We start from the raw sequence: 288,358 nt of genomic DNA on the forward strand, positions 1-288,358 counted from the left end.
CCTGGGCTCATTCTGAAAATTTTAGGCATCTCCACGGAAGTTTGTTCTCCCAGAAACAAGGGAGAAAGGCAACAGAGGGAGATGGGTGTCTGTCTCTGAGCAGTGACTCAGGCGCCCCACTATTTTTCACTCTCTGAAGCTGCTTGTTACCTCTCACGGACCATAGAGGGCACTAAGGACTGAGAATAGTGCTCCCAGCTCCAGCACCTCAGTTAAATGGCAAGTGAAGAGCAAGAAACCCAAACCAAACAGCATATCCTTCGGAGAATCAGCGCCATGTGTTTATGTATATGTAGGTGGTAATATTTATACACCTTCTTAAAATATTTTGAGGTATTGAATAAAAGAAACAGTGCCATTATGACCATCAAATGAACTTTTAGGATCCAGATGTTCCTTTTTTTTTTTTTTTTTTTAGAAGCTTTAATTTAACAAGCAATTTATGTCTATTATAAAACATATAAAGTAAAATCTAAACACAACCTTTTCAAATCGGGGGAGTATATGGGTGCAGTTGGAATACTACTTCTGTTTTGTGTCTTAACCAATTTTGTATTACAAAAACCTACTAGAACTTGGTGTTTCTAGTGGGTAACCAGCTATCTCCCCAAAACTGTGTGCAAGCAGGTTCATTTGTGGCTTCTTCAGCAGAGCAGCCAAAGTTAAGGAGACTGATTGACATTTAAGTCTTAAATGATGTTCTTTTTGGGACTTGACTGATGTACACTGTAAGGTAAGAAACTCAACCTAATGTGTGTGTGATATGTATGTTTTGAGAACTAGAGAACCAGAACCATACTTCTGTCTAATCTGTCACATTTCACAGGAGAGCTGAGCATAATTATTGCTTTTATGGTTTCTTTCCAAGAGAAGTAGAAAGTGATACTGCTTCACTAAGTGTCACAGCTGCTTCCTTCACCAGGTCACACTGTCCCTAATCGCAATTGAACAAAGGTCCCAGGATTATGCCTGCAAGAACCTTCTGAATCACTGTGCTCTGCATATGGTGTAAGAATGAGGTCCTGGTACTTGCAGTAATAATAATTGTACTGTATAGTGTTTCGGGGCTCTGAAGTGTTCATCACATAGCCAGGGAATATCTCTCACAACTGGTCCAGTGTCCTTGCTGAATTCTAGTTCAAGTAGCATATTTCACTAAACAAAAATTCTCTTCACAGCTCCAATGATTTTGGTTTTCATTTTACATGGTACCACAGCGATTCCTGGTAGTCCAGAGTAAAAGTGAAGCTTGAGACCCTCATTATAGGATATACTTTAATGAGTCATAACAAGGACTCTAATTCTGATTCCTTATTCCTTTTTTGGGCAACTAGACCTATATGCTACAGTATGTTTTTCCTACATGTTATATGTCTGCCATTTTCCAATATGAACATGGTGGTATCTTTTTTTGCTTATTTGTGTTTAGAAACACTTTGTAAAGTATTGTGAGCTCTCTGGTGATCAAAGATGCTGTATAAATCTTCAGTACGACAATGAGTGCCCATTTTAGTATTAAATTAACTTACAAAAGTAGTATATGTATGAGTCACTGAGATCTGAAAGACAGCCAGCCTTGTTGGCTGCTTCCTGCTCTTACATGGAGCAAAACTGTTGTCAGTGGAAGTGGAAGTCTGTACCTTATTTGAATTCTTAGTCCTATGGAATGGAATGCTATATCAGTGTGTAGCATTACGTGTACATCCTTTCTGCCTTCTGCTTGTCAGTGAAGTATTCTTTAGTAAACCAGGAAATTCTAGTATGTTCCCTTACCTAATATTCATGCTAGAGTTTAAACACCTAAAGTGAAAAGCTTTTCAGTTCATTCTCAGCAAAACAGATCCACCAAACATACAGGAACATTTAGTTCTAGACTAGATCTTCTAGTCAAGACTAGAAGATCTAAGTATCAGCCAGTCTTGATGCTAATTTTGTGGACTGAAACCCCTCAACTTAGGATCACATTCTGAAATTATACTGCACGTTCAAAAGGCAATAAGAAAAGATACATGATTTACATGATTCACTATTATGGAACTTGTACTTACTCCCTTTTTCATCAAATTATGGGAAATAATGTTCTTAGAAATGCCCTCGTAACTGTCATGTCTCACTGACATAAATTTGCCTTTGTTGTAACAGTAGGGGTCAGTTTTGCAAAATGTATAAACGTACATTCTTGAAATGGAATTGTTAATCACTTGCTTATCAGCCTGCCTGTCCTTGCCAATGCAGGTCCACTCCTAAGTTTCAAGTATGCACGTAGGGAAAACAATCAACTAAAACTGTGTAACTTAGATTGTCATTGAATACAGTAGCATAGATCTGATTTGTTTAGAAGCATCTTGGTAGGTTAATTTGTAAAGCTCAGACAGTTGAGCTTAGGCAACTGAAAATTGCCTTCAGGATGTTCCATCCCTGCAAGAAAATCAGGTGCTTTTTCCTAAACTATTTCTCCATTCTAAGCATACATAAGCAGTATTCAAATGCTCAGCTGACTTTGCTTTCTCTTGTGTTGGAAAGCCTTTATAGAAGAGATCAGATACAGTTCTGAAGATGGAAATATTCATTCCCGCAAGGATGCTTTTTAAGAGCTCTGCCCACAGAATTAGCACAAGAATATATTCTCTACCCTCCAAGAGTTCACAGTCATACTTAGCAGGAAGCAGCATGGGCAGGCCTCTCTGTAAGGGAAGGCATCCAGGGGACAAGGCAGGCAGGTCAGTGCCTCACTGACAAAGGGCACAATCACTGGTACTGATCAGAGCAGGCTTGGTGATGGTAGCAAGTTTCAGCCAACAGTTCAGATTACCAGGCAAGCCTGTGGTCATGAGACAAGTATTGCCCTTGAGAATTTTCACCATCGTGGTCACCCTTCTTTGTACACACTAATAGTTGGATGTCTTTCTATATAAGAAGAGGGACACACAACTGCACACAGTACTTAAGGTTGGGCCACGATCTCTTGAGAAGAGATGCATTTGGGGATCTAACAAAGCTTGGTGCACCAACTGCATAATTATTTTGTCTGAGTTGACTCACTTGTCTAGAAAAGAATTAAGATCCACATATGTAATTTCGGGCATGATGAGGTGAACTGTTCTGCCTATAGCTGATACAAGTTAAGAAGCTGCCCCAGTGTTAACTTGTCAAAGCTTTTATTGTGAGCAGCCATCACCCAGCTGGACCTGTGCTTGTAATTGCTTTGTAACACTTCTGTCAGAATTATCTGGTTTAAAAACATCCACTAAAAACATGTTTAATGCAAGCTGTGTTTAAGGTGTGTTTAAGATAAACAGAGAAATTTAACAGAACTGGGTTAGAGAGCAATTACATATGCACTAATGCTGGTAAGCCTTTAGGGGAAGCAACCTCTTAATTCAAATTGACTGTGTTTAGATCAGGATGTCTAAAATGTCCTTACATACTTCATGCTCTAAAAACCCTAGTTTTGGAAATTATTACTGGAAGGTATCTTCTAAGTGGGTTAGTCTTAGTACAAGATATTGTAGGAGACTGTCTTCTAATCCTTTTCATAAACTGATCTAATTCAGCCTCAAAACTGTTTTTTCCTGTTGGAGGGTTTTTCCAGAATTTCTTCATTCTGAAGGTTTGTAACGTTTAATTTTGTCATCTAATTTTGTTTATAGCCAGTTTATAAACATCTTTAATTTGTTGGTTGTTTTTTGTGTTGTGTTTGGTTTGGTTTGGTTTTGCTTTTTAGTGCCATCATTGTCCTCTATTTTCATAGTCTTATGGAATAGTTGAGGTTGAAAGGGACCAACTTGAGCAAGGGTCACCTGGAGCAAGGTGCTGAAGACCATGTCCAGTCGTGTTTTCAGTATCTCCAAGGGTGGAGACTCCACAACTTCTCTGGGCAAACCATTCAAGTGTTGGGCTGCCCTCAAAGTAAGAAAGTGTGGCATTTCCTGTTTCATGCTCATTGCCTTTGGTCCTTTGGACACCAATGGGAAGAGTCTGGGTGCATCTTCTTTGTGCCACTTCTCCTGCCCTGAGTCAGGCATTTGTACAGATTGATAAGATCCCTCTAAGCCTTCTCCTCTCCAGGATGAACAGTCCCTGCTCTTTTACTTTTTCTTCATACTAAAGGTGCTCCAAGCCTTTAGTCATCTTTGACATCTTCTGGACTTGCTCTGATGTCCTTGTCTGTCTTGTATGGGGGAGCCTTTAACTGGAAACAGTTCTCCAAATATCTACTTGGTCATTGACACATTACTTCTAATGCCAGGCTTATTGATAAAGAATATCAATATTCTTTATGTCAAAATAGATGCTTAATATCAAAACAGATTCTCAAGTCTAATCAGTTCTACCACGAAACGTTTCATTTCAACAGTAACTGTTCACAGAATTATAGAAGCCAGGTTGGAAGGGACCTCAAGGATCATCTAGTCCAACCTTTCTTGGCAAAGCACAGTCTAGACAAGATACCCTAGGATACTATCCAGCTCAGTATTAAAAGTGTTCAACACTGGAGAATTTGCCACTTCCTGAGGGAGGTTATTGCAGTGGCTGATTGCTCTCATTATGAAGAATTTTCCCCTTGTGTCCAACTGAAATCTCCTTGGGATCATCTTGTACCCATTATCCCTCATCTTTTTCATGTGACTCCTTGTAAAAAGGGAGCCTCCATCTTCTTTGTAGCCACCTTTTAAATACTGGAACATGATGATAAGGTCTCCCCAAGCCTTCTTTTCTCAAGGCTGAACAAACCCACTTCTCTCAGCCTGTCCTCATAGGGCAGGCTTCCCAGTCCTTGGATCATCCCCTTGGATCATCTCTGTAGCCCTTTTCTGGACCCTCTCCAGCCTGTCCACATCTATTTTGTATAGCAGAGACCAAAACTGAACACAGATATTCCAAGTGTGACGTGACAAGTGCAGAGTAGTGCAGGATAATGACATTTTTATCTCTGCTGGTGATGCCCTTGTTGATGTAAGCCAGCATCCTGTTGGCCTTCCTTGCCACAGCAGGACACTGTTCATTTATATTGAGCTTGTTGTCATCTACCAGTTCTTTACCTGTAATAAACCCTATTTTGTAAGCAATTTGTTTTGCTTACAGTATTTGCTTTTTTATAAAAAACTGTGTTTGGTATGTTGTGGTTTAATTACAGTCACAACCAAGCACCACGCAGCTGCTTGTTCACTGTGGGATGGGGGGGAGAACTGGAAAAACTTAAAACCTGTGGGTTGAGATAACAACAATTTAATAAGTGAAATAAAGTAAAATGTAACAACAACAACAATAATAAAGAGAGGAATGGAACTTAAGAAGCACAAGATGTTCATAGTACTACTGCTCACTACTTGCTGATCAATGCCCAGCCAATCTTTGAGCAGTGATCAGTGGCTCCTGGCTATCTCCCCCCCGATTAGATACTGAGCATGACATTCTATGACCAAAGCCAGGTTGGAAGGGGCTTTGAGCAACCTGGTCTAGTAGAAGGTACCCCTGCCCAAAGCAGGGGATTGGAACTGGGTGATCTTTAAAGTTCCTTCCAACTCAAACCATTCTATGATTCTGTGAATACCCCTTTGGCTACTTTGGGTCAGGTGTCCTGTCTCTGCTCCTTCTCAGCTTCTTGTACCCCTCCACACTGGAAGAGCATGAGAGGCTGAGAAGCCCTTGACTTAGAGTAAGCGCTATTGATCAATAACTAAAACATCAGCGTCTTGCAGCATTGTCCTCAGACTAAAGCCAAAACACAGTACTCCACCAGCTGCTAAGAAGAAAATTAACTTTACCCCAGCCAGAACAAGGGCAGATAACACGTGCATTTCCTAAATTTGTGCTTCATATTTTCCTCTTTCATTAAATAATGCTGTAAATAATTAAAAGCTAAATAATTAAAAGGAACAGAAAAAGTGGAATGATTATTGCAAACTTTTAAAGATTTTTCTAGATGTCCAAGAATAAAAAAGTAGATTATACAATCTAAAACAAAAACATTTAGAGAGAATATTAAAGCCATTATTTCAGAAATAATAGTTAACAAGAAAGGGAAAACTGAACATGAATTCATATTCTGGAACAGAAGGTAGGAATCGCAGAAAGGTGGTAAGAGAAGTTAGGGCACGAGAACAAGCTTATAGACAGCAGTTAAGGCTAACTGGAGTTTTGATTATATTCTCTTATAGTAGAATTGGTCCAGGAACTCTTGAAAATATCCAGTAAATATTGTGACCTACATCTTGGGAAGAGTTTTGTTTATGGCCTAATACGTGTGTGCATTTGCTTATAAAGGGTAGGCCAGGTCTGCATATCTCAAAAGCACCCTTTTCCAGGGAAACAATGATTCTATAGAGAAGCTGTTTCAACGAAATACCATAGCATTAAATAAATGAAATAGGTCGTCACAGGGGATTTCTTATATCACATATTTAGAGAATAGTCTATCTTTGAATTGAAACCAGTGCTTCTAGTGACTGTGGTGCCAGGTGATGATAGCATCTGAAGGAAACTTTTGCCTCCTATTCCTAGTTTTTATTTCCAATTAGAAAATGTAATTTTATTACTATTGCTTTTATAGCAGTTTAAGTCAATAATATTTTACATTGCACAACAATCCTCCAAATTAAGGAACAGCATGGTTTTGCCTTTCTGTTTCCTTTTACTTCCCAACAACACCTTTCATTTAGCTTGGATGATGAGGCACATACTCTCTGTCACACCTCCCCAAGTTGTTTACTCTGTTATTTTACATGTTATATAATGATTGCTGGAGAAAGCTAATGGCTTTGGTGTTCTTTTTTGAATAGAAGTGTTTCATAATGTGGTTGAAGGCTATGATTCAGCTTAAACTTTATATCACGTGGATACTGAATTACCTGCTCTAACATTTCAAGACCGCTTCAGCCTAATATGACACAATGTTCTTGATTTTGAGACTCACCAGCAAACTCTGATTAACAAAGAGACACCTGCATAACTAGGACTATTTCTTTCATTCAAAGTTTTGCTTCATTTCTCTCCTTGAGTTTTATGCTTTTCCTCTCCAATTTGCTTCTCAAAAGGAAAGCCTTTCCTTCCCTGCTCCCATCAGGCATACATTACAGAAGGCAATGTGTTTTCTCCAAGGAAAGCTTTCACTTCATCAAAAATGCCAAGGAAGTATTCCAAAAAACAGAGAGCACACTTTTTCCTGCTCTGATGCTAAAACATTTTTCATATTAGTCACAGTCGTTTTCTAGGCAGGGAGAGGTGGGGCCCCTCTTTTTCATCTTAAAACATTCTGAACCAAACAAGCATGTTTATACTCAGCCTGAAGTTTAACTACTCCGTGCTTGTTGTGTTTATTTAATTGCTCAGACTTTCCCACTGGGGATTTTGCTCTCTCCATTTTGGAATAGAGAACAGAAAGACATGTGAGTTCTGCCCCAGTATTTCTGTTGCCCACTCCACCAGTGAAAAGAACAGCCATCAGACTTCTTTGTTAGATGAAGGATATTCATGAGTCCTGGACCAGTGCCTTTCTGATGTTGGTACTGAATTTTCTGTTGACTGGAAGGAGAATCAAACTCACAGAAAGGACAGTGAGAAGCATAATGCAAATATTATACCTACAGAACCATTTCTTATATCAGTCTAGGAGAGACAGGTACTCAATTCTTTGGCATTTTAGAAGATGCTGCTTAATATTACACACTGGAGAATTTGCAGGAGAAAAAAAAAAGTAAAAAAAGAAACATTGAAGATGAGGAGAGGGCTGTTGGAATTGTTTAGAGATGAATGCCTATGCTGAATTTGGACGTTGGGCAAGTGCTTTACAAAACGCCTTGGCCTTGGAGAGCTAATAAATTAAAACAGATGCACATAACCGAGACAGGTTGAACACACAGGAGGTCTTCTTCCTTGTGCTGTCCTTTCCTCAAAAAGCACAGAATAGTTTTGTCCCAGTCCTCTGTATCAGGGATTCAAATTAGATCCCTTAATGCTAGCAGTGACTGATGGAAGTTGAGATATTCTTAGATATTCTTTTCTCTAACACCCTGGTAGCACAAGAGCAGTATAAACCAGCTTTAGCGTAGCTGAGGACTGGTATGTTACAATGGCAGGTTTGTTGCTTCTTTCATGGGAAATGCCTTTACATTGAATTGATTTACAAACACTCCCATAAATCACATCTGGATAAAGCTATGTAAATTAAATAACTTCACTTTGCAGCCGTGTGGTAGAAGTTGGGGCCTTACTGGCTGTTTGCTTTCTGGAGAGAAATCAGTAATGTGATGTTTCGATACCCTCCAAGTACAACTTCTGCATTTACACTGTTACATGTTCTTCCTGAGAGGTACTGATAAGCCACACCCAAAAATTTTATTTTCTCAGGAATTGTAAAATCACAGAATGTTTAGTGTTGGAAAGGATCTTCGGATCATCCCGTTCCAATGCCCTGCCATGTGCAAGAACACCTCGCACTAAACCATGTTGCCCAAGGCTCATCCAACCTGGCCAGGGGTGGAGCATTCACAACTTCTCTGGGCAGCCTGTTTTAAGCGCCTCATCACCCTCACCCTCCTTACATCTCCTGTTTAATCCATTACCCCTTCTCCTATCACTAGAGTCCCTAATGAAGAGTCCCTCCCCAGCATCCCTATAGGCCCCCTTCAGATACTGGAAGGCTGCTATGAGGTCTCCATGCAGCCTTCTCTTCTCTAGGCTGAACAGCCCCAACTTTCTCAGCCTGTCTTCATACAGGAGGTGCTCCAGTCCCCTGATCATTCTCGTGGCCCTCCTCTGCACTTGTTCCAACAGATCCATGTCCTTTTTAAGCTGAGGACACCAGAACTGCACACAATACTCCAGGTGAGGTCTCACAAGAGCAGAGTAAAGGGGCAGGATCACCTCCTTCGACCTGCTGGTCCTTTTGATGCAGCCCAGTACAGGGTTGGAATCTTCAGTCCTGATTCCAGTCAGTTTCCTGGAAGCAGCTTTTAAGAAGGATGTGACTTTCTACCAATACAAGGATGTGCACAAATAATTTGCATCATAAATAAACCTATGTGATCACTTACACTACATGTTTGTCTCATGCTGTTTTCATCATCTTTCATCCTAAATTGAGAACATACTAAAAAAATTTATTGAATGCAGTATGGTAAATGCAAATGTAATAAAGTAGTTTTTTAATGAAATGGTATGTTTGGTGATCACTTAAAAATAATTTTGTATCATCTGTCCTTCAGTTCCTTTAAATGTTGGTCAGTAAATATGAAAAACATGAGATTCAACATTTACTTTCTGCATTAGAGTGCGTCACTTTGTTCTCCGCCTCTGAAATGTTTTCTTGCAGACAGGTTGCACTTTGATATTGGCTGCACTTCTCATGTGCTTGGTGTTAAATACAGAAGCTTCTTCGACTGTAACTTAGCCAGGAGTTTTCCCATGGCCTCACTTCATGGCCAGCTAACTGGGGAAGTCTATGGTGAGAATGTTATGTATGATGTGTGCTGTATTGTTTAAAGTGTTAATGTGTGTGATGTGTTGTTAAAACTCTAATTTTAATTAGAGGTAGGAAATTTCAAACTTGTTTTCAGAGGTGTTTCTTTTGCCATTTTTCACTTTTATACCCTGATAGGGTCTTGAATTGCATAATCCCAAAACATGAGATACAAAGATGTAATCAAAGTGTAGTCAAAGATGCAGTCAAAACTGAACTGCACTATTATTTACAATGAGCCATGCAGACATATATATATGCATACAAATATATGTACATGTACACATATATAATTGTACAAATATATACATAAATAAACACACATAGGATGGTGTTCTGTCAGACTGTGTTTGGGGATATCTATTGTACGGTCACCTGCTGCACACTGGTGAGCACCCACCTGCAGTACTGTGTCCAGCTCTGGGGCTCCCAGCACAAGAGGGATGTGGACCTGCTTGAGCAAGTTCAGGTGGGGCCATGAAGATGCTCAGGGGGCTGGAGCACCTCTGCTATGGAGACAGGCTGAGAGAGGTGGGGTTGTTCAGCGTGGAGAAGAGGAGGCTCAGGGGAGGCCTTAGAGCAGCTTCCAGTGCCTAAAGGGGCTTAAAGAAACCTGGAGAGAGGCTTTTTACAAAGACATGTGCGGCTAGAATAAAAGGGAATAGCTTTCAACTGACCAAAGGGAGACTGAGATTAGACATTAGGAAGAAATTCTTCAGTATTATTTTATCATTATTCTGTGAATCTTTATCGATTGTCATTTGTGGTGTTTAAGAATGTTATTCTTCTTGACCAAAATGCCTTCAACCATTGCATTTTACTTTTTCTCATTAAAAAAAAAACCAACAAAAAACAAACAAAAAAGGACAACATAATGGAATGCTTTCTTTTTACAGTCTGAATTCCTTTTTATTTATTGATTTGATTTTTGCAGCTCCAATTTCATTTCTTAGTGTATAAATTTGTTAGTGTCTCTTTAAATCATTTGTAACCTTTTAATAGCACCCTCTGTTTATAGAAACTGCCAGAAACCAGTCAGAGCAGCACCATGCCCCTAGCTATATCTTGAATGTTTGTGTATTATTTAGTAAGTGCAGTTATTTGGACTCAATTATACCACATGGTTTCTTCATACTGTTTTTGTTGTGGAACAAGCACAAGGTATGTATAGTGACCCACAGCTCTAAGTACCTTTCACCATTTAGCATGCTGAAAGCCTACAAGGTTTCAATACATACTTCAGTTCATCAGACTTTCCTGCTGTGAATGCTCCTATTTACATACTCTCCCACGAAAATTAAACACACTCTAGGGACCAGTGTTACAAACACCTACCTACATTGTGCTTCGTATTTCCAACCCATCCATCTCCCAAGCCTCATCCTCTTTGAGTGGTCTGCAAGATAAGAAGGACTATGTAACATGCCTGGAATGTTTCTAAATCCAGGAACCAGTAGACCAAAGAGGAAAACAGATTCCAGAGCCTAGGGCCTCACATAGGGAGTACTCTGTTATTTCTGAGCTCCCAAATAGTTTTGAAAGCATGAGATCTGGGGGTATGGCTTTGGGCCACATCAATCTAAGACTATGTACTGATAACCGTGCAAGAAATGTAAAGAAAATAAGGAATATTTCCGTTGTCTAAGGATTCATTAGCAGCTGTAATCTGAAGTCTTGAAGATTTTTTCTCTTCTAACGTAACTGCATCCTCACAGAGAACATGTATCTAATACAACAATATTTTCTGCTTATTAAACACAGCTAATTAAGTTTGGTGTTTAGCTATTTGAAGATAAGAATTCTCAAAGAAATAGAATAGGATTCAGTGTAAAAATATAAAGTGCCCATCTCAGGGAGACTGTGACATTTTCTATTATTTGCCTGAGATTTACTCTTTCCAGAGCACATAACACAGCGGTAAGAGCCTGGTGTTGGCCTTGTAATTTGGTCCAGTACTGCAGATGCATGTGTAGACTGTGGAAAATACAGGCTTTTTTGTGTATTTGGTTGCAGTATCACATTTTTTTTCACCTGTTCCCCTTTTCTCAAGAGATGAAGTTAGAACCTAGAATTCCCTTTTTTTTTCATTAAAGTTTTGTAAAAGAAACAGTTACATGGATTCAGGTCAAATACAGTTTGCATGAATCAGGAATGGAGAGGAGCATGGTTTGGAACAATTTTGATTTAGGTCAATTTAAAGAAACTATACTGGATTTTCTGTTACAGCTGCTGTGCATTTTTACATATGTATTACCATGCACTACTATTATCAGTGAGTCAGAGTATTTTTACTTGTAAAACCCTAGTTCAAGCTGAAAGATCTCCTTTCCCAAATCAGATTGCCACCAGGGTACTACCAACAAAAGAGACGGACATTTGGAACTTCTGTCTATTTGTGACTGTTAGTGTAAAATAGAGTGGGATAAGCATTACAGAGTGAGTCCGTTTATGGACACTGTGTCAACTGGTTCTCCTATTTACATTATCTACTTCCAAAGTGAATTTAAGGTAACAAAGCTCAGTTTTGCCATGGATGCTAAGAAATTTTGAGGTATCATGGCTACACATTGAGACCTCCAACACGTTGAGAAACGGTTGTCAAATGAACTGCTAACTTTTACGCCAGGTTAGCTCTCTAGTCCATTTTGCTGTGATGTGTTTAAATGCCAGCCTAGGTGAAGGAAAAGGACCCATGTGCTACCATTCCCCCATGCACACGCCACTGCTTCTCTTTCCTTGAGTCAGAGGAGATCCTCCAACACACACTGTTCCACCTCCCAGGGCATGAACAAGGAGCAGTGGGGAGAAAGAATCGACAGTGTTGGTAAAAGCAGGCTCTTAGATTTGTTTGGCTGCAATGCCAAGCATCATCAGTAACCCAGTCATGGAATTTGTCTGCCATAAACCAGAATCACATCAAGTCTTCTGTATCTGGGTCCTTTGGGGGATGAGATAGGAAATGATTCTCTTAGATAGCAAGAATAATACAGAGCAGTTGTCTTGTAAAGCAAGATTTTCTCATGGTGGCCTATGGGCCATTTCTAGGGTTTGGGGCGCATCAGCTATCTACTCCAGATCTGACTCCAGCAGTTGTTAATCCTTAGGACAGACCTAGGTTATAGTGTCACGCACCAAAGTCTTCCACGTAACCCAGAGTTAAAAGCTTATAGAAGGTCCCATTTTAATTGGCTATGCTAAGCATCATAAAATCTACCTTCTACATTTTCAGTTCTTCCAAGAAAATAGATGGTGCTTTCAGCAATGTTGTGGAGGTCAGAGAAGTCTGCTCAAGTGAGAGTCCACATCTTTTTCTTCTTGTGTGCGTCATATAGACTGAGGAGTAATCACTTTTGTTTTGGTGCTGTGCCAGGAAACAGCTGTGCCCTGAGACATTGTCTCCATTCACTCATTTACACTGTGCACAGTGTTAAGTATTTTGCTTGCATGGACTTCTTTCTGAAGCTGCTGGCACTGTATCCCTCCAGCTAAGAATGGGCCCCCTTCCAGAAACAGAGAACTGTTCTGTCCCTGCTGCTCCCCCATCCCATCCTATCCCATCCCAAATCAGATCCTGTTCCTGGATGGTGGATGGATTTATACGTGCTTCTTCCCCTTCTTTGTGCGCTGGGTTTTTTCTTTCCTGCTTCTAACTCATCTGTATCTCTAATAAGCATTGTTGGAAGGATTCTTCTTGCCTTACTGCTGCAGCTGAGCCTTGATACCTCATCACAGCTGCTAGAAAGAAGTGCCAGTTTAAGGGTGAAATTTACCTGACCCAAGTCAGACATTCAGTTTGGCGTAAGATGAACTGTAACCCTGGAAATGCCTGGCTGTTTCTGCAGTAATCTTAAAGGGACGTTGTATGAGTAGGTCACACAGAAACATCTACTTACAGTTCAGTTAATCCTGAATGAATGTCCTGCATCTCTCCACCTTCTTCTCAGATTGTACCATAACAGCCCAACCACCCAAAATGACTTGACTCCCCCTCTTTATACCAGAAGCACATGTGGGTCCTTCAGGCACAGACATGCTTCAAACTGGACACCTTAAAAATGTGGCCTAGCAGCCCTTAGCAGCAAAGAGAATGGCATTCAGAAGACATTTTTCCTCCCTGGTAAAATGAATGTGCTCTGTATAGTTTTCATTAGACTAGGCTTGCTTTTCACACTATGTAAACATTTAGTAACAAAGATTCTCTTTTTGCCTTCAGAAATAAACACAATTTTATGTTTCTGTGTTTCGTGTTTTAGTATAGATTTTTATATTTTCTTTGCCTGCCACTTTCCAGAATGACTCTGTGCTTATTGGATTGTATCATGAATTACGTGGTATTGCCTAAACAGCTTGGAAAGCAATTTATAAACTGGAAAGTAACATCCAGGAGAGCCTTTATAAATACACAAGAGGATCTTTTCATTACATCTGGAAATTAAAAGTGTTTGTATTGAGATCATATGGCAGAAACTAAGGAAGCAGTTTTTAACATGCATACTTGGTTAACCTGTTTGTCTATACAAAAGAATACCAATAAGGAAAGAAAAAATTATGATCAAAAAATAAACATTTTAGTCATCTTCTAGTAAAACCAGTTTATTAATGGCAACATTGTGTGTATAAATATCTATATGAATTTGAGTTAGTGCACATCACATAAAAGAGAATAATCTGGTCTCTCAAGTCGGTGCTGTCCCACATAACAACAAAATTAGGTAGAGAATATGCTGCAGCATCCTGGCAACAACATCTCCTTGGAGTCATATGATGAGGAGGTGGGATTTTGTGCTTTCATGCATATCTATGAAGCAAAGAACATGGTAAGACCTTTTAGCAGCTAAAGGAACATCAGGGTGTCTGTCAGATTGCTTTTCTTATTATTCCTTTTCTAGCAGTATAACTCCTTCCTCAGCCCCACTCCCATTATTTAGGCCTCTCACAGGCTTCCCTGCACAGTGTGGGGTATGTGTGCTGTTGTGACCTATGGAAGCAAATTGCAAAACTGGGATGCTCAGGGCAATCTTGCTTTGGCTTGCTCTCACTCTTCCCATATTTATTTCACAGAAAGTGTGTGTGTTACTTGTGAAATTCTCTGTTAGCTGTGAGCACGGAGGAAGTCAAAAGACGCAAATTAATATATAAGCTGTCAATGTTTTTGAGAATCTCTCTTGACAGTCTTCTATCTTGTACTTTTTCACTCAGTCTCTTGTTCAGATCCAACAAAACGTGGGTCCAGAGCCTGTGCATAGGAGCTACTATGGCCCACATGAAGGAAGTACTTCTGTACACAATGTAATGCTTTTTAAGTATTTCTGAAGCTGCTTAAGTGTTCTTCTTTCCGCAAGTCAGCATTCTTACTTCAGAATATCCTTGAAGTAGCTCAGGAAGATGTTGCTGTAAGCAATTCTTGTTCAGGTGCATGTACTTCTTATATAACAAAATCACTTATTTCCCTTCGGCTTTGAAAATAACTGTGTTCATTTTTACTTTGTTCGATACTTTCATAGGTAAATATCTAAAATGCTGTGGACATCCTCTGGGGATGGATGTACTTGGATTGCATGAGAGAGCTCTCAGCTTTGGCAGTAAACGGTGACCAGTTTTTGTTCTGTTGAGCCATGTATTTACCCATTCATAAGGAAAAAGAAGAAACTGACTTCTTCTCTGTTGTCCTACACTGGACTAAAATTAGCTTTTTGTTTAGCTTTGTTTTATTAGGGTTCTCTTACATAACATGGAAGCAAAAAGTTTAGAGATAAGTATATGAGAACATGCGAAAACTCATCTATTTCTTTGTGCATGAAAATCTTTTCTATTTTATCTATTTTTGGACATGCAAAAATTTAATTTAAAAGACTTAATCCCTATTTTCTGTTGAACATGAGTAAAAATTTGTAAAGTTTATTCCACTTTAGTGATTAAAATGTAAGCATATATCTTTATAAAAAGAAAGTACCCATCCATATGTGCTTTTAAAATAATGCATTGATGACTAACTGCATGATTCAATGCACTTGGAAGTCAGTGGAAGGACTTGTATTAATTTCAGTAGGTACTGGATGAATTGATGCTGTGGACCTCCAGTCTGGGACCTGGTCTGGCGTAAGCTCAGGTATATAATTAGATATAGACATCTTCCGTGTTCTCAGGTGCAATACTTCAGCATTTTAAAGAAAACAGAACAATGCAAATGGACATTCTCTTCTGCATTGAACAAAGTTCTGTCAGTACTTACTTTGAATGGCTGCTTCTTTAGTGCAGCTGATGCAGAGCATAGCCTATCTTGTCCACAGAAAGACATTTCCAAATACTGAGTAAATAGTTAAGGGATTATAAAATTAATAGCTCAAAATTTAGCCAGAGGGATTATGCCAGTGTCTACAGACTGTGTGTGTGCTCCAGTTTCTATTTCATTGCTGAAGTTTAACAAACCAGTTGCAAGCAGAAGTGTCAGAAGGCTTTTCCCACTATTTTTGTGGAATTTGAGCTATTATGCCTTTTTTCTACAGCTTTTTTTTTTTTTTTTTTTTTTTTTTAAGTCATATGGAACAGAAGGCACTAAGAAATACCTGAATACCTTGCTGAAATTGCTTATACTGTTTATACAGAACTTTCCATGCCCAAAAATACAACTGTGAATCCAACAGTGAGCACACAAAGAGAGCAAGTTGTTAGTTTTTTTTTTCTCTTTTTCCTCCATGTTTATTTTATAACATACTGCACTTCTATTTATTTGCTACTGTTTCACAGCAAAAGCTGCCTGTTTCTGTGCATCTTCCCTACCTATAGAAAGCTAGTTCTCTGATGCCAACAGCCTTATTTCTTTGTTTAATTTCTCAGCTTGCTTTTGGATGAGGAATAGTTCTAGATATACCTGACTGATGCAGGCCACTTTCAGGTGAGGGAGGTCATTCTTATTCAATGCACTATACTTAGTACATAAATAATTGGTGTGATTTCAGCTAGATGGTCATAATGATACCTTATGTGGTTGCACATTACATTATCAATCTTCAGAATAATAATTGGATATTAATCTTTAATAATAACCATGTATCATCAGTTACACATAAACCATGAATTTGTGGGTATTGGTGTATGTTTGGGAGGAGGCCATATTTTGTTCATAACCTCATATTAGCAGGTTATAGGAAGGTTATTGGAGTATAAGTACATAGCACAGGCTTTTAATTATTGGTCACAGTTTGTAGTTCAGTCAGTAAATCTTATAAAATAGTTGTATTAAGAAGGAAAATTAATATAGCTGAATTGGTTATTGCAGTTATCACAGAGTTGCATAATGAGACTGCTTGTGTGCAAGGTAAAAGCTAAGTTCATGTGGATTTTTTATAATCTGTTGCTGGCAAATGTAGTTTGGTGCTTTTTGTGCTCTTCTTTGGGTAAAACCATGCCTTTCAGCATCTATTAGCTTTAAATACTATTTGATGTTTAACATCTACCCTCCTTTTCTCACAGCCATGCTGACAGATCTATCTGTGTGGGGGCTGTCATGGTGAAATATTGGGTGGTCTGTAGCTGCAACAACTCCTGAATTAATTCAGCAGCAGGGAATAGCCTTTTATGGGTGAGCCTGAAAATCCTGAGTCCTGGTGTGCAGCAACCCCATACAGACAGTGGGTGAAATCTTGGCTTCTGTACACGCAAGTGGCAAAGATCCCACTGCCTTCTTCACTACTGCCAACATTTCACTAATTGGGTATTTAAAGTAGGAATACCTCTCAAAGGCTGACTATTGTGGAGTGGCACTGGCAGACCTGTGGCTATCCTACTGTAAGCCTTTTCCTCCGAGCTGATGAACTGGAAGCAGCACCTCCTGTTAGGCTTTGATAAGAGACCCTGATTGAGAAGTGCTTTTTCAGGGTACAAGAAGCAGCATCACAGCTGGAGTGAAACTAAAAGTGGTAGGCCTGGTTTCAACATACAAGCCTGACTAAAAATACTAAATGGTGGGTGTATTTCAATTACATTTGAATTGAAACAAATACATGTGTTCAACAGCATTAATAAGGAGAGAGCTGAGAACGACTTGATGTCCTTAAAGGTCTTTTCCAACCTAAATGATTCTATGACAAGCAACAAACACAGTGGGCAGGGTTGTAGAAGTAAGAGGATAAGAACATTTTAGTTAAGATTGCTGTTTGTATGGAGTTGCTCTTAGTCTTTGTACTTCCTCATTCTTAGTGTAGTGTTACAATAACCTGTCCCCATCTCTATTTTACAAATGCTGGGACTGAAACAAATAGTGAAGATAAGACATGTGAGTTCAGAATTATCCTTGAAATGTGATTGCCTCAGAGGGAATCTTTACTCCTCCTTACAGCCTCCATGCTTCCCTGCACTCCATTGGTGCTTGAGGCCATAAAGGAAGATGACTCAAGGAGCTAATCCAGAAGATATGTAGGCCCCCAGAAGTGAGTATGTCTGCCAGTTTAGCCCCTGGCTCTGCGAGGTCAGACCTATCCCAAGAAAAGCTAAAGCAGCTTGTGGGAGAATCAGGTGGGAGCAGGGCAGCTCTTACCAGCATCTAGCTGGCTGATTAGATTTGCCATAACATGAAACCTCACTCTTAGTTATTCAGAACTTGGCTTCAGATATTTATGACTTCATCCAGAGAATATCCTGTCTGATTGCAAAGAGAGCTGCAGGTGTCCAACACTTCTGAAAAGACAGACTCAGTGTCTAAAGCAAAGCATCTGGAATTAGAAGCTGATTTTGAATATTTGAACCGGTGTGATTCACTCAGTTAAGAAACAAGCCAGTGACACAGTCTGAAATAGATCTGTTGCCTCCTGCCTCTCAGCCACTGCTCCCTGTGCAGTAATGCTCACGCTAGACCCTGCCGTCTCCCACATACTTTGTGACTCATTCTGTCCCTAAAATTATTTGCACCTGGTGTTTTATTAACACCAGTGTAATAATTAAAAATATGGCCTTCAGAAGCACTTAATTAAACCAGAGTAATTGTGTTATCATAAATCTCCAGGCTTTTACCCTTTGTATGTTCCCAAGTACCTGTACTCTTCCATGACATTTTGCCCATAACTGTTTTACAGCAGTTAGGCTCAGATGCACACATCTCCCTTACCTCTCGTTCTTGCTTGGTATACTCTGTATACTCTTCCTTATTGCCATTAATTCCTCTTTAGAACTCCTTCTTCCCATGATGCCCTCACCCTGTGATCCTCAGCAAAGACACATCTCTGTTTTTTTCATTTCTATACTGTTCTGTGTTGCTAAGTCAGAGCATATCTTTAGAGCTGGCACTTTGTGTGCTTTACTAGAACAACAAAAGCATCTGCAGCCCTCATTAATACTCCTACTGCCATTGCTCCCCTGCAATCCTTAAACTCTTTTCTCTTTTACAGCATAATCAACTCCTTGTGTATGGGTTTTGTGTATCTTCTGACGTGAAATGAGGCAGAGCTGAGTTTGTGAACGTGACATGCATATCCCAGAAGCTAATAGATGGAAGTAAGCTGGCTAGCTAGGCAGCTAGAGATTTCTCTCATAGAGTAGCCATTTAGGATTGCTTTGGTGTTAAAGGTATTTGTAAAGAAGCATGCCTGCATAGTGAAAATATTGTGAGTACTGTGGGCCTTAAAATTAACACTTCTCTTATGTTTGTTTCATGCCTTCCCTTCCAAATGTGGTTGGGGATTGTAGTTGGAGGAGAAGGATGAGGATGATTCTTTTTCCCCACGAGAAGGCCTGAAAGCCACTAAGCACTGTAGAATCATGCCCTTTGCTTACTATTCTGCTGTGTTGGCTTACATTGGCTTCGTAGCCTATATCTTGGGCATCTGGATTTTCTTGTGGACTTGAACTCGCTGTGGCTGAAGAACCATCTGAACTTGTATTTTCCACTTCAGACAGGTAAGTGCTCTTGGCATTAGGTTGGTTAGATGTTACCTGTGCCATCAGGAATGGGGTCTGAAAAGGATGGAAAATACAATTGCAAAGATCTCATTCTGTCAGCTTCAGTTAGGTGTGCTTGGAGAATATCTGCTGAGCAGGGCTTACATGTTTCTCTTTCAGTGTCTAGGTCCTGTGGTGAGTTGCTTGCCTGGTCTGATGGGAGCAGTCACAAATGAGGCAGTGCTGATGGGAGTCTAAAGCCCAAAGACTGTGAGCCTGATTTATAAAGTGGCCACTGCATGGATGAAGGATGTCATCATGGATAGGGACCTAAACACCTCCAGTATGCCTAAATCTGATTCTGATGACTCAAATCCATTGCTAGATATGGCTGTGGCTGTATGAGATAGCAAGCAGAAGATATGGGAGAAGAATCCAGGATATTCTCTGGACCAAACTCTTGTGCTCAAAGCCCTGCTTCAGCAAAACTCATACATGTAGGTCTTACTGCCGAAGTTCTCCCAGTGACTTCAACAGCCTATTTGGCTAATATAGGTGTTTTCTGCATTGTATTAGTCTCTTATTCGATTCTCTTTTTTAAGACATTTACTATTTCTGACTCTGGTTCCCAAGGGCATCACATTAAAATAAAAACATCAGTTTGTCAAGGCTCTCTGCTGAGCTGATCCAATGAGGGGTAAACTCTGGGTACCACACAAATGGGACACAGTTTATTGCTAGCATTTCAAGCTCTAGTGCTTCAAAGAGAAGAATGGAAAAAAAATAATCCTGCAAATTCTTAGTTACAAAGTATGATATTATGTGATTTCATTAAAAATAACTGATTCATTATCAGCTGGAGTACAGGAATTACCAGCCCCAGGTGTGAAGTTTTTGGAGTGGCATTTCATATACTGGAGTGCCATACTTTCACTAATATGCTAATAAGCCTTTGTTAGGCAATGTAGAAATTACTTTGGGGGTAAAGACTGGGTTTTAAATGAATTTTCAGAGAAATGTATGTGTATCTGTGATTAAATTATACATTATACAACAATATACTTTTTAAACTGAAATACAGTGTGTTGTTCTTGTATCTTCTGAAGCTGTGGCCAGTGGATTCAGATCCTTTCTGTCAGTCATAAGTGATAGGGGTTTCATTCTGTTCATGATTTTGTGGACTAAAACTAGTGTGTTCATGTCTCTGGGGGCCTTGACGCCTTCCGACCACTAAGAAATAGATCCTTTCTGTGAAAAAAACCTGATCTAAACCCTGCAGAAGCAGCTGCAAACAGATGAAATCAGCTTGGCCAACGACAGATGCTCTGGCAGGCTATCTGTTCTAAGAGTTGTAGTTCCCTCACAGTTTCATTGCAGTTTTGTGTTTTATTTGTTAATTTTGTGGAAAATACACAATGCACTGCAGTTGTGAGCAAAGAATGGCAAATGTTGTTCTGTATTCCTAGGCAATTACACCAGTCCTGGTAATGTCAAACATTAGAACTACCAAGGAATGCCAAAACAGGAGGGCCAGCATATGTTCTTTCCCTGGTATTTCTTGGGTTACTAGCTGTGTGTTCATTTAACTAGGACAAAGGCGGTCTTTGTTTTATAGGTTTAAAATAATGATTGTACCATGTACTGCATGATTTTACTGGTCTTGGGGCAATGATTAACATGTGATAAGCTCCTCTGAGAGCAGAAACATTAAGTTGTTAACAAGTTGCAAAGTGTGTGCATGCAGAGTTTACAGTGAGATATTGGACATCTGCCATAAAGTGTTTAAGAGTGGCTGAGTAAAATCCAGCCAATTAAAGTCAAGTTCAGCTTTGCCACTACCTGCAGTAATTGGGTTTTCATGCACTGGGGAGGGCTACTGGAAATAACGTTAAATTAAATATTAGCAACGTGGTTTTCTCTCGTTCAGGAACTCAAAAATCAACTTATTAATGTCCTCATGGTAAGAGTTTACAGACCTTGTGGCAAAAACTGGGGGGGCGGGATGATGGAGCATTTAAACTTGATGAGAAATCTTGATAAAAAAGGTAGCAAGGTGAGGAAGGTTCATTGCTCATCTCCTCGCGGGACAGGGCTGGCCACCACTCATGGTCCAGTTAACCTACTTGGTTTGGGGAATGTAATTCCTCTGGCTTCCTTCCCTGCACAGGAAGTGTGTGACAAAAACCAAACCAACAAAAAAACACACAACACAACTTCAGCAGGAAGTTCCTAAGTTTTCAGTGACCAACCAGGTGTATCCAACCAGTATGCTGTGGAGCCCACGCAACGTGGGTGCCAAGCAGCAGAACTATTAATCTTTGGCTTCCTTAGCTTTTTAGCCTTCAGAATTATATTTTCTCATTGTAGTCTTAGTGATTTTATATTTCTAAATGCCTTTAGGCATTTAAGTCTACTTGGGTTAGAATTTTCTTCATAATATCAGTTTTCTGTATCACTAGAAAAAGAATTATCTACAGCAGGAGCTGACAAATGCTCTCCTTTACATAGCAATCACAGCCTGTGAAATGAAAGAGTGCTTGTTTAGTCCAGACCCTAATACCTGTATCTCTGTAGCAGAAGCTACTGTCACTTGTTGATCAGCTATACAGAACGGATCCTGAAAATGACTGGATGTTGAGAGAGGCCAATTGGCCCCTTCAGTAGCTCTTGGTAGACCTGAGCTCTGAAAATGCTCTGGAAATAGCTAAATAAACTGCACTCTGACAGCTGCAGCAGTAAGCTTTGCACTGAGGTTAGGTGGGCCCTCAAAAATTCCCAAATGATCTTGTCATATGGAAGTGTGCTGCTGGAAGGATGGAAATCTTATCTGTGGAAACATGTCTGACCTCATGGCATGAACAGCTCTAAGCTAAATTGTCAAGACTTTCCCCTCTGAATCAGAAAGCCTGGGAACTGGTGGTAGAACTGTGAAGCTGTAAAGAAAGTTGTACTTCTGCCATTTCAATGAACTGTTGGAGAGAAATTCACTTTGGCAGTCAAATAGTTGTGCAAGTGGCAGTCAGAGATCACACAGTACTTTTCTATAGGGGCAGATCCTTGATGTTTTCTACAGCTTCTTCTGTCCAAGTGAACAGATGGGCTCAGGGAGAATCTTACCAATGTGTCTAAATACCTGACGGGAGGGAATGAAGAAGAGGGAGCTGGACTCTTCTCAGTGGTGCCCACTGAAAGGACAAGCGGCAGTGGGCACAAATTGAAACACATAAAATTCCATGTGAACACTTTCCACTGTCAGACACTGAAACAGGTTGCCCAGAAAGGCTGTGGACTTTCCATCTGTGAAAATACTCAAAATCCAGCTGGGTATGGACCTGGGCAACCTGCTGTAGCAGACCCTGCATAAGCAGGGGCATGGATTAGTTGATCTCAGGAGGTCCCTTCCTGCTTTTATGATTCTAACAGTGGCATAGACCCAGTGTAGACTCTTTTCAAGTGCATAATTTAAAAAAAAGAAAAAAAAAAGACAAATATATAGCAGAATATATTTAATTTCACCAGCACTGACAAATACTGGCTGCTGTAAAATTTAGGATGCTTAATTTATCCAGTTAAGTTCCATGTTACTGAGAATTCTGTACCTTGCTATCAATTTTACCCTGGATTCACTGTAACATGGCTTGAGAATTTTTTTGGTTTGCTGGGCTTATTAAGCAAGATCTTAAATTATTTCTCATGAAAACAAAACTAGGAAAATACATTACTTTTTATCATATGAGTTGAGTGAATGCCACCAAAACAGTGCCACTAAAAAGAATTTATAAGAAATAGGACAGATTTCTAGAAGGGAATCACATCCTGAAATTAAAATGAAGGAATATTCTGTTTTGAAGAACTAAATTCCATGCAAATGCAAAACCACATTGAAAAAACTACACTCTGAAAACACATTGTCAAGGTAAGTAACGTGACTACTTGATGTTTACTTGGGAGTGCAGCAGGAAAGAGGGACCTGCTTTCACACTGCAAATGGGTGTTAGCAAAGAAAAAATTGTCTAGTGTTTAATACTTAAGAGAAACAGATACATAATACTGAAGTTTTCATGTAAACAGAAGTATGAAACATCCAGAATAAGCTGACACCACGTAATTCAGAGAAAGACTTAAAGGCACCCTTTAAGCTTATATTTTTTCCTGTACCCCTAGTGTTTTTAAATATTCACGGAGGCTAGATATGTTATTATTGTTTAACATCTCATGCTAATATTTACTCCATGTACCATTTGTCTAATAAACAAAAATTATTCTAGCGGAGAATCCAGTATATTATTTCAATAAAAAATCCCACATCTGAATGGCCAATTTGACAGTTCAGAAAATTACTTCTCTGATGAATGCATTGCAGTGTTTTCACAAACATGTTTTATTTCTCTCTCACTCACATTTATTCAGTATATTAGATTGTAGTGGTGTAAATTCTAATAAGACTTTAATGGCAAGAATTCGGAGCAAGCATGATTTGGCATAGATTTCTCATGCAGATCATCTCAAACTTTCAGTAGCTAAACCTTCACGGTACTTGTGACCATTACTGTTTTATATAACATGAATTATTTTATGTCTTAGATAGCGCTTTATACAGCATAACTTAGCTTTTATATAACATAACTTATTTCATATTTAACTTTTTCCTTCTCCACTTTTCCTTGTGCTTTTCTCTTGCAGGTACTCTATTTTCCAGAGAAACAATGTTGTTATTGTCCTAGAGATTGGTCTATGGATTGTAAATCAGTTTTAATGACATTTAAAATGTTCACAGTGGTTTTTGGTAATATATCAAAGTTTCTGATAATTCTTTTGATGACACGTGGTCAAAGTATGCTTATTGTTACTGATCACAGACTAGTTCCTCCCAGTTACATTGATATATATTTCTGGTATCTGTCTTGCATATCCATCAGCCTCAGATGAATTAGAAAATACAGTTGTGTCTGTGCAATTTAGTATTAAGGAGATGTTGGCAAATGGTATGGTGAATGTTTCTGAGACTGTTTTGCTACGTGAGATGACCTTTTATTTCTAGTTTACTTTTAATCCATTGGTGGTTTGTAAAAACAGTATTCCATGCTAATGTAGCTCTATTCAGCACACTTGATCTGCTGTTACAAAGCCAGCCGATCAGTAAATGGAGCCCAGACTAATAAATAATTATAAATCCCCAAATTATGTTGGAATCATGCATGTCTAAGAAACCAAAGAGATTAAAGCAGGATCTCTTTATATTATCCCCCTCAAAAAGGGTTGCTGCAATACTTGCAATATTTTCCAAATAAAAGCTGGTAAAAAATGCAAGTTAATTTCGATTTTTCTGGTATTATAGTCAACAAGGAATGAAAACTAAATATTCTAATAATAACATGCATGCTGTAATAATAATAAAAAAGGACCTGGGGCTAACAAATGCCAAATGCATCTTTAGCATTCATGTCAAAGGTGATCCCCTTGCCATCTCTGACATTTTAAATTCAAGTTTATGTAGCTAATTGGATAACATATGGCCCAGATTTTGGCTCCATTTCAGCCTTGGCCATTTACAACACTACAGCCAGTATAATAGGAATTCAGAAATACTGCCAGGACAGAGCTACTGTGGGCTGACTCTTGAATGTTTTCTCCTTCAGGGAGTAGTAGAAGCTGAAATGGAGAAGGCAGAGCATCCTCCAGACTGTAGGCTGTGAACAGCCTGTGGGCAGCTGTGCAAGGTGATCATGAAGAAGCTGTCCCTTGGTGTAAGCTACAGAGCTGGGGGGAGCATCCTATCAGGGTCGTCCGTATGTCTGTCACAACTCACATGGTGCAACAATGTGCATTTTGGCCTTTTGCAGCATGAGCTGAGCTTCTGTTGTACCTCCTTACTGTAATACCTAATTGTTCAGGTATTACAGTTCTCTCCTTGAAGGCAATGGTAAGATTCTCACTGACTTTGGTGGGTTTGGGGACAGTCTGTGATGAGATGATCATCATCTTTAAAAGATCACCATGGACATATGTATATAATTTCCTGTTTTAGTCTTGTGATCTTTGAGGTATGATGCAATTACGAAGACCAATCAATTAAAAAAAGTATAAAACCATTTCTTTATACAGTAAACAGCAGCTGACACAAACTACCAAGGAGGGTTAACCATCACCACATAAATAGAAGTTCTTAGAATAGCTAACACATGCAAACTTCATCAAAGTCATTGGGACTTTGGGACAGAAGGAATGCTGTCGTGTGACAACGCTCTGATGTCCTTCAGATGCGACACTCCCCCAACGCCCCCCTCCCAGCCACTGTTGCAATCACATGTCTGTAAGGAAAAACAAAAGGTCAGTCACTCGTCTTTCTGGATTACTTTTGTAAATTGGCCCTGAAAGATGTTTCAGAAATTAGAGCTGGAAGACAACTGCATGACTAAAGCCTGCGTAGTTTGGACCCTTAAGGGCATCACATAAGAGTAGTCACAGTTATACTGTTAACGCATGCTCCCACCACATGCACACATGCTGCATTGTTTAGCATTAAGGCCATGGCAACTTTTGATCTTTGCTGTACTAGTGAGTATGTTCAGGGCAATGGCACAGAACAATCTGAGCTATTAAAAATTCTGCTGCACATTTCCTTCTGTGTGTATGCGTGTGACTAACCATAAAATGGGACAGAACCAGACATAGGCTCACAGCTTAGTGCTGTAAGACAGAAAAAAGAGTATTTTGATTACTTGGCTCCTGGGAGTTCTTTTTTAATTAAGTTTGAGTTTTGTGAGGTTTTTTGGTATGTTTTTGTTTTTTGTTTTTTTTGGATTTTTTTTTTTTCCCCAAGAGTCTAAGTATTAGGCCTGATTCTGCTCCTTAAACATCTTTGGAGTTAAGCTCTGTTCATCCTATGTTTGCGGGTATCACACATTCCACCAATTTCAGTAGCATTGCACTTACCTAAATCTGCAGTAAGGAAGATCAGAATTAGAATGTAGAGGATAGGATAGGATAGGATAGGATAGGATAGGATAGGATAGGATAGGACAGGACAGGACAGGACAGGACAGGGTAGGGTAGGACAAGATAACATAAGATAGGACAGGATAGCATAAGATAGAACAGGACATGACAAGACAAGACAGGATGGATAGGATAGGATAGGATAGGATAGGATAGGATAGGATAGGATAGGATAGGATAGGACAGGACAGGGTAGGGTAGGATAGGATAGGATAGGATAGGATAGGATAGGATAGGATATAACAAGGACAGGATAAGTCAGGACAGGACAGGACAGGACAGGACAGGATAGGATAGAGTAGGATAGGATAGGATAGGGCAGAATAGGATAGGGCAGGATAGGATAGGACAGGACAGAACATTTCAGCAGGAAAATTTTGAACTTAACCATTTCATGATCACTGCGCCACCTACCATCACACTTTCCACAAGCCCTTCTCTATTCACAAATACCAGAATATAATACCAGAATAATTGAAATAGATCCACATTGAAAAACATAGGAACAACGTGTTGCCCTCATAGACCAACGAAAGGTCCTGAGTCAGTTGCAATAGTTCTAAGCAGTTGTTCTGATCTCCAAGTGATAATGAAATCTGATGCTATTGGACTGTATGGACATCTGTGGGTAGGAACAGTGTCAGCAAATATTGATAGGAAAAGTGCATGTCCTGCAAGGAACAGCAGGAAAAAATATACTTCTAAAAATATTTTCCTTCTTTTTATGGAAGAAGAACTATGAAATGCATACAAAGTTTAAGAGTGTCATAACCACAGAGAGGATGGAGGTGAGCACAGAAGAACATGGTGGAAGTAGGAACAAGGGCTGTGAAACAGCTCTTGCTTTGCCGCACCTTCTCTTTGTTTTGGAGGCTTCTTATCGGCTGAATCTTTGGAAGGTCACAGCTAACCTCCTGTGCTCTCTGCTTTCTGCAGTAATGCTCATATTGAGTGTTTTGCAGCAAGGCAGGGAGTGTTTTTTCCCCAGTGGAGAGAGGGCATAAACAAGAACCCTAACGTGGGCTCAGTTTAGCGACTGGACCCTCTCAGGCACATGGTAAGTCATGGTGTAGAAATTTACTCCACACTGTAATGATGGTTCTGCTTTTGGCTCTGTCACTGGGGTCTTGGGTAAGTTGGGACTGATTATTTAATCTTTTTGTGCCTTCCTTTCCCGGTTCATTGGAGCAGGGTGAAGGGAAACAGAGTTGAGCCCCAGTGATAAAAAATGCCAAGTTAAGTGTGAAGTCCTGAAATTATTGTTATTTGAGGCTTTATTAGTAATGTTACTCTTATTCAGAAAAATCTTGGGATTCTGTCACTACTGACCATGGGTGGTGTGTGCACACACACACTTCATGCATCCATTTGTTCATAAACAACTAAAAATTGCTTTGTGCAATCACATTTAATTGCAAATTTGAGACCTTTTTTCAATAATGCTTCTTATGAACACTCACGGAAAGCACTTTCAGAATATCTAAACGTATCTACAGAGAATTTGTTTATAAAAACAGAGCGTACGTGTACATTTCAATATACACACCCAAGCGTGACTGCTACTTCTAGTCTCTACAGTTTGAAAAGGTTATTTCCTGGTTCAGTGCAATGTGCTATTTTTCTTTAAATGAAACTTCAATCCACATTTTAGTTTCCTATTTAGAGGCTTCTAATGTATATAAACAGAGATCTGATGTGTAGCATGTATGACAACAGAAACAATACCTAATCAGCCAACCTTTTCTTTGTTTGTCAAAAAAACCCATGGCGATGCCTTTCTTTGTTTTGCATCTTTACAGACTTGTCATTGATATTTTTTCCTGTGTGCCTCTGTGGTGCTTGTATATGCATATATACATATATAAAAACGATGGGTTAAAACCGACTCCCTGACTCCCAAACATGACTCCCAACATGACTTCCCAAGAAATTACTTTTGCCTTAAAATAGCATGGATAGTGAGGAATTCCCCTGGAGTACTCCAAGAGAAAATCTGATTTTTCAGGTTAGGAGAAATGGCTGCTAATTCTAAACTACCATTTTCATTTTTCTACAGCAGAAATGCACATTTTCCCCAACCATAAAATTTTCTCATAATAGAAATGAGCCAATCCCCAAGGGTGTGGTTATCAAAAGATAATCTCACCCCAATCTGATTAGAGGCATAAGGCTCATGCCTCAAAATGCTCCAGGGTGTGATTATTTTATGATAACCATACCCTGTATCATGTCGTATTGATTAACTAATAAAGCTTCGGCATTATTATTCAGAGGAGGAACTAAGATATCAGCAAGAGAGCTTATTCTGGAATGGGAAAGGTCCTTTGAAGCTTTCCAAATAACCTCTTCTGTTCTGATTATAGCATTTGTGAAATTATGGGGTCACCAGATACCAGTTTTTGTTTCTTATTGGTGATTATATCAATGGTGTATTAAAACTGAACCATACCCAGATATATACTTATGTGAAGACACATTTACACTGAACTATTTGCTTTGCATTTATATTGCAGATTTAAGTTACACAGCAGAATAGAATTACCTTCTCTGGAGAGGATTTGTAGTCCAGAGACTAACAGTGCTCTTCACTCAGGGCAGCTCTAAATTCTGTGCATGGTTATGGTGTGGAAGGATCTTTGTTCTGCCAGGGGATTGCTCCCTCTGTGCCCACATGCTGTACACAGAAAGGGGTGATAAAACCAGCCCTTGTTCTCCTGAGTCTCCCAGTCTGAGTCATCCAGGGCTCCAGGCTTATAGTACAGCTGTTTATCCCTTAAATCTACTAAACAGTAGCACGAAGTGGCCTTAAACCAGTGCTGGAGCTTTAACTGCAAAGCCACCTCCCCCTTCTCTGTAGTGTAGCTTGTTCTGGGCACAAAAAATTACCTAACGATATGGGATTTGCTTGAACAGGCAATCTGAAGGCTAATGTCACAGCCAGCACATTCTGATCTCCCCTGTATCAGTTATTTCACTGACTTCAGTGAAGCAAACCCAGGTTAACAGATACATCTAAGAAGAAAATCTGGCTGGTGTATGCAAAAAGAGCCTCACTAGGAATGACCTTGCAGTGCAGCTACTATGGCAAAGAAGGCAATATACCCCCACTGTTCAGAGTTAGATGCTTCTTTTGAAACAAAAGGCAATATTTACATCTGTATTGCAATCCAGTCTTTAGACAAAAATGTAAAATTATAACATATTTGATAAAACCTCTCATGTAGGGATGTGCAGCTTACACGTAACAAAGAGATCATTATATGACAGAGCAGCCCACACCACAGTAATCCACTATAATGAATTCTTTGGCAGATTTGCTGTGTGTGTTGTCTTGCCATCCACTCTGTTAATGGAGAATGTCAATTTCTATAACTAGCTGGAGCTAGCTGTAGAGTTGTCGTCCTGCCCTTTTATGCTGCAAGGCAGAAATAGCTTGCTGCTCCTACTGCCAGCACAGCTCCCTTTCGGCTAGTCACAGAGGGAATGTGAGTATAGATCAGGTCCTGGAAACCACTGGCATTTGCATTATCATGTTACCTACAACATCCTGAAGCAGGTTCACATGACTAGTAGCCAAAAATGTTGTTTTCCTTCAGCTTCTTGCAGATGCTTCCACCACTATGGCAGTGCTGCCATTTTGAATCAGGAATTGCTAAAACCTGTGAAAGAGGGAAGGTGTTAAGAATGCAACCTTCCTCTACCCAAAATTTACTTCAGAATGTGAGTGATGTTATCCTAGGGCATGCACTCGTTAAAGGAAAGGTAAATCACTCTGTGAAGAGTCTGTCTCTCACCACTGGCAACAAGGAAGGAGGGAAGATCACTAGTTTGGATGGGATGTCTAGTTTTTATGCATCCAGGTGATATAAGGGGATTTCTGCCTTTAATATAACCAAGGCTTAACAGGAGCTTGGGTTACTGATGTGCAGTCTTTGCTGTTGCATCTCCTTTCCTGATTCACATAGTAAAGCTGCTTTGCCAGGCAGCATGCCGTGGAGCTCTGCACACTTCAGATTTAATGCCAAATGCCAGGCTTGCTCTCAAGTCTTGTCTATCTCTGCACAATGGTTCTGAAGAGAAACAGCTCCTAACAAAGACACACCCTACCGAGGAACTCTCCCCCTTCAATGCCACCTATGTGTTTCATTGTTAGTTACTATGATTAGAGTTCATCCTGAGTCATAACACATATTCTTCTCGTCTTGAATAGTTTACGATCAGGTGACAGAAAGGGGAAAGGCAGGGCAGACTTAGAGGTCTAGAAAACAAAATGCAGCCATAATGTGATCTTTTTGTATATGTCAAGATGTTTTACCGTTCTTTCTCAATTCCCTAGGACAATTACAACTTTGTTTTTCTGCAGTGTTCGTAAAGAACTTTTGAAAAATTGTTTCTGGGCTTTTCCATACTTTTGTAATGGAAAATGTCACGTTCTTGAGGTGTAATCCTATGTACCATGAGCTTAATCTGTAGTAGTCCCAAAGCTCTTTTGAAATTTAAGAACTGGTCATCTGTTTCCAACAGAATTAGTTCACATGCAAAAGCTTTTGGTCAAATATATAATCTGTACTACTTCAAAATCTGAGGCATATTGTTATGATAGAACTAAAAAAAAATGTCTTGGGGCACTCACTATCAAATTCAGGCTTACATTCAATATCTGGGCCTTTTTTTTCCATGCCGCCTGTATATAGACACACAGGCCAACAGCAGATGCTGTGAGGATGTCCATTTGTCTTCCTTTCTCTGAGCATGATCTCTTTCCGCTTCCTGCCACAGCGAGGCCCTCCATGTGTGAGCAGCGAAGAGTCCAGAGTTAAGATTCTTATGTAGCTACTAGAAGAGGGCTTATTCCAGCCCCCTTCATTACCAGCATAGATCATCAGCAACAAAAACTGTAATTTCAGTGAGACAAGGATATTACATCTGAACCATGGTGATGCCCTTGGACAAGACATTCTATGTTATCCTGCTCTTGTGGAAGACAAACCTGCCCATGTCAGGGGGTTGGAACTAGGTGACCTTTAAGGTCCTTTCCAGCCCTAACTGTTCTATGATTCCGTGATTGCGAACCTGAATGTGTGTGTGATGTGTATGTACAATCTTCAAAAGCTTGTCATACCACATTTTAAACTTTGAATTTCCATGAGTTCTTGATCCACTTTCCTCAAATCTCAGCAATATTTTAAGCATCTTGGGAGAGCAAAACATACAAGCAGACTTCAATTTTCTGCATACTAATTTTTAAAAGGTAAGTATTTAATTAAATCTTTGTATAAAATAAAGATGTAGAAGATGTAGTATCTGGAAAATACTACTCCAAGAATTCACAGAAGACAGCTTGAAGCCCATTTAAATGTAACAGCATGCAGTTAATCATGAGAGAGGATTAAATGTTTGTTTGCTAATTTGTTCAGTGGTTTTGTTGGTGTTACCCTAAGCAACGCACTGGATTTGGTATACGGCTACAGTGAAAGAGGTACTGCTGTAATGAGGGGTTAAATACCAGTGTCTTCACTATTCCCAAATGGTGCCTTATTCCACAGATAGTTTTGCCAATTCAGTAGGAAAACTTGCACAGCAAAATATTCTTCAGTACCAGAAAAGGAGCAAGAGCCTGGTCCTGTGCCATTTGGGACAGTTTTGTCCACTGGAAGTTGGAGAGTAATTTTAAAAAGTACATGTGTTATTTTCATCCCTGCACAGGAAATACAGCTACCACACTCAGAATATAAAAAGGCAACCCATGGAGTTAAGCGTGATGCCTGAAAGTAATGAAAGTAATGAAAGAGAAATGATACTTTACATGCTGTACAGTGCTATTTTAAGCAGAAGTTTTGGCAGATATTAATTTTTTGTAAAGACTACCAAAGTGTTGTTATTGTTGGATAAAAATAACAGCTGCAAGGGAGGCTGAAATTCTTTCTGAGATAACAAAGAACAAAGGAAAGACTTTACATCAGGATTTGTGTCAGCTTTAACAGCTAAATTGTGCTCTCAGCTCAGTGGGCAGGACTGCTACTGAAGGCATTGTGTGACCATGTTAGGCCATGCCCAAGGGGAGAATTTGGCCAAAACGGATGACCAAATGTAGGGCTGAGGGCCAACAGCCAGTGAATGAATTGTCCTTTCATTGAAGCCCTCCAGAAAGTGAAGAGGTTCATCTCTAAGTCTGTGTGCTCTGGCAGAAAGAGGAGCAAGAGGGATTTAAGCCATGTCAGTCCTCTACCCTGGCTGATAGCGCAGCCCATCAAACTCCTGTGCTAGCACAAACGAGGAGGGAGTACACTGCAGCACAAAACTAATACCTACACTTGTGAAGAAGTGGAATACACCTAAATGCCATTTTTAAAGTGCAGATTGGTTGTGCTACTGCTCAGAAAATGAGTAATATTCCTAACCGAAGCGTTTTGTTTTCAAGCCTAGCACCAAATAAAAGACTACACTAGTCCCCTAAGCCAGAAATGGGCTTTTGTGTAAGATGTATATCAGTCTGGAAGGTTTATTCTGTGAAAATCAAAGAACAGGATAAAACAGTTTACTTATTATTCCTGAATAAGTTAGTCCATGTGCCCTGAAGAGTTTACCATCTTGCAGACTTTGGTTTACTGGCTCTTTGGTCTATGGCTTGGAAAGATCATATACTTTTCTAAGTCTTTAACACCCTTTTTTAACATGTAGGACTGGCTCTTCGCATTTTGGCAGTGCAACAGTAGTAGTAAAAGTGTAGGTGTGAAGGCTCTAAGAATGTATTTTTTTTAATTACTGGAATACACATTTCATTTCAGTGCAAAAACAAAAGGCAGAAGGGACTTGTAAGTACAATATCTCATATTCTGCCCTTGAATGGTGGCTCTGGGTCACAGAGGCAGTGGCCAATTAAGTACCGGCTTTATAGTGTGATAAGCTGAAGCAGAAGGCTACAACTTCCATCAGACACAGTCAGTGCCAGGCAGCTGCTAGAGAGGTCACCAAAGTCCTCAATATCAAACTTCTTTTGGGACCCAGACTGATGCGTGGGTCTGTAGGGTATGGTTCTCTTGAAAACATGTTTTCTCATTTTGGAAACTGATATCATTTAAATTTGCTTCCAGTTATTGTGAATGTACAATGACTTTACTTGATTTAAAAGCTTTTCTCCATTTGGGAGCGAAGGACAGAACAGAGTAACTTCATGTCAGATCCGTTCCAACTCTGTGGGTGATTTACAAGTTGTATTTTAAGCACAGCTTCATGTTTTTTGTGGCTTTTGACCTGAGCTGGGCAATATGGACCCCTGCAAGATATAAATCCAAGCATGTAAGTAAGTAAGTAAGTAAAACAAATAAATCACAGATAAATGTTACTGCTGAGCAAGTACCAAAACACATCAAAAGACAGGGTAAAAGGAATGAGATGCAAAGTTTAAATATGAAAGGGCCAGGCTAGCCCTAGCACCTTGTCTCTTCGCACCTAAACCACTCTGATTAGCAATGACTCCTTAAGGGAGTCCTGCCCTATGGATCTTGTTGTAAAACTGGAGTCTTTTTCCTCTTCTTTAGAAAGGTGTGGACTGCATACCCAGTGTGCTGCAGACGGGAAACTAGCAGGGCATAATCTGAGGCAGCCTAGAAAGAGATGTCCTGTTACAAGCTAAATGTATGTGAACATCCTCTCTGTTTCTCTTTTTATGAGGCTCTTCAGTGCCTTTGGTCTATAGTCAAGAAGGAGATTTGGGCACTATAATGCTGAAGGTCATAGTTCCTGAGTTGTAAGCACCCAATGGCATTTCTAACATCCAAATCTGATCCATGGGTATGCTGGAAATTTGGCACCTTGGAATGGGATTTGTGGAAGGCAGCTGAGCAGGGAGCTGCCAAAGCTGGGTAATAGCGCTGCCAGGGAGGGAAGGATGTGTTTTAAACTGTATCCTTCACTGGGAATTGACAGGCTACTGTGGGGTGACACAAGATGCCATTTCCAAATCCCTATGCTGAACCTTCTTTCTCAGAGGGAGCAGAGAACTTCATGTTGGGTTGTGAGAAAGCCCATGTTGCCCTGGTGCTCCAAAGCCCTTTGTAAGTCTCACAGAATGCCAGCTTGTCTCCATCAAGCTGTTTTCTTCCATGACGTTTGCAGAGGCCTGAATAAACCAGGCTGCAGATGTGCAATGTGTGTTGCCTGACAAGTGGTCCATTACTGCCTTTTTTCTTGTACTCTCTTCTGTGCCTGTTTATTACCTCTTTAATATAAGAAGGACATAGAGCTGTTGGAGCAAGTCCAGAAGAGCAGAAACTAGGACTATTAGTGGTGAGCTTTTTACACTCAGTTTGTTGTTAAGGGATTACTTGCTGACTACCACCACAGATAAGTAATTTGGAAATGTGGATTGGTGGACAATTTCAAAGAGTTTATATGCGGCACACTGATTATTTATAAGTAGCCAGCCACCTTTACATCGAGCAATACCTTATTGTCTGCTTCAACACCAGGGAGTGGAAGAGAGAAACCTTTGAGAGTGTTCCTCTGGGTTGTCATGGGCTTTATGATATCTGGGATAGACTTTGATTAAGAAGTTACCATGATACAGGATGGGAATAGTGCATTAGTTATCTTCTGTGGTAACAAAACTGCTGCTAATCAACAGGCAGATCTATAATAGCTGGTTTGACCTGTTTTGCTGCTAAATAAATATTTGCCTTCAGATGGTAGCTAACATTAAAAAAAGAAAAAAATCAACATTAACGTTGTAGAACAGCTGGGGGATGGTATCCAAAGGAAACCCTCATGCCCAGGTATACTTTTATCTATGTTGTACTGAACTCATCTCACCTCATTTTTGCCATCTGAAGGTTAGACACCCAGGTGTCTAGACTCTCTCTCTAGTCTGTGGAGAAAGTGCTGGATGAGATGAATCACCTGCCAGAGTTACTGTCTTTAGATACCTGTCTCAGATGGCATGAATGAGCCTCTGGAAGTGCCTGTTTCTCTCCTTTGTCTACAGGTGGAGGCTTGTGACTACCCCAGCTAAAAGCCTAACTTTTAAATACACAATAGCTGAATAAGTGCAATCCCACCTTCCATCTGCTCTCTTTCACTGGAAATGGAAAAGCTTTGTAAGTCAGGAGTTGTCTTCTATGCTATGGGTAGCACTATATTAGCCCGCACTTGCCAGCTTATTGCAATTACAGAGCTTCAGCAGGGACAGGAGGTCCTGGGCTGATGAGGCACCTCACGTCCAGTGAGAATCAGTGGGAAGTGCCAGGGCTCCTACCTTTGGTGCTGAGCCAGCACCTCCTGGCCTCACAGGGCTCAGGGGTTCTGCAGGTAACTTGTGGCTGTTGTGCCAAGTATATATCTGCATGTACCACAAGAGCTGAATGAGCTAGAAGGACACTTGTCAGATTAGCCTAGGGAGTAGGACATACATTTCCATGTGCAAACAGTGAGACAGACATGGACATGTTTTTGTCATAGGAAGGTGTAGTGGTTTAATCCCAGCCAGTAACTCAGAACCACGCAGCCTCTAGCTCACGCAGCCTCTTGCTCACACAGCTTGCTGAGTTCACCCGATCCCTGATGTCGGGGTTCCATATCTTGTTACAGACATTCAGAACAGGAGAGACAATGTGCTGTGTTGGATTATTGCCTGCTGATGACACTGCGGAACTCATCTGGTCACTGCTGAGCTCGTCTGGTTTTGTCAAAGTTCATTCTTTGCTGCGATGATGGGCGAGGGGAAGCCAGGGCCAGTCGCTGGTGACCTGAAGACATCTGGCTGGTGGGCTATAAGAGTGCTACATAGCAGGCAACAGCACACAGTCGAGTTCATTGGCTGTTTTCCCCTAAAAACAAATCCCCTTGAGGTACACATTGAATTTCCCCACCTTCCCACATTACCCACCAAGTATATCTGGGTCCCTGAGCAAAAGCAATCCCATGAGTGGGTTTGCCTTTACCCAAAGCAGGATTAACCCAGACTGTCTTCCCCAGCACATTCTTTACGTGCACCACAGGAACTTTATCTCCTTCTACAGTATGTGAAAGTTCTGACTTGGCTGGGCCAGCCCTGTTGGCAGATCCTCTGCTGTTGACCAACCAGGTGGCCTTTGGTAAATGTGTATCCCAATGTTTGAAAGTCCCACCACCCATTGCTCTCAGTGTAGTTTTTAACAGCCCATTGTAGCATTCGATTTTCCCAGAGGCTGGTGCATGGTAGGGGATGTGATATACCCACTCAATGCCATGCTCTTTGGCCCAAGTGTCTATAAGGCTGTTCTGGAAATGAGTCCCATTGTCTGACTCAGTTCTCTCTGGGGTGCCGTGTCACCACAAAAATCTGTTTCTCAAGGCCCAGGATAGTGTTCTGGGCAGTGGCGTGTGGCACAGTGTATGTTTCCAGCCATTCGGTGGTTGCTTCCACAATGGGAAGCACATGGTGAGCGGTTGTATTCTCTTCCCTTGTTATTTCCTCTATCATTATTATTATTGGTGGCAGCAGTAGTGATTTGTGTTATACCTTAGTTACTAAACTGTTCTTATCTCTGCCCGTGGGAGTTACATTCTTTCAATATTCCTGCCCACCCCTCTGGGAGCAGGGAGAGGAAGAAAGAGGGGAGCCAGCAAGTGGCTGCATGGTTCTGAGTTACCGGCTGGGCTTAAACCACGACACTTCTTTGTGGCACCCAACATGGGGCACAAAGGGTTGAGATAACGAGAAATCTGACCAGAGTGTGTCTAATCGTATTTAAGATAAGCATTCACTGTTTTGGATTAGGAGTCACTCATTACAATGCTGATTTATTGGCTCTCAAAGTTGTTGCTCTTGATCTCACAGTTTCAGCATGTCATACCTTACAGCCGGTATTCGCTGTTTTAGTATTTATTAGCTGAGGGGCTTGGGCTAAGGTTCTTGTTTCATTGTACTTTATGGTAATGACTTGTAATACAATAGCCTCATTGATCATGAAACTGATCTGGCTTGTTTTCCAAGTGTGGTCATTAACTCTATACTTTAGGAGGTATATAATGGGAGTGTTTAGCAATTACACATCTTTTTTCCCCTCCTCAGGTGGTCAACGTATGAAAGAGACATTCCCTTACACCCTCACCTCCCCCACCAGACTATTTACAGCACCATTTAATAGAACTGAAGATTTTGAATAGCCTTTAGGTACCCTTGAGACCTGCCTGCTGATTGTGATGGGGGTCACCATGTTGGCATGCATGCAGAGTGTGTTTTATCCACAACCATTTCATCTGATCTCGAACATTCAGCAGAGTTGGGTTTGGGTCTTGTCTAAGGTTAGACAACGATACAGGAGGACCAAGAGATTTTCCCTGAGGCTGGGCAGTCATGAGTGGCAGTGTGTGTGAGACAGTATAGACAAGTACCTAGGGCACTGAGCCCCTCCAGTGCTTTGGAACTTCACCACTGAACAAGTGCAAAATCCAGACAAATTAGTAAAACACTTAAACGAGGTGTGTTGTCCTGGTCATACCAGAGAGGGACAGGTCATGGCAACATGCTGGGGATTGTTCTGTGCTTACAGCGCCCTGTTCAAAACTACCCAGCACCTTCAAAGCGAAAAAGATGTCTCTGGATCTGATGGCAAAGCAACAAACAGCAAGGATGCTGGTGCTACTCAACCCCCAAGCACAGCGGCTGCACCAACCCGACAAGATATACTGCAGCCATTCCAACCACAGTGACAATCACTGCAGCTAAACCAAGAGGACCAATCTGTGCTGATACAGGTTGCCCCTGTGCTCAAGGGGACAAGCAAACAAGAGGCTTGGCCTATGCTTACAGAGCCCTGTCCAACACTATCCATCACCTTCAAAGGGAAAAAAAATGTCTCTGGATCTGATGGTAAAGCAACAGACAATGCAGCTACTCCAGTTCCAAGCACAGCAACTACACCAATCCCAGTGACAAGTACAGCAGCTGCTCAAACTGACAGCAACAGACAGTGCAGCTACTCCAGCTCCAAGTACAGCAACTACACCAACCCCAGTGACAAGTACAGCAGCTACTCAAACCCTGACAGCAACAGACAGCACAGCAGCTGGTGCTACTCAAACCCCAATCACAGCGGCTGCACCAACCCTTACAACAGGTGCTGCAGCCATTCCAACCACAGTGACAATCACTGCAGTAAATCAGAGGACCAGTTCGTGCCAGTATCGGTGGCCCCTGTACGCAAGGGGAAAAGCAAACAAGAGGCACAACAAGCAACCCGTGCAGTGAAGAAAGATGAAGAACCAATGCACTTACTAAACGGGACAGCATCTGAACAAGAGTTATTATTATGTGCATCAGAGGAAGAGGAAAAAAAAAGAGGTGACCTCTCAACCCTGTACCTCAACCGAGCTATGGAATATGCAAAAAGATTTCACCTGTCAACCAGGGGAGCACGTCAACACCTGGTTTGTCCAATGCTGGGACAATGGGGGCGATGATCACGATCTAGAAGGCAGGGAAGCCAAGTAGCTGGGATCACTTGTTAGGGAAGGGGGAATTGACAAAGCCATTGCAAAAGAGAAACAGTCCCTCAGCCTTTGGCGGTGGCTCTTGGCAGCTGTGAAGGTTTCAATACAAGGATGATGTTACAAGTCTTTTGTCCAACTGGACAACAACACAGAAAGCCTTCAGCAGCCCTCAGCAACCCCACAACAGAAGGATCCTTCAAGAGAGCTGGCAGGTAAACAGCTGCCTAGAAGCTGTCATGGTTTAAGCCCAGCCAGTAACTCAGAACCACGCAGCTGCTCGCTCACTCTTGCCTTTCTTCCTCCCCCTACTCCCAGAGGGGTGGGCAGGAGAATTGAAAGAATGTAGTACCCATGGGCTGAGATCAGAACAGTCCAGTAACTAAGGTATAACATAAACCACTGCTGCTACCACCGATAGTAATAACGATAAGGGAAATAACAAGGGAAGAGAACACAACCACTCACCAACTGCAGACTGATACTCAGCCTGACCCAAGCAGTGATCTAGCCCTTCCGGGTAACTGCTCCCAGTTTAGATACTGGGCATGACGTGCTGTGGTATGGAATACCCCTTCGGCTAGTTTGGGTCAGGTGTCCTGTCTCTTTTTTCTCCCGGCTTCCCCTCCTCCCTGGCAGAGCATGAGACTCACAAAGTTCTTGATCAGGGTAATCATTACTGAGCAACAACTTAAAACATTGGTGTTATCAGCGCTGTTCCCAGGCTGAAAGTCAAAACCACAGCACTGCACCAGCTACTAAGACTGAGAAAAATGACTGCTACTGCTGAACCCAGGACAGAAGTAAAGACTGGATGTAACTGCAGCTACAGCCCCCCTCGAGATCTCCTCCTTTATCCTGAGTAATTCCAGCTGCAGCGGACTTCTAACTTGGGTCCTCTGCAGGAAGTGTGGCTGCCTCTTGCTTCTGTCAATAAATCAAAAGTCATTCAAGTTGCTCACGTCATGTGCTCCATGCAGTAACAGTCAGTTGTAGGTAAGCTAAGACGATTGACTGCCAAATTTCAATTTTCTTAGTAATAAATTTAATAAACAGCATTGTGAAGCTCACCACCTGCCAAACCCTGCTCGGGAAAGCAGATAAAAAACAAATACATTATCACGCCACCTTACCTAGCCCGTACCACAAACTTCTTTCTCTCTACTTGTCTGCCACTCAGACATTTAGACAGGCTGTCATTATCAGCCACCCGCTGCCCCAGCTTTGCCCCAATTTTTTTAAGCCCTACAGCACTGTCATTTGATGTGTCTGGTGAGAAAATTAAAGGAGATGAAGACTGAGGATACCACTCCCTTAGGTAATGATATATTCTGATTCCCTCCAGCTATCTTCTTGACAACTCAGTCCTCCTATTCCAGGCCTTACTCCCCTCTTCTACAGACTGAAGAATAATTAAAACTCCTCTACATAAGGCATGGATCCATTCAACATTTAGCTTAGACTCTCTTAAAAAATGCTTGTGACACGTTGGGTGTATTCTGTGCCATAGCAATAAGTTAGTTGGCATGCAATAGCCAACAGGAACAACAGACAAAAATACTTGGCATGTGAAGGCCAGGAAGGAAAGCAGACAAACACTGAATTTTTATGTACTTTTGAAACACAGCCTTAAATAAGGCCTCATCAATTTAAACAACACATGCTAGACTTTGAAATTATTATGCAGGTACCATCCTGAATGCATTCAGCAGGGCTAAAACCACTGAAAAATATCTCATGATCCATCGGGTATGCAAGAAGCCTTAGGATGAGATAAGACATACAGTTATTTTGGAAATCCACCAGTACTGTAAGTCAGGAGAGCTGCACCTTGGAGGCCAGCATGAGTAGGACAAATTTCCTTGATCCCAATTGTTTTGGAGGAGACCTTTAATTAAATGAAACACAGTCACTTCAGGTCACATAATAATGAGACTTTGTGGAGAAAGCTTCTAGAATAAGCAGTTTTAATACCATCAGGATGTAAAAATGCACATACTGGCATGATCCTGGAAATGGTCAATCTCAGAACTTGTTCCTATCAGCAGCAGCACTGCTTGTCTCAGATGTAATTAGTCACATGTTTAGATGCCACATTTGGCAGTGTGAAAATTCCTTCTTATCTTGAAAATGCAGGCAAAGGATTAAAAGCTGTGTCCAAAAAACTCCTACAAAACTAACTTTTAACCCAAAGGCATCCACACCCAGTCATTCTGACAAAATGATACTCTCTCAGAAAAGCAAAGCTCTCATGACTTGTGATACTATCACAGCCTTGGTATGTGTGCACAGCCTTGGTTGCAGAGGTACTGGGTTTTTTTTTCTTAATTGTACTAAATAGTTCATGGATCACATGCTATTGTAACAAGAAAAACAGGTTTAATAAAAGAAAACAAATACAGCATTGAATAGAATGTGTAGTCATAATTATTTTTTAAGAGATAAAATAGGCAAACATAGGAAGCAGGACCAGAATAAGACTGAATGTGCTACATTTTCCTTAATTATGTAGACACAGTTTCATGTTCCTCAGTGGTATGAAGAATACACACTGGACACCAGATGATTGTTCTCCAGTTTTTCTTTGCTGCATATTGGGCAAGGCAAGGGCAAGGTAACACACAAGGCTGTAATCCAGACTGTAAAGGCAGCCCTGTCTGCAGCAGCAATGGAACACTGCAATGTGCATTGATTCTATTCTACAAACCCCCATCACTTTCAGTGCAACCGGAATTGTCCATTTTATGTTAGGAAAGGAAGGCAGTCAGAGAAACCGAGGTACTCCTTTAAGAGTAATAACCAGTAGAGCTATCTTGCCTGGGCAATGCAGGATATCAGCTGCAGACTACTAACAACTCTTTGTAAACAAGTTTAAAATAGAAGAGAGAATGGCAACACCCAGTAAAGAGGAAAAAGTTCTCACCATAACCAGACTCGAAGAGTGAGCACAAATATGGGGAGCTGAAAGACCTGTACTGCCCAGATGTACTAAGGATCCCAAAAACGAAGTTTATTATTTTTTGCCCAGCTCTTAGTTCTCTTCTTTTTTCACCTGTAAGTGAAATGGCTGACTGTGTGGTAAAAAGTTTGTGAAGGCTGTAAATGCTCTACCTATCACATAGTCTACCTATCTACCTATCACATAGTCCTCAGAGAGTAAAACTGGGACTGGAACAACAATGTAATTAACTGCATAACCTCCAAGAGAGCACCTGTGCCTGAGGAAGGTCCATGGAGGCTTAGACACTCTGTTGGTGCAAATCTGGCTGAGCTGGCTTGAAAGCAAGTGAGATCCAAAAGGTGGACCTAGTACATCAGTCCTGTGACTACTCACAGAGAGGAGCTCAAGCAGGACTATAACAAGAGTTCCTGTGGGTAAGCGACTGTGGCCAAAGGCCTCAGACGGTCCCAAACGTAAGCCAGTGCAAGTTTTGTAGTTTTTCTTTTTGGTTTCATGACCTTCATAGATGAAATTTTCAGGAGATGTAGTTTGGATATCAGAGGTCATACATCAGCAATTATACACCTGATTAAAGTTTATTTGCATGTAAAATCCTATTGTTGTTTCACCACATAATTTAATGAACTGTCAGACACTGTTCTGTTCCTGTTTGCTTGGTCCTTAGCCATAATTTGGGGTTTACATGGTGAAGGGACTGGAGAAATACAGCAGGATGGTGGCTGGGTAGAAGTCATCACCACAAGTGAGGTATCCACTCTGCACAGTTATATCTGTAACTAGTCAGCTAAAGAAGAAAAAAAGGTAGTAGACTCTTCCTGGTCAAGAGGTCTTGCTTTAGTGGCTAGTCATAGAGACTTTCTGCAAAACTCGTGAGGAGGAAACATATTTGCCATCTTATTTGTGAAGGTACACAGGAGGTGGCTTCCAAGAATTGCATCTGCTTATGACTGCTAAGGAAGAAGGTCTGAGCTTGTGGATATGCCTCATAAAGATAGTCATGCTGAGCTGGCTGGACCAGGAAACTGGAGTTATTTCACGTGTGGACTTAGCTCTGGCATTTCCCGGTCAATAGTTGACCTTCTTGCCTGAGACTCAGAGGAGGTTTTATGGGAACAGCTCTGCTGAAGGTATAGGCTGCAATACTGAAGGCTGGGTTTCCTTGATTGCATCTGTAACTAATAAAGGAAGAGAATTCACTCTGCAACCTATGCACTTTACACTCTGTTGCCTATTTTGCATGGAGAGACCTGAGATAATAAATGACGCACTAAGCAGAGCCAGCCTCACTATTCACAGCAGGAAAAGTAGGAGGACTGTGGGAGAGCATGCTCCTCAAAACTGCTTTTGTAGGAAACCCTGTTAGACATGGGGTGGCCCTGATCCTTTCATTTTTCCCTAAGGGAAATGAGCTACAGCAGAGCATACGGCCTACCAGTGATTGCTAACTATTCCAAGTGATGGGATAGAAGAAACAGATGTAAGAGGCTATTATTAGAAAAGAGAAATTAGAAAAGATAGCACGTCTAGTATTTTCATGTGAGTGCATTGATCTGAGGTTTGTCCTTTATAACAGCAATACCATATCTAATTAAGTCTGAATGCATTTTTAACACATTTCAAGTTTTCTAAGCAAGTCAAAGATTTAACGTGGCACTCTGATGACAACCTGAGAATATGACTTTTCAGTAAGTTGTAGTAGTTTCACTTTACTTTCCTTGGATAAGTTTGAATGTATAGTGCATGACGTAAAAGTGATGTTGGGATTGAGAAACAAAATACAGATAGAAAATTCTCCAACTTCAGGGTTCAATATTAATTTGCCATTGCACCTTTTTGTGTGTTTAACACAAGTGAGCTAATAATAAAGTGCCCCAAGCTTTCATTAGGGCTGTGTGTACCATATGGTGAGGGTACCTTGGGTGTTCCTAGGCATATAGTCAGCCATCTGAACCATTCTGCTTATCTTAGCAAGGGTGTCAGAACACATTTGAGACCAAATGGTTCCTACATCTGCCTGCTTGATGTTACCTCTCTTTCTCCACTTCATTGCTCCTCACCCATCTCCCTGGCTATGCTTCCCCTGCAGGAGTTTTTCTCATTGCTCCTTCCCCATCCATTCCACTAGGTCCCACAGCACTTAAGCCTTCCTTCCTCACCTGGGTACCTGCTCTAGTCACTGCCCCAGTTTCTGTGACAACCTCAGAGCTCCTGTGGGCTCCCCCATCCCCACCTCTAAGTTTTGTTGCCAAACCCAACCAAAAAAAAAGAGAATTGAGAAATGAAGTAAAGTGAGAATTGAGAAATGAAGTAAACTGCGAATCTTGGAGCAGAGTTATGAGTGCTTTGAGGCTGATCGTGCAAAGTATCTCAGTGTGAACCCAACAGTGTAAGCTGCCTTCTGCAGTGTGACTTGGAGTCTCTGCCTCTGCTAATCATGACCCTGCCTGCATCCCAGGCAGAGTTTATTTTCAATACAGAGTTATTATTCCTCCCCTTAGCCCTGTTTTTCCTATCCCTGCACAGTGATGTTGCAGGCACACTTCAAGCCCCACAATACAACAGTGTCAAAAAAGGAGCAGATTAATGTTGGCTGGAGTGAGAGGCTGGAGTGAGAGTGAATCTTTTTTTTTCAGTATCTGAGAGGCATTTGGAGAGGTAGAACCAAATGTTTAGGGTTTTACTGATGCAGCTCTAGGGAGATTTAGAATGGTGCACTCAAACAGGTAAAATACTGCTGAAAATAATATTGAAAATATTGAGATGAAGTGTTGAATCATCATTCAAGGCCTTTTTTCTGTGATACGAACACTGCTGCCATTCCTGGTGACTCTAAGTTAATATTGTCCAACATGACTTAAAGTGGCATAAAGCTTGGGATTAAAATTAGCTGGAAATCTTTTTAGAGGTGCCACATCAACCACATTTATTTTCTGGCGGTGTTGCCCACCTTCAGCTGTATCCGCAAACTTCTTGTTATGGCGACAAAACTCAGCAATGTCGAAGTTGCAGGGGAAGAACTGAAGCATTCTGTGTGGCTCCACTCTCTCTTCCCAACTCTTCTCCTTGCCCAGTAACAGAGGTGATTTGAAGAACATCTCATTTTTAAGTGGGGCGTCTTCCCATCTGTGCTTAAGAAATTAGTAATCACAGTGTTTTCTTTACTTCTGCTCTCACGAGTCCTGAGAGGTGAAAGCTGTGAATTCAACCTGTGCAGACTAAGATTGATGTGTAGGGTGGAAATAGAGGGAGCTGGTGCTTTCATTCACAGATGCAGACAGCTGCTTCTTGAATTCCAGTGCTCTCACATAGCCAGTGATTTGGGACCTTGGCAAAGCGATAGCACCAAATAATTCAGTGTCATGTTCTTTGGTTAGCAGCATCCATTCCAAGGCAAGCACAGGGATAAATGTGAGTAACACAGGTAATGGAAAACTTTAATCCAGGTGAGGACTCCTCTCTCCATTCCTCTTCTGCTTACTCATGCACTGCAATTTGCTAGGCAATTACTGTGCAAATATAAACCAGTGGTGCAACATGTATGGCACCTGATGTTTTTATTTCTGCAAAGAAACAGGGCACCAGGAAAAAGCACAACTGCTTATTCTAAGTAAGTGTGTTATGCAGCTCACAAAAGCCTAAAAGGTACAACAATAGGGTTTAAATTCCCTGTAGGAAACATGACAAGAGTGTCCAGCTCTGTTCTCCTGATTAGAGCGTGTGTTGGTATGTAGCCAGGCACCATGCACCCTCCTAGCCCTGGCAGAGCAGGAGGGTGTGTGAACTCAGGTTATTGGTTTGCCACTGCAAATAGGTGTTCCCTCTTTCTCCAGAATGAACTCTTTTGTGTATTTGGTCTTTAGAAGTCTGTGGTCCCATGGACATCTCACTGTGGCTCTAGCAAAGCAGGACTCCAGAAGGGTAACACCAAGTGATGGAGTGAGGAATGTAGTATATTTTAGTTTGAGGCAATAGAGTATGTACTTGTTTCTCATATATAGCAGACAGATCAATCTCACTTGTTAATTTACTACTGTCATTGCACATCTGGGTGGATGCTGTGATCTTCAAACTTGGAAGAAGGAGCATATAAGTGTTTCTTAAATGTGTATATATTGGCAAGAGAAAAGACACTGAGACACTGTAGCACTGTACAGTATGGAGCAACTTACAAGGCTTGATATCCCCATTGTGTCAACATCTAACTGTAAAGTGAGCTTAGAATCTAGCACAAACCAACCACCATCTGTTTATTAAATAAGAAACCTTTCTAATGACACTAGCTGATAGGGAAGATGCCAGAAGTTCTCCCAAAGCGAGCTAGTGCATCAGTTCAACACTAGGTTTATGCACAATCAGTTTTCGCTTTTATTTATTTATTTATGTATACATATTACTTTATTTATAAAATTCCAGTTCCCTGCCCCAAAATTCTGATGTTGAGCAGGAAAAAAAAGGGGGGGTGGGGGGAATTATTCAGGCTTCCCTTCTTTGCTCCTGTCAGGAAAAAGTCAAAAGCCAGAAAGTGTAACTGTGTCCATTGTCCTTTGGATCTTTTCTCGTGACTCCCCATAACCCATCCCAAGTCAAGGACTTTTCTCTTTCTCAAACTGTATATTAGGTATCATGAAACTGATTGATGCTTCACAAATGGAAACTATTTGATGATTTCGACCAGACTGTGAGGGTGAAATGTTGGTACACTGACACACTGAACTGAACCTCTGTACGTTAATATGATTCAGACTAGAACATTTGTATTTAAAGAATATATTTATTAAAGGAGTATTTAGGCCTTCTTATACTTGTTGGGCAAAGCCCTTACCTAGAGCTTGGGCTCTTCCCACTTCTTTCACTGAAAACTGGACTGATTCTTTAAATATGAGTGATGTGCTATGGGTTTTCCAAGTTCTAAAAGGGACACTAAAATGATGTTAAACTTGTCTTGCTCCTAAATTACCTGCTGTCTCCATCTCTGGCTTGAATAGAAAGAGCAGAGCAGTTTCACTTGTAGGTTCTCACTGATGAGCACATCATAATTATTTTTTCCAGAATAGCAGTATTTTTTTATCAATTGTTATATTTACCTCATTGTCCACAGACTATTCCCCCATTGTCTCCTCAGAGAACTAGGACACTGTTTAGTTAGTCCATGATATCAAAAGTAAGGAAATACAGGAATTGATTTGATGCTTTTAATGACCTCCTGGATTTATTAAATGTTTTTCTTTGTTTTTCATGTCTAAGTCACAGGTATTTTAGCGTCATTTCCCACACTTTTACATATTTTCTCGGTCTTAGGACAATATTGTTATTAATATTACAGCTGAAATACAAATGCGGAACTTGTGAATGGTATAAAACCAGAAGTGGTAGATAAAATTGGCATATAGTGTATATTTGTTTAATGAATTTTTGTTTTGATTCTGATAACATCTTGTAAAAATCAGGGCTAATGTAGTTCTCACGAAATATTCCACAAGCTATCTTGAGGCAAGTATGGAATAATTGGGTGTTGAAAAAACATACCGTAGAAACAGCTCTAGACAAGTACAGTCTGCATTACTCAGGAAGTTGTTACATGTAAATACTTAAAGTGCATCTTTGAAATACAATGATGCATAAATTCCTAGTCTAAGCATCATCAGTACAAGGACATTTAGAGGCGTGGGTAAAACATTTTGGAGATAGGGAGCTTGTTTCTTTTACTCTTTGCTTTGTTTAAGTGAAACATGGCACTAAAAATGGAATGGGAATCCGGTCTCTGCTTGGAGAGTTCCAGATGGTCTTCAGCCTTGTCAACAACCTGTCCATGTTTTTGCCCTGTTGAGCGTGGCTGGAAAACAGCAGCTTTGTCCATGAAAAAATTCAAAATGTCTTTTATTTCTATGTTGGCACGACCTGATTCCTTTTGCATTTCACAGTGTAAAATTGCACTTCCCAATGAAAGGGGTACAGCAAAGTGGGACTGTGCCTCAGTGACTGGCTCTGCAGAGCACTGGTGTTTCCAAGGCACGGGGAAAGCAAATCATCCTCAGTGCCCTGCAGTAGCTTTAGCCCTGGCACTGCCTGTGAGGCAACCCAGACCAGGTGCCTCCTGATAACTTCTCTAAAGTGGAATATCTCTATCAGGAAAGCAAGAAGGACAGACCGTGGCTCTTCAGCTGGGAGGTGGGAAAACCCTTTTGTTCCTGGTGCATCCAACCTGCATAGGGAAATCCCCTTCCTCCTCATCCCACAGAATCTGCCCTCGCCTGGGGATGCTGTTCGCATTTCTGTGTTGTTGCTGTTGTCAAAACTGAGACATTCCTGGGAAACATTCAGTTTAAACAACTGCTATTTTTAGGTGGAAAAAAGATTCCCTTAGAAATGTTTCCTCCTTCTGTGCTGAACGAACACACACTCACTTTAGTGCACAACCTGGTCAATCTGAAGTACCATTTGTGTCAGTCGTTATTTGTGAAACCTTCACCCTGGCCTGGTATCCTGTTATTTTAATTGGAGAAAACAATAACATGAAAACAAAAGGGCTCTTCCAAATTATCTGGAGCTACTTCAAGCGGCCACTTACTTAAAAATCAGACCATACAAACCAATGCTACTGCAGACATAAAGGTTGCCAGCTGATCAAGAAAGCAGTTGTTAGAAAAATTTGGCATTTTGAAAAATCTGGCATTTTTTCTTCAAACCTCTCAGAACTAGTAATTTTGGTGACATGTCAGCCAGCTTTGCAGAAAGAAGGAACTTTCAACACCCGCCTATGGAAATTTTTGTAGAGATAAAAAGTGTTTATTTGGTTTCTTTTTTCTTTTTAGATTAAATAGAAGCATACAACAAATGTCAAATAATAATTTAGAGTATCACTGTCTTAGTAACAATGCAGAGCAAAGCGTACAGATGCCTTGACTGGTCTGACAGAAGCATAACCAGCAAGGACAGGACTTCAAATGAAAAGAGGATAGGGAACGTGTCCATTCCCATTAGACACCAGCTTGTCAGGAATCTCTCATCCCACCAGGGCAACACTAGGGATGGGTGGAGCACCACTGTTTGCAAACAGCCCAAAGCTGGGGCTGTGCACAAGCAGGATGACCTCCTGTCTCCCCTGCCTACCTCTGCCCCAGGAAGGTGCCCCTTGGGGGTGAGGAGGGCTGGCAGGGTAAGAGCAGCAGTTTAGCTACTGTAAGAGCCTCTTTACAGACTTGTTTGGCAATTACAGCAAATACATTCTGATTCAGTATTTACATTTTAATTGGATTTATCCAGGAAAATCATTTTGGATTTGGTTTGACAAGGTTTGAATTGCAAAACAAGCTTTGCAACTATATTAATCAAGTCAGCCTGCTATAAGAATGACAGCCTATTTTGCCACAGTGGGACTCTTTTGTTGGTAGACTCAAGTGCCAAAATAAGCAGAAATGATGTGCTTATTCTCTAGGGGCAAGTATAGGCCAGTGTGTTTTCAATACACCCTTTGAAGCCCTGCCCACAAAATGATACAGGTGTAAGCCCTGCCAGAAGCTCCTAGCAGCTGAGACGACAGCATGGGAACTCCCCCTGTATGGGTCCATGGAGCAGACAGCCAGCTGTAGCTCAGCTGCATGGGAAATCTCGGCTTAGAGACAGACTAGTGACAGCGTAGGCCCCTAAAGAAGCTAACAGGAGAGCTGGCTACCCTGGATTTGGAGAAGGCTGAGGTTCTGAATGACTTCTTTGCCTCAGTCTTCACTGGCAAAGGCTCTGACCGCACCACCCAAGTCTTTGAAGGCAGACGCAGGGACTGTGAGAAGGAAGACCTTGGGCCCCCTGTAGGAGAGGATCAGATTCAAGACCATCTTAAGAACCTGAATGTACACAAGTCCATGGGTCCTGATGAAATCCATCTGCGGGTCCTGAAGGAGCTGGCAAATGAAGTTGCTAAGCCGCTGGCCATCATATTTGAAAAATCATGGCAGTCAGGTGAAGATCCCAACAACTGAAAAAAGGGAAATATAACCCCCATTTTCAAGAAGGGGAAAATGGATGACCCAGGGAATTACAGACCAGTCAGTCTCACATCTGTGCTTGGCAAAATCTTGGAGCAGATTCTCCTGGAAGGCATGCTAAGGCACATGAAAAACAACAAGGTGCTTGGTGACAGCCAGCATGGCTTCACTAAGGGGAAATCCTGCCTGACCAATTGGGTGGCCTTCTATGATGCGGCTATGGAACTGATGGACAGGGGTAGAGCACTTGGTGCCATCTACCTGGACTTGTGTAAAGTGTTCAACACTGTCCCACACGACATCCTTGTCTCTAAATTGGAGAGACATCAATTTGATGAATGGACCACTCAGTGGATAAAGAACTGGCTGGATGGCCACACACAAAGAGTTGTAGTCAACGGCTCAATGTCCAGCTGGAGACCAGTAACGAGTGGTGTCCCCCAGGGATCAGTCTTGGGACTGGTCTTGTTCAATATCTTCGTTGCTGACATGGACAGTGGGATTGAGTGCGCCCTCAGCAAGTTTGCCGTTGACACCAAGCTGTGTGGTTCAGTTGATACGCTGGAGGGAAGGAACGCCATCCAGAGGGACCTTGACACGCTTGTGAGGTGGGCTGATGCCAACCTCATGAAGTTTAACCATGCCAAGTGCAAGGTCCTACACCTGGATCAGGGCAGTCGCAGGCACAGCTACAGGCTGAGCAGAGAAGAGATTCAGAGCAGCCCTGCTGAGAAGGACTTGGGGGTGCTGGTCGATGAGAAAATGAACATGAGCTGGCTTCAGTGTGCATTCGCAGCCCAGAAAGCCAACAGGACATGGAACTGTTGGAACAAGCGCAGAGGAGGGCCACAAAGATGATCAGGGGGCTGGAGCACCTCCTGTATGAAGACAGGCTGAGAAAGTTGGGGCTGTTCAGCCTGCAGAAGAGAAGGCTGCATGGAGACCTCATAGCAGCATTCCAGTATCTGAAGGGGGCCTATAGGGATGCTGGGGAGGGACTATCCATTAGGGACTGTAGTGACAGGAGAAGGGGTAATGGGTTAAAACTTAAACAGGGGAAGTTTAGATTGGATATAAGGAATAAGTTCTTGCTTGTAAGGGTGGTGAAGCACTGGAATGGGTTGTCCAAGGAATTTGTGAATGCTCCATCCCTGGCAGTGTTCAAGGCCAGGTTGGACAGAGCCTTGGGTGAGATGGTTTGGTGTGAGGTGTCCCTGCCCATGGCAGGGGGGTTGGAATTAGATGATCTTAAGGTCCTTTCCAATCCTAACTATTCTATGATTCTGTGAAATACATCTAGTGTGGTGATGCTTGCTCAGGGCTCACTGGTGTTGCAGAACCCCACACAACACTGCACAATGCATTGCATGCCAGGGCCAAGGAATCACGCCAGTAGCCATTTCACCCCTGTCCTAAGGGCTCAGTGCATCTTACTACATGATGTACTTGGGAATGCACCCATCTGTGGTGACATGACACATCTGTTCCTGTGGTAGGAGGGTATGTAATACCCTCTCTTTTGGCCACACTATAATGGAAAGTTGGGAAGCTGGAACCTGTGAGTGCCCAAATATGTTGTAACAGGGCCCATCACCACCGCAAAAGCCCCATCAGATAACGCTGCTTTAAAATAATAATAAGCCTTTATGTAAGCACTTTGGATGAGAATGTTCACAGACAAGAAAATGTCTTTGCCAAGGTCCTGTCCTGAACCCCTTAATTAAAGGAGTTGTCCAGTTAATTTCATAGGATTACCTGCCTTAATGTGTACCACTCCTCTGAAGAAAGTGGTATATTATTTAGCCCTAAACACATTAGTCTATGCTAAGAAATTGACAAGTGAGGAGACCATTAAAAGATGAAAAGGTATCGCAGTTTGTTTTGGTTTTGAATGTCTGATTATTGTTTACAAGGCTACAGAGTGGAAGACATTCTCACTTTGTTTTTATCAAAAGTGATCCAGCCCTGCCATAATCTTCATTTTTGGATGCTAAATAAGCCAATTTATGGAAACGGCTTTGATTTGTCACTTCCTCTGAGAGCAGTTGCTGTATGTCCCCAGGACACTGCCTCTAGAAGGCTTGTACTCCCCAGCACCCCAGCCTGCTCACTTTCCTGAGTTCCTCCTGTGGTGCACATGCATCTGAGATCACCTGGAAAGCTTCTCCCACTGAACCCACTGGCCTTCTGGGAGACATCTGTGCTGCTTCAGGCTAAGCCGGATGTGCATCAGCTAAGAAACAAAACCTCCTTCAGAGGCACGAGGTGCTTTAGAGGTAATGTAAAATAAAACTTTGAGAGGGAGCATGATTATTCCTATTTAAATCATGGCTTCAGTTCTTCATAACTTTTAGCCCAAAGGCTGCAGAATCAGCTACAAGTCCTCAATGCTGGCGTAGCAGTAGAGAAGCTAGCGCTCAGCACTGCAGCAGTGCCTTCACATGTTCCTGTGAATATTGCATTCTCTTCAGCTGAATGCTAAGTCTTTGAAAATTGGATTTATGTATGGTCATGGATGCATTGATGTTCATATAAGCATTTACCAACAACTGCTGAAAAATCTGCACTCTGCTTTTTACCTTGTTTGCCTGCACTGAGTTGTTTAGAGGTCTCAAGCCAGACAGGTCCTACATTCAAATATCTTTAAAAAAAAAACCCAACATGTTTTAGAGAAAAAATACTGCAAGTTTTTTTACCCTTCCTGATGTTTTGTCTTTCAGTTCAGTGAAGAACAGGGATTCTGCTAGCTGCTGGCAGTCACTACCTTCCCTTTGCCATCACTGACAGTTCACAGCCAGACCCCTTTTACACCAGTGTCAGGGCATCATATTTTGAGTGCTGAAGTGCTTTTTGATTAAAGTGGCTTTATTAAATATATTTAATAGTTTCCTTATTCTAACACAGTGAGAAAGAATGTATCAGATCACTTGTTTCACTAAAGTGCAAGCCTCAGAACCAACTTAGTCAATGACACAGGATAAGAATATTAGCTTTAGTTACTAATGAAAGGGATAAATCAAGTCTAAATTAATGGCAACAAAAGAGATATTTATCTGATTTTCCTTCTGCACAATTACTTTCTGTAATTGCTGAGGCTTTGTTTCACATGCTTCTTCTGGTAGTGAATACTGTCAAAGATGTGGTGATAGAGTGTGAGAACTCTTCCACAGCATGTACCAGTGGTGCTTTTTTACATACACAAGGCATTTTATTTTCTGTATGTAGGTTTTTAGATTAAAATATAAATTCAGGTATTTATGGCAATATAAGTAAAAAGCTTTTCAAGGTAACAAAAAGACTCCTTTTTAATTACAGCTTTATTATCACAGGTTTATTAAAATAATTCTCAGCATAATTCATTTCATTCTGAGGAACAGAGCAGTGGATTAAAAGACAAGTAATTCTGAATCATGTCCTAAGAAACCTAGTAGTGGTTAAATTTAATCAGTAAACATTGCATCTAAAGAGTTCAGTTGCAGATCTACCCAATTAATACATCCTTGTTGTGGTGGAGTTGGTCTGAATTAAATGCGTACTACCAATAAGGAACTAGCTATTTAATCAGCTCCATTAATACACTAGGGTTTTTAACCTATAAATGCTACTAGGTAAAGATGAAATATACCTGTCAGTAAGGACAAGAACTTCATATCAAAGCCTGAGACATCTATTTTACTACAAGTATCCAAACAGCAGGTAATTTCTCTCAAGTAGTAGTAAGTTTTCTTCGGTATTGATTTATCCTAACTATTTTTAAAAAAACCATCCAAAACCAAAAGGATAGAGCAAATGCCTGAATGAGTGACTCCGACAAACTAACACTGAAAAAATCTTATTAACACTGTTGAATGGGTTGAGTGGCAAAGCAGGTTGGAAACTAGAGTGAGAGAAACGAAATATAAAAATGCTGTAAGCTTTAAATAAAACATAAAAACATTTTGTGTTTATGTGTGTGTGGGGAGGACCATTATATGTATGTTGGTGTTTGATATGTGTCATGTAATTACAGGAAGTTTGTAGAAGGTGCCATGATACCTGTCAATTATCAGCAGGCAGAAAATGCAGATAACATACATAATTCATCAGCATACTGCCCTTTGTTGTTAAGCTGCCTGATTTAGCTCCATAACATAACTGCTTATTCAAATCAAGACATTTAAATTCAAATGAAATACTGTTACCTTTTCAAAATGTGTTCAGTTATTGTACTGATTCAGATGTGTATGTATGCATTGCTAAATGTTAACAAGAAAGACTACAACTATGCAAATTTATCTTTGCACATAAATCTGTTGTACTATGAGAAAGAAAGGAGGTGTTATTAATATCACTCAGCCCTTATATTCTTGCATGATTAAAACTGTTTGACAATTCTGACTTCCAATAGAAAACTCTTGCTAATTAAAATTATTTTAATGTTCTTAATATATTTGTTATTTATTTTCCCTGCCTCACACAAATTATTTTAATTGCAAATGTACATTAGAATTGATTACAGAAGTGTAGAGGTCAATTCAGCTTGATTTCTCCTGCTACAGCTTTTAACTGTGCCTGCTTGAAGTCAGATGGATCTTAAGAAGTCATCTATCTAGGTAAGGGATAGCAGCAAGTAAGCAGATATTATGTGGAGGGTTTTCAGGCTTTTTCTGAATAGAAGTGCCATCACTTAAGATTTAAAAAAGTAAAAAGCCAACATCTATGGAGATTAAAAAAGTCTAATAGGAATGTGGATGTTCTGGAAATTCTTACTATCCATTGCTTGGGTATGAAGTGACAGAGACTAGTTCAGTGTTTGGATGGAGACAGAGCTGAGATACAATAGACATTTGTGTAGAATACAAAAACTATAAAGAGCAAAGAAATTAACTGCTTTTATTTACTATTTCATAATATGAGAAGAAGACATTGCTAAATCAATATAATATCAAGTAGAAAACTCATCAAGGGAAATGCCTTCTACATAAAAGAAAGGCTTTTGCAGTTGGAGTTGACTCCCACAAGCTGAATGAGAGCAAAAACCTCTTTTATGTAAGTAGTGCTTCTAATGAAGTTTGGAGTTTTATGAGTGATGGGTGCATTCATACCCATATATGAAGGAAGCTGAGAATGTTTTCATTGTGCACAGAAGTCCATGCTACTGTACCAAAGCTGCCACTATCTGATGGATGCATTTGCCTTATGAGGAGGTTGTCTGCATTTGCCTGTACTGGGTGTTAGTGTGGATAGGTGCATGTACTGTGTACCTAGAGTACACTACATCCTGCGTTATGACTAAATAACCATAGAATCATAGTACTGTTTGGTTGGAAGGGACCTTTAAGATCATCAAAGATCATCTAGTTCCACTCCCCTGCCACAGGTAGGGACACCTTCCACTAGATCAGAATAAAAGCCTTCCAAGAGGAAAAATAATTTTTCTTAGAAAATTATTTTCCTAGGAAGCATATCAAAATCTAGTAAATGAGATGACATGTAGACACACACGGCATGGAAGCGATCTGAAAAGGAGAAGAAAGGTGGAAAAAAGAGCAAGGGATCTGTTCTGGGCTGCAGTTAATCAAAGACCCTCACTGTCAGCTTGGATTTGGTCTGTAATCCTTTCCAAGCTTCTGTATTTCCAGAATGGGCTGAATGAGGCTCTGAACATGAACACAATCTCTCACAGCTGAAGGGGAAATCCTACCAGCTCAACTTAGTAAAACATCATGGGTTCTTTTCAGAAGACCGTTGGTGGGAATAGCCAAACAAGAAGCAATTGACTACATCCCAGCCTACAGTTTAAAAACAGGTGGGACAGGCTGCAAAACTAGCTCTGTGGAGTAGTTCAGGCTGGCTTCCTTTCTGTCTCTTAAGATCCTCCTGGAGCCTAAGTACTTTCATCCCCTGCTGCCAAGGCATTTATCCTTGCTGTGTGGGTTCTGGAGCCAACTGATAACTCGGGACATCCTTTGGCTAGACCTGAGGAGAAATCGCAAGTACTGCGTCTCATTTATATGTTATCATCCAAATTCATCTCTGACATATGAAGCTACCTATTGTTCTAGCAAATGTGAAATTGAATATCCATAATTAAGATGAGGTTTTGGATATGGTACTTTGGTTAGCTGCAAATAAATTAAAATAAATTTGTCATCATGTAAAACAATACAATGTGTTGCCATGTGTGTGCCCAACACATAACATACACTATTTATATAACCATAGTAGCAATGCAAAAAGTAAGCAGCGTATTTTGAAGCACATGAAGAATAAAGGGGTATTTCACATAAGCAGGTAAAGCTGTACTCAAACATATGTGCTGCATAAACAAAATATTTATTGTACTCAGAAATTATCTGTATACGCTAAATGTAAAAATGACTGTAATACTGATTATTTCCCATGAGTACACATAAAATAATGCCAAAGGGCAGAATATTACCAGACCAGTTCAACCACACTTCAGGCTTCCTGCAGGCTCACAGAGACAATGATTTCCATACATTTCTTTGTCTTTGTTGCCCTTTCTCTCACCCTTGGTGATTACTTCACAACATAGCCACTACGTGGGAACAAAATGGCAGAAAGATGAAGAATGTAAGAGCTGGAAAGCAGCTGCTGTTTGTGATGGACAGAAGACGTTGTTCCTCTGTAGTAAGATGAAGTCACCCAAATATGTGGTCAGACAGCAGTGAGGGTAAAGACACTGGAAAGCTGAGTAAAGGAAGGAAAATGGAAGTCTGGGGAGTTTTGCAACCAACTTTCAGACAAGGACACTTTGGCTGTGCTTGATGGTATTTTATTTACCTAGGGTCAGCTGCATATTTTTTGTTGTGCTTCTGTTTGCACCTCCCAAAGCATTCTGAAGGGTGAATGTGTTCCTTTCGCATGTACTAGGCCCTGATGGGTGATGCAGCTATAGGTATTGTCCACGGCAACTAACCCAGGATTCCCTTAACAAGTCCCACGACTGTAGTAGTACTTGACAAATAATACCAAAATATCTCTCCCACTTTGGGATTGTAAGCACCTAGTTTCTTTAGATTTGTGGATCGTAACTCCTTCTTGTTTACACAATAAGAAAATCTGACAATGGAGAGAAAAGCAAAAATATTTCCCTTGCCAGCCGCCAACACCACCACCATAACTGGGGGGTTTATGTCTTGGCACTAGCTGAAGTATGTAGTAGGGTATTAAACAAAAGGAGTGATGCAGAGGAAACATGAAATAACCAAACCTAGATATGTAAAAGATGACCTTCAAGTAGGAGGAAAAAAAGTTAATCTCCAAAACCCAGCATTCTGTCATGCATCAATACTTCTACTCATGCACACCAGGAAAAGTTACTCTTAGGTCTAGATGAATGTAAAGTCTTCGCAAGGTGTAAAGATAGTCAGACTGATAACTTCTGAAGAACAAGCAGGAATGAAAGATTATTCTTTTTCTTGCTGGCCTATCAAGGATGGCTTCTGAGAACGAACAGAAACTTCTGTCAGTCATTAAACGTGTTCCCACTGGGTAGCAGTCACGGAGTATAACATAGCCAGAACTGAACGTGATTTATAGAAAAGGCAATGTTTACAGTTATGTCACAGTATCACAGTATCACAGTATGCTAGAGATTGGAAGGGACCTCAAAAGATCATCTAGTCCAATCCCCCTGCCGGAGCAGGAACACCTAGATGAGTTTACACAGGAATGTGTCCAGGCGGGTTTTGAATGTCTCCAGAGAAGGAGACTCCACAACCTCCCTGGGCAGCCTGTTCCAGTGTTCCGTCACCCTCACTGAGAAGAAGTTTCTTCTCAAGTTTAAGTGGAACCTCTTGTGTTCCAGTTTGTACCCGTTGCCCTTGTCCTATCATTGTTTGCCACTGAGAAGAGCCTTGCTCCATCCTCGTGACACTCCCCCTTTATATATTTATATACACTAATAAGGTCACCCCTCAATCTCCTCTTCTCCAAACTATAGAGACCCAGCTCCCTCAGTCTTTCCTCATAAGGGAGATGCTCCACTCCCTTAATCATCTTAGTTGCCCTGCGCTGCACTCTCTCCAGCAGGTCCCTGTCCTTCTTGAACTGAGGGGCCCAGAACTGGACACAATATTCCAGATGCGGTCTCACCAGGGCAGAGTAGAGGGGAAGGAGGACCTCTCTCGGCCTACTAACCACCCCCCTTCTAATACACCCCAGGATGCCATTGGCCTTCTTGGCCACAAGGGCACAGTGTCGGCTCATGGTCATCTTGTCTTCCGCTAGGACCCCCAGGTCCCTCTCCCCTACACTGCTCTCTAACAGGTTGTTCCCCAACCTATACTGGAACCTGGGGTTGTTCCTGCCCAGATGCAGGACTCTACACTTTCCCTTGTTATATTTCATCAAGTTATTCCCTGCCCAACTCTCAAGCCTGTCCAGGTCTCACTGGATGGCAGCACAGCCTTCTGGCGTGTCAGCCACTCCTCCCAGCTTAGTGTCATCAGCAAACTTGCTGATAGTACACTCAATTCCCTCATCCCAATAATTGATATGTGGCCTTGTTGTTACCAAAAGAAAGAGCACAATTGCATACTAATTTTAGAGCAATAAGGGAAATTTGGTGCTTTATAGCACAAATGGATCCTTACGGGCAAAACTGCATAACATACTCTAGTCATATAAAAATGATGATTTGTTCTGTGTGGAGAGTTAAATCAAGAATTGTAACTAAAGAAGACACATTTTCTTCAAACATGTAGTGATAGGCAGTTACTCTAACCACATTCATGATATAAATAGTTGATATCTGTGTAATCTCATATTCTTTACAAGTTCAAATTGATACCAAACATCAAGTAGTGTTCATAAGGCTTGAAGATGAATATAGAATTCAAAACTAAAACACATTAAAGTGACCAATCTATGTTAACTGCTCTAAAATATTACATGTGTATAACATACGTAATGTTCATAGCCCGTATAAAGATATGACTATCTTCTAGCAGAGCCAAGCTCACAGGCTTTGCCAAAGGAGTGTTGGCTTTCGGGTCTCCCAGCAAAGTAGCTGTCAAGGACTACAGCAATCTCTGGTCAGCTTTCATTTAAAAAAAAAATACAGGACACAACCCCAGTTACTCAGATGCAGGACAAAGGACTTCGATTCTCCAGCACGCAGTGGTGCGCTGGCAGCTGTGTAACAGGTATTAAGATAGCCAGACTCAGATGCATGCTAGGCACTTACCGTTTTCAGATTAGCAGCTGCTTTTTATTACCGAGTTTTCAGATGCTTAACCTCAGATGGCATAAATTATCAAATCCATTGAAGTCGACTGGAACTATGATAATTTACACCAGATGAGAATCTAAGCTGTGGTTGGAAATACAGCCTCACTACAGGAATCTAAAATGAGAAATGCTGCCTAGCTGATATAGCAAAAAGTCTGGAAAATTATTTGATCTGATTGTGTCAGTCAGCCCATATGTTAAATGCAAGGTGTGATAGTCTGGGGAATGCCTGCCAGTTTGTGGATATGATTTCATTGTAATATGAAGTGCAGATTAGACTCACCATTTTGTATCAGAAACAAGATTATATCTCTGGAGCTGAAAAAGTCTTCAAGAGTACCTCAGCCAGGAATGCTTTCAGCCTGGAAGAGCAATTAGATTGCTGCTACAAACAGCTGACCATTATCACAGCACTTCGACGTTAGCGTGGTGTGCATCCCAGGAAAATCTCATCAGAAGTCTGAAAGACTTGGGCTCTTGCAGAAGAGAATCTTCCTTCCACCCCAACATAGAGGGCAAAACTGGGAAAAAAAGAGGATGGAGAATGTTTTGCCTTCCTCCCCCACAGCCACAGATCAAATGTTTCTTCAGATGCCCATGAGAAAGGGGTAAATGATGGACAAGTATAGCTGTGCATAGACCAGAAAATGCTGCTCTGCTTTGCAAGGTCTCTCCTGTGACTTTGGTACAACATAAACAATAGCATCTGAGACACAAGACTCTCTGTTAGGAGAAAGCAAAAAGCAATCGTGGAGGTGTGAAAGTACTAAGCCATGGTCTTATGACAGTTGTAGTTTGAAGCCTCCTGTCTCAGTGAGAATTGCCAGGCAGATTCTTTACTACAAAGACTCTACACAAAGTTCCAAAGTTAAACATGATTTTTAAAAGGACTCAATCCAAAACTGGAGTTCCCAAGGCATGGAGACACAGGACCACCTACCCAAGAGGTTCAGGCCTATGACTTACTTTGAAATTTGATGTTTTGCTTAACTGTAGATTTCCGAAATAGTTTAAACATAATCGAGCAGGTACTTGACGCAAAGAAGGATGAGGAAGGAGTGACAGACACATTGGTGAATATTGACCAACGAAATTACAAAGAACATGCAAAGCAGTCTGATGAAAACATAAAAGAGAATGAAGAATAACCTCAGTACTAAATACTGTTTGGGAGCTCAGTAAGAAAATGGCTTTGTGTGGATAACGGCTGAGCATTGGAGCTACTGATACGAAGGTCAGCAGTTTGCACAGCTCTGTCCTAGCCAGTGCTACAATGATGAGGTAACCAGTGCTACCTACTACTTCCATGACCCTATTGTGGCTCCTCCTTTTCTTGGTTTCTTGAGATAATGCAATTTATTAACTTCTTCAGCAAGGGACAGGAGAGCAGAAGGTACTTTGTGATGCCTTATTTTTTTTTTTTGTTTGTTTTTAAACACATCCCTTCCTTATCAGTATCAAAGTAATTAAAGAAGTTGGGAAACTACAATAGGATACCAAGACCAGTTCTGCACTAAAACCCAGAAAGAAAGAAAGATTGGTATCAGGTATATGGTTTCAGCTTGAAGGAAGCTTAACAGAAAAATTCAGATGATCAGTCATAAAGAGAAATAAGTGGCAACAGAGATACAAATATCCAATTCTTATTAGGGACTACTTGGAATGCTGATCTCATTGAAACATGCTCCCCAACTTATTTTAAATTTCTCACATAATTATACTCTGTTTTCAAGCTCTTGTCACTGCACAGAGGTCTCTTTTGTATAAGTTCATATTCAGGTCAAGTTCACAGGGGCTTCACAGCCATCAGAGACAAGAAATTATCCTTCTGCCAATGTGGCTTTGCCCCAAGCTGCAAGACTGAAGTAGCCATTGTAACGGATATTTGCATTTTTTATCAATCACTTGCAGAAAGGAAGTTTTCAGCCAAGCAAGGATGTAATTTTAGTTTTCTATGCAGAAAGAGGGAACTGGTTTGCTGTAAATAATGATAAGGTAACATTACTAATTACTTCTGCACTTCTTATTTAAAGGCCAAAATATCACTTTACAAATAAAAGCCCAAAACTCAAGTTGCAAATTTTGGACAAGCTAAAAAGCAAAGTATCAATATGGTGCATTTAAAATCATACACGCAAACAAGAGTTAATACATGAGCTAAGACTGCTAATCAAAATAATATTCCACCTTCTGTATATGACCATAAGCTCATATAGTGGCACAGGATCACCAGATACACTGTTAATTCACAAGACTGTTGCTCAGAAACTGGAATAAACGTGACAAAGGAGTGATAAAGTTCCATGTGTGGCTGTACATCTTTAGAACGGGCTTTTATGCAGTCTAGATGCCCTGCCACACTACACCATTTACAGACGATTATGCCCTTCCTTAAACTGCCGCAGCTGCAGGTAAGTTCCAGCACAAATGTTAGCACCCATAGGCAAATAAATGGATCATGAGGTAAAACCATAGCAGAGCTGAAGTAAGAATGAAAGCCACATTAGTCCTCACTAAATATAAGGCTAGAGCATCCAGTGTGGCCATCTGGGCTGATCTGTTTTGTCATAGAAGTCCCTGAGATTTCCTGAACTACTGATGAGTTCAGCTAGAATACATCGTTTAAGAAAGACGTTTCTTGAGGTTAGAACTACTAGAGATGGAAAACCCATTGTAATTTTCATTAAACTGTTCCAATGGTTAACTGCTCATTGTTTAGTGGAAATTGTATTACTCAGTTCTAGTTTGATTTTGTTCAGCTTCAACACTCAGTAATCGGATCCTGTTATGTCTTTGTCGTCTAGATAGAAAAGCCAGGTATTAAGTTTCTATATTATTGCAGATATTTTTTGACTGCAATCAGTATACTTTTCTGTTTGACAAACCAAACTGAAAAACTTTCTTGTGTGATGGCACATGAAGCAATGATTTTTCTGGCTCTACTCTCAACCTTTTCTGTCTACCTTCAGTCTTCCTGAAACCTAAACTGGACAAAGCAAATTCCAACAAAAAATTGTTTCAGTGCCAAATGTATAAGTACTGTCTTTATAGTCCCTAAACTTTTCTCTTTGTATAGCCAAGAATTACATGAGGCATTTTAACCAAAGCACCATGTTTAAGAGTTCATTCATTATTACCTTCCTTGACAAATCTCTGCACCCCTTCATTTGTCTTCCAAATCCCCAAATAAAAACTCACTAGTAGAAAGAAAATCCCAACCACCATCTTCTGTTCTTCTTAGTTCCATCAAAACACAAATTTCTGAAGATGAAAAAGACAATATCAGCATTAGCTTTTCCATAACGGGACAAACAACCAGACTATGGGAATTATCTGCAAGCATGGGTATATTCTCTTATTCATTACAGCTGTACCAATACATGTGAAAAGACCATACAACGTGGAGAAAGAGTAACAGAAGGAATGACACATTTGTGGTATAAGACATATTTAGAAAGAATGGCTCAAGGTTCAAAAGTAAAGTCAGTCTACTACCTGGGGATGTTTTGGCATTACTCTGAGATGTCAAAATAAACCTGTATAAGCTTGTAACGTAACTGAACACTTCAGTGATGGTCAGAGCCATGACATACAAGGAAACAAAGGAAAACAAATTGGAGGCCTAAATGCTCCTGAAACAAAAGGCTGTGTGTGCTAGGGAATTTTATTTTGAGAACACCTTGCACGACTGCTACCCTCAGAGGCTCCAAATTTGAGTGTCACTGTTCTTGAGCTCCAGTATTCGGTGGGCAGATGAAACGTACAGGTAGAAAGGAGAGTCTGCTTCCACTGTTCACAGGTGATTTATTTTAATCATTATCCACAAAATACTTGTCTGCTTGACCCAACTTACAAAGTCATCTGCACTGCAGAAATGATTTATTTTTGTTGCTTAATATATACCAAATTTTTGGGGTCATCTATGAGCATCATTGATTATTTTGTACAGTGTTTGATGTGATTTAAACCAAAGATCAAATAACACATGTCTAAAAGCAATTCCTATAATAACTCTGATACGAATATACTTGCTCAGAATTCTCCATTTATAATTTTGTTTTTGTCTGCCAGTTAACAAATATTAGACTAATTAACAGGTCATCTTGATCACATTAGCATGACATAAAAAATGTCCCACAGTGTTAAGTCAAAATGCTTGGAAGAAGTCCAAGGGATGTTAAGGATAGCAGGAAGGGATTCTACAGGTACATAGCAAATAAAAGACAAACTAGGGACAATGTGGGCCCCATCCAGAAGCCATTGGGAGAACTGGCTACCGTGAATTTGGAGAAGACAGGTTCTGAATGACTTCTTTGCCTCAGTCTTCACTGGCAAAGGCTCCAACCACGCCACCCAAGTCTTGGAAGGCAGATGCAGGGACTGTGAGAAGGAAGACCTTGGGCCCACTGTAGGAGAGGATCAGATTTGAGACCATCTTAAAAACCTGAACATATACAAGTCCATGGGTCCTGATGAAATCCATCTGCGGGTCCTGAAGGAGCTCACAAATGAATTTGCTAAGACACTGGCAATCATATTTGAAAAATCATGGCAGTCAGGTGAAGCTCCTGACGACTGGAAAAAGGGAAATATAACCCCCATTTTTAAGAAGGGGGAAAATGGATGACGCAGGGAATTACAGACCAGTCAGTCTCACCTCTGTGCCTGGCAAAATCTTGGAGCAGATTCTCTTGAAAGGCATGCTAAGGCACATGAAAAACAACAAGGTGCTTGGTGACAGCCAGCGTGGCTTCACTAAGGGGAAATCCTGCCTGACCAATTGGGTGGCCTTCTATGATGGGGCTCCAGAACTGATGGACAGGGGCAGAGCAGTTGACGTCATCTACCTGGACTTGTGCAAAGCGTTTGACACTGTTCCACACGACATCCTTGTCTCTAAACTGGAGAGACATCAATTTGATGAATGGACCACTCGGTGGATAAAGAACTGGCTGGATGGCCACATGCAAAGAATTGTGGTCAATGGCTCAATGTCCAGCTGGAGACCAGTAACAGGTGGTGTCCGTCAGGGATCAGTGTTGGGACCGGTCTTGTTTAACATCTTTGTCAGTGACATGGACAATGGGATTGAGTGCGCCCTCAGCAAGTTTGCCAACGACACCAAGCTGTGTGGTTCGGTTGATACGCTGGAGGGAAGGAATGCCATCCACAGGGGCCTTGACACTTGTGAGGTGGGCTCATGAAGTTTAACCATGCCAAGTGCAAGGTCCTACACCTGGGTTGGAGCAATCCCAGGCACAGCTACAGGTTGGGCAGAGAAGAGATTCAGAGCAGCCCTGCGGAGAAGGACTTGGGGGTGCTGGCTGATGAGAAAATGAACATGAGCCATCTTCAGTGTGCGCTCACAGCCCAGAAAGCCAGCCGTATCCTGGGCTGCATCAAGAGGAGCATGACCAGCAGATCGAAGGAGGTGATCCTTCCCCTCTATTCTGCTCTCATGAGACCTCACTTGGAGTATTGTGTGCAGTTCTGGTGTCCTCAATATAAAAAGTACATGGAACTGTTGGAACAAGCCCAGAGGAGGCCACGAGGATGATCAGGGGACTGGAGCACCTCCTGTATGAAGACAGCTGAGAGAGTTGGGGCTGTTCAGCCTGGAGAATAGAAGGCTGCTTGGGGACCTCATAGCAGCCTTCCAGTATCTGAAAGGGTGTTTTAAGGATGCTGGGGAGGGACTCTTCATTAGGGACTGTAGTGACAAGACAAGGGGTAATGGGTTAAAACTTAAACAGAGGAATTTTAGATTGGATATAAGGAAGAAGTTCTATACTGTAAGGATGGTGAAGCACTGGAATAGGCTGCCCAAGGAAGCTGTGAATGCTCCATCCCTGGGAGTGTTCAAGGCCAGGTTGGACAGAGCCTTGGTTTAGTGTGAGGTGTCCCTGCCCATGGCAGGGGGGTTGGAGCTAGATGATCTTAAGGTCCTTTCCAACCCTAACTAGTCTGTGATTCTACAATTCTAAGTTTTGCATAAACACTACTGTTATGTAAAACTGATACTTTTTTATTCTGTGTTTTTTAATAAAACTGTGGTCAGCTCTGTCATAGGCCCGTATTGACCAACATTAGTTCTACTGATTTCCTTTAATATCAGTTATACATTTTTGCCTACATGGATGCTAGCCAATAATCATCTGATTGTCCTCTTTACCTTTTTTACTGCCAGTACTTTTAACTTTGTCAAATCCTCTGGGTTGTCTTTCTCAGTTTCAAGTTCATTGAAAACAACAGTAGCAATTCAGGTAGCTCTTTGGTCAGTTTGAATATAAACACTGAATCATCTGAATGTGTTATTTTAAACCCAGCTTTGATGGGTAACACGTTTCTGAGTTACTGCTGGAACAGGATATCTTCTCTTACCATAAGAAGTGACAGAAGTTTGGGGATTACCTGTATGTTTCAAACATAGAAAAATATTTAATTATTCATCCTTTTGTGTTTTAATAAAAACATCTCTGTCATTTCTGTAGATCTGGATAATGCTTGGGACTAACAATATCCTCCCTATATGTATCACCTCTAGCCATGAGGGTGCAAGGGACATGAATGATGATGTGTTCTTTGCAGATTTAATTGCTATTTACATCACTGACTTACAGGAAGAAGTAAGTCTACACGAAATATTTCATCAGACTGGGTGATGTGTTATCCCAAAATGGTGTGTTGAGGCAATAAAGTGCAGTCACTGTTCTGAGCATCTGTTGAAAGGGCAGAGCCAGCTTAAAATCTAACTGACTTTGAAATGTAAGTTAAAAACAGTTTTGTATTTTCCTACACATCTCCTAAACAACTTGTGAAGCTTATTTACAGAAACATGTATTTCCTGCTAAGTGACAAATGCACATGAAAGCATAGAATGACTTGAACAAAAACAGCGAAGTTAACCACTGATAAAAGTACAGGCAGACTAACCAGGGAATTATTTTTGTTCAGCATTACTTGTCACAGCTGGTATGACTCAGTGAGAAAAGTGTAGTTATGTTGACTATGCTTCTTTCAGGAAGAAGTGACCTGTAGAGAGATGAAGAAGCAAGCTATAATCTTCATTAGGGACTGTAGTGACAGGACAAGGGGTAACAGGTTAAAACTTAAACAGAGGAAGTTTAGATTGGATATGAGGAAATTCTTTACTGTTAGGGTGGTGAGGCACTGGAATAGGTTGCCCATGAAGGCTGTGAATGATCCATCCCTGGCAGTGTTCAAGGACAGCTTGGACGAGGCCTTGGATGGTATGGTTTAGTGGGAGGTGTCCCTGCCCATGGCAGGGGGGTTGGAACTTGATGATCTTAAGGTCCTTTCCAACCCTAACTATTCTATGATTCTATGACTCTATAATTCAATCTGCCTTCACTTTACCAAACCACAAATTCTTGTATAAAAGATTTCTGCAATAACATCACAACATGCAATAACAAAAAGTATCTGTTAGACTAAGCCTAGCAACAGTCTATACCTGGGACAGCAGAGCACTAACTCGGATCTAGAACTTCCTTTTATATTCCCCTCCTTATTCCCATTCACCCCACGCATTTTGTTTTTTTTTTTTTCTCTATATATGCAGACAGTAGAGCCTTCATATTGTGTAGGAATTGTCATTTATTTGTTTTCCCAAGTAAACTTGGAAAAAGTGTTTTAACAATATTTATACTGCAGCTGAACATAAAAGGCTAGGAGTGTCTGTATTTTTACAGTATACTTCACACAAAATTATGGTTGTTATGAGGCTAGTCAGAATTATGACTGGCTATTAGTAATTACACCATTGCGCTTTCACTCATCAAGGTAAGATCTATATAAATGATTCCACAAACACTCTTGCTGAGATCAGCGTAAGCCAAAGTAGTAAATTTTGTGTAATCTTCATTCTGCAGATGCTGAAGTGTATTTTCATCTGGACTGTAGCCTGAAACATTATTTTTCAGTTCTCAAGTTTTTTTCAACCAGTTGTCTTCTGAATGCTAATTTCACTGTTGTGTTGGCAGACCCATACAGAGCATGTCATGCATGTTGCCATGGTTATACTCTCAATTTGGAAAACAGCATGAAATAAACTCATATTCAATGGCAGTAATGCAATTTAGACCAATATCCAGGTACTTTTAAAGCAATTCCTCTTTGTTTACGCTTAAAATTTGAGTTAGCTGAGACTGCAGTGACATTTCCCCCAGAATAGGGGACACCATCATTTTTAAGAAGTGCTCAAACTTAACAAGCAATTTTTCCCTCTTAGGACTGTCACTGCGACAAGGCAAGAGATTCTGAGCAAAGGGAAAAAGTTGCCTTCTTCCCCTTAGCAGATGTGGTGACTGCAACTCATGAGTACCAGATGGAGGTTGTCACCATAACATCAATTACTGGGAAAGGAAACTGCAACTTTTGCAAGGCCCAGAGCTATTTTAGGAGGAGTTTCCTGACGCTAGAATCAGTCCAGGGTGGGTCCAATTTCGCTGGCAGTAAATGCCATTTCGAGGGTGGAGTTGACAAGGATCTGGGTTTATACTTTCATCCTGCAAATGCTGCATTAGTTCTGCCCTTCTCTTCCTCAGTTCTTCCACTCTTAACTCATACCCTAATGATTTATTTTCTGTTTGAAGAGAAGATCTCTAGCTTTCCCAATGAACTACAAAAGCTGCCATTCAACTGCAGCCAGTTTTAAAAAGCAAAAATCAAGGCCTTTATGTTTGCAGAGATAAATTGAAAGGTCAGAGTAGGCTACAAACCAACTTAGCACTGGTTATCCAAGTGTACATATCCAAGCAGCTTTGGTGCTTGTACTGCTGCCCTGAGCACAGTGAAAACCGTGCCCAGGCTTTGCTGCTGGTGCTCATAACCACTGAAACCCCAGAAGGAGGTGATTTTTGTGCTGTGTAACAAAGTAACGAAGCTCTGATAAGCACGTATTAAAGCTATTGAGTGGGAGCACTTCTGAGTTGGGAAACTGGGGAGATTCTTCCATCTTCTTAAGACTGGGGGAGTGGTAACATCTCACTGGATCATCACTACAACCGGATGAATTCAGAGGCCTCACAGAGATCTGTCCCCTGCCCAGAGGCTCCAGTTTTTGGAATCTCTAAGAAATGTATTTTACATGAACACACAAGGACAGATTTCTGCCCCTCCTGCACATGGATCACAACATCTGCAGCATGACTGATGGTGCCGTCTGCCTAAACTCGCAATCACGGGATCTGACACTATCTTCTGGAGTGTTTGTAACCACACCACACACAGTGCCTGTATCTATTCCCTTTGAAGAACCCCAGTACAGCCCAGCAGAGGACAGTGTCTAGCAGTAAGACAGCTTTCCTGTGAGTCTGCCTACTTTATTGAAACAAAGAAGCATGGATATGTATTAAATATCAAGAGGTCCCTTCCTTTTCAGTAGTAAACCTCCCAAACTCCTGCAGCTCCCAATACCTCCCTGGAAGAGGCTCAAAGCACTAACTTTCCGGAAATATAAGAGTGTATTGTGCCACCACTACTTCAAGTGGCGAAGTGCAGCAGAGGCGTATCTCCCAGCTCATCTTAATCCCTGGAGCACAAAAGAGTAAAAAGAAGAATGCTCTCCCTTTCTATTCACAGCAACATCAAAAGTTAGATGTTGTTATTCAGAGAAACTTCAAAAGTTGGATGTTATTTAGTGACAGACCACTAGAAAAAAACAGATCCCTGCTCTGAGAAAGGGATTCTAGTGAAACCTTTGAAGCTACTGAAGTAAAAGGAAGTACTGGTTTCTCAGACAAAATTCTATTGCAGAGGTCTTTCTCTACCTTCTGAATTTGATATTAGCTCTGGTACAATTTCAAAGATTGCAGGACGGGAAGAATAGGAAGAAGGAAGTTAAGAAGATGGAAGGTTTACAGGGCATTAGGTGGGACAGAACAAATACGGTGTACAATGAACTGGCAGCATCAAAGTATGGTCAAAGGAAGATGAGAAAGAGAAAGAAGAGATAGAAACAGGCAGATAGACAATGAAAATGGTTACAGTTGGGGTATAAAATAAAGGTGAAAGTGTATCATCACCTAAGATATGCATTGGTAAGCTCTGTTTAACATTGAATTTTGACTGCTCAAAAAAGATGCAATTTTCCACAGCTCAGTCACTCAGTGTTGGGGGGTAACTTGGTAAAACAAGTACACATTGGTCTAATTAGCACTTGGGCGGCAAAATTTCAAATCTTTTCTGAAAGCCCTGGGGCAAATGCCCAAGTTTTACTTTGTTAAACCCATCCTGTAAAAGTACTTAAGTGGCACTTTGATTAAAGTGACACAAAATACTGCTATACAGATACAAATAGAAGATTCCTCAGTGCATAATCCTCTTCAACCAAATGAGCCTTGACCAGATGACACAGCAGAATTTTTCTATCACAAAGAGAAAAATCTCAGTCTGTCATTTCATAGGATGCCTGAATTACACAGAAGCCCTCGTATTTAGAGCACTACCTTGCAAGTTTGCCTCTGAGACATCTGTAAATCCTGACTAGGTGGTTCAGTCCCAGCAAAGCTAGAGGCAGGTTTGCAATATTGGTCAAATACTTGTAAACTAAGAATTCAAGTATCAGTAAGAAACAAATTTTAAATTGGCTCTGAAGAACAAAAAATATCTTAAACATCCAGCTCAGTTTTTGCAGCTTACTAAACTCAGTCACTGGTGACTGAGTTAAGGGAAGCTGACACTGTACCCAAGCTTTTTAAAAGAATGCCAGTTGTGTAAACAGGAACCATTTGAGCATTTGTTTGGCTATCTCAGCCTTTTCTCTGTCTCTGTACTTTCTGCGGGTCCTCACTTATAACGGCACAGAAGTTTGTGAAGACTGGCAAATATCCAAAGCAGTTTCTCACCAGTCAGCTATACTTCCCTCTTCCTTGCACTGCTGTCTTGGCTGTGCTGGTGGAGACAAGGAGGCACCAGCACAGCAAGGGTCCTACTGATATGCACCACATCTCTATAGCACATGAGCATGAGCTGCAGTTCTGGGCATTATTTAAACTGCTTCCTTGTAAGAACAGTTCTCTTGCTATCACAGAAGAATCTGGACTAAACTTCTTGAAACAGGAGAGAAAGGGGGTTTGGTTTTTATCCTTAAAGTAATTCTTAAAGCCATTCTACCAGCACTTAACATGCTGGAAAATGCACTTTAGAGAATTTTTAGTGTATGTTTCTCTTTCTTTGCCAAAGGTGAAAATCTAGGTGAGCAATGCCCTTTGTTCCTGACATTAGAGGACTGAGGTGTGCATGCCCTTCTTCATGATGAGTTTCTGCCAAAGAATTATGTTGCCTGCCATTGCAAGGTAGGTATTTCGTGTAATGCAAAGAACTATGCAGTGCAGTTTAAAGGGAGGAAGAGTTAGTCTAGGACATGTATCCACAAGAAGGCAGTCCAATGATGTTTCCTTTAAGCCACCAGTCTACTTCCTGTACATTGTATGTGCTGAGGTGTGCCTACACATGCTGGTAGACTGATCAGAAGCACTTCGCCCCTGGTTAACTTCTGAACTGGCCTACTGCATTTTTGGTGGAGTATGTCTGACCAGAACAGGATAAAGCTTTGAGGTATTTTTTTTAAACCACTTTAGTACACTTAGTTGTATGTATTTGCAGTAAAGAGAGAGAATAAGACAGTCATTCTAAAACCTGATGTTTTAATCAAATTTGCTTTTATTTTTTCAATAAATTTTTTATTTTATTTTATTTGCATTTATATTTATATTTTTTTAAGCAGGAAAATATAATCCATTAAAAATAAAGGTTACAAAAGTCTGTGAGAGGAATAACACCATTTTTACTCTGAGCATTCATTAATTTTGCAACTTGAATCCACAGAAAGTCACAACAAACCCAGACAGATGGTACATCTAAAGTCCTCCTAGAGACAGGATTTTCTGCTTTTGACTTTTTGTAAATAGGAAGTTAAAACTCTGAAGAAAGGTGAGACACTCTTATTTCTCTATTCTAAGACTCTGAAATTCTGAACCCTCTAAATAAGTTCAACATGTTTAATTTTAAGAAGTCACTTGCACATTATCATTTTACTTGTAATAGTGATGCTTTTGTCCCTAGTAACTTAGTAGTGAGCTAAACTGTCCCTGCAGATATACCAACACAAGGCGCCTTATAAGGAAGAAATAATTCATTCCCAGGGTCTATTTTCAATAAATGTAAACTGAATGTGCTCATTCCTTGAGGAAATACAGAGCAGCATTAATTCACACAGTTCTGGGACTGTGGCACACACAATACCCTCCCCTTCAGTCCATCTCAGAGTGACTTCATACGTCAAGTATCAAGCCACAAAAAGGCAGAGGACACAGAAATGAGTGTCAAGAGGATTTAGCTCAAATTAAGATGTTTGTCTCTTTTCATTATTCTAGAATACTGGTAAAGCACGCTAGTATTTTAAGTACATTTCCCTAAATGCTTTTAGATTCTACCCTCTGACTCCAGTTTTGGAATCATCATGGAATTTAATTAGAATAAAAAGCTGCACTTTGAAAGGGCTCATTCAGTGCTGCTGGGTTTTTTTCACTTTAATAGAGAGACTCTGAAGAGCTGGCAATCTTTATCCTAGAGTATTTAATTTAAAAGGCCCTAAACATAAATATTTTTTAACTCCTTAAATTAAAAATAGTTTCTGAACAGAATGAAGCAAACTATTAAAAAAAAAACAAACTATAAAACTGAAGGTATTGACCAACCACACTATTTTTTTCACTGACCAGTCTTAAGATGGTAACTTCATGGATACTCGTTCATCACTTACTGTCCATTTTCCCTGTATTTGAATTTCCACAGTCACTACACTGCAAAGCGCACTGATATTCGCTGCCTTTACCTACAGCAGTCTTTTTCAAGCTTTCAAATGATATATGTTAGAGTACATTTGATATCGTAAACCTATGACTTTTTTGTGGGAACTGAAGTGCCTATTTATCTAAAAATGCTTTAAGAACCAGAATGAAAAAGACTTGGTTTAGCATTGTAAATGCAGCTGTTTCAGGAGGCCTGTCACTCTTTCTTGTATCTCATTATTGTGGTGCTGTCACCACAAGTAATTTTTCTTACTCTTCTTGTCCTTAAAGCTCTAGCTCTGAGAGCCTTCTCATCTCCCTTGCAAAGTTTCCATCTCTGACCCCCTACCTCCCAGCATTTAGAAATATTTTATGCAGTACAATAATGCAGGTTCTTGTACAGCTTTAGTGCAGGAATGCTGAGTTTCATCCCCACAGGTAAGTTTTAGCCACCAGGGTAACTTGTGTTGGCCAGCATTAGGTGGTCTGCCACCTGTTTTTCTACATTTAGACCATCATTTACTTCATAGAAAGACAGCTGTGCAGCTGTATGTGATCTTTTGTTTAAACTAGCACAACTGATGGAATGTTCAAGCCCTGAATGTTTTACTGGAATGAGCAAAAATGACTGAAAGTGGCCTAATGCTTTGAAAGATTATTAAGAAGGAATTTCACTGAGTGGTGGCCAAGGGTACTTTTCCAAGCAGTTCACAGAATAGCCTTTGATTACATGCAGGAAGTTCACCAAGTTAAGGTTTCTGTTTTGTAGCCATTCCCTCCTCTCTGCATAGCTCTGGAATACAGACCTCACAACAATGTGAGGCAGAAAAAGAGGAAACGAGTGCTCAGCTCAGCAAGGTCTTTCCATGAGGGGAACATCCACTGAAAGAAAAAGAAACTAGAAATTAAAATAGAGTTCAGGTATGGCTTTAACACATTTTAACTTCTTCAACAAAGTTAACAACCATTCCCACTTGCATTCAAAAAGTTGAAGAAACTCAAGAGGCAAAACTGGCAGGACAAAGGAACTTCAGCCTCAGATGATAGTTTAGAAGCTGTTGTGGTACTGTACCAGCACAGAGGGAGTGGAGGGAGAAGCATACTTGGTGCTTATGGTGGATTGTCAAAAGCAAAGATGCCATTACCTCTCCATCTGCTCCCTAGCCCAGAAATAAAAAAGCTTCACCAACATCCTGTGTAGCTATTAATATTCATGGACTTAATGGGAAGTAGCTGTTCCTTCTGGGTGGTTAGACGGGTGAAAGAGGTGCATCTATGGGCTTTTCCACCTGCTTTCCTCAGGGGTTTCTTAAGTGAATTCATTGATTTCTGCTCAGAGCTGAAAAGACAGAAGAATGACCAAGTTGAGATAACAGACGCATGGGCAACTTCTGCTTATTATGGATGCTTGGGTGTTCACTCTTTGTATTTCTCATTTTTTACTGTAAAGCTTATTTACTATAATGGGAAGAATGGCATTAGCATGTTATTTTTATTGCAGCAGGTGGTTAAGACCTGGTAAAGAACAGCCAATACCCAGTTTAGAAGAGTATTTTTACTGACTTGCTAGACACTTGTTTAAAACCAAAATAGTGCTAGAACAACAGAGAAGAAAAACTGCTTTGAGATGTGAACAATTATTAACAACTAATGGGTTGCAAACAACAAGTAATAAGGCAAAATATAAATTTGTTCTGCCCTCATACACATGCAATCATGAAGTTGTCCTTTTTTTATCTTCTACATACTCCATTTCTCTGCTTTCAGAAATACTGAAATCAATACCATAGTTATAGAAAAAGAAAGTTCTACATCCTCATCTCTGCCCTGCAGCATCCAGGCTCCCTAATCCCCTCAAAATTTAGTTGTAGTTAAGTTCATAAATCCAATAGATTACTTGTAAAGTACATGCCTAAAAGGAGGAAGAAGCCACTTAATATTCCAGCAAGGTATCTGTGGACTCATGAAACTGGCACCTCAAGAGTAACTGTTTTGTGTCATCTACACTTAGAGGCACAAGCATCACTTTAAACTCATTTGTTATCCAGAAGGTAGCTCTCATGATCCCGAAGAACAACTTGTAGTGTATATATATATAAAGAGCCCCATAGTTCAGGCCTTGTAGTCTGCAGTTCAAAATGTGGTTTAAAAAAATCAGTCATTTTCTTACTACAAGCAACTGAAAATATATCAGAAAAAAAAATAGTCTATACCTAGAAAAACAAATCCCCATCTGTGAAATTTCAAATCACTGCTACAGTCTGAGAGTTTACAAGCATATAAAAAGGCCAGTATTTGCGTATTCTAGACCATCTTCATGCTTCTACTGAAAACAGAAAATGCAATTTCTGCAAGGCTCCTTATTCCCCTGTTCAGAGAATAAGAGATTGTTCTAGTCTGGAATTTGCTGGAAACAAAAAGTAGATGTCATGTTTCGAGTTAACCTGATGTTATTTGTACTTCCTAGATTTTACGGCTGGCACACTTGACATTCTTTGGCTGCATTCCCTGATGGAGCCAGCTCCCCATCACGAACCTACCAGCTGGAGGCTAGTGTTGCATCATGGAAAATGTAGTGTAGCTGAGTGAACTAGACTATGTGAATGAAGCCACCAGGCACTCAAATTACAGGTCCTGTGCCACATACTAGTGAGGGCTGTTCGCTGTTAAATCCAGAGGAGTAAGTGTTGTTTTCAACTGTGAATTGGCAAAAATGCTGTTTCCAAGCTAAGGTACCATTTATTAAATATTTATGTATTCAAGAATGCCGATTGCTCTGAAGTGATACATCAATGTCTCTCTTCATAGGAAAGGCATTACCGGATTTATTTGCCTGCTCTGATCCTTACTGTATTTTCATAATATGTTACATTAGCAGTGTGGCTGCAATTAGGACTGGAACTCCCTGCCACAAGCAAGGGCTGCATGTGGTATTTACCCAGTACTGTGCAGGACATATGTATATTCGAGATATCTATGTATCTATTAATATAGATAGATACACCTCTATATAACTATATATCAATCCATGTAGATAGGCATATAGATATGTATATCTATATCGATATATAAATGGATATATATATGTATATGGATACATAGGGGCATATATATGTATACTTATATCTCAATATAGATATACAGATGTGTATGTATGTAAGGCTTCCTCAGCCTGTCACTGTGTCCTGTTTTCTCACTCTTCACTTTCAGGAAGGCCACTTCGTCTGAGTCATTCTGTGCGATCCCGAATGAATGGCATGTCTTCTGGTGACCGCACGGACTCACTGCAGAGCTCTTCCGACCGCACGTCCTGCTGCCGCCGCACCACTCGCTGAGAGTCACCCCTGGCCGGCCGCCTCCCGGAGCTCCCCCGCCGCTGCAGTGACTCACCGCGGGCGGGCGGCGGCAGGCCCGTGCCCGCGGGCTCCAGCACGGACCATCTGGGAAGAGACCGGGCCGCCTGGGACAGGCACACGGCACCCGCCGGCACCGCACGCGCCGGGGACCCCGCTGCCGGTGCCGTGCTCCCTCTAATAGCGGGGAAATACCGAAACAAAAAGGTGGGGGCGCAGCCCGCTGAGGCACCGCACAGGCTCGCTGCGGGCACGCGCGGGGGCTCACACCGCGGCTACCGCCCCAGAGGCGGGCTGGTACGGCAGGAGCAGAGGCATTTCGAGCATATGTGTTCCCTCCTACCTGCCCCTCCGCCGCTCTCCCGCATCAGCTCTTAGCAACCAGCGGAGCCGCGGCGGAAGACTGGCGCCGCTCTGCCTCACTCCCCTGTCCCCACTCCCTGGGCAGGCCGCCGGAGCTGTGCCGGCCCCCTCCTGTCCACAGCCGAGAGCGTCCGCGCTCAGCCGGTACCGTATTTTCCAGCAGCACGGCGCAGCTCTACCGCCCGCCCGCCGGCTTTCCCCGCAGAGGTGACCGGGTTGAGGCCGCGGCGGCCCCTCCCCCGCATTCCATTCCCTATATGGCGGTAGAGAGGGGCGCCGCCGGCCACGCCCCCTTTTCCCACCACGCGAGCGAGGCGCGCCCGGGCTTGAGCCCGTGACATCACTCGGGGCGGGTGGGGGTAACCGCGGCGCACCGCCCGCCGGCGCGCGGGGCCAGCCTCGCTCGGGCCGTTCTATTTACGTTCGTGCCTCTGCTTTGCATAAGCCCCTCCTCAACGCCGCTGGGAGGTGTCCGGCACCGCCCCCGACACCATATGAGGGCAGAAGGGGGCGTATCCCGGAGGGGCTCGCGGCTGTCCGCTGCCTTCCTGGAGCCGTTTATAGGGTACAGCCACTTCCGCTGTCTGCTTAGAAGCGGCGCGATCATGGCGGAGCGCGGTCAGCTCCCTCCCCCCGCCAAGCGCCTCTGCTGCAGACCCGGCTATGGCTCGGCGTGCAGGCCGGGACAGCGGCCGGGCGGCGCCGGACCCGGCAGCGGGGCGCTCTGTGCCGGACCTTCCTCTGCAGCTGCCGCTGCCGCCCTGGGGCTGCTGCCGCTCGGCAAGACCCAGAGCCCAGAGTCCCTCTTGGACATCGCGGCTCGGAAGGTGGCGGAGAAGTGGCCGTTCCAGCGGGTGGAGGAGCGGTTCGAGCGGATTCCGGAGCCGGTGCAGCGCAGGATCGTCTACTGGTCCTTCCCCCGCAGTGAGAGGGAGATCTGCATGTACTCCTCCTTCAACACCGGCGCAGATGACCCCGCCGCCGCCGGAGGGGTCGCCACCGCGCCCGGCGGGGCCGCGGACCCCGCTGCTGCCGCCGACGAGAACCGCCTGCCCTTCCGCAGGGGCATCGCTCTGCTCGACGGCGGCTGCGTCGATAACGTCCTGCAAGTCGGTGAGTCACCGGCCGGGGCCGCGCTCCGGAGCCGGACCTCCCCCGCCGGGGGTCTCCCGCTGCATGTCACCCACCTGCCGTCCGGGGAGCCGCCTCCCAACTGCCTGCCTTACACGGTCCCGGCGGCCGGAACCTTTCCCCTGCCCCGGGAGACTCTGGCGGGGGGTCCAGCAGCGCGGGCGGGGAGCTGCTCCGAGCGGCCGGCCCGTACTAGCCATTCGCTCTGGTTGTAATGCGGACCGGCCACCTTCCTCCGCACCGTGCCGAGGGGGGGGTGTGTGTGGGGTGTGTGTGTAGGTTCTTCTCCGCCTCGCATCCAGGACACCGAGTAACTCCCTTACTCTGTGACACGATCGTGGCCCCTGGGCAGGTCGCCCCCAGTCTGTCCCTTTAACTCGCCCCCCCACCCCACCAGCGCGCCTTGTCCGCTCCCCGTAATCCAGCCCGTGCAATCCCGTTTGGCTCTGCCCTCTTCCAGCGCCCACCCGCGGTAATCCGGGTCATCTCTTTACCCCGAGCCACAATAGCGAGGAGATGCCACCCCCCCATCCCGGGGGGGACCGCTGGTGGAAATGAATCAGCAGAAGGGCGGCTGGCGGGGGAAGAAGGGGGGGGGGGGCGGGATGCGCCGCCGTCCAAAATAAAGACATAAAAGCGGAGCGAGACCCCAGCAGCGGGTGTGCGGGGGGGGATCCGCGAACAAAGGCATTTCTAGGGCAGCCGCGGCGGCGGCGGCGAGCCGGAGGGAGGGGGAGCGATCCACCCCGCTTGGGGGTTTGTGGCGGGGGGGAGTTGCTTTGGGATGACTGCTTCTTGACCGGGGCCGGGGGGGGGGGGGAAATCGCCGTTCTTCCTTCTCCTGGAACAATATCCTCCCCTTCTTTTCCTTTCCCCCCCCCCCCCCAAGCCCCACCGCCTGCCGCTGCTCTTCACCCGCTGCGGGCGCCCAGGGTTAACTCCTCCCTGCCTGTGTTTAAAAGGCTGCAGCGCTGGGTGCCCCCCACTTTTGGGGGCCTGTCTGCGGGGCGAGTCCCCCCATTCCCATCCGGGAGCCAGCCCCGGCCCACAGCTCCCCCCCCGCCGGTAGGTGATGCTCTTTGTGCGACCCGGCCACTTTGTTCTCATTTTCATGTTTATTTGCGTCTCTTTTTTTTCCCCCAGTTTTCTGTCGCTTCCCCTCCTCCTCCCCCAAAAGGGGAAGCCAGACAAAAGAGGCTTGCTGCTCGCCTTTTGTTGGCGGCGGCGGCACGGGGTGTGTGTGTATGTTTGTGGGGACGTCGGGATCCCCCCCTCTATGTTTTCCCCCAACCCTCTGTCCTGCGCGCTGCGGGTTGTACTTGTCGGGCAGCTCGCAAACGTGCCATCAGTTTTTCCCGAAGGGCAGCCGTGTCCCTGCTCCCAGGCTCTGTGCCCTTCCCTTCTGCCTACGGGGACTTTTTTTTTTTTTTTTTTTAATCTAATTAACTTTCTTAAGTTTCATCTTTTGGCTTTCTCTTTCCAAAGGTCTGAGGTGCATCTCTGGTTCCTCAGGACTGGCAAAACCAGAAGTAGGGCTTTTTTAGCTGGGCTGGCAGTGCTGAGATTTTTTTTTTTCCTTTGCCTTTAGCTTGCACTTGATTCTGTTTGCAAGCGATGAGGAATGACAGGAGTGCACATAGGGAGGGTTTCTTGGCTGATTGCATTTAAGCCAGGAATTCACTGTGAAAATAAAGCCAAGGGGCGATAAATAAAAGATGCAATCTTCGCTAGGAGACAGACACCCAGCGTGGGCTTTGCCTTGCTTGCTTTCAGTGGTGGAATAGGCCTCTGTGAGTAGTTGTGAAAGGAAAAAGTAACTTTTTGTATGGCTTCAAAAGGGGGGGTGGGCACTATGAAATGTTGGCAAGGGTCAATGCGAAGGAAGAAAATATGCATAAATACAACGAAAGTGTTGACTGCTGTTCCCGGAGCCCTTAAGCACGTTCCGAACAAATGCTATACCTACTGCTGAAAATACATCTGCTTTGATGTCTCCACATCTTTCCCCCCCCCCCCCGTATGCGAGTCTCCTCTGGAAGGCTGCGCAAAAATAGTAGTAGGAACTGGTGACACGAAACTTAGTTGTTCTGACCGAAGGCTTTGGCTTGCCTGGTGAGGGAGGCATGGAGCACTTGAGAGGCTGGGTCCTGCTGTAGGAAAGTTCTTGTGTAATTTGGGCAGGTAGCTGTATCATTAGGGCCCCCTCTTGCTGGCAGTGTACTCGTGCAGCGGAAAGGTGCAACTGTTAAAGCCAATTCAACTACCGTGAATTATATTGGACAGAGAATGGAATTGGTTCCATATAATATGGCTGAATATGTAGCATTGAGGAAAATGTAATGTTGAGTTTATGTAAGTGCATGTTTAGTGACCATATAAATGTGAACTCATGTGCTTTGCAGTATGAGTAATGGAAACTCTGTAAATGTTTACTACTGTACTATGGAAAAGTGCGGCTATTGGACAAAGTACAATTTATTACATATCAGTTCTAACAGCTTTACTTGTAACTCTTAAGTATTACTATAAACAGGGAATATAGGATTTGATTTCTGAGGGAAAAGCATGAATTTCAGTTCAGTGGTTGTTAAATGGAACCATTCTGAATTTTACTTTTTATCTTTTTTTTTTTCCAGCCTATCCCTAAATAAACATTCAAGCAATTTTATCATGTCCATTTATTGCAAGCGGGAAAACTTCAAAACCTTGTGTCCACAGCCTGATAAAAATCTTCATGTGATACTGCTCCCCTCCAACTTCACCTCATGTGTGTGATAAAAAGAAAATCTTGCATGAAAGGAAGATGACACATTAGTGATAGTCATAAACAATGTTCTTAGTAATCAATCAAGTAGCCTATTCTTAAATTGAATGATATTGTCCCAGCATAATAATTAGCATCACTTAATTTTGGACTATTATTTTCTCCAAAAAAATTGGCTTCAGATTTTCATTTGCATCTAATTTATTGATGTTGTTATAGTTTTTGATATATTGCAGTTAGATATGAAGGGCTTTCTTTTTTAGTTAATTGAAATAAACCAATCCAAAACCAAACATAATTCAGTCTCCTAAAGCAGCCCTTTTCAACTGCATAAACCAGAGCTTTTATACCATGCATGTTTTTAATTTATTTCAAACCAACTATTTTTAGGAAAAATTACAGTCTAAACATGAAAGCACTTTGTGAGTAAATACAACAATCTGGGAGGAAAACTAGAAATTGGCTGTGTTTCATTTGGCCAAATTTGTGAAGATGCCAGGAAATAGCAGACGCTTTTAGATGGTGAAGTGTATATTTGGTTTCTGAGGTTAGTCCTGAATTAGTATACAGTACTGTATTGTCGTCACAGCTGTGGCTGTCAAGGTTAGGAAGAGCTGTGATCCCTCAGTAGCACATTTGACCTGGTGGGAGCCCTTAATGCAGCTATTCTAGGAGAAGAAAAAAGCTCTGTGCCTCTGCTGGTGTGACCCTTCTTACTTGGGGAAAGACAGAGACTACCTTCACTGTATGTACTGCTGTGAAGCTCAGCTTTACTGATGTAGCTGCATCCACGTTGGAAGTACTTGAAGTGTTTTTTAATACGTCACAGAAGTACTCCTAGAGTATCCTTGTCTGACTGTAATTTGAGGTTGGGTATTCTTTGCTGCCTAGACCCTGCTTGCTCACACAAGTCTTCCTTTAAGGCATTACAGCCCTTTCCATGGCAGCACGAGGCTTTATAATCATGGTAGTCATGCCTCTTGGGTATGAATGGCAAGGCAGTGAGTTGGAGGGAAGAGACTCCTAGGGAAGGAAAACAATGTAAAGGATTGGCTGGCACTTAGCGCAGCTCTAGAATGTAATGTTGATATTGTGAGCTAGAAACCTGCCTTGTCTGTGGGAGATGGTTCAGTCAAACAGCATCATTGCTATGCAGCTGCAGACCTGTTTTTCTAAAGCCCCTCAGTGATAGGTGGCCAGGGGATGTAACCAGAATACTTTTTAGAGAAAAAGTGTAGTTTCTCAAGTGTAGCATAATGCTTGGAGCTCCCTGGACATGACTTGATTTATAAATGAAGTTAAAGACTTGTGATTTTTTTTTTTTCCAATTTTCTTTTAAAGAGAAGTATTTATCTTATGACTCAGAGGTTCTTTTATCATCTGTTGTTACAGCCGATTATCCCCCCACTTTTCCTGAAACTTGGTGATTACTTTCAAAACCAGGAGAAGCCATATTTTCATGAGGAAGAAGAGAAAGCTTTACAAGACCATGTTGGTAATTGCTGCATGTAATTCTGGTGGAATATGATTGTAGTCAGCGAATTTCAGATACTTTTTACTAATGATGATTCCAGTTAATAATGTTTGTTCTTTTTAGTTCTCTTTACAAAAAAGAATACGAAATAGGTGAGCAAGCAAAAGAAATATAATTTATCTTTGTTCAAGGTTAAGTTGGGTAAAGTTGTTTGAGTGCCAACAGTATGTGAAGCACCTTTCTGTTGATAAAACCACACCAAGTATTTTATTAGCAAAGTTGGCACAAATGCTTGTGTGCCCTGAGTTGAAATGCACCTTTTAGCAGACATGATGATCTTCGCTGATCCGTGCAATATATATTTATTGTTGACAACACCTGTAGGACACACGGATATAGTTACAAAAAAATATTAGCGCAGGTAAAGTGTTGTGGCAAAATGAAGTCTCCCTAGTTGTAGGCACTGTGTTTTCCATTAACTTCTTGGTGTTCTGTGATACCAAATTGTTCTGGTATATGTAGTGATCCCTTTACAAGGGTGAAAGGTTGTATTAAACTCTTAAGGAGAAGTTGATCTGGTGACATGCTGAATGAACAAGCATGGTTTCTTCCACCATCAGCCTGATGTTGGGGTTTGGTTAGGAATATATGACTAAAGCAAGAAATCCAGAATTTGTTAATACAGTATTGTGCTAGGGGGGTAAACAAATGATGTCTGACTTTTTGCTGGACTTATTTTGACTTAGTTCCAAGGCTAGTAGAGTCTTGCAAAAATATCTTCATTGATTCCAGTTTCAGCTCGCTTTAAGAAATAACTACCAATCAGTGTTTCCAAGTTCTGGAACCGAAAAAAGTAAACTGATTTTGAAATATTTCTTCCTGAAAGGGAGACATCTGAATGCATTCTACTTTCCTTGTTAGACTTGGAATGCAATGCATTAATTAGGGGAATGCTCAAGCTATTTTCAGTTTGTGTGCTCTGATGTACTGTCTTTGACCTTGAATCATTTCTCTGGAACCCCTGAAAAAAGGGGGAGGGAAAAAAGCTTTCTTTCAAGACTAGATTACTAAATGTGGAAGACTTTGTAAACTGGTTCCTGCCTTTTTCAGTCCTTCTAAAAATAATCTGGATTTCCAGAGAAAGTAAACATTTTAGAGTGATTTCAAGGTACAAAAATAAAACCTTATACTGTCTTTAAACGTAATTATGAAGAGTAGGATAACTGTAATAGGACAGTGTCAATACTGCTCTAGAATTTTAATTTTTAAGGAGAAAATGAGTTGTGAATCACTTCCCATCACAGTTTTTAAAACAAGGAATCCTCTATGGAATGGTTTTATATTGTGTTTACATAACAAAATTTTTCATTGTTTAAGGTCAGTGTTCATGTTTCATTTCTCCCCCACCAAGTTCAAGGCTTTTCTCACTTCCAAGAAAACAATTTTCATTCTCAAAACTTGCTTTCTTGTTAGAAAGCAATTCCATCTCTGTAGATGATCAGATGTTTTGGTATGTAGCAGTTCTTGAATTTGAGCCAGTTGTCATGCCAGCAGCTGACGCCTGTGTGTGCACACTCTATCCCTGTACTCTAACTTTCAGAGATGAACAATTAACTAAAAGCAAAATCTGTGCGTGAAAGTAGGCTGGAACTATTTAAATGTCAGCATTAGACAAACTAGTTTCCTTAAAATTCAGGAGCCAGTTGCTCTGTTTTGCTGTGTCATTTGTTTGTTGGGTTTTTGTTTTGTTTTGTTTTGTTTGTTAAGAGACTTGTTAAAATTGAACCCTTAGTTAAGACTCTGGTAAAGTTTTAATTTAAAAAATATAACCTGCTTTGAGTGAATAGTGTATTATTAGTACAGCAGTTTTTACTGGTGAAGGGTAAAGTATATCTTACAGCAGACTGTAAGGTATGTCTGCACAGGTTCAATTTTAATGTCACTTCTTGTTTGGGTAATCTAGTTATGTCAAGATTAAATTGTGAAGCTTTGTAGTAGTGTACCAAAATGGGAGCCAAATTATGGTAGTATAGGAATGTGCAGCTGACCTCCCTTTACTTTCTTTCTCTTTAGCTGTTGTTTTTCTTTGGGGATTAGGTTTAATATTTACTGCATTTTTAAATTTTTTTTAAGACAAAGCCACAAACAAAAACAAAAGGAAAAAAGGGACCACACTATTTTAACTGACAAAAGCTATCCTAATTTATGAATATGCTATGTGTGACAGCAGCTAATTTGAAATTTTAAAAAGCTTTCATGTGCAGCAAGGGTATAGATTTAATGTGAATTCTGATTGCTTGGAATGCCATCAGCCTGACAGCACGTGAATACTTGAGTACTGTCCAACAACTGCACTTGTTGTTCTGGAAGATTGTCCCCTTGAACTTCCAGTTTTTCCTCTCGGTTTGCTATCTAAGACTACCTGTGTAAAATGCTTCTCTCAGCTGGATACATTTGCAGCCCTTGACTTGGCTTCGTAACCTTCTGTGACCTGGATCACTAGGGATGTTGGCTGGTACTGTACGCTGGTTTGCATTCTCCTTCGAGCTACATGCCAATTACCATGATTTATGAGATGCCCTTGTGGTGCATTACCCTGTGTCCTCCAGTGAAGCAGCAATACACATCCAGTCTTTGTTGCCTTTGCCCTCCTACTGAAGACTAGGAAATCTAGAAAACTTGTGATGTAAGACCCTATCTTAAAATAGGTTTTTTTTCCTGATTTAATTCTGCAAATCTGCAAACAGACCAGAGGAGTGTAGCCTTCTAATAGTAACTACAGTGTAGGGAATTCCTTTGTGGTTAAGTTAGAACTGATAAAAGGCCTGCTGTGGGAGCTGAGTGGCTGTACAAAAGACTTTCTGGTTTGACATAATTCAGTGTAGACCGAAGTGTCTTCTAGCATAGGCTTTTACCAGTGCTTTATTAAACCCTTCTGAAAAATGGGGAACTCTGAAAGAGGGGAATCTTTTACGGTGTTTACAGTATATTTTAATGTAACTGAGATGAACACCCATCATACACTTGAAAAGCAACACTTAGTTGTTTTAAATTTTTTAGTTTTCTTTTTTTTTCACTCTAACCCCTATTCCTTGTTGCAAGTGAGTACATCGGCAGTCTTGAAATATCTAGAAATTGTTGCTTTGGAAATACATGGGCAATGATTGGGAAGATCTGATGTTAGTTGGAAGGATAAAATAAAACCTGTCATTAAGTTTAAATTTGCAGTAGTAGAGCTGGCTGATTGGGTAAATTGGAAGCTCATTTGCTGAATTAATGTGGTAAAAATTCAGGTGACTTACCTTTTGTCCTGCTTTATTTAACAGTCTGCCTGTTTACATAAGTCATCTTTCATTATTAATTGGTGTCAGACCTTTAATACGTTATGGAATTGCAAAACTAAGTGGGGAAAAATGGCATAGTAGGAATAAATTTCACAGAAGTAGGCATTAATACATACCTTTATAATTTGACAAAAGTTAATCTCATTCAAAGGATTTTTTTAAAAGCTGGAAAAAACAAATGTTGCATAGCTGTATGACTTCTAAGAGTACACATGCCAAGTTTAACTGCTAACTGGTTACTGACAGCTGGTAGTATTGGGAATATAGTGCAGAAACTGCAGGAATTGCACAGCTGACTACGGTGTTTAATTGATACTGACTAATGAAATAAAGGATATTTGACCATTGAGGCACTTAAAATTGGATAAACTGTTTTATAATGTGTGAGACAAATTTACAATCTGTAACAGAGTATTCTAATTATTTTTGGTTTTTAAACTTGTGTTAAAAGCGAGGGTTTGGGTTAAGGCCTTTACCAGCGCTGGCTCTCTTGGATTCGTTTCCATTTGCGTGAAGTTTGCCTCTCTCTTACTTTGTGCTAGAGGCTTGCCTTCTCTCTGCATAGCAGTGTTCAGCCGTGTGTGCAAGGCATAATGGCAACACAGACTCTTTTTCAGCACATCAGCATCTAGCTTACCCTTGTCAAAAGCTGCTTCACAGTTATTGTTAGTTTACAATTATTCTTCGTAGCTTGGTAATTATTGCTAGTATTTAATTTCTACATTCAGCTTTGATATTTTGACTGCCCTAATGTCCATAGAGCAGCAATCCATATTCAGTGATGGGACTGATAGTAGTACATTTATGGAAGATAGATATAAATAAACGAAGGTAGTGTTGTCTTCAGGGTTTCATATGCTTACTGGTTGGTCATTTTTGCTATTTAGCTGCAGCTTTGGCTATGAAAGGACCATGGATAAAATGTTTGTATTAAGAACTCATTAACAAATACAACTACAGGTAGTCTTCCTGAAATCTTCTAGAAAACATGAGCAATTCAGCAAAGTTGAGCAGAGAACCTTACAGTAACCCATTGATTACTTACACAGCAGTTGCCTCAGTGAAGTACTTGTTTTGCTTCTCCTGTTTGTGGAATACAATGTGCTGCTTTGGGAGGGTGAAAAGTAGTCTTAGTTAAACACTCAGCCGCGTATTTACGAGGTTGGCCTCAGTGACCGCATTAAACACGGCCTATGCTTCTTCAAGACAATTCTGCTGAGTATGCTGATTTTAAAAGTTCAACAACAGGGAAAAATCAATAGTCTAAATGAATTGTTTAATATATTAGCTAAAAACAGGAAACCTGGAATGCTTTTATTCTGAAATACTGCGTTATGACCATTGACAACTGGGACAGCTGGCTGTGCTGCTGCTGTTGTACATGCAAAATGAGTCTCAGTTCCTCCATTGATTTAGGCTGTAAACTGAAACCTTGCAAACTGTCTACAATTAATGTCTTGGGGATAAAATATCAAGTGCATTATATTCTGTGTCTGTGCCTGGATTTAGCTGTATTACCAGAAAGCATGAAACTTCAGTTTTGCTTCTTCTGGAGCAGAGGGATGAGGATGAGCTAAAATATGTAGCTGTTATTTAGCTTTGTTACTGCAAGCCATGATTTGTGTGAGAGCCATTGTGCAGCTTTACTGATGACATCTAAATGCATGAATTAAGAGCTGACTTCAGCTAAATTTGCTACTAATGCATAAATGGAGGGCAGTGACTAGGAATGAGATTTGATGTAACAGATACCGTGGCATTTTGATTGGGTAAGGAAGCTGAGAATAACCCACTTAGTGCTAATTAAGAAGCAGCATACAAGTTAGTTTTGCTGACAAGTTTTCAATGATCAAACTTTATATTGTCATGTATCCTGGCAATAATTTACAGGCTTGATTTCTAATTAGGTAGATAATAAATACAAGTGGCTATTTGATGGCAGGAGTGAAGAAGTACTTAGGAGTAAACAAGCTCAAGTTTGGCTCATTGAGTAAGATGTACTTGAAGAGAGGTGGCAAATGCTTTGACCTTTATAGATAGAAGGTAAGTGGGGGAGTGGTGATTTCTGAGTTAAGGTAAAGGTCAAAGGCCTCAGTAGATCCTGAAGAAGTGTATTTTAGGGAGGATATAGCCTGAATGACTTCTTCCTCTACATGGTCTATCCTGTGAGGGTATTAGTAAAGTCAGGGAAGCTGATATATTCTGTCCTACAAGATGAAACAGGTGGGCAAAACTAGCTGAGCTTTCTTTTGGCTTTTGAAATCATATAATATGTTTAAAGTTATCAAGTGGGTATTCTCTTGGGCTCTGTTTTCAACTTATGTCCCCATTTCTGCTTTATAAATAAGGTGTCTGACGCACAAAGGAAACACTCTGTTTTTCAGAAAGGGCTGACTTTCTATTTGAAGGGTATTTGTCAGATGGTACTTATATCAGAAGCAGAAGCTCCTGTTGAGTCATGGCGGATCAGTCATTACAACGGTAAAACAAAACCATTGACTTCATTTTGTACAAATCCTTGAAATGGATTTATTCATAGTTAAATGTGCATTGATAAGTTCATGGGATATAACTGAATTTCTCTTACTGTAAACCATAGTGAAGTGGCTTAATTCTCCTCGACAGGCAATAAATGGCTTAATTTTAAGCACTATATATTGCAAAAAGAGGAGACACATTTTCTTACATTTTTCTTCTCTCCCTTCTCCCTCTCTCCTCCTCGGAATTAATATTTGTGATACCCAACCTTGCAAACAACAGAGGTTTGTTTTTGTTTTTTTCCAGGGCTGTATATGGTGCTGACCTGGGAATAAGGATGGGGTTTGCAGTGAGGAAAGACAGGAATCTGATGAAGCGTGATACATAGCTTTATTAGACAAATGTAGGAAGAGGAAGGAGGAAGAGATCTGTCTGAGTTGCTACAATGGTGATCAAAAGGACTGGAGAATTTTATTCCTGTGGCTAAGAAGAGGCCATGTGAAAGACAAACTTGTCATTGGTAGTAGTCAAATGGTAAAGACTGGAAATGTAAAACAAATGTGAGCATTGTAATCTCAGTAACTAAGAGATCCGAAGTTTAGTTTGGTTCAAGAGGAAGTACTTGTGTATGCATGGGGGGACAAGGAAGGGTGCTGATGTGGTTAGGAACCTGAATATTCCTAGGGTGTACAGTAAGCTGAAAAGTAGGCAGGTGGCAATAAGATCAAAGCTGCTACTTCGTGATTACTCAAAGCGTGAAATGGGAGCTAGTGAAATGTTAGACTGGATGAATGGAAAGATGTGAATCATGGGCATGGACTTCAGTGAACTGTGCCTGTTATGAGGTCCAGCTTCCCCTCCCTCCTTGGATAACAAAAGGAAGTTAAGAAGTAGAGATAAAGTGTTGAGAAATGTCTGTCGAAAGGAAGCAGAGGAGGATGACTGCACAATGAGACACTGAACTGTGATTTTAGGAAGTAAAAGAAAACCACAGAAGCCAGTAAAAAAGTCTAAAGTTCTGGGAGAGGAATCACAGATTTATAGAAGTGCTAAAAGGTACAGGAATCCCAAACCTGAAATGTATCCAGAAGAGATCTCCTCTGGAGACCTTGGTGAAGCTGTCCCAGTATAATACTGCACTGGAACCAGCAAAGGCCCAATGGCAGAACCACATTCCAGGCAAGGGCCTTGGCATGCTCAGTGACTTGGCTGTGGGAGCGAGGTGGTGGTGATGTGGGACAGGTAGTGTGATACAACATAAACCCCTCAGGCAAAAGTTAATGGGTGAACGAGGTGGGAGAGTCAGCAGCATGAGTGCTAAAAGAAGCCTGCATATTAGCTTAGCAGGCATGTAGCTTGATTGGTAGGCATGGGTGTCTGTAGCTGTGTTTTGGGCCAGCAGCCTGGGAGGGATAGCACCCTGTTCAGCCTTTGTGGGGAAATGAATGGCCTGAGCATGGGGATGGGTGTGAGTGAATAAGGCAGAAAGAGCGGATCCATCACTGCAGTCAGTATTTTGTAGCTGATGCTGGTTTGAAATGCCAGCACTAGAGTGGGAAGGGTATGTTTGCAGGGTGGTGTGGAGTGGGACTGCCTTGGAGGTAGCCTGCCATTTAATCTTCATCAGTAGTGCTTACAAGTAGTGTTTAAGTTGCCAGAAGCATGTTCAGCACAGGCTGGAGAGGCCTTCATTGGGCCTGTGCCCCACAGAGCCCTTGCACCCTGCTCTCAGCTCCGAGCAGCTCCTGCTCCTCAGGCATAAGCACTGCTGGACCTTTGGTCAGTTTGCTTTCCAGCAGGAACGAATACGTGTTTGTGAGCAGGGGGCTGCTCTGGGATTTGTTAGTAATCTGTGTTGTAGGTGTCTTAACAGTGTCTGGTGTGGTGGTTACAACTTAACCAGCCTTGACATGCTGGTAAGTGGTACAGGGCCTCCTTTGGCTTGAGCTGCGCGTGTCTCGCTGTTCAGAGGCTCTTGCACAGGCTTACAAAACTTTGGCTTTGTTGTAAAGGTAGTGGGGTGATCAGAGGCCAAGGCCAGTATTCTGCGTTCTTTGTAAGCACAGTTTAAAGCTAAAATACAAGCCTCATATCTGTCTTCTTTCCTAGGCTGGTAACCTTAGATTGCCTGACAAAGATTGTAAATTACAAAGGCCATAAACCTTTACTATGAGAGAAGTTGAAACTGTATTTCCAGTTACAATTTAGCAGTGTTATCACTCTTGCCCATCCCTTCTTCTAGGGAGGGGACACATTCCTGGTTGGCCAAGCCTGCTGCCCTGAGGAAACCAATAGAGCAGCACAGCAGGACTACGCACAGGGCTCAGGGAATCGCAGGGAATCGCAGAATCAGTCAATAGTTGGGGTTGGAAAGGACCTTAAGATCATCAAGTTCCAACCCCCTGCCATGGCCAGGGACACCTCGCTCTAAACCATATCACCCAAGGCCTCATCCAACCTGGCCTTGAACACTGCCAGGGATGGAGCATTCACAACCTCCCTGGGCAACCTATTCCAGTGCCTCACTACCCTAACAGGAAAGAGTTTCCTCCTTATATCCAATCTAAACTTCCCCTGTTTAAGTTTTAACCCATTACCCCTTGTCTTATCACTACAGTCCCTAATGAAGAGTCCATCCCCAGCATCCTGTATGCCCCCTTCAGATACTGGAAGGCTGCTATGAGGTCTCCATGCAGCCTTCTCTTCTGCAGGCTGAACAGCCCCAACTTTCTCAACCTGTCTTCATATGGGAGGTGCTCCAGTCCCCTGATCATCCTCGTGGCCCTCCTCTGGACTTGTTCCAACAGATCCATGTCCTTTTTATGTTGAGAACTGCACACAGTACTCGAAGTGAGGTCTCACAAGAGCAGAGCAAAAGGGCAGGATCACCTCCTTCAACCTGCTGGTCATGCTCCTTTTGATGCAGCCCAGGATACGGTTGGCTTTCTGGGCTGCAAGCACACACTGAAGCCGGCTCATGTTCATTTTCTCATCGACCAACACCCCCAAGTCCTTCCCCGCAGGGCTGCTCTGAATCTCTTCTCTGTCCAACCTGTAGCTGTGCCTGGGATTGCTCTGACTCAGGTGTAGGACCTTGCACTTGGCATGGTTAAACTTCATAAGGTTGGCATCAGCCCACCTCACAAGTGTGTCAAGGTCCCTCTGGATGGCATTCCTTCCCTCCAGCGTGTCAACTGAACCTCACAGCTTGGTGTCATCGTCAAACTTGCTGAGGGCGCACTCAATCCCACTGTCCATGTCAGGGACAAAGATGTTGAACAAGACCGGTCCCAACACTGATCCCTGAGGGAGACCACTCGTTACAGGTCTCTAGCCGGACATTGAGCCATTGACCACAACTCTTTGTGTGGGTCCTCCTCCAAGAGCCCATTCCAGCAGAATTGCTCTCTCTTGTCACTTGGTGAGCTCTTTCAAGGATATACTGTGAAACAGGCCTATCAGAATAAATGTTTTCCATTGTGAAATATTTGTCATGAATATGGTAAATTAAATAACTGACTCATTTGCTGTGCCATGACTCATTTACTGCTCTGTGCCTCATTGTGTAACTCTTAGAAAAGAAAATGTGTGTGCGTGTGCTTACAAACTTGTATTTTGGAAAGGTTATTTTCTCATGATTGTAATTTACAAACTTCACCCACTGTGAAGACCACTGTGTGTTATTCACCCTGAAGTTACATGATTGCTTTAAGCTGGTTTAAATGCAGGCTGCTGGCAAAGGGATGCTGCAGTTCTTAAGCTTGCAACTTGTGCCAGGGCTTGTGGAGCTGCATGGTGCGCCAGAAAACTGGCCTGCTTATGAAGTCAGATCTTGCTGGGTGAGTTTTACCTGGTTTATTGGCTGAGAAAATGCTACTGTTGATTCAAGGGAAAGGAGATTGCAAGAGGGGGGCACTGAGAAGGGCAGGGCTTCTTTCTGTGTCAGTTGCACTTAGACTGGCTTAAAGTGACCATGAAAACCTGGCTGCTGCCTGAGGAAAAGAGATGGCTGCTTTATCTTGGAATTCACCTGTGGCAGAAGGTGTCCTGTTTGTTCCAGAGAGGCCATCATGGGCTCTTCCTGAGCCCAGGCTGTTTGTTGGGCTTCTAAGGAAGCAGTCTTTCACATCTCTTCATCCACAGTGTCTTACAAAACTTTTGCCAAGTGATGAGTACCTGTCACACTCAAGTGGTTAAAAAAAACCAGACAAATCTTTAAGAGTACAGGAAAGGGGAAGTAAATACCTAACTGCTTCCTCCAGCTGTACTCTCCCTGTCTGCATAGGTGTTGCAAAAGGTGCTTTCTGCCTTCAAATTTTGTATCTTTGCCCTTCTTTTGAGATGGCGCTGAGTTTCAGCATACTTGTGTATAATATAGATTTTCCAGGCAATTTTTCTGTTTACTGTGCAGTAGTTTGGTGACCAAATAATGTGTTCGATGTTTGTTTTCTTTCATAGCTGTTGACTTCAGTTGCTAAACTGCTTACAACTTTTTGTCTGGTTGTGCCTGCTGAGCCAATATGGCTAAGAACAAGCTGGAGTCTCCTCTTTGTTTCTTGGATCTGTTGCTACTCGGCAGTCTCACTGGAGGCCGTAGGGTCGTGGTGGTGTAGCAGAGATTTCAGTTGCCTTGCATAGTCTTTATTACTGGTAGTAGTGCCTGAGAAGAAAATGATGTAGCAGAACTCTGAGATCCCAAGCTAAGTTTGTAGGGCTGGCACATAGAAGGGAAAACCCCTTACTGCTTGTAAACCAAGTACTTTTGATATGGACCTCAGTGAGAGTCTAAAATAGCTTTGTGGGGTTCCAGTATCATTATTGCTTCCCCAAGTAGAACAGCAGTTGAGCAGAGTGTTGTTGCTTTTGTATAACTTGCTTAGTGTGGAAGCTAAATGACAGACAGCTGCTCTGCTAAGTAAGGCGTATTTACTGAAATGATCAGTTTTCAGGACTCAAAGCCAATGTGTGATCTATTCCAGATGGACCTAACTAATGCAGAGCTAAGCTTGCCTATAACTGGTGGAGGGAAAAAGTGTACTGGAAGCCCTGTTTCACACTTCACAGTGCAGATGAGTTAATTTTCAGGGCAGAAATGCCTTCCCTTTACCATAAAGAGAGATTTCATGGAGCTTTGTGTGAGCCTGTCTGGGAGAGGATGCTTTTGCTTTCTCAACTGCTTGCTCTGGGGGAGATTAAAGTTTATTACTGGCTTGCTTTCAGCAGTAGCCCGCTTTCATGTAGAAGGACTGATCTGGGTTGCTTACTTGCTAAAGCCCTCCTATGGCTTTACTTAAACATTGTGGCTGTCACGCATGAGGTAGAGGCCAGGTGCTTAAGTTGTATAGAGCTTAAAGTGGGGTATGCAACCTCTCCTGGTAGTCTCCTGCTGGAAGGGGGCTTGTGTGACCCTGATGTAAGTGCCCAGTTCCTTGTTAACCTCTGATGGTGGTGCTTGCTGTACATGTTTATCCAGGCTCCTGAACGAAATATTTCTGTTTGAGGAAGGTGAACTTACTTAGTCTGGTATCTTTCCTGCTCCACTGCTGCACTGCTGACAGTCTTAGGAAATTAGATGGCTTCTTTCTGTCACATCATGTGTTAGGCTGATCACAAGTGTTTGATGTGTACTCTCGTAACCTGGTTATGATTTCTGCAGGCCAGGTTGGTTAAAGAAGTACCAGCTTGGGTTATTGTCCATTTAAGAGAATGATCAGTCTTTCCATTTTTATGCCAGTTAGTGTGGTTTCATGGCTGTCTGTCTTTTAACCGCTCCACTTCTACTTCCTCTTTGCTCTTTTGAAGACAGATAGAATCAGGGGAAATGGGCTGTTCGAAACAGGGTATTGAGCTATGCACAGTGCTGTTGCTCACATGAAGTGAACAAACAGGAGAAAGAGCGATCCCCATGAGTAATGCAAGAGGTTCTTTAAACAGTCAAATAAACCAGAAGTGTTTCATTTTGAAGCTTGTGTAAGTTGTATTCAGTGTAATAAGTACTACCCCAGAAAGAATGAAGGCTTACGGGTCCTGAGTGGAGCAAGAGGAGAGGAGCAGTGCTTGTAGGCTTTTATCTTCATGAAATTCTTAAGTTCTGTCATCTGCTATGCTTGGACATGTGTGCTGTAATTACTATATTTGCACAAATCCAAGATTGTGACACAGTTTCAGGTTAGTCTAGAAAAAGTATTTTAAGTGGATATGGTTTGTCTTCAATCTGGGGAAAACTTCTTTTGCCCCATTGAAAAAGCATCATTTTATTGGAAAGGCACTTAAGAGAGTGAAACTTGGGATTTTTGTGCACTGCAGTTGAGAGAACCTCCTCAAACCTGCCAGACTTAAACCTTATTGGGACTGATGCTTGTTAAGTGAGCAGAGAGCTCAGAGTGGATGTTCTCACCAGGGCTCTGGGGTTGAGTGGAAAGGTCTACCACCAAACCCCAGAAGACCGTACCTAGGTATTTGCACACAGATTTGCTCACAGGTTCAGAACTCTGCAGAACTGGTTCAGGAATCCTGGCTTGCACTTGCCATCCTTGCCAAAGCCCTCCAGAGGCATTACGTAAATACCCTCGCACCAGCTGGAGGTGAGAATGCTGCCTGTGGGTGCAGTCAGGAGCTGCTGTGCCTCAGCTGCTCGCTGAGATTTCCTCTTCATCTCTCACTTCCATGAGACAGCTGACTGCTTTCCACTGGGGGGTGAAGTCCTGCAGATTACTTACAGTCACTCCTGGGGGATTGTCCACAGTGCAGTTTCTGCAGAGTGATGAATATTCGTGCCACCAGCTGTGCCTTTGCACAGTCTTTGTTGCTGCAGGAGGTGTGAAGTTATACAAGGTTGTTTGACCTAGTGGCGAAGTCTCAGACAACTCTTGGATTTTAGATTTTGAAGATAGGAGGGAAAGGTTGTACTGGTTCAGATAACTGCTACTACTGCTACTGGAATTGCTCATGTACTTCTAGCCACTTCAGCACTATCTGAATTCAGGCCAGAGTTCCTGTCAGCTACGCTGTGTGGATGGCAGGTGAGGTCATGTGGTAGTCTCTTTAAATGTATCAATCTTTAAAGCCAGATTTGTGTGCAGACTGGGAGCTGGGACTCATGAAATTACTTTTATCACACAATTTCTGCTGAGTGCATCCCAGAAGAATTTAAGAGTGTGTACAGTGATTTGATAGGTTTCCATCAAGTTGAATCTCTCACAGATTTGGGATGCGAGTACTGGGTCTGTTTTAGCTCACAGTACTTGGGCAGAAACAACAGGCACAGAATTGACTGGTCTGAATCTTTAAGAGGTGCTGCTTAATAGTATTTTTGCAAGAATACCACTGCAGCAGGTAATGATGTTCATGATGTTCTGTGTATAATGGTTGAAACCTTGGCTATTGGGAGGCCTCAGAAGAACATTATTCACTGAAATCATGTGTATGAAGCTTCACTTTTAGATAGTAGTGGCTATTTCCCTGCTGTTAAACAAGACCAGTCCCAACACCGATCCCTGAGGGACACCACATGTTACTGGTCTCCAGCTGGACATTGAGCCATTGACCACAATTCTTTGCGTGCAGCCATCCAGCCAGTTCTCTATCGACTGAGTTGTCCGTAAATCAAATTGATTTAGAGACAAGGATGTCGTGTGGACAGTGTCGAACGCTTTACACAAATCCAGGTAGATCACATCAACTGCTTTACCACTGTCCATCAGTTCTGTAGCCCCATCATAGAAGGCCACCAAATTGGTCAGGCAGGATTTCCCCTTAGTGAAGCCATGCTGGCTGTCACCAAGCACCTTGTTGATTTTCATGTGCCTTAGCATGCCTTCCAGGAGAATCTGCTCCAAGATTTTGCCAGGCACAGAGGTGAGACTGACTGGTCTGTAATTCCCCAGGTCATCAGTTTTCCCTTTCTTGAAAATGGGGGTTATATTTCCCTTTTTCCAGTCATCGGGAACTTCACCTGACTGCCATGATTTTTCAAATATGATTGCCAGCGGCTTAGCACATTCATTTGCCAGCTCCTTCAGGACCCGTGGATGTGTTTTATCAGGTCCCATGGGCTTGTGCACGTTCAGGTTCTTAAGATGGTCTCCAACCAGTTCCTCTCCTACAGTGGGCCCAAGGTCTTCATTCTCACAGTGCCTGCATCTGCCTTCCAAGACTTGGGTGGTGCGGTCAGAGCCCTTGCCAGTGAAGACTGAGGCAAAGAAGTCATTCAGAACCTCAGCCTTCTCCAAATCCTGTGTAGCTAGTTCTCCCTAGAGGTTTCTGAGGGGGCCTACATTCTCCCTAGTCTCTTTCTCATTTGCTGTGTACCTGTAGAATCCCTTCCTGTTATCCTTAATATTCCTACCCAAGTTTAATTCTAACTGGGCCTTAGCTTTCCTAACCTGGTCCCTAGCTTCCCGGACAGCATCCCTGTACTCTTCCCAGGCTGCCTGTCCTTGCTTCCACTTTCTATAAAACTCTTTTTTCATTTGAATTTTCCTTTAGCAGCTCCTTATCCATCCAAGGAGGTCTCCTGGCTCTCCTGCTGCACTTCATTCTAGTTGGGATGCAACACTCCTGAGCTTGTAGCAGGTGATCCTTGATCAGCCAAGAGTCTTGGGCCCCCTGCCCTCTAGGGCTTTATCCCATGGAACCTTACTAAGCAGGTTCCTGAAGAGGCCAAAGTCTGCTCTTTTGAAGTCCAGGGCAGTGAGCTTGCAGCACGCTCTTCTCACTGGCCTACGAATCTCAAATTAAACCATCTTGTGATCGCTGCATCCAAGGCTGCCCTGGAGCGTCACATTTCCAACGAGCCCTTCCCTGTTGGTGAGCACAAGGTCAAGCATGGCACCTCTCCTTGTCGGTTCCTCTATTACTTGCAGAAGGAATTTGTCTTCCACACAGTCTTGGAACCTCCTGGTTTGCTTGTGCTGGGCCGTACTGTCATTCCAACAGATGTCAGGGTGGTTGAAGTCCCCCATGAGAACAAGGGCCTGTGAGTGTGAGGCTTTTCCTATCTGTCTATAGAGTGCTTCATCTGCAGGTTTTCCTTTGTCACGTGGTCTGTAACAGATCCCCACAGTAATGTCTCCCATCGCTGTTTTCCCTTTAACCCTGACCCACAAGCTCTCTGTTAACTGCTCACCAGTCCCCAGACAGAGTTCCATACTCTCCAGCCTATCCCTAACATAAAGGGCAACTCCCCCTCCCCGCCTGCCAGTCCTGTCTTTCCTAAGGAGTCTGTAACCTTCCATTCCAACAACTGGGAAAATTGGGAAATTAAATTTAAAAAAAATCAACCGAAACCCAAACAACTAAAAGCAGTGTGTCAGTTTTGGAAATACTGACATCCTTAAAAAAAGGAAAAACTTGTATGATGAATTATGGTGAATATACAGGTCCACACTCTGCTTCTCATTGAACTTTATGATGGTTTCAGTTAATTTGCTTCTGTTCCTCCCTCTCCCATGTAGTAGTGATGAGAAGGAAGGACAGAGGTAAACCTGACCACCATGCTGTTAATTTTGAAGAGACAGTTGAGATTTAAACTACCTACTTATAAGCAGAATGAGATGTTGACCTGATTACAGTGGCTGTGAACTTTCTGAAATCCTTCAACTCTTAATTGCTAAAAACTTGCAGTCTTGATGATTGCAAACTTTTTAATACCTTTTTGCATTCTGTTTTTCTGAATGCAGTTAGGCACATCTTGATTAAGCCTGCTTTAATTTGTTGCATATGGAGAGAGTGATCACAACACAAAGGAGAAACCTCAGCGGGAAGTTGGAATAGCTTCACTTAACCTGGTCACTTATCAAAACATGTATTTCCTCAGTAGATGGAATAAAATATGCATGTGCTGTATTTTGGTCATCATTTGAATTTCATACCTTGAATAAATTATCAAACCAGGAACTGTACCATAATTGGCAGGCTGTTTTAGAAAGAAAAAACAAGAAACATCACTGAAAGCTGTGGAATTCTTGAGCACACCAGAAAGGTACGAAAACTTTTTTCTTCTGTTGACAGTGTTCAAAGTTGATATACAGCTACCCTGTTAGATTTATATTGACCCACCTAGTGTTTCACTTAAGAGTGGGAACAGGACCTGTAGGAAAATCTTCATTAACCCTATCTGATAGTGATGACTTTGCCACTCCTCTTGCTAATGGTCTCACATTTAACATTGGCAGTTAGCAGGGGAATGGCCTGTTTTTGGCAGTCTGAGGTTAATTACATTTGTCGTGCTATTTACACAGACTAATTTTGGAGGCTCGTGCAACATAGGTATGAAAAGGAGCGGGGGGGGGTGTGGGGTGTGGAGAATCCCTCAGAATATATTGAAATACTTGTTGAGACTTTCTTCCATTGAAAACACAGAAACTACTTGCCAGCTTTCATTTTCTGCCAGTGGCAATAGGTTTTCCATACATCCACAGCTGTTTATTGTGTGAACAGCTGACTAAAGCTCAGCCTTTAAGGGGTAAGGTGAGCTGGCCTCTGGGTAGAATAAAGACTTTTAGTTGTGGGGGCAGGCTTTTTTCTGCAGTAGCACAAGTGTAAAGGCAGCTGACGGCATAAGTGCAAATCTGAAACATATCTGGAAACTTAATTCCTGCAATTGTGGTGTTACTGAAGTGCAAGGATTTATTTTTATCTTACTGTCTTTTAAGGATGTCAGTATTGAGCAAATGAAACTGTATGCTTTTGTATGCTGCTTTTTGGTTTGTAAAAAAAAAAAATGCTGTAATACACAGAAAATATAGGCAAGGAAGTGAGATTTGTCCTGTATTGAGGAATGGGGGGGTCACTGGGGTTAAACTAGATTAAATAAATAAACCCTGTAAGTCTTGGAGTTCTTGGGTTTTTTCTGAATTCTGTGGGAGTGTTATGGAAATATCTAGTCAAAATAAGCAACCCCTAATGTTTGTAAAACAGTATCTTGATGTGCTTGCTTTTTAAATGCTCCTTCCACAGCTATGGTACCTCTTATTTTGCATACATGTTATTACTTAGATAACCTAAGAGGAATGGTAATATCTGCCCCTTTTTTTTTTTTCTTTGTATCTAAACCATTGCAAGCCTTGATCTAGCTCTGTGGCTTCTGTAACTCCTGAGTTGTTTGTTTATTCTGCTGTTTAACCCTATTACTTGGCAGCAATGCTTGGACAGAGCTCACAAGGAGAGTGCGTGTTCTGTAAAAGGGCAGCTACTGCTAATATGTGTGATGGGTCTGGGGGAGGGCTGTACTGACAGAAATCAAATCTAGTTCTCCAGGCACGAATTAAAACTTGAGCGCAACAGCATGATGGCAAGAAGGCAGCCCAACTGCACTATACAGGCTAAATGACATACAGAAAATAATCTCTTGCACAAATGGAGCATGGCAGCGTTGCACAATTCAACTTGTTCGTTTGCTGAGGGTAAATTGCTTTGCATTGTAGAGAAAAAAAAAAGGAGGTTTTTATTACAACCTTCATAATTGGCAAACAGATGTTTTTGTACTTCAGTTTATAAACTGTTATGAATCTACCAGCCTAAAACCAACAACAGAAATTACTTCCTTCTTTAACTTCAAGAGCATTCTAATACGACATGCAACCTCTGGACAAAAGAGGTTTAAACCTAGCTGAGTTAGTTTACTGTCGTGGGTTCAGCAGTAGCAGTCATTTTTCTCAGTCTTAGCTGGTGCAGTGCTGTGGTTTTGACTTTCAGCCTGGGAACAGCACTGATAACACTGATATTTTTGTTGCTGCTCAGTAATGATTACTCTGATCAAGGACTCAAGAGTCTCATGCTCTGCCAGGGAGGAGGGGAAGCCGGGAGAAAGCAGAGACAGGACACCTGACCCAAACTAACCAAAGAGGTATTCCATACCACAGCGTGTCATGCCCAGTATATAAACTGGGGGCAGTTAATTGGAAGGGCTAGATCACTGCTCGGGTTGGGCTGGGTATCAGTCTGCGGGTGGTGAGCGGTTGTATTCTTTTCCCTTGTTATTTCCCTTATCATTATTATTACTGGTGGTAGCAGCAGTGGTCTGTGTTATACCTTAGTTACTGGACTGCTCTTATCTCAACCTGTGGGAGTTAAAATCTTTCGATTCTCCTCCCCATTCCTCTGGGGGCAGGGGAAGTAAAGGCTGGGGGGAGTGAGCGAGCGGCTGCATGGTTCTGGGTTGCAGACTGGGCTTAAACCATGACAGTTCTTTGAAAAAAATGTACTGTACCCCGCAGCTGGGGAGAATGGTCCTACCTGGAGCCTCTGGCAGAAAGCTCCAGGGGAGATTTGAGGTCGACTCCTCAGCTTTTGGAGTCGGGGATACAAAGGTTGTGAGGCCAGGTATACCCCAACTGAGAAAGAGATACTGGCAGCCTATGAAGGGGTTTGAGCTGCTTCAGAGATGATTGGCACAGAAGCACAGCTCCTCCTTGCACCCTGGTTGCCTGTGCTGGGCTGGATGCTCAAATGCAGGGTCTCCTCTACACATCATGCAGCCACTGCTACATGGAGTGAGTGGGCTGCACTAATTACAGAGGGCAAAGACTTTGGAATGTTGCCAGAGGAGGAGGTGATGCATGCTGAAGAGGTCCCACCAAATAATAAACTGTCAGAGAGTGAAAATCAGTATGCCTCGTTTACCCATGGGTTCTGCCATATTGTGGGAAAGCATTGGAGATGGAAGGCAGCTGTATGGCGTATGTGTATCTTTGTTTGTATAGATCGACTCTTAACTGTTTGAACTCCTGGGACAGTTTTTCCACAGCTGAAATGATGGAAGGGGTGAGACTGTTGTCAGACTCTCAGCTGACGAATCATTTCATCCACTATTGGTGGTACTATGTCATTCCAGGTTATTGTTGCCAATGAGTGGGCATATGACGGTGATGCACTCCGTGTAAATTTCCGCCACATGGGTCGTGTGCATTTGGCTTCATTGGTATCTATGGATGTATTCCTAGGATCTGCTCTATGATAGGTCATTTCTACAATGGCTGATTCCCTCAGAGACTGGGTGCCTTTCTGTATTATGGTCCACTTGGCCAAACTACTCATAACATCGTCCTTATATTGAAACCTTTCTTTCACAGCTTCCAAGAGCCGCCTCCAAAGGCTGAGGGACTGTTTCTCTTTTGCAATGGCTTTGTCAATTCCCCCTTCCCTAGCAAGTGATCCCAGCTGCTTGGCTTCCCTACCTTCTAGTTTGTGACCATCAGCCCCATTGTCCCAGCATCGGAGCAACCAGGTGATGATGTGCTCCCCTGGATGATGGATGACATTTTTACGCCTATTCTGTAGTTCAGTTGAGGTTCGGTAACAAGAAGTCACTTCTTCTTTCTCTGATTCACATAATGATAACTCTTGTTCATATGTTGTCCCATTTAGTAAGCTCATTGGTTCTTCATCTTTCTTCACTGCACGGGTTGCTTTTTGTGCCTCTTGTTTGCTTTTCTCCTTGCGTACAGGGGCCACCGATATCGGTACAAACTGGTCCTCTGATTTACTGCAGTGATTGTCACTGTGGTTGGAGTGGCTGCAGTACCTGTTGTCAGGGTTGGTGCAGCCACTGTGCTTGGGGATTGAGTAGCACCAGCAGCTGAGCTGTTGGGGTTTGAGTAGCTGCTGTATTTGTTGCTGTGGTTGGTGTAGTTGCTGTGCTTGGAATTGAAGTAGTTGCTTTATCTCTTGCTTTGCCATCAGATCCAGAAACATCTTTCTCCCTTTGAAGGTGCTAGATAGTGTTGGACAGGGCTATGTAAACATAGGCCAAGCCCCAGCACGTTGCCATGATTTGTCCCTCTCTGGTATGACCAGGACGACAATACACCTCATTTAAGTGTTTTATTAATCTTTCTGGATGTTGCACTTGTTCAGTGGTGAAGTTCCAAAGCACTGGAGGGGCTCAGCCCTAGATACTTGCCCATACTGTCTCACATACCCTGCCACTCATGAGTGTCCAGCCTCAGGGAAAATCTCTTGGTCCTCCTGTATCGTTGTGTAACCCTAGAGAAGACCCAAATCCGACTCTGCTGAATGTTCGAGATCAGATGAAATGGTCATGGATAAAACACACTCTGCGTGCATGCCAACATGGTGATCCCCATCACAATCAGCAGGCAGGTCTCAAGGGTACCTAAAGGCTATTCAAAACCTTTAGTTCTCTTAAATGGTGCTGTAAATAGTCTGGTGGGGGAGGTGAGGGTGTAAGGGAATGTCTCTTTCATAGGTTGACCACCCGAGGAGGGGGAGAAAAAGATGTGTAATTGCTAAACACTCCCATTATATACCTCCCAAAGTATAGAGATGATGACCACACTGAGAACACAAGCCAGATCAGTTTCATGATCAATGAGGCTATTGTATTACAAGTCATTACCATAAAGTACAATGAAACAAGAACCTTAGCCCAAGCCCCTCAGCTAATAAACACTAAAACAGTGAATACCAGCTGTAAGTAAGGTATGATATGCTGAAACTGTGAGATCAACAACTCTCAGAGCCAATAAATCAGCATTGTGATGAGTGATTATTAATCCAAAACAGTGAATGCTTATCACAAATATGATTAGACACACTCTGGTCAGATTTCTCGTTATCTCACCCTTTTGTGCCCTGCGTTGGGATCCACAAAGAACTGTCATGGTTTAAGCCCAGCCGGTAACTCAGAACCACGCAGTTGATCACTCAGTCCCCCATTTCTTCCTCTCCCTGCTCCTGGAGGGATGGGGAAGAGAATCAAAAGATTTTAACTCCCAGGGGTCGAAATAAGAGCAGACCAGTAATTAAGGTATAACGCAAACCACTGTTGCTACCACCAGTAACAATAATGATAAGAGAAATAACAAGGGAAGAGAATACAACTGCTCACCACTCACTGACCGATACCCAGCCCGACCCAAGCAGTGATTCAGCCCTTCCAGGTAACTGCCCCCAGTTTATATACTGGGCATGAAGTGCTGTGGTATGGAATACCTCTTTGGTTAGTTTGGGTCAGGTGTCCTGTCTCTGCTTCCTCCTGGCTTCCCCTCCTCCCTGGCAGAGGATGAGACTCACAAAGTCCTTGGTCAGAGTAAACATTACTGAGCAACAACTAAAAACATCGGTGTTATCAGCATTGTTCTGAAACAAAATAACATTTTTGTGTTTTAACATTTAATTGGTATCTTTAATTGATAGTGAATATAAAAATGCAAACAATTTCAGTACTAAAAGTTATACTACATTAGTTGAAGTCCATTTTTTATCCTGTTCAGTTATTTGCCATTCATAAAATCTTAAAAATACTGAGGTTTTAAGTGTCATGTCTTTCATGTAACTAAGCTCACTGCCTGCTAGCACAGACTTGAGTGCTTGGGCTGCTTTTGCAGGGGGTAAAGAAAGATGCAATGTGTTCACTGTATAATGGAAAATGATTTATAACTGGTCACAGCCACCGCTTTCCTAAGCCCTTTACCCTGTTTTAAAATCACTCTGCTTTGCAATTATTCAACTATTTTGTCTGTAAAGAGCAAAAGATTGTCAGATTTTAGGATTCTTTTCTTAAAGGGCATAGTGCATATGTGAAAAGTGGAACAGTTCACTTATGAGCTGTTAATAATGACTTACGACTTGTGTACAGGGTTATCAAAACACAGTGTTCTCAACACTAAATTATACAGTGAGTTATACTATTCAAAGTGTTCTGCATTAGAGACAAAGCTGAGCTGAGTTAGACACAGAATGATCATGGCCAAAATGACCTATCTGTACTATAGACTTGACATTTTTTTTTGTTCCCTTAAACTTGTTCTGTGTCAGCTTTTGAAGGTACCCTTTAGGTTATGTAGAGCAGCATTATGGGAGCTCAGGAAGTCATTTTCAGTTCTCTTTGGCTAGATAGTGGTATCAACATGTGCCCTTTCATTCTCTTCTGGCCCCCTCTCCAAATTGTTTTCTACTGTGTTCTTCATCTGTTGCAAATGAATAGTGGGATGAAGTCTGTTGTCCATGACCCTCATTGCTGTAGTTTTTTCTTACATCCTTTGGTGTTGGGTTGTTTGAGACTTAGATAGCTCTTTTCCTTACTGTATTTGTTATGGGTTGTGTATTTGAAACTTTGTGTAAGAATTTTTAAGCCTTTTTTTCAAGGGCTATCTGCAGTTCTTGAAATGTGGTTTCTCCTGTAAAGAGCTGTATGAAATAAAGCTAATTAAAAGGTATAGTTTAGATTTCATTTGCTGTTCTGGAAGTTGTTTGCCTCTGTAGAAAGATGAGGCTGAATTACATTAAGGCATGTGCTTGCACAGTATGTTGTTGGACATTGCTGATGCTAACATAGTGTTGACTACATCTGCAGTTGAAGAACATGTACTCTTGCAGTGTTGATTGGCCTTAAATTGAGTTCATGGGAATTACATGTGCTTTGAGGCAGATAATGCTAATGTGGAACCTACTGAAAACTGATTAAGTGATTGCAGAGCTTACTTAAACCTCATTTTCACTCAAACCAGAAAAGGCTGGAATTAGATTTTTAGGGTACTTTATGCCTAAGTCTGTGCACAAGTGCTCAACTAAGCTGCTAAGTGCTTAACTAAGTGCTAAGTCTGTGCTCAACAGCAGTTATGCAGGTAATCACTTTGGCACTTGTTTGCACTAAAATGTCTTAAAAATATCCACAACAAAAACAGGTCCCCACTAGTTTATTTCAGGAAAGAACCACTCCATGAATAATGAGCTTTAGCAAGAGATTCTTAAACAAAAACAACACTGCCCATTTTCAGATTTCAAATTTTGTGGCATGCATTAATTGTGTGCTTGCTGGCAGCTGAATTCAAGCAGTAGAATTTTTGGACAGTTTTCACTGTACTTGGGGCTGTTGTCTTCTTGCGTTGTGTGGTGCTTGGTTTTGGTGGGATTTTTTTTCTTTTTAAGTGACTGAGAATTGAATGTCTTCAGTCGATTTTTGGCAGAGTTAATCCAGGGAGAAAACTAGTTCTGTTTCTGGGATGGACCTCTGAATCAAGGTCGAAGCATATTGGTGGGCATGCTTAACAAACCAATAGGGCAGTATTTGCAGGCTCTTTAGGAATCAACTCTTGGCATCCAACTTCTTCCCAAGCTTTCTGCCTAGCTTAAAGCCATGGCCTTGGAAGACTGGTAACAAAGTTACTCAGTAAAGTTTTTCCCTATGTTCAGGAAGAATTGTCTGTGTTTTACTTTGTCCTGTTACAGGGCACCCCCTCGCTCAGTCATCTGTACACTCTCAGGTAGCAGTATACATTGGTGAGGTCTCCCTGAGCCTTCTCTTCTCCAGGCTGAACAGTCTCAGCTTTCTCAGCCTTTTCTGTGTGAGGCGTTAGAGTCCCTGCATTACCTTTATGGCCCTTTGCTGGACTCTTGCAGTACATCTGTATTTTTCTTATCCTGGAGAGCCCAGTGCTGGACACAGCACTCTTAAGTGCGGCTTCAGGGAGAATGACCTCCCTCAACCTGCTGGCAACACTCCTCTCCTGCAGCCTGGGATGCCACAACAGGGGCTCCTGTTGGAACTTGGTTTCCAAAGACCTGCAAGTCCTTTTCTGAAAAGCTGCTTTCCAGGTATTTGGCCCACAGCACAATACACGGCACAAAACCTGGCCACCGAAACAAAATTTATTTTCTAGGATTGATGCAAGAGAAGGCTACATTTTCTGTGCAGCATTACTGCAGAGCTGAACATCAGCGAGCAGGTAGTGCATCAGATCTTGATTTATTCTTGGGCACGGGAGGCTTCAAGCAAAGAAGTTTTGACTAAGACAGTGAGTTGTGGATCTGAGCCTGCAGTAGCTGGCTTTCTGCTGCTCATAAGATACACAGGCACATTAGAGTTTGGGTCTCGTTCAGTAAGCTCAGTGATATTTTGCAGGTGAAGTGTATCTTAGAGCCAACGACTGCTGGGGCTGAGAAATACTGTTTTCAGACCCAGTGTACCTTTAAGAAACGTTATGTCTCTTTATTTCAATGACACTATGCATCACTTTGGGGTGTGTGTGTGTGTGTGTGTGTGTTAAAAACCCTACACCTTCAATCCATTTTACTCAATCCGAGATTTAGTCAGCTTTTGCTTGGCAGGGAGGTAGCTGTTGGAGCAGGAAGAAAAGCTGTGTAAAATGGCTAACCATATTCTTAATCCAGGATACGGATACCATGGGTATAGCTGTAAACAGTGGTCATGTGTTGAAGGTATTAAAAAAAAATCTGCTCTATTTAGAAGTGCAAGTTCCACTCACTTTATTTAAATTTGTTTCTCCTCATCAGGGACTGTAGCGATAGGGCAAGGCGTGATGATTGTAAACTTAAACAGGGGATGCTCAGGTTAGATGTAAGAAGTTCTTTACTGTGTGGGTGCAAATTCAGAACAGTTAATTGTGATTATGGCTGAAAGTTCACTACACAGTACTTACGAGTATCCTGCTAAGCTTGTTAATGAACGAGTGCTTGCACTTTTCTGTGAGATTTGGGGTTTCTATATTGTTTTGTTGATGTATTTTTTTTCTCTAATGTAAGTGAAGAGCTTAAGCATTTTTCAACTATCAAAAGAGAGCAGTTTTAACTTTTTCTGGTTTGAGTTTCAGACTACCTTTATCCACATAGCAGTGAAATGAAAACATGTGCTTAAAAAATAATCACATTTGTCCTGCCTGTGCAATTAGAACAATTTCATTCTTGTCTCTAAGAAGGAACAGTTTGTAAGCTTTATTTTGTAACACCACATGAACACCAATCTGTTAGTGGATGAGAATTAGAATTGGTGCTTCTTTTATATGGGAGGAGCTACAGAGCTACATCATGAATTGTGGGTTTTCCTCTCTGTTAGTATAATGCTTGCGAATCAGAGTTAGTTATAGTGGTTTCTATGACTGGCTTGGATTTCTGCCTAAATAGAACTTGGTTGGAGGTGACCTTCTGCTGTTTTAGTACTCACAGACAGGTCTCTTGGGGCATGAGGGTACTAATCATAGAATCACAGAATAGTTAGGGTTGGAAAGGAGCTTAAGATCATCAAGTTCCAACCCCCCTGACATGGGCAGGGACACCTCGCTCTAAACCATATCACCCAAGACCTTGTCCCACCTGGCCTTGAACACTGCCAGGGATGGAGCATTCACAACCTCCCTGGACAACCTATTCCAGTGCCGCACCACCCTAACAGGAAAGAATTTCCTCCTTATATCCAATCTAAACTTCCCCTGTTTAACCCATTACCCCTTGTCCTATCACTACAGTCCCTAATGAAGAGTCCCTCCCCAGCATCCCTATAGGCCCCCTTCAGATACTGGAAGGCTGCTATGAGGTCTCCACGCAGCCTTCTCTTCTCCAGGCTGAACAGCCCCAACTTTCTCAGCTGATCTTCATATGGGAAGTGCTCCAGTCCCCTGATCATCCTCGTGGCCCTCCTCTGGACTTGTTCCAACAGTTCCATGTCCTTTTTATGTTGAGGACACCAGAACTGCACACAATACTCCAAGTGAGGTCTCACAAGAGCAGCAGAGGGGCAGGATAACCTCCTTCGAGTTGCTGGTCATGCTCCTTTTGATGCAGCCCAGGATACGGTTGGCTTTCTGGGCTGCAAGCACACACTGCTGGCTCATGTTCATTTTCTGATCGACCAGCACCCCCAAGTCCTTCTCAGCAGGGCTGCTCTCATCTCTTCTCTGCCCAACCTGTAGCTGTGCCTGGGATTGCTCCGACCCAGGTGTAGGACCTTGCACTTGGCATGGTTAAACTTCATGAGGTTGGCATCAGCCCACCTCACAAGCATGTCAAGGTCCCTCTGGATGGCATTCCTTCCCTCCAGCGTATCAACCGAACCACACAGCTTGGTGTCATTGGCAAACTTGCTGAGGGCGCACTCAATCCCACTGTCCATGTCAGCGACGAAGATGTTGAACAAGACCGGTCCCAACACCGATCCCTGAGGGACACCACTCGTTACTGGTCTCCAGCCGGACATTGAGCCATTGACCACAACTCTTTGTGTGCGGCCATCCAGCCAGTTCTTTATCCACCGAGTGGTCCATTCATCAAATTGATGTCTCTCCAATTTAGAGACAAGGATGTCGTGTGGGACAGTGTCGAACGCTTTACACAAATCCAGGTAGATGACATCAACTGCTCTACCCCTGTCCATCAGTTCTGTAGCCCCATCATAGAAGGCCACCAAATTGGTCAGGCAGGATTTCCCCTTAGTGAAGCCATGCTGGCTGTCACCAAGCACCTTGTTGATTTTCATGTGCCTTAGCATGCCTTCCAGGAGAATCTGCTCCAAGATTTTGCCAGGCACAGAGGTGAGACTGACTGGTCTGTAATTCCCTGGGTCATCCATTTTCCCCTTCTTGAAAATGGGGGTTATATTTCCCTTTTTCCAGTCATCGGGAACTTCACCTGACTGCCATGATTTTTCAAATATGATGGCCAGCGGCTTAGCACATTCATTTGCCAGCTCCTTCAGGACCCACGGATGGATTTCATCAGGACCCATGGACTTGTGCACGTTCAGATTTTTAATATGGTCTCGAATCTGATCCTCTCCTGCAGTGGGCCCAAGGTCTTCATTCTCACGGTGCCTGCCTCTGCCTTCCAGGACTTGGGTGGTGCGGTCACAGCCTTTGCTGGGGAAGACCGAGGCAAAGAAGTCATTCAGAACCTCAGCCTTCTCCAAATCCTGTGTAGCTAGTTCACCTGAGAGCTTCCTGAGGGGGCCTACATTCTTCCTAATCTGTTTTTTATTTGCTATGTACTTGTAGAATCCCTTCCTGTTATCCTTAATATCCCTAGCCAAGTTTAATTCTGACTGGGCCTTAGCTTTCTTAACCTGGTCCCTAGCTTCCCGGACAACATCCCTGTACTCTTCCCAGGCTGCCTGTCCTTGCTTCCACTTTCTATAAAACTCTTTTTTTCATTTGAGTTTTCCTCAGCAGCTCCTTATTCATCCAAGGAGGTCTCCTGGCCCTCCTGCTGCACTTCATTCTAGTTGGGATGCAACACTCCTGAGCCTGTAGCAGGTGATCCTTGAATACCAACTAAGAGTCTTGAGCCCCCCTGCCCTCTAGGGCTATATCACATGGAACCTTACTAAGCAGGTTCCTGAGGAGGCCAAAGTCTGCTCTTTTGAAGTCCAGGGCAGTGAGCTTGCTGCACGCTCTTCTCACTCTAAGGATCTCAAATTCAACCATTTCATGATCGCTGCATCCAAGGCTGCCCTGCAGTGCCACGTTTCCAACCAGCCCTTCCCTGTTGGTGAGCACGAGGTCAAGCATGGCACCTCTCCTTGTCGGTTCCTCTATTATTTGCAGAAGGAAGTTGTCTTCCACACAATCGAGGAACCTCCTGGATTGCTTGTGCCGGGCTGCACCGTCATTCCAACAGATGTCAGGGTGGTTGAAGTCACCCATGAGAACGAGGGCCTGTGAGCGTGAGGCTGCTCCTATCTGCCTATAGAGTGCTTCATCCGCAGATTCCTCTTGATCAGGCAGTCTGTAACAGATCCCCACAGTAATGTCTCCCGTCGCTGTTCTCCCTTTAACCCTGACCCACAAACTCTCTGTTAACTGCTCACCAGTCCCCAGACAGAGTTCCATACTCTCCAGCCCATCCCTAACATAAAGGGCAACTTCCCCTCAGCGCCTGCCGGGCCTGTCTTTTCTAAAGAGTCTGTAACCTTCCATTCCAACACTCCAGTCATAGGAGCCATCCCACCATGTTTCTGTGATGCCTGTAATATCATACACCCGTAGACAAGCATACATCTCTAATTCCTCTTGTTTGCTCCCCATGCTATGGGCATTTGTATAGAGGCATCTGAGCCGAGCTTCAAATGAAGCCGGCTCATTGGCTGGAGCAGCCTGGAATATCTCTGCCTTGCTCTGAGCATTTATTATAGGTGCTGGCAACTGGCTGGGAGTGTTGGGATGGAATGATGGCCCCCACCCCCAACACATCTAGTTTAAAGCCTCCTTGACCAGTCTGGCAAGCCTCCTACCCAAACTGCTCTTCCCCTTGGACCAGCTCCACTAGCCCCCACTAGGCCTGGCCTACAAACTTGGGTCCCATGTTCAAGCCACACAAACCCCTGACTGTGACACCACCCTTTTAACCATTTATTAACCTGGCTAATCCTCCTAGTTTAATTCCTCCCCTGTATCCTGGAGAATAGACGAAAAGACTGTCGGAGCTCCAGCGCCCTTAACCACTTCTCCCAGGGCTCTGTAGTCCTTCTTTATGCTCCCCAGGCTACTACTGTCTATATCCCTAGCACCCACATGTATCACCAGAGGTGGGTAATAGTCCGTGGGGCTTACCAGAGCAGGCAGCCTCTCTGCCACATCCCCGATCCGTGCCCCTGGTAGGCAACACACCTACCTTGAGACCGGGTCAGGCCGACAGACGAGTGCTTCTGTCCCTGTCAAAGTATAATCCCCTACCACTATGACCCGCCGCTTTTTCCTGGCAGCACCAGTTGAAATCTTCTTTACTAGTGCATCAGCTGGCTGTTTCTGGTGCAAGTACGTTTCCTCATGAGACCCTTGCAGGTCAGCAAAGCGGTTCTGCGTGGGGGCAACAGGTTCAGGAAGAAGTCCCTTGCTTTTAATTGTCCTTTTCCTCCTTTTTTTTGTTGGGTTCTTTTTTTTTGGTCACCAATTCCCAGCTTCAAGAGCTAACAACCGCCTTCTTTCCTCCGTGAGCTACAGGGGAAGCTTGAGGACTCTGCACAGTTTGGGCAGGGAGCAAGCATTCCTGCTTCCTCTCAGCTACCCTGACATCTTGTAGCCTATTAATAGTTTCCCGCAGCTTAGTCACCTGCTGCAGGAGAGCCTCCACCAGGGAGCACCCAGTGCAGCCCTGCCCATTGTGCACCTTTCCCTCGCCAGAGCAGTGCAGGCACCCTCTACACTCCGAGCTCTGCGCTGCAGCCTCCCCTCTCATCGGCTCTGTCTGTGTGCCTACGGTGGTCACCGCCGGGGCAGCCAGAGCAGAGCTCCCAGCCGGGCCCTGGTCATACGGCGAGCGCTCACCATCCCGCTCGAGCTGCCGCACAAACTGCCTCCTTGCGCTCCCTGGGGCAGGTTTTTAACCAATCAGGGCTGGCGCCGCTCCTCCTGGCTCCGCCCCCTGTGAGTCAGCTGGGCTGCCGGCTCCTGGGCAGGTCCTGTCGAGGACTTGAGGCCCCCTCGGTGGCTCTGCTCTTGTCGCTCTGAGTTGAGGCTCCTGGACGCTGATCTCCCCCCGCTCCGGTGTTCAAGGGGTCCTCTCTCGAGCTACTCACCTCAGCAACTGACCAGTAACCGTTGGCGATGCCCGGTTTAAATCTAATGTAAGGGTTACCTGGATTGCTCCTCTTTTCCTCCTTTTCTAATGCACCCAGATCATCTTGAATAGAAAAATCATGGATAAAGAGGGACAGGATATTTCTGGGAGAGATTTGGGTATTAAAACTTCTGCATACAGTAGAAAACTGCTGCAGTTTTAAATAAATTATTTTAATAGTTCATCAGAGAGCTCTACAGTAGATTAACCTTCTGGCTTTGTTACTAGCCTCAGCTGAAATGGAAAGTGGTGTAGGTGGAGAAGGCTATCTGTCAGGAGCAGTTCCTTGCCCTTTCTTTCCTCTCCTTTCCACCACCAAATGTCAAGATAGCTCTTTCTGATGACTCTTCCGGAATGTAAATAAATGCTACGATGCATTCCTACAACTAGATGATACTTAAACCCCCAATATTATTGTTACAAAATATAACTGAATGGCTTCTCTCTGGTCAAATGTCAAAGATTGTTTTAATGTAAAACAGAGAATGCTGTGAAAGCAAAGTAATTTTCAAGACAATGATTATTTCTCCTTAATAAGCATTCTGGTTTTATAGGTTGTTTATCACGGTTAGAGAAAGTGACAGGCAAGAAAAATAGCTGCAGAATCATATCTGAGAAGTGAAATTACTTAATATACTTTTAACAACATATCTTTTCCCAAAAGTAGTCCAGGAGGCTCTCAGTATTCACAGTCTATGTGACTCTTCTGTGTACAGTAAGACTTCAGCACCGTCATGCAAGTGAAGGGGTAACTAAATACAGAATATGTACTAATGACTTCTTTCCCTTTACTATATAGGAAAGTTGCAGTTTGTGTTTGTGGTTCAACTTGGAAGATAGCTGTCAAATGCAGTGGGAGACAACTGATCCATGCTTCCCTCTGCCTTGCCTTTCATGTTGTTTGAGAGGTCGCTTGTATTTGCAGAAGATAAGTGCAGGAGGAATTTAAGAAAACAAACAAACAAAAAGCTCCCCGAAAATCTCAAACAAAACAATCAGAGAAGAATAACCACATTTTTAAATGTGTTTATTTCCTAAGGCATACGGATAGGGTCTGTTATTTGTTCTGCTGTCATTATAATAAACAACTGTAAATTCTTTGTTTGTTTTTGTCACACTTGAGAAATACAGGTGGGCTGTGGGTTAGATAGAAGGCTGTGTATGGATGGAATACTAGAAAGTAGGTAATCAAATAGATACAGATACCCCCTTGCAGTCAAAGATTTAGCCCTCGCTCTCATAGGAAAACTCAGTAATGATACAGCTTTACAGACAATTGCAGATGATTCCTCCCAAATAAAACAAAAAGAAAGAAGCAAGAAAATGCTCTGGAAACAAGTACTATACATCTCTGACTTTTAACTTTAGTTTATGTGTTTACCCCATCTCAGTAGACTTTTAGTACATTATTTTCTTTGCAAATTCTCGTGTTCTAAGATGGTCGTCTTTTGGGGGAATTTAGGCAAACTTCCCGAAGTCTGCCTGTCCTCCCAACCACTCACCCAGTGGTAAAGATGTGCTTGTGTCTTTGAACACTTGGTGTAAAGCCTTGAGCATTCTCAGCCATTACCTCTGGATATGTAAGGATGAAGTCATAGCCACAGTTTGTCAAATACTTGCTTCTTGTTATATGTACTCATTTAGGTGGACCTAAGCTGACTTGGAATCTGTACAGCTGTAGCCTTTCACCGTACTCTTGAGGGCATCTTGCAGCAAGTGCAGATAAACATGTGGGAAAACGTCATATCAGAGATTATATGGCTGACTCAAAGTGGTTTGTTTAGAATACGTTGCAGAAATGCTGCTGCTACTTTTAAGATGTTAAATACAAATTATAGAAGAAGGCATGGAGTTAACTTTAATACAGAAGATTTCATGGTAATTGAAGATAAGTTCATATATTGGATAATGGATCACTGAAGATGTGTGACTAATTAAAAATGTAAAATGCTTAGGATCATGCCAGGCACAGGAAAGTATCTCAAGTACAGCCAGAGGACTTGTAATTATTACATCAGTGGCAAGTGAGCTTTGTTCATTCACAGTTCCCTTCATGCCATGAGCACGCTTATCAAAGTAGTCATTTTGCCAGTCTTATCCCCACTAAAATTTTACCTTGCATCTTATTTAAAATTATTTTAATCCAGTCATTGAAGTTGAAATTGGTAAGAAAATGAGTACAAGGCAGCTAAAGTAAATTAGGTTCTTCCAAGTAAGACTTAATTACGAAGAATTTGGAGTTTTACAAGTCCACAGTGAAGTGACGCAGTAATGGAATTTAGGGACTGAAGAGCATGTTAATGCGTTTGAATTTAAATACCTAACCAAATGAGGCAAGTCCAAAAGGCAAAGTTATTTGGGTCTGAGCAACGTGGTTTGGCAGGGCTGTTGGTGCAGATATGTCGGTGGGGGTTTTGTTTTGTTTTGGGTTTTGTTGTTTTTTCCTGCCAGGGAAATCGCCAACTAATATGGGTTGGTAATACTGACCCATATGGGTCCTCTGCCTATCACTGTCACAGGAGAGCAGCATGACTGAAATAACCTTGGTGTCTTAGAAGTTCTGCACACTTTATTCAGTTTTCTGGTCTGTTTTGTCAAGATGACATGCTGAAGAGTTCTCGTCAGCAGAGGACGTATGCAGGCAAACCATGGTCTCTTTGCTCTAGCTGTTTGTCCTTCAGATCCTTTTCTCGGTAATTAAGAGTGGCAGGTTGGACTAACCTCTCTATTTCCTGGAATTTTTGGAATACAAAATAGAGGTCTGTGAGGTTCAGGCTTTGATGAGTAGGTGTGCTTCCATTTTGCTAAAGCAGAGACAGTGTCTATAGATTAAGTTGGGGCTGTTCAGCCTGGAGAAGAGAAGGCTGCGCGGAGACCTCATAGCAACCTTCCAGTATCTGAAGAGGGCATATAGGGATGCTGGGGATGGACTCTTCATTAGGGACTGTAGTGGTAGGACAAGGGGTAATGGGTTAAAACTTAAACAGGGGAAGTTTAGATTGGATATAAGGAGGAAATTCTTTCCTGTTAGGGTGGTTAGGCACTGGAATAGATTGTCCAGGGAGGTTGTGAATGCTTCATCCCTGGCAGTGTTCAAGGCCAGGTTGGACGAGGCCTTGGGTAATACGGTTTAGAGCGAGGTGTCCCTGCCTGCCCATGGCAGGGGGTTGGAACTTGATGATCTTAAGGTCCTTTCCAACCCTAACTATTCTATGATTCTATGTTTCTATGATTAAGAAGTTATTCTTTTGTCCAGAAATTAGACGATGTCTCATGAGGCAACTAGGATGAAACCGTGTATTTCCTTCACAGTTATCTCATTCTGTGCATAGGCAGTGAAGCAACAGGAGAAACTGGCTTGCTTACAAGATTCTACTTAGCCCATTTAATCTGATAGAACATTAATCTGACACTCTTGTGGCCAGTACCATCCTGGAGGAAAAAGATAATGTAATTTAGAGTGGTATTTTCTAGCTCAAAGTTGATGTTGCTGCCACCAAATCTGTGACAGCAATTACTTAAATACTTTGGTTTCACGTAGAAATCACCATTCATGTCTTCACCTTCCACAGTAATTACTAAAGTTGTCCCTTCCAGCAAAAGAGCTTCCTTGGAACATGAGACGTGGAGCAAATTCTCACTGGGATTTTTGGCATAGCTTTGGCTTACATGTTACAATTTATGTAACATGCATGGTGGCTAAGTATGATATCAGGTTTGGAGATAAAATGTGAGGTAACCACCACCACCTAATTAAAAGACTTGAAAGGATGCTCTTACAATGCTTTTTAATGATGATTTTTAGAAATTGCGTTCCCTGAAATGACAGCAATGAAATAGAAGTGTTTAAAGCAGAGAACTTTAGTTATGACTTAGTCCTTAAGAAATACAGTACTTTACCCAAGTAAGGACCTGGCACTTTGCCTCGGTGAATCTCATACCATTGCCCACAGCACAGATCCCTCTGCATAGCCTTCCTACCCTTCAGCAGACCAACAACTCCCACCCAACTTCGTGTCATTTGCAAATTTACTGCGGGTGCACTGGATCCTCTCATCCAGATCATCAGTAAAGATATTAAACAACACTGGTCCTGTCACCGAGCCCTGAGGAACACCACTAGGGACCGATCACCAACTGGATGTGACACCATTTACCACCACCCTTTGGATTCAGCCATCCAGTCAGATTCCAAACCAGTGAAGAATCCACACATCCAGGCTATGAGCAGCCAGTTTCTCCACTGCTGTAGGAGTCAGTGGTAAATGCTTAAGTCCAAATAGACAATGTTCACAGCCTTTCCCTCATCAGCCAGGTGGGTCACCTTATTGCAGAAGGAGATCAGGTTGGTTAAGCAGGACCTGCCCTTCATGAACCTGTGCTGATAGAGCCTGATCCCCCTGTTTTCCTGCATGTGCTTTATCATCTCACTTAGGATTATCTGCTCCATGACCTTCCTCAGCACCACAGTAAGGCTGACCAACCTGTAGGTCATCCTTCCAAACATAAAATGATAGATAGCAGTGGAACACAGATACCAACAGATACAAACAGAATGCAAAGCAACAGGTAAGCGTCTGAGTTGGTTTTGCCTGGCACAGTCAAATTTCTTCATAGTACCTGATATGGGGCTGTGTCTTTTCTCCTATTTTTTTTTCTCCCCATGCAATGGTAGCTTTTCTTGGATAGTGAACATGGTATTACCTACTTTTTTTGTATTGTTAGGATAGCTTTGAGTCACTAATGCCTCTGAATTTTGGCCTGTAGCTGTTATACTGCAGTATTTCAAAGCACTTGGCAATCCTGTTTTTTAATTTTATTTTGTTTTGTCTCAGCAATACCACAATGTTAACAACTGGCTTTTCTGTGTTGGTGCAATGCAGTAATATTTCCAATCTGTTCTTGTGCATTAAAATGTCAATAAGAATGGGTGATTCCTCAGAAGAGTCTGTTCTGAACAGGTAACTGGCTAGCAGCTTATGAGCTATGTTTACTTTAAGTAGCTGAAGTTCCTTCTTTGCATGACTATTTCTGGTTTTTGATACATAATTGTAAGGACTGTACTGCTCGAGTATCCTAATATATTGCCATTGTATTTTTATGTTTTGTTTTAACCCTGTGGTGATGACACTTCTTCAGTTGCTAGATTTGCAGTTCTAATTAGCTGATGATGCTTTCTTGCAGGTTATTGCATTTTATCATAAACACTATAATAATAGTCGGTAGTAGGAAATATCATATTTACTATCCAAGAAAAAATGTTGTAGGCAGAAGATACGAGGAAGTTTGTACTTTGAACTAGAACAGCGCTCTGAATGGAAGGTACCATAGTAAACTCCAGTGTGTTGTTTAAGCAGGGTTCATGCCTCTTCTTGTAGGGGCTTGACATTTCAATAAGACAGGTTTAACCCTTGATAGAGGTTTGCAGAACTGTTCTGATAGAGTAGCTAGCAATATATCCCCCGAGCCCATGAGGGGAACACAGAGGTTGGAACTTAGTGTCTTATGCATGGGGTCGTTTTGTATGTTCAGGGTGCGTGTGACAGTTTGAGACTGATTCCTGGGTTGTTAGCTAAAGTAATGGTAAGAGTAAAAAAGGTTTGGGGACTGGTGCTTTTGTGTCAGGTTAGCAGCTTGACTGACTTGTAGATCCTGGCTTTTTTTTTTTTTTTTTTACAATTTAAAAGTGCAGTGGGGAGAGATGTTACTAGTGTGTGTGGTTTTACCTACTGGCTTTGTGTGGAAGTTGTTGCATTTTTGGTTTAGCCAGTTTTACTTCGAAATTTACATTTTCAACTAGTAAAAAACTATTAAAATAATTCCTAAGATAGGTTAAATGTTTGCAAGTCGATTTTACCATGAGCTGTGGCCAGTGGGGGAACTCAATGCATACTTAAGTATGTTTTCACATAAATTTTGTGTTTTCACATAAATTTGTGTTTTCACGTAAATTTTATTATTTTGGTGTTTTTCCCCATAAATTTTTTGCAGTATTTGGGTTGCTCTCAGCTGCTGTTTTTTGTCTGTGCCCTACTCCTTTACTTGTGCCAGCATAAGTGGGGGTTTTGTTTTGTGTGCGTCATGGTATGGGGAAGTGGGTCAGGGAACTTGACCGGTGAAAGATGATTTTGTGGTTTCCCTCCTAGCTGGGTATAGTCCCTATATCACTTTGGGGCCTAAGACCACAGAAAGGAGTTGTGGTGCAACTTGAGAGGACAGAATAGGGAGCAAAAATGAGTTGTCGGTGGCTGCTGCCATCTTCTGCAGCTTCTGCTTCTTTCCTGATGCTGAAATTAGCAGATGAGGTCCTGCCTGTAGGTATGTTAGCCTGAGGTGCTGTGGATTTCTCAATCATAAGCCATTAATGAAATACTTTATTACCTTCTTTCTTCTAATCTGCTTATGCTAAGGCAGCAAATCTTTGTCCAAGGAGGAGCAGGGAGTCCCTCTTTGTATCTGGCTTATCTAGTTTCTCCTAGCCAGCTCTTAAATTACATTAGCCTGGCTGCTGAAAAAAAGTAAAAAAAACAAGATGGAAGGAGGGAACAAAAGCCATCTCTTGCCACCCAAAACTGAGGAGGAAGAAAAATACCTGACAGCAAAGTGCCCCTTTTCCCCAAGTGGCTCTGTCAAGGATTTGGTTTATCTGCCATAGTTCTGCATGTGAAAAGGACCATATAATAGCTTTAGTGGCCAAGCTTTCTACTTCCATCTTTTCTGATTGAAAAAGGGGAATGTATGCTGCCTGGTTTCCTGAAATACATCCAGATTGGCTGAGAAAATGGAAGGAAAGTTCCCTTGCAGCACAGTCATTCCTTAAGTCTCTGCTGTAAAGTTCATGAAAAGCCTGATGCTTAAAGCTTCATGGATAGACCACGATGTGAGGTGGCAGTGGCTGCTTGAAATCACTCAGCATCTGTGCACTTAGCTATTCATTGCAGTGCAAACTGTAAAGGTAGGTAAGGGACAAGCTAAGGTCACGTGAAACTCCCTTTGTTTTAGGCTTCTTAGGAACAAAATATGGGTTTGTAGAGATGACCAAGAATGAGATCTTTTGAAAGTACAGAGCTCACAGAAGAAAACCATGTCTTGGTCTGCACAAATGAAATATAGGAGTTTTGAGTTTATTCTTAAGTAGAACTTCTGAAGATTTGCCAGCTTTAGAAAGGGCGTAGTTTAGTACTGGAGTTTGTCTTTAAAAAAAAGTTGCAAGGCTAGCAATTTATATGTAACTGCAATAAAAATAAAGATGCTTCTTGGTTATAGGAGCCACCTTAGCTTTTCCCTTGAAATGGAAATTTTAACTGTATGATCTTTAAGCTGAATTGTCCTTTTGCTTCCCTTTACTTACTCCTTTGTGTGTTAGAGAAATTGCTCCTCTGGATTTTTCTCTTCTGTACTATTTATTAAAATTTAGGAGTTTTTATAATTGTACTTATTCACTTCACAGAGAATGAGGGATTTGTTGAGAGCTGATGAAGTTGTCATTTTTGGTGGGTTTGATGAGTAGAGGTCTGTAGGTGGAGGAAGGATTTCTTCAAAGCTTGTATACACTGCCACCCATACTTCTCCATTACCTTTACGCATCTGTACTGTACTGCAGAACGTTCATCATTTTGTCCTATTTGTGCAAGATCCAGTGTAAACTCATGTTGCCAGTTAGTCCTAGCTCTGAGAAGTTTATTCTTAAATTATGATGCAAAAGGGTGTAGCAAAAAAAGGTGGGAAGAGTGAATGAGAAAAAAGATGTGACCATGTGGTTTCACTGGCTAAATAGGTACATAATTACACAGTGTTGCGTAATTGAAGTGTTAAAGATTCATGATTAACTACTTCTGAAGTCAAAAGGCTTAAAAATTAATAATAAAACCCCTAGGAGATAATTTTGAAATTCTAGTTATTTGCATTTTGTAATGCTTTAGGGGTTTGCAGTTTTCAAACTGTCATCTGCATCTAAAAAGAGAAGCTTAGAAACAATCCAAAACCCAAAAAGCATACACAAATAAACCCTCACTTTTTTAAATGTGGGAAGTGCAATGACAAGTAGACAACTCTGAGAAATGTAAGAACGGAACTGTTCTAGGAAGGCTTTTGAAGGTAGTGACAGCTGCCCATGCTAGTACTGAGATGTTCAGCTTTTTCAAATGGTAATCTAGTACTGCAACACAAATCTGGTGATGCTGCATGTTGCTAGGATCTTAATGGCCTGTGGCCCATCAGTCATTTTCCAGTTTTCAAATCCCTGAGAGGAGCCAGCACATGGTATGTTTGGCTTCTGTGCAGATGACCCCTTTTCTTTTGAGGACTCCTGAGATAATTGTGATGGTGATACTGCAAAACCTACCCAAATGCAATGAGGGTGCCGCATGGGGTAGACCTGAAGAAGTGTTATAAACATGGCAGAAGGTTTAGATTTAACTTAAAATCTCTGTCCACTTTACATCTGATAGTAATTCTGTAACACTAGTGTCTAAAAAGGAGATTGTACTAAATGTTTCTTAATTTGTGTTGTGTCAGCAAAGGTGATTTAGGGGTATTACTGGAACAGGAGACACAGGGAAGGCTCATGGGGAGCTGCTGGAAATAGTCTATGCAAGTACTGCAAATGAAAACTTAAAACTAGGAAGACGGAAGCTCAGTAACTGAAATCCCTTTACTGCTGTCAGTTACCAGTGAAACAGTTTAGTCAGTTTGTGGAATTGGCATTGTTAAGAGTGTTTCAGGAAGATTAATGTCTTCGTATGTCTGTGAGTTGTACATTGCAATGATAGATCAGATGTAGCAGCAGATCCTTTCCAAGTCAATTATCTGTTAAATGTAAAAGAAATACAGAGCTTGCATGTTAAAGCAGAGACCAAATTTGTAAATGTCAAGAAAACTAAAAGTTGTGGCCCACACAGCAAGTATTAAACCATCCCCTAGTGCACTTGATTTTTTTTGTGTTGCTGTATAGGTTGATAAAATCTTGCCTTAAATAATGTATGTTGTGGCTGTTATAGTAGCTATGGGGAACTTTTATTCAAATAAGTGCCCTGCTGCTTTAAAGGCATTGAACTGATTCATTCCATGCATTTAGACAGTGGTGTCAGTTGTGCATTCAGATAAAACGCTTTTACTTCTAGCTAAATCTTCAACTTGTCCAGCTTGCCACCATATGCAATCCATGCAAGATTTGTAAAACTTAACATGAAAGGAGTTGTAGTAATGTTAACTATTTCTTAATATTTGAAATCCTTTATGCTGTCAGTTAAAAGGTGTATATGCCACGTGTTGCAGTCTTAGGACATTGTAAAGCTTATGCTCTGGAGAGTCTTGACAACTGGAGCTTCAGTACTTCATAATCGTGGTTAACGTTCATATAAAAGGGCAGAAACTGTGTTGTAGAAAAGTATTTTTGTGTAGTGTATGCTCATAAAACTAGAGCTAAACTTTGTGGTGTAGAAGAGGGATCTGTGATGAGACAGTGTTACAAAACAGCAGCCTGAGTATGCTTTGCCTGGGAATCTGTTGCATGCTATGCTGCTGGTGACACTTGCAATTGACAGTATTAAACTAGTTTGAGCTCTTGTTTTTAGCTTCACTCTTAAAACTTTCTTTTGACAAAGAGGTTTAGGGATAGTTAAGCTTTCTTTGATGCTTGTTGTTATTGTGGTGCTAACTGCAAAGCAACTGGTAGGTGTTTGGACAGGGAGCAGCAACAATTCCATGGCTGTAATGGAACTACAGTCTGGGCGCAGAAGTCTAAACATGGGTCATCTTGAGAGGCAGTGGGTGAGGTGGTGGGAAGGAATTTACTACACTGCTCTGTCCTCACAGCTTTAGAATAGGAACTGTGCAGTCACAAAGGTCACTGGGCTGTGTGAATGAAACGTGGAAACTAAGGTTATGTGACCTTCAGAAAGCTTCCTTCATTTTCTTAGGGTTTGTAGAGGTTATTGGAAATTACTTGCATAGCAGATGTAGTGGGCTGTTACCACAGCTATTCTCAGCCTCCACCCCACCTCTGGTTTTAGATCTGCTTGTTCTGAGCCTTCCCTTAACATAGCAGCCAGGCCAGCATGAGGAGGGCTGCATCCTCTGCAATCTCGCTGGCCTGAGCCCAGGAATAGTCCCGTACTGGTGGCAGTCAGCCTGTTTCTCTGCTTGCATGGACCAGTCTGTGTGACTAGTGGCATTTCAAGTATTCACATGCAACTATAATATATAACAACCTGGTTAAAATTGGAGCTGCTGTAAATATGGTCTCTGTGCCTGACTGTCAACATGTGGACTTAGGTAGAACCAGAGGGGATGAATCACAGAATGAACTAGACTGGATAAGACCTTTAAGATCACCAAGTCCAATCTTGACGCCAGCACTGCCAAGACCACCACTAACTCATGTCACTGAGGGCCTCGTCTACACAGTTTGTGAACACTTGAAGGGATGGTGATTCCACCACTGCCCTGAGCAGCCTGTTCCAATGCCTGAGCACCCTCTCTTTGAAGTAAAGTTTTCCTAATATCCAGTCTAACCTCCCCTGGCGCAGCTTGAGGCCATTTCCTCTTGTCCTGTCGCTTGTTACTTCGTGATCTTGAAGGTGATCTTGTGGCTGGCTGTGCATATTACCGCCCGATGTGCACCTGCTTTGAGGCATTTGGGGTGAGCTCCTTTTTTTCCGGTGCGCGGTGCTGTGTAAACGCGGCAGTAACGCCGTGGTGACCGCGGCCTCTGCGTTTGTGCTCTGAAGGAGCCGGTGGAGAAGCCCAGCCGTGCGCCCGATCTGGGGGCGCTGGCGCAGAAGGGGTTAAAGGCGCACGGTGCGAGCAGCTCAGTGAAGAGGAAGTGCATGGCAGAGCGCTGAGCTCAGCGCCGTGGCGGCGCGCCAAACCTGCGCTCGCCGCCCCACAGCTGAGGGCTGTGTCAGCTCCCCACCAGCCGCGCGTGTGCGCTGCCGAGGAATGCTGCCGACGCCGACGTCACCCTGCCGGCCGGTTCAGCTCAGGGGCAGGCGGCTGCCGCCGGCGGGGGGGCGCGCCGCGCCGCGGAACGCCGCCGCCCCTTCTTGTCCCGTTCCGTCACACAGGACCTGCGGTGCAGAGGCGAGGCGGGTGTTTGACTGGGGGTGTTGGTGGCTTTTGTGCTTCGTTTTAGTGCTGCAAACGCGCCCGTTAAGGGAGTGCGGCAAACAGCGTTCAGTGTCTCGGATTTGGAGGATTTTGGGAGCTGCTGTGTGTATGTTCACACATTCATTGAGCTCCTTCACTTGGCCCCGTCCTGTTGGGTAATGCAGCTCCGTATCAGTGAGGACAGCGCGGCGTCTTCAACTAGGGGAAAACTTCTGTAGAAAAGTATTTTGAGGGTGGCAGGATGCTCAGCTTTCAGTTAAAAATGAATACAGTTATGCAGTTTTGGGGTTTGATTGCCTTCTGGGTGCTTTACCTTCAGCTCTATAACCAGCTTCAGTGTGAATCTGTGGTTCTGGATTATGATGAAACAAATACAGCATATCAGCGTATCTGGCCAGTATGCAGGGTGAGGAAGAATGGCAGAGAGCCTGTTTCATTATGGACCTTGCCGGCAATATAGGTAAATGGAGCATTACCTGTATGTCTTTTTTTGGGAGAACTGTCGCTTGCAGAAGCTTCTGAGCTGCCTGGATACTTGCTAAGCAGGTCCAGGCAGCTTCTTTGAAGCTGCTCCCTTGGCTTTTTTTTTATTATTTCTTTTCTTCCAAGCTGCCTTTCTGCCTATAACCAGTCTTGTTGCTCCCAGTCTTCACTAGTAAATCTACAAAACTTATAGGACAGTGTTTCTCATTACAGGTCTCTGGTCAGTGTGCACTTGTCACTGAGTCTTATGTAAAACAGTATAATCCTGTTGTAAATTAGAGATACAGGCTGCAGGACTCCCCTTGGAGTTTAGATATAAATACATGGTGGAACTGATTGACTAATAGTTCTGTCAAGGAAAGGGGAGATGGAAAAAATCCTCAAGAGAAGCCCATTTCTCTTTGCTCTCCCATTTCTTATCGTGTGAATAATATTGGAGATGTAGGTGGCATGAGTACTGTTACCTGTTCCTAATAATAAAGACGACAAATGAGAGGACAGTCAGCAGGCTGGAAATAACAAACTCTGAAACTGTTAAAAACTTGCTTGTGCAAGGCAGGTCTAATGCATGGAGTTGTCAGCTGGTACTGAGGTCAAGTCTTAAATGGAGCCAAAAAAAGACCAAATGTACAAGTATGGAAAGCACCTTTTAAAACTTGTTTTGAGACACAACCTAGTCAGTGGTTGGGGTTTTATTTAGGAGTCAGAAGTAAATTTATCCTGCACTATTGAGGTGCTGCATGACTCTGGGTGAGTCACATTGCTGTGTGTGTTGCTTTCTCCACTGTCCTTTTCCTGTCTTGTCTGTTGGAGATCATTACTAACTTTCGTGAGTGCTGCTGGACAGTGCATACCACACCGGTGCCTCAAGTTCTGTTTGGAGCAGCTGGTCAGTGGTGGTACAGTGGTGTGACTACGAGGAAGCCTCTGGGTTGCCTTCATGAATCAGACTAGTTTTACACCTCTCACTCCAGCAAGCGCAATCTGGGATTTCTTCTTGAGCTATAAAGTGACTAAGTCTAGTTAAGTGCAGCATAGACCAAATAAAACAGGAGTTCGGAGCTTTCAAGCTTCCTAAATATTGCTGTGTATTGAGTAGACATTGCATATATTGGGTTTGAGCCATGAGAGACTCATTGAAGTTCTGCATTTCCGCAAAGAGGCACCACATAAAGCTTAACATACTGCTTGCTTCTGAAATTCACTGACAGAGGTTTAATTTGAGGCATGGATATGGATTAAATGTCAAGGTTGAGGATTTTACTAATGTCTATGTAAGTATGCTTTTTTTCTTTTTTATCTTTTGATTAAATCTGTGAATTAACATGGAGAAGCAGTCTTGGTTGTGTAGTGTGTTTTGGTTTTTTTTTTTTTTTTTTTTACTGGCATTATGATAGATAGTGTTCCTTGTATTTGCTTTTTCACTTCTCTTTGGAGCCTGTTTTTTATGAGCAGTGCTCCTTGCTGTTGTATCGCAGAGTCCCTTATCCTCATGATTCATAATGAAAGAAGCAATTCAGAGAGTGAGGCTTTTTCCCTGTCAACTGAATGGAAACATTCCCCACTAAGAAACCCTATGCAGTATGGCATTTACTGTAAGTTGTTTGGTTTTTTTTTTGGGGGGGGGGGGGGAAGAGCGGAGAGGGGAAGGAACAACCAACCAAATAAAAAAACCCAAACTGGAACAGAAATACAGAGTGGTGCTGCAGTGCTGATACACAAGCACCACATTGTTTTACCTTTGTGCTCTCCCACCTGATGGTCCTGTCTTGTACAGGTCCCGTCTGTCTGAACTGGTGCAGTATTAGCAATTTAGTGTCAAGCAGTACAGCGCCAGTGTAAGTGTGCAGGAGCAAAACACCAAAATGCTTCTAAAAAAGTCAATTATAGGTGGTATTTCCTGCTGTTAATTGGCAGAGTGACTAGTCAAACTCCTAATAAATGCTGTGTGCGCTAGCTGCTTTCCCTGGGGGATCCTCCTTTCTGTGTATCATGTTACTTGAGCAAAGGAGTACTTGAGCTAAATTGGCATCCTTGAGTTTTAGTAACTTAAGAAATTTGAAACACATGACCTTGCTTCACTTCTTTTCTGGAGGCACTAAATAAAAGGAAACTTAATCACAGCCCTTGCAAAAGTTGTTTGTCTAGAAGCTGTATGTTAAGACACCTCTTTTTCTTCCTATGCTTTCCTCCACTATCTTTGGGGATTGCTCATCTGGTGAACTCGTGCAGCCAGAGAGCTGAGAGCAGAGCATTCTCACAGCTGGTGGATAAATTAGGAATAATAGATTAGGCAGCTATCTGATTAGGTAAGGAAATAATGCACAACAGAACTACTTTCCTGAGAATTGTGAGTAGCCAAAAATAATTCTTTGAGTGCAGCAAAAGGTACTTTTAGTGATTCTGAGTAGAATTCCTTGCAGAAGGTGAATGTGACAAGTTTACTGAGTGCCTGCCCCGCACATCATTTTTTTTTTTTTTTTGCAATGGCTCAGAAATAGCTTTATTTTGCAGCTGTTTCTTTTTCTTTTTTTTTTTTTTTTTTTTTTTTTAATGGGGTGGGGGTGGAAGTGCCCCTCTAGCTTTAAAATGGAAGATGGAGTTCTTTTTGTTACTATTTTCTCTTGACTCTGGTGAATCAGAAGAATGAAAATCTTGCTTGAAGCTTGACTTAATGGGATTTGGAAATGGTGGGGGTGACAACGAACCTTTCTGTCCTGTCTCATTTGCTGCATATCACTTCCTTTTGCCATCTCTCCTTCCCCAGACACTTGGCAGCTTTTCCTTCAGGTCTGTCTGCCTAGCATTCCGTATTGGCCCTGCAGCAGAATGTGAGCCACAGTGACAGTGTAATGCCCTTTGCCAGGAGATCCTGGGTGGGCTGCAGGACTCTCAGCTGAGCAGCAGCGAGGAGGACCTGGATGTTGATGTCTCTGGGAACCCCACACCAATGCAGTGTGTGGCTCAGAGAGCATTTCTGCACAGTGTAGGCTTGACTGCTGGTTGCTGGCTTGACTGCTGTAACAGTTATTTAAATTTTTCTTTTAACGCTTCTATAGCAGTAAAATAACTGCATACACAGGGGATTGTAGCTAAATGAGCTAATGGAGCCTTTTCTTAAACTTCTGTTAATGTCTTTTCAGTCCCGATAGAAAGCTTCTTGTTAACTTTGAGCCTTGATTTAAATCTTGTATCTTTTTAATTTGAAATTTTATTTGACCATATTCCTCTTTTACCTTATTTTGCCAAATATAAACTGCATTTTATTAACTTTAGAATGTAGATGGCACAGCTCATTGTGCTGAGTGTATCTTTTGTCCTCATACTGAAAGCAAGACACCAGTTGGCGTGGTTTGGATGTGGCAGGCCTGTGGCAGTAGGAAGCCCAGATTTAGGAAAAGCTGGATCCTGCTCAGTTAAAATCTGGTTAAAGAGTTTGAGTCCTCTTTGTTATTAACTTTTCTGATGGATCCCATATGGATGGTTATTTACTATGAGCCATGGTATAGCCTTGTTCTAGTCTTGCAGTGTGTTACAGAGCTCTTTTGTACTAGCTCAGATTCTTGCAGTGGTGTGGTAGGAACAGACTGGAAGAGTATAGGCTTTGTTTTGGCCAACTTCATTACACTTTGGAAACATCTGAGGCTATTTCAGCGTATGCTCTTTGAAGTGACAGTTGTTGCACAGGTCCTTACAATCGACATGTTGCTGTAAACCTAACTGACATAGAATTGTAGAATAGTTAGGGTTGGAAAAGACCCAAAGATCATCTGCATTTCACTAAACCATGTCACCTAAGGCTCTGTCCAGCCTGGTCTTGAACACCGCCAGGGAGGGAGCATTCACAACTTCCTTTGGCAACCCATTCCAGTGCCTCACCACCTTCACAGTAAAGAACATTTTTCCTTACATCTAACCTGAACTTCCCCTCTTTTAGTATGAACTGGTAAAAAATAATAACAAAAAGGAATTTGTAAGTTCTGATGTAGTTGCTCCAGCCTGTCTGGAATTACATGTTGGTTTTAATAAGGTTACTTAAAACTTTATTATTATATCTAAATTTAATAATGTAAAAGTACTGTATCTGGCTTTTCAAACTGATACTGACACATTCTTTAAGAGTGATTCCTCTGTGTCCGGAAGTAACTCTGTAATAATACTCTTTCTTTTCTGTGCATTGGTGTTTCAACAAATAGCACAAATAACAATTACAGGAAAATGACAAAGCAGTATTTTTATAAGCAGATTTATACAGGTTGGGTTTATTTTCTTTGCTCTTTTCGCGGTTTTGGCATAAGTCAGTGAGATACTTTTCACATTGACATGTGGAGACATGAAGGAAATTTTGACTTAACTTGCTTCTGTAAGGATCTGTTGTCTGATTTTTATTTTTTTTTTCTGCTTTCAAAACAACAGCTGTCTTTATAGTAGGAATTTACAATTATATTTACTAAGAATATAGCGCCTAGCAACATCAAGGCAGTGCTTTTGCTGTGACACATTACTGTGTCACAGAGCGTATGCTGTGTAGTTGAGTTTTAGGTGAGTAGAGTCTGTTTAAGATACCATGAAGTGTCTGATTTTTTGGGAGTCTTACCCTGGCTGGAAGTGAATTGTTACATTTGGTAATAGATATTTGAGCTACCAGTGATGCTGCATCTGAAATGGTTCCGACTGTGAAAGAACACAGAGGAGATTCTTGGGCTTAAAGTTTTGGACAAGTCTCAAAAGTTTTTACGGTGAATGTGCCTTGTTCTGTGTAAACACAAATTTCCCATTGAATGGAGCATTAAAAACCAATCCCTAGTGAATTCTGGGTGATGCGTTTCGGCAAGCGGGGACATTTCCCAGGGAGGCTGCCAATGTAAACATCTTGTGTGCACTACTTTGGGCTCCTCCTGCTGCTCCACCTCTTTGAAACAACTTAGTTGGCAGTGGCTTTGCCAGCTGCTGTTGCACAGGCTGCTGGAGTTGAGCTGGTGGTGCTATTGTTTGGGGATCGCTGCCTAAAATTAGAGTCTCTTTATCCTGCAAGACCTCCTTGTGTCAGGAAACATTGTGGCTTGTTTTCCTACTTCTGTCTGCTGGGAGGGGGAAACAAATGCAACACAGCCAAATGGATTCTGGAGAGCTGGAGAAAGCAGATGCTCAAACTGTACCTGTTTGGAATAGTTGGAGTTCAGCTTGGTGGTTCCTGAAGAATACTTGCAGGTTTGCCAATGCTTTGCAAGCTTGTGAGGCTTTCATGGAAATGCATTTCTTAGCTTAGCCAATGCTAGTTGTGAAGAGTTGATGAAAACTGCAGGTGCTTTCAGAGGTGGGGAGTGGAATGCTTACTGTTAGAGAAACTACTGTTATCTAGTTTAAAAGCACATGGCTTTGTCTATTTCTTTTGAAAACCCCAACACTTACAAAAGGTTGTATTTGTGTTATGAGAGGAGGTGTAGTCTATTAAAATCAGGACTAACAAGATGAGCAGTATTTTGTTAATGTTTGCAAGTCAGCGCAAAGCATGCTTGGAAGATGTTGCTGTGGAGATTTCAGGTTGTGAGTATTTGAGGTGTTCTGCGTGGAGGGGAGGAAGCTGTATTTGGTATGCCAGAAAGTATTTCTTCAGTAATTAAACAATATTTTTGACACTATCTGAACTGCCTGCTTAATTTGTGAGGTTTAATTAAGATATAGTCAGCTTGTGCTGACATGGATATAAAATCGATGCCTAGTTTGCCTGAGGAAAAGGCTCTTTATCCTTTTGGAGTCAGCTATGTCTTTTCCCTTTTTTTTTTTTTTTTTTTAAGAAAAAAGTTATTAGCAGCTTAGAGAGAAGAAGCAAATAGCCATTTTTTAAATTCATGTCCTCAAATGTTAATTTGACGCTTTGAGGCATAAATGACCTTTCTAACCAGCCCAAACTTGTTGAACAAAGAGAACAATGGAAACAAGCTGCTTTGTTCTAATAAAACAGGCGGCTTTTCAGGGAGAATTTCAAAACAATTCTGCCTCTCTTCTCAGCAACATTAAATTAAACTTTGGCCTGTGCTACGTGTGAATCTAGATGTGTATGCATCATTGGAGAGATGGTGATGGAATCAACCTGTGCAAATTCAACCGCAGACTTAAGCTCCTGAAGCCCAGGGCAAGTGCATAATGCTTTCATCCGTAGCTGGTAATACTTAGCATTGGAAGAGCAATTAGGTGTGGGTCAGAAGCTGAAGTGGGGGGAATAAAAGGGATTTAATCCTATCACAAAGCTGAAGAGTGGGGAGAAAAGGGGGAAAGAGAGAAATAAGACCACCACCACTTCTTTAAACTTTCAGTATAAGTGTTCAGGTTGCTGTATGCACCTTGGAGGTCAGATTTAAAAACTAGATACTATCTTTCCTTTCTGTAGCTCTTAGGGCTTTCATTGAGACAGGTATATGCCATGCAAACAGGAAAAACAACACATCACTGCCAACTCTCATTATCATATTTACTAGATGAAAGAAACGCGTAGAAGGTCAGGGGGGAAGTTGTAAGACAGTATAAAAAATGAATATGTCTTTACATGGTAATGCATTGTGTTTTTTCTACCTCTTTCAGAAAAAAATAAATAAAATAACTGGAATATCATTCTTCCCTGCCAGCTGTGCTTGTAGCATCTGAAATCCGTCTCTTGAAAGAGTGACATGTTTCTGGGGCAAGCACCGTAGTACTAGACTATTTCGCTAGGAGGTAGGCAGAGTTAGAGTAGTAATCTGGTGCTGCAGTTCTCATATCTTGTCTACTTCTCTGTGTTGTCTTTGCTAGCTCATTGATCTGCATCTAAAATGGAATATCTTAAGTCTTAGATTTGCTTAGACTTTAGAAAATGAAAGCCATGCTTTACTTGTTCACAGTTTGTTGGTTTTGTTTTTTTTTTTTAATAGAATCATAGAATAGTTAGGGTTGGAAAGGACCTTAAGATCATCAAGTTCCAACCCCCTTGCCATGGGCAGGGACACCTCCCACTAAACCATGCCACCTGGCCTTGAGCACTGCAAGGGATGGAGCATTCACATCTTCCTTGGGCAAACCCATTCCAGTGCTTCACCACCCTCACAGTAAAGAACTTCCTCCTTATATCCAATCTAAACTTCCCCTGTTTAAGTTTTAACCTCTTGTCCTACCACTACAGTCCCTAATGAAGAGTCCCTCCCCAGCATCCCTTATAGCCCCCCTTAAGATACTGGAAGGCTGCTATGAGGTCTCCACGCAGCCTTCTCTTCTCCAGGCTGAACAGCCCCAACTTTCTCAGCTGATCTTCATACAGGAGGTGCTCCAGTCCCCTGATCACCGTCGTGGCCCTCCTCTGGACTTGTTCCAACAGTTCCATGTCCTCCTTATGTTGAGGACACCAGAACTGCACACAATACTCCAGGTGAGGTCTCATGAGAGCAGAGTAGAGGCAGGATCACCTCCTTCGATCTGCTGGTCACACTCCTTTTGATGCAGCCCAGGATATGGTTGGCTTTCTGGGCTGCACGTGTACACTGAAGCCGACTCATGTCCCTTTTATCATCACTTGCCTGTTCAGGGATTGCCCTGGTATGTTCTGCCGTATAACTGGATGGCTCTATCTAAAGTACTGTCATGGCAGGACGGGAGGAGGCAGCATGTTCATTTTCAAATACTCAGTAGCTGAGCAGTGTCATAAAATTTCAGGATCATGTTATTACTCCACACTTACGTTTGGTTACTTGAATCTTTTATGTTAGGGTTTATTTCAACTTAAGGATGAAAAACACAGCATGTTATGAAAAAAATTTTGGGAACAATAATGTGTTTTTTTCATTGCATTTTTGTTTTTATGTTCGCAAAGCTGTTTTATGTTAAATAGAAGATAAAATACTTACTTTCTTGTTTTCTTTCTTTGGCCTAGTAGATGGTTCATACAGAACTCCTAATGGTAACTTCCCTGACATTTCAGGTTCCGTCATGAAGGTATTTTACTTTGATAGGCTTGCTGAGTTCTGTGTGTATTGCATGATTTTCTTATGTAACTGTGTGGTGCTTTTTTGGTTTTTTGTGTTTTGTGTTTTTTGATTGCATAGGTATCTAATGTATACACATTTTGTTTTTTTAAATTATATTTTGATCACTAGCAAGAGAGCTGCTCTTACGGCCTGAAGTCTTTCATAAAGCCCTCAACTTGGCCAGATACTGTACCTGTGTTGGTCAGGGTGGACCATAACATACTGCTTTTTACAGGGACTGGGGTTATCTCTTTCCAGAGACAGCAGAAACAAAAGTAAAAGCCTGATTATTGCTTTCAAAAACACAGAATTTTCTTTCTAAAACGTTGATGTGAAAAAAACTGTAGGACACAAAATTCTGCTCTCTGGATGAAAATAAACAGGCCCTTCTTTTCAACTATAGTGTCTGCAAAATGAGCCTGCAGAGCTGTTCTGGACTGTAAATTGCTTTATCAGTCTGCAGTCTTCATTCAGATCTAGGAATAAGCTGTGACTGCTACAGGGAATATATATGCATGTACCAAACTCAGAGTTGCTAGTGGAAAACTTGGGCCAACAGTACATAGCTCAACATACTGACATAAGTACGAACAACGGTTGTTAATTATCCCATAGCTTATGAAGTTTGCAGTTGATTCTGGTAGTTGATCCAGATTGCTGTCAGACTGTACTTTCTTGCACACAGACATGCTTTTGCTTTTAAATTGGTACAACTATTTCAAATCTAGTTGTGTTTTCAGCAACTGCTAAGTTCTTTTATACTTGGTTATTTGACTACTGAAATGAGTAAGTACCTGGCTGGAGCTTTATGCAAGATTTTAAGCACAGCAGAACTTCAAAGGAAACTGCTGTAATTATAGCATTGCTGGCTTTTATCCAGACAAGGTTTACGTGCTGTACAAGGCCGCAGCCTTTAGGTAAAGATCAAAATTCTGCTATATGCTATACACCTTCAAGATGTCCACACAGTAAGCTGCTGAAAAAGCTTCTTCACCTGTTTTGGCCTTGAGTGTGTTTTGTGCTGCCATGACAACTTATTCACAAAGAGCTTTGGGTTTGTGGTTTCCAGGTCTGATTAATACAATGTACTCTAATTAGGAATAGGAAAAAACCCCACAGGCTCTTTTCCAATTTAAATATTCCCACTGCTCGCAGGACTTCCCCAGCTTTCATTGTGCATTGTTTCAGGTTAGTCATAATTGAAATATTTGTTTTGCTTAGTGTGGCCCAGACACTACCAGAGCCCCTGGAACTTATTAGATCTTTCAGCCTTTGAACAGCTTGGATGTGAGGTATCTTTGAGAGGGTTGAGAGATTTGCTGTGTACCCTAGGAATGACCTGAGCTACTAGTATAACAGCGTTTCCGAGTCCTACTTTTATAGCACCAGTGCTTATCCAGAAGGGAATTACAGATAATACAATCAAGAGTACTTATTTTGTTCTTGAGACATTCTTCAGGTACTGTTACTTCTTTCCTGTCTCTGTGTAGGTGGGAAACGAGTTGAAGAACATCAGAGCACTGACAAACAGAGCAAAATACAAAGCCACCTGTATTTAATTATTTTAGGTACAGTGGTAACGGTTTTGGTAAAAAGTTCCAGAATTTTCCTTTTTTTTTTTTTTTTTTAATGCATATAGTAGCTTAACCAAATGGCGTTACTTAAATTTTTTGACTGCAGCTGCTGTAGAAATGTGTGCACAGCTACTGTTTTGGTAAACAAAGCCTAGTAGCCAGATGGCAGTAATATTCAAAAAATTGAGCTATATGGGTTGGGAAGCATTCAACCAAAATTTTGTCTGCTTGCCTAGGTACCTTAGTTTTGATACACAGTGGAAGACTTCAAATGTCTTATCACTGCAGTGGCTTGAAAGCACAAATAGACTATTACGTAGAATACAAATAATACTTATTAAACTTGCAGTTGATTCTTCCTGATAGATGATCCAAATTGCTGTCAGACTGTATTTACTTACACCTAAACAGACGTGCTCCTGCTCTAAATCAGGATAACTGTTCCAAACTTATTTATGCATATTTTAGACAACTGTTAAATACTATGTTTCAAATAATTCCTGGTTTCACCAAGGCTCAGATTTTCTAATAAGCCTTTTCCTAATCCTTACTCTTTTCCATCCTCCTACTTGAAAGATTCAAATTTGGTACATTTGGCTATCTGCTGTAGGACTGCTGTTGAGGGGAAAGAAGAAAACAATTTTCTTGCAGGGTATGGATGCCCAGGGTACTCTGCTGTTCTTCTTTTGCTCTGTTGGCTAGCTGTTTACCTTGCTGCATTAAGATAGTGGTTTTGCCTTGTTATTAAGATTAGGCTGTAGACTAGGCTGGAAGATGTTTAGCATCAGCTGAGACAGTCAAATTTATGGGAAGATAATGAATTAGATCCAGCTCATAATGATACAGCTATGGCAAAATACGATTCTTGAGCTATGAAGTGGCAAAATAACCTTTTGTAAGACTTGAAGTAAGTACATCAATAAATGGTGGCAGACCTTTTATTTCTTTAAAAATGGGGTAGATATTCCTATGGGGCTGCCTGCCTCTTCTTACCCCATAAGGGAAAAGTCTGCATTGTGAAACAGTCGAAGCAAAAAAAGCCGGACTTCCCCCCCCCCCCGTCTAGACTGCCTCTTTCTCATGCACTGCTCTTCTTGGAGCAGACATTAGTCACAGGTTGTGCTGCTCAATCCTCCATGTGCAGCAGTGTGGGCTCTTTTCCTCCCTTTGTTTGGAATTAACCCTCAGCTGGTGTTGGACAACCTTCTTGTCTGAAAGGGTGAGTTTACCCTGCAAGCTTTTGCATACAAACGTCTGCTTTTCAGAGTGTGGCAAATAGGAAGCATCTTCTGTCAACTGCAGCCTGACTCTTGTCCGGGCTGGAAGAGGCTGCGTGTCACACAGGCATTCCCCCAGGAGAGCTATCAGCTTTGCTGTGGCTTAGCCCACTCTGCTGTCATGCCATGCCTTCACTTTCTTTCTCAACACGACCGTGTGCAATCCATAATAGAGGAAGCAATAGATACCCCACCATGCCAGTGTACAGATTATTTTTGAGGATTATGAATATAAATAGTATATGGTATAAATACAGTGCTGCAGACGGTAGCAAACTGCCTCCAATGTGCTGGAAGATTTTCTCTCCCCTTTGAAGTGGTGGTGGAGTAGATCAGTATTGTGCAGATCCAAGTAGTGGGGTTAGCAAGGCCTTTGGAGTTGTGGAGTAAACAAAGCAAAGCAAACTTTATTAGGTCATTGGAGGCAAAAGCACTTTGTGAGATTACAGTAATTTTCTGTCTCTTCAATTACCCTTAAAGAACAAAAAAGGAGGGAAGTTTTCTCCGCTTTCAGGAAAGGGGTTTCCTTCTTGGAGAACTCAAGCCTAGGAGTTCCGAATCCAAACAAATGTTGTTCTCTTTAGTTGTTTGTTGTTTGGTTTTTTTTGTTGTTGTTTGTTTAACAGGTAATTAAGTAGGGGAGGAAAAATGGTTAAGTAGCTTGTTTGCAATAAGTTTTACTCCTGATTTCAACTCTGAAAGAATAACAACAAATAATATTTGTTTGGAGCTGGTCAGATTGTAAAGCATCTTTAATTATTCTGTCTCTTATTAAACCACAATGTCATTATAGGAATAGGTCCTACAAATGTCCTCAGAAACACTTTGACTATAAAAATACGTTCATATGAATTCCCTGTCCAAATGTAATAAACAATAAGGTTGCAGGACCAACTAGATTAAAACCAAAATCCCTGAAATTCACCTGAAATAGAAATAATGCCTGTGGCTTTTCCATTGTTCACTTATTTAGAAGACAGACTGAAGAGAAGATGCACCAGTTAATTCTCAATACCCTGGACAAGGTATTGTTTTCTCTTTAGCTATTTCCTGCCCTAAAAGATGGCTTCTTCAGCTGTCTTTTGTTTTTTGTAGTGTAAAAGGTTTGGAATTTGCGTTGCAGTCTCATGCAAAAAGCAAATACCTCCTTTCAAAACGAAGTGTGTGGACTGGGACATACATTTAAAAAGAAAAGTTATTCTGACCAGTTTCATTTCTGTCAAGAATATTTTAAAAGCATATTAAAATTGCAAAACTAGAATATAACAGTTCTGTTTTCTAATTCATTAACTTCACATAGATGAAAAAACAGTAGCCTTTTTTAGAAGAGTCTTGGTTCTGCATCGTGATTTTGATTTTCAGGTTGTTTCTCCTCATTTGGACTACAAGTGGGTTGTCTTTGTTAAATATACCTGTGGTGGAAGAAGTAGATTTGCATGTTCATTCTGAATTTGGTAGAATTCATTTGACTCTGCTTGCCCTCATATGCTTCATAGATTTCAATATTTGTGACAATGATAGATTTCAAAAGTTGTGACAGTCTTTCCTCACTGATAAGGTCATCATTGCCTCATCGTGAGAGGTATTGATTCATTGTTTGAATAGCTTGCTGCTTTTAAAAGAGAAACTTTGTTTATTCCCAGAAAAGCACAAAAAAAAAAAAAGTTTCTTTATAGAATATGTTAAGCAGAGACAAACCAGAAAAGATTAGCGAAGAATTTGACTGTTCTTCTGATTGTACACAAACTATGTGCGTGCACCGATATACGTGTAAGATGCAGGATGGTGCTATTTCGTTCTGCAGTTTCTCCCTGGTACAGTCTTCTTGGCATCTGCAGTCCATGCTCTGATCAGCAGTGCACAGCAGGAACCAGCCTACTTCAGCCTGCCACTTTCTCTACACTCTAGGCAATGTGGTGGCGCTCTGCTTTACAAAATTCTTAGCGCTGTGTTTAGGCTTCATGACGAACGGAGCACCTTATGTGTGTGTTAGGTGAGTGGAAAGGCCCAGTCCACTGAAGTCCTTTGGTCCTCAGGAATGAAGCTTGATAAAGAAAAAGATAGGAAAGCCTTGGGCATCCTTTCATATTGAAACGATGGACTACTCGACTATCACGTGATCATAGCAGATCAGAGAAGATGATATTGAGGTAGCCAGCAAGGGCTGTCTCTGGTACTTTTAGCTCATCTGTAGATCTGTTTGTAGCTTGCAACATGGAGAACAGGGGACCAGTTAGGATTTTGTCCCTAGCAGCCTGGGGGGGAGGAGTGGTTGGGGGTAGGGTGTATACTTGTGTGTTGTCACAGCCCCCAAACCTTCCTATCATCAAAATGATCTGAAAACTAATTCTAGAGCAAATGTTTGACTGCATAATCCTGAGTGTATACTTGAGATAAAGTTTGTTTTAGCCAAGTGTATTGGAATTCCCTTGCATTACTTTCACACTCCAACAGAGAGTAGATTCCCTCCAAATCAGGTTTAAAATAGTGTTTCGCAGAGGGCATCACTTCAGTAATGCAGAGTACATTTATTACCTTTATGTGGGCTACTTTGGAAGTGAGTAATTCAAATCAAAATCAGAGTTGGGAACCGTACATGCTAGTGCTCACTGCCTTATAGACTACATGGCAAATCATTTTGCCACCCAGAATAAGCAAGTTTGCAATCTGTTGTCTCTGAGGTATAGGGAGGATTGGTGACACTGTCCTAGGAAGACATTTGGCACAGAAGCATACTTGTGTCTTTCCTAAATGACATGTGCTTGTCCAGCATTTGTCCAACCAACACCTTTGTTTCTCTGGTTTAAAACTTAAACTTATTTCCTCTGAGGTAGTTTTCTATATGAACAAAATTATTAAAACCTGTTATTTTAAGGATCATTTATTAGATAGTAAGAGCTTAATATTACTGCTCCGAGTGTTGTTTAGCAGAAAGAAAAAAAATCTGTTGCAAAGGCCACTGCTGTAATACACGTATTAATATTTGCGGTGGCAAGAGTAGCCTGGAATAGTATCCCACTAGTTGTCAAGATAAGATTCCCTTTCCACTGCTGTTCATATCAAAACAATGTAGAACTACAGACTGGGGAGTGAGGCCCAGGAAATAAATTATATTAGTAGTTGCAGGCCAAAAGCCTGTCACATTTTATTATCTCTCCCTAAGTCTTTGTGGGGTTTTTTTGTCTAGAACAGTCTATGAGCTGCTTGTTTGAAGCTCTTTTACAAAGAACACCTAGGAGAAGACCTGATAGGAAGTAAAATGTTTTTCAAAGGGAATAATGCCACTTAAGAGTACATAAATATCTGAACAAACAGGCAATGAACAGCATATAATTCTGCACATTATGCTGCAGCATTAAATGTATATATTAGTAAGGTAGCAGATGCTGTAGTTGTGAAATTGCTATGTAAAGTAGCAGTCTTTAGCAGCAGGGTGCTGCTCTATGTGAGACTCCTTCACATGTAATGAATAGCTAATTTCAGCTCTATAGTCCACAAGAGACCTGAGGGGATCAGGGAGGGGTAGAGGGTTCCAGCAACCAAAACCAGCAGGATGTGCCAAGACGTGCTTTCAATAGAGCAACATTTCTGAGCTCTTGGGGGTGAAATCATAACGAGGGATGCTGCCATGGTTTAACCCCAGCCAACAGCTAAGCCCTACAGAGCTGTTTGCTCACTCCTCCCTGGTGGGATGAGGGAAGAGAATTAGAAGGGGGGAACTGAGAAGACTCGTGGGTTGAGATAAAGATAGTTTAATAGGGAAAGCAAAAAGCTATGCATGCAAGCAAAGCAAGGAATTCATTCACCAGTGCCCATGGGCAGGCAGGTGTTCAGCCATATGCAGGAAAGCAGGGCTTCATCACGTGTGATGGTTACATCTGAAGATAAACCCCATTATTCTGTCCTACCCTTTCTCCCCCTTCCACCCATTTTATAAGCTGAGCACGATGCCATGTGGTCTGGAATATCCTTTGGTCAGTTAGAATCAGCTGTCCTGGCTGTGTCCCCCCTAACTAATTCCTTGTGCACCTGCAGCCCACTCGTTGATGGGAGCGTGTGAGAAGCAGAAAAGGCCTTGGCTCTGTGTAAGCACTGCTCAGCAATAACGAAAACATCCTTGAATTATGCACAGGGTCTCCAGTAGAAAGCCAAAACACAGCCCCATATCAGGTACTGTGAAGAAATTTGACTGTGCCAGGCAAAACCAGCTGAGACGCTCAGCTGTTGCTTTGCGTTCCGTTTGTATCTGTTGGTATCTGTGTTCCACTGCTATCTATCATTTTGTATTTGTAAGGATGACCCTGGAAAGTACAGGTCGGTCAGCCTGACTGCCATGCTGAGGAAGGTCATGGAGCAGATAATCCTAAGTGAGATGATAAAGCACATGCAGGAAAGTGTGGGGGGGTCAGGCTCTGTCAGCACAGGTTCATGAAGGGCAGCTTCTGCTTAACCAACCTGATCCCCTTCTGCAATAAGGTGACCCTCCTGGTTGATGAGGGAAAGGCTGTGGACATTGTCTATTTGGACTTAAGTAAAGCATTTGACACTGTCTCCTACAGCAGTGGAGAAACTGGCTGCTCATGGCCTGCATATGTGGATTCTTCACTGGTTGGAAACTGGCTGGATGGCTGAGTCCAGAGGGTGGTGGTAAATGGTGTCACATTGAGTTGGTGACCGGTCCCTAGTGGTGTCCCTCAGGGATTGGTCTTACGGCCAGTTTTACTTACTGTCTTCATTGATACGATACACATGAGGGGCAGCTATGAGGTTTCCAAGCAGCTTCTCTTATCCAGGCTGAACAGCCCCAACTTTCTCAGCCGATCTTCATACAGGAGGTGCTCCAGCCCCTGATCATCCTTGTGACCTCCTCTGGACTTGTTCCAACAGTTCCATGTCCTTTTTATGTTGAGGACACCAGAACTGCACACAATACTCCAGGTGAGGTCTCACGAGAGCAGAGTAGAGGGGCAGGATCACCTCCTTCAACCTGCTGGTCACGCTCCTTTTGATGCAGCCCAGGATACGGTTGGCTTTCTGGGCTGTGAGCGCACACTGAAGCCGGCTCATGTTCATTTTCTCACCAACCAACACCCCAAAGTCCTTCTCCGCAGAGCTGCTCTGAATCTCTTCTCTGCCCAGCCTGTAGCTGTGCCTGGGATTGCCCTGATCCAAGTGTGTAGGACCTTGTACTTTGCTTTTGTGGAACTTCGTTAGTTTGGCATTGGCCACCTCTCAATGTCCAGATCCCCTGTGGATGGCATTCCTTCCCTCCAAAGTATCAACTGAACAAAAAGCACATTTGAGAATTGACCTTGCAAAGGTGAGCAATGTTTTCCCTCATCCCTCTTTTATGTGAGGATACTTGTTGATCAAATTAATGTATGTTACAGATGGGAAGAGTCACCTTGCAGCTGAATCTGGCACCTTCACACCCCATGGACATTGTCTTGTGAAAGGCTAGAATTGGGGATTTCCTTGCGGAGACAAGGTTTTCTTGCTGAGTAAGCACAGGCCAACAATCTTTTGGGATTCCATGTTCATTACTAATATAAGTATGTATTTAAAAATATTTAAAAACTAGTTAGTGTGCTATTCAAATGTTTGTATAAGAAAGGGACCCTATTTAAGTTTAAAAAAACATCATTGCTTGTTAGGACCAAGCAGAGTTTGTGCATCTGAACTTAAAAGACTTGCCTGGTAGCCTTAAGTGCTGGAGGTATCATATGGACATGTGCCATTGAGGTTCAGACTGCAGACAGGAAAGGCAGATTTCTAAGGAAATGGATGATAACATTTTGTCATGGTTTAAGCCCAGCCAGTAACTCAGAACCACGCAGCTACTCACTCACTCCCCACCCCCTGCAGGAATGAGGAGGAAAATCAGAAGAATGTAACTCCCATAGGTTGAGGTAAGAACAGTTCAGTAACTAAGGTATAACACAAATCACTGCTGCTACCACCAAGAATAATAACGATAAGGGAAATAACAAGGAAAGAAAATGCAACCGCTCACCACCCCCTGACCAATACCCGGCCTGACCCAAACAGTGATCTAGCCCTTGCAGGTAACTGCCCCCAGTTCATATACTGGGCATGACATTCTGTGGTATGGAATACCTCTTTGGCTAGTTTGGGTCAGGTGTCCTGTCTCTGCTTCCTCCCGGCTTCCCCTCCTCCCAGGCAGAGCATGAGACTCAGAAAGTCCTTGGTCAGAGTAACCATTACCGAGCAACAACTAAAAACATCGGTGTTACCAGTGCTGTTCCCAGGCCGAAAGTCAAAACCACAGCACTGCACCAGCTGCTAAGGAGAAAAATGACTGCTACTGCTGAACGCGGGACAGTATCCACCCCTTATTCCATACCATTCATGTCATGCTCAGATGCCACATTTTTCAAGATACCATCACTCTTTGTCTCACATATATATATACGCACATCCACCCACACAGAGAGAGAGGTATCGTTCCTTAGTGCATGGACCAATCCCTATAAAGCTGCTGAGTTCATCCGGTCCATGATGTCAGGCTCCATCTCTTGTAACAGTCATTCAGAACAAGAGAGACGGTGTGCAGTGTCAGACTGTTGCCTGCTGATGACACCGTGGAACTCATCCGGTCATTGCTGAGCTCGTCTGGTTTCGTCGAAGTTCCTTCATTGTTGGCATGATGGTCGGAGGGAAGTTAGGACCAGTTGCTGGCGACCTGAAGACATCTGGTTGGTGGGCTATAAAAGTGCTACATAGCAGGCAACAGCATAAAGGCGAGTTCATTGACTGTTTCCCCTAAAACCAAATCCCCTTGAGGTACACATTGGACTTCCCCATCTTCCTGCATTACCCACCAAGTATACCTGGGTCCCTGAGCAAAAGCAATCCCACGAGTGGGTTTGCCTTTACCTGAAGCAGGAATAACCCAGACTGTCTTCCCCAGCACATTCTTTACGTGCACCACAGGAACTTTATCCCCTTTTACAGTATGTGAAAGTTCTGACTTGGCTGGGCCAGCCCTGTTGGCAGATCCTCTGCTGTTGACCAACCCGGTGGCGTTTGGTAAGTGTGTATCCCAACGTTTGAAAGTCCCACCACCCGTTGCTCTCAGTGTAGTTTTTAACAGCCCATTGTACCATTCGATTTTCCCAGAGGCTGGTGCATGGTAGGGGATGTGATATCACCTAGGGGTTGATGTCATGTACCTGGACATGTGTAAAGCATTCGACACTGTCCCACACGACATTCTTCTCTCTAACTTGGAGAGACATAAATTTGATGAAAGGACCACTCGGTGGATAAAGAACTGGCTGGATGGCCGCACACAAAGAGTTGTGGTCAATGGCTCAATGTCAGGCTGGGGACCAGTTACGAGTGGTGTCCCTCAGGGATCAGTGTTGGGAGTGATCTTGTTTAACACCTTTGTCGCTGACATGGACAGTGGGATTGAGTGCGCCCTCAGCAAGTTTGCCAATGACACCAAGCTGTGTTGTTCGGTTGACACGCTGGAGGGAAGGAATGCCATCCAGAGGGACCTTGACACGCTTGTTAGGTGTGCTGATGCCAACCTCATGAAGTTTAACCATGCCAAGTGCAAGGTCCTACACCTGGGTCGGAGCAATCCCAGGCACAGCTACAGGTTGGGCAGAGAAGAGATTCAGAGCAGCCCTGCGGAGAAGGACTTGGGGGTGCTGGTCAATGAGAAAATGAACATGAGCCAGCAGTGTGTGCTTGCAGCCTAGAAAGCCAACCGTGTCCTGGGCTGCATCAAAAGCAGTGTGACCAACAAGTTGAAGGACGTGATCCTGCCCCTTTATTCTGCTCTCATGAGACCTCACTTGGAGTACTGTGTACAGTTCTGGTGTCCTCAACATAAAAAAGACATGAATCTGTTGGAACAAGTCCAGAGGAGGGCCACAAGAATGATTAGGGGACTGGAGCACCTCCCATATGAAGATAGGCTGAGAAAGTTGGGGCTGTTCAGCCTGGAGAAGAGAAGGCTGCGTGGAGACCACATAACAGCCTTCCAGTATCTGAAGGGGGCATATAGGGATGCTGGGGACTGTAGTGGTAGGACAAGGGGTAATGGGTTCAAACTTAAACAGGGGAAGTTTAGATTGGACATAAGGAGGAAATTCTTTCCTGTTAGGGTGGTGAGGCACTGGAATAGGTTGTCCAAGGAGGTTGTGAATGCTTCTTCCCTGGCAGTGTTCAAGGCCAGGTTGGACAAGGCCTTCGGTAATATGGTTTAGAGCGAGGTGCCCCTGCCCATGTCAGGGATGTTGGAACTTGATGATCTTAAGGTCCTTTCCAACCCTAACTATTCTATGATTCTATATACCCACTCAATGCCATGGTCTTTGGCCCAAGTGTCTATAAGGCTGTTCTGGAAATGAGTCCCACAGTCTGACTCAGTTCTCTCTGGGGTGCCATGTTGCCACAAAATCTTTCTCAATGCCCAGGACAGTGTCCCGTGTTCCCCGCGTGGGGCACAGCGTATGTTTCCATCCATGCAGTGGTTGCTTCCACCATGGGAAGCACATGGCACTTGCCTTGGCGGGTTGGTGGCAGTGTGATATAGTCAATCTGCCAGGCCTCCCCGTATTTGGGCTTCAGCCATCGTCCTCCATACCAAAGAGGCTTTAAGCGTTTCGCTTGTTTAATTGCAGCACATTTCACACTCATGAATAACCTGGGCAATAGTGTCCATTGTTAAGTCCACCCCTCGACCATGAGCTCATCTGTATGTTGCGTCTCGGTCCTGATGGCCTGACGTGTCATGGGCCCACCGGGCCAAAAATAATTCACCCTTATGTTGCCAATCTAAGTGTCCATCTCAGCCACTTCAGTCTTACCAGCTTTATCCACTTGTTGGTTCCTCAGTGGCCCGACTCTTGGGTACATGAGCATCTACATGGCGTACCTTCACCACCAGGGTCTGCACCCGGGCAGCAATATCCTGGCACAGCGCAGCAGCCCAGATGGGTTTACCTCTCTGTTGCCTGTTGCTCTGCTTCCATTGCTGCAACCACTCCCACAGGGCATTTGCCACCATCCATGAGACAGTATAAAGTACTGGCCACTTTTCTCCTTCAGCAATGTCCAAGGCCAGCTGGATGGCTTTCACCGTGGCAAACTGACTTGATTCACCCTCTCCCTCAGCAGTTTCTGCAACTTGTCATCGAGGACTCCATACAGCTGCCTTCCATCTCCGATGTTTTCCCACAATACAGCAGGACCCATCAGTGAACAAGGCATACTGCTTTTCAATCTCTTGACAGTTTATTGTGTTCCTCTTTATTATTATTATTCATATAATATATATATTTATATAATATACATAGTATAGCTATAACATATTTATATGCTATATATAATATACTCTATAATATATATTTATAATATATCTATATTTTTTTGATATATATGTTCCTCTTACTATTGTCTGTGGCCTATTCAGCAAGCATCACCTCGTCCTCTGGTGACATTCCAAAATCTTTGCCCTCTGGCCAGCCCATGACGACTTCTAGAATGCCTGGACAACCGGGATTTCCTGTTTGAGCTCATTGTGTTATTAGTGCAGCCCACTTACTCCCTGTAGCATTGGTTGCATAATGTGTAGAAGAGACCCTGCCTTTGAACATCCAGCCCAGCACGGGCAGCTGGTGTGCCAGGAGGAGCTGTGCTTCTGTGCCAATCACTTCTGAAGCAGCTCAAACCCCTTCATAGGCTGCCAGTATCTTTCTCAGTTGGGGTATACCTGGCCTCAGAGCCTTTGTATCCCCGACTCCAAAAGCTGAGGAATCAACCTCGAGTCTCCCCTGGAGCTCTCTGCCAGAGGCTCCAGGTAGGGCCATTCTCCCCAGCTGCGGTGTACAGTACATTTTTTACATCTGGCCCAGTCCGGACTGGTCCAAGGGCCACTGCATGAACTATCTCGCGTTTAATTTGCTCAAAGGCTTGTTGTTGCTCAGGGCCCCGTTTAAATTCATTCTTTTTTCCAGGTCACATGATAGAGAGGGCTTACAATCGAACTGTGATTTGGGATGTGCATTCTCCAGAACCCCACAGCACCCAAGAAAGCTTGTGTTTCTTTCTGATTAGTTGGTGGAGACATTGCTGTTACCCTGTTGATAACATCTGTGGGGATCTGGCGACGTCCACCTTGCCATTTTATTCCCCAAAATTGCATCTCCTGTGCAGGTCCCTTGACCTTTCTCTGTTTTATGGCAAAACCGGCTTTCAGCAGGGTTTGGATTATTTTCCTCCCTTTTTTCAAAAACTTCTGCTGTATCTCCCCACACGATACTGTCATCAATGTATTGCAGGTGTCCTGGAGCTTGCCCCTGTTCCAGTGCAGTCTGGATCAGTCCGTGGGAGATGGTAGGGCTGTGTTTCCACCCCTAGGGCAGTCAGTTCCAAGTGTACTGGATGCCCCTCCAAGTAAGAGCGAACTGTGCCTGCACTCTGCTGCCAAAAGAATTGAGAAAATGCATTGGCACTATCAGTTGTGGCATGCCACTTGGCTGCCTTTGACTCCAGCTCATACTGAAGTTCTAGCATGACCGGTACGGCAGCACTCAGTGGTGGTGTGACTTCATTCAGGCCACGATAGCCTACTGCTAGTCTCCGCTTTCCATTAGACTTTCGCACTAGCCATATGGGGCTATTAAAGGGTGGGCGGCTACTGCTGATCACTCCTTGGCTCTCCAGTCTATGGATCAACTTGTGGATGGCAATCAGGGAGCCCCGGGCGGTACCGCTGGTGCACTGTTGTGGTCGCAATTCGCACTTGTTGTTTTTCGACCTTCAGCAACCCCACAACAGAAGGATCCTCTGAGAGACCAGGCAAGGTGGAGAGCTGCTCAATTTCCTCTGTCTCCAAAGCAGCAATACCAAAAGCCCATTGGTACGCTTCTGGGTCTTTGAAGTACCCTCTCCTGAGGTAGTCTATGCCAAAGATTCATGGAGCCTCTGGACCAGTCACAATGGGGTACTTTTGCCACTTCCTCCAAGTCACGCTGATTCCAGCTTCCAGTACAGTCAACTCTTGGGATCCTCTCGTCACTCCAGAAATATGTATGGGTTCCACCCCTTGACAGCTTGATGGCATCAGGGTACACTGTGCACCGGTATCTGCCAGACCCTTATACTTCTGTGGGACTGATGTGCCAGGCCATCTGATCCACGCAGTCCAGTACGTCTGATTGTCCCCTACCTCTACCTGGCTGGAAGCAGGGCCCCTCTAACAGTGGTCACAACATTGGTCGCTTACGTCTTGTAGACAGAGATTCGTCTTCCTTATCACAGAAGCTGGAGTAAAATCAGCTCTTCAACTCCATCTGGGAACCTGCTCACCAGAGACCGAAGCCGCAGCTTTCATGGGATGTTCATCCTTGACCTTTGTTCTCCTCTTCAATTTACGCACCCGTTCCTCCACAGCTGAGGTAGGTTTTCCATCCCACTTCCTCATGTCTTCTCCGTGATCCCTCAGGTAAAACCATAGGGTGGCCCGTGGCGTATACCTCTTATACCTTCTTTCTCGAGCAGTAGGACGCCGTTTGTTAATAGCAGAGACGTGGGTTGGTAAGCGTGGGGAGCTGGAAAGATTGGATAGATTGTCTCCCAGTTGTCTGAACTCCTGACACAGTCTTTCCATAGCTGAAATGATGGAAGGGATGAGATTGTTTTTGAACTCGCAGAGCTGATGAATCATTTCATCCACTGTTGGTGGTACTGTGTCATTCCAGGTTATTGCTGCCAATGAATGGGCATATGATGATGGTGCAGTCCGTGTAAATTTCCGCCACATCGGTCATGTGCATTTGACTTCACTGGGATCTATGGGTGCATCCCTGGCATCTGGCCTGCGATAGATCATCTCTACAATGGCTGAGTCCCTCAGAGACGGGATGCCTTTGTCTAAAGTAGTCCACCTGGCGGAACGACTCGTAACATCGTCCTTGTACGGAAACCTTTCTTTCACAGCTGCCAAGAGCCGCCTCCAAAGGCTGAGGGACTGTTTCTCTTTTGCAATGGCTCTGTCAATTCCCCCTTCCCTAGCAAGTGATCCCAGCTGCTTGGCTTCCCTGCCTTCTAGATCGTGATCATCGGCCCCGTTGTCCCAGCATCGAAGCATCCGGGTCTTGATGTGCTCCCCTGGATGACAGGTAAAATCTTTTCGCATATTCCATAGCTCGGTTGAGGTCCAGGGTCGAGAAGTCACCTCCTCGTCTTCCTCTGATCCACATGACAGTAACTCTTGTTCATATGCTGTCCCCTGTAGTAAGTGCATTGGTTCTTCATCTTTCTTCACTGTACAGGTTGCTTTTTGTGCCTCTTGACTGCTTGTCCCCTTGAGCACAGGGGCAACCTGTATCGGCACAGATTGGTCCTCTTGGTTTAGCTGCAGTGATTGTCATTGCGGTTGAAATGGCTGCAGTATCTGTTGTTGGGTTGGTGCAGCCGCTGTGCTTGGGGGTTGAGTAGCACCAGTATCTTCCCTGTTTGTTGCTTTGCCATCAGATCCAGAGACATCTTTTTCGCTTTGAAGGTGCTGGGTAGTTTTGAACAGGGCGCTGTAAGCGCAGAACAATCCCCAGCATGTTGCCATGACCTGTCCCTCTCTGGTACGACCAGGACGACAACACACCTTGTTTAAGTGTTTTACTAATTTGTCTGGATTTTGCACTTGTTCAGTGGTGAAGTTCCAAAGCACTGGAGGGGCCCACTGCAATAGACACTTGCCCATCCTATCCCACACAACCTGCCACTCATGACTGTCCAGCCTCGGGGAAAATCTCTTGGTCCTCCTATATCGTCATCTAATCCTAGACAAGACCCAAACCCAACTCTGCTGAACTTTCGAGATCAGACGAAATGGTCGTGGGTAAAGCACAGTCTGTATGCGTGCCAACATGGTGATCCCCGTCACAATCAGCAGGCAGGTCTCAAGGGTACCTAAAGGCCATTCAAAACCTTCAAAACTCGCAAATGATGCTGTAAACGGTCTGGTGGAGAGGCTGGGAAGGTAAGGGAATGTCTCCTTTCATGGGCTGACCACCCGAGGAGGGGAACAAAGATGTGTAGTTGCTAATCACTTCCACTATATGCCTCCCAAAGTATAGAGGTGATGACCACACTGGGAACACAAGCCAGATCAGTTTCATGATCAATGTGGCTATTGTATTACAAGTCATTACCACAAAGTACAGCAAAACAAGAACTTTAGCCCAAGCCCCCCAGCTGATAAACGCTAAAACAGCAAACACCAGATGTAAGTAAGGTATGACATTCTGAAGCTCTTGAGATCAAGAACAGCAACTCTGAGAGCCAATAAATCAGCATTGTGATGAGTGACTTTCAATCCGAAACGGTGAATGCTTATCACAAGTACGATTCGACACACTCTGGTCAGATTTCTCATTATCTCAACCCTTTGTGACCCATGTTGGGATCCACAAAGAAGTGTCGTGGTTTAAACCCAGCCGGTAACTCAGAACCATACAGCCACTTGCTGGCTCCCCTCTTTCTTCTTCCCCCCCCTCCTGAGAAGATGGATAGGAGAATCAAAAGAATGTAACTCCCACGGGTTGAGATAAGAACAGCCCAGTAACTAAGGTGTAACACAAACCCACTGCTGCTACCACCAAGAATAATAACGATAAGGGAAATAACAAGGGAAGAGAGTGCAACCGCTCACCTCCTGCTGGCTGATTCCCAGCCCAACCCCAGCAGTGATCTAGCCCTTCCAAGTAACTGCCCCCAGTTTATATACTGTGCATGACAGACTGTGGTATGGAATACCCCTTCGGCTAGTTTGGGTCAGGTATCCTGTCTCAGCTTCCTCCTGCCTTCCCCTCCTCCCTGGCACATCATGAGACTCAGAAAGTCCTTGGTCAGAGTAAACATGGGTTAGAACAACTGAAAACATTGGTGCTACCAGCGTTGTTCCCAGGCCGAAAGTCAAAAACACAGCAGTGCACCAGCTACTAAGACGGAGAAAAATGACTGCTGCAGCTGAACTCAGGACATATTTGCAGCTCCTGATGTCTGTCTCACTCCTTAACAGAGGAGGATATCTCCTGTTTCATTAAGTAAAGAGGAAAAATCAGATGTGGGTAATAGTAATCCTTGGTGTATAGTTCGGTCGGCCATGGTATCATGAAATGTCTGCTTAAACTATTTCTCAATATAAATAATAATATAAAATAAAAATATAAGGTATAATTTAATATAATGTATATATAAGGTAAAAATAAGAATTCATAGTGAACCTTCTCAAAGCATTACTTTTGCTAAACTGTTCTTTCCCTTCTCAGTTTACTGAAGTGTGTGGATTGATACTTTGGGGGAAGGGGGGAGCAATTTTAATTTTAAAAAGTGGACAACTCTGGCATAGGTTTTTCGTTTAAAGTCCTCTGCTGAGAGACAGCAGGGAGGGCCTGCAGAAGGAGGTGGGGATTTTGGAGCAAGGGCATAAGTCTGAGAGCGGTAAGATCGAGATCGATCTCTCTAGGTACTTTAAATTTCTTGTGAACCATGTGAAGGATAAAGAAAATAGCTTTATATAAGGGGCCTGACTTTGAAGCATTTCTATTCATTGTGATGAGACCTGGATATTAACAGCTTTTAAATTTAAATCCTCAGTTTTCATTTTGTGGTTATTCATTATACACTGCAAACTAATTCGTATGTAATCTTGTCTCTCTCTTGCTATTTAAGTGCAGTGTGACAACACAGCCTCAGGCAGGTGACGGTGGCATGATGTAATAGTCCAGTATGTCACTGAATTTAATCTTAATTTAATCTTAAAACAGCAATCTTTAACCATAAGTAATAATAAGAGCTGATGTTGGAGGCATGATTCCTTCTCAGCTTTTCTGCCAGCAAAGAACACCCTCCGTCTTTACCTGCATCTGTTTCAGAGTTCGTATAAACATCTGTTTTTTCATTTCCAGAACTTGGAATATTCTTTTCTTTTTCCCACCTGTCCAGTTATGTTTATGTAGGTTATGGTAGAATTTAAGAGCATGGGGGGAACATTTCCTCATCACTAAAGGTAGACCTGTAGGTATGAGACCTCCCTCAAAGGGGCAGTTTAGTACCACAAGACCAGTGTTTAGTTGGAGATAAGTAAAATCACCAGACAACTTTGAGTCACAGAAGTCACCTGTGGGCTTAGTCTTTTGGGTTGGATGTCATTTTCATCAGCAAACCTAACCCTTGACTATTTCAGTAGGCAGCCAGAGCCTTACTTCATTTCAGGAAAGCAGCTTGTTGTTTGGCTCACTGGTAGAGACTTGCCATCCTTGCGGGTTTTGCCTTCTGTCATCTTGTTTTTGTGTCTACCCACAGTGCACTGTAAAAATGAAATATATGATGGTGATTTTGTAATTGTTTCCCTTTTCTCTGTTAAAAGGTAATTGTAAGGTGTTCCTTAGCTTGGCAGTGAAAGTTAAAAATGTTGTATGTTACCAGATGTGTTTTTTTGTTGGGGTCCTCAGTCTAATAGCTTATGTACTGTAAAACCTGGTCTGGAGGCTAAACCACAGCATGATGAATTCCAGTAACTTGCTTAATAAATCTAAATGACCAATTATGTTGTATTTGGCTTGTGTAATTTGGCCTCCTTCCTTAGATTGCTTGATTTCTCTATGCTTGGAAGCTTTGCTTCTTTGATTACGCAGTTCTGTTCTTCCCTTCTCCCTGCTTTTCCAAACTTTTCATTATCTCACTGCCTGGAAAGTTTGGTTTTGTGTGTTTGAGGCATGAATTTAAAGAAAAATCTCATGTTGCATTTTACTGTTCAACCCTGTGCATGTTAATAGAGGCTTGGATAACATGTTATGTACTGACATACTATCTAGAACCTGGTTAAGAGTCATTAGCTTGTTAAACTTTTGGGTGGTACAGGTTAGAGGTAAATACTCCTAAAAATTTCTTGGCTCTGACAAGTAAGAATGCCTTGCTCATTCAAGGAGAATTATGGCTTTAGAGGAAGGAGTGGGCTTCTCAATTATATCTTTTGGGAAATTGCATATTAAACTTAACCTGCATTGTTCGAGGAGCAGCCATGTATACTGAACATGCTAGCATTGGCTGTGTTTGGAAAGAGGTGGTGCATGTCTGTATGGCAAGCCTTATCAGCCAGTTTTGACAACGGGGTGCACCAGCCATGGCTACTGTGTATTGATTTGATTTCATCAAGTAATAATTGGAACAGCAAGAAGTGAAGTAGTGTAGCAACAGTATGGAAAAACTGTGAACCACAAGAACCTAGTTTCATACCATATGATCACTTGTATGGGTTTAGTCTGTATGCCAGTGTTATCAAGGATATCTTGCTGTATAATGTAAGTGATGTTTGCATGACTTTTTATAACGCTTTTATTGTTGTCACAGTAGTTTCTTGGAATTCCAGCCTGTGTTTGGGGCTCCACTGCAGTTGGTCCTGGACAGGTAGAAAAAAGGTGCTTTCCTCAGTGTTGACTTCAGCCATGCAAGGGTGATAAACTTGTGATGGTGGTTTTTTAGACTTTCATCTTGGAACTCTGTCGACAGTATGGTTTTAGTGGCTTTTTCTCTCTTGCTTTGTCAGGAAATGCTGTATCATTTTGCTGGAATCCCTTGTAGTACTCTGGTGACCAGAGAAAGTTGCTGAAAACATTTATCTTGTAAGATTTACTATGTAAAATGAACTGAATCCTTCCCAAAGTCCTATGTGGTGCTGTTTTTTCCTGCACTTAAAAGCGTCTTTTTCTCTTTTTAATTCCACTTTGATTATAAACAGAACAGTTCAGTGAACATCCTGACTCTCGCAGTAATACAGAAACACTTGCTAAAAAATTAAAGCAATAAAACCCTTTTATAAATGCTAAAAATTAAGTCTTTGTGAATATTTAGTGGAACAATAGAATCACGGCCATAAAGAGTCTCTCTTACTTTCTGTGAGATGTAATGCCATTTTTCATTTGGCATAAGTGCAGCATCGATCTCTTCGCCCTCTTCTCTCTCTCCCCCCCCACCCCCAACAAAGGAAACTGATTTATCCCACAACTAGTAATGGAAATGGGAGTGGCAGTTTCCTCTTTAAGGCCAAGTGTACCATTTCCTGATGAAAGGTCAGTTTAGTTTCAAAATTAATATTGGATTGTACTTTTGCATAGTTTAAACTTGAACTGTTTGAGTGCAGTCTTAAGTTACCCAATCAGTTAAAAGTTTTGTTGTTGGAATGACTTAAACACCTTTTACTATGAGATGTCTGATGTGCTGGGTTTTCTCAAACTTTAAGTATGGCTATGGAAATCCACGCACACTCTTTCCAGGAAGCTGTCATTCTCTAATCTTCTTAAAATCTCTTCCTGAGTTTATATTGGTGATTGCCGTTGTCTTCCTTTTTAGGATTTTACCCATTTCCCATTAAAAAAACACAGTGGGGTTTGATCAAGCCCTTATCAAGAGGATGAGAAAGCAGTTTTTCCTGATGATAAAGCAGTGTTATGAGTTCAGCAGGATATAATTTTTAAAGGTTTTTCCTTCTTGCTTTCACATGTCTTCTTTTGTTCTGATGGCTATGTTAGTTCAATTCAGTTTGTCTTTGAAAAGCCATATAGACAACTGCTGTTAAATAATACTTTATTTGTTAAAGAGAAGCAATGTTGGAGTCTTACAGAGGCACTGCACAAATTAAATTGAAGATGAACCCTCATGGTGATAAAGTGATGCAGCCTGTGTAACATAAGCAAAGGACATGTGGTAGCAGCAATAAAGGGTGTGAAAAGAGCAGAAATCCTGTTGGACTGGCAGAGGGAAATTTTGAAAGGAAAAGAAAAAGTTAAAATATGGTTAAAAAATATTCTTTCCCTCCCTTAAGAATGAGCAGATCATGCTAGAGGTTTTCTGTTACTTCCTTTTGGTAGGGACAGATGATTCTTAGTTGAAGGTGAGCTCTCTGTAATTGCACGTAGATACGCGATTTCTCGTCTTAGCAGTAAGAATGTAAATAGTAGCTCAAAGTTGACCATATTCTATCTGTTTGACAGTCAAGGCATTTTTAAGTTGCTTTAAACAACTCTAGTCTCTAAATAGTTACTTTCATGACTGTAAGAGGAGCCTGTTTCTTGTTGTATTGCTTTAAGGATATTTTCATGACAGGAGGTTTAACCTGAGTTTGGTTTTATTGCTCTTCCTCATTTGCAGTCATTTTCCCAGTTATGATATTTATACTTGTGCTACAGCAAGTAAGCATAGTGCACACTGCAAAAGTGATGTGAAAATGAATAGTAAAGGCTGAAATGGCATTGGGTTGAGAGATAGATACCCTGAGCTATGGGATGAATCTCTGCTGCCTGTTCCCTGCAGGAGGAAATGCCAGCTTCTGCTCACTGTAGTAGAGAGAATTCCTCCTGAAAAGCTATCAAAAGTGTCTTTGCAGTGATACCTGAAGACTGGTTGTAATCAGTCCTTGTTCTTGAGAACCCTCAGCATGTTCATGGGATGAATGTTCATGGGATGCAGATCCTTGCAGGCAGTTTGCGCACCCGGCTGTCTCAGCCTGTTCCCTTTGCAAAAAATGAGGGCCTGTGAAGTTCACCAGCAGAGTGAAGGTTTGTTTATCAAAATTTAAATGTGGATTAGTAATCCAACTTAACCTTTTGTTTCCAGCCTCTGTTACGGTTCAGTGTAAACTTGAGCCTGGTGCTGGCCTACATTTGCATTCTATTACAACCCACTTAAACATTTCACTTTAGAGGTGAAATGGACAGTCTCAGCAGCATGGTTATTTAAAAGTTCAATTATTTTGGAGTGGTTCCACTTCTAGCAACATCCTTGCATATTAATTACCCTTTTAACTCACCCTTCACTTTGAATTTACTTAGAATTTCTCTTCAGCACCAGTGGAGATTTCATAGAATCACAGAATGGTTTGGGCTGGAAAGGACCTTTAGATCATCTACCAGCACCCTGCTGTAGCTTGGGAAACCTCAAACTACACGATGTTGCAAAAGCTCTGACCTTCTTTCACCTTGAGAGTGAAATCATATAGGGGGATGCTGTAGTATTTTAACCCCAGACAGCAAGTAAGCTCCACAGATCTGCTTAATCATTCCTCCCTGGTGAGGACAGGTGGAGAGAGAATCAGAAGGATAAAAGTGAGAAGACTTGTATGTTCAGATAATGATAGTTTCATAGGGCTCTGTCACGTGTGGTGGTTACTTGGGAAGGCAGACCCCCTCATTCTGTACTACCCTTCCTCTCCCTTCCACCCATTTTATAAGCTGAGCATGATGCCATATGGTCTGGAATATCACTGTGGTCAGTTAGAATTGGCTGTCCTGGCTGTGTCCCTCCTAATTCCTTGTGCACCTGCAGCCCACTCGTTGATGGGAGCGTGTGAGAAGCAGAAAAGGCCTTGACTCTGTGTAAGCACTGCTCAGCAATAATGAAAACATCCTTGAATTATGCACAGGGTCTCCAGTAGAAAGCCAAAACACAGCCCCATATCAGGTACTGTGAAGAAATTTGACTGTGCCAGGCAAAACCAGCTGAGACGCTCAGCTGTTGCTTTGCGTTCTAGTTGTATCTGTTAGTATCTGTGTTCCACTGTATCCTGAGTTCAGCTGTAGCAGTCATTTTTCTCCGTCTTAGTAGCTGGTGCACTGCTGTGTTTTTGACTTTCGGCCTGGGAACAACGCTGGTAGCACCAATGTTTTCAGTTGTTCTAACCCATGTTTACTCTGACCAAGGACTTTCTGAGTCTCATGATGTGCCAGGGAGGAGGGGAAGGCAGGAGGAAGCTGAGACAGGATACCTGACCCAAACTAGCCGAAGGGGTATTCCATACCACAGTCTGTCATGCACAGTATATAAACTGGGGGCAGTTACTTGGAAGGGCTAGATCACTGCTGGGGTTGGGCTGGGAATCAGCCAGCAGGAGGTGAGCGGTTGCACTCTCTTCCCTTGTTATTTCCCTTATCGTTATTATTCTTGGTGGTAGCAGCAGTGGGTTTGTGTTACACCTTAGTTACTGGGCTGTTCTTATCTCAACCCGTGGGAGTTACATTCTTTTGATTCTCCTATCCATCTTCTCAGGAGGGGGGGGAAGAAGAAAGAGGGGAGCCAGCAAGTGGCTGTATGGTTCTGAGTTACCGGCTGGGTTTAAACCACGACACTTCTTTGTGGATCCCAACATGGGTCACAAAGGGTTGAGATAATGAGAAATCTGACCAGAGTGTGTCGAATCGTACTTGTGATAAGCATTCACCGTTTCGGATTGAAAGTCACTCATCACAATGCTGATTTATTGGCTCTCAGAGTTGCTGTTCTTGATCTCAAGAGCTTCAGAATGTCATACCTTACTTACATCTGGTGTTTGCTGTTTTAGCGTTTATCAGCTGGGGGGCTTGGGCTAAAGTTCTTGTTTTGCTGTACTTTGTGGTAATGACTTGTAATACAATAGCCACATTGATCATGAAACTGATCTGGCTTGTGTTCCCAGTGTGGTCATCACCTCTATACTTTGGGAGGCATATAGTGGAAGTGATTAGCAACTACACATCTTTGTTCCCCTCCTCGGGTGGTCAGCCCATGAAAGGAGACATTCCCTTACCTTCCCAGCCTCTCCACCAGACCGTTTACAGCATCATTTGCGAGTTTTGAAGGTTTTGAATGGCCTTTAGGTACCCTTGAGACCTGCCTGCTGATTGTGACGGGGATCACCATGTTGGCACGCATACAGACTGTGCTTTACCCACGACCATTTCGTCTGATCTCGAAAGTTCAGCAGAGTTGGGTTTGGGTCTTGTCTAGGATTAGATGACGATATAGGAGGACCAAGAGATTTTCCCCGAGGCTGGACAGTCATGAGTGGCAGGTTGTGTGGGATAGGATGGGCAAGTGTCTATTGCAGTGGGCCCCTCCAGTGCTTTGGAACTTCACCACTGAACAAGTGCAAAATCCAGACAAATTAGTAAAACACTTAAACAAGGTGTGTTGTCGTCCTGGTCGTACCAGAGAGGGACAGGTCATGGCAACATGCTGGGGATTGTTCTGCGCTTACAGCGCCCTGTTCAAAACTACCCAGCACCTTCAAAGCGAAAAAGATGTCTCTGGATCTGATGGCAAAGCAACAAACAGGGAAGATACTGGTGCTACTCAACCCCCAAGCACAGCGGCTGCACCAACCCAACAACAGATACTGCAGCCATTTCAACCGCAATGACAATCACTGCAGCTAAACCAAGAGGACCAATCTGTGCCGATACAGGTTGCCCCTGTGCTCAAGGGGACAAGCAGTCAAGAGGCACAAAAAGCAACCTGTACAGTGAAGAAAGATGAAGAACCAATGCACTTACTACAGGGGACAGCATATGAACAAGAGTTACTGTCATGTGGATCAGAGGAAGACGAGGAGGTGACTTCTCGACCCTGGACCTCAACCGAGCTATGGAATATGCGAAAAGATTTTACCTGTCATCCAGGGGAGCACATCAAGACCCGGATGCTTCGATGCTGGGACAACGGGGCCGATGATCACGATCTAGAAGGCAGGGAAGCCAAGCAGCTGGGATCACTTGCTAGGGAAGGGGGAATTGACAGAGCCATTGCAAAAGAGAAACAGTCCCTCAGCCTTTGGAGGCGGCTCTTGGCAGCTGTGAAAGAAAGGTTTCCGTACAAGGACGATGTTACGAGTCGTTCCGCCAGGTGGACTACTTTAGACAAAGGCATCCCGTCTCTGAGGGACTCAGCCATTGTAGAGATGATCTATCGCAGGCCAGATGCCAGGGATGCACCCATAGATCCCAGTGAAGTCAAATGCACATGACCGATGTGGCGGAAATTTACACGGACTGCACCATCATCATATGCCCATTCATTGGCAGCAATAACCTGGAATGACACAGTACCACCAACAGTGGATGAAATGATTCATCAGCTCTGCGAGTTCAAAAACAATCTCATCCCTTCCATCATTTCAGCTATGGAAAGACTGTGTCAGGAGTTCAGACAACTGGGAGACAATCTATCCAATCTTTCCAGCTCCCCACGCTTACCAACCCACGTCTCTGCTATTAACAAACGGCGTCCTACTGCTCGAGAAAGAAGGTATAAGAGGTATACGCCACGGGCCACCCTATGGTTTTACCTGAGGGATCACGGAGAAGACATGAGGAAGTGGGATGGAAAACCTACCTCAGCTGTGGAGGAACGGGTGCGTAAATTGAAGAGGAGAACAAAGGTCAAGGATGAACATCCCATGAAAGCTGCAGCTTCGGTCTCTGGTGAGCAGGTTCCCAGATGGAGTTGAAGAGCTGATTTTACTCCAGCTCCTGTGATAAGGAAGACGAATCTCTGTCTACAAGACGTAAGCGACCAATGTTGTGACCACTGTTAGAGGGGCCCTGCTTCCAGCCAGGTAGAGGTAGGGGACAATCAGACGTACTGGACTGCGTGGATCAGATGGCCTGGCACATCAGTCCCACAGAAGTATAAGGGTCTGGCAGATACCGGTGCACAGTGTACCCTGATGCCATCAAGCTGTCAAGGGGTGGAACCCATACATATTTCTGGAGTGACGAGAGGATCCCAAGAGTTGACTGTACTGGAAGCTGGAATCAGCGTGACTTGGAGGAAGTGGCAAAAGTACCCCATTGTGACTGGTCCAGAGGCTCCATGAATCTTTGGCATAGACTACCTCAGGAGAGGGTACTTCAAAGACCCAGAAGCGTACCAATGGGCTTTTGGTATTGCTGCTTTGGAGACAGAGGAAATTGAGCAGCTCTCCACCTTGCCTGGTCTCTCAGAGGATCCTTCTGTTGTGGGGTTGCTGAAGGTCGAAAAACAACAAGTGCGAATTGCGACCACAACAGTGCACCAGCGGTACCGCCCGGGGCTCCCTGATTGCCATCCACAAGTTGATCCATAGACTGGAGAGCCAAGGAGTGATCAGCAGTAGCCGCCCACCCTTTAATAGCCCCATATGGCTAGTGCGAAAGTCTAATGGAAAGCGGAGACTAGCAGTAGGCTATCGTGGCCTGAATGAAGTCACACCACCACTGAGTGCTGCCGTACCGGTCATGCTAGAACTTCAGTATGAGCTGGAGTCAAAGGCAGCCAAGTGGCATGCCACAACTGATAGTGCCAATGCATTTTCTCAATTCTTTTGGCAGCAGAGTGCAGGCACAGTTCGCTCTTACTTGGAGGGGCATCCAGTACACTTGGAACTGACTGCCCTAGGGGTGGAAACACAGCCCTACCATCTCCCACGGACTGATCCAGACTGCACTGGAACAGGGGCAAGCTCCAGGACACCTGCAATACATTGATGACAGTATCGTGTGGGGAGATACAGCAGAAGTTTTTGAAAAAAGGGAGGAAAATAATCCAAACCCTGCTGAAAGCCGGTTTTGACATAAAACAGAGAAAGGTCAAGGGACCTGCACAGGAGATGCAATTTTGGGGAATAAAATGGCAAGGTGGACGTCGCCAGATCCCCACAGATGTTATCAACAGGGTAACAGCAATGTCTCCACCAACTAATCAGAAAGAAACACAAGCTTTCTTGGGTGCTGTGGGGTTCTGGAGAATGCACATCCCAAATCACAGTTCGATTGTAAGCCCTCTCTATCATGTGACCTGGAAAAAAGAATGAATTTAAACGGGGCCCTGAGCAACAACAAGCCTTTGAGCAAATTAAACGCGAGATAGTTCATGCAGTGGCCCTTGGACCAGTCCGGACTGGGCCAGATGTAAAAAATGTACTGTACACCGCAGCTGGGGAGAATGGCCCTACCTGGAGCCTCTGGCAGAGAGCTCCAGGGGAGACTCGAGGTTGATTCCTCAGCTTTTGGAGTCGGGGATACAAAGGCTCTGAGGCCAGGTATACCCCAACTGAGAAAGATACTGGCAGCCTATGAAGGGGTTTGAGCTGCTTCAGAAGTGATTGGCACAGAAGCACAGCTCCTCCTGGCACACCAGCTGCCCGTGCTGGGCTGGATGTTCAAAGGCAGGGTCTCTTCTACACATTATGCAACCAATGATACACGGAGTAAGTGGGCAGCACTTGACACAATGAGCTCAAACAGGAAATCCCGGTTGTCCAGGCATTCTAGAAGTCGTCATGGGCAGGCCAGAGGGCAAAGATTTTGGAATGTCACCAGAGGACGAGGTGATGCTTGCTGAATAGGCCACAGACAATAGTAAGAGGAACATATATATTAAAAAAATATAGATATATTATAAATATATATTATAGAGTATATTATATATAGCATATAAATATGTTATAGCTATACTATGTATATTATATAAATATATATATTATATGAATAATAATAATAAAGAGGAACACAATAAACTGTCAAGAGATTGAAAAGCAGTATGCCTTGTTCACTGATGGGTCCTGCTGTATTGTGGGAAAACATCGGAGATGGAAGGCAGCTGTATGGAGTCCTCGATGACAAGTTGCAGAAACTGCTGAGGGAGAGGGTGAATCAAGTCAGTTTGCCACGGTGAAAGCCATCCAGCTGGCCTTGGACATTGCTGAAGGAGAAAAGTGGCCAGTACTTTATACTGTCTCATGGATGGTGGCAAATGCCCTGTGGGAGTGGTTGCAGCAATGGAAGCAGAGCAACAGGCAACAGAGAGGTAAACCCATCTGGGCTGCTGCGCTGTGCCAGGATATTGCTGCCCGGGTGCAGACCCTGGTGGTGAAGGTACGCCATGTAGATGCTCATGTACCCAAGAGTCGGGCCACTGAGGAACCAACAAGTGGATAAAGCTGGTAAGACTGAAGTGGCTGAGATGGACACTTAGATTGGCAACATAAGGGTGAATTATTTTTGGCCCGGTGGGCCCATGACACGTCAGGCCATCAGGACCGAGACGCAACATACAGATGAGCTCATGGTCGAGGGGTGGACTTAACAATGGACACTATTGCCCAGGTTATTCATGAGTGTGAAATGTGCTGCAATTAAACAAGCGAAACGCTTAAAGCCTCTTTGGTATGGAGGACGATGGCTGAAGCCCAAATACGGGGAGGCCTGGCAGATTGACTATATCACACTGCCACCAACCCGCCAAGGCAAGTGCCATGTGCTTCCCATGGTGGAAGCAACCACTGCATGGATGGAAACATATGCTGTGCCCCACGCGGGGAACACGGGACACTGTCCTGGGCATTGAGAAAGATTTTGTGGCAACATGGCACCCCAGAGAGAACTGAGTCAGACTGTGGGACTCATTTCCAGAACAGCCTTATAGACACTTGGGCCAAAGACCATGGCATTGAGTGGGTATATAGAATCATAGAATAGTTAGGGTTGGAAAGGACCTTAAGATCATCAAGTTCCAACATCCCTGACATGGGCAGGGACACCTCGCTCTAAACCATATTACCGAAGGCCTTGTCCAACCTGGCCTTGAACACTGCCAGGGATGAAGCATTCACAACCTCCTTGGACAACCTATTCCAGTGCCTCACCACCCTAACAGGAAAGAATTTCCTCCTTACGTCCAATCTAAACTTCCCCTGTTTAAGTTTGAACCCATTACCCCTTGTCCTACCACTACAGTCCCCAGCATCCCTATATGCCCCCTTCAGATACTGGAAGGCTGTTATGTGGTCTCCACGCAGCCTTCTCTTCTCCAGGCTGAACAGCCCCAACTTTCTCAGCCTATCTTCATATGGGAGGTGCTCCAGTCCCCTAATCATTCTTGTGGCCCTCCTCTGGACTTGTTCCAACAGATTCATGTCTTTTTTATGTTGAGGACACCAGAACTGTACACAGTACTCCAAGTGAGGTCTCATGAGAGCAGAATAAAGGGGCAGGATCACGTCCTTCAACTTGTTGGTCACACTGCTTTTGATGCAGCCCAGGACACGGTTGGCTTTCTAGGCTGCAAGCACACACTGCTGGCTCATGTTCATTTTCTCATTGACCAGCACCCCCAAGTCCTTCTCCGCAGGGCTGCTCTGAATCTCTTCTCTGCCCAACCTGTAGCTGTGCCTGGGATTGCTCCGACCCAGGTGTAGGACCTTGCACTTGGCATGGTTAAACTTCATGAGGTTGGCATCAGCACACCTAACAAGCGTGTCAAGGTCCCTCTGGATGGCATTCCTTCCCTCCAGCGTGTCAACCGAACAACACAGCTTGGTGTCATTGGCAAACTTGCTGAGGGCGCACTCAATCCCACTGTCCATGTCAGCGACAAAGGTGTTAAACAAGATCACTCCCAACACTGATCCCTGAGGGACACCACTCGTAACTGGTCCCCAGCCTGACATTGAGCCATTGACCACAACTCTTTGTGTGCGGCCATCCAGCCAGTTCTTTATCCACCGAGTGGTCCATTCATCAAATTTATGTCTCTCCAAGTTAGAGAGAAGAATGTCGTGTGGGACAGTGTCGAATGCTTTACACATGTCCAGGTACATGACATCAACCCCTAGGTGATATCACATCCCCTACCATGCACCAGCCTCTGGGAAAATCGAATGGTACAATGGGCTGTTAAAAACTACACTGAGAGCAACGGGTGGTGGGACTTTCAAACATTGGGATACACACTTACCAAAGGCCACCGGGTTGGTCAACAGCAGAGGATCTGCCAACAGGGCTGGCCCAGCCAAGTCAGAACTTTCACATACTGTAAAAGGGGATAAAGTTCCCGTGGTGCACGTAAAGAATGTGCTGGGGAAGACAGTCTGGGTTATTCCTGCTTCAGGTAAAGGCAAACCCACTCGTGGGATTGCTTTTGCTCAGGGACCCAGGTATACTTGGTGGGTAATGCAGGAAGATGGGGAAGTCCAATGTGTACCTCAAGGGGATTTGGTTTTAGGGGAAACAGTCAATGAACTCGCCTTTATGCTGTTGCCTGCTATGTAGCACTTTTATAGCCCACCAACCAGATGTCTTCAGGTCGCCAGCAACTGGTCCTAACTTCCCTCCGACCATCATGCCAACAATGAAGGAACTTCGACGAAACCAGACGAGCTCAGCAATGACCGGATGAGTTCCACGGTGTCATCAGCAGGCAACAGTCTGACACTGCACACCGTCTCTCTTGTTCTGAATGACTGTTACAAGAGATGGAGCCTGACATCATGGACCGGATGAACTCAGCAGCTTTATAGGGATTGGTCCATGCACTAAGGAACGATACCTCTCTCTCTGTGTGGGTGGATGTGCGTATATATATATGTGAGACAAAGAGTGATGGTATCTTGAAAAATGTGGCATCTGAGCATGACATGAATGGTATGGAATAAGGGGTGGATACTGTCCCGCGTTCAGCAGTAGCAGTCATTTTTCTCCTTAGCAGCTGGTGCAGTGCTGTGGTTTTGACTTTCGGCCTGGGAACAGCACTGGTAACACCGATGTTTTTAGTTGTTGCTCGGTAATGGTTACTCTGACCAAGGACTTTCTGAGTCTCATGCTCTGCCTGGGAGGAGGGGAAGCCGGGAGGAAGCAGAGACAGGACACCTGACCCAAACTAGCCAAAGAGGTATTCCATACCACAGAATGTCATGCCCAGTATATGAACTGGGGGCAGTTACCTGCAAGGGCTAGATCACTGTTTGGGTCAGGCCGGGTATTGGTCAGGGGGTGGTGAGCGGTTGCATTTTCTTTCCTTGTTATTTCCCTTATCGTTATTATTCTTGGTGGTAGCAGCAGTGATTTGTGTTATACCTTAGTTACTGAACTGTTCTTACCTCAACCTATGGGAGTTACATTCTTCTGATTTTCCTCCTCATTCCTGCAGGGGGTGGGGAGTGAGTGAGTAGCTGCGTGGTTCTGAGTTACTGGCTGGGCTTAAACCACAACAGAACACTGGTATCTGTCATTTTGTGTTTGAAAAGATGACCCTGGAAAGCACAGATTGCTCAGCCTGACTGCAGTGCCCTGAAGATTGTGGACCAGATTATCTTAAATGAGATGATAATCAGAGATAATAAAGCACATGCAGGAAAACCAGGGGGGATTTTCCACATTGAGGAAAGTTTCATGAAGGGTAGGTCGTTTTTGACCAACCTGATCTCCTTCTACGGTAAGGTGATTTGTCTAGTTGGTGAGGAAATGGCTGAATATGATCCAGCTTGTGCCCAGGCAGCCAAGAGGCCAACAGCATCCTGACCTGTATCAGCAGTATTGTGGCAGCAGTGCCAGGGCACTGACCATCCCCTTTACTGGGCACTGGTGAGGCCGCACCTTGAGTCCCATGTTCAGTTCTGGGCCCCTCACTACAAGAGAGACATTGAGGCCTATTACTATCACTTGCTGCTTTTTCCTGGATTCACTAGTAGCAATCTTCTTAGTTGGTGTGTCAATGGTTGTTCTTCTGACGTGGCGGGTGGTTCCTTCTTAGCCCTCGGCAGAGCTGTGCAGGGACTCTGTGCATGGATGCTGGGCTTTGGAGGAAGCACCCTTCTTTCATTTGTCCTGTTCCTCCTCTTTTTGTTGTTCATGATTCCCTGGATTAATGTCCTCCTTCCTCCTTCCACAGGGGGGATGACTGTGTCCCCTGCACAGTTCAGGGTTGGAGCCAGCAGTCCAGCTGCCTCTCAGCTTTCTTGATGTCTCTTAGTCTATTGATAGTCTCCGTCAGCTCAGACACTTGCTGCAGGAGGTCCGGCACCGTGGCACATGGTGTAGAATCTGGTCCACTGTTCACCCTTGCCTCAAGAGACGTGTTGAGGCACTTTCTGCAGTCTGAGATCTTGAGTTTTAATGACTTCCATTTCGTACTGTTGCTGCAGCAAGCTGCTGTATGACAGATCCAGACAGCTTCCTTCAGCTGAGAAAATCTATTAAGTCTCTCTCCGAAGTCTGAGGCTTGCTATATTCCATGTGTCATAAATCATAAAATGTTATTTTGCCCACATTCTGCGCAGCTTCAGATTTTATGCAGCATGCTTGATTTTTGTTTTAAATAGCTGTCATGATCTCTGTAGGGTATATTATTTAAAAAATTGTCATGTATAAAAATAGATCTCTTGTCTGCTGGTGTCTCACAGTAAACTTTATTTTTCTACCCATCAGCATTAGGGTTTCCAGGCTTACACTGAGATTTGTGTTTTTTTTTTTACTGGTGCTCTTATGGTATCCATCTGTACTGAGAGAGCTCTTACAATATGTTGTCTCTTATCATAGAAGAGCAAGGTTTGTTTTAAATTGATGCCCTTTAGTCCCACCTCCCTCAAATTCTCCCCCTCCCAAACCCACGAAATCAACGAGTCCAAAACTAAAAACAAATAAACAAACAAACAACCACATACAAAACACAGACCTAAACCTAAAACAAGTAAGAGGACCAAGTAGGCTTGGAAGGGTTGTATAGCTGGTAGAGGGTGGCTTGCAGACGTCGATTGCTAGCCTTCTTGAGCTGACAGGAGTCAATCAGCATTCACATTTCTAGCAAATGTTTGTAACTATGCTGAACCTTTAGTTGAAGAGACTTGTCTGTTTCTGCTTTGTGAGACATAAGCATCCTTTACCATAGCACCCTAGATCACAGTTGAGCATTGCTGTGCTAGAGATAAGAGTTCTATGTTACTGCTGTCCAGGAGGTATTTTTTAAAACATATGTCTTACTTACACCTAGGTTTTACTGGTTTTGCCTTTCCCACAAAGGCAGTAACACAAACACCTAAGATCGTAGTGACTATACACAAATGAGTTGGAGTGCTGATGTCTTTCAAGGTTTTATAGAAATGCAATTTGAAGCTGAGCAGTGCTGGTGATAATGTCATTCTGTAGTTCATATGGGGTTCTTGTGTCATGGGTTGCAGATTCTTTAAGCACAGGAATAGCATGAAACACTGAGGGTCCCTTGAGGCTATGCTCATGGCGTGCATGTTTTGTTCAGTGCCTCCACCTCCAGACGGCATGCGCTCCTGCAGTCTGCATCTGTCTTAAAACAGTCTGGATCTTATATGGCGGTTCAGCAGGGGAACACATTTTGCTGTGTTGTTTGGTTTTTGAACAGATTTTCCTTCTTTTTAGGGAAGAGCAGTCTGGATGTATCCCATCAATAGTCATCGATGACCCCTGCTTGGACAGCAGTCATAAGTTGCTGCTTTTGAATAGCAGAGATTGGATCAAGCTTGGCTTAAGTGGTTGATGGAGGCCTTTGTCTAATTAATGTAATTAATTGAACAGTTATCAGATTTGAAGGTTTGGGCTGCTGAAGAAAGTCCTGGAAGACTCTTGTTTTTAAATGCAACTGTTCGGTTCAGAGTGTTGGGACACATAAACCTTGCTGTTGAAGTCTCAAGTGCTGTCACCATTACAGCATGCATGTTCTTGGACATGCGCCAGCAATAGTGAGCTCTCTAGTTGGCAGTGGAGTGTGTGTGTGTAGTTAACGCCACTTCCAGTCTCAGTCTGGCTTGCAGAAGTCCCAAAATATCAAATTCTGACTAATGGCTTTATGAAAGGGGGTCATGAAATCCAAGCAGTTGTTTGTGATGGTTCCTCTGCTAGTATTTTGTTTTGGTGCAGTGGTAATGCCAATTTGCTTCTAGGTGGTACTGCTCTCAAGCTCTTCTATAACATGTGCATTCATGACATACAGTAATCGTCTTACATGCTACTCTTGCTAATTTATTTTTTCCCCCACTCCTCATTACCTTTGTACTGGCATGTTTAAGGTGCTATAGGTAAGTATTTTCCATTTTAAATCAGTGTTTTCTCTAGTTTATAAATAGGCTGTTAACATTAGCTTCAGGCTGAGTGGTGGCATCCAAAGTTTTGACTTCATAATAATTTCAAATTGTGTTGTTGATATGTTTTTAGAGTGTTCCGAAGTTCAGACAGAAATTAACGTAGGATACTACTTTGCCGTCTTAAAGGAAAACCACTTCTTAGAAGGCAAAATTTGAATGTGGTAAACATGGTTTAGACTTTTGCTTGTCTTGGGAAAAAATGCAACCACTGATCTAAGTTATGAAAAAAGTAGCTAATGGGCATAGTTGAAAACTACTTTCCGTAAGCATTTCTTGTTCCTGTTTGGTAGGCAGGATGAAGCAGAGGTGTTTCTCACTGTACACAGTGATTAGGTGTTTGCCAAGTAGTATAGTAATCTGAATTGGCCTGATAGGCCTGTGAGTTAATTTAAATGACTGTTAAAGATAGAGGGTATGATTCTGATTACCAACATAAAGTTACGTAGTGGGAGGTTATCTACGTAGGTCTTGCATGCTGAAGACTCCCCAGCTTCCACTACAAGCTCTTCCATTTCTTTCTCTGTAAGTAACTTCATCTGCTGGTCTCTTTGGTAAATGTCAAACAGCTCATGTGTTTTCCTGACTAGGGGTTTATGACTCTGTGCGTGTGTATACATACAGATATATATCTATATATATATATATAGATAGATATACATTTGTAATGTATAAATAGTTCTTGCAGACTACTTGAAAAAAGGGTCAGTGAATCAGTAAGAAGGAAGACAGCTGTTTTCCAAATAGTTTTGGGGATATTTCCTAATTTTAGTGTAATTTATGCATAGTGGATGAGGCATACATGGTGTTCTCAAAAGATACATGGCAGAAAACTATCGAAAAGCACAGAGTTTCAAGCTTTCGGGTATTTCTGTAATCCAGTTCTGACATTTTTATGTTTGTTGTAGAGTATAAACAAGCCCCAGTGCCGATGTATGGTTGCATTTCAATCAAAGCTTTCAATTTCAAGTGTGAACTTAAAATACTTTTTTTTTTTTATTTATTTTAACTTCTGGAGTTCTTGACAGCACAGATATATTTTAAATGTGTGCAGTGCAGGTTTGCATTTTTAAATACATTTTATCAGATTATTGTATATTCATAAGGATAGCCTGCTATTTCAGCTGGTGATGTGTTCATTTTGATGTCATGTTACTGATATTTTTCAATAGGCAGCTAAAAAGTTGGAGGGGTTTTTTTTTGGGAGGGAGGGGATTGGTTTGGCTTGGTTTCTTATTATTACTCTTTTCAGGCAAAGTTCACTCCATACTAGCTTGTTGTGCTGTTGAATGAATCACAAATCAATGTGGTTCCCTTTGAAGAGACACTTTTTTAATATTTTTTTTCCCTGTGTCTACAGGAATATTTTAGAATTTTGAATTCTAAATTAATGAGATAAAAGAAAGCACCAGTCTAAAATTTTAGATTTAATTACTATTTATAGTTAATTTAAAAGTTGTATTGTACTCTTATTTCCTTGAACCACAACACTGTATGATCTTGGCATAATATCCACACAGAGCCCATCTCCCATACCCCCCAGCATTTTATATGGCTTGTTCTGATAGTTTTTGTTCATTTTGCTCTGTATCTTCTTAAAACGTGACTTTGGGTGTGAGTGCACAGAAGATGTTTTTTAGCATCGGCTGACAGTAGAAACGAAAAGCATGTAAGATTTCATTGGCAATGCTTATTCCACTGGATTAGTGGAATTTGCTCTTTTAAAATTTGTTTTTGACTTGAATAACTAAAAGCTGACCTGCTGTTGCTTCTTTGCATGCCACTGTTATTTCTCCTTTTTAGTGCCTTAGCTTGAATTCTTTGCTTTATTCTGAAGTTTTTTTTCTTCTGTAACAAGCACATATACTTGTGCTGTCAAATACTACATTGTAGTAATGTGAATTGTCATTTATCGGGCAGCTTTACAGTCCCAGAATGTTTTTAGTTAATGGATTGGATGCTGTCAAACAGGTTTTGGCAAAAATCATTTTGTAAAATTCACTGACTTCTTAATGCTTTCCTCCTGATGGCAGTTTGGCACAGCTCCCTTCCAAGAGTATAGTAGCTGAAAACACTTGTACTTTTCTTGTGGCTACTAAATAATCTTTGTGGTATGTTTGAGGTGTCGAACAGAAGCACAATCATTTTGTGAAAGAGCTTCATTTGGTACATTGTCTTAATGCTCCAACTGCTTTCCCAAAGACATTTTTGCAGAACACAAAGCCTGTGCACGTGCATTGGAAATGTCAGCAGAGCTTGAATTACTGGTCATGTGCTGGTTTGAAAACAGTAAAACATTTCGATCTCCAGCAGCTGAAGGGAAAAGGTGAAACATGCCTGCTCTATAAATAGCTTCCGTAGTGAGCACACGCTTTTCTGACTGCAACTCTTTTGTTGTCTTTAGATAATGTTGAACGAGCTTTTTGTTGGAAAGTGAAGCATGAGTGTTCTTGGAGTCTTTTGGAATGGATAAATATTTCCAGCAAAGGTTTATAATTGAGTAAAAGAGGAATTTTGCCTTTGAAGGGAAGGACCTATTTGGAGTGAGGGTTTGAAGGTTTTAGCTGGAAGCTTTCTGCTCGTTTGGATCCGTTAGTGAAATGTCGTCATCTTTGAGACCCTTTGAGATTCTGGGCAGGTGATTCCTTTTGCCTTCTTCCAGGAGCATATAACATCACCCTTCTCAGCAGGCTATAAATTACCACTGGTGAAAGCTTTCTAACAAGTCACAGTGCATCAGTGTTTTTTCCTGCTACTACTTTTATTCTTTTATATGGAGAACATTAGGTGGTTATGTTAAAAAAGATTAAGCCTGTGTCTGCAAGACGGCAATAGCCATCCCTGTGGAGTACTCTGCAGTGTTAGTGGCCACGGAGAAGGTGGCATTTGATGTCCGGTAGGTTAAATTACAGGAACTCTACCAGGCCTTCTGAATTGAAACTTCCTGGATTGTTTTCTGTGGTGTGGTAAAATCTTCTTAGAGGTCAAATGTACTAACAGCAATCTGTTTGTTTAAAAACACAAACAGAAAAGAGGAGGAAAAGAGTGTTTCATAATTACCAGGTATAGTACATCATTGCAGTATGGTTAATACAGAGCTTCCACATGTTAGCCTGCAAGGGCAGCTGATGGTTTTTGTTTAAAATCTCTGTACTTTAAGAAGGATAGGTGGAGTAACTTGTCTTATTCGTGCTGTGATTGTTTAGACCAGGATCTGTATTTATAAATGTTGCTGCTTATAGCATGGATTCTCGAGTCATCTCAGTGGAGAAGGATGGGGAGCAGCGAGTTGTGTTTGTGTCTGAACAATGTCAGGACTCAAAGGCAGGCTTGCTGTAAACACTAAATACTTCTGGAGATATTTGTCTTCCCAGGAAGATTAGATCTTTTTTGAATGCTTGAGTTATATGCTGGCAAATTAAAAGTGAAGGTATTTTTTGAGTAGCAGGTTGTGGGGTTTTTTTTGGTGGTGGTATTTTGGGTTTCTTAGTCATTTTAGTAGGTAATTTTTATTGGGCCTTTTTCTGGTGGAATTAATAGGGAGTTCAGGTACTTATTGACAGTTGGAAGGAGTGGTATCAGGCTCTTTCAGTGTTTGTGTTAGGCTTTTCCTGAGCTCATAGATGAGGCAGTTTTACATATGCTTCATAGGAAAGGGATATTAAAAAGAAAAATCTCCTGTGCAGTTTCTCTGAGAACCTCAATGCAGTTTTCACTTACTGGGAATTTACCTGATATAAATAGAGCTGTCTATGTTCTAACAAAGACTATTGTTTTGATAGAAGGCACTTACAGGAGCATGCAGTGACTACTTAAAACCAAAGGGAAAGGCAGAGGGAGAAGCTCATGATGTGTGGGGCAATTCTACTCTCCTCTGTGAAAGTGTTAAGTGGAAGGAAACAAGAGCAAGAATAGTGTATACTCAGTCTTCTTCCACCACCCCGTCCTCCCTGTGCACTTTGCAGCCTACTGCCTCTTCAGCCTTGACTCTTAGCTACTTTGTTTGGTAAACATGGTCTTGCAAAGTTGAGGGTAGTGTGTGCATATGACCTTCTTCAGGGTAGGGTATCAGAGTACTACAGCTGAATGTAATCCAAGCAGTGATGCCGACTGGACAACCTGCTCTGAAATGTAGTGTGAACAGATAGGAAAAAAATTAGATTTTCCTCTTTGTTTCCTGCAACTTGAAAAGCTTTTTTAAAACAACTGGAGACAAGATTTTGGACTAGACGTAGGGTTTGGAGGTGAGGTTCTTTTGGAGGAGTGCGTTGGGTCTCCCCCTCCCCCTTAATTTTTGTGTGATACTGCTTCCTACTGTACACTTTTCTGGTATTTCAGGAATACTAAATCAGTTTTCTACTTTGAGGGGATGTGGTTTTGTATTATTTCCGTTATAAATAGTTAATGTAACACCTTACTTGTAGTGTCAATCCCTGATTTTATATGCAGTGTTTGTTTAATACTGATATTGTGCATGAAATTTGGTTGTATTGCCTTGTGTATATGCCTCTGACTTAATGCTTGAGCCAAAATCAATGTTATGCTTACATAAAATTCGAAAGAGCCCCCCAAATTCTGCCATTCAGTGATGAAGCACTGAGAACCAAACCTGGCCCTTCGTGTTGTGCAGACGAATATGAGTTTAGGTCTGATCTTCAGGGTCTGAGACCTTGGTTCAGCAGGATGCTGTGTCAACTAGTGGCATCTTGCTGAAACAAACATTTTTCTTATGATATACCATACCTTCTTAAGTGCAAGAAAACCTAGAGCTTCTGCCTTGTGCTTTATTATGCTGAATGGAAAACAGGACCGTAATGCAGACCTCTGAAACAGTGTGTGCGTGTATCCTTCAGTATTATAAATCTGATACCCTCTGTGTTGGCAGCTGGCAGCTGCAACAGAAACATAGCTGTCCTACTGGATTGCCTGGGTGAAGGTGAGCTTTAACATGAACTCAGTGGTGAGAGAGGTGGAAGCAAAGAGGTTACTCCTGACTTGTCTTGGGTCATGGCTGAGTTGAGACTAAGCCCCCGGGTTCATGCCACTAGAGTGCACTGCCTCCCTCTTACTTACTGAGAGAACGGTTAAAACTGCTCATAGGTGTTGCAGGTTGCCTGGTGGAGGCTTTGGAAGTCTGCTGCCAACTTGCTGAGGTACTGGGAGTTTCACATTGGTCTTGAATCACATGAAGCATTTGCAGCTATAATTACCGAATAAATGTTTTTCTTTCCATCAAACTTTTATCAGTGTTGGGATGGAATGGCAAAGAGGGCTTGAAAATTAGTTTTTGATTCCCCTTTTGGTTTTATTTAAGATGAGAGGTGCATACAAAAGAAAAGGTTAATAATGTTTATCATTAAAGCAAGTTCTTTAAGATATGTGATCTCTCAGAAATACACGATGACCTTTACTTTATAAGTGAAAGGTTCTTGATAACGAGATCTAGTATTTCACTTATATAATTACATTTTTCTATTGTTTTCCTCACATAGGTTTTCACTTGAGTGGCACAGTGACAGAGCCTGCAATGCAATCGGAGCCAGAAACTGTTTGCAATGTAGCTATCAGCTTTGATCGTTGCAAGATTACCTCAGTGACCTGTAGCTGTGGAAACAAGGACATATTTTACTGTGCTCATGTTGTGGCACTCTCTTTATACCGGATCCGCAAGCCAGATCAGGTCAAACTGCATCTTCCCATTTCAGAGACACTCTTTCAAATGAACAGAGACCAACTACAAAAATTTGTACAGTATTTGATCACAGTGCACCACACAGAAGTTTTGCCAACTGCTCAAAAACTAGCAGATGAAATTCTTTCTCAGAATTCAGAAATCAATCAAGTCCATGGTGAGTTTGATACTACTTATTTCTTTTGCTTCATTTTCTCTTTGGTTTTGAGCTTTTTGTGGCATTTAGGAGTGTGACCTGCTGTGGTCCTTTCCAAACTGAATTATTCTGTGATTCTGTGGTGTGTAATAAAGAGGATTTTGTTACTGACCCTTTGCTTTAAAATGTTTTGAAAAGCAGTACTTTTTGGAAAAGAGAGAATAATTCCTAAGCAATGAGCTTGATGTCTCCAGCAGTGTTCATATGTGTCCTGATCTGCTTCACGCTTGTATTTTCCAGCTATGAAGAACTGAGTAGTGGTATTCTTTGTATAGCCACATTGCTTAAAGGAACTATCCTACCAACTGAATCAATGGTATCTCTCTGTTACTTTGTTTTTCTTGAACTAATCTTTTGACATTTTGGTTGTGTAATTCTTTTTTAATTTTAAAGCATAAAAGCAAGTAGGTGTTGCTGGTTTCTTCATCCATCAAGTATACTTTTATTATCCTTTGGGATTTGGTTTCTATATGAGGTTAGGAGAAACATAAAACCTTTATTTCAGTGCAATTGTCCTTGGTGCTGCAGCAGCCTACAGCATCAGGAAGGGTCTTGATCTTTCCTGCTCTTTCTGCTGCATGTGGTGTTAATGGCTCTCAGTTTCTTGTACTGAACATCTTACGTTTCTTAAAGGATGCTGGATGTGACTTGAAGCTTTTGAGGTGGCTTTTCTATGGATCCTGCTGAACTGAAAGCAGGTAATTGAGTTTGAGGTGACCCAGCTAGCTTATTAGAGTCCTGTGTTACTGTAAGGTCACCTGGTAGAAATATCCTTTCAGGTGAGCAGAGCTGTTAGTGTAAATGTAGCTTAGATGGGTGAAGTAAGTTACCTAAATACCTAAAAATACCTTTTTGGTTTGTTCACTGATAGGGACAGTTCTTGTGTGTTAGATATTAAAGAAGGATGGCCACTCTTCCAAAGAATTTGCCATGCAAACACAACCAAGCTGCTTAATACTGGAGAAAGAAAACCACATGTGAGTTAGATACAGTGTGGGCAGAGCAGAAGAAGGGAATCCTTCCAGTAACAGGACTCGCATGTAGCCTAGCTCCTCTGTTCAGGGTCCAGTGACTCCGGCAGGTCCAGGCAGGTAGTGCTGCAATAAGGTCAATCTTGGGAGCAGTTCCCTCTTGGCTTTGGGGGCTATGAGGACATAACCAGAGGCAAGGCAACTGATCTGTTGTTACAGAACGTAATGAGAAGGTGATTGGCAGAGATGCCTGATGGTGGTGGAAGGGAAACTAAAGCAGATGCAGGATATTAAGCAACAGAGGAAGATATTCAGATGTTGTAAGCTGAAGGCGTGTATCCCATGAGTTGGTAATAGCCTGAACATAAGGAACCTAAGGGGAAGGAATAATTATGTTGAGTATGAGTGGCACAGAAGGCTCAAACAGTCAAGGGTGATTAGAAAAAAAGAAGGCAGGGTGGGAAAGGAAGGACAGATGATGGCTATATATGGCTGTATTAGCTACACTATGGCTAATGTAAGAGAAATGACAAGCTGTTGCAGAGTGCTTAAATTTGGTCAGTGTTAAGTCTGTAATTATTCTAATCATAGGCATGTTAGTCTTTGTCAGCTATTTTCTTATTCTCAAAATATCGCATTCCTCATTAGTATTTAAAGTATTTTTTTTTAGAGAGGTATTTGATGTTTATATCACAGTCTACATAGCAAAAGGAATAGGAAACAAAAAAAACTTAAGTTAATGATCAGTTATGAAATTTCACAGGGAACATGAGTAGGGTAGGTTAAAATTGGCCACAAAACTAAAATGTTTTTTGCACATGTTGTTGTTTTCCTAGTTAATGAGACTACAGTATGTCATCATTGACTGTTGGTATTTCTTAATAAATACCCCCAAATTAAGCAGAAGATTCAGGCAGCATAAGAAAATAAACTGTTGTTATGACAGAAAGCTGGATTATAAAAGAGTATCTGTAGTCTCCTGCTTTACCTATCAGACTCCAATAAAACCATGGCCTTTTTTTCTTAATATGTTTACAACGTTAAAAAATTACAAGAGCCTTTAAAGGACGAAGTAAGTTCCTTTGATTATGCAGCAAGTAAGCAGTTGTCTGGAATTCATACTGTATTTGACCTTTAATCAAATTCCGTAAATTAGAAATCTAAAAAAAAAATAAAAGAAATATGTTTCTGGTTCTACTAGCATAAGCTGGTGAACATAAGGTCACTCACTATTCACTCTGTCACGTCTGCTGGGCTGCAGATGTTCAGCTTGTAATACAAAACTGTCTTGTAGACCTGGCTTGCTTTGAACAGCTTAACCTTACTGAACAGTGTTTGTAGAGTAATTATTTTGAGTACTGCTTGAAGGTAGAGGTAAGAGGAAGAACTTACACAACCTTGCTTATAAAAGCAAGAGGAAACCTGGCACATAAACACCAGAAACAACTTTGATTAAAGGCAAGTGCTGAATCTGGAGTTGGCAATTCTTTTCACTGTTACATAGAAGTGTTCTAATTTCAGGTGTTTATATACAACTTTTTATCTTTTCTTTACTCTCATGGTAGCTGTACTAGTTCTATTTATCATACATTTTCAGCAATAGGCAGAAGAAATCAGGTCTTGAATGCTGTTTATTTGTACATAGCATTGATCCGGGACTTGGAAGAGTTCTGAGCACAGTGGTTTTGTTGACTTGCTTATGAGCTGGCTAGGGGGATGGAACAACTGTGCAGCACTTTCCTTTCACAAAAGGTGAATTGGATGATTGTTCATTTGCTCGAAATTCTGCCTTATGCAGCAGTCGATCATTGGCTTTGGTCAGTTTCCATGTGAAGGAGGTTACTGGGGGAACCAGTGAAGTGACTTACACCGATGACATCAGTTTTGAAACAATAAATTCGTTTGAGTTTCTCTGTGAATGCAAATGATGCTATATCATTTCTTGCTCCATGACTGAGCCTTACTGCAGGAAAAAAATAAGGGAATGCTGTTAGAAGCACAGGAATGTGTTGTCTGTTCAGTAACTTAAGGAGAGATAAGTGATTTATTTGAAATCCTGTATTTGCCATGCTTATTTTCTGTTGGTGGTGATTACATTATGAGAGGGCTTCAAATATCGTTAAAGCATGAAATCACCTCTTGCATTTCAGAAGGTTTGTTGTGTTCTGATTTTCTCATGTTACACTGTGGCAGCAACATCTTGCTGTTGATTTCAAAACTGGAGATCTGTGAGGTCTAACCTTCTGTACTGATGACAGCTGTAGATGTTCATACTTATACCCTGATGTCTGCACTGCGTAACTTTTGGCTTCACACTGGTTTTCATTTTGGGGATGCTGATTCAGAAAGCTGGAGGAAGATTAGGACCCCACTTAGCTGAGGTGGTTTTTTCCCCTCTTAGTTTTTGTGCAGTTGTAGCAGAGGGAGGGGTGAGGTGGGTTAAGCTAGGAAGAGAGTAGTCAGAATGATGGACTAACAGCCGGGTTTGTCATCTTGGATTTCTCTTTTCTTAGATATGATACTTTTACTTAAGTAAATAGTTGGAAGGTCAAGAGCATGTTCCCAGAGAATTTGAGTGGAAATAGGAAAGTAACTGCAAGATAAGAGGTGGGAGAAGGTCTGTTTGCGTATTAATCTCATTTTAACATTGATTTGCTATTATGTGCATGGAGTAAAATGGTCTGCCTTTTATTGGTGTAAGGACAGCCTAGCAAACCAATTTCATTTTTACTGTTTCTTTCCTGCACGTTTAGTGCTGCTGTTGCAGTCTCTGCTCTTATAAGAACTATGTGGATTTCTCCAGACTTTCTTCTATTCTCTGATTCTCTGACTCACCATACGAGTCACTGGTATGAAACCACATGAAGATAAATTTAAGAGGGAAGACCTGGGAGCAAGGAGTTAAAATTTATTGGTCTTCTTGGAAGCAGAGGTACCTGGGTAGTTGCTTCTGTATGTGTCCAGGCAGATGTAGGTACATTCTCTGGAAACACCGTATCTGTAATGTACATTAGGAACGTGATAGTAAAGGCATTCAGGAAGGAAATATCTATCAAAAACTTGCTTTAAAATAACATTTCAGAATATCTAGCGTGGTTGCTCTAAGTTGCAAAGTGCAATTTTGAGGTACAGGTTAAAATGAACGTAGAGTTTTTAATTGAAATTATGGGGATCTTAGTGGAAAGTTCTAGGGTAGAATGCAGCTGAACAACAGAAGACAGCATGTTGTGGATCTACTAGAAAAGACTTTGAAACTTTCTGCTTTGTGTTTGGAGATCTGGACTTTAGGAGGAGAAGTTAGATATTGTCACCAGAGCAGATAAATTAATGTATTTTTCTGTATGTACAGATGGAAGGGAAAGAGGTTTTTTTTAAATTAAAGATTTGTTGTGGTTTTATTAACTTTCCTCAGCAATTTAACATTACCTGGCCTGTCTCTGTATTTTCCGTTGATAGCATGGGCTGCTTCTCAGCTTCGCAGTTGCTGTTTGCTGTGCGCTGCTGAACAGGGGTTATATTCCACCAAAGAATTCTCAAATTAAGTATAAGATGAAGTGACTTATGTCTAAACTTTGAATCATTTGGAGAATCAAAGGCATAATAATATTTTTGAGTCATTAATTTTATGATCTTTTGCTTACATAATTTTTGTTCAGCATAATTCTGAGCACACTAAGTTTATAAAATCAGTTACTATTCTGTTGTGAATCAGCATACAGCAGTATTGGTTTCTGGCTGAGACCATTTAATTTTTGCATAGTACGTAGTCTTGCTTTTTACTTGTGATAATTTTTTCCATATCTTCTTCCTAGTGCTGCCATGAGATAATTGTTAATAGAATCTAACTGATCTACAGTTCACCTGTATAATAAAATTAATAAATTTTTTATAAAATTAAGTTCAAAGAGGGTTCAGTATGGCTATGAGTGAGCAATTTGGTATGGTTTCATTTGAAGACAGCTCTTGTGATACTTGCGAAGTAGAGATCAGAGAAGCAGTTTGTCTTAAAAATTACTTTCTGTTATTTTAACCAGATTTCACTGTTGATCTGCTCTTAAATTTATTGTTTGCCATATAGGCAACTCGTAGGTTATTTCAGTCAGTGATCCTTGCTTTGCTTCTACTTACTTTCCAAGGTTAAGTTTTCAGTATACAACACCAGTTCTTGAATATGGCTGCTCATTTTGAAAGCGGTTGCTCTTAAAATCGCCATATAAATAATCAAAATGTTCATTTTTTTTAAATGTTACTGCTTCTTACAACCTGGGAGTTGATTATATATATTTTACATGTAACCTGCTATGACCATAAATATAAAGGGTTGTTACCCTGTTTTCAAATTTTATTTAGGTATTGCAGAATTGTGCACAATATTCCTGCTTTGATTGCCAAGATTGCAATTTAGTAATTTTAGTAAGAGCATGCATAACTATGTATAGCTGTATCTATATACTGTATTTATTGTATTTAGCTATAAGTACATGACATAAAACCTATTTTGAAGACCAGTCATGACAGAAGTGAAAGCCAGGGGTTGGAAGGAGAAGATTAGTGTGTTAATATCTATAAACTGACACAGTTTAATTACAGGTTTTAATATTTAGTATAATTATTCAGTGCTTTTCACTTTCATAGTTCAAATGAGACCTAATTTACCCTCACTACATCCCTCTGAAGCACGTAAGTGATACTTTTCCCCAGTTTACAAGTGGTGAACAGGATCTGGTCATTGTACCGAACTGTGATGCAGAGATTTAATTCAGGGCTGCCCATGTTCCTTTTGCAGCCAAACTGTCTGTCTGCTGATGCCTTGTGGTACCCTTTTGGGGCTGCACCCCAAGCAAAGCCACTGCCCTTGGGCTGAACCTTCAGCTCTGCCTGATATTGAGCCTGAACCTTTCTGATGGCTGTTCTTAGGGCATCATCTCGCAGCTCCAAAGGCAGCTTCCTCCTTTTGCTTGTTCAGAAAGCTTCTTGTCTACTCACCTGGTCCCTTGTCTTCAGAAGGAAAGTGGCAGTGTAGAAATCCTGTCCATTGCTCCAGAGTGATCTGTGTTTCAGTGGGAGAGGAAACAGGCTAGATCAATGTATAACTGTCTGTGAGTGAACTTAGTGATCTTGAAAAATATATCTGTAGTACTGTGCTGAGCAGCATCAGAGAGCTCAGACCCGTGGCTTCGTGTCTTCAGTCTTTTAGCCTACTAGCCTGAAAATAATGCTGGTGTAAGTACAGTGATGCAGGGTCCCTGGGGAAGGTGTATTTGGGGGCAGCACTGATGGTCAAGGGTAGCAGATGCCCTTGTTCCTGTAAAGGAGCACTGTCGTTAAAGAATCTGTGGTAGCTGTGTTGAAATTTAACCTTCTAGCACAAATTGACTGATGAGCTTTTGATAAAAATATAAACAGTTACGGGAGGAATTGTTTTTCCCCTCAATAGGGAAGCTTAGCTGAGGAATCTGGGGCTATTTTTAATTCAATTTAAAACTGGCCACACTAAGATTATTTAAAAAGAGATCTCCATTGAAGTGAGTGGTACATGTAAGTGTATTTTATATATTGGTGCTTTTATATACTTCCTTTTCACAGATCATTCCTCTGTGTTTAGAAGCAATGAAATATTTAAACTGTTTGGAAGGTGATACTGCAAACCTGGGTCTGTGGAACAGCTGTGCTGCTTATTCTTGTGTGGCTTGATTTCCCTTTTCATCTTGTTGTTTGCAATTGAAAAATAACCAGTATGCATTTCATATAGCTGACTGAAAGCACCTTAAAGCTAACACACTAAAGACAGAAGGACGATGCTTTTCATTTCATGGTTGTTGTACTGTCTTGGGCTTGATTCCTGTCTTCTGAGACACTGTTATTATTCCTGTGGAAGGCAGGAGAGCTCATTCACATCTTCAAAAACACACTTCAAAAAAAAAAAAAAGTTAATTTCAATTAATCTAAATATGTGTGTGTGTAGATATATACACTGTATTGCTATGCAGCATTACCAGCTTTAGCCTCTGAAGTTGGAGGAAGTTGCTGCTGCAACTAGCAGACAAGGCATCCCTCTAACCCTTTGCATCTTCTGGTTGTATTTTCATTGAACAAAGATTCCAGGATTCCCTGTGGCCACTTAAAAGCTTCACCTACATGGCAGAGCTGCAGTTGTGAAATGAAGGCTTGAATCAATGTTTAATCCCTGAACATCTGAATAGTTGCAGCTATCTTTGCTTTCCAGGCTCTCAGGGCTCCTTTGAAAAAGGAAGTTTTTACAAATTTGACTGTGTAAATTTCCTTCCCTGCCAGTATTTATTTTTTTTTCTTACTTCTTTTTTTCCTGCAGAGGTAACATGGACTCGAATTTAAAAGTGGTAGATTGTGTAACATGATTCAGTTTTTAACCTCTTTTCAAAACCTAGATAGAGATTACACAGTTGTGACAAGCCCAAAATAAAAAAGTCAAGTTAGCTTGCATCTTGGGCATGCTTAAAATACCTGATGTGGTGATGCGGTACCTTGAGTTGTTTCCGTGACAGTCTAGACAAGTGCTTTTCAACCTTTTCAATTTGAATACCTTTAAAAAAATTAGCCAGTAAAAGTATAGGGTTCTTCAGGAAAATACAGATTATTAGGTGGTGCAGGAACTTGGTTTGGTTTTGTCAGCCTTTAGTAGAGACCACCAGGGGGAAATCACTGATCTCGACTGCAAAATTTGAGTTAAAGTATCCTGTGACCAAAGCACTGCCTGATATAAACCTAGTCACTTCAGTTCACACTCGGCTAGTACTGAATTGACTCTGTGCTGATGACATTGCCTATGGAAAAATGCTCCTTTGAAAGCACCACAGTCTTAAGCAGCTGTAACTCTTATTTATGGTGGAAATGCATTTAGTACTTTAAGACTTTGGATTTGTTTGGGGATTTTTTTTACTCTTTGTTTAGCTTTGCAGAGCCATCACAGCTCAGAGGCACCGAGGTGATGATTTTCCTCATGTTCATCAATAGCAGCGCTCACTAGCAGTCACTTAAACCTGAGCAAGATTGCTGAAGGTACAGGAATTACACAGGTTTTTGGGGGAAAGTGGTTTTAACATCACGCTTGTAGAAATACTATGTGAAATCTGATTTTCTTGTAAAAGCATTCTAGTGTAGCTGCTGAGTCTGGGAGGAAGAAAACTCACCTTAATTTTAATGTTTTGTTATAATTTTTTTAAGTACCTTTTCATAGGCTGTATTTTCCAAGTGCTTAAGACTACTGAGAAGAAATTAAGTCTATTTTAAAGAATATTTAGATAAAAGCCAAGACATAAAAAAAAATATCCAAAAACCTCTGTAGTAGTCCTCTCCCCTGGATCCATTAACCTCTCTTCTTTACACAGAATATAATGATTTCTTTTCATTCTGTTTTCAGGTGCTCCTGACCCAACAGCGGGTGCTAGCATAGATGATGAAAACTGCTGGCATTTGGATGAGGAACAAGTTCAGGAACAGGTTAAACTCTTCCTCTCCCAGGGTGGATACCATGGATCAGGGAAGCAGCTCAATTTGCTTTTTGCAAAGGTGTGTTGAGTACTCTAAACCTTACCTTTGTTTCCTCCCCAGTTCCCCAAGTCAATCGGCACTTGTTTGAGTCTTGCTCAATGTCCTGTTATTCTAAAAAAAAGACAAAGCCTTGGGAACGTGATCACAACTTCATAATGTGTTGTACAGTAATGGACTTCAATCTGATGTGTCTTGAGCAGTGTAAGGACATGAAGTAACGTTTCAACCACCTGCAGCTCTGCTATTCTTTTCCTTCCCACTCCCAAAATGTTGGAGAAGCCTGCAGGAATTAGTCTTGCAGTAGTGTGCATAATACACCTGTGGATTACTTGTTGAAGAAGTGTCTTTGATTATTGCAATAGGCTACTGAAACCAAAAATTGCTATATTTGGGAAGGCAGACTGTATTTTCTTCTTAATCACTTCACATCGTATATGTAAATTACATTTCCTATTTAACAGAGGTGGAATATTTTACTCTGCAATACATTGTCTGTACTGTGATCTTTTTTGTCTTTTCAAGTTTGTATTAAAAGACTTGTTTCCTAGGTGCGAGAGATGCTAAAGATGAGAGATTCAAATGGAGCCCGCATGTTGACGTTGATAACAGAACAGTTCATGGCTGACCCTCGTCTGTCACTTTGGAGACAACAAGGAACTGCAATGACTGACAAGTATAGGCAGCTCTGGGATGAACTGGGTAAATGCACAGACTTCAAAATCATTTAGTTGTTTGTATGTATAATGAAGAAACAATTACATACTTGGGGCAGAGAGAAATTTTATCATGGTACCAGGTAAAGCAGGTTAGAGTTTTCTTCAGTTCTCCTTGTTCAGTTAAGGTTGGGTGAAATTGAATTTCTGATCTACAGTGTGAGACAATTGCAGTTGGAGAAGAGGAAGCATAATAAGAAACAAGTACAATTGCAACGGGTTGTAAGTACCTTAAGATCTAAAAAGAATAAAGCAAAAGGTGGAAATGCAGCTACCCAACTGAGGGTAAGTATATGAGCCAGTAGTGCTGAACTGAAAAGTTTAAAGAAGAAATCAATTCACAACTAGAGAGAAATAGAAAGCAAAAAGAGAAGATTCATTAAGACTATGAGAAGATAGCAACAAAGGAAAGTAGAAGGCCATTACTGAGTAGGAAAGGAGATCAATTAAGAGGGCTGGAACAATTAACCCTGCTTTGCAGGAAAGGTCAGTTGTGACCAGCTACATGACCTGCCTGTACAATGGAGAGAGGAACAGGCTGAAATGGGAAAGGAATATTTAAACTGGTACAGTGTGAGGACACTTTCTCTAGAGTGTTCCAGAAACTCACTAATACAGTTTTTAACTACTGTTTCAGAAGTTCTCAAAACCTATAGGAATTTGTGGTAAAGAGGGGAAATAAAAAACAACTTGAATGTAAATGTCAATGAGATTTTAAAGGTGGGTAGGGGAGTGGAAAGAATATTAAGTAACCGCAAGCATTGTGTTTCTAAATAAGGTACCGGAACAAACTAGTAGCTAGTTGGAGTGTAAGTGTGTAGGAGATAGAAGTGATGAAAGGCAACCTGAATTATTTAAACTACAGTGGCAAATAATCTGTTTCTATAAAACACAGCTGAAATCAGCTTGTGGTTCATGGAACTTGGAGTGTTACTTGTGGTCTCTCACTCATTCTGGAAAGTCATTCAAGTCTAGACTTAAAGGATTTTGTCTTGAGATGTGTTCTGGTCAATATTGCTATGCCTGGCTTATGTGGCATGGAACATTAAATGGCAAACAAAACTTTACCGATGATCCTCTGTGGGGCATTATCTAAACACTGCAGAGAAGAGAGCCAAAGACGATAATGCTCTTGTTATAGTCTAAAGGTCCAAAATCAACTAAATTAAATTCAATCCAAGCAAGAATAACGCTACTCATTTAGAAAGGAAGTGTCAAAAGCAAAGCCTAAATTTTCCACTGTTGAAGGTAAAAGTTGACTATGATTGTTTGTGTACTGACTAGTGGGACTAAGACTGGATATAACCTATTAACATAAATGATGTTCACTCTAAACGACGTGTTAGATAGCTAGTGCGTTATTAGGCTAGTTAAGATTATAGACTTCTGTAGTGAAAAGTCTTTATATCAGAACAGTGTAGATATAACTAGTGTTCAGGTGTAACAACTCTTTATGTCATTTCTGTGATGCCTTGACCTTTTGGGGAATAACAGTTTTGCTAAGCAAGGGCATGTGCTTTCTGGGTATGTATGCAGCAAAACTGTATCATACCTGTATACTGAAAACTGGAGGGTCTCATGCTTCATTGCTTATGTGGGTTGAACCGGTAGGTGGTGGGAGAGGCAGAAGTGTGTTCTCCATCTGTTACCTGTAGCAGTCTTACCACAAATCTGCCAATAAACAAAACATAAAAGGTTTTGTTAAATTTTCTTGGTAGCTCCTCTTCATGTTTCATCAATTCCATATTAACATCACTTTCTTGACAGCACCTGTCTGAAGGTAGAGGAGATGGAATCTCTCTGCCTGCAGCATCAAATAAATTTTAAGTAAATGAATGGGTTAGTTTACTTTAGTTTAATCAGAATTACAGTTGCCACTCCCAAAGAGTATCAGTGCAACCTCCAGCCTCACCGCTACTTACAGCTACTGTATTTGCAGTCTGAGGCAAATCTGCTGCCTCTGACAGTATCAAAATATGTTGATTGTGTACCATGGTTTCGATTGCAAATACATTCCAATCTCTTCAGGTAGACAGTAGGCTAAGAGTAGATCTTGGGTTTTCCGCCACCAGCTACTGTTTGTGTTGCTAAACTGTCTGCTTCTTCAGGCAGACCAGTAGGATTCTCTCCACTGGTACTTAACCAAGTTCCCTCGGAATTGCTGCTAACCGGATGAATCTCCCTCTAACTTAACTCCTACCTTGTGTGAAAGTCACAAGCTGCTGTCAGTTTTTTTCTAGGAATTCACCTTGAGTATCACTCACCTCCTTTTTTCCAGGTGAAATGTGCATCTCTTATAGGGGAAAAAATTAAAGTAAATGTACAAAAGTTGAAGGAGATTTTAAGGGAGACCAGAGTTAAATAGTAAGCTCCAGAAGGAAAGGCAGGCGGGCCCTGGCAAGATATAATCTGTGCTTGTAATGACATTGATAACTCAGGCATTAGGTTTAAGGGGGTGATGTTGTTATGTTCTAAAATAATGTTGTCTTCCTGTCTTTCCATCTTCTGTGATGTCAGAACTAAAATATCAATAAGGAGAGTGAGACAGGCCTGTGCGTACTTAGCTTTCGCTATTATGTGTTCAGAGTAATCTGGGTGTGGCATATATGTAAGTCTTTAAAAAAAAAGTTTTATCGTTTATTTCACAGGTGGCAACAATTTAAAATCGTAATTACGGATGATTTTAGAATATTAAAACCATGTAACTATAGACTGCCTAATAAAGGCTGGCTTGCTTGCTCTGAGATGCTGTTTGCCAACTGCTAGGCATATAGCCACTTTGTCAATTCTATCTTGGCATAGGTTTTTAAGTGTACTTCAGTAACTTCAGCTTTGCTCCTTGACTGGGTCATCTAAGCCTTTCGTTAGAGCTTAACTGGTGCTTCCTGCCTGGCATTGGCCAAAGGTACTGGAAGGACACGCTGGGCTCTGCTCAGAGTTCCTGCTAAAGTTTATGGTGAATGATTGACTTCAGTACAAGTCAGATTGGGTTTCATGTTTGAAGGTGCTGATTTAAAATACAAAATTCCCCCAAACCCCAACAACAACAAAAACATACAAAAAAAAAAAAATCAAAAAAATCCACAATCACCCAAACCCCATAAATTTAGCACATGTAAGTATGAACCTGGCAGTCTTCTAATACAAAGTCCTAATTCTGTAAGCAATTTATGATTCAAAAGCCTCAGGTTAACAAAGAAGCCTTACATATAACTAGCTAGTTGTACTTAAAGATGGTGAGGAAGAATATAATAATTACTTTCAGGAGGTTGCCCTGTTGTACATCAAAGAATTGGTTGAGCTAAATGCTACTTGCAGAATTCCAGAGGTGTATTACTGGAAAGATCAAGGTTAGAGGTCAAAGCTGTAAGGCTTGGTCATAGACATTTAATACTAGAAGAATATAGATTCAATTTCAGTGATATGCTGGTGAAAGCTTCCAGCTTGCCAAAATAATACATGAACACGCTTTCCAGAGTTCAGAGCAGAGCTGGAATTCTTCATGTAGCTGCTTTTTAAATGGTGCCTCTAGGTAAATTTCATATGCTGGTCTTTAGGTGTTTAACTCTTGGTGACCATGGTTGGAGACTTGAGTATATCAGAATGATTAATTATCTGAAGTCCCTTGGTTTGCCTTTTTAATTAAGTTGCATTGGTGAAATGGGGGAACGTGGAAATGCATAGTAAATATCTGCAGATGCCTGTTGAGCCATATCTCTGATTTGAGGAAAAGGTCAGTTAACATTCTTTGTAGTCTAGAGGGAAAAAATGAACCATGCAATCTTACTACTATAGCAGTCACTTGTTAATATTCATCTATGAAAAAATTAAGTAAAAATTTCTCGTTCTTTATAAAGTGAAAATATTTCCTTAACAAAAGGGGAATTTTTGACTTTGTCCTGCAGTCCAGGGATCATGATGGCTGCAAGGCTCTGCTTTGGAATGAAATGTTGAGCACTGCCAGATGCCAGATACTGGGAAGAGGCTGAGTTTTGTTGGCAAATGGGATCTGAAAGTTAATTGGTGTTTTCTGCAGGCTTCTGGCTGTGAAATGAAATTGGAAGCCCTTTAGCCACATGGATAATACAGGACCTGAATGCAAATGTCACATGTCACCATCAGGGCCCACTGTGAAACAATAGTGTTCCCACTCAAACACTGAGCCATTTCAGATCATTTAAATATGCGGATTACATTTAAACTAAAAGCCCCATTTGCCTTTTACTGCAATTTAAATGTCCTCTTAGCAAAAGCTAAGTGACAAATTAAATGAAAAAAGTGCCCACATTTTTAAAGCTGTAATGCAAAACAACCTTTTATTGCTTCTCATGTGCCACGAATGAATCATTATACTTGTCAACCCTAAACCAAGCCATAATTGGAGCAGCTACTGTTATCAAAGTGGGGCTGCTCTTGTGACAGCTTAATAAAGCTGGAACTGTTAAATTAAATCCCAGATGCTTAATCTGATGAAAGCAGTCAAGTAGAAGAATCCAAGACAAGTATCTACTGCTTGGTGGAGTGATGGTCCCCAACAGCTTGTCAACACGTAGATTACAGGATCAGGTTTTTTTTTTTGGCAAACTACCATTTTCAGTATCTTTATATCCTTCTGCTTGCCTTTCTGGTGAAGAAACTTCATATAATTTGCATGTTTAAAAACAAACATTTCTAGTGGATTTTCTCCATTTTAATATTTAAGAAGTGTTTAAGGGGGAAAGCTAGATTTTGTTAAAGACTAGTTTCTTGTGGAATAAAAATGCAATGGGGAGGAGGGCATGTCCAAATAACTCTTGCAAGGCAGTGGATAAAACTAGTCAATATGTTCTCAGTTTGCATCATGCTGATTCTGGTCTCTGTTAGTCCTCTTACTTTATGATTTTGAGGAGAACTTAAAACATATTCTGTACTTAGGGCTGAATGGTCTCCACATTTTAATGCATAAGCTTCTCTAGTCTACCTTAACCACTTGTTGGTATCTGAAGTTTTCAAGTGTAGGAACTTCTCATGATGTTGCCAGAGCCTCATTCATGGGATAAAACTTTCTTGAGTGACGTCCTTAGAATCCTTTCTGTTATCCATACTAAGTGTTGTTATAAAGGTATTTTCCTGGGCAGAATAATATGTCTACCTTCATACTTCTAGTGGCTTAGACTTGGTAGTTTTTCACCAGCATTTTACCCTGTTGTGAGCTGCTTTTAAATGTTGCAACAGCCTGAAGGTCTACTTTGAGTTCACATTTGATGATTTTTTCCACTTTCTAGATTAGTGGTACATTTCTGAGTTAAAATCCAAAGCTAAAATATTATGTTAAAAGGTCATGTCATGCAGAGAAATACTACAGTGTATTTCCTGAATATCATGTCTACATTTTTATTAGTAACACATTGCTCCTCATCTTAATTCTAAATATTGGGTTTAGGCAAGGAATAATTATAGATTAATTAAGAGATATTTAATTACCATTTTGCTACGAGCAAACTAATGATTGAGTGTTAAATAATGCTATTTTTTATTTGGAAACCGCTCTGAATTTTTGTGATGAAACAATTTGTATTCATCTCTAGAAAATGTTAGATTCTTTTAACCTTAACTGAATGAAGCTATTCCCCAGCTATATTTCTATGTCAGGCATTCCTTCCCTTTACAATCAGAGAGACAAACTTGTATGAATGGGACGTGCCAGCTGTTTTAAACAGATTATCTCTGCATAGTACTTGAGTAGAGGGAGGGGGGGAAGGACTAAAGCAGCTAGGTTTTCTGCCAATATGCCCCTAGAGGAATTCCTTCCGGGTGCCTTCAGGGCTGCCATGAAGATGAAGCACTAAAGTTAGGCATTCATTACAGTTTTTGTGCTCTAATACCATTTTTCTGGAGCTGTGTACTTTGCGCAATTTGTTTTTAGGATCAACTATGCAGTAGAAACATTCACTTTGCCCCACATTCTATGGTACTTCAAGAACGGTACAGCAAGGCTCAAAATTTCAAATTTGAGTGCCAAGATGCTATCCATATTTTTCATTACTTCTTTGAGTATCCCAGGTTCTAACTCCATGTTCTGCCTTAAAGCTAAGGAGAGTACTAGTGCATGGCACATACAGGAAATTAGCTTCAAATTTCTAAGTTTCGATTAGTCAATTGCATGTAATATATTTCTCTTTGAAGTGAAAGCTGTAAGAGGACCTATGTTTCATAGGAGGTCGGATGCACCATGGTTTGCACCATTTCCCTTGGTCTTGCATTGTGGAATTTTTAGATAGAGTGATATCTTACACATACTTGAACTGTATCTTATTCAGTAGTTTGTCTTTGCTGAATTGATAATCCTTCTGTTTCTTTTGTTTAGCCTTAGCTGACATGGTGTGGTTGCCGTACAGTTACAAAACATGTGCGCCTTCAACTCATGCACTTAAGGTTATGTCTGCTCTTTAAACGAATAAACTGTCAATAAGTCAGTGTATTTGAATGAACTGTGCTATTGGAGGCACCAAAACTAACAGTACTTCTGAGTTTCTGAGCATCACAAGACAGGCTCTGAGGCCTGCGTTGTGGAAAACAACTTAAAGAAATTTCTGTCATGGCCCCAGAGTCTCAGTTGTTGCTGTCACCTTCATTTCTCTGGTGAATGAAGCCAAATTCCAGTTCTGCAGAGATGGGTTCTGTCTGTCTTTTCTGAAGTTTATTTCCTTCCTCCATCATTACTGGCATTTGCCATAATGGTATTTGAAATGAGGTTATATGAGACCAGAGTATGGCAGTAAGTGGAAGCTACTTCCAGAGAGGGTGTTCTTTCCTGTTGCATTTATCAGATTTGAGGAATAATGGTGAAAGTAATTAACTTTAATCTATATGCATAGCTTGAACTGTTTATTTTTAATGCCACACAGAAAGGTTGGGTTTTTACTTGGTTCAGTTGGATGGAAAGTACTTTCACAGTGGGAGCCAGATTTCTTGAAGTTACCCATATGAAAACAGTTTTTGAAGTTTTTATTTCTAAGCTATTGAACTGAATGACTTACAAATGTCCTAAAAAATTGCTCTGTATTAGAACTGGTAAAAAATTCATTGTGGCCCTAACTGTGGAATTGTGACTGCTAAGATTTAAGGGCAGTTCTATTATGAGACCAAGCTGGTATGTAGCAGTATTTTCTTTCCTTCCTCTATTTATTTTTAATTCTTCAGTAACATAAAGCTTCCATTTAATTTTCCAAAACCACTTCTAGTGAATACCAGAGCTAGAGAGAGGTAATATGTTTATGGAGAACAATTACTAAATCTTTAGTGATTTCTCTGAGTTTTACTGTTTTACTGTGGTCCAGCAGTCCAGCCTTGTGATATTTTTCTGGGTTTTGTCTTGAATAGATAGTGGGAAAATAATTGAAAAATTTGGAAAGCAATTTAAAGTGAGAGGTGCAAGAATCTCAGTCTTCACAGGTCTGTCAAAGCAAGACAAAGGAAATCCTTTGTAATCTAAGATACCTGCATAGACTAAAAAATTGATAGGGAAGACACTTCTGCCAAACAAACAAAAAGTATCTGAAAATTGTAATCGTAGCTGGGCAAATTTAACTAGAATACTGGAAATAAAGTTAGAATTTCGAGTTGTGGTGGGCATACAGAAGATCAGCTAACCAGGAGCTGTGCTAGATTCTTGTATTAGGAATCTTAATTGAAGTATGCTGTCTTTGTAAAACTCAACAATCACTTTTGGACTGAAACATTAAAGTAATTCAGGAAATCTTAAAGTGAGTAGGAATTCAGGCTAGATTGGGTCTTTCTGGCCAGTTAATGTGCATTAGCTACATTCTGAGAACATAGTTGTGGTAATTATACTTTTTTCTGAAGTTCCCCCTGTGCAAGGGAGTGTTTGCACTTTGTCCACTTTTCTGGAATTAAAAAAAAAACAAACTATTTTTATCTCTTTATGAATATCTTGAGCTTCTCAAACTTTACAGTTTTGCGTCATGATAGAAAGACTTGAGAAGAATTCATCATAATGATAAATTTAAATAGAGATAGGCTAGCGTATTTATAGTTTCTAGTCACATTAACTTTTCTTCTTGAAATTGTTAACAGTCTCTGAAAATAGACTGTGACTACTCAAGTGTGTTACCAGTTAAAATATCCAATCTCTATTTTGGGCATGAACACACTTTGTTCACCACCTAGCTAAATATTGCCAACTGCTTAAAACTCTTGAGTAATCATGTTAAGATGCTCTTAAAGGAGGATTTTTTTTTAATACTATTTGTGGTAGTATTAGCAATGCTTTTACCTTCAGTTGATGGTTTGTGAACAAATGAATGATTCTGTGAATACTGGGAAGTTAATCAGGGAGATTCATTTGCAGGTGTTTTATACTTCCTTCTAGCTTTGTAAACCAATAGCCCATGCCTTGCTACAGTGGTTAGGTGCATAGGGTGCTATGGTGCATAGAACGGCATTTAATGAACATGTTACAGATCCTGAATAACTCTTTGAGAGACTGTAGTCTTAGGCTATGATACTGTAATAGCCTGTGATACTGTGAACTGCACCTTTCAAGCAAATTTCTGGTTTTGCATGAAACTCTTCTGTCAAATGGCAGAGTGTCTGCAAAGATGCAAGTTTTTAAAACAAACTTAAAGCATAACTGGAACAACAGGCTTGTGCCTGTTAGTTCCTTTTTCCATTGTGCTGAAAGTTGAAAATGTAGGAAGATGAGAGCAAGAGGTTTTTTGTTAGTTGACACATGGAGATCAGAACTAGTAGCTAATTATACTTTAGAGTAGAATCTTAGTATGTAAACACCCATTTCCTTTCAGCCAAATACATGGGTGCCTTTAACCCTTGGCTCAGCAGTACGCAGCAAGAGAGAAAGGGGAAATTAAGAAGTCGGTGACTTTTTTTTTGCCCATGGGTTAAACCTCCACTCTAATGCACATCTGGAGTTTGGTGTGCAGAAGGGCAATGATTCCTCTTGCCATCAGTACTGCAGGTAATCTATTGCATTAATCAGCCAGCTAGTGTGAAATTCATGGGGAGTGATTATACTATCATACACAATGCAATCAGTGTGAAGCACTTGTCAAGACCAATACATCAAAGTTTAATTCAGTAATAGAATGAATTAGAGCAAAATGAAACATTCTGTTCTCCAAGAAACACAGCACCCATAGAAAGCCTTTTTTTTTTTTTTTTTTTATTTTTTAAGGCTGCACATAGAATCCAGAATTCATTAAGGAATTGTTTTTATGAATAAAATTTCAACTTGCATCCAACTGAATGCTGAGAGCACTTTTCCATGGGTTTCTTACCGAGGAGAGAACAGCACTGAAGTGCTTCGCCTATCTTTACTATTCCGTAAAAGCAACTGTTTAATTGGAGTGTTCTCCAGTGGGACTCCTGATTATGCTTTGTTCTGGCAGAGCTCTCTCCCTGCCTGCAGGAAGGAGGTGGCATTGCCGGTCATTCTGAAGGTATTTGTCCTTCTCATTGAGAAGCAACAAATACCACACACTGCCTTCTTTGAGGTTTCCAAATGGCTGTCCCAGTCTTTAAAAAACAGATGTAAACCACTTAAATTCTTTACTGACGCATCTAGTTAAAGGGGTCATAGGTTCTGTGTCCTAGTATTTTTTCTATTCTGGTGCTACTAATGCTGGAAAATGATGCTTTCATAATAGAATTGATTAGGCTCAAATGGGGTGCAGTGGCAAGTGTGTAGCAGTTGCCAAAGCTGATTTGTCTGTTGCAGAAAAGGAATGATCTTGATTACCTGGCTCGGTTTTCTTTGAAATAATCAAATGCTACTAACCAGGTAGCTTAGTGGGTTTTAGTTTTTGAGAGAGATGTGAATTGATGGAAGGGGCAAAGAAGTATCACTGTACGTATGCATCTGTTTTTTGCATATTTTAATTTTGCGAATTAATGGATTGATCTTCAGTATATTAAATACAAAATTCTAAAGAAAAGGGCAAGTCTCAGCCAGTACACAGGTATTACACATAAGGAAATGCTGACCCAAGCTTAACTACACAGCAGCCATGACAGGATAGCATAGTATCTCTAGGAAAAGCAGATTTCTTGGGAAGATTGTAATCAAGCAAACAAAATTGTACACTGGATTTTCAGTCATGATCAGTGTCCTAACACCCCACTTAAACTGTTTCCATCACCACCTTCCCATTTACTGTGGCAAAAGCAAAATATAATGGGACTTACGTAAACTAAGCAGTGCTTATTCTCTGGGGAGAGTCTGTATACATTCCTTGCACTTCCTTTGGCTTCATGAATACATGCATAGACAGGATGTGTAATTACAACAACATCTACTTTTAAAGTGACTGAATGCTTTTTAATGTTTTTCAATTTGTATATTTAAATCCTAATCAACGTAAACGCACACTGTCCCTTTTTTCACCATGAATTCAAAGGTAGGGGTGTCTACTTACAAACACTGATGTTCTCTTGTAGGTACCAGGAAGGCATGCATTGTGTAAAACAGTAATGTAACCTATTTTTTTCATGGTGTGAGGCACACTAAAGATGAGAGACATTTTCAAGAGGAGGGCGGTTTGAATCACAGATCTGTTTTGGCAAAGCTGGCTTTCTCCAGGTTACGAGGATTAGTGTTGAATCAAAATAGGCAATTTCTCACTGTGATATGACAATTCTAATATTCATTCCTTTGTGAAATTACTATCGAATTGCATTCACAGCATGTCTTATTTTCCAGTTACCTTCTGTGAGAAGAATTTTTGTATATCAGGTTATGATAACTTTGTCACTGTGCTGTGAGGAGTTTTGTATTGGAAAGAAGTTAGGTCAGAGTCAAGGGATCAAAACTGGAAGTTTACTTTTGGTTTAGCAGCATGTAGCTAGGGAGGGAAGATGTGTCCATGCTGAGAACCAGTATGAACAGATACCTGTTGCCAGAGGAAAAGAGCAGGAAGACTCTCTCTCCTTGCTTGGTTAGAGCTACGGAGTATGTAAACACAAATACATGCCCAGGTTGGTTGACTGGGGCTTGGGTTTTAATAGTCTTTGGACGTTTTTCGTTGGTTTGGTTTGAGTTGATTTTTTCCATTTAATGAGGCATTTGTTCATATTGCTGGTGGCATTGGTGATATCATTAAATCTAGTCAAACAGGTAAACTTGAGAATGCCAGCCAGTCTATTTGGGGAAACTTCTTTTGAGCATAGACTCTTGCTAACAGCAATTAGCAGTTCAGCATTTCCAGGCTGAAGTCACTGGAAATGGATTTAGATATCTTCCCCACAAATGACAAGTAGCTGCCCTTCATTATTCCTTAAGCCTGTCTGTAGTAACGGGTAAGCATGGTCAGCAGTTTCCCCATATGTGAGCCATTAGGCAGAAAATAGAGAATCTCTTGTTTGAGGCCAGTGTAAGCTTTCAGGTTGGTAGTGACATTTAAAGGGCCAGTTCAGGGGGACTTCCACTGAGCAGCATAGAATAGGAAGAGTATTCTCCAGGCTCCTTCAGTTGTCATGTGGTAAAAATCTGAGCACAAGTGAACATTTTCCTCTGAGGTTTTTCAGTGCTAGGAGCAGGACAGGAACCAGTGAATTGAAAGAGCCAAAATAGAGCAGATGTCAGGGGAGGGGGCAGGCACTGAGGGAGCAGGAGGGGGATGAAATATGAATACAGGCAAATGCACACACTCTAGGGGAGAGGAAAAAAAGAAAAGGAAAAAATCACCACCGCCCCCAAAGAAAATAAAAGTAACAAAGCACACAGCCCCCACACCCCCTAAAAAAAGACCCCAAACAACCAAAAAAAACACCAGAAAAAACCACACAAACCAAAAAACCCCGTACTGAAGAGTGTGGGGTCATTGGCATTATGCATCCTTCTCCCAGATGGTAGCCTTTGTAGCACTACAGGAGCTGAGCCCGAGGCTCTTTCCATTCCCTTTGCTTCTTGTGGGGGAGTTTTGTCTCACACTGCTCTTCCTGCAGGGAATTGGACAGCCATGAAAGCTGTGTGAGATCTCATATGTGCAAGCCACTCACCCTGAAGTCACTGGGACCAGGGTGCAGTTGGGCCCTATTGAAATTTCAAGTGTTTTTTGTGAGGTTTATTAGAAATACACTTGTCCTTGAGCTTCATTTGCATAAAAATAGCCTGGCTTTCTGAAACAATGGCTGCTAACAATGTAGTTATGTGTGAGGTGGTCTCCCTGTTTAAGCCAAAGAAGTTGTTAAAGGGTTTTGGTACTTTGGCATACTTCTTCCCCTCTCATGCTTCTTAGTTGCACCACATGCATAGTGGAGCTTCTGAAGAAGAGTGAATTCCTTTGTCTCTAGTGGTGTTTCTGAGATGTGGAAAAAGAAAAGGCTGTTCATTCTGTAGGGACATGGTGTAATTAGTACTGTGTGTTCTGCCTTGCTGGATGATTGAAATACCTACCAAATGCAGTTAAATTATTCCACATAGCTTTTGCTTCAGTCTGAAAACACTGGGAATCTGGTTACAAAGTATTAAATGGGATGTTTTTTTGTTGGATGCTGAGAGGTGCAGTGTGTCCTTAGTGCTCTCATGTGATACTCAAATTTGAAAATAAATAATTATGCCCAAATTAACTGTTCTCCAGTGTTAACTGGAGTTAACTGCTTTCCAGTGTGCCCCATCTTCTGTTTTGTTTTGAATATTGCAAGGAATACAGTTGCCCTGTCTTCAGCAGTGCTGAATGCAGTGATGCTTAATAACAAGAACCAGTTGTAATTTGATTGGAGAATGAGGTATGTTGGCAAGTGTGTCTAAAGAAAGTTGTGTGATTTGGTTTTAGAAGTTTTTAAGACTAATATTGGCGTTATATCACCCCTGTGGCAAGTTTCAGACACTTCAAAACCCACTTGCTGTACTAAACTTGCTGTGTTTAACAACTGTATAGTAGTAATCTGCAGTGTAGTGTCCCTCTGATGTTCTGTACTGTACCATATCATATTTTGTTGTGGTTAGATCTCTTTGATATTACTTCTACATTCCATGTTGATCTAAATAGCAGGGGACTTACAACCTTAAAGATCAAGCTGTGTTTCCACTGGCTCCTGTGCTGTGGCATACCGACATGGTGAATTACTGTAGGAATGAATGTAATGTTATGGCCTGTGCTCTGCGTATCCATTTTACATTCTTAGCTAGCAAAAGAATACTTGAATGTGAGAATTATTATCCTGGAAGAACCAGCTGCATTTTTATTCTTTTTTTTTTCAGCCTGCCATGAAGATTGCATAATTTAAGCATACTCTTTACATCTCTTGTAGTGTATTAGGAAGGTTCTTAATGAACAAATGAACAGTTGCTAAAAAGCACTTTCAGATGTCTTCATACTTATGTCAAAAGTTCATTCTGATGAAGGGACAGCTGATTTAGAGAAAAATCTTTCCATTTGAAAATTGTCACTAGAGACCTTGATGTATTTGAGCCTGCCCTGCTATATAGTTTCAGGGAGCAGGTTCTGAAGTGATGGTATGTGTGAAATGTCAGTGCAAATTAGCTTTCTCTTCGAGCCCCATAAGCAGCAAATGTAAAACAAATTTTCTAGTGTAACCAAATTACTGAAGTAGTTACAGTAAAAATATCTCATTCATATTAGACTGCACAAAACCAGTGCTCAGTGGATCTGTGAGACCCAGCTGTGTTTGGGAATGAGTTATACTATCAGCAGTACTTACTTCTGCTAGGTTCCGAGTGTGGAAGTGTACGTTTACAAAATACGTGTCTTACTAAGGCACTTCTTTGGTCCCTGTGATGTGAAGCTGAAAGATACGTAGTCCTTGTTCATAGAAAACAACACTATGCCTCTAGTACAAAAATTAAAAGAGGAACGTGGATCATTTCCTGCTCTAACTTTGTGTGAATTCTTGTTTGGTTTTGACTGATGTTCCTGTCTGATGAGCCATACATTGCAAAGTCTGATTTTCTCATACAAAAGACCTCTTCATGCCCTTTAATTGAGAAAGTTGGCTTGATACCATCTTTCAAGTGCTTCAGATGGGCCATGCCAGCTCCAAGATTCTGTGTCAGGAGTTCACTCTGCCACGTGTTAGGTGTAGGTGGGAAGCAAGCAGAGCAGCCTTTGAGGGGAGAAAAAGTGTTACAGTATAGAAGTTTGCAATTAGTCATCAGCTGTTGCATTTTTAATAGAAAACATAATTTAGCAATTTTTTTAAAATCAGGTGCTCTGTGGATGTGTATAGTCTTAAATCCCCACTGCAAGTTGGAGCAGAAGTCCAGTTGGCTAAAACAGCTGAAAAAATGGAACAGTGTGGATGTTTGTCCCTGGGAAGATGGAAACCATGGAAACGAACTGCCCAATTTAACCAATGCTTTGCCTCAGGGTGCAAATGCTAACCAAGGTGAGCCTAAACATATGCACTGACTGCAACGTATAATATAACCTCTATCTTATACACTCTAGCCTTGCAGAATTCAGCACTCTTTCCTGGAACAAGTAACTTTCTTGTTGAGGATTGAACAGCCAAGATTATTTTCACTAATACTATCCTTGCAGAAGTGATAAATAGGTGGGGGTGTTTGTGCTGTGGCTGCAATGTTTTCACAGCAAGTATTTGCATTTAGTTAGTTCTTCTAACTTTTCACCTAGTGCTTCTAAATACGTGTTGCATGAAGATTGGATGCCCTTGAAGTATGTCATGTAAAAGCCTGTTGTTTCTTTGCTTGACTATAATCTTGTATTCTCTCTGGTGTTGGGCCTTTCATTTTGTTTGCAGTTACAAGGCCTTTGATACCTATTTAAAGAGGGATCTGTTGCAACTGCATTAAAGTTGAGTGTGTGAGAAACTAAAGCAGCAATCTATGGGATGTGCTCTGTATGTTCAGTGTGCATTGTCAGGTGTGGGAAAGTTGTAGAGGCAATACTGCCCTGAGAGGAAGTGCCTTTTCTTACTCAGTATCAGGCTTTCTAATCTAAAATGTAATTACCAAATCTGACGTTAGCCTTGTGCAGTCCTCCTCAAGCAAAGATGGCTACTTTGCTAATAACTGGGGAAGGTGCAGGATACTTACCTGGGAAAAAACCCTCGTAGTCCTCAAAAACCTCAGTACTTTGATACCTATTTCATATAATCACTATAAAGTTAACAGTCTATGCTCAGGAGATGGCAGGCTTGGGTTTAAATGGGTTTTTCCTTGTTTCTTTCTCTTGAAAGATGACCTCTGAAGGAAAAAGACATGGTTCATTTTTAAATCTCTCAGCTAGCCAGGGACAGAAGTTAATTCCGCATATGACTCCCTATAGAGGTGTTTCGCTTTCTGTATCTTGTGATGTTCAGCCCAACTTGGGCAATCTAGTGGTAACTCTGACACAGCATCTCAATGGTCATAGACATAGTGCCATGTCAACAGAGTGATTTTGCTGTAGGAAGATGTCAGGTAAGGATTATGTCAGTCCCAAGGGCTGAGTACCTCACTTTCTTTATAGTATTTGTGTATTTATGACAAGAATTATACAAGTGCTCAAAGTTAACGTCACTTCTGAAAAATCTTTCACACATTGTTTATCCATTCCTCATCCTGGCAGTTCTGGGTCTGAGGAGGAAAGAAACTGGGGATGCTTGAGTAGCTGTGTACCGTATACTTTCTAGTGTGTTTTTCTGGGAGTTTGTATATGCTGTTGAGTGTCCTTAATCTCTAATGTTTCCTCTGCAAAGTCCTGTGTAGCATCAGCCATGCTGGTTTGTAGAACTCTCTGAATGCAAAGTGAATGGTGCACACTTTGAGCTGTTGGGTAGTGGTAGGATGTGAAATGTCATCTGCGGGCTGCTCGGTGCAGAGCGGGGCAAGGCAGGCTGCTGTCGGTTGGTGGTGGTGAATAAGCAGAAGACAAGAATACTGTGAATGACTGATTCACATATGAATGAGTAAAGCTGATGCAGCTTTCTAAACTTGTGCAAATGACAGATTCATCGAACAGGCCACATCGGACGGTGTTCACTCGAGCCATTGAGGCATGCGATCTGCACTGGCAGGACAGCCACTTACAGCACATTATCAGCAGTGACATATATGCCAACTACTGTTACCATGACGACACTGAAAACTTACTCTTTGACTCTCAGGGGTGGCCCCTCTGGCATGGTAAGTGGCTAAACCGGAAAGACATTTCCATTACTTGCTTCTTTGTTCATTTTCTATGGCATTATTTTGGGGGGGGGGGGGGAGCTGGTGGGGAGATGAATGAAGAGCCTGGCAAAAAGAACAGAGGGTCCCTTGAAATACTGGCTCAGAAGTAGTCCTTTAAGTCTCTCTTGCATAGCTTTTAAAACAGCAACAAAAAAACCCAAACAAAAAAGTGTTTTTGAGTAACCTAGCAAAACAGGCCATTGCAGACATGGAAGCATTGCTATTCTTCAATTATTTTCTCCATTTTAGAACATGTTCCTACAGCCTGTGCGAGGGTAGATGCATTACGATCTCATGGATACCCACGAGAAGCACTGAGACTAGCAATAGCTATTGTTAATACACTAAGAAGGCAGCAGCAGAAACAGCTGGAAATGTTCCGGGCTCAGAAAAAAGGTAAATGTGGGGAAGAGAGAAGGGCAAAGGATGTGTGGGGTGACAATAATATCAGACTGGAACTTTGCATGAGAAAACCAGTTTTGAAACTAAAGCAAAAGAAGTGACTTGAACTCTTGATGATGACAGTGGTAATGTCACATTCTGGATGGCAGAGGTTTTGTGTAAGATGGGTTGTGAGCTGTGCAGGACAAAGGCTCTATTCTGCTCTCTCCAGTGTCTGGTATGATGGGGCTTTTATTCCAATCATGGTTTTTGGTTACACAGTGAAAATATTCACTGGCTTCTAAACAGAGCATTGCATTTGGCCTGTCAGGTGTTTAATATTTTTTTTCATATGTAATGACATATAATAATGACCTATAATTTAGCTGAACTATATGTTTCCAAGTTGGCATTAAGGGTAACAAGAAAGCAAAGTCTGCACTTGCCAAATTTGGCAGTTTGTTCAGGAAGAGTCTCTTAACCATGCATAAAATTTTAGTGTTTTTCATCAGAGGTGGGTTTTTCTTTTTGAAACACCTTTTTTTTATAAAACATTCTGTGTTGTTCCTTTGATGAGCACTACCCTTGGGTTTGTTGTCTTTTTTTTTTTTTTTTGAAGGAGCATCCTCCTTCTCATACAATTTGTATGCCATTTGATCCTTCCTACCCAAATAAACCTGCACTGAACTTTGTTGTTAGTTTGAAGAGTGGAAGAAAGGGATGGCTTTATGGTTAAAGAATGCACATGGAAAGACTGGAATTACTTTCTCTGCTGCTACAAGAATCCCTTTATTCAAATTTTAGTTTAGATGTTTGTTGCTCCTCTTAGCTACATGTGTCCTCATGCATTGTACCCAAGGTGTTTTTTTTTGAGCACTATTCTGGATCCTAGGTTTGAACAAAACCTAAAAGCACTTCTGTTATTACTTAGGAGAATTTGCAATGTGGTTTTGTCATATAATGTAATTTTCCTTAACAAGTGTTCTCTTAAAAGCTTTGCGCTTTTCTGCCTTCTCAGATTAGGGGGGTAAGAAGGTAGAGGGCAATGTCAGTGTGTGGGAATGCATGCCTTCACACACTGGGAGGTGTGAAGGGTCTCCTGCAAGTGTGCTGGCCATAGTACTGCTCCATTTCATTCCCAGTCGCTAATGCAGCATCTAGATATTGGGTACTTATGTTAACTTAAATTCCTTTGCCTAGGAGCAGTTTCTGTAGCAGTCAGCTACATACTATTTTAAGTAAAAAACAAAGTGTATGGAATGTAATCCATCCTATCCTGAAACAAAGAAGTTTGTTGTTTGTATGTTGTCACTGCTTTTTTATTTCGTTTATGTGTGGAATTTTTCAAAGATGCTCTTTTAATACCACAAAATGTGCTGGTCTTCTCTATGAGCAGATGAATTCTGCAGCTTCAGCCCTGCTTTAGGTTAGTTTAGCAAACACCACATGCTTCTACTTAACTCCTATTCACGTGGCTGATCTGATGTCCGTGGAACCACTTGCATGATTTTAAAGCTAAAAGTCTATATGGCTGAAGTTTGGCATGACACAAGTTAAGCTCATAAGTAGGCACAGTGGAATAAATAGAACATAAGTGAGTCAGTAAGAAGTCACTGTCATTAATCATTTTGGTAATATTGCTTGCTTCTTTCTATCATCTTTATCACATGCTATTTGCTAGCAAGACAGTGATTTACTTGTTTGCTTTTCATATTACGTATCAGTGAATTCTTTTTAAAAAATCACCCTCTAAACAGTATAGCTGTGTTTCATTTAGTAGCCCCACACATTTAAATAGGCAAGAAGCAGATTTTAAAAGCTCTTTGTTAATGGTTACTTGGAAAGATGGCACTTCATGAAAAAGGGAGAGTGAAAGCAGGTATAAGTTAGTGTTTAACACACAGAGAAACAAAGCATCCCTAACATCTTTTATATAGGTTTTAAGTGGTCACCCGTAATGTGTTGTCTGTTTCACAGCTCAGTCCTGTGTGTAGGAGGAAAAAAGCTGGCAGCTGTGGTCAAAGGGGAGCTGTTACCATAAGACTCTTAATAAAAAAAGGGATTTGGGGAATCTTTAACATCTGTTACCACAACCACACTGCCTTCAGTTCACTGTGCTAAACAATTTCTTCATATTGTAACAGAATGATCAGTGAGGGCTGCAAGACAAAGTGTTTGTGAAGGGGGCTGCTGGCTGGAATTTTAGAATGACAAACAATGCACTTGATCCACTTAAAGAATGATTCTTTTGCATCTAATTGAAACATTTGCTTTATTTTTTTTTCTTCCTTTTTAAAGGAGCTATCATCATGAGTTTATTACTTCAGTAAATGTTTAGATGCAAGATAAGCTTATACTTTATTTATGGAATTGGGACATGGTTTAGAATATTTGCATTTATTTCAGTGTCATCAGATTAAATTAAAATGTAAGAATTGTACTGTGCCTTTTGAGTGAGGAAATTGTGAATGCTTAAAAAAAAAAAGAGGTTTGTTGTAGTGTTTCAGCAGACATTTTCAGAAGAGCTACTGGAATGAAGTAAGAGATTTCAATAGACATTGCATTTGAAAATTTTGACCCACAATGCACTTTGCTAGTGCTCAAAATGTCTGGCCTTTGTTCTTTTTCTTTTCCTCTTTTAACATATTCATAAAGGGTGATGAATTCACTCTCAAATACACTATTTTCTCCTTCTGAGCAGAGCCTACTGGAAATACTTTGAATTCTGCACCAAAATCATTTTAATAAGTTCTACTTTTATAATTGTTTTGAGGGGCTGACATGACTTTCTTTCTCTCCCTCCTCCCTCCATCTTTTCTGTCACAGAACTCCACAGAGGAGTAACCTCAATAACAAATCTTGAAGGTTGGGTGGGACACCCTTTGGACCCCATTGGCACTCTCTTCAGTAGTCTGATGGAAGCCTGCAGGGTGGATGATGACAGCTTCCATGGATTCTCAGACTTCACGGGTAAGGCCAAGCTTATCTTCTGTACACCTTCATTTACTGGAGGCAATTTTCTGTCCTGCCTTTCTGACTCAGCATCAAAGTCAGTGTTACTATAGTATAAGAACTCACATTTGCATTCCTTAAGAAAACACAAAGGAGAGAAAATGTTTAAAATGTGAAAGCACTTAAAATATTACCAGTTACTCCTTCTAAAAGACAATGCTGTATTTCACCTTTGAAATAAAATGGGTGAGACATCACTGCAGCAGCTCTCTCCACATACGTTGCTCTGTCCTCTTTGTCTGAGAAACTGCAGGGAATCTTAGAATCACAGAATTACTGAGGTTGGAAGGCACCTCTGGAGATCATCTAGTTCACCTGCTCTGCTCAAAGCAGCATTACCTCGAGCAGATTGCCCAGGACTGTGTGTTGTAGGGTTTTGAATAACTCCAAGAATGAACACTGTCCAAATACTATGGGCAGCCTCTTCCAGTGTTCAACCACCCTGACAGTGAAAAAGGTATTTTCTTATGATTGGGTGGAGTTTCCTGTATTTCAGTTTGTGCCCATTGCCTCCTGTCCTGTCACAGGATACCACTGATAAGAGTTTGGCACTGTCTTATTTTACATTCTCCAATCAGATATTTATACATTTTGGTAAGATCCTCCTGGGCCTTTTCCAGGTTTAAATAATGACACTTATCTCACTCTCATTTCATGAGAGAATCTGCAGTCCTTTAATCATTTTTGTGGCCCCTTGCTATATCTGCTCCAGTATGTCCATGCACTGAGGAGCCTGCAGCTAGACACAGCACTCCTGGTGTGGGCTCACTAGTGCTGAGGACAGGGGAAGGATCACCGGGGAAGGATCACCTCCCTCAATCTGCTGGAAACACTTCTGTTAATGCAGCCCAGGGTGTTACTAGGCTTCTTAGCTACAAGTATACACAATGCTTCAAATTGATGACAAAAAGTTTTACTTGATTACACGCATGAACTGTAAATGATATGAATTGGAAAGCAGTTTTGCAGTATTGATATATGATTTAGGAAAGGTTGTGTACGCCCGTTTTAATTTCAGTATTTGCTTCCCAGGAGCTTAACTGATCTATTCCTTGTTCTCAGTCTTTTCACTTCTGTCATAGCTTCTTACCACCACTTCTGTGGACAGAAACTGGATTCATCCCTCTACCTGCAGCTGTTTTATGCACATACCTGCAATCTTCTTGGGGCTTTCCCTCAGAACTATTTGCATTCAATTAGATTTTCTTCAATAAATTTCTAATCCCATATCCATCAATTCTGGAAGAACTTTTAATTAAAAAATAAATTAGAAATCAGGTTCCTTGCAACTATAAAATAACACAATAACCCCATGAAATAAAACCAGTGTGTGTTGAAAAGTAGCTTCTACCTACACATGCGTATACAGTTCACCAAAGGCCTTCAGCCTTCCTATTTGCTGCAGTTGTCAGTCTCCTCATAACTGCTACAGGTTGGAATAGCAGTTTGTTATATGATGTGTCTGTGAAGGGCCAGATGAATCAGTAGCACTCTCTACATAAAATCTTTGCTAAAACTAGGACTTTCAGTGTTAATAAGTGTTTATATCATAAATACAACTGTAACAAGTAATAAAGAGCTTGAAAAGAGCTCTAGCAGAGGATGTTTTAAACTTGTGGAGTTCCCCAATCTATTGTATTTGCACAATAGTAATGGCTTCAACTGAAACCAATGCTACTTTCCCTTCCTCTTACACATCAAGGCTTTAAGGAGACAAAGAAATGGCTGGATTGTCCAATTTTTGGCCTCATTAATGCAAAGCTGGAGAAACTGCCTTTCTGTAAATCATACTATTTAAAAATAAAATGTATAGTCTTACTTGAGTGGGTTATTTAAAATCTAATTGTTCTATATATTTCTGTCATGTAGAATTGGGTAGGTTGTTTTACATTGGATCATTGGATTTTGAGATTGCACTAGTAATTTAAATAATTAAAAATAATAATAATACAGAAGAAGCATTTGTATATGTAGAATTGTAGGCAGATTATGGGTTGGAATGATTTGCCGATGTGTTTTTCTTTCTGTGTCACCCTTTACAGACCACATGGGGCAATGCAAATCTCTGGAGTACCACCACCTGCCTGCACACAAGTTATTTGAAGAAGGGGAATCTTATTTGACGCTGGCTGTGGAAGTAGCATTGATAGGGCTGGGACAGCAACGAATAATGCCAGATGGCTTGTATGCACAAGAGAAGGTTTGTCGAAATGAGGAGCAGCTCATTTCTAAGCTACAGGAAATTGAATTGGATGATACTCTGGTGAAGATTTTTCGAAAGCAAGCAGTCTTCCTTTTAGAAGGTAGCCAATATAGATGCTAACTGCTTCTTTAAACTGTCTTCACTTACGCAAGCACACAGCTAGTATTCCCGTGGAAACTGCCTTATATACTTAGGTGGTTTTTTGACACACAACTCCAACAAAATTTTGTTTCCAATCTCTTATAAAAATCAAATATTCTTTAGATATCACGTGACTGTAACAGTTAGGCATCTATTGACCTATAAGCCTTTTGTTGGATGTCATAACCTCAGTATTGTGATTATACAACCCAGGCTCACACTCAAATACAGACATCAGTTATCAGTAGTTCTCAGGTAGCAAAATTCTAAGTGTTACTGTGTCATAAAAAAACGGACTTGCAGCATTCTAAATGTATGAAGATCTGTACTTCTGTTCCAGAGTCAAAGGCTCAGAAAATTATGAAGGTTGCTGGGACAGAAATGTAACATTTTATTTGTGGCAGTTAGGAAAATTACTTTCTTTTGAAGTTTGTATCGTACAACTGATATGTAGTCAAATATTGAGGCTTAATGCCTGGTCTGGTGACTGAATTTTGACCAGGACAATCTGTGTTTGGGAAGTAGCCCATGTGTTCCAATAAACTTTGTACAAAAAGGTCCATATTTTTGACTCAGCTTTTTAAAAAACACATGTAGCACTTAGGCCTCATGTTCAGAGAGTAATCTCATGAGTTCTGAGGCTGTCTTTCTGGTTTGGAGGTTTTTAAATGGAAGAAAAACTTCACAGGAACCAATTACCCAAAGGCAGGGTCCAAGTTTTGAGTGCTTGCTCAAGGTGTGCTGGGGTGTTATTGCTCTAAGAAAGTTGTGAAGACTACTACACAGGCAAGTTTTGTATCGTTTTTGTGAGACACTTGTCTTATAAAACTTCCTCTTATTGGAAGGTGATTTGGACATTTGACACTGCCTAGAAGCCGCACTATGGGGAGAGTTTCCTTTGTGGTGTGGCTGCACTGCTGCTTTATGGCCTTTGGACAAGAACAGCTGCTTGCTGAATCCAGCTAGTAGCCACCATATAGTGATCCTATGAATTATAAAATCAATTTGCTGCATCTATTTGCTGGTAAGGATGCTTTATGAGAAAAAGGCAGGATTTCTCTAAAGTGTTCTCTGATAGTTCTAGTTTACTGCTTTGATCACTGAAATTCTTTTTATGTTTTCTTAGAGTAGTAAATAAGTGGGCATAGCAGGAACTCTGCTAATATAACTCTCTACAGAATTGCTATGGTGAGCAGTATGCAATGATGGTCTTGTACTACAGTGTGCTGAGAAATCTGGCTTTCATGCAATAATTTCCGTTTACTCCAGGTTAAGCAGAAACTGCCAGCTCACATTGGAAGAAAAACTGTGCAGTGATTGAATATGCCAATTGTATCAATTGCATTTTTATAGTTAGTCCTGTAGCTATAATAAAGCAAGCTTAATCCAATATTAAGCTTATTTCTATGCTGTTAAAGCAGATTAATGCATGCTGTATGTAGCTGCCATTTGAACGCATGGGAAAGCAGAATGTAAGACTGTTTTCCAAGAGCTGTTCTAATTTTTTTCTTGACTGCTAAGTTAATGAGGAAATATATTTTCATATAAAAGCTTTGTCATGTATTCTTCATGTCCTAATTGAGTTTCTGATTGGACCACCAAGTGGCAAGCATACGTGAAACGGCTTCTTTCACTGAAGCAATGCCAGCCAGCTTTGAATGGCTTTCAACTTCATTTTAAATGATTGAGATACACTGTCACCTGCTAATTCTTCATTGACATTTCTTTTTAATCAGCCTCAGTCTTCAGAAATGCACAGCTATAGAGCTCAGAATTTTTTCATGCCTGGTGATTTTTATCCTTGTATGTTGTGCTAGGGCACTAGTCAGAAAAATGATGAAACAGCTTGGCTGTTTCTCCTCATCTGCTTCAGTGTAGTCTTGGCCATATTAGTTTGAATTGCTTTGGGAGCAGTTTAAATGACACATGAATCTGCAGCAAAGAAGTGTGCTCACAAGGTCGTCCGTCCATCCATCCATCCATCCATCCATCCATCCATCCAAGTGTGTTGGGTCAGAGTTTGTGGAAGTAGTAGTAACTTCTAGGATTACTGGCTGCTATCTGTGCAGTAATACTTAATATAAGATTCTTATTCTGTATCTTGCAGCACCTACTGCCTGGACCTCTAGTTGCTGAAGTCAAAAGCTCACATTGTTTTCCTATTAATACGAATAAAAATCTTAGGGTTGCAGGAAAAATGTAGAGATGGGACTCATATGCACCATGAACATTCAGAGCTTGGCAAGGAAAGACTTGAATTTAATGTTTTGTTGTTGTCAGTCTTGATGCTGCTGCTGTAAAATTGAAATACTGCACTGGCTGCACTGAGTGTGAGCAAAATCCACTGCTCCAACAGTGGATATAGCTTTCCTACAACAAATACGATTTTTAAGATCATGTGGCTATAATGGACTCACAAAACCAGCTTTGGTACAAGATCTGACCTGGTCTTCTCTGGAGACCAAGTCTAGATTAAAAGGTTATTTAACTGCCTAATGTCAGGTGAGACATCATAGAATCATAGAATAGTTGGGGTTGGAAAGGAGCTTAAGATCATCAAGTTCCAACCCCCTTGCCATGGGCAGGGTCACCTCGTCCTAAACCGTATCACCCTAGGCCTCGTCCAACCGGGCCTTGAACATTGCCAGGGATGGAGCATTCACAACCTCCCTGGGCAACCCATTCCAGTGCCTCACCACCCTAACAGGAAAGAATTTCCTCCTTATATCCAATCTAAACTTCCCCTGTTTAAGTTTTAACCCATTACCCCTTGTCCTATCACTACAGTCCCTAATGAAGAGTCCCTCCCCAGCATCCCTATAGGCCCCCTAAATCAATAGGGATTAGGTGCTGCTGTGGTGATTGGCCATGTAACTTCAATTAAAGGTACACATTTATTCACTGTAACCACTCTTCAGGGTTTTGTTTTGTTTTTTTCTGGTGGATTTTTGATAAAGCAGTCATGCACCAACAGGATGCATGGGGATTCATGTGCACAATGCAGCTATGTGAAGGCAAGTCTAGGGTTATCATTTTCTACTTTTGCATGCTATAGGCTTGCTGAATGAGCCCCATAGAGCACTGGAATCATTCTGTCATTTGTATGCACACTAGTATGCTTAGTACTATACATTTTGCAGTTTGTCATGTTATCTCAAAGAATATGGTATTTAATAGACTTGTAATACACTGTATGTGATATATTTGTAATATGTTTCACAGAAATAGCAATATAACTTTACTTTTTGTACAGCAAACTCTGCTCTGAATACCAGTTGTAACTGAAGGTATAGTGGATATTTTTAAGGGTCTGTGTGTTGGTTTTTAGCAGTATATAAAGACAGACATTCTCTTTCTCTCTCCTGCAGCTGGACCATATAGTGGTTTAGGTGAAGTCACCCATCGAGAGAGCGTTCCAATGCACACATTTGCCAAGTATCTCTTCACCTCTCTCCTACCTCATGATGCTGAATTGGCATACAAAACTGCACTGAGAGCCATGCGGTACGTATTTGTAAGTCATCTAGAAGGAGCACAAGTAGTGGTAGCAGTTAGGAAAGCGGAAAAAGCTTGTTAATCAAGATCTAGTCTTTTTTTTCTAAAAGAAGCATGCTTCCCTTTAAGGAGAAACTACTTTGGTTGTCATCTGTAAAAGCAGTTGGTGACTCTAGTAACTACAGGATAATCATTATAAATGTACAATTAGTGCTTATCTACATCCACAAAAAAGCATTCTTTGTTAGAAATCCTTCTAGAATCCTACTCTTGGGGCACATGGGTTTGTGTTAAACAATAGCAGCTTTAGCATGTGTGTTCTCTCACCCATGCAGTTGTATATGTGTGTGTGATGGTATTGTCTAGGAAATGAGAAAGAGGCATTGCAGCAGCAGTCTCAGAAGCATCTGATGATTAGCCTGTTCGGTAGGGCTATTTGTTCCACTGGCGTTCTTTACAAATTAACCCTCAATGATAGATTTGGAACCATAGGGTGGGGTCTGAGCCAGCATTCTTTTCTTGTGTTTCATAATGAAGCAGTTTCATCCACATCTGGGTGAATGTTGGGGTTTATATAGAGTATGTCATCTGCAAACAAAATGTCTGACTTGCATCCTATGCATCTTCAGTAATCAGGAAAAAGATGATTCTCAGGGAGTGCTCAGTGTGTGCTAGCTTTATCTTGAGGCAGGCCAGAATGGTAATGATGGCTAAGAAACTTATTTTGAAAGAAGTTTAAAGAGCCTCAATGATCAGCAATAAAATCGCTGTCCAACTACAACACAGGGAAGAAGCTGTTCCTGTCTGAATTGTGTGGTCACTGTCAAGAACCTTGTAGTTGATGGTTGACAAAGGCTATCCACAATTGAATACTCAGAGCAATCAAGTTCCAGATAAAAAATAAAAAGAAGTGTCAGGTTTTCCTAGTCATTATTATCAAGAACAGTTGCACAGTTATTGAAGGACACACTATCCACATAAGTAGTATTTAGCTTCATCAGAAGAGTTGTGTCCTAGTGGTTTGAAGGTGTGTATTCTGGGGCTCGTTTCTCAAAAAAAAGATTTATTCTGTGATCAAAGGAATAAACAGGAGGGAATGCATAAGAACAAAACGTAACTACTGTCAGGTGAGGCTAAAAGTCTGCTTAGCCTGTCTTTTTATGCGTCCAAGAGTGTCTAGTAACAGATGTTAATGAAGAAATCTGAGAAATATGAAGACTGACCTTTCATACTTGCTGTATAAGCATTTTAGGAAATATATCAAGAAGACTAAATGCATTACTGGTAAACTATTGAAAACATTCAAATGTATGATCAGTAAGCTGTCTGGGCCATCAGAGTACACCCCTCTTGATTTTATCACAAGTTGAGTGCGTTAATAAACCTGGTCATACCAGATAGTAAAATAGTACAAAATGTGATGAGAAGGGTTTTTGGTTGGTTGTTTCTTGGGGGCTTGGTTTCTGTTGCTTATTTGTTGTTTGGTTTATGGGGTTTATTTTTAGATGAAAAGGTTAATTTTATGAAGTAGACTGTGGCCTTGTATTTCTTTTCAGTTACTACCTTTAAGTGTTCCTCAGAGATTGGGTGGAGTTTTCCTCTTTAAACTACTAAAACCATGATGCTGAAAGTAGGTTTCATGCTGGAGTAGGCATCCATCAGCAGCTTTGCACAGCACATAGAATGCTTCAGTGAATGTGACAGCAGCATGCCATTCCTTTTGAACAAGGATTAGGGCTTTCCCCAGAAACCATTCACAACTGAAAACTTCATTTCTGGAAGTTTCCTTTCTGAACCGGAAAAATAAGCAAGACACTGAAAGATCCAAATGTTGAAATCTCCAGTTAGGCACGGGCAGTTTCAGCTATCTTTTGGTATGAAGGTGTCATCTCAGCCAATGAAGTTACTTTTCAAAAGAGACCATTATAAAATGTCTGTTTATAAGATGTCTGTTTCCATCTGGTAAAGTTACAGGAGACATCATAATTGGTGCTGTTCTCCAAGCCCTTTTGTCATCACTTCATAAGCCTGATGAGAGTTCAGCACTAGACAATAATCTTTCTGTATTTCGATATTTGGAGCTCTTCAGAAATGTGGACTGCTGTCTTGAATGGTGGTGATGGCAGATTTAGAAACCTTCTATTTGTCTGCATTCTTTAGCACTTTTCAAATTCTCCTGGAGAAGATTGGTTTCTATTTGTACAAAAGTGATAGATCAGTATATAAAGGAGTCCAAATACAAACCAAATGAAAAAGTAACTTAATACTACCTTGAGGGGGAAAGAAGAAAGCAGACATGAGATTGAATATCTCTCTCATAGTTGTGAGGTTGAATAAGTCAGAAGAGGAAAACTCAAGCATCTTTCTTCCATGGCAGGGAGGAAATGGCAAAAGGAAAAGGACAAAAATCTTATGTGGAAATTAGTAAAGGTGCAGCATAGAAATCTGTGCAGTTACTCATGCTTTTACAAGTGGAGCATGTTTCTTTCGTCACTTCAACAGTTATGAAAGAAGTTGACTTCCCAAGACCCTTGCAAGTTGCTTTCCAGACCTCTTTAGTGTCAGTGCACAAGAGTCACTAATCTGTGATGGCAGCACATAGTACGTTACTTCTCTGTATTCAAAATGCATCTGTTGCTGTTCTGGTTTCTGAATCCTGTTTTAGTGTGTGTAACACTCTGTATGAAATTAGTGAAAGCTGAGATCATAAGACCCTTCATGCATATACCTCAGATCTGCAAGGATAGTATTGTGATGTCCTTGATGGTCACTTCTGTCTGCAGTTCTCTGCTTGCAGTGTTGAAATATACGGAACAGAGTCTTATAGAATGTGGATCTGCAATGACCTAGTTGACTGCTCACTTGGAATCTGAACATGAATGTTTGGCTTAGTTTGGCTGATATCTTGTTAAGCCTGAATTTCACCCAGGCTTTGGGAGCCAGACTTTAATGGTGATGTTTAATCACAAGGTAGCCTTGCTAAAACCTAGCTAAATTGTTGGTATTTGAAAGGGGAGGAGGGAGGAAGTGAGGAATGCTAAATCTGCTTGTACTTGTTCTGATGTTCCCTAATCTTGCCAAAATTGCATGAAAGCCTCCAATTCACAGCAGCATTTCTTTTCACAGCAAAATAATATAAAAGCTGGCAATGAAATTCAAAGTGACAAAAGATTTCCCAAAACCAGCCTCTTTCTTTCATGCTTTTAGTCTGTTTACTGTTACTCATAACCTAATAATCCCTTTTTGCATTAGGTAGTGAGATTTTTACTGTTTATTGAAGCCATCTAATAGTGCATCTCTCCCCCCACTGTCTCTCTGTGCTTGGAAAAAAATCAGCTGAAGAGTTTATATGTATTTTATTTTGATGTATATAAAGCTATATAAAAAAGTGTCTCAATACACTCAATATAAAGAGATTTGACTCAATACAAACTGCAAGTGGAGTCTCTTTCTTCATATTAGCATGAATTACTTGTGTCTGAAAATATTTATATAACCTGCTGATAGTTACTTATATGGTGTGTTTTATTTATATGTGCCTGCTAGATACCCTCCCATATATTTAACTTTACTTTTCTCAGGGAATTTTTAAAGATACTCCCATATGCTTCAGGGACCTACAGAAAACTGATGGAACTTAAAAATATTTTACTGAGAAAAAAAGACTTGCATTTCCAGTTACTTAAAGAACTTAGATATATTCATCTGAGTGCGAGCAATTGTAACTAACATTTAAATGAGCTTATTCCATAAGAAATATTCTATCATGGAAAGTCACAATGCATTGGATTTTCAATATTCAGTACTTACAATTTTATTGACAGAGGAGATCCAATTTCCTTCCTGCTAGAAAATCACTTGCACATGAAAGCTGTTAGAAACAGAACTCAGATGGTAACTCTCATCAAGAACCTAAGCACTGGGAAGGCTTTTCTTCTGGGTGTTGCCTTATTTCATTTGATGACTCATTAACGATATATATTTTGAAATTATGCTGAATTCTATTTAATAAAAATGCCTATTTTTGTACACTCTTACTTTCTTGTGTTGGCATTTATATAGTGTCTGGTATACTGGCTATATCTAGTGTATTGTAACATTGAGTCTCTGTTGTGGGCTGTCACTTGTGTTGCAGTGGTCAACAGCAAACACATTAATTTTCTAAGTATGGTTTCCCTTTGGTGGGTAAGACTGTTGTACATTCACACATACTCAAAGAAGTTTTTGTTTCAGGATTAGAAAATAGAGTCTAAAAAGTAACTTTGAAGGAAATTATGTCATTGATGGTTGGGGCTCTAACATCAGATCATGGTGCATTATAAAATGTTGTTAGGCTGAAATTTAAGGGTTTCAAAGAGTAGTCATAGTTGAACTGTAAAATGCTCTTTTTGGACATAAATTCACATCTGAATTTATTGCAAACTGAAAATCCTAATGATTTGTTGAATATTCCTCTCCCTTACTTTGAAGAAAAAATGTTCCAAATACTGAAAACTATTCACGTGTTCTCAGTACAGTGGAGAACTACTCTGCTTTCCTTTGTGAGGGCTGTGATTCAGTGACAAAAAAGGCAGGGAGAAAAGCTTCAGCTCTGTGCAGGGTGCAGAAAGTCTCTGCTGCCTTGGTTAATAGCTGGGTTAATTGTCCTGTGAATTGTTGCAGATGCCCACTGACATAGGCAGGTTTGGCAAATGGACTTTTAAGATTCCCCAAGAAGAGGTTTACCTTTTTTTTTTTAATAACCCCAAAGGCCCATTTTGTAAACAAGGTTGAGTGTTGTTGCAGCTTTAGTTTTGCTCATGAGTAACGTAATGTAATAATGATTTAATGAAAGAGGATTTCTTCCTTATTTCAGGTTGTTAGTATTGGAATCTACTGCTCCTTCGGGAGACATGTCCCGCCCGCACCATATTGCATCAGTTGTTCCAAACCGGTATCCCCGCTGGTTCACCCTAAGTCACATTGAATCCCAGCAGTGTGAACTGGCATCAACCATGCTAACAGCAGCCAAAGGTACATTGCTGTCAGTTACATAGTCAACTAACTGTGTGCTTTGAATATTGCATGGAGTAAACAAATCATAAAACTTGTGCAGTCTGACAGGAACTTGAAATGGGTGCAACAGACTGAACTGTGGCTTAAACCTGGCACTTAATTTTCTAGCAAAGTAGTTTTAAGCTGGCTATATGGCAGCCAGGTGGCCTTGATTTGAGGCTGATGAGACAGCTTTTTATTCTTCTGACATGACATAGATAGCGAGACCCAAGAGTGGACAAATCACTTTTAAAATTCACGAATCAGGATGACTTTTGGCCATGTACTGCACTAACATCATCAGGCACTAGAGCAGTGTGTCTTGTATATTTTGTTCACATGTGATTTAATTGTGGAAGGTTTTAAAGAAAAAGTGTGTAAAACTGAAACATCGTACTATTGTATATCAATGGCAGGCTCAATTATAATGCATCTCTGGATGTTTTGGGAGCTTGTTCCATTTTGGTGACAGTGTTTATGCCTTGCAGGTGATGTTCGGAGACTGGAAACAGTGTTAGAATCCATCCAGAAAAACATCCACTCGTCATCACACATCTTCAAACTTGCCCAGGATGCATTTAAAATAGCAACACTCATGGACAGCTTGCCAGACATCACTCTTCTAAAAGTTTCTCTGGAGTTGGGCCTTCAGGTATTTCCCTCATTCGTTATTATTACAGCAGAAGAAGGGAATTTGACAGTGTTCGTGGGTGTAGCTTTTAAGCACAGAGGACCCTACCCTCTTTGGGATCTGTCTGGAGTTTTTAGATTCTGTTTTCTGTTACTGAGCTCAATGATTTAGGAAACACAGATATTTACTACATCTGCATGCAGATGTGTGCGTCCCCTTTGCGTGCAGCCCCTTTGTGCTGTTCAGATGGGGGAGCTGGGAACAGCTGGCTGCAGGGCACTCTCCTGTTCAGGGGTGAGAGGGGACCAGTGCAGTGGGCTCAAGGGTATATGACGGGGTAGAAAGCAAAATTACTCTGCCAGATATGCTGTATATTTTCTGCATGGCCTTGAGGAGTTTCTTACCATGCATTCCCTTCCTTTCCCCTAAATGAGATTTGGTAAATGCTTGTTGAATTAATAGAAAATGCCAAGGTCAGCCATAATTACCTATTTCTAAGGCAAATTTTGCTAAGAGAGAGGAAGATCCTGTCATGGTTTAAGCCCAGCTGGTAACTCAGAACCACGCAACCGCTCGCTCACTCCCCCCAGTCCTTCCTGCCCCCGCTCCCGGAGGCATGGGGAGGAGAATCAAAAGATTTTTAACTCCCACAGGTTGAGATAAGAGCAGTGCAGTAACTAAGGTATAACACAAACCACTGCTGCTACCACCAGTAATAATAATGATAAGGGAAATAACAAGGGAAGAGAACACAACCGCTCACCAGCCGCCGACCGATACCCAGCCCAAACCGAGCAGTGACCTAGCCCTTCCAGGTAACTGCCCCCAGTTTATATACTGGGCTTGATGTGCTGTGGTATAGAATACCCCTTTGGCTAGTTTGGGTCAGGTGTCCTGTCTCTGCTTCCTCCCAGCTTCCCCTCCTCCCTGGCACAGCATGAGCCTCAGACAGTCCTTTGTCAAGGTAAACAGTACTGAGCAACAACTAAAAACATCGGTGTTACCAGTGCTGTTCCCAGGCTGAAAGTCAAAACCATAGCATTGCAGCAGCTACTAAGGAGAAAAATGACTGCTACTGATGAACCCAGAACAGATCCTTATGATTGACCTGTGTGTCAGCTCAAGTATTCACCAAGAAATCTTTCAGTGGCACCAGCACACTTTGGATATCATTGTATTCATGGATACTCCTTTGTGATTGATGCTGTCACCAGAATGTCTTCAATGAGATCTAGTTAGAGAAAGAAATACTATAAGCCCATACTTTCTCCTCAGTCTCAGTGTCTGGAACAAACTCATGTAGAACTTGTCCACTGTTGTGTCCCAAGCTTATGAAGGTGCTTCAATAATCTTAAAGGTAGTTTGCTTTCAAGAAGGAAGATGCATAGCAGTTTTCTGGTAGTAACTCACAGCTGCGTAGACTTCTGCAGTGACACTACTGCAAAGCATTAGTATCAGCACTGTCTTGTAGCCTACAGATGCTTCCCCCTTCCTGCCCTTCTCCCTGACTTCGTGGTAATTAGATTGTCTGTACTCACTATCTAGTATCTTGCTATTTACACATTTATGTGCCCTAGAAAACTCTCCCCTCATGTGGTAACCTAAACAGCAGTGTCCTTGCAGGAATATTGTTCTGCCACAGCCAGGGCAATGACAAGTTGGCCTGGTTGGGTTGAGAGGATGATACCAACAATTTCACAGCTCTGTCACTGTGATCTCTGTGACAGAAAAACCTCTTATATTGTTCCAGATTTGGGAGTACTCCTAGGTTCTTTCTCCATATTTCCAGTGGCAGCATGTGTTCTGTGATCCAGCAGGAGGAAGGCTTTTGAACTTGGCTATGTAAAGAGGTCATCAGCAAGGCCAAAGGGGGACAAAGCATCTCGGTTATGTTCTGTTCTTCAGAACCTTGCTAGCACAGATGCTGTAACATCAGCAGGTACAGGAGAGGTTCTTTTCCTCTGTTTGCTTGTTGTATTCTGCATCAGTGCAAGTAGGTATTGCTGCACATGTGCAAACAGGTACTGCTTGTGGGACTGGTGTATCTGGCAAGTGTTGTCCTTTGCACCCCAAAACCTATGAGTGCATAAGTAAACCTTCTTCCAAGGTGCATAATGAAGAGGTTTTGCATTGGAGTGGAAGCTAGTGGTTGGTTGTCCATTTCTTCTGTCTGTTATGGGGGGTGAGATCTTCTGTTCCTTTGTAAAAAATTCTTATAAAGATCCATCAAGACAGAGGCAAAGTTACTCTCTGTGGAAGAGGGTTTAGTTTTCAGATGTGCAGTGCAATTCAGCGGAGCCTCTTGTCATTACAGACTTCCTGACTTGTTGAGAAGTTCTCTTCAACTGATAGCATAGATCTATCTTGATAGAAGTGCAACTCCCTTTTAGGAAGAAGTAGCTCTAGAATATATTCAGCAAAAGTGAAATAGTTCTTCGGCAACTTCTGCTACAGTATAAATTTACTTCAGATCCTCCATGGTCAGGGCATCAATACATGCTTTATTTGAAATCTTTGGAGGTTTTATCAGTAAAAGGTCCCTGTCTTGCTGTTCTCAGTTTGCCCGGTTAATCAAATGAAAGGAACTTAATTCCAGAATAGTTTGTCAAGAAACTTTCCCGTGTCAAGAAATTAGATATGGTATCGGGGTTTGCTTCCAAGTTAGGACTATCTACACTGGAATGACTGTTACGGCAACACTACATGTGCTGAAAGTTCTTATAACTGCTGATCCTTCCACAGAGCATCTACAGTGAGGAAAGTCATCAGAGAAGACTTTCAGAGAAGTCATAATTCGCACCATTGTTTGGTTTTGGTTTTGACCTTCTTTCCTCCCTCACCAGTAGCAGAATTCAGACCATAATCCTGTATTTTCTCTTGGATTCACTTTACTTGTAGGAAGCTGAAAATTTGTCATGGATATTGGAGGAGTGCTAACCTTCAATATGTGTGTGCATTCATACAAGCAGTCATCTAGACTCCTTACCTTTAATGGACGTAATGGGACAAATAGTTACACTCCAAAGCATTTTAACTTGGGGCTGCCTGTTTTTCTTCCAGAAGGACTTCAAGCAAAAGCTGGTTCCATTATTTTCCTTAGCCATATTGTCACAATTTAAAATGTGTTGGGTTGTTCCTTGCAGATCAGTTTTCTTTCTTTCAAAATGCTGTTCTCCAATCTAGCACTTAGATTAGTGTTTAGTTAAAATGATACCCAATGTCTGTGGCCAACAAAGCTGGCCTTGTCATGTGACTTTGGGTGATGTCTACAATCAGTCACCAGGATCTCAGTATGGGAATTTTTGGAGACCAGCTTGGAACCACTCATGGTTGCTTATAACCAGACTTCTTAAAGATCATCTGTGCATTTGTGCTCCTCAGCAATTTTGCCATCTTAAGTATCCTATCTACAGCATAGGATGGAGGGAGTTGGCAAGAGTGACATATGTGAGAGGGCTACATGCCACTTTGAAGTAACCTTAGGATTGAGAGGGGGTATGTGTTGAGAACCCTCTTGCAAATGCTGCTGACTCCAAGCTGTTTTGTGAGTGCATTTGTTGAGTTTAATGTGTAAAGATCGTGGCTGAGAGCTCTAGGATTGACCTGTTATGCTGTTTATTTAAATGCTGGAAACAGTAATACCATAGTATGATCGCTGATATTTTAAGGGGGAAACTACTTGCTTTCTGCATCTAGGTGTCTGTGGGATCTGACCAGGTAGCTTTGCACACGATTTCCATGCAGTGTTTGATTTCTGAATAAATAAATCTTCCCATGTTTGAAGAAACAGTATAGGCAATAGCCACAGGTGATGTAAAATATGGGCACTACAATCAAAGTCCTTTTTCTAGGATTCATATGGTTTTACAGTAGAATTTCTTTGCAGGTACTCCTTGATCAGAGACAGAAATCACTGTAGAGGACTTCTTAATACTACCTGGACGTACCTCCAATTGTGCATATGCATCTTTGCTGGATAATCAGTCAGTCAAACCACAGTACACTAACTCCTCTGTCTGTACTGTTGAAGTCAATGAAAAGAAATGCAGATGAAGAAAAAATTAAAGGGGTTACTTTGCCCGACAAGAGTTGAGCATTGAGCACACATTCCCACTTTAAAGACTATTGTGCATAGAGGGAATAAACATGATATAATTTAATTTGAGTAATCAGTAATTTATTGGGACTTTTAGTATTGGATTGAGTCTCTTTTATGGTGTGGGTTTTTTCTTGACCATGTACGTGGTGTCTTCTGTAGCCTCGAAGGATCTGCAGCTGGAATTACTCTCTGCATGCTGTTCTAAGTTAGCTGAGCAGTATTTTTCAAATCTTTTGACATACCTGCTAAAAAAGAGGTAACAGAGTAGGGAGCACAAGGGGCTGACATTTTGAACCTTAGTGTATTTGAGTAACTTAAAATCCCTAATTGTTGGTGTATTGCCTTGGTTTGCAATAGGATTGATTTGTATTTTGTTTGTGTTGCTTTGATAGGTGATGCGGATGACACTGTCCACACTTAATTGGCGACGGCGGGAAATGGTGAGATGGTTGGTGACATGTGCAACAGAAGTAGGTATGTTCTGAGATGCTTCTCTTGTCAGCTAATCTTAGGGGGCTTGATTTGCTTCACAACACCCAAGTTCTGCATATGTCTTCCACTTTCTGTTCATCTGTAACATTCCTTTGGTGGAAGACATTATGGCAGTGATGAGCGGTGGTTTTTTTTTTAGGCACAGACCAATTGAGACAGTGGTTGAGTGGTGTAATTTCTTTAATCCTGCAAGATGGGGGTGTGCATAGCCTTTGGGAAATACCCTCTTGTTCTCTCCATGATTGCCTTTGAAAAGCAAGTTGAGAGAGCTGTCTGGTCAGCTGTGCGAAGAGAAACCAGAAAACAGATGAATGAAATGCTGAGGATGCCTCCTACCATGTGGATCTCATGAAGAGGTTCTCATTCTTAGGGGCTACGTTTTTTTAAGCCCCTGAGTAAATCCAGGGTTTTAAGTGTAATGCATCTTTGTTATGTGGCTGTGATAACTGTGCAGGGCTCATCTGCCCTGTAAAGCTAACCAAATACCAATAATATACCCATTTTTAACCACATAAGGTGAAAATAAGGTGGGAGGAAAAGCAGTCTTACACTTACAGGATAGCAGTGGGAGAGCAGTGCACTCAGAAGGACATTCTTTTCATTCCTGGGCTTTGCTGTAGATTTCCTGTGTCTTGATGAGGAATCCCTTAGCTTCTGTATTTACCATCTGCAAGATGAGGATGTAGGATCTGAAGATGAGTGCATTAAAAACTGTAGCTGTAAAAAATAAAATAAATGAATAAGCAGTTGTGGAAGTGGGGTCAATATAAGTACTTACAATAAGGAAGCAGTTTTCATTGTCACTAATGGTATTTCTGAAAAGCAGGTTTCCCTGCTGTGTTTATTCCTTTTTCATACATCTTATTGATTGGATTTTATCACATAGTGATTCTTGAGTTTCAGAACTTCAGAGGATTGCTGCTGCTTATTCCTGGGATTATTTATTGTTTTTGTTATGCTTAACTGGGAAATTAATGTTGTCAATAGCATGGGAAAATACAGCTTGCCTTTGTATGCCCTCAGCCAGAAAGTGGTTTGTGTCTGCCAAATTTCATGCAATGCTCTTGTTTTATTGCTTTTATATCTTTGCTAAGATAATGATTGCTGAGGCTGCCTTACAGATATTAGTGCCTGGGTATTATTTTGTGTAGCTGCCTATTGACAAATAAAATACTGGTTATAATACTGCTTTAAATCAGTTTACATATTCTAATACGAGTATCCCATAAAGAACCTTATAATGCTATGCAGAATACTCTTTGAGACTCAAGTTGGTAAAGCAAGGAATCTCTTTATTTACATGAAGATCTGCTGTTCTCTGGCTATGCTGCCTTGTTGCACATGAGTGAAGCTGTGCATGGGAAGCATCAGAGTCCTACAGAGAAAATGAGGACCTCTGGGTGTGGTTTAGGTGTGCTCACAGTTGCGTGTAAACTGCCTCTAGCAACAAGAAGGCACTCTAGTTGGCTCTAAAGTTCAATTTATGAAACCTATTATAACGGTTTCCCTCTTCCAGCCCCTGCCAAACACACGTACAAACATACACTGGGAGTAAAGTGATGCTAAGGAAAATGCCTATTTCAGATAATACTCAGTAGTTCATATTGCTCAAAGTTTTTATCTAATAAAGATCTTGATGTTCAGGGGCATTTGAATTTGACAGAAGATGTACCTCAAAAGTCTGTTAGGAGGAGGTGGGGTTAGGATGTTGGGTATTTTAAGGTGTGCTTAGGGTGTTCCATTAAGGTGTGCCATGGTGTTCTGTTAAGAAAGCAATTTAGCATACTTGGAGATGCTTTTGTTTACATGCTGTGCCTTGAGGCGCACAGTAAGAAAATAAGTTAAAATCAACTTTCAGAAGTATTCAGTGTTGAGGGCTCCTTTCGAGTGATGTGATGAGACCAAATGAGCCAGAATTTGTTACCCAGATTGTCTTAAATAACAAGTAAAACAGCTCAATTGTTGCACCAGATTAAAGCTTATAATGCAGGCTTTTTATTTGTTTATTTATTTATTCTTTTATTCTCTGTATTTTAGTGGTTCCTGCAGAGTTTGCACTGTAGCCTTTGTTTTAATGTCCTTTTTCAGCCGTGCTGTCTGCTTTAGGAATTTTTGCTGAAGCACATCCTCTTAGATGTAGTGGGAACCTCTTAGACTTTGCTGCAGATGCAGTCTCTTGCTAAACATCGATACCTACTGTTATCAGTTTTGGCTAATCCTTCCTTTCTTTTCTCAGGTGTTTATGCACTGGATAGTATCATGCAAAACTGGTTTACACTTTTCACTCCAACAGAAGCCACTAGTATTGTTGCTACAACAGTGATGTCCAACAGCACCATTGTCCGTCTGCATCTGGACTGCCATCAGCAGGAGAAGCTGGCCAGCAGTGCTAGGACGCTTGCTCTACAGTGTGCCATGAAGGATCCTCAGAATTGTGCTCTCTCTGCACTGACCTTATGTGAAAAAGATCACATAGCTTTTGAGACCGCGTACCAAATTGTTTTAGATGCTGCTACAACAGGCATGAGCTACTCGCAGCTTTTTACTATAGCACGATACATGGAGCACCGGGGTTACCCAATGCGGGCCTATAAGCTGGCCACTTTGGCCATGACACATCTCAACCTGAGTTACAATCAGGACACACACCCTGCCATTAATGACGTTCTGTGGGCATGTGCACTCAGCCACTCCCTTGGGAAAAATGAGCTAGCAGCTATAATACCTCTGGTGGTCAAAAGTGTCAAATGTGCAACAGTACTGTCAGACATTCTGCGTAGATGTACTTTGACCACTCCTGGCATGGTGGGACTTCATGGAAGGAGGAACTCTGGAAAGCTCATGTCACTGGACAAAGCCCCTTTACGGCAACTCTTGGATGCCACGATCGGAGCCTACATTAATACAACTCATTCACGTCTCACTCACATCAGCCCACGACACTATAGTGAGTTTATAGAGTTCCTCAGCAAGGCCCGAGAGACCTTTTTAATGGCTCATGATGGTCACATCCAGTTTACACAGTTTATTGACAACCTAAAACAAATCTACAAAGGCAAAAAGAAACTGATGATGCTAGTTCGTGAGCGGTTTGGTTGACGAAAATATGTGAATGGGGATCAGGGGATGGGAGGGGTGGTTTGTTTTTACTTGAGCCTGCCTTTGTATCCTTTTTAACTTAAAGAAACAGAGCCACACCGGTATTATATGTGTATAGTTATATTGAGTTTGCAAACTAAACTGTCATGTTGTGAAAGTTTGTGTGCTTAATTTTTATTTTTATTTTCTTTTTTCCTGTTTTGTATGAGAGAGAGGTTAAAAAAGGTTTGGTTTACACTGAGTATATGTTGTCAAGTGGCAAAAGCCCACATCGCTCTCCTGTTCTTTCTGTATACGTTCACAGCCTCAAAAACAAACGTATATTGTAATGGCTTTAAAAACCAAACAAAACACCTCCATCCTGTGATAAGTACCTCGAATGGATTCAGCTTTACTCCTTTGTAACTCATCCTTACATTTCAGCATATTTAAACAAACCAACAAATGAAATACTAATAGTTAAAAGGCTGACCACGTGGCTTTGCAGTGCTGTTCATCCAGAAGCATGGCACACAATGCTTGTGCATGTGGAAACTTAGCGACTGTCAACATACATTCTCAGGGATTTATCAAAAAAATTAAAAAAAGAATGAGAGCATTTATTGTACTGTATATATATTATAGTATATGTCTGAATATTGAAAAATATAACATTAACTAATTTATAAAAAAAATCTATGTAATGCAAAATACTTGAAACTGCAGTAGCTTGGTTTTAAACAAAAAAGAAAACCTATCAGAAGGACTAAAGTGCGCCTTGCTTCAGGGTTGGCTCAGGTGGTGAACTATATGCTGGGCATCTATGCAGAGCCACCTTTTGGATTGCATGGTTGGACTGATACCTAATGGGGAAATTTTATATATATATATTTATACAACTTGTGTATACATATATATGTATACACACATACACACATGCTTGTAACAGGCACTATAGTAGAGAGGGACAACAAAACTTACACAGCCAGAGCAGCAAGCCTTAGCATTAAGAATACAGTATGCCAGAATTGGGGTTTGTGCCTCGTAGCCTAGAAGACTTACAGAAATATCCTTTTTGACACAAAACACAAAATGTTTTCCAAAATGATTGACCTGATACATTACGCCTTTGCAGTGAGCTAATAATAAGCTAACCTTTGTGCACAAATAACATATATATATTATATATATATATTCTGCATAGGTATTTTGACTTTGTGCAGGACAGAAAGTTGTGTAGGTATGACTGTTCTACTTTTCAGTTTGTTTTTTTAATATATTTTATTTTCTCTAGAATTACTCAAACAAAAGCAGCCTTCTATCTTGCCTTGTCTTAATGCTTTAAAATAACCAAACTGGAGATCTAACTACCAAACTGTTCATTATATTATTAAATACCAACTTTGGTTACAGTATAGTGTCTTTACTTTAGCTGATGGTTCTGTATCCTTGTGCTTTTTAAAGCAGTTTTTATGTTTTGGTGCAAAAGTTGTCCAGTGTCTCTTGTTCCCTTCATTAGAGAACATGCTAGAGGTATGTTTGTAGGTATTTTTGTTTAGAAAAACTATTTCATGCTCTCCATTTTATTTATTATAATAGGTAAAAAGGTTGAACTTCATCACCCATGTAAACATGCTCATGAAGTTGAAAGTAATTAAGATTTGATACACTGATATCAATTTATTTATGTAACTAAATCACTGTTTTATAAACTTGTTAATGATCAACAATTTTTTGTTTTGATTAAAATTAGTTTTTTGAAAGTTGATTCTATCTCCTTTATGGTGTCTGTTTCTGGAGTTGGATTGTGTAGCTTTCAACTTTGGTACATTACGGTGGTAAGCAGTATGACCACCAAGCCCAGGGAAGAAATGTCCTGTTCCTCAAACATCTGCTTGTAAATGGCAATGTTAACAGCTGCTGGTGGAAGAAGACTGGTGCATCACAGGAGAGAACAAATGCTGTCTGTGATTGAAGATGTGTGGTATGTACAATGAACAGTAAGACTTGACATACTGCCCTGGTAGGATGGTAGAGCACAGGGGTATATTCCCACTCAGTGGATTTTTTGGTGCTCATGAGAATTGAGGTGTGCTGCAAATATATGCAAGGACAGTTCTTGTTATTCTATATTCTATATATAGAATATTCTACATTCTATATTCTTGTTATTATATAGCAAGGCTTGTATCCCTGGAAGATTACAAAGGAAAATATATGAATCTCATACAACTTGTAGATAATGTCTGTCATGCCTTGCTAACAGCTAAGTTGTCCTGACCTAATAGTTCTAACTGTAGCTTCTGTGCGTTCTATCCCTTCCAAATACTAAATCCACATGACATTTTTGCTTTACTGTTTTATCCTAGATGAATTTTTTGCATCAGACAGTAAGGAACAAACCATATTTACAGAACTTCAGTCTGTAATATGGTTTACATGGCTTTTTTTGTTTGGTTGGTTGGTTTGGGTTTTATCCCTCTTACAAATAATTTGGTGGTAAGGACTGATGCAGACTGCAGAATTAAAACCTATTTGAAGACCAGGCTTTAGAATTAAATGCAGTCCTGGTGTTTGTAACCTGGTTTTGAGGAGCACAATGGTTTATTCTGTCAGAACAAATGGAAGTTCATTTGGCTTGTTTTCATGACAGTAAAATCTCTTGTGTTCAGTGGGGCTGGGCAGTGCAGTTCACACATACCATGTTGGAAGTCCTCAAGGACCAACAGAGGCTTAACCAATCTCTCTAGAAACATACCTAGATATGTACTGCTCTTGTTTTGTCGAGGCAGGAAGAACCCAGGAATGGGATTCCACAAAAAACAAAAACCCCACAACAACCAAAAAAACACACCAAAAAAAACCCAAACAACCCAAACAAACAAAACCACCACCAACCCAAAAATAAACAAACAAAACCCATGCCTGAGGGTTCTTCTGGTGAAACAAGTGTTTTCTATTTCCTAAAGCTGAAGCATAAAAAAGCCTGGTCAAAATACGGTATTTCAAATTCCTTATCTTCTCTTCAGATATACATGTGAGACATATACACTGAAATCACTGCTATGTTGTCTTTAAGTGAGTGCTTTTTAACACTCCTTACATGGGAACTTTTTTTTAAGCCAGGATTATTATGCAGTAAAAAAGAAAATTGAGCAGGATAGCATGGTTCAATGCTACCACTGAATCTTTAGTCTTGATGAGTTGAGAGAAATCCTGAAAGATGTGATATTATTTCTGTATTACAAGACTCTTGCAGCCCAACAAACCAATTTTTGCCCATTAAGTTTTTTCATAGATTTCCTTTATTGATCCTGCCAGAACAGAGGCCAGATAGATTTTTCCTGACCCAAATGACATTCATTGAGCTTTATATTGTTTCAACATTTACTTCATTTCCACATCCATCTTTCCTACTCAAGAAAACAGCACACCTTTTCAGCATGATAAAGGAAGGCACATAGGGGAGGCTCACTTCAGGGTGCAACTGAAATCCAAAACTGCTTCCCTTGGAGTACTTCATGCCTTACTCTCAAAATTGGTTGGTTTTAAAACTGGCAGTGGAACTAAACCTGGATTGCATGTACACGACAAGGAATTCGAGAGAAATTGCAGGTAATGTTCTGAGGCTGAGCTGCAACAAGACTGGGACTGTATTTCACTGTGGTTGTCTATCAGAAGAGGTGAAACTCTTTCAAGATGGTGTGTCTAATAGAGCTAGGTTGAAAAAGAATGAATCTAAACCTCCCCTGGCACAGCTTGAGACCATAACCTCTTGTTCTGTCACTTGTTACTTGGAATATAGGTGTAATCAGCGCTTGGATGACCAGTCAAGTGTTCTTGCAGTACAAGTGAAATTCTGGAGGATTTTTTTTTGCTTTACTATCAAAAAGTGAAATTGGCTTCCTAGTACTTTTAGGGATAGAAAATACTGTGAGTGCTTTGCATTAGTAAATCTTATTTCTGTGAAAACACAGTCTATAATTTTCTTTCCACCTCCATCCACAGTTTCATGCTGCGAGCTTTCAAAAGTCTTACGTGAAAGTCACTTTTCAATAATGATTTAGTGTTCTGTCTAATTAGTTTGGGCTACACATTTCTTTCACATTTGTTTAGTAGCAATTTTTCATATAAGTGGGTATAAATAACATAAGTGCATCAAGATGGGTGCTGGTTCCCTGGAGGGGAAATTTTGCTTTCTGAGTTGTGACAATTTACATTTGTAGTTCTATAGAGTGGATTTGTAAATTAATTTCACTGAGATGCCTTCAATTTGATTGAAATACAGATTTTTTTACTGAAAAATTATCCAGTCTCCATTTCTGCTTTAAAGACAAAAGTCCTGATAATTCATTTACTTTTAATGCAGGATATAATTTGGAAAAAAGGCAATGATACCTTTGCAAAATTGGAAAGTATGATATCCTTAGGTATTTTCTTGCTTTGCAGTTCAGGCTAGAGCTAAAGTGTTCGTTTACAAACATTTTCCATCCTTTTAAGTGCTTGTTCCTTTGAAAGTATACTTTTTTCAAGGCAAGTGGGGAAGCAAGGAACAGAAACCACAAAGTGTTATGTTCAACCCTTGTCTCGTGACAATGCAATGGACAGTAGAGATGGAGGGGTTTTCAGTCTGTTACAAACTACACTGAGTATGAGATGAAAAGCTTTGTAAGATTCCTAACTGGAGAGATAAAATAGTGTCAGGGATAGTTTTACTTGAGTGAAAAGGTTGCTAGGATCTGCCTCTTGTATGGAAGTGCACACTCCATACTGCACATGCAAGGACAAGAGTCTTCTTACCTTTGCTAACCCCTTGGGCTGTCAACATTGAGTAGCACCTAGCTGTCAGCTGAGATGTTTGCAATCCATCCTTACAGGTAGGATCAGTATCCCCTAAGTAGTAGAAGTATCCCTTAAATTAATAGAAGTAGAGCATTGTATGCCTTGAGAAATGAACCTGGCTAAAAAAAAAAAAAGAATTACATCAGCTTCTACATTTGCAGACATCTACAAGGTCATAGGATCAAAGATTTGTATTAACATGTATTGGCCACAGAGCACAAGTTATTTCTAAAACGAACATGATGGATTTCTGTAGCTCTTGTTTAGAGAGTGATTATGACTAGAAAGTACTATACTCATGAGCTGCCGCAGGAGCCAGGCAGTGAATAGTCTTTTACTGAGTTTTTGTACCAACTGCATTTCATTGGTATAACTTTCCTTTTCTTCCTCTTTAGCCTTTGTTTCTTTGTATATGTAATTTCAAGAGTGCTGTATTTGGAAAAATGCTTACCTGGAAGATGATATGTCTGTGGTCTGATGGTATAAAATCAGCAGTAGAGCCACTGCTTGGTAACTAACGTCCATGGTGATGGAAGTATCTGGAGCAGTGAATGAGAAAGTTGTGCTGTTCAGTCATGCTTGCTGCAGGGCCAGTGAGCTGAGACCTCAGGCAGCAGCCACAGCTGGCATTCAGAACCAGCACTGTCTGCCTCTCCACCATCTGACCTTGGAATTGCTTGTCTGACCTGACTACACAAAAGTCTTGGTTTGGCATCCCAAAAATCACAGGCAAATCACTGCTCATAGAAGGATTCTGAAAAGTCGGAAAAAGGATGAGGGTTATTAAGGAGAGAGCTAAATATTCCTCTGGTGAAGCTGCTGGAATTATATCAAGGCTAATCTTGGCAGACACTTCTGGGAAGCCTGTTAGTTACAAGAACAACAGTGGTGAGAGAAGTAGTGCCAAATTCTGCCTGGTCAGTGGGCAGGAAAAATCATTTGGAGTTCTTGGACTCAGATTCCAGATGACCTGAATCTTGTTAAACAGCACAATGATTATTTGTAATGCTTTCTTTGTCACCCAGCTTTTCCAGTGTGCAGGGAAATGAGTCAGGCTGGCTAAAACTCGTCACTGTTCAGATGCATTACATACAGTACCACTGAAGCCCCTCTGTCCCCTGTGAATATGAGGCATCTGCGGCAAATGTTAGCCATCCTAGGGCCTTCTTCCCTACATGTTAAGGAACCCTCAGCAGCACAACCAAACAATTCAAGAAGCTAAGGCTGCAACAGTGAAAATTGCATGAAAAGCTTTCCCAGCAAGATCCTATTTCTATAATGCTTAGCAGCAGTTGTTCACTTACATGACGGGAAATCATGATTTCTGAACAAAACATTACTTCTTTTGTGCCTCTAATTGACATTTTAAACACATTTAGTAGATCAGTATGGTAACTAAAAGTACCCCAGAATAACCACCAAAGTGGAAGACATGATTGTCCTGCTAACTTCTTGTCGAAAGGGACAAATGTACTTGAAAAAAGATTATTTCAGAGTCATGCTCTGCCTGCATAACTGTGAAGATGGAGCTGTGACAATCACACCCCTGCCTGGCTGGTTTCGGTAGGAGAGGATAAGGAGGTATGTTTGGAAGGTGTTTTGTTTCCTGAGTTTAAAAGCCTTTTTTCTCTAGCCACCTGATGGCTGATTTCTGGGTATGATGTGGATGCAGCAGTAACCAATGGAAGACTGCCCGGTGCCAGTGCAACACCTTCTCAGGAGTCCAGGGTCTAAATTAAAAATACTACAAGACTTTGGATATTCTGTTGTAAGCAGTATTCCTTGGCTGCTACTTGTCATCTAGGAGATTTTTATTTATATGTCTAAATTGTGTAATGGGCAACTGAGTTTAGTGTAGGAGGATACCTAAATACTGAAAAAGAAACTTCAGCATTGCCTTCTGTAGATGGAGACTGTACTCAAGAGTTTTCAAGCTGCTCTGGACCTCTTAGCCTTTTAAGAGAAGGTTATTCCATATTAGGAAGACTAATTGCTGCACTAGCACAGTGGCTTTGGTTCTGCAGCCTGCATTTTCCCAGCTGTCACTGTGCTCTCCATCTGGAAAGATTCAGGACTTTTGCCATACCTCAGCAATTGTATTTTTCCATCTCGCCACTCACAAGGCATATACAGCGTTCTACTGTGTTCCTCATGCTGGGCTGCATTACCTTACTCTGTAGTAAACAGAGTTTGGTTTGGTTTTTATGGAAACCTCAAGCCTTACACCAGTCAGTTCCTGCCTCTTAGAGATAATTAGGGACTACACGTGCTGTTCTTAGTTGAGGAAGAAGTGGCCAACCCTTACAAGGGAAAAGTATGACACTATCGGAGTTTGATGTCATTTACCTTGCAAGCGTATTGACTTCCCAACAGGAAATGTAGGCCATTAAAGCATTTTGTTTTTTCTTAAAAGGCAAAGTTTTTCCAACATTTGGTTGTTCACCAGAAAGAATTGAATCAGAAAAACAGTAATTACGGACTAGAGTTTGGAGCACATCACTGAGCATATACACTGCCAATGCACAAGTTCTCTGCTCCTAGAAAAGTCCAGACAAGCCAGACAGGATGATTTGATCTTTCAGTTGTAGGTTGTTCAGTAGCCAGATGGTCTGTTTAGTTTGGGGTTGTGTGTGGGAGATCTAATTGGATGCACTCAAACGCCACTGACTCTATTTAGCCCAGTGTGAAAATGCTACTTTATGCACCTGCTTGTCCTGCTGAACAGAGAATAGCATGTATTTCTGGCACGTTTGCCACATTGGCAATCTCCCTGTGCTATCTTGTTGCTCACCCTGTGTTACTTACCATACATCTAGGTTATCTGCTACCAACAGCAATCCCGAGGCTCTGTTTTCTACTGATGGGAAATGAAATGAAAGACATTTTTAGCTTTTGGACTGGTGCTTGAGATGCACAGCTGCAGTTGATAGCTCTGAGCCAAAGCCTCAGCTTCAGCAGCTGCTGAGTTCAGGGTCTCAAACTGACAGTAGTTTTGCAGGGTTTTGTCTTTGCTGCTATCCAAGCATGTACGAGCATGTTCAGCAGGGGCAAACATAGACTGACCCCATGGTGTAGGGAGAAGAGGGGTGTACAATCCCTAACATGGCCATTAACTACAGGCCTAAGCTTTTCTTCAGGTGTTGCAGTTGGGTGAAGCGTTTGTGGACAGATGCACGGAACAGGCTGGCTCACTAGCTGATGTCCCCATAATTTGTGTCTTAGCAGCACATGCATCCTGCAAGTACATGCTATGTCAGGGCCACCGGACAGCAGAGGGGACAAAACAACCAGGCAACATGTTTATTTCTGTCCTCAACTGATGCGTCTTGATAAACTGTGGGCATAGGCACCATTCCTTGAGCCCGAGTGACTGCTGCCGCTGTGCCTTTGTTTGAAGTGAACATTCTTGTGCAGCTTTTGGCTTTCTGTAGATGTTTCAACTTGCCAGCAGTTCTGGTGGTTTTCTATATGTAGGAACTGTGAGGAATTAAGCTGCCTATTGAACTGCTGTACTGCAGATTTGTGATTGAATTCAGAAATGACAGAGTTTTGGAATTCTCCTATGAAGAACATTCTTTGGCTTGCCCAGCCAAAGATGTCTGGCTTTCCGAACAGTGACGGTTTTCATCTTGCTGCGTTTATTTCATGATTGACAGCATGACTGCAGAGCCTTCTTGAAGCTACAGAAAGCACATAAAAGGTACAGACCACTGGAAGCTGTAATTCCAAAGGACTTATATGTCTGGCTCTTGTTTTTTTCCACAAATTCCTATGCTATGTACTGGGCAAGTAGCAGTGCCCTCAAGGCAGATCTCAGGAACCACTGACAGGAAGGCCAGATCTAAGTCTGGAACAGTCTTAATGATTTAGGTCTCTGGATAAGCAAGACACAGGAGCAGACGGCTGAGTTTGTGTGCACGAACAGCCCCTGTGAGGTCTGTGGCGCTCCTCACTTCCTTAAAGTACCTCACTAAAAAGAGGACATGGAAGCACATTGGAGTGCACAGCCTGCTCCTTCAGCAGCTAGCAGGAGCCATGCTGCCAGCGCAAAATAGATCACCCTTGGGGGCATGTGCCCAGAGCTGCTCTAGGCGATTCCCACTTCCACCCCTCACTGCCAAGTTCCAGTGACAGGTCCCAGGAGGAGCCTGACTTGCTTGGCCTGGAGACACCCATGTGAGATCCCTCAGGAACACAGAAATGCATGTGAGGGAGCGTGTGACGGAGGCAGGGAGGGAACAGCCAGGCTTCCTTACATGGAGAAGCTTTTAATTTCATTTCCTTTGTTTTCTTCTTCACAGCTTAAAATAACAAGTGGAACAGGAGCGAAAAATGAAACTTACACGAATTGGTTTGTCCATGAGAAGCTCAACACCAGCCAGCAGTGTGAACTCACACCCCACAGAATCAGCTGTGCCTGAGGCTGCATCAAAAGGAGTGCGACCAGGAGGTTGAGGGAGGTGATCCTGCTCCTCTACTCTGCTCTTGTGAGACCTCACCTGCAGTCCTATGTGCAGCTCTGGGACCCCCAGCATAAGAGGGACGCGGAGCTGTTGGAGCAAGTCCAGAGGAGGCCACAAAGATGCTCAGGGGACTGGAGAACCTCTGCTATGGAGACAGGCTGAGAGAGCTGGGCTTGCTCAGCTTGGAGAAGAGAAGGCTCTGGGGAGACTTCAGAGCAGCTTCCCATGCCTAAAGGGGCGAACAAGAAATTTAGAGAGGGGCTTTCTACAAGGGCATGAAGGGACAGGACAAGGGGGAATGGGTTTAAATTGAGAGAGGTGAGATTTAGATGAGATTTTAGGCAGAAATTCTTCCCTGTGAGGGTGCTGAGGCACTGGCACAGGTTGCCCAGAGAAGCTGTGGCTGCCCCATCCCTGGCAGTGATCAAGGCCAGGTTGGATGGCGCTTGGAGCAACCTGGTCTAGTAGAAGGTGTCCCTGCCCGTGGCAGGGGGTTGGAGTGAGATGACCCTTCCAACCCAGACCATTCCTTGATCCTATGGAGCTGTTCCTTGGCAGCTCTGTTTCACTGTTTTTCAAATGTATCAAAGCTCTTTACAGCCTTGTGTTTAAAAAAAATTCTCCTTAAAAGCAGCCTCTGTAAGCAGCTGCTAAAGGGGGTTTTCAGACTGCTGCTTGTTTACCAAGTGTCTCCTTACAGGCCTGCTGCAGAAATGTGCGTGGGGAGGATGAGGGAAGCTCCATGCTTTGGTGAAACTCCCACAACAGTAGCGTTACAGCCCTCAGGAGAAGTGGGTATGGTGTAACAGCAGCTGCTTTAAGGATTGTAAAACAAATTATAAGTGGTTACAACAGGAGACCAGTGAAAATAAAGAGCTGTGTCAGGGGCTGAAGACAAATTATTCTTTTGATTTAGATCATTTTGTGCCACGGAACTGCACTGAAGACTAAGATCCCACAATTGCTTTTATATATGTGTGTGTGTACATGCACACTCCTTAAAGTCCTGGTGTAGAAACAGATGAGTTGTGTCTGTCTCTGTCAAGTGCCATATGTTTACAGCTGAGTTATAAAACACTTTAAGGTTTTATAATGGAAACACTGAAACACTGACACATCCTTAAATATGTTGATGCTAATAGGCACCACCATAATAAATCCCATAGAGGTTTTAAAGGATACATCTGTTGTTCTGGAAGAGGATATACTGGCTTCCGCCTAAACTGAAGCCTGTCATTTCTGTTCTTCAAACCACTTGAATCTTCAGTAGCATCTAAGAAGCCCTGGATTACATATAACACTTCAGATGGTGCCACTATGTAGCAAAATAACGTGTTTGATATCTGAAAGTTTATCCAATGGCAGTATGAGAACCACACTGCTTTCCAAAACACCTGATTTTACCTGTGTATGTGATACAGCGCATAAAGGCATTCCAGTTTGTTCCCTAATTTTTATTTCCTGAAATAAATCCCAATAAAGAACAACTGCTCTGAGTTTTTTGCATACTGGGTGCAATCAACAAACTCCTGCTTTTGTTAAAATTCCTCCCAGGAGAAACCTGCCTTTTCACTAGCTTTAGTCTTAATGATTTTACAGATTTTACAGGCTTCTACCTTCCCTGAAGACAGCAATAGGCAGAAACACGCTGCAGCATTCAGCATTAGCTGTGGCTAAACCCTTTGCCCCAAGCTTTTGTGACCACTCTTGTAAGGGCATCTTTCCCTGTTGCTAGCGAGAAGCAGTCAGCCTGAGGCTGGAGCAGGGCAGCTGTGGAGCACAGCTGTGCAGCATCCTGCGGTGCTCAGGGGCACAGAGCCTGCAGCTTTGGAGACTGAAAGGCCGAGCTCTGACCTCAGCGCAGTGGCATGGTTTGGACTTGAGCTGTGATCCCAGGATGGCATCCTCCCTTTGGGAAGCAGTGCAAGCAGGGAACAGGAGTCTTAAATACAGGAATACAGCTGCTCCATCAAACATCGGTGGAGCCGGTCCTGGGACTCACTGCCACAGCCATGCCTTTCACCTCTCATGAAGTCTGGTGACTGCACATTTTTTCTGTGGTTGTTTTGGCTTTTTTTTGTTGTGCTTCCTTGTTTTTCCCCACAGAACAACATGTCCCCTGGCACAGGGTCTCCTGGTGTGTTCCAGGAGCCCGATGCAGCCTCCTGCCCCGAGTGAACCATGTGGGATGAAACTATGCTGGCCGTAGGGTGAAAAATCGCTCAGTATGTCTGAGGAGGCTCGAAGACAAAGCAGGGAGTGTTGCACGATCACACTCTGGGGCCATGCTTTCAAAGGGGGCCAGGTTGCTTTGGGCTGAAATGCTGAACTGGGCGCTGATGGGAAGATTCTGAAAAATCCTTGTGACAGAGAAAAAGAGGTGCCTTGCACCGTTTGTGACTTCTTGAGCTAGAGCGTGACCAGTGGTTGTTACAGCTGGGGCTGTAAGAAACAGTCTGACAAAGCAGATGACTGACGGCTTTCCCCAGTGCTGGAGGTGTAGTATTCACACAATTCCTATTGCATCTTGAGCAAATTCCTCCTGCAGACGTTCCAGAAGCTCCTAATTTACAGTGTGCACCAGACAGCTCAGGGGAGGCAGGTGCCATGCGAGTTGACAGGCAGAGTGGGGAGCAAAGCAACCTTTAAAATCTCATGCCAGACACATGAGCTGGTACAGTACAGGGCAGGATGGGATAAACAAGGTGCCCTCAGCTCATGATGGTGGCAGCTCTGTCCTACCAACAAGCCAGGCAGGGGCTCACCTACAGTATGTCCAGTCATGGTTTTGCATCTGTGTGCATGAAGAACCTTGTTGCAAATGTTAGATAAGACCAAGTGGTCTGTGAAGTAACCTGCACAGCAATCCAAGGCACCAGATCCCTGAAAAACTGTGGTTCCTGCATGTGGATCTCATATTGCTGCTTCTGCCAAAGAGCAGCAGAACATTTAATTCACTGTCCTGAAGCTCCTTATTTATCAGGTTTCTTCCAAAGACTTTTTCCCCTTTAACCTGCCATCCTTCTGCATCTGTCCCAGAGAGAGATGACCTTCTCATGTTAGAGTCCTGTATAAGGCTGTACTTTTGTAAATGGAGGGAGTTTACTTCAGAACTGCAAATAGTTACAAGAAACATACTATTTGCATTAGACTAATCATACCTACAGCAGTAGCTATGAATAAATCACTCACTGTGAGCTGCTTTGAGGCTTCCTGTGATAGTTAATATTTCCTGAATTGAAGTTGTCAGACAAAGCTATATGCTTGTATTATGCTACTATCTAAAGACCCCAGCATGGACCCATATCTCCTTGCATCACCTAAGCCTCCAGAGTAAGGGTGGGAATCAGCACAGAAGGAATCCTTCCACTGAAAACTATACCGCACTTCCCTGGTGGCTCCTTTCCTTCCCAAGCCTAGTACCTTTCCAAGAATGGAGAATGGCTGCTGCCACACAGTATATTTTGGCTAATCAATCTATGTCTCCATTGTGCAGATCGTATCAGTGTGGTAGCTTATGAACCTCAAATACAAATTGCAATAACATAATTTATGTAGTGGTTGGAAGAAAAATTAAGTTACAAGTTGGTAATGCCCATGGGGTTGTTTACTCTCTTCCACAGAGTAGAACAAGATTGGGGGGGATCAGGAATAGCTCTTTAGCTTTCTGACACAGCTGGATAAAAGCAACTTTATCTGAATAGCATTGCCGTTAGCACTAGGTTTCTCATCCGCGCATTTTTGTTCCCAATAGTGGGACAGTGGATGAGTTGGATCCTATTATTAATTTGTCTCAAAATACCACACAAAATTAATAAGCACAGAGACAGTGTGGTTTCAGATCTTAAGAGAATTAAAGAATGTCAGAGACAAAGTGGACTTAAATATGTAATGGGAAGAAAGCTGCACTCAGGGATTTCTGTAATAGAGATAATGGAATATTTAAATGCAAGAGGGTCAATGAGCTTTTGTTTTGATCTTATCTGCTCTGTAGAAACTGCTCTACTGATGGATATAGTTACAAAACATTGGTATCCCATCATGTTTCCAGCATGACTTGGATAACATTGATAGCAACAACCTGCACTGTAACCACATTTCCAAACTGCACCCCTTTGAGGTCTACAGTTAAAATGCAGACTGGGATTTCAGTTTATGCGCAGTTTAGGACTGGCAAAACTAAGTGATGCTTATGACCAAGTTGTACTTAGTGACTAGTTGGTCTTCTAAACCATTTGTTATGGGATCACATTAAAATCAGTTGTGTCATGAAGAGCTTACTTAGTGGAGGTGATTTCTTCAGGTGAGCTTCACCAGTCTTTCTTCTTCTACATACCTTTCCAGAAAGACCAAACTTCATCTCTTCTTCCTAAACAATAGCAAGTTGCATGCTCCTCTTGGCTTATGCCAAACCATACACTGATATTGAGAAGTAACTGCTATTGAGCAGCCTTTTCTGAAAATGATGGTAATCAAACACATTGCTTTGCTTGGTAGGGACCTTCTAATTAGCAAAAAAAGGAAGGTGTTTTATTTTGGTTTTAGAGTAGTCCTCTGTAATCTACAGGACATAGCAGCCAGCCTGGGCAGTGGCCTGTTCAGGTTTAAGCTTTGGGAATCTCCCAGGCTTTGGGAATTTCCCAGGTGCATTACAGATAGCAGGAAATTTGTGACATATAAGAAAAGCACATCTCTATGGCTCCTGAAAAAAACTGGCTGGAAAGGAAACTCTTTTTCATCATAGGTGCTCTTGGCAGGTTTCTTACAGTTAAAGCTGGTTATATTCAGTACTAAATATGACATTCTAAACAAGAGACCTAAGGGGACCTGAGACTTTTGTCCTCAACATATATTGTTATTCCTAATTCAAAGGTCTTCTGGTTAAAATTATGAGCAGAAGACACTGTTCTCAACAGTTATCCTCAAGGGTACCTCTACTCTTCCCCTAAGAGCACTGCAAGTGGAGTGTTACAAGAATCTTCTCATCGTGCAGACGTTGGCTTTAGTGATATCTACTGAACCAAGTAATGACAGAGTGGAGGATGTCTGTGGGTTATTTCATGCTTTTTTTGCTGCAGCGTGTTCAGTTCTCAGATGACATTTTAGGAGTGCCCTTTTTAAAATAGAGAACCATCAACATGACATTCAGCTTATAAGAGTTTCCAGGATGGGACAGAGGAGTGTTTCTGCCACTCACAGGGGTTATGCCTACTCCATACATGACATAACAGACAAGGGTCTTGCAGGGAAAGGAGACTGATTTCACCTAAGGGATTTTTCCCATAGTAGGAAGTTGGCAAAGCCAACTCCCAAGACACCCAAGGCTGTGTGGCTGGAAGAACATGTGAGTGCACTTTGTTACACTAGTTCGCGAATGATGTAAACTGTGCTCAGGACAACCAAAGCCAAAACAGGCTGCTGAAACTTGTATTAGCACTGTGATAGTGTAACTGGCTTCATAACTCCTTTTTTGCATCATGGCCAGTGTTGAGTACAACAGAATGAACAACTTTTCTCCTTGACTCTCTTGACATGTCTCCTGTATTACACTCAGTCTTCTTCAAAATCCAAGCACCTCCTCCACTAATGTTCTTCAAGCAAAAATATTTCATATATAGCTCCCAGAAACATAGGCTGTAATTTTTGAAGGTGTGATTACAGCTTTTAAAAGTGAATTTGTGCTAGCTTTATTTAACTTTTAAAGGTGAATTTGCACTAGCTTTATTTAACTTGTCTAGCAAGAGTGAAGTGGTGCTCTTTAGCACCGACTACACAACACGGGCTTGCTTATTCACGTGATTACTTTGGTGCCTGTTGTGGTTTAAGCCCAGGCCATAAGTCAGCCACGAAGCCCTCTTGCTCACTCCCTCCCTTTCTTCCCCCCCCTTCCCCGCTCCCGGTGGGAATGGGAGGAGAGTCAAAAGAATGTAACTACCACGGGTTGAGATAAGAACAGTTCAGTAACTAAGGTATAACACCAACCACTGCTGCTACCACCAAGAATAATAATGATAAGGGAAATAACAAGGGAAGAGAATACAACCACTCACCACCTGTCAATACCCAGCCCAACTGAGCAGTGAACCAGCCCTTCTGGGTAACTCTCAGTTACATCGGGGCATGATGTGCTGTGGTATGGAATACCCCTTTGGTCAGTTTGGGTCAGGTGTCCTGTCTCTGCTTCCTCCTGGCTTCCCCTCCTCCCTGGCAGAGCATGAGACTCACAAAGTCCTTGGTCAGAGTAAACATTACTGAGCAGCAACTAAAACCATCGGTGTTATCAGTGCTGTTCCCAGGCTGAAAGTCAAAAACACAGCACTGCACCAGGTACTAAGAAGGAGAAAAAAATGACTGCTACTGCTGAACCCACGACAGTGCTGAAATTTGGTAGTACAATGAAACAATACCTTCCGTATAATATTTCCTTTATTTCCACATATATTGAACATTTCTGAATGTTCAAGTGGGAAGGAAGAGCTGCTAAATTCATACTTAAGATTGAATTAACAGAATACAATGCATACATATTTGTAGCGCTGAAAGAGAACGATCTTCATGAATTCTGAGAGATTTACTGTCATTGTTCAGGGCACATCCACAAAACCAGAACAATTGCAACAGTTGGAGTCACTGGAGAGCTGGATAGGGGGAGGGGGAGAGTCAGCAATGCGTATTATTTATCATTTGTCATTTGCAGTTGAGGAAATGGAATGCCCTCTGACACATTTGAAGAAGTTCATGATTTATTGGAAGTAGTGAAAGAAGTATAAAACCAAATAGTAATATAAACCCCTGGGGATGTCTTGCTACAGTCTTTTATGTAGCATTAGAGCCACTGTAAATAGTTGGACTAAGACAAAAATCCTGGCAAATATTTGTCATGATATGCTTGAGATATGAAACTACTCATTCTTTGGAGTTGAGAGATTTTAGTCTTGTCCAGCATCATAATACTAAAACTACTACCTCTGTTTAAAAATCAGTCAAACTCTCTTTCATGCTACACTCATCCTGTTTTTACTGAAGGTGCCCTGGATGATTGGTAGCATTAGCTACAGCACCTCAGCTTGGTGGACCTCTTGGCACAGCAGGAGAGCCCTATTAATTCATAGTAACCACAGTGGGCATTGCATGAGGTTTGCTTTTGACCTGCGAGAATATTGCCATCATTCACTTTCAGTAGCCAGTACAAACAGAACCATTCCATAGAAAGTGGCCAGATGGAACAAAATACTCGATGGCTTAAAAAAACAGCTATTACATACATGCAACAGCCATTATGGAAATGCAGAGAGTCAATCTGAGTAACTGTTCTCCAGATATTTCTTATAAACTATTCCTGCATGGAAGCCTAAATGAGCAGCAGTCTAACTTCCTAAGCTGGAAATCTGTAAATACTCCTGAGAGGCAGCAACACTTTAACAGATGAAATCTATGCAGCCATTTGCGCCTGGAATGGATCCTACACAAGCCAACATTTGTGGCATGAACACCGACTGTTTTCTTCCTCCTGATACATTGCAGGTTACTTGCTTTGTTTTGTATTCCAGGAATTCCAGGCATTAGAGCATGGATAGAAACAGGTTGAAGAGGGCATAGGGAAAACTAAACCAAGAATTCGCCTGTCATGGGTCTAAGCACCAGAAAATGCATGCTTTCAAAGTATGCTCGCTATGATCTTTTAAATAGCACTCAAATAACTGCAAACTGTCGGTCTCAGACAAAGATAAGTGATGCTGAAGAGGTAGTTTGTAGCTGTATGTTACGTAACAACTCCAGAATTAAATTAAATTCTTGTGTTTTGTCCTTGGACTGTGCTTTAACTCTAAATTCTTACAGATGTGAAGTGTCTTGAAAATAATCAGGAACACACACACAAAAGGCACAGATCAGGCTCTCTGTGTGATAAGCAGGGAAAAAACTAAAGATGGTAAATTACCAGGGCAAGTGCAAGTCAGTTCAGTGATATGAAGATCAAGAACACACACACAGCAAATAATACTGTAAGTGCAATACAAATTGAGCTGTAAGTGACAGCCTAAGTCTGGACAACAAGAACCACGTCAATGTCAGGTAGCTGCGTGCAGCTATAAAATGGTTGTGTTAAACAGACCAGGGCTAGACTCAGCTTTTGTGGGTTGAAGTGGCATCCTCTTGCAGTTCGAGCACAAAGTTCCTATATTTTTTGAATGCCTCATGTTCGTTCTGTGCAAGAACATATAATTAATTATATTAGACCTTACCGTCACACCCCTGTCATTATTGTTTTTTAACTATACCAGGTGCTTTTAGCAGCCACCTTCAAGAATGTTGGGGAACACTTCAGCCTGCTTTAAACAAAACAGTCACAAATCCCGACATAGGACAAAGCACTGAGTTCATGCTCTGGCAGTTTGACCTTAGAAATCATCAGCCATCTAAGCAGAGTTCAAACACAGCTTGGCAGTGCTGCTTGTAGCCTGAAGTAGGCACAGCTGAAGATCAGGAATGCCTACTGAGTTTTTCATAAGTGTGCTGCAGGGCAGACACATCTGTGTTTTGCAATGTGTGCAGCTGACTAGCCCAGTTGATATAATTTTCCTCTTGTGTCCATTGCCGTTGAAGTCTCTGGCATCCTTCACAAATACCTCAGCACCTACTGACACCTCTTTCCTGTCAGAAGAGTATAATGATTTGGTCTGTCTTGTCTGTCCTCATTTGCATTTTTGATCATTTTTCTCCCCAAAATGATAGGTACTTGTTGTGCAGTGTGATGACTTCCCAGCTGCATGTCTCCTTTACACAGGCTGTTACATGATCCATGTGAAGCTAAATTGTCCATTATGTTTGTAGTCTCTCAACAGTGAAGGTACCTTTCATTATGAATTGCTGTCAATAGGCTGGCCCAAAGCCTTCCTGCTAATGGAGTTAATGTTCCTGAATCAGTCCAAGCTTCCTCTTTCTTGCCCAGCTGCTTTTTCTGCTGATGAGCTGGAGTTAGCAACTGTGATGAAATTGCCTGCAGATTCCAGTGCCTTACAGGGCTATATGCCACATACATAGCCTTTCAGTGCATGTATGCTAAAGATTTCCTAGCACTAGAAGGGTTCTGCAGAGACTAAGGGAATACACAGAGGAAGTGTAAAAGCAGGATTGAAAGCACTGGTTTCATCTCATTGAAATAAACTTTTACAGCTTTTCTGACCTTTTTTCTGTAGATCATGTCATCAGCCCTTCATCAGGTTCAGTGTGATTTAGAATTTAGAGCAATGCTTCCTTTAGGCTGTTACGTTAAAGTCCAGATGCAAGCGAATGTTCAGGCTGAATCTGAAATTTTCCACCAACTTCCAAGCTCATAACCTGCAGGCAATTGCAAGGAGGTTGACTGCACATGCTTATTCATTGATCCCAGGAACTCTCTGTATGCAATGGCAGAGGAATGATGTAGCTTCCCCCTTAATGCTTCGAAATAAAGATAATTTACTAACATGGCAAGTTTTTGAGAGTCTGCTTTTGGCATACTTTACTCTAATCTTTAGTTTGTAGGCTGTTATTTACTCTTGTGATACACTGTCAACACCTCAGATAAAAAAAATGTTTCTTACTACCTAAAATTTATACTTCTGCAAAATCAAATATTTCACAGCTGTTCTTCACTTAAGGCCATAGATCTGTATCATGATGACATGCACAGAATCTCTTAACAAGAGTGATGCAAATAAGGCTTTGGGAAACCAGCTTTGACTTTGGTCAAGGAGGTAGGACAGAATTCAGGAATGCGTTTTGGAGGAACAGCTCATACTGCTGCAGGCCCAGGGATGGGAATGGACATGTTTCAGCCACCTACTCTGTTCCTGCTAGCAGCCTGAACTGCAACTGCCCAGCCTGACTAGCAGCACTCTTTGGCATTACTGTGTTCCTATTCATGTGTAGCCCCAGCTCCGACTTCATCCTCTGGTTTTGCCCTGTAATTTTCTTGAGGTCCTACATGAGGGCAGACCCTCACCCCAGGCTCAGGAGGTACTTCTTTCCTAGTCAGCAAGAGGCTTTTTCCCACTGTATTGTGTTGCTAAAGCATCTTTTGAGGGACTGAAAGGTAGAAACACTCTTTCTCAACTTTCTGATGAAATTTTGTTCAAGTACTCACATTTCTAACACCCCAGTGATTTAATTCTTGTGCTTACAGTGTCATTTATGGTCTAGACAGCCACAGCGGATGTTCATCAGCCAGCCTCAGGCCTGTCTCAGGCATCTTGGTTGTTTTGGCTAAGCCTGTGAACCCCACTGCTGCTCTTAGCTCATATCCAGGGGGGAGGCAAGAATCATGAACTCATTCCTTGCCTGTGTGTATGCCATTATAAGGTTTGTAACGATATAGTGTGTTTATTATTGTTAATCATTTGCTGTAACAGGTTTAGATTTATTATTTTTTAGCCTATCTTTGTTAGATATCAAAACACATATAGTTGAGCATCTCCTTTTAAAGGGGGAGAAAAAGGGGTGCTTGAGAGAGCAAGGCAGGAAAAGGGTGCATGAATTCTTTGGCCATGCTGCTTAGGCATAACAGCTCAACCCCAAATGTGTGATCTGAGTCCCACCAGAGTTTGAAGTTTGCTTGTGGGTGTTGCCCCTTGGACTCTCTTGTAACCCCATGGTTACCAGAAAAATCACAGTGACTCACTCTGCTGCTGCCTCTTGCACATCCTGTGTTTCTTCAGACTTCCCCATTCTCTCTCCTTCACTTTCCACCTCCTCACCCGCATCCAGCACTGCATTCACTATTATATTATTGCTAGGTGGCAAACCATGCTGTGTGAGGCCACCTTGCACCCTGGGATTTCTCTCCTTGCCCATGATCAGAACTTTCTGCGGGAGCTGGGCTTTTTTACTGAGCATCATATCTGAGCTATAAAGCTACGTAGCAGCATAGTAAACTTTCCCAATTCAGGCACATTTTTAAACCTTTTGAATTGCATATGAGAATGAATCATAGAAAGAATAATTTTCTTCTCATGTTGAAATAGGAACTGCATTAAAATCAGGAAGCAAAATCATTTGTAAGGCAACTTTGTCTGCTTCATGTTAAGACAGCCACCCTAAGCTTTCACAACTCACCCTGTGCCTTTTTTTTTCTAATTTTGAGAATAATACACAGTTCTCCTCCCCCCATCTAAAGAATAAAATGAAACACAATGTTTTGGGGGTCTTTTTAATCCACTATTGAGTTCTCCCTTTCCAAAAAGCAGGTAACCTACTTTAAGTTGACTCATAACAAAAAACGTGTTCTTGGAGTCACTGACAAACCAAATTCAGCCATTATGCACAAAGCTTGCTGGAAAGCCCTGCTTTGAGTCCAGGGTTCAAAGTGAACCTGATGTTGCATTTGACTTTGCCAGTCCTCAGAAAGTGAGGATGCTTTAGTCAGCTACAAGCTGGTGACGTCCTCAAGCGCCAAGCCTCATCTGGTAGGGTCACAAAGTGTGAGGAGGTAACCTTAGTAATTGGCCTGGTATGGACCATACTGGAACACCCTTTTACACCACTGTCCTTAAAGTCCACCACAGCAATCTCTTTGTCTGCCTGAGTGTAGGGGAGCCATGCGTGTGATGCTTTTCCCTGGAGGTGATGAACATTACCTCAGCAATGCTCCCAGCCCCACTAAGTCTGAGCAAATGACCCTCAGTAGCTCATTCCAACCAAGTATGCCATTCAACAGTGTTGTGTTCAGTTATTAGGTGGGAGCCTGCTGCTCTGCTTTCCAGGTTTTGTTCATTTCAGTGCATATTTCTGTTGGCTATGCTTTTCAATAGTTGGTGGGTTTTGTGCTACAGATGAAAAATAGGCACACACAAGTAGCTGTCTTCAAATGCAAGCCTTGAGGGGCCTGAACTTGAGAACATTAGCATGCCCTTCGGTTGTGCCACCAAGCACAGGAGGCAATTTAAAACCATCTGCACCTCTGTTTACAGGGGCTGTGCTCAAGAACTTTAGTAGGTGATGCGAAGCAAAGTAGACACAGCAGAAAACCGTGCTGCTCAAGCAGCTCCTCGGTACTGATGTCCCTGACTGAGCAGGAGAGAATCTAGGCCACCTAACTGCCTTGATGGACACTTGCATCCTCGTGCTGACGCACAAGGCATTTCACTGTCAGCAAAGCAGGAGGAATGTGCTCAAGCTAATACCGTTGAGGAAACTGAGAGGTTGCTGGGTGGGATTCCTCTACATAAAGGGAATCTGGGCTGCGTGTTGTCAAAAAGAGCTTGAAATGCGTTGTAACATCACTGTAGCTTGTAACATCACAGCAGAAGTTGTGACTGTCCTACTGTTCCCAGCCCCTGGGGAAGGGATTTCTTCTCCTGTCCCCATGGCAGGATGAGGAGTCTTTGGGGATGCTTCTTTTGCCCTTGGATCCCTGGTTGCACTGGGCTAGGCTAGGTGCTCAGACATGCTCATGTCCCTGGGGCAGCTGCTGCCTCCCCTGACTCCTCGTTCAGTGGCACCTATGGAGAAAGGGATCAGTTATTACCATGCTTATGTCACACAGAGCTTTTAGGGTCTGTACCAATATCTGTTAACCCTCCTAGCACCTGAATGATGTTAAGTCACTAACTGAGTCATTCCTCATTAACTGAGGAAACCCGATTTATCTCCAGGCTCTTGGGAGATAAAGGAGGATTGAGTCCTGGGAGGGTAACATGGTCCAAGAGTGACTCATCCCATCGTCTTTGAGGCGGAAATGAGACAGATTGAGCCTTTCCTTTCATGAAACTTCCTTTTCTTTTAAAGGACAATACAAGAGAAATACAAAGTGAAGAAGGAAGGATGTAAACCAAGAGGAACCAGGAAAAAAGGATGGAGTAAGACAGAGAGGCAGAAAGGACTAACTGCCACAAAGCAGATGTGACTGTGAAAACAAACCCACCAAATGACAGAGGGAGACACACTGAGACATCTCTGGGGATGCAAATTTGCTGTAAGGGCTGTTCACTGTGTAGATGCACTCCTCTGACAGCACCTTCTATTGCACAGTGTTGTCCTCATGTTCAATATTTCTTGTTTAATGAACACTGCAGGTGAAGGCAGGCAATAGCAAACGTGTATGAGTTCAGTTATTCAAGACACAAAAATCTTGCACCATGTTGTACCTTAGAGTTCAAATGAGCCAAGCACTAGGTGAAAAATGCAAGTGCTCTCTTTCTGTGTTACTGTCTCTTACAGTTGGATGTTTTGAGTATCAAAGCACAGGATGTAGTACACAAACCACCATAACTGTTTGAGGTTAAACCCCTGGCACCTACAAAATCAATAACATTTATTAGAAAGGCAGGGTCTTGAGCAGAGCTTGGTTTTTGACCCATTTCACTAGTTTGTTGCTTTTATATTAAAACTGTACCCATCAAATATTGTTTTTATTTCTTCCTTCCTGTAAAAATTCTTTCCTTCACAGCTTCTTCCTGGTCTTCACCTCTGGCACTTTTGTTTTTACGGCAGCTCACCTTTTGAGTAGGTATCTTTAAAAAGCTAACATTACTCTTTCATTGAAACATGAAGGACCATCTCATGCTTTTCCTTGAGTCTGGACTTAGAGGTCTTCCTCTCTGTCTTGCCCTGTCCTTGTGCTTTCAATGCACTCGGGGCCATGGCAAACAGAGAACTGGAAGGAAGCAACATGTCTGCCAGAGGCCCTGTAATATACTCCACCTCCACTGTGCTGGTGAGAATAATTTCCAGGGTTAGTGGAAAAGAAATAACTGAAAATAGGAAGAAGGGCCCAGATTCAGTGCACCTACACAGGACTTCCAGTATGTACCTTGAACTGTCTAAAAATCCAAGTGTCCAACACAAGCAGGGTGCTTCAGAGGTCATAACAGGACCTATGCAATTAATGGGAAGGGTACCACAGCTCCAAAGGGTCACTCCCAAATTTCCTAAACTGGCTAGGCAGCAACCCAGAGCCAGCCAACAGGAGACATGAAGCCAGATGTTCTCTTTCATTCCTGCTTCTCCCTGGTGCTTGACTCAGATCTGGATGATATCCATCCCCTCAGGACCCAAAATGTAGCAATCACTTTGGAGCTGGGTGTGCAGGCATTGCTGCTTAGTAGACGTTTTTCATGGTGCCATTGCTCCCTCTGCCATTGCCCTTGCTGTGGTTCAGAGGGTTTCCCCAGGAAAGGGATTTGTGTCTGGGCTACTTTCTCCCACCATCCAGGTTATGAGGTTACAAAATCAGATTTTCCTGAGGTTTTTACTCTGTAGCTCCCTAGTCCCCCATTTCATGAAACTCATCATTACTGCTGGGGAAAGGGAGAAGGGTGTCCTTATAGAGCAGTCAGAGGGGGAAGAATGAACCCACAGGGACCTTGACTGCAGGGACCTTGACTGCATGCCTTCAGGCTGAGAAGAAAGCTGAACACAGATCTCCCATTTCCTAGGTAAGTATTCTGCCTACAAGGCTAAGAGCTGACTTTATTCATTCAAAAAAACTGCAGTTTCTTTTTTTTTTTTTTTTTTTTTTTCAACCAACTATCTTGAGCCCCTTTCCCTTCAAGCAGCCTAGCCCATGGGATTTCCCCTAGCAATCGCTTGAAGAGGCCAAAGTTTGCCCTGCTAAAGTCCAGGGTTGTGATTCTACTTGCTATTCTACTGACCCTACCACACAAGATCATGAATTCCACCATCTCGTGGTCGCTGCAACCAAGGCAGCCCTCAACCTTCACTCCTTCGACCAGGCCCTCCTTGTTAGTGAGGATGAGATCCAGCAGCGCACCTCTCCTTGTTGGCTCGTCCACCATTTGCATGAGGAAGTTATCATCCATACACTGGAGGAACCTCCTGGGCTGCGGCTGGGTTGCTAACTATTCCTTCCAGCAAACATCAGGGAAGTTAAAATCCCCCACTATGACCACAGCCTGTGACTGTGAGGCCGCTCTCAGCTGCCTGTAGAAGGCCTCGTCAACTTCCTCACCCTGATCCGGTGGCCTGTAACAGACCCCCACAACAGTATCGCCCCTGCCAGCCTGCCCCTTAATTCTCACCCACAGACTCTCAACTCGCTCATCATCTGTCCCTGGACAGAACTCAACGCATTGTAGCTGCTCTCGCACATAAAGAGCAACCCCACCACCCCGCCTGGCTGGCCTGTCTTTCCTGAAGAGGACATAGCCCTCCATGACTATATTCCAGTCATGTGAGCTGTCCCACCACGTCTCTGTAATTGCCACCAGATCATAATCTCCCGATTTAACACAGGTTTCTAGCTCCTCCTGCTTATTTCCCATGCTGCGCGCATTGGCGTACAGACATTTCAGGGAGCGAGCTGAGCACACCGATTTCACCCTAGGATTACAGGAGGCCTCCCAGTCTTCATCAGTTCTGGAGTGCTGCTCCACTGGGGCAAGCCCAGCTACAACCCCATCCCCCTTTGAATCTAGTTTAAAGCTCTCCAAATGAGCCCTGCTAATTCGTGCCCCAGCATCCTTTTGCCTCTGTGAGATAAAACTTTCCCACACAAAATACATTCTCTTAGGAATGTACAAAGGAACTGGAAATTTTTCAGATATTGGTGAAAAAGTGCACATGACTCATTATTTTCATTTTTAAAACCTGCAATTTGAAACAATTTTTGGTCTGGGGAGAAAAAGTACTGTTTGGCTTTGGTGACCAACCACACAGTCCAGCCAGTAAGCAAGCAGTAGTTGGGGCACAGCATTAACAGTATGTACACGGTCTGCAAGATGTTCCCATACATTATTCAGTGAATAATTCCAAACAATAAAAAAACTGAGGTCTGTGGGCAGATGTAATATGAGGGACAGAATTAGGTGCATTGTTTAATGGGAGAAGCTGACGCAGCTTAGTGAAGAGCAGCAGCAGCTGTTCAGAAAACCTGAGAGTCTATGTAACATGGGTTTACTGTGTGCAACTAAAAGTAATCCAAGTCCAGCAACCTGCAGTGGACAGTAGGCATCATTCAGAGTGACGAAGTAGCTGCCAGACTACACAAGCTTCACCCAGAGGCTGTACCTTGACCGTGAGTTGCCTGCTGAGTCATTTTTGTTTTCCATGTTGGCTCCTCTGGAGGCTGGAGAATCAGCTGTGGTGTTGGGGACTGCTGCATGGCACCCTTCTGCGCCTTGCAGCATTCAGTGACCCCAGCAGTGCCTGATGAGTTGTGGGTACTCAGACTCTAGCTTACTCCCCCCACTTCATATTAAGTATACGTTGAGACCTTGTGTGTAGATTAGCCTTGAATTAAAAGGTTATAATATGAATCAATTCTTGCAGGTGGTTTATAGCAACCTGGGGATGTTACAATTTTGCATACATTTGATGGTTTGATTCCATGGTCTACCACATATTTGAATGGAGGAGAACAATAACTCTTTCTTCCCATAAGGTGCCCATCAAAGAAATCGTATGAGTAAAAACCCCAGAGCAATTGAGATGAAAATATTGCATGACCAACACCTTCTTGGAACTTTACTTCCCATGTTGTGATCTAGACGAGAGAGGCTAAAGCTCATATTTGTTGTAGCAAATTTCCTTGCTGTTTTTGAAATGTTCCTACTCAATGCAAGGCAAAACATTAGGAAAGTTACTGAAGGGCACTGGTGAATAACAGCAGATTTATATTTAACAAGAAAAACTGGACCATGGTAAGATGTTTTGCCAAGCCACGTAAAGTCAAACACAGGTAAGTAAATTGCAGTAAAAAGTTGCACATGCTTCTATTGATATTGATTGTATTTTTAATTTTGTCCACAAAGCCAATACATTGCTGGCTTGCAATTAAGACCTGACAGTAGAAGAAAGAATAGTAACAAGAAACTGAATCAGTCATTTGTTTGAAAGTAAGCCAGAAACAACAGCATGGAGAGAAAGGCAGGAACTCGTGAAAGATTGACTTGCTGCTTTATTCCCAACATTCAGCTCCTTAGCTTTAATAATGCTTAAAATACCAGGCACAAGTCATGGTTCTGAAAGAAAACATGCAATGTTTTCTAATTATTAAGTGGTTTATTTTAAAAGCACCACAGGAGAAAAATGTCTTGGGGCTTCAGCAGGTTTGAAATGTTGTACAAGAAGTCAGAGAGGAATTGATTTAAAGGATGCAGTAAATGGGTTTACAAGTCTTATTGACTACCCTGCTGAATTACCGCTTCCAAAAAGCTCCAAAGTTCAGGTCTGTATAAAAGGCTTTCCTTTCAGATATTCAGACTGCACAATCTGCTGGCATTCAGCACTGATAGGCACTTTTATTTTAATTGGAAAAATACAAGGGGCAGGTTAATGAAGTTTTGTTTTTCTCAGGTTTTGGTGATCTGAAATCTTAAGAGTTTTGGAGTACCCAGGTTCCCTTTGTTCAAACCTGCAAACTTTTGGGATGTTGTGATGGATCTACACTTTATTTTAGTGTTACAGAGTTCCAAAGTATTATGGCTGTAGAGCTGTTAGGTTTTATTCAACACACTTCAGAAATATGGACCAGGTTGTGTTTTATTACAACACCAAAGTTGAATGAAAAAGGATGGATGATTTTGCCTTCCTTTTCAAACCTCTGACTTTTTACTGCTGCAAGAGAGCATGGCTGTTATCTGAACATGTGTTGTTATGGGCTGCAGTGCTATGCGGTCATGATGCAATCTTTTACATCCATGCCTGTAAGAGGCAGGTCAAAATGAAGAGCTGTCTGTCAAATGGCATGATGAAAAAGCTGTGCCTGTAAATTGCATTCTGATTTGGTGTTATAGAGCATGTGTGACCTCCACCTTTGGGGTTTGGTAGTGAAACAGTTCCAGCCAGTATTACCTTGCCTGAGGAGCTATAGCTGTGGGAAGGGGGTTCAGATTTATATGGAGGGAGAAAGGGGTCTGAGCGGAACAGCTTGGGAGTTTAGAAAAACCTATACTTCTGCCTATAATCATAGGGTTCTAAGATTATTGCTGTCCCAAGAATTTGGGCCAGAGCTCCCAGGGGCAATTCTGGAGAACTCTCAGCTGCTCTGTCACTAAAACTGAAGACAGCGTGTCCTCTTCGAAGATGCGGTATCCTAAGCAGCTCTGGCAGTTGTCCTTGCTTGGAGCAGCTCAGCCTAGGATTGAACAGAACTACAACAGCATTCTTTGAGAAAGCCATAGAAAACCAGAAAGGACCTATGAGTTCTCTAGAAAGGTGTAGAAAAATATCTCATCCCTCTATGGCCAAAGTTTGTTTTGTAACCAAAAGTGGGTTTTGCAGCATCTCTGTATCAGGTTCCTCTTGGAAGAGATGAATAATTGTAAGCTTGAGGAAAGAAAACGTAAAAAATAAAATGATAAAATTTTGCAGTTATTCCAGTTTCTTATGGAGAATAATGAGGGCATGGTCTATCCTTTCTTTGTACGTTCAACACACACAGAGACTGTGAGAGTTCAAAGCTAAGCAAAATTTTACCTGCATTTTCATTATAGTTTATTGAAGAACAGCCATTAATGAAATTTTGAAGGTCATCCTCTCGAGGTTAACAACCATTGAAATGTGAGACTAGGCAGGGAATCCTCAATATCAACCCTCCAAAAGTCTACTTTCATATTTGAAAACATTTTAAAATATCAAATAGACGTCAAAATGAGGTGTATAAAGAACAGACAAATACTGCTTTCTAAAAGGCAAAAGTTGTAAAGAAAATTTTTCTCCATTTTTCTAAGCCCTATCCTTTTTTTAATCTAGAAAAGTATCACTGACAGATTTGGAACAGGATCCCCTCCTTCCTAAGGGCATTCCTTCAGTGCATCTCTAGCTTTGAACATATCCGTGTTGCCTTTGACCAATTTAAATTAGAATGAAACAAGCGAAGTGATTGCGAATAACATCAACTCCTAACTACATTAGCTCTGAGCCTCACCATTTACCCACGCACTTGGTTAGGCTTTCTGCCTCCATTCAGCTTCATGTTCCTGTAACATCCTACCTGCTATACCCAAGTCAAACTACTATCAAACTGCTGTGCCCATTTACATCTGCATGAGCAGCCAGTCTCAGAACTGATCACAACAGTAATGTCCCTGCAGTTCTGGCACACTTCTAAGGCAAGATCTTTCACACAATCCAGGCCTGCAGATTGGATGGGGAAATCTGTAAAGCGGTTGTTGCGGAGCGCTTGTTTCCAAAGATTTGTTATATAGAAATGGGAACAGCAGCTTGAGCACATTTAGATGAAGATTTGAAAAATATTTCCTGCCTGTGAAAGTAGAACAATATGCCAAGAACATGTGCAAAGCCCATAATTTCGTGCTTTTCAGCTCCAAAATGTAAGGAACAGCCCTGCAATGTCAGGGAAAGATGTGACTGCTCTAAGTTATTTAACTTCATCTCTGCTTTTTAAAATCTATACTCTGTATTATTAGATACCTATAGACACACTGAAATTAACATAACTCTGTGGATAGATTGTGAAGTCACATGAGTTGATGCAAGCACACCTTGTTTTGAGGGGTGTCATTTCATTATGATTCATGTGAGGGGAAAGTCTGCTAGCACACACCTTCAGCCAGGAAGAAGTGTCAGTACCTTCATTTTCCACCTCTTCCTCCCCAGCAACTGCATAGACCTTGTATGTCACCAGTACTGTCCTCACTTTCCCAGCATGTCTGAAGCTGGGGAATTAGAAAGAAGATACAGTCTTATACTGGAAACACCAGTACACTGATGAGGGAGAGGGCAGGGGGAAGGGGCAGTAGACAGGGAACAAAAGGAAAAATTAAATCCCCTGTGGCGACAGGGTAAATCTCTGCCTGGAATACGGTTCCAGTCCAAAGTTCTTGTGAAGTAATTTTGGGCATGCAGATAGACCACATCAGCTGTTTCTTGATTACAGACTAGGAGCATGCTCTTGCCCATGGTGTATGTGGAGCAACTTTTTCCATGAGTGGGGAGAGAGACACTAGTGTACATCTGCCCTGGAGCAAAAGCATCCTCATGGATGGCTACCAAGAGCAGCCAACAGCATCCTGTTTTTTCACTCTCATCTTAGCCTGTGGTAAGCTGTTTGTGTACTGTATGCAAAGATCTTATGAAGAAAACAGCTTGTCTAAGACTTAAATATCAGCTTTCTTTTTCTAAAGGACAGAAAATTTCCTGGCATATTTAAATCTGGAATGTATTCATAGTATTTACTTTTGAATTCAGTAAAAGTTATCAACACTGACAACAAAAATCTCAGTAGCTCTACAGCAGAGTCACAGACGATGCCAGCAGGGCCTTTGGCATGAATTGGAATTAGTAATATGGATATCTTTCCTGCTGCAGTGTGTCACTACAGTGTTTAACATCTTTTTCTCCATGGATGCTGAAGGTGAGCATAGGTATTTTATGCTATGAGAAAATTCATTATTCCAGGCACAAAATCCTCTGCTACAAACCACAACACACCATCATTCAAATGAGACACACACATGGGAGAAAAATACTAGGAAAAAATCATTTTTTCTCTTTCCTTTTTTCCTCCAAGCATTGTAGTTATAAACAGGCAGATACATTGGATTATGGAGTTTATGGGGTACAGGGGTGTCCTGTCTATTTTATTTTGTATATAAACTACTCTGCAATTATGTTAACAACAGGGGCTGTAGTTGGATCTGCTACACAAAAGCTCTTTTTTTTATAGTACTTTTGTCTTTCAGATTTTCATGGTAAAAATATATCAACAATATAAAGTTTTTGTCTAAATTTTTCTCTCAGTTCTAACTTTCAGGATTTTTTTTCTTTTTGGCCACTAGCAATCCCTTACATTTTGTGTTTTAGCATTGCTCAGCAAGTGTTTTTTAAAAGTTTTTCTTTTCTATGCCATTAGCTTTCATTTAAGTCATAGTATCATGGGAATACTTTTTCCTGTAGTATTTTCAGTGGCACATGTAAAGGAAAAGACAGTGCACTTCATGTTCTTTTTGCCGAGTCTTTTGTTGGATATGTGGACATGTGGACATTGAGATTATATATATATATATATATATATATATATATATATATATATATTAGTGGTTAATTATAGATTAAGTCATTTTTGTCTGATGGAAATCTAATCTATTCTATGAAGATAACTATTGTATAGCATAAGAAAATAGAATTAGCACCAGACAAAGAATGCTGAACAATTAAACTTTGAATGCACAAATCTCATTACTGGATTCCTTTTGTCAGACCTGCTATATTCTGCTCTGGTGTTGATTACTGGGGGTCCCACTGACCCAGCTGTCCCACAGTTAAGAAAAACAGGACGTGCACAACAATAACTACAAGGGACCAGAAAGGAAATTACAGCATCATGACCATTTGCCATATATACAAAGACTTGCTCCAAGATGACAGATGTATGGCTCAGGAATGGCCGGTGCTGCCATGGGATTCAGAGAAGTTCATCCACTGCCTGAGAGTATCAGACTGTCTCACAAGGTCAAGTCCATGCTGATCACAAGAGATGGGAATTCAGGTACAGAGGGATGACTTGATTGGCTATAGCAGCTGGAGTGTGGCCTTCCCACTAGTAGCTGCTCAGCTGATTGTCCCCTGGGCATAGGGCAGAGCAGACAGCGGGACCCACTTCCCTAGGTACCAGGCACCCTGTGCATGGCTGTATCAGCCCAGGCTCTAAACTTGAAACGTCTGGAGGAAACATAACAGTATGTTATTCAGATGAGCAGACTAGACAACTCAAAAGCCCTCCTGCTCTTGCAGTGTATGACAATTTGCTCTTTGTTTTTTTTCATGTTAGGCTTCAAGACACATCAAAGCAAGAAAGAAGCAATGAAACTGCCGTGGAGAGCACTGATGCTGACTTGTTTTGCAACACTAATCCCTTGTAAACTAATGAAGGCCCCACTTGGCACCTCAGGGTACATGGCAGGAGGTGTGCTGCTGTGTACAGTCATACAGCTATATCTAACAGCACCAAGCCCCTAGCCTGTATGCCTATCTACCCCACAACAGCAAGCATGCACCTGATGGGTCCCTGGGGAGATGAGCTTCTTGCCTGGAGCCCACTTTGCTGGCTTGTTCAACAAAGAGACAGACAGCACACATCCACCACCATCATCTGGAAGGGAAAACTCGATCCTGGAGGGAAGCCCTGACTCTCAGCAAGCTGAGGTACAGCTAGTAGAGTAGTGCCTGTCTAGTAAGATATAGTGCTAAACCAGCAACAACTCTTTTCAGACTGACTTTCATGCATGATGAAGGTGTCTGTGCAGTGTCACTGAAAGGGTGGCCGTAGAGTAGTGCCTGTAGAGTAGAGTAGTGCCTGTCTGGTAAGATATAGTGCTAAACCAGCAACAACTCTTTTCAGACTGACTTTCATGCATGATGAAGGTGTCTGTGCAGTGTCACTGAAAGGGTGGCCATGGGTCCCAGAAGGCATCAGGGAATGCCTGTGCATTTGAGGCTGTTGGGCTGAACATCAGTCCATGTCTACAAAGGCCTCAGGACTGACTGTGTGAGCCTCTGCAAACTCTGTTTGATTTGATTCCTGTGTGCCATGTTGCCCAAGGTGTCATGGTGTGATATTGATATGAAACCCTTTCCTGCAAGTGCAAAAAGGGTAAATCCCAACAGTTCAGGCACCCTGCCTCTTGTACAGCGACTGATGTGGGGGTGCAGCTAATGGCAAACCCTGGTGTAACTCCTGGCCTGAGGGAGTGTGCAGAAAGAGGCAACGACTGGTGTTTGCTGGCAGGTAGTGAAAGCCTGGGTACTGCAAGCAGGGCTGAATCAAGATAGTGCGGATGATGCAGGTAGGACTTTCCTCTGTTTCCTTACTGACAGTGCCCTGTCCTCCCAGTGCTACAGGGCTCTACCTTGTCCTTCACAGGCTGCTGTTTGAAGGATACAATGATACCTCCAAGAAAATTACATGTGCAGAAGAAGGCCCTAGGAGAGCTAGTAGAAGTTTCCAGATACTGACCTTCCTTGACTTCACCTTTGCTTTACCATTGCAAGGAGCTCCATCCTTCCCTTTTACCACTCTGCTCTGATCAGGCAGGATTATCCATTGACCTAGGATGGATGAGAAATGCCAGCTTTGATGAGATCATAGCTTCACCTTTCCAGGGCTACTTTATTCCTATTGGGCTTATACTTTTGATGAACTTGACTTTTCAGCTGAATGTGTCTCAATGTCTTCAGTGGCAGACATTCTTCAGTTGTTGTATTTAAAATACATATTTGAAATATAAATCTGAAGAGGCAGAGAGGCTGGGTATCGATTTTTTTGATTTTTCTTTCTGTTGAATAGGAGGAAGATTTTCCCCTCACTCCCTTAGATCTGGTTATATACAAAATGGTTTATGTGAGATTGCTTATCTCACATAAATACTTTGATTATACAGTAAAAATATGAATTCCAAGCTGTAGCAATAGCCATCACTTTAGTGACAAAGGTATGCTTGGGTGGGGGACGGGGGGAGGAATGGAATGCATGTTAATGTGGCAGAGGAGGAGGAGGAAATAGGGGAGCTGTGTGCTGGTAGAAAGGCTGCAAATGGGAATGAAAAAGAGTGTAAAAATGCAGTCAGACATCTAGGCTTCCCCTTGCTATTTTTGTAAAGAGATTCTTTGTCCAGATGAGGAATGAGAAATTACAATGGACTGGGTGATGGCCACTGGAGGTGTGGGAAGTGTTGCTGGCATTGAAGAGGACGGGATGATCTCAGGGGAAGGACCAGATGAAGTTGTGGATATAACCAACAGATGTGTGTGATTTGCTGCTGCATGTACAGGGTTACTAACTCACTGTCGAACAAACATTTTGCTATGAAGTTGTTTGCTGGCAACAAAAAGAAGTCCTGAGACCCTCTGCTGAGCATAAAGTAGCTATAACATAACAGGCCTGTGAAAAGAAAAACATATGCAACTCTAGGTGATATCATTAAAGATACGGAAAACGTCTTGTACATGACAGAGGGTTAATGATGAGGGTTCAATGATCCCACCTGGAAATGTCTATATAGGTCTGGTCTCCTGTGTCTAGTAAAGGTGCTCAGATGGGAGTGGAGCAGAGGGAGGCTCCTAGGGGTGCCACAATGGTGGCAATGGTGCCTCAGGGATAGGTTCCCAGCTTCTTGCCTTCATTGGCAGAGAAAGGGGCATGGCAATTCTCTGCAGTTAGCATACGACCATTATTGTAAAAGTGGTTAGAGCACATGATCACAGTTGCCCTTCTCTGCCTTATATGATGTATTTAGTTTTATATATACATGGTGGGATTTCGCTCAATCTTCTAAGGAACTATAACCACAGTAAGTACCCCTCAGTGTGGGCATGCAAGGTCCCCAAGGAGGAACTGCCTGCTAGAGATGTGCCCCTCGGCCAGTCCAGATACTCTTAACCTGAACCAAAACTCAGCTCCATTGTGTTGCTCCACTACTAAAGGACTGTCTATCATTAATGACTCTCCACTGCCAGCACTACTTGCAGAACTGTCATCAACAAGGACATAAAGACAGAAAGGAGGCAGGCAAGCCTTGTAGCTAACATCAGGTTTTACACTGATGTAAACATACAAAATCAAATGGAATTGGTATCTACATGGAGTCTCCAATTTTGTACTGCTGAATTCTCATTTTCTATGAGAAAATTCTCATGGAAATCAATCAGTTCTCATATCGATGTCCAGCATTGAAACTGTTACTTTTTAGTGCTGTTCTGATGAATGTGTTTGGAAAAGGAGTTTGGAATTGCAGAGAAAATATTAAGCTTCCCACCAAGTTTTTTCCGACAGCCATGTAGAATATGCTAGAAATATACAGTTTTGTCGCAGAATTTCATAGGACTTCTTAAATACATAGAATGATATTACTCTTCATGAAACCTACTGGGTTTTGGAATTATTTCTTTGAATTCCCACTGACATCTGCCTTATTACTTGTGTGTAGCATTTCCATACAGAGGCAGGTATTAAGCCTTTCAGAAGCACATAGCTAAGGTATGCTGTAACCTTGCTGAACTAAACAAAGAAGTCTCAACTTACTATACAATAAGCTCTCTTTGTCCACATTTGGGTAATGTGGAAAAAAATGAGTCAGTTTTCACAGCCAAAAAATGGGACAGAATTAAGTCGAATGTAATCAGACCTTGCACTGTATAGATAAAGACGCACACAGTCATCCATTAATCAACCCTAATAGATGGTGAAGAAAGTAATATTCCTATTACAGTAATATTCCTGTGCAAGATCCTACACCTGGGGCAGAGCAATACCAGGCACAGCTACAGGTTGGGCAGAGAAGAGATTCAGAACAGCCCTGCGGAGAAGGACTTGGGGGTGGTCAATGAGAAAATGAACATGAGCCGGCTTCAGTGTGCGCTTGCAGCCCAGAAAGCCAACCGTATCGTGGGCTGCATCAAAAGGAGCATGACCAGCAGGTCAAAGGAGGTGATCTTGCCCCTTTATTCTGCTCTCGTGAGACCTCACATGGAGTATTGTGTGCAGTTCTGGTGTCCTCAACATAAAAAGGACATGGAACTCTTGGAACAAGTCCAGAGGAGGGCCACGACGATGAGCAGGGGACTGGAGCACCTCCTGTATGAAGACAGGCTGAGAAAGTTGGGGCTGTTCGGCCTGGAGAAGAGAAGGCTGTGGGGAGACCTCATAGCAGCCTTCCAGTATCTGAAGGGGGCCTATAGGGATGCTGGGGAGAGACTTTTCATTAGGGACTGTAGTGATAGGACAAGGGGTAATGGGTTAAAACTTAAACAGGGTAAGTTTAGATTGGAAATAAGGAGGAAGTTCTTTCCTGTTAGGGTAGTGAGGCACTGGAATAGGTTGCCCAAGGAAGTTGTGAATGCTCCATCCCTGGTGGTGTTCAAGGCCAGGTTGGGCAGAGCCTTGGGTGACGTGGTTTAGTGTGAGGCACCCCTGCTCATGGCAGGGGGGTTGGAACTGGATGATCTTAATCTCCTTTCCAACCCTAACTATTCTATGATTTTGTGATTCTATTCTATAGATGAAGAAATTTAGTAAACTGGGTTAGAAGTAAGGGGTTCTTAGCTCTTCTCTAATTATTCTTTGAAACAGAGTAGCCATGTCCAGATCACCTCTTAGGAGAGGAGCCCAGAGCAAGACACCTTGGAAGTTTACACAAAATTAGAAAGTGCAAACAGTGTTGTTGAAGCCTATTTCTATTTAATGTGGTTTAGAAAAGCTTTATTTGTCTTCAAAGGACTGATATTTTGCTCTCTCATTTCTCACTAATGAGCCCTTCAGAAATGTAAAATACTTCCGTTGGGAATCTACTTCAGGAAATCTCTTCTTTCCAAGCTGGCTGCTCCTACCAACAGAGGCAGAAACCACCTACACCTTCTATGGCACTGCCAGCACATGTTTGGCTACTGATAACTCCACCATGGACATACCCGGGCATAGTGGTTCACCACACATCAGTGCAGTGATTTTAAACACATGCAATACTAAAGTCTCCCCCCACAGTCGTGGGTGTGGGGAGGAACTGTAGTCAGGCAGGGCTCCTGGCTCACCTTTGGCACACGGTGCTGCCCACAGTGTGCCAGAGCCCCCTTCCCATGCACATGTGATCACTGGAGATCACTGGGCTGCTCGGTGGGGACCTTTGCTCCCTCCCTGCAGCTGCCTGGGCCTCCACTCAGCTGCTGGAAGCAGGCTTAACATAATCCCTCTGTCTTATCCTCAGAATATACACCCAAATAGCCCCCCGAAGTATTCCAGATCAGGTATTTTCACTCAGGGTGTCACCACTCACTTGCAGTGCTTTCCTCTGTGTTTTGTTTTCCCTGGCTGCATGCTGCAGAATGCAGTGGTACGAAAGGAACAGGAGCTGAAATTCATCTCAACTTGTTGATGTAGACTCCCCCTCCTCTCTCTGTGCATTCTCAGGGAGCAAATGCAAGAGTGCATACAGAAGATGATTATTTAAAAATAAAACTGAAAAAATCTAGGGAAAATTACATATATTAAAAATGATCAGTTCAGCTGAGAAGGACCTTGGAGCATTGGTAGATGACTAGTTGACTTTCAGCCGGCAGTGTGCCCTTACAGCCGGGAGGGTCCATAATATCGTGGGTGCATTGGGAGGAGTGTGGCCAGCAGATTAAGGGAGGTGATCCTTCCCCTCTACTGAGCCTAGTGAGACCCCATTTGGAGCAGTGTCCAGTTCTGGGCTCTCAGTACAGGAAAGACAAGGAGCTATGGAAAGGGTCCAGCAGAGACTGCAAAGATGAGCAGGAGTCTGCAGCATCTCTCTGAAAAGGGATTGTGGGAGCTGGGCCTGTTTGGTTGTCCTGGGTTCAGCAGTAGCAGTCATTTTTCTCCTTCTTAGTAGCTGGTGCAGTGCTGTGGTTTTGACTTTCAGCCTGGGAACAATGCTGAAAACACCGATGTTTTTAGTTGTTGCCCAGTAATGATTACTCTGACCAAGGACTTTCTGAGTCTCATGCTCTGCCAGGGAGGAGGGGAAGCTGGAAGCAGAGACAGGACACCTGACCTGAACTAGCCAAAGAGGTATTCCATACCACAGCGCATCATGCCCGGGATGTAACTGAGAGTTGCCCAGGATGTAACTGAGAGTTACCCGGAAGGGCTGGTTCACTGCTCGGGTTGGGCTGGGTATCGGTAGGTGGGTGGTGAGGGGTTGTATTCTCTCCCCTTCTTATTTCTCCTATCATTATTATTATTAGTGGTAGCAGTAGTGGTTTGTGTTATACCTTAGTTACTGGACTGCTCTTATCTCAGCCTGTGGTAGTTACATTCCTTCGACTCTTCTCCACATCCCTACAGCAGCAAGAGAGGAAGGGAGGGGAGTGAGCATGCGGCTGTGTTGTTCTGGGTTGCTGACTGGGCTTAAACCACAACATTAGAGAGAAGAAAAGACTCAGAGGAAGCACCATTAATGCATACCAGTACCTCAAAGGAGGGTGCCAGGAGGATGGTGCCAGACTCTTTTCAGTGGTGCTCAGTGACAGGATGAGGAGCAATGGCCATAACCTAATACACAAGAAGTTTCACCTCAACATGAGGAAGAACTTTACATTGAGGGTGACAGAACACTGGAACAGGGCAGTTGTGGAGTATCCCTCTCTGGAGACACTCAAAACCTGCCTGGACACGTTCCTGCGTAACCTGCTGTAGGTGGCACTGCCTTGGCAGGAGGGGTGAATTGGATGATCTCCTGTAGTACCTTCCAATCCTAATGATTATGCGATTCTGAGAAAAAGCTCAGCACACCTTTTAACGTGATAATGGGAAGATACTTAATATCAGCAAACTATCAAAGCAAGCTGTGATTTGTGACTCTGTGGCTGCATTAATTCTCGCTGTGCTCTTCTCCAACCTTCAAACATTGTTCAGTGTGTTCACAGCACATGTGTTAATCAGACCAGGCAAAGTCAGTAGACATACACAACAGTGACAGGTGTTATGTCACTTTAGCCCATGACTATATATACAATTAATAACGGAGAGCTAAGGGCTGATTTTTGTAAGCTGTGACATATATAGACGTGTGGATGTCTATACCTTATGGAGTACACTTATGGAGTAAGAAGGCATGTAACTGGGCACACAGAGCCTCCAGGTGTATAATAAAGTCCTGCTACATCCACACCTGCTGTCAGTATCTCCCCCTTCCATGGAGCCATGTGTGCAGACCTTGCCTTCTGCTTATTGCTGAGAAGTGCTATGTGAGTACACCAGTTTAAACCTGGAAAATACAAAAATATTAATGACAGGAATTGAAACAGTCCATTTTCATTATTTCAACTTCACCAGCATCACAGTGCAGAAGGATGCACCTCCTGATGTAAGCAGCCCATGTCACAACTGCACTGGGCTGTGCTCAGTGATGTTTTCACTTTCCTTCTGAAGGCCTGGAGATCACTGTATTGGAACTTCTGCCTGTTGAAGTTAATGAGCCCTGCTTAACTTAAACTTCAGAGCAACTGCAGAAAAACAGGTTTGGCTTGGTTTTGTATCCAGATGTGGTTCCATCACTTGCCTGAACATAAGTGCAGGACTTGCGAGACTGCCTTAGTTCTTGCTTTAGCTTTTTTTTTTTTTGAGTATTCCTGTTTTTGCTTTCATCCTCCCATGCCCATGAAAATCAAACTTAAACACATCAAAGTAGGCACTAACAAATGAAAAGGAAGAACATCCATTTTCATATGCAATTACATGCCTTGTACATGAGGTGTTTGCTTCTCAACATGATTTTAAAGCCATGGAAGCCTGCCAAATTCCAGTGTATATGAATGTTTTCTGGAGCTAGAGAGGTAATTATAATTTTTTGACTGGCCATAAGTGCAAGGTACATAAAGCTTAGGAAAGGTATAATTTATTTGTCTGTATAGATTTTTCTAGAATTGTAATTAGAGCTGTTCTGATAACATAAATCCATAAGCACATAGGACTGGGAGGTACTTGCTGTGCCGTCATGTCCAGTTCTCTACTTTTGAAGGCAACTGTATCTTATAATGCAAGCTGCAAACTGCCTGAGTAGTAATGTGAAGATAGCTTAAAGCTCTGTTTTCGTTTTACTTCTTTTCCCTGTGTTGTTGGACAGACATAGGCTGTGAACTCACAGTTCGATAATGACTGCTTAACAAAAAATTAAATAGGCATAGATTTGTTAAGCACCTAATTCTTGCAGCTAATTTGAGAAGACACAATGAAATGTTACATAGACAATCATTACACTTATTAAGAGCAGTCTGAGGTTCTACTACTCAGAAATACAGATCCCCTAAAAGTGTGATGCTTATGCACAGACCGTGAATCTTGGAATCTCTAGCTGAGAGCGTTATAAAGGTAATATCCAGAGGAAGCCCTTGAATACATGATTTGATAAAAGTTGTTAAGGTTTACATTGTGCTTATGTGGTGTGCTCTGTGTAATGCTCAGTGCTTATGTTGCTCTATAGAAAAGCTTATGTATCTGCTTTACTATCAAGACAAAGAGCGTGCCTGATCTATATTGGGCTCTGCTAACATGGCATAAAACTCCCCTTGCAAGAGTTCATGCTTTTCACTTGCACAGATATAATTTCTCTCCTATTTATTATTGAAGTTTTTCATCAAACACTATTGACTAGGTGCAATTTGTAAGGGATGGCCTGAGCTTTTCAGGTTTTCTTCCTTCATCAACAGAGAGAAATAGGTTTCTTCAGACATTGTTCAGGATAATGCAGCTGTGCTACCTGTTGGCGTAACCCCGTACCCTATCTACAAAGAACTACTATCACTGAAGCACACCTGCTCTTGTCTGTTGCAGCCCAACATCCTCAGGGGTATTTGGGGCTGAGTAAAGTGCACACAGATTCTCATTCAATCTCATTTCTGCTGCCCACACTGTATTAATTTCTATTTGGTTTAGCTAGGAATGTGTGGAAGGCTGACAACGCTTGCCTCAAAAGAGAGCTAGGCAGACCAGCTCTTTTCCTCTTACCAGCTGTTCTTTTTTTTTCTCCTCCAGAGCAATCCAGACTCTGTATTCACTGGCAGGAAAAGGTGGGAACTGGGAACTGAAGCAGATGAGAGTCATTGTGAGCACTTGCACATCTCCAGTCTCTGTGGACATGGTGCCCAGGGAGGACCAGGCAGGGCTGCAAGACACCCAAGCAGACCAGCACCTGCAACCAAAAAAGGTTATCATGGAACATGTTACCCTCTTTACTGGGTTCACAGGACATTTAAGAAATTCTAAAATTACCATAAGACCAGCCAACATACAGCCTATGGTCCACACAGCAGGTTCGGCCTCCTACTTTTAGGTTTGTAATGGAAGGTAATGAATTCGGTTTTGTGGGTTGAGTGACAGGTAGGTAGTAGATGGGAAATGAGAGGCAGAAGTAAGAAACCCCTTTCTGATTACTCAAATATGCAGACCTATCTCTAACCAGAAAAAATAAATAAATGTTCACATGCAACTTCAGGGTCTTGTTAATTAGGGGATTGAGGAAGGGAAATATGTAAAAGTTCTGTGTCTTAATCTTTGAAGGTACCAAATTTCTTTTGACTCTTCAGTGACTACTGATGAGCTCTTTACTTCTGAAATTTTGGTAAAATATCTCATTAAATTCCAAAGTTGACATGTATTACTGCGCAGAAGCACGTGGTAATCTTGAAGGAATATCTGTGTTAACTACTGTGTCTGGTGGAGACTTAATATAGAGAAATGTATTCAGGAATTCAGTTTCTTATATTGGCAGTGGGAATTGGGAATCATTGAAATCACTGAAAGGAGCTGCCTTTTACTCATTTCTCAGGTTTAATTTTATTAATAGATGCAAATGATTTGTTGAACAAATAGAAAAAAATAGGAGAATGAACTCTGTGTCATCACTGGGCTCTTCAGTCTAAACATCCCACTAAAAATAACAAAAAAAACCCTAGGTACCAGGTGAATTTTAACTCAGTTTTACACTACACCATGGTGAAAAGGCCTTGAAAGGAAATGGCTAAACAAACCACCTTAAACCTTCAGCATCTTCATGTCAGTCACATATTTCCTTGAGGGCCAGGTCCCTGTTTAAGGTCTGATGTGTTTGCAGAGCAAAAAGAGCTGTGTGTTATTAGGTAGAATCCTTTTTATACACAAGCAATTGGATCAATTTGACCCTAATTGTCTCTTTCCACTTTATTGTCCCACAACTTCAAACAGCTCGCCCTTAGCATTATCTTAAGGAAGGGGCTGATTGAACTGCAGGTCTGGCACTTGTCAGTTGTGGATAATGTTGGCTTCAGTCAGTCATGTTCACACATAAATGAACCATGACAAAGATAGACTGGTGAATAGAAAAAGCACTTTTACTGTGGGTAATCTTCTTGTGTAAATGCAACAAATAATAAAGTCTGCTCCTCTGTAAGACGGCCTGAAAAGCACAGCAGAGAGATATATTATCTCTCTCACTAGTAGGAACTGTCCGTTTTGAAATGGCACCTCGTGGGGAGAAACAACAAAAGGGCTTTAATTATAAATGCCGCTTCTGTTCTGTAATGTGAGATAACAAACAAGTCTCCTGCTCGTGAACAGAAGACATTGCTGCATACAGAGAATTGCAGTGGCATCGTTGTGACATCAATTCTTCCTTAGAGAAAAGTGATGCATATCTAATGTAAAATGCAGAAATAGAAATACTCTGCCTTCTCTTTCATGTTTCTGTTTTTTTATGCCTGTCTACAAATAAGGAATCTAAAAAAAAACCCACAAACAAACAAGAAAAAGTAAAGGAAAATCTTCCATATAAGCTAGAGAGTGAAAAGCACAACCGAAGTGCAAAGGCCCCTAAGCAGAAAAAATAAAAACCAACATAAGTTCATTTCTATCCATGTGATGTCACTGAAACTCTGTTATGTACGGTGTGGAAAGAAATTAAAAAGAGAAAAGAAGGAAATTTGGAAGGAAGGAAGGGTATTTTCCTAAAGCAAATACAACTCCAACACACTTTCAAAGCAGTTTGCATAAACGTCTCTCCAGTGATTCTTTTATTTATGGCCCCTAAGTTTCTAATTAAATACTAATTAATACTATCACCAGAATTGTCTTCCATCCTCAGCTCTTCATAGCTTTGTCACTTTGATTAATGCATAGTCATTTATTAACTTATTTAACAAGCTGAGGTGCCTCATGACAAACCAGATTAAATTATCCCCGTAACAGTCTCATTACTGCAAAAAAGGAGTTTTTAGCTTAATAAAAATTATCCTCAATAATATTAAAGCTTTTTCATTGCAACCTAGAAGGTGGAAATAGGTTTCTTGTTTGATTTATAATATATGGAGTTGTATAAAGCATCCATTAATAAAATTTATATGTTCATTTAAGCTTGATCACTGCAGTGTTTCAGTGGCTCTGGGTGCTTATTATTTAACTTTTGCTGTATTTATGAAGGTAATTAATGTTCTGACCAGACAGGGAGTAAAATACCCAATAGAATGAGATAATTAGGGGCATAAATAATTTTTAGGCCTTGTGTTTTGCTTTTTTAATTAATTGTTTTGTTTTCCAGCTAAACCTGAGAAAGACAAAATCAAGAGTTTACCTGGAGATTATGATGACTTTGCATGAAGCGATTTGAAAATGCTGGAGCAACTGGGAAGCTGCACCAGAAACTGCTGCGCTCTGCCCAGTGTACAGGGGTGCAGCACCACAGGACCCTGCTCCCTGCATGTCACCAGGGAAAGTCTCTCCCTGGGAAGCCCAAATCCCACCCTCTTCCTTCCAGTCCCTGCCAAGAGGGAAGCAGAGAGGAAATCTCACATCCTATGAGAAAGCGTCCCTGCCACGGAGAGAAGGAGGATGGAAGTGCCAAGTTTGTGGGTAACAAGAATATTCATAATGAAGCTGTGCTGAAAGATGCAGCCCACCGCCAAGGCTGTGAGGGGTGGGGAGCTGCCACCACATATGGGAGCCCTCTGACACAGGTTGCTAGGCTCCCTGAGAACTCAGGGGTTTTTGAGTTACAGTCCTTCTGCCATTTGTCTTCCACAGGCGAAAGGATTGAATCAGGCTGGCAGACAGCAGTTTACTGCATGTGCTCCTAAAGCTTCTTTCTTTCCCTGGATCATTTTCATAATGTTGTATTTATTATTTATTCTATCTTCCTTTAACCAGGAACTGCCCTTCATTCTACCTATATGTGCCTTAAATAACATGCATACGCCCTATGAAAATTAATAGAAATGCAGTAATTTGATTGGGAAAGCAGAGCCACCCCTCCTTAGCACCCAGTTTCTCTTTATTCCCTTATATTCCTCAACAGAGAACAGAGGCAATGGGAAACAGTCTCAGTCAGTAGTGAACACATCACGATGAAGGCAAAGATATGCTCCCGAGCCAAGGAGATATGTGAAGACACTCACTGGTCATTATTGTGCTGATAAATAAATCCACCATGGACTGATAATCTGAAGTATGTTGTTGCAAATCCCCAGTGACTGCATGCAAAAAGCAGTTGCACACCTAAATAGTTTTTCAGACCAGATATTAAGCAACAATTTCATCATCTATGAGCTTAATCCCTGTTCAGGTAAATAAAGGTCATTTTTCAGGGTGTTTTTTCCCCAGGCACCTGGGTCTTACTATGTAGCTTAACCCAATAAAGCTAATTAGTATGATGGTCTTTTCACCAACATTTGATGAATATTTGCAGCAAAATGACACTTCCTAGCTGCAGAGCCTCAGGACATACAAAGCAGAAGTGTGTGGCAGGTTAAAATTAAAAGCCACTGACAGCAGTTTATAGACACTACTCAACAGCCTGTACTAGTCTTGCAGTTCCTCTGAGGTAAATCAGCTTTACCATATTCTCATTTAGGACCTCCTCTTTCTTTTTCTCTTGCCTCTTCCTATCATCCCCTAATCTGCTTTTATTTTGTGAAAGCTAAAGGTGAGCAATGGCCATCTTCATCTCCCTGCTGTGCGAGTGGAGGTCAAGCTTGGTGGGACACAACACCCAAAGGCCTTCTCCTAGGTTTATTTAAAACTTTGGTAATGATTGCAGAGTCTGGGCTAAGCCTAGGTTAAATAAGCACATCTTCTTGATTCCTATTAAATAAATCAAAAGACAATTTCTCAGAGAAGAAAGAAGCACAGAAAAACACAGCAGTGAGGAAGAATGAGGCAAGCTTTACAGGATCTTTATGCCATAATGAAAGCTTGCCAAGCTCCCTGATTGCATGAGAGGGCATGTGGTGGCTATGCAAATCAGCCAGTGAGCTCAGCTTCTCCTCCTGCATGCTGGAATAGAAGACTTCCATCCTGTTACCTCCCCCTCCTGCTCATAGGGATTCTGCTGAGACGTTTTGTCCCTCTGTGAAATTTGTGGGTTGCTATGACAGCAAGAGTATCGTGAAGACCCTTCACCAGTCCAGGGTCCCTTTCAAATCCTTGAATTTCAGGACCAAAAAACATGGCTGTGGAAGCATTCAATGACTTTGAACCTGTGCTTAATAAGATATCTTGAAGCAAAGGATTGCTACAAGTAACAAAGAAGTTATGCTAGATTCAGAAGAAAAGAGAAGAAAAAAGGACAGAAGGGGTCTAAGCCAGTTAGGACATGCAAAGTCATGGAATATGTTCCTAACACTGAGATATCATTAGACATACTATTAGGAAAAAGGAGGATTAAAACTAATGATATTTGGTTTTAAAATCTGATACATACATTATGAAAAGCTACTTTCAGTTTGATATTAAAAATAGTAATAAAAAATAATGCAGCTTAGTTGCTGATTTCCAGTTGCTAATTCTCCTGTTCCATCTGGACAAAAGAGTGAGCGGAAGCTAGAAAAATAAAATATTGTTATTGATAAAACAACCAGCCCCTAAAAAACACCAACAGACATTACAGAGGATGCTCAGTAGAAGGTATAATGATGAGAAAGTTTTGTCATTTTTCAACTTAAAGCTAAATATTAAACCTCTAGGTGGCCTACCTCATGTTAGAATACTAAATAGTCTTATTACTTCACTCACAGAACTTTATGGCTTGTTTTCTCATGTACTATACCTTTATTGTATCAGTCTCAGTATAGCAGTTGTCTTGAACATCAGTTGTCAGTGTTGCATAATTTTATTGAGTTGTACTGTGGTTGATATTTCCGTATAATAGCTCCATCTTGAAATATTTGGTTTCCTGCCCCCATTGTTCTTATGAGGAGGTTGTTTAACTACCTTGCTCCTCTGAGGAAGATTACAACTTATATCTTGTGAGACTTCACTCTCTCGTGAGACCTCACTTGGAGTATTGTGCACAGTTGTGGTGTCCTCAACATAAAAAGGACATGGAACTGTTGGAACAAGTCCAGAGGAGGCCACGAGGATGATCAGGGGACTGGAGCACCTTCCATATGAAGATAAGCTGAGAAAGTTGGGGCTGTTTAGCCCGGAGAAGAGAAGGCTGCATGGAGACCTCATAGCAGCCTTCCAGTATCTGAAGGGGGCCTATAGGGATGCTGGGGAGGGACTTGTTTTAGTGTGAGGCACCCCTGCTCATGGCAGGGGGGTTGGAACTGAATGATCTTAAGGTCCCTTCCAACCCTAATTATTCTATGATTCTATGATTATTTCCATCTTACATCTATTCCCACACACATACATGTATGCTCTTGCCTCAGCATTGTCCCTTTGCTTCAATAGCATTTAACTATCACCCTGTTTGTAAACATGGGTGACAATCTCCTGTAGTCTTCATTTGTTCTGCTTGTTGAGCTCCTTTCTGCCACATTTCACAAGATCTTTCTGGGGTGGTTCAGATTCAACCCCTGCTTTTCTGATACCAAAGGACGTTTCAGGGTTTTTTTATCTCTAGTGTTTTGTTGTCAGTTAACAAGACCTTATATTTCCTGGCCAAAGCTCCTTTCATTGATGACTCAGCAGGTGACCTTCATCCTGACTATAAATCTAATCATAATTTTACTGCAGTCATTTTTAAGAACATCCAGTGCTTCTGATATGACATTGTGATCCTCACCTGTGCTGAGGATGCTTCACATCTTAGTGATACTAATGGATTTAATTAACACAATGCTGAATAGTGTCATGTGTGTCTGCCTGTGTTTGTGCATGCCTGTGAATGTGTGAACATGCTCACCTTTATACATACATACAGAAAAATAATAAGACTTTTCTCTTTAAATACAAAAATTTCCAGTGTACGAATCCAGAATGGGATTTTTCAGTGGGTTTCATAAATTTAGTAGCTTAGTGCTATGGAATTTCATCATGAGGCGCCTGACTTCCTTACTCCTTGAAAATCTTAAAGAAAAGAAAATGACTGTTGCAATTTATATTTATAAGTATACGCCATTATTTGTAAGGACTAAATCTGCCTGGACCAATTTAACTAAAGGTGATTTTGGATTGTTAAATGAGGTATTACAACCTTAATAATTTTCTCATATTTTCTTGCTGAGAGTGATCCTGTGAAATTTCACAGGGCAATGGAATGTACAGCATCTAACTGCTGAAAGAATTGCATTCCTACCAGCAAAACTGGTGCATGGTTACCTTGGAGAGCAGGGAATTATTTCATTTTTCATTCAGTTGATGGATAAGATGTAAAGCTAAATTTCCAGGTGGAGAAGCACCCAAGAGGTTGCTCAGACTCACTTAATACATGAGATGTCTTTGACACCACTGCATAGGTTCTTCTGTCCTTTTCATACAGCAGAGTTGATAAATGCATTAAATGCTTAAAATATTTATTAGTTCTGGGACAGGATACAACATGATGAGAAATAAGATCTTTTCCTACAGTGCTAAAACATATGAACATTGAAACTGTATTTTTCCCACACTCAGGAATATTATGCAGATGACAATTTTGATTTGAAGAACTGAAGTACAGAAATTCTCTGTCAATTGAAAGCTGCATATTTACAGAATCAGTTAATATTTATTCTGTTTTTAAGTAGGTCATTCTGCAAATCCAGGAAACAATACTGCTAGCCATTATCTCTTTACTGCATTCCAATTTAATGTCAGCCGCTAGGTAAGATTTAACAAAATATGTCAATTTGACTACATCAAGCTAAATGACAAGCATCTTCCCTATTAGAAGAGGAATAAAAGTTCTGTGTATGTGGAAAGGGGATGGTGGAGTCGTTCTCACTGAGTGCTGTGTGCACTAACAAGGTGTTTAATTATTTAAGTGAGTTGAGGAAAGGTGCTGAATGTACAGCTGTAGACAGCTGTTCTAGTTGCAGAGTAGGTGCAAGGTGACCTCTGCAAGTGCAGCTCCAGCACACTTCATTCAGCAGTGATCTGGGACACTCCTGCCTACTGGTGGTTCAATCCCCACACCCACTTAACCGTCCATCTCTGCTAACATGTCACCGAAAGTGAGACACTAGATGCTTCTTATCGGTGCACGTGGACCGTTGTGTTGTCACCACCTGCAGGAATCACATCCAACCCCAGCTGAGCTTCAGCTGTGGAAGAGACGTTACCTGTCTTCTGAGCCATCATGGTCGCCATCCTGGGCTGGAAGAAGCACATAGCCTTGTACCATAGCTGTACAGCAGAACTGCAGCACAGCAACAGGGGAGCCATGCTGGCTGACAGAATACCTTAGAACTGAGGGCCAAGTCAGGATGCCCTGGGCTTTGAACAGGAGAGTATCAAGAGACCAGCATAAATTACTGTGAAGTTTACATCCACACCAAACTGTGATTTAGTTGAAGCAGTTTAATTTTTCCAGAGCAGAAAATTATAGGTTTTGTGTGTTTGCATGCATTGATGTGTAAACACAATCACAAAGGATCATCAGGGTTTCTGGGAAGGTATAAATCAGATAAAACATTAGTGACACTTAATCAGCCTCTGTAATATGCTCTGTAACACCACAAAGAAGTTAATTCTAACTGGAAAATGGGAATTCCTTCTATCAGCATGTACTCCGTAAGTTAGAAGCTGCACTCTGCCAACTGCAGGTATGTCAGTTCATGGGGAGTTAACAGCACAGGCACCTGGCAGGACCTTGCTCTGCAACCTGCATCTCCATCTCCATCATGATAGAAGATAGGAGGAAGTGTGGGACAACCTAAGACTGATAATTTAGGCCGCTTCTTTCATTACTTTATCCTGATCCATCCTAAAGCCAGTTAGATTTTTTTGCTCCCATATTTCTACAGGAAATTTGTTGTAGATCATTTCTCAGATGGCTGGAAACCTTCTTCTGATTTTCATCCTGTATTTATAGTCATTTGATGTCCTTTGCTCTCCTTCTAACATATCATTAGCTTAAATATCACGTCTCCTTCACCAGTACTTCTAAGTACTTCTGAGTACTTCTTGTCCATTTTAGCTTTTATTTGCTAAACTAGTTAAGCTGTATTTGCCTTCACTCCCCAGCGGGTTTCCAGTCCCCTAGCTTGGCCAGTTGTCCTTCCTTATATCTGTTTCTGGTTTAACTCCTGTTCCTTGAAACACAGCAGCTAGAACTGTGTGTGGATGTGTCTCTTCAAGGCTTCCTCTCATGGCATCACTGCTCCTTATACATCCTTGGTCGATATTTTATTTTTCTGTGGGGCCACACAGTAGCAGTAGCAGCAGATTACCATCCTCAAGAGAGATCATGGTATCTAAAACTTTATCCTGTTGTACCATTTCAGCTGATTGGCACCCTGGTTTTAGCAGAAATTTGTATACTTTCCAAGTTCCTGATCCTGCATTCAGACAGTTAAATTTAATCCTGTTTTTTAGTCTCAATTTCACTTTCAGATTTTTTCCAACATGGTACTCTAATTGACATTCATTCCACAGTCCTGCTTTCTGTGCCATGGTAAAAGAATGAATTAATTTCTGCTCTGAAATGTATTGATAAGAGGCTGCATTGGCAAATCGTTGTGCCTGTAGTTTTCTTTCATGGCTATATGTTGTTTTATCTCTGTTTTGGCTAGTTTGATGTCTATCTTAAAAATTTAATCTTATTTTCACCATTCTAACTGTTTCTCATATGGCACAATACTAAATAATCGGTAAATAATACATTTTACTGAAATACAGTTTAGACTTAATCTTCTTTTTAGAAAAATCTTGTAATTTAGTAAAACAGGACTAGAAGTTTGTCTGTTGTGATACCTTTGCAAAGTTTCAGTCTAAAGCCTTCATAATATGGAAGTCAATCTAGCAGTCTTTTTAAGTCCTTTCTCTTCTATCTCCAAATACAGAGTCTATGTATGCTAGTCTGCAGCCATGCAACTTTTCTTCAACTGTAAGGACTTATAAAAAAGTCCTTGCTTCCTATACCTGCAATTTCATGTACCAGGTCTTACTGCCCTTGGTGGTGATTAACTGCCCTCACCTCCCCTTCTTGAATTAAATACATTAAGTGATTTAAATTTCAATTAAATGTCAGCTGTGATGAGCTCTCTTCCCAAAACTTCATTTCCATTAGTCATCCTGTTCTTACCTCCCTGCTCATAATTTTCTTTCTATTGAAACTACAGCAAACTATTTAAATTTGAAGTCACACTTCCCTGGTCTCTGCCTTCTCTAACTGCAAAACAAGTCCACTATCCTACCCTTCTTCCCGTGTTATTTATATGACTAATTCACTTTTCATAATTTGTTCCTAATTTTCTCTGTAAGATGTGGTTAAACCTGAATTTAGAGTTCTAAGAGGTACTTTTCATAGTAGTTTTTTCCAATTTGGCTTTACTTTGCATACACCTAATAGCTTTTGGAAGACAGCAGCTTATCCAGTCTTTTCTAAAGTCTGTCAAGGACTTTTTTCCTCTTTTCTCAGCTCCAATAGTTTTGCATCTTTTGTTTAAGAGTATTCCTGGATTCCACAGCTTCAGTATCTTCAGCATTTCATAGTTTATTGACAGCTAGTTTAGTTTAGTTTGCAGTTTTCTTTTTTAAAATAATGTTCTAGACCTGTTTTTGCTTAACCATTTATTTTATTTAAATTTTCTCATGTTCAGTCAATCTGAGTTAGTCTTCTGTGATCAATTCTTCTATAATTTTCTGAGTGCGCTCCAAACCCAAGTCTGACATAGTATTAGCTCTAGTAGGTTTAGTGGTTATTTGGCAAGATATTTGCCAGCTATTGTTTCCAAAATTAAGTAAGCTGTACCATTAGTTGTTGCATTTACTTCTTAATCTACGCCTGGGAGCCTCTGTATAAATAAATAAATAGGTAAATTACTAGCATAATAATGACTCCTGATGTCACTGCACATCAGGAGGCACTGCAATGGGTGTTCAATAAGGTAAGATCTGTTCATCTTAACCTTAGATTCTTACATTCCTTTTCTCTTGCTTAAATGTCTACACTACTAATACAAAAAGAGATGTGAGAAGTGGTTATAATTAGATAACATTAGGCAAATTTAAATAGGGACTGTAGTGCTAGGACAAGGGGTAACGGGTTAAAACTTAAACAGGTGAAGTTTAGATTGGATATAAAAAAGTTCTTTACTGTAAGGGTCGTTAGGCACTGGAATGGCTTGCCCAAGGAAGCTGTGAATGTTCCGTCTCTGGTGGTGTTCAAGGCCGGGTTGGACAGAGCCTTGGGTGGCATGATTTAGTGTGAGGTGTCCCTGACCATTGCAGGGGGGCTGGAACTTGATGATCTTAAGGTCCTTTCCAATCCTATTCTATAATTCTATGATTCTATGAAATATTTCTATTTAAAATGCTCATGCAGAATGCCAGCTCCAATCCACCTCAGAATAGATTGCCTTTCTGTGCTACATGGCAGATTGCATGAAATATACAGTCATCATTATACTACACCACATTCAAAAATTACTGTCATCAAAATGGCAAAAAAATGATAATTTTACTATTTTATTGTACCAATTGTGCAAATAAAATATAACCTTTTCAGCTTTCTGGTGATCTCTTTGACTTTTGAAATCACATAATCTTGACATAAATAATGGTTCATCATCCTCTAACAAAGACACCTAGGAAATTAATCTACAACATTAAGACTCTAAAAGACAAGCTCAGGAAAATATTGCTGCAGAGGTCTAGGAAGTTACTACCACAGTTATTTTTTTGGCTTTCTTGCTAACACTTAGCTTCTCAGTAGCAGGGAATAAGAAAGAGCATGTCCTCCTACCGTGGCTGCTCCAGGGCATATACGTGTGTGTTTGCTTAACCTGCTGAAAGAAGTGCATGAAGTCACTTTTCTGTGTGCCAGCACTGCTATGCAAGGTGTGTTGCTCAGTAGAGAGTAACAGCAAAAGTCTGATCAACTCATAACATTGTTAGCTGCTGCAGTTGTCAGCTGAGTGCCTGTATCAGGTCCTCAAGACCCGTAGGTGCTAGACAAAGACCTACATTTAAAGCCTGGAAGTCTGGAAATATTCACAATTTGCAGACCTGCTGGGTATGTTTTTTATTTTGAAGACAGCTAATATTTACACGAATGGTTTAATTTTATTTTGAAACCCAAGACTAGAGGTTTTTTTGTGCATTATTGGTAATGTGCTCATACTATTTATTTGATGATGAAGGCTGAGCAGCCAAAGCTGTTCTTTGCTTCTTGGAATCTAAGGGAAACAAAAAACAGGCAGAGCCTTGGGAAAGACAGAGACAGCTCTTAAATATGTCTCCTTATCTTTCTAGAAGGTATTATTATGGAAAGAAATGCATGCATACCTGCCAAATCTAAGAGAACTGCTTTTATTTTTTTTTTCTGTATTTTTTACATTCAGTCCTAAAAATTCAGTCATCGTCTTCTGAATACATCCTGTCTCACATCCCTTTCTGAATCTATTCATGTTCAAATCCTGTATCGAGGACAAACACTACTTGTCACCAACCACATTTTTTTGACACATATGCTTGTGCCAAAGAACAGTAAAGCAGCCTCTGCATAGCTTCTGACGGAGAATATTAATTCAGAAAGTGAACAGCTACTGCTTCATTATTTCTGAATGAGTGTCTTTCTTTCCTATTGGTCTTTGGGGTTAAAGCACTCATAAACTTCTCAACATGGGTGCGTTTACCAGGCTATTTTAATTAATTTGCTGGCAGCTACCAGCTTATCATTATGTCACATGTATCACACACCCGCCTCACTATTCTAAGTTGTTGAGAGTATCTCTGCACCTAACACCTATTCCTTACAAATAAATGCATGGCTGAGACAATCTGCAAAAGCATCCCTAGTACTGGAGTTGTGCTGGGCATTGGAAGTGCATGAAAGCCTTCAGAAGATGAAGGTGGGAGAACAGGGCACTCCCCTCCTCTCCCAGAAGAAGAGCTGGAAACACAGCCTGAGAAAAGAGGATAGAGCTGCTCTCCCACCTTGCATACCTCCAGGTATCCAGGATGAAGAATACCTCAGGGCTGTGGCTTGAGCCAGGATCAAGTTGTTTTAATGCTGGTGTATAACTGTAGGTCAGCCACTTTCATGCTTTTTAATTTCTGTGCTGAGAAATGGGGACAATGAGGGCAGAGATGTTTGGTGGTCACACTGTGGTCATGGGGAGGTGTGAGACAACCCCTAGGTGGCTGACTGGTAATGCTTTATGCAACATAGTCACGATAGCATAACTTTTTATAGGGATGAGATCAGATAAAGATCAGGTAAATTAAATGCTTTTGTGTTTCCAAAATCTTTCTATCATCCATTTCAAAAAGCCTTGCAAAAACTTCTGTTAAAAGTGAGAGGAACCAGAATCAGATTTCATCTCTCTGGTATCTCTCTCCCTTCTGCAGTCCTCTTTTTTCACCTTGTCACTGAAAATGAATGAAGAAAAAAATGTGTCTTTCCAACCTAAAGTTCTTTTTAAAAAAAACAGCAGTTTCTATGTGTAGTAATCATGGATAATAGACAAGAAAGAGAAGGAACAGACCCTTTCACATCTCTGCTGACTACCTCCTCCACTGCTGCAAGCAGAGATGGGGCCCCACTGCTCCAGCCTGTATCACCACCAATCAAATACCAGCTTAAGGGTAGCCTTACCCTGCCAGCTGCCTGAAAACAGAGTCACCCATTTCATCTCCTGGCCTAGATGCAGGGTGTGCTACTTTCTGTCTGTAGAGATGGGGAGGGTGAGGAAGGGAGTCACTGTTATGCTGCCTCCTTTTCAGGTTGCACCATGCCATGGGCCCTTCTCCAAATCCGAGTCAACCTGGGGAAAGCAAATCTGCAGGGGGTGCAGCCAGTGACCCAGCATCCTCCATGCAGCTGAGAAGGGCAAGGGGAATCTGTGCAGGGATGATCCCAGGGCTCTGCTTCTTACAGGGACCTCAGGTGAGTGACAGAGGCCTGGGCTCCCCCAGGTGCAGAGAGCTGCCTAAAACCACAACAAGGACAACCATGAGAGAGGAGCTCTAAGTGTGAGTGAACAGCATAGATAACCTGATACTAGGAATGAACAAATAATTTGTAATGAATAATGTATTGATGATTTTCTTCTCTTACCGATTATAAATTGTCTGCAAACAAGTCACTGTTTTTCGAATATTCACTTTTCAAAACACCAAATTACAGTGAATAATTCATGAGATACAACTTATTCCTGAGTTACTTGTTTTAAATATTTAATTCTCAAAATACGAGCTGTTTTGATTGAACATGTATGCCATGTGGTGCAGCTCTGTTAGCCCATGCATGGCTCCAAAGCCAGGAGTCAGATATGTTGGTGGTGCACTCAGGCAGCTTTCTGGAGGATTTTATCACCAGCCTGTCCTGCAGTGTAGTGGCTTACCTGTATGTACTCAAAGAAGAGCACAGATGGAATGGAAACAAACCCAGGCAGCCATGCCCAAGTCACACCAGAATTAGCAGCTTTCCTTGTACAAGCTGGGGACACATTTAGCTCTCTTCTGCCAATGTCTGTTCTGGTCTTTGTGAGAACATTCAGAGACTTCTTCAATGCTGGATCAAACCAGCTTGAGTCACTCCCCGCCTCCTCTATAAACCTAGATTTCCAGTGTTTTTCACAGGTGCTGAAATCAAGCAGACCTGTCTCTCCTCCCCTTTTCCCCTTATTCAACAATTGTGTTATTTTGGGCTTTTGTTTCCTTACCTACCTCTGAGGAGCCCCAGGGATAAGGCTAATGACTCAACCCATCTCCTGACAACCTTAAGCGAGTGTCAATCATAGAATAGTTAGGGTTGGAAAGGACATTAAGATCAAGTTCCAACCCCCCTGCCACGGGCAGGGACACCTCGCTCTAAACCATATCTCCCAGGGCCTCGTCCAACCTGGCCTTGAACACTGCCAGGGATGGAGCATTCACAACTTCCCTGGGCAACCTATTCCACTGCCTCCCCACGCGAACAGGAAAGAATTTCCTCCTTATATCCAATCTAAACTTCCCCTGTTTAAGTTTTAACCCATTACCCCTATCACTACAGTCCTACCACTACAGTCCCTAATGAAGAGTCCATCCCCAGCATCCCTATATGCCCCCTTCAGATACTGGAAGGCTGCTATGAGGTCTCCACGCAGCCTTCTCTTCTCCAGGCTGAACAGCCCCAACTTTCTCAGCCGATCTTCATATGGGAGGTGCTCCAGTCCCCTGATCATCCTCGTGGCGCTCCTCTGGACTTGTTCCAACAGTTCCATGTCCTTTTTATGTTGAGGACACCAGAACTGCACACAATACTCCATGTGAGGTCTCACGAGAGCAGAATAAAGGGGCAGGATCACCTCCTTCGAACTGCTGGTCATGCTCCTCTTGATGCAGCCCAGGATACAGTTGGCTTTCTGGGCTGCAAGTGCACACTGAAGCCGGCTCATGTTCATTTTCTCATTGACCAGCACCCCCAAGTCCTTCTCCGCAGGGCTGCTCTGAATCTCTTCTCTGCCCAGCCTGTAGCTGTGCCTGGGATTGCTCTGACCCAGGTGTAGGACCTTGCACTTGGCATGGTTAAACTTCATGAGGTTGGTATCAGCCCACTTCACAAGTGTGTCAAGGTCCCTCTGGATGGCATTCCTTCCCTCCAGCGTATCACCTGAACCACACAGCTTCGTGTCATCAGCAAACTTGCTGAGGGCGCACTCAACCCCACTGTCCATGTCACCGACAAAGATGTTAAACAAGACCGGTGCCAGCACTGATCCCTGAGGGACACCACTCGTTACTGGTCTCCAGCTGGACATTGAGTCATTGACCCCAACTCTTTGTGTGCGGCCATCCAGCCAGTTCTTTATGCACTGAGTGGTCCATTCATCAAATTGATGTCTCTCCAATTTAGAGACAAGGATGTCGTGTGGGACAGTGTCAAACGCTTTGCACAAATCCAGGTAGGTGACATCAACTGCTCTTCCCCTGTCCATCAGTTCCGTAGCCCCATCATAGAAGGCCACCCAATTGGTCAGGCAGGATTTCCCCTTAGTGAAGCCATGCTGGCTGTCACCAAGCACCTTGTTGATTTTCATGTGCCTTAGCATGCCTTCCAGGAGAATGTGCTCCAAGATTTTTCCAGGCACAGAGGTGAGACTGACTGGTCTGTAGTTCCCTGGGTCATCCATTTTCCCCTTCTTGAAAATGGGGGTTATATTTCCCTTTTTCCAGTCATCAGGAACTTCACCTGACTGCCATGATTTCTCAAATATGATGGCCAAGTGGCTTAGCAACTTCATTTGCCAGCTCCTTCAGGACCCGCAGATGGATTTCACCAGGACCCATGGACTTGTGCACGTTCAGATTTTTAAAATGGTCTTGAACCTGATCCTCTCCTACAGTGAGCCCAAGGTCTTCATTCTCGCAGTCCCTGCCTCTGCCTTCCAAGACTTTTGTGGTGTGGTCAGAGCCGTTGCTGGGGAAGACCGAGGCAAAGAAGTCATTCAGAACCTCAGCCTTCTCCATATCCTGTGTAGCTAGTTCTCCTGAGAGCTTCCTGAGGGTGCCTATGTTCTCCCTAGTCTGTTTTTTATTTGCTATGTACCTGTAGAATCCCTTCCTGTTATCCTTAATATCCCTAGCCAAGTTTAATTCTAACTGGGCCTTAGCTTTCCTAACCTGGTCCCTAGCTTCCCAGACAACGTCCCTGTACTCTTCCCAGGCTCCCTGTCCTTGCTTCCACTTTCTGTAAGACTCTTTTTTTATTTGAATTTTCCTCAGCAGCTCCTTATCCACCCAAGGAGGTCTCCTGGCCCTCCTGCTGCACTTCCTTCTAGTTGGGATGCAACACTGCTGAGCTTGTAGCAGGTGATCCTTGAAGACTAGGGCTATATCCCGTGGAACTTTACTAAGCAGGTTCCTGAAGAGGCCAAAGTCTTCTCTCTTGAAGTCCAGGGCAGTGAGCTTGCTGCACGCTCTTCTCACTGTCCTGAGGATCTCAAATTTGACCATCTTGTGATCACTGCATCCAAGGCTGCCCTGAGGCATCACATTTCCAACCAGCCCTTCCCTGTTGGTGAGCACAAGGTCAAGCATGGCACCTCTCCTTGTTGGTTCCTCTATTACTTGCAGAAGGAAGTTGTCTTCCACACAATCGAGGAACCTCCTGGATTGCTTGCACCGGGCCGTACTGTCATTCCAACAGGTATCAGAGTGATTGAAATCACCCATGAGAACGAGGGCCTGTGAGCGTGAGGCTTTTCCTATCTGCCTATAGAGTGCTTCATCCACAGATTCCTCTTGATCAGGCAGTCTGTAACAGATCCCCACAGTAATGTCTCCCATTGCTGTCCTCCCTTTAACCCTGACCCACAAACTCTCTGTTAACTGCTCACCTGTCCCCAGACAGAGTTCCATACTCTCCAGCCTATCCCTAACATAAAGGGCAACTCCCCCTCTCCACCTGCCAGGCCTGTCTTTTCTAAAGAGCCTGTAACCTTCCATTCCAACACTCCAGCCATAGGAGCCATCCCACCATGTTTCTGCAGTGCCTATTATATCATACTCCCATATGAGCACACATCTCTAATTCCTCTTGTTTGTTCCCCATGCTACGGGCATTTGTATAGAGGCATCTGAGCTGAGCTGCAAATGAAGCCGGCTCATTGGCTGGAGCAGCTGGAATAATCATGACAAACGATTTGAAGACATTTAACTTTTCCTTGTACTTTTCCTTGTACTTAGCAAAGGCAGGTATTTTTCTCCCTTTCTTGCTAGTGTCATTTGTGCTATTTACCTGCTCACAATTACTATTTTCGTAACACTTTTCTAGATCTCTGGCATTGCATCAGAGATACTGTTATCTCAGTTTCTTGTGCTGAAGCTGTTTCATTCCTATAAATAAGGAAAAGTTTACCAGAGCAGGACCTTGAACAAGAACCTGGCAAACAGTTAGGGACTGCACAAACAAGCAAGTCATGGGATCTCTCATGGACCCTGATGAGATTATTTTTTGCTGGAATATTCTCGATTTGTCTTTCATACTAGGTACTTCACTTTCTACAGACTGACTTCCATAGAGCACCATGCCTCCTTTCATAGAATCACAGAATGTTTTGGGTTGGAAGGAATCTAAAAGGTAACCTCGTTCCAATCCCCTTGCCTGTAATTTTGGATAAACCAGGGAAAAATTACAGCCCTCTGCACATGTTGCATTATCACAGGGTGGAAAAGGGAATTGGACAGGCAAATTCTACAAAATCTAAGCTAAATATATGTCTTCATGTGTCTGCAAAAGCAAATCATATGGCAGGTAAATGAGGTTTTTCAGAAAACCTTGCTGTAACTGAATTTCTCAACTGCAGGATGAATCAGTCCAAGGAGATCTTTTTCTTTCCGAAATCTTGGAGAATTTTGCTATATCTTGTATGTTGTAGTACCATGTCCTTCATATGCTTCAGCAGAGCATGTGAAATGGCACTCATTTGTCCGGGTTGCATATGTGTGTCCATCTTGGTATGTTCTGCCACATGAGGATGAGGACTTATCCCAGCCAGAGGACTTGGGAGTGTGGGGGTTTTCTGGTGAGCTTCATCACTGCTCATATTGGTTAAAGAATGCAGGGATGGGAAAAACTCTCAGGCCAGCAAGTCTAGCTGTTCCAGACAGCAGTATTGCATAGCTTGTTTGTAGCCCTGTAGAAGGATTAGGTAGGGTATCTGCTTCTGCAGTGCATGCTACACAGCAGCCATTACTCCTTATGTTACCCCTGTTATGCAGGTAGGAAGATGGAGGTATGCAATTCCACACCAGCAAATGTAAGCTATTTGTATAAATCTATGCTCAACCTTCTGAATAAACAATCTAATGTATAGCTATACTTTGCTTCTTGGATGCCACAGGTTTAACGAAACTTTAAAAACAGACACATTACCCTTAGCCCCTGTGTTTAGGACACCAGGACATTGATCCTAGCCACCCTTCCCTTTGGATGAAACTGATGTGAAGAACTTGTCAAAAGCTGTGAACAGAGTGTCAACTATGAACAGAACTGGGGACAGAAAAAATCTAGCTCGGTGCCCGATTCATCCGGTTTCATTTGGAGTTATGAAAGGAAGCCAAGTGAGTTGTTGGTGTCTTAGGATTCTGCAACCCCTGGAAGCACTGGTCTCATCTAAGGTAGCACCAAAACTACTGTATTTTTTGCCTTATGCATGTGCACAATGAACTACAACTGTTTTCTAGGGGAAAAATAAGAAATTCTTTTTTAATTTTAGCATCTTCTTTAGTTTCATGTCTGATGGCTTCTAAGAGCTAGAAATTCAACAACTTTTTGTTACAAAATGAAACAACCAATGACAGTCTCTGCTGTGATCTGAAACTGTTCATGACTATAGTTTGAGTGAGAGCCAAATGGTTTTAGTTTTATATTTTTTTTATCTTAATATGTTTTCCACACAACCTGATAAAAAATTAAAATAAGTTGCTGTCACAGTCTCACATGCTGGTTTTACCCCATTATTATCATTTTCTCCAATATACTTTTGTCTTGAAACTTCTGTACATAAGTTTGCTAGCATACACAATGAGTTAGGTATGTAATTCAACAATGCCTTCCCATGTGCTGTCTATCTGCTTCAAGCAACTTGTTTTTGTTTCAGAGGGCACTGCTGTTCATGTTTCAGAGGGCACTGATGTTCACCTTCCAGGAGTAACTAATTTTAGCCTAATCACTAAAACTTATAAGCAAAGTACATACTGCAATTAAAGTATCCAATATTGTTAAAGGAGAAAGGTTTTCAGGTCTGGGGGTTTGGGATATTTCAAAGGAGACATGAAAAGAAATGTATTAATCCTGACTTTCTCAGGGCAAAGACTGGTGGAAGAGAGAAGAAGAAAGGAGAAAGGAGAAATGGATTCTCCTGTAAAATGAGAGGAGTAGGAGCTGTGTGACTTTGGCGAGGGGTGTTTTGTGAGAAAGATGCAAGGAGAAATGGATTCTGTAAAATGAGAGGAGTAGGAGCTCTGTGACTTTGGTGAGGGGTGTTTTGTGAGAGAGACGCCGTACGTGAGCAGCTCTCTCACAGTAATTTTTTATATTGGAAAATCAAACCTAATAGACTTTTCTCACTTCAGTCTTCTTACAGATATGATAAAAAATGTTATCACGCTTGTGCCCAGAATACTGCCAGCCTGCTGTTCCTGAGTATCTCTGCACATCAGCTGCCACACAAGGAATAGCAGGACCCTCATTCTTTACTGCCCAAGAGGCAGGAAAACCATAACAGAGCTACAACTGGGGAAAAAAGCTGAGATCTCAAATACATTTTTTTTTTTTTTTTACTTCTCTTCAAAACTCCAATTTAAGAAAAAAGGAACATTTTATTTCAACTTCATTCTGTATAGCTTTATTTCAGAAAGACTGAAAACGTTTTATTTTGAAACAGTGAGGTTTCTCTCTTTTTGTTTGATTTTTCCATTGCATTGTCTTTTGGGTGGCACGCACACAGCCTTGCTGAGGCCTTGGGTTCCAACTGTCCCATGTTTTCCAGTGAAAAACAATCCTACAGCAGTGATTAGAACAAATCTTGCTACAAAGGAAAAGCATGTCCAAATTTAAATTCATAATCAAACTAATAAGTTTCTATCCAAGCCTCAGTTTGAATGAGTGATTTTAACCTTTAACCTTGCCAGGAGAGTAGTAGAAGCAAAAAAAAAATGGGAAGAAAAGCAATGGGAAAAGTACTGTTAGTGTGGCTCCTACCCATGGAGTTAACAGGGAGGAAATAATTTGTTGGGGAATATTCAGTACAGCTTGTAGCTTGTCTCCTGACCACTAGCTAAGAGGGCATTAAGTTGTTAAAGCTACATTTTTAAGAAGATTCAGGGCGCAGCAGCTGGCACTAACTGGGCATGAAGCTTGGAGAAAGAGTTAAACATTACTGCAGGTGACAGGGTAAAACTAGCCGTGCCTGGGAACAGGGACAGGACCATATTCATGACAAAGTCCTCACAATGGCTCTAGCCCAGGACAGCTGACAGGGGCCATACCCCAAGCACTGTTCAGGGACCATTCCCTACAGGTTGTTTGCAGTCATCCACCCAGTTCTGGTGTGTCAGAGTGTTTGCTCAGGTAGATGTTGCCTGTTGCAAACCTGGTGTTCTCCATGCACAGTTTGCTCACCAACATGAGCCCTTTCAAGACACTTGCAGGGAGTTGCAGAGATGTGAACCCTTTCTGCAGTGCTGGAGGGAGGAGTACAATATCCCTTAGTCTGCTTTCTTGCAACAGATGGGTTTTCTGGCAACACACTGTTTTATATCTTGCAGATTATTGAGTTACAATAATATCCTGGAAATTAAAGTTAAAATACCCTGGAAAAGGCATATAAGTACTCATAGAGATCCTCCTGGGACACCAGCACAAGGCTTTCTGTTGGGTAGATCATCATCTTGGGCGCACCTTTGTCAAAGATGGGTTTCACCTCAGAAGTTGTCAGTTCATCAACCCCACATTTGCTTTAGGATACATGTGTTCCTGCACTGGCAATGCTGATTTTTCTCCTTTCTCTGCTAAGGTTTCTTAGGGTAGCTAATCCATCTACATGTATCTGTGTTTGGCGAGATTAATATCATCCCATACCTCTGATCTCACAGAAACCTGTACAGTGCTTACTTCTGTAAGTTAATAGAAAAGAAGAAAGAAAATGGCTACTGAAATTTTCATCTATAAGTACAAAAGAAAGCAGTGTATGCAACAGCTGTGCCAGAGGACTTGTTCAAGTAGAGCAGCCCTCAGCACCCTAAAAATAGTTAACATAGAACTGATTCAAAGCCTTTTGAAGGAAAAGGTTATGTTCCTAATGAGAGAAGGGGGAGATGTTTGGAAGTCTGGTCCAGAACATCAGAGCATCCAGGGTATGAGGCTCAAATTTGAAGCTTTTGAAAGCAATAGATCAGAGGGAATGGAGTAGGGAACCTTCAGGACCAGAGTTCAGCCATGGTGCTTCATTGGAAGGTCTTCTTGGGGCCAGCCTTGACACTAATGGGATCGTTCACCACCTCCTTCCCCAGAAAGATCAGTGAAAGTCTGGAGGGCTTTGATTAGCAACCACTTTCCTTCAGATTCCCCCAATCCCATCTAACCTCATTGAGCTGTGCTGGTGAGATGGACCCAGGGGAAGTGGGGAAAGCAGAACTTCTGGCAGCCTCTTTTTCCTGAATCTGTGCTGGTTTTCATGGAATGCACAGGTGCTCATGCTTGTACCCCCTATATGTGACACCTTCACCTGAACATTGATGCCCAACCACAGATTGCATGGCTTACAGGATTTTAAGGGATGGGGCTGGCTGCATGAGAGTCAAGAAAGTATGACCTCCATACCCTGAATGGCTGAATGAGGTGGCTTGTCTGCAAATCAGTCATTCACTTGTATCCTCTTCTTATCTCATTTTCTTGAGTTCTACTTAGGTAGGATGAAACAAACGTGGTCAGGAAAACTTCCAGTTTGTGCCCTGTGCACTGACAACAGATGATGCTTTTAATGGATTCAGTCTTCCTTCACAGCAGGGTCATAGTAAAATATTCACCTGTTTCATGAATTATAAATAAACCTTTAGTTTATACCAGATTTTTTAGAGCAGGCTGCTAGACAGAAAAATCACATATTTGCCCAGCCTGAAGAAGGCAGGTTTGTAACTATTAGAACAGCTGTCCCTAGAGCCTGCTTCTGTGTGGATGAGGGGGGAATGACTGTCTCATTTTAAGGAAAAGAGCATGAGGGAATAGGAGGATTTAATAATTTTGTGCCAAGTCTTGAAGCAGGAGTGAGACAACAAGAGGCTGATAGTGATGTTTTGATTTCACAGGGAGCTGGAAGCTTCCGTGGTTTCCTAATCCAAAATATCGAGGTTTCATCCAGTTAAGGTGGTATCTACCTCTTTAAAAAAACTGTGACTCAGAGAGCAGGTGACGGCTGCTTCTTTCTGTGTATAGAACTATAATCCGTCTCAATTATCAAAGACATAAATTACTATTATTTCCTTACCCGATTGAACATCTTCCTTAAATATGTGAAAGAAAAATTGTAGGTTGTCTCGTGCATTTTCCTCTTGGAAAAACTGCCTATTCTTAATATACAAGTTCAATGAAAGTTCAAAAGTCTGTCAGTAAAGGCTGTATTCTAATAATTTATCTGCCATATTCTCAGATCATATTTTGATACTTTGAATTAAGAGATATTTTTGTACTGCCTTCATGTAAAAACAATCAAACAGCACTTTTCACAGGCCTATCACAATATCTATTGATCATAACCAAACTACAGATAGTGTTAGTATTAGACGGTCCCTTTGTAGGACAATTTGTCAATCGTCAGAGCAAATCAATGCTGACTGTTGCAGGACATTGTTTTCCTCACGCAGTATAACTCCATCAGGTTTCAGCCTGTGAAGAACTGCCCTGAGGCAAAGCTCAAGGAGTTTGCAGGTGAATCAGATTTTTTGCAGGTAAATCAGAAGTTTTATACTTCCTGGGCTCAGTGACCCTCATTCACAAGAACTATTGAATATATAGTCTCAGTGCTATTGGTAGTATTATTAACAGCCAGCTCTGGAAAAGTGAGATGTCAGAGAGCAGGAAAGAACAAAGTGCCTATCTCTATGAAGTAGGGTAAAATAAAAAGTAGTTCAGAGCTATTGAGCTTCCAGGTTATTTTTAGCTTCTGGAAAATGTTGAAATAATTAGCATAAACTGATTTTAACATCCAGGAGAAAATAAGGTGAGTAGGAGCAAGCATAGATTTGTTAAAAATAAGCAACATCAGTCATTCTAACACCACCTGATAAACAGTTTTTTATGCAGAGAAACAGAAGTCATGTAATATTTTTACTTTAGGGAGGTTTTCATGCCATTTCATATGACTTCTTCCCAACATGACTCTGTAAGAATGGTATAGGTGGTACAGCTTGCAAGATGGGGTAATACTGTCTGGGTGATGAGAAACAGCCAGGACATACTACTGAAACAAGCTGTAGATGATGACTTTATGCAAGAATCAGTCCTTGGTCCATCTCTCTTCAATATGTTCAATATCAAGATACAAGGGGGAAAATAAAGTATACTTATATATTTTCAAAAGGCACCACATTGGGACTGACCACAGGTAATTTGGAAGATAAAGCTAAAATTAAAAATGTTGCTGATGGCTGGGGAAGATGCTTTAGAAAAGTAAAGTGACTGTCAGTGTAAAAGGCAAAGTACTATTCCTTAGAAGGCTTCATAAAATAAACATAGAATAGAGACCAGCTGGCAAAATATAGGTTCTTCATGAAACCGGTGGAGAACCATTAAGAATCGTGAGCTGAAGAAGAGGAAATACTTGCGAAACCATAAAAAGCCATAGTAGTATAAACAGAAAGTTAAGACATGAAAAATCCTTCCACTCCATTCAACCCCAGTGAGCCCGAATCTCTCGCACAGCTGCAGGGCTGAGTCCCATGTTGGGTGATATCTTTAGAAAAACATGTGGATCGGCATCAGAAAGTCCAGAGGAGACCAATGAAAATGATCAGGAGTCTAGAAAGGAAGTGAACCAGCCATTTGTGGTTATGTTGGCCTGTGTTACAGGGGACAGAGGGAGGAATCAACCATCACAAACACAGCAATACAAAATTGCAGGAAGGGATGGTTTGTTTTCCACATCCATAGTGACCAAGAGAAATCTTAGGCATAAGCTGGAGCAATTTAAATTCAGGTGAGACACTAGGAAGAGCCTGGGAAAGATAATGAAGGAAGAGGAAGAATGAGCTATAAGGAAGGTCATTCCAGAAAAGAATATATACCTGTGTGTCCTGTGGACTGCCTATGGGCAGCTCTCTCGTGGACTTGTGTGCTTAGAAAGAGGATAACGATGTCATGTACTGCCAGAGGCTATGTCATAAACAAAACCCATCAGCATTTCCATTTTAACCCTAAATGTATTCCTCCCTACCCAGGCCTTACTGATTTCAGCTTTGATAGGTTTTTGTAACACCGTGTCTAGCCTATCTACAAAATCTGTGGAAAATAAAACAAAATATCATGGAATGGAATTAAGAAAAAAATAATCTGATTGAAAGCCATACCTAGAGAAGAAGTAAAAATTTTATTGGATGAAACATTCATTGGACAGACCTGTGATTTAACACCTGGGACCAAATTTTATTTGCTTACAAAGGTGGGGTTATTTTTTTGCTGAAAAAGGCATCTATGTGTGGATGATGATTACAACATGATGGATGGCTGAAGGAAACTTAAATTTTGGCCTGTTATTGAGAAGGAATTGGTCTTGTTAGGTTGTTTTAGAGTAAACTTCTAGGGGTTTATCCTGTAAAAACAAAGCTCAGAGTACCAGTTTTTCTGTCTCGAGGGACATCTGTAGTTTTAGGAGGAGACTTTCTAAACTCTCTCAAGATACTCTTTCACAGCTCATCTATAACCAACACCTTTTCTCTGGGCAGATGTCTTGGAGTGAACTCAGCAGAGTCATGCTGAAGCAGACTTTGGGTGAGAGACGTGTGACTTACATTTCCTTCTCTGACTCATAAGTCAATGGAAAGATTTTAATGTCCTTGCAGTATGTTGCTACCCCAAACAGAGCGTGAATTACATTACTTTCTATATGGCCACCCAACTGTGGAACGTCCTTCAAAGTGACAATTATAAATTAAAAAGAAATGCATTTTTAAATATGTTTCTCAGTTTGAAGCATGGTAACTTGTCTCACCTCCCAGAATAGAGCTAGAAATGTGAACAAAGTAGATACCATTCCCTGGTTTAGCGTTGGAATATGGCGTAATACATGCTGTGGAAAAAGTTCATTTGTTTTTATCACACGCAGTAACATGGAACATCATGTAGCAAGTTCATTGCCTCTGACCTCATGCTTACAAAATGGCATCCATAAATACTGAAGATGCCTGTGACATATTTTATGTATCTCAGATTACACATTTCTAGAGTTTAGGGAATGCCTGACCAGGGGTGAACTTCACTGGCACATCACTTTTTTCCAGAACATATTGTTCTTGGATCTATCCCAAAACATACATAGGGATGATCCAGTGTTTCTGTGGACAGTCTTTTTCTTGGGCAGTTCAGATTTTGATTTGGATGCAATCTAATCCTTAACAATATGGATCATCTAAGCCTGTTTATCGTTTAATATTAATCCTTCAAGAAAAATAAAGAATGTTCTAGAAAAATCCAATCAATTCTAGTAGAATCAGCCAATGTTAAACCAGCTTATTTGTTTTGGATACTTCTTTAAGCTTTCTATTCATTGTTACTCAGTTTTCTCATGAACTGCCAGAATGCACTGAAGAACACTCCTTTTTTTGTGCCCCTTACTAATTTATTACCATTTTCTGAAGGCACTGTACTGTTATGATTGAATAGAATTAAAAGCTCCCTTTGGCTTCAATATTAGCAGAAAATTACCCAACGTGAACAGTTTTGTTGGTTGGAAACTATTTATTTCTGAAAGGACTTAGTCCTGTGAGTTACTGAAAGTCTGCTAGCAACTACTGATGACATTTAGCTTCCACGGATGTCCACAGGGGCTGAGAGCACTCTGTAACTTGCAGTACTCCATCAAAATTAACAGAGAGAATTAATTTCAAATAAAGTGTAAAACACAAAGTAACAACCTCTCTGGCATCTGTATTTTTTTATCACAGCATATAACCTAAATGCCATGTGGAAATCATACCTTTTCAGCTATAACAACTTTTTCCAAAGTTTAGACACATTCTCACACTGAGAAATGTTTGCCACATTCTGTTCATGCTCATAAGGTCGTGACTAAGATAAATAGATTTTAGAGAAACATTAGAGTGGGAGTATGTAGGAGGAATTTTATATTGCTAGCTCATTTTTAGCAGATAGAATTTTAAAAGCTGGTTGAATTTTGTGCTTGATTCCATTAGAAGGGGATATAACAATGGTTCCTATGGAATATACATCCTTATAGAATAGCACATTTTAATTTGGTACGAAATGCAATATATCATGGAAAGCTACTGAATAATACCTAAGGAAAACAACTTTAAATCCTGACATTTAGAAGCATGGCAAATGGATGTCGATGGCAACAAGACTTTAAATAACTTCAAAAGGGTGTAAAATTTGGCCCAGTTTCTTTCTGAGCTAGCAACAGGACTCCCAGGCATGTTAATGAGAACTGGATGAGACACCAAATCCTGAAGTCTTTATTTGGCAAGCCATATATCCCTTCTCTGGCACAACTCAGCCAGAGTTGTGCCCTGGGCTGTCTGTGCCTTTGCCGAGACTCTGACGCTCCCACTGACCTCTGCCACGCTGCTTCAGAGACTTGTAGCTCAGCCAAAGCAAGACTATTTTATGTGTGTTTCAGCTGCAATAATAGATTCCTTTTGGAGAAGGGGAAGATCATTTTGAAGCCATGAGTAAGACCATGTGAGTTTTCCAGAGGAGGGAGGATGGGGAGTGACGATAAGTGTGAATGGATCAGAGGAAAAACAGGGCATCTGTCTGATGAGTTTAGGCCTTCTTCCAAGTTTTATCAGTCATACATGTATAATGTGATCCATAGACCTACATATCTCTTGGTAACAGACTGACTACAAGCATAGGAACAAAGAGTTCAAAGTGTAGGCCTTTGAGGAGCAGCAAGAGATGAATTTCAGAAAATGACAGCAAGTGAAAAAGGACAGCCTTAGTGTGGGAACCAGAGAGAGGAGTCAAGGAAGTCAAGGAGACAAGAAGTCCAAGACTGAGGGAGGCTGGAAGTGTTATCAACAGCTACAGAAATCAGAATATAAGAAAGGGTTCAGCAGTAAAGATCAGGGGGGTTTATGTGTCACCATTCTCTGTTGGTTTCATCCCACCTTCCCCTCTCACTGCATCCTGTTGTGAAAGAGTAAAGCTGAATTTGTGACATGATTGTAGTATTCAATAGGCTGAATATTATAGCCACAGGATAATGATTTTACTGGAGAATGAACTCAGGAAGAAAGCTCCTTATTCTAGACTAAATATTTATCTAAACCACAAAAGCAGTAGAAACAGATCTTCAAATAAATAATATTTTTTTTAACACGTGATCAGTTTTTTCTGGACAAGACTTATTCTAACACTTTAAATTGTACGATTTGGCTTCCTTAGAAGCCCTTGGGACAAAAAATGTAGTGCAGGATTTAGTGACAGAATCAAAACTTGTATTTTTCCCATGGCTGCTGATAGTGTCCTTTGCAAACCAAACTCCATCTGAAATGCATTCCATGTTCATCTCTATTTCTCAGTTGAGCTATCGTGTTAACCTTACTCTTCCCTGCCATGTACTTGGTAACAGCTACATCCTTCTTCAGAATGGGACTTTTCCCTGACAGAACAAGTTGCAAAGGGGACTCCAGATTCTGCTTTGCAGCCATCTGGAGGGGTGGGGGTCCTCTTGGGTGAAGACTTGTCGTGCTATGCCTAGGGATTAGTTGTACAGAGAAGCCCATCCACTGGGCCTCTAGAATGGCCAGTGTGGCTTGGGCACTGCACTGCTGTTTGCACTGGGAAGCTGAAAAGAGAGTTTCCAGAGGTACCATGACATTGAGGTGACTTTTCCAAGCATGGTGCCTAGTCCTTTTCTTACTTCAAGCATGAACAGGTCAAGCAGGGTTGTAATGTTGTTTTATAGACCTAGTGAATAACAAGAAAAAAATATTTTGCTGCCTAGTGCTAGTTACATGATGATGCCAAGTCTTATTCACCAGCTGTGGTTAAAGGTTTGCCCGTGCAACTGGAGATGCACCTAACCTGCATTTACTGCAGCACTCAAGGGTGTTTAAGCCACCCTTGCAGTTTCTGCTTTCAGCTTCCTGTACCTTTAACTGGGATGCTTGCATGCACTCTAAGATCACTAAGCAAGAATACCTGTCAAGAAGTAATGAATATTTGCCAAGCAACCATGTTAATCACCTCATTTCAGCCTGCTTGTATACTTACAGCAACGTGACTGCACAATGTGCTCATGATGTGCCTCGCCTGATATTTATATGAAAAGTCACATGAGCCATGGGAAGAACGGAAAACCCTCCCTGGAAGACCTGGAAGTGCTGGAGCATGGGAAGGACAGTGTGCCATGACCCCCAGGAACAGGCTTCAGGGACTGCCAGGAAGTGGGTTTCCTCTCTGGAGGGGGTATGTAGGCTTTGTTTGGTTAATTAGACAGATCCCACATCTCCATGCTCATAGACGACAGTGGCTTACTTTAAAGGAAGGGATAAAAAGTCAGGAAAGGGACAGAATGAAGAAAATCCACAGCAGGATGTTTGCTATGCTCCAGCTCCTCTGCATTTAACCAAATTTTTTTAATCCTCACGTTCAGCTTTTCCATCATACGTTTATTTCCGATGCACTCTCACTCCTTTTGAAGGGCACTTTGCAATGGTTTTATCCAGATTCAGATTATTTGCAACCCAGGGGGAAAGCATGCATTCTTTGCAAGGCAAGTAGAAAACATATCTGAACACAAATCAAAAGAATGTTTATGGCACATACGCTCTGTACCCATTACTGAACCCCCAGGGCTCTTTCTGTTTGTTTAGGGCTTTTTTCTTCTGCTGCCTCTGGTTGGACGGAGTGTAAACTCAGCAATGAATAACAATGGTTAAAATGGATAACATAAAAACATGTGACATTCTTGAAACATTGCATGTTTCAAACTTAGATTCAAGTGAATGCTATCAAATGAACACCTCCCAGTGGTCTCAAGTAGATCTTTCTTCAGCACATCACAGGTTTGCTTATCCATCTGTCATAGGGTGCTCTTCATTTCAATCCCAGGCAAGCTCAGATTCACTGTTTAATGAAAAATGGTATTTGAGCAAAGTGGAGAAAAAATACATTGTTTCTACAGCACATTATGTTTTACGCTGCCCATGAGACAGCGTTTCATACCCCATAAAAAAACATTATCTGTAACTTACTGTGCATGCTAGAAAAAACAACATTGTGCCTTAAAAGACATATCTTGTTTCTGAAAACACTTTATCTCTCATATTTCCTTACCCACAAAGTAAACTGTGTTTACAAGCAAATCCACTCAGCCCCCTAATAATGACCTAGAGTAAACATCTGACATGTACTGCTTTCAAGCTCCTCTTTGTTTAGGCATGAATTGTTCATTTTTATGTCTTTTGTATACTGCCTAAAGGAAAGACAAATGATACAAGAGATGTTTTACATTATCAGTTGTGACAGAGGTTATGCCTGTGTTTATCTGATCCTCTTTTATTGCATTATAAATGGTAAGATAAACTGCCGGGTATGCCATGCTCGTTAATTTCAGGGCACATTTTCACATTGAGATTTTAATTTAAAATGTATTAGATGCAAGATGTCCAGTTGTCAAGGATCCTGGTCATTTGCAGAACCTGTGCCAATCACATGGAAGAAAACATTTCTTCCCGGTATCAGTGCCTAACTGATTTTAAAATATGACTGCCTATTTTTTTTGCATGAAGAAGTACTTATTTTCCTGCCTGTCCAGTCAGATGTGGCAGTTTTGGAGTGTCCAGTCTCACTGAGCACACCCTCCACTGCCATCCATGGAAGGGAAGGAGAAAGTGAAGAAAAAAGACAGTGATGAACATGGTCCTGTGAAACACCTGTTTATCTGAGCATACCTTCTGTCTCTGCTGTAATTTTCTGTCTTGGGAGAGTTTAAAACAAAAATAAATGCAAAACTTTGAAGGGGAAAAAATAACACAGGGAGTATGTGCTTTTTTTGTTCTGGGCTTAGGCTTTCTTTGCGGCTTGACAGGACTCACTGTCATGCACACTACTTGCTTTATCTGAAAGTAGCTGAAGCTCCAAACAGAAATCTATCAGTGATGCAACCTTCTACCTTGTTTTACAGATCTGGATCTTGCAAATACTCTGTTTTCAAAGTTTTCTGAGGGAGGGGGAAAAAAAACACTAGAAAAGTGTTTACAGCAGAAGGCTGTGCCTTAGCCTAGCATCATGCCAAAAGCTGAAGAACCAGCACAGCTGAGGGTGCCTAATGCTTACTAGCAAAGGGACCAATTTTCAGCCTCATAGCTTTGCCATGGCTTTGACATTCCTGTGCTCCCTCCTGCAGGGAGAAAAGAAGCAAGTTTTGAAATTTCAGGAAAAAGCATACAATGAGATCTGAGATTAAGGCTAATAAGCAAGAGGCAGTTTTGTAACATCCCTGGGTTTTGTTTAGTTTGTATCTTCAATGGCCTCTGGTAGTCATTGGCAGAGGAGTCACCCGGAGAATAGGCTGCTTTCACTGTCCTCTTGGAGGGCCACTAGGATGTGCCCAAATTGTAAGACTGAAGGCTGATCTGCTGCATGCTGAAAGAATTAAGTGAGCTCCAGTCCAAACTCTCTCCTTGCAGTCTTTGTTTTTTGAGAGCTGCTTTATACATAACTGGGAAGAAGATAGTTCAGGTAAATGCTGCCCTCCTGATCTAACACAGAAGTGAGACACAGCTTCTTGGGGTGCCTTCATGTGCTCTGTTGCCAGCATGTGAAAAGCAGTCTTTGAAGATGTTGTCTTTTCTCCAACAGGGTCTTTGCAATAAGCTTAACCCATACATTTCAAACCTTGCAAAACTTGTGACTGTGTGGCATCTCCAGGGGACATCTTCAAAAGTATGAGGAGACATTTTTCTTCTCTCTGGGATCACCTCACTCCTTCCCACTAGGATAGGGGTGAGGGATTTCCCCATTTCTGACTGCAGAAGCAAAATTGTAGTTTATTTTCCACAGAAACTTTCACTGAAATGCTCTGAGCATCTGAGATGCTCTCAGCATCTCTTCTATCACTCCCCATGTGAGTGCTTCATCTAGTCCCTGGGGTGGCAAAGGGCAGGTGGTGGTAGGGACCCCAGTGCTTAGGGCTTGGTGCTGCACAGCTACACTGTGTGGACTTTACATGGGGTAGAGGGTGTAGCTGAGGTTGGATAGGGGCTCTCTGGGGGTTGGGGGGGGGGGGGGGTGTTGAATGATTTCATGGGTTATTTTCTTGCTCCTTATAACTTGTGCAGTGCAAGTAACTTCCCTTTCCCAACAGGAAGGTCTACTGGTTCCATCCTGAGAGTGTAAAGGACCCTGGAGTTAAACAAGGACACTGGAGTTATGTGGGGTGCAGACTCCAGGACACCTCAAGACATTGGGTATTTAGCTTTTTTGTCTCTTTCTGTGTCTGCACCCATCCTCGCCAGCCCAGCTGCAGAGCTCCACAAGAAGGACAGTGACAGCAGGCTATTTGCAGGGCTGTATAGACTTATCTTTAACT

The 288,358-nt window shown here is 41.8% G+C and overlaps 1 protein-coding gene across 1 annotated transcript; it reads left to right on the forward strand.

The window, feature by feature from the left end:
* Positions 1–76,066: 76,066 nt before the first annotated feature.
* On the forward strand, positions 76,067–218,748 carry ZSWIM6 (zinc finger SWIM-type containing 6). The gene is made up of 14 exons (XM_061368662.1): positions 76,067–76,625; positions 168,655–169,011; positions 177,421–177,569; positions 178,100–178,250; positions 192,449–192,628; positions 194,193–194,369; positions 194,664–194,810; positions 197,622–197,765; positions 199,850–200,110; positions 203,520–203,655; positions 208,502–208,659; positions 209,169–209,332; positions 213,803–213,884; positions 216,139–218,748. Exons 1-14 carry the CDS (start codon positions 76,118–76,120, stop codon positions 216,999–217,001), a joined length of 3,477 nt encoding a protein of 1,158 aa, XP_061224646.1. The 5' UTR covers positions 76,067–76,117; the 3' UTR covers positions 217,002–218,748.
* The last annotated feature ends 69,610 nt before the right edge of the window (positions 218,749–288,358 follow it).

Source organism: Neopsephotus bourkii, unplaced genomic scaffold (genome assembly GCF_033783945.1).
Source record: "Neopsephotus bourkii isolate Nb327-2 ecotype Australia unplaced genomic scaffold, CSIRO-AGI_Nbou_v1 NB_1436, whole genome shotgun sequence".
Lineage (NCBI taxonomy): Eukaryota > Metazoa > Chordata > Aves > Psittaciformes > Psittacidae > Neopsephotus > Neopsephotus bourkii.

Bases quoted from the DNA above. Each gene is read 5' to 3' on its own strand.
- ZSWIM6 (XM_061368662.1), top strand. From the start codon at position 76,118: ATGGCGGAGCGCGGTCAGCTCCCTCCCCCCGCCAAGCGCCTCTGCTGC. The intron at 194,370-194,663 runs GTAAGTGGCTAA...TCTCCATTTTAG, and splicing joins GGGGTGGCCCCTCTGGCATG to AACATGTTCCTACAGCCTGT. The intron at 209,333-213,802 runs GTATTTCCCTCA...TTGCTTTGATAG, and splicing joins CTCTGGAGTTGGGCCTTCAG to GTGATGCGGATGACACTGTC.